General features: G+C 38.0%; 1 protein-coding gene, 1 long non-coding RNA gene and 2 pseudogenes across 3 annotated transcripts; 2 read left to right on the top strand and 2 right to left on the bottom strand.

The window, feature by feature from the left end:
* Positions 1 to 20,166: 20,166 nt before the first annotated feature.
* Positions 20,167 to 20,285, bottom strand: LOC118605601 (annotated as a pseudogene).
* Positions 20,286 to 21,237: 952 nt separating this feature from the next.
* Positions 21,238 to 55,486, top strand: LOC107516218. 2 transcript variants are annotated; one of them, XR_001598221.2, is made up of 5 exons: positions 21,238 to 21,384; positions 34,237 to 34,389; positions 43,041 to 43,192; positions 47,751 to 47,875; positions 52,723 to 55,486. It is a non-coding gene; the product is annotated as an uncharacterized LOC107516218 (long non-coding RNA). The 2 variants fall into 2 exon arrangements; XR_004950787.1 differs by having other exon boundaries at positions 21,244 to 21,384; positions 30,867 to 34,389.
* Positions 33,016 to 141,175, bottom strand: LOC107516217 (prolyl endopeptidase). Its single transcript, XM_016155745.2, has 15 exons — positions 140,723 to 141,175; positions 135,305 to 135,379; positions 118,268 to 118,401; positions 116,869 to 116,999; positions 114,283 to 114,492; positions 110,213 to 110,334; positions 96,555 to 96,660; positions 84,101 to 84,292; positions 79,921 to 80,118; positions 74,469 to 74,572; positions 45,967 to 46,103; positions 43,055 to 43,149; positions 40,211 to 40,342; positions 36,582 to 36,738; positions 33,016 to 33,763 (listed from the first exon to the last, which is right to left on the bottom strand). The coding sequence occupies exons 1-15, from the start codon at positions 141,164 to 141,166 to the stop codon at positions 33,469 to 33,471; spliced, it is 2,532 nt and encodes an 843-aa protein (XP_016011231.2). The 5' UTR covers positions 141,167 to 141,175; the 3' UTR covers positions 33,016 to 33,468.
* A 138,653-nt stretch (positions 141,176 to 279,828) lies between these two features.
* On the top strand, positions 279,829 to 279,947 carry LOC118606116 (annotated as a pseudogene).
* Positions 279,948 to 288,358: the final 8,411 nt, after the last annotated feature.

Consider the following 288,358-nt stretch of genomic DNA (forward strand, 5'->3'; position numbering starts at 1 on the left):
TCTGAATAGATGTAGGCGACTCCTACAACAAGAGCATAGAAAGAACTAAAAGACTCTCTTGGATCTTCAATATTCCCCACCAACCTTTTCATTTTAGGGAGAACCATAGCCTGGAATTGACATTGGATATCTTTTAGTATACTCCTTTGTTTCTACCAAGGCCCCTTATCAGTCAGGGTCTGAGGACCAAGCTGTTGTTCCAAGGAGGACCCTCTTACACATGGTGCAAAAACCACCCTATCCTGCTTTCTGTCTTTCCAGGGTCATCTCATAGGAGACTTGTAGCTCTCTCCTGCAGCTTAGTCTGCATCAGCGACATTCCAGATCATCCGTACATAGTTCCATAATCTTGAATCTTGAAAAAATTGGGCTGAGGTCACAATCTTTTTCTTCTAGAAGACTTCTTACTTCCCAAAAAAATATAACCATGTCTTTTCAAAAAACTTCAAGCTCTATGTAATAATAGCAATGGAGGTATGTGTTACATAAAGATTCCTGCTGATTAACTAGGTTCTTACTAAACCAGAAACGTTAAACCAGCCCATGTACAATTCTTCCACCTCTCTCAAGCAAGGAATATAACTCAGGGAAGTTCAGGATCAAAATTTAAAGCTGACTGCTGAATATTTCCCTGAAAGAAGTTATGCAAAATATGCATATATAGCCATATTTAACACTAAAATACTCTTTAAAATTTGTTTATTCTCTCAAATACTTAAGTAAAATTGACAACTTAAAAAGGTCCCATGGATTTGCCAAAATCCTGGTCCATTGTCAATGTGGGTATAAATACTTAAGTTGAGGAGAATGGAAGTAATAACTGACTTGCAAAAAAGTACAAAACGAGTGCTTTAGAAACTCATGGAGGAAAAACTATTTCTGTTTGAAAAATAGTCAACGAAAACTTGATGAAGGAGAGTTTATTTTCAATCGTGGCATCACTGGCATAGACTTGAGCCAACCATGGGCACATATTTTTGATCTAAACAATGCTTCCTTCCCAATCCTTCTGCATATGTTTCAAGATAGCAATTTGTGTGGAGTTTTCAAAGAAGGTTAAAGACGGGTATGATGAAGGGTGTGGTGTTGAAAAAGTACAAATTGTATTTGTAGAATGGATAGACTTTTGGCTGAATTATGTCAGGTTTCTAATGTCAGGTTAAAGGAGGGGTGACACTTAGATGTCAAGGGCACAGATGATAAGAACTCTCCTAGCATATGAATTTTCACAAGAAAGACCTTTTCTCCCTGCAAAAGTCAGAGTGCAGACCTTCAGTCTGACCGTTTTCATAAGAGGGAATACAATATCTGCTTACCTCTCTTGTGACATTATCAGCCATCGATAGATATAAAATAAAAGACCCATTATTTTCAAAGAGATTGCAACATGATAATATTCTCATTCTATGATTTTTTTTGTCATGTATTAATTTACATAATGTCAACTTTTTAAATTGTTTTTGCTTTTTCATCCATTTGATTATCCTATGAATTCACTAAGTTCCCTAGAAACTGAAGTTTGAGGCAAAGTTTGCATGCTAAAGTTTCATTGGGAGATGTGATTCAAAGACAGCATGAGTTAAGGAAAAAGAGAAGTGAGGCAGGGAAGTAGGAAAAGCAAATGAAAATGACATGTTACTGAGAGGGAAAATCCTCACAAAAATACACAGCTTGTTGTTTGGCCACGTAGGACATCATCCAGAGGGCTGGTATGAAATGGCACATCTTGGAACAGTTCAAAAGGGAGGAAAGGGAGGCAAACCTATCTGCTTTTTCTTTCTGAGTTCCTGACTTTGCTGATGATTTCTGAGTGGCTGAAAGGATCTCTAGGACGAGGATCACTAGTTAGTAGTGAGAGCTATTTTTGAGTAGATCTTTAACCTGGCAAGAGTACAGGCTTGTGGCAAGGTCTTAAAATTTATCCATTTGGGGATAAGAATGTCCATGGGAAGTTTAAAATAAGGTCTGACAAATGAGACTCTGTGGACAGTGTCTTGGTGTCTGTGTTAGGAGACATCTAATCTTCAGTAATAAAGTTGCTCTAAAAACTGTGACTTTAGTAATAGTAATGATAATAATAACAAAAAGTTTCTTTCTCCCTCTCCAAAGCAGTTTTAAAGTGAGTGTGGCAGGTCAGTGGGAATGCTCTGTTCAAGTGAGGCCTCAAATTCATTCCAAGTCATGGCTCTGCCGTCTCCTGGTCAGTGTGCCTCAAACTTCAATGTACACATGAATTTCCTAGGGATCTTGTTAAAATGCAGATTCCATGTTAGTAGGTCTGGGTGGGACCTGAGATTCCGTCTTTCTCATAGTTCCCAGATGATGCTGCTGTTCTCTGATTACATGGCAGTAGCAAGACCCAAGGGCATTGTCACCATCTACACTGTCGCAGCTGGGTCACTGTTTCGTTCAGGGTCTAACCTGCAGGAAGAGAAAAGTAGGGTGGCGGAGGCTTCCTTAATGACTTGGAGGTGGGACATATCACTTCTGCTCAAGTCCCTTGGGTGAAATCTTTGTTCCACGGCCACACCTAACTGCAAGGGTGTCTGAGAAATGCAATCTTGTTGGGCAGCCATGGACACAGCTACGATTCTGTTACTTATAAAGAGCAGGGAGCAGATGTTGGCAGACAACTCACAGTCCCTGCTACGTTACTCTATCTAAAGTCCCCTCGCATACCTCCCAGAGACCTCTGGTGGCCACCCAGTAAGGTGAGGTGTACTCAGAAAGTGTCCAGGATGCTTTCCAGACCTGCACTTCACAGCATTCTTTCCTTCAGCACATTCTTGAAATACTCTGTCTCTGGAATTTCCTGAGTATAGAAGTGGCCTATTTAGGAGAGAATGCAAGAGTAGACTCTCTTTCTACCTTCATGACTTCAGAAGTGAACAAGATGACCAAATTATACCTCTTCATGATCTTCTTGTTTAACGCTTCCTGATTTGGTGAGAATAAATTGATGCTTAAACCCAGTAACATATTATTCCAGCAAAGACAGTCTTGCTTGGCTAGATCAACTGGGCCGCAGGTTTTCTCATCTGATGAGTGAGATAAAAAAATACGTAAGTCCAGGCCGTTGGCAAGATGTACAGGCAGTCTAAGAATGAATCATAACCACAATACATTTACAATAAAGCCCCAGTTTATATGCAGATGACAACATTAGATGGTCAAATAGCTCAAGAATATTGAATGAAAATCATACTGTTCATGGTGATGATATTTGCCCTTCTATTTTTATTTACCTGATGAAAAAGTGTTTGGCTTATTCACTTAAGGAAATTTTCATTTTCTGACATTCTTCTCAAAATTCAAGCAAATGACATAGAATTAACTAAAATGGAATGATGTAATCTGTTTTAGCCACAAGGCTAGAAGGGCAGAGAATAATCAAGTAAGCATTCACGGTTGTTTTAATATGTCCTTGATAAACGAATGTGTGGGAGAGATACTAAACTACTCTCTAAAAAAAAATTAAATATGTATATTCTACCCTCAAAATCCAAGCCTAGGGAACAATGAGTCCTTAGTTGAATTTTCTCCCTAACATGGCATTTCTATGCTGTCTTTTATCGAAGTGAAAAATTTCTAAATAGGAAAAATACTCTGAAATATTACTTTTGAAATCAAATAAGGCTGCCATGTCCTTCCATTAGCTCAAACAGTTGCTTCCAATTACTGTGACCAGATTTTCTCATTTGTGCTTTTTAAAGAAACAATATGTATTTCAGGAGAAAAGCTGAGAATTGAATCATTTTGTGTAGAGGCTCAAGACTGTAGCAACTTTCTAGAAGAGCAAGGAAATTCTCCCTGGATTCTTAGTCAGAAATTGGAGATTTAAATCCCAGCCACCTAGTTTTCAGTAATCATGGTAATGGAGAAGATGATGCTGATGATAGCAATAACAGCCAGCATCTATGGAGTGCTTACTGAGAATATGGCACTGTTCAAAAGCTTCTTGTGTATTAACTCATTCAATCCTCATAAAAACTCTTTGAGGCAGGTTATTGCATAATGCCCACTTCATAGTTGAGAAAAAAATGAGGCACAGAGATTCTAAGTTACTCTGCTGAGGTCACACGGCATAGTATAATAGACATCACTCACCCAAGACCTGTTTCTTCTTTCTGGGCACACAGCCAGCTGACATTTCCCAGCATTTTTTACAGTAAGAGTAGCCGCTAGACTAAATACTAGCCAATAGAATGTGAGAGATGTGTGCCGTTTCTAGAAAATAGCTTTTTAGAAATAAAAGTGCCCCCTTCATGCTCTTTCACCTTCTGCCAGCTGGATGAAGATGCTAAGGCATTGGGGGATGGCTAAGCCACAGGTGGAAGGAGCCTGGGTCTCCGCCTCACTTCCAGCAACCAGAAATGCCCTCCTTGGTATATCACATCGAAGAAAAACACCTTCCACCATGTCCGAACTATTAAGGGTCTACTGGCTACCACAGTATAGCCAGCCCTAGCTAACACACCAGAATAGCTAAGCTAACATGCCAGAAGGTGGCTGCAGAGTCCACCTTGGTTAAACCAGTTCACCTACTTCTTCATTTGAAAAATGGGAATGATTGTTAGAACCTGCCTCTTCAGGTTTCTAAGCTGGTATCTTGAGATTTCCAGAAGACTGAATTCCATGTAGTTCCTGAGGCAATCTGAGACAGGATCAGAAGTACCCTGGGCAAGGTGTTCTGCCTGGTTTTGCTTAGTATTCTGTCCAGGATCAGAGCCTTGGCATAACTCTGGCCAGGAGTCTCTCTCTCTCTCTCCCCGCCGCCCCCCACCCCAACTTAGTCATCAGCTAGGCTTCTATAAACTCCATGATGCTTCTTCTGCCATGCATCATCTCCAGAAAAGATGTCTTCGGGCCCAGACCCAGTCTATCCCTTCTCTGTAATGTACGCTATGGCTGGAATTCCCTTTAGGGAGCTAGACCTATAACAGTGCCAGTTCTTCTAACTGCAGTCCTTCCCATTATAGCTTTTTCCCTCTCTTTTCCACCTGTTTGCTGAGATTCCATTGTGACGTAGCCAACTTGCCTGACTTTTCACCCTGATAATATCTGCCCTGCCTACCTGAAAGGGTTATTTTAAGAATGAATTTGCATGTATAAAAGTGTGTTGAAAATGTATCATATAAAATTAGATGTGATTAACAACATGTTTAAATCTTTAATTCTCATGTGAAAAGGGATTTTTGTTTTGTTCAAATAGATGTTAGCTGATGAAATGATCCCAAATATTCTTTAAACAATAGCTTAAAGTTTTTATTTTGCAGGTAAAATTAATCCAAATACTCAATGTATTGTAAGAGAGTTTTAGAAAGAATTGGAGTGAAAAATGAAGGTGGTGTTGGAGTATAGAAATAATTACCAAAGTTTATAATTAAGAAGTGTTAACAGCTGCAAATAACACATTCACTAGCAATCCTTAATGGCAGAGACTGCTGGTTCCTTTGTGATTTCTTTTATCCTAAATTATGGCACTGAAGCAAACCGTTAATTTCAGAAGGCTGAGATAAAGCCTTCTCAATGCTGACCCATAGCTCTTATTTGCTCATCTTTGGCAGATGCTTTCCCAGGGCATCATGAGCTCTGCCGATGGGGTTGAAAGTGTTTCTAAAATACTCACTTTATTTCATGAGGAGAAAGCTCTCTTCCAGATCTACTTATCCTTCCTGGCCGATTTTAAGGAATCCGGTTTCAGCTTTCAGGCAAAGAAATTCAAATAGATGAAATAGAAACATCAGGACGGTGAGGGCACTTTTATTTGCTTGAGTTCGTGGCCAATGCATTATGTATTATGTAATTTGTATATATTATATAATATATAATATAATATGCATTTAAAACTTTTTATTTGGGAATGATTTTCAATTTATAGAAAATCACAAATATAGAGCAGAATTCCTAGATACTCTTCAGCAGCTTCCCCTAAGGTTAACATCTTACATAACCATAATATATTTGTCAAACTAAGAAATTAACATGAATACTATTAACTCAACTACAGATTTTATTCATGTTTCACTAGCTTTCCCACTACTATTCTTTGTTTGGTCCATAATCCTATCCAAGATATCACACTGCATATAGTTGTAATGTTCCCTTAATCTCCTCTGGTCTGTGACAGATTCTTAATCTTTATTTTTCATGACTTTTATAGTTTAGAAAAGTACTGGTCAAGTATTTTGTAGATGGACCCTCAATTTTTGATTCGTTTGATATTTTTTTTTCATGGCTAGACTGGGAATAAGGGATTTGGGGGGATAAATACTACATAGGCAAAGTGACATTCCCATCACATCATATCAAAGAATATATATGGTGAACTTGACTTATCCACGGGTGATGTTAACCTTGATCACCTGACCAAAGTAGTTTTTGCTAGGTTGCTCCACTGTACAGTTACTTCCACCTCTTGCCACAGTCTGTTCTTTGAAAACAAGTCACTAAATCAAGAAGGAAACAGGATTAAACTCCACCTATTCAATGGTGGAATAGTTCATAAATTGTTTGATTTTTTGTGAGAATTTGTCTCTTCTCCCTCAGTCATTTATTTATATTGGCATGGACTCATGGATATTTATGTTATACTTTGGGCCCAGACTGAGAACTAAAGTACAGTAGCATCAAGTGGTGCCACAGAGCGTTTTGGGGTAGAATCTAGAGGATTTGTACTGTGTGTGAGGTGACAGAGATTCCTCTTCCTGGCCTTTGAGAGTTGATGCAGAGAAATGTGAACCCTTTTGCCCAGTCTCTCAACAGGAATTAGGACCCGTAAATTGAATATATCTGAGTCATATATGCCTTTGTGGTAATTATCTGTGAGTGTTAGTCTCAGGAATTAATCTTAACATTTCTATTTTCAATAGTCATCTCAATTAGAAATCTCTTTTCTCAGCCATAAATTGTCATTGCAAGTCATTGTCTGTGGATGTTATAAATGAGGAATAGACATGAGATGGCCTGTGTAGATTATGTATTAGAGAAAAGTTGAATAATAGTGAATTGTCTGTTAGTAGCAGAGAGATGATAGTGAAGAAAAATTGCTGACTGGTATTAATAAGTAAATGTTTTTGGTCAGAATGTTTCTTTAAAAAGTTTACTGGTAAACACATAATGGAATACACAGCTGTCAAATGACAATATACACCTGAAAGTTATATAATTGTATTAACCAATATTACCCAAATGGAGTTCAGAGAGCTTCCAGGTCAGTGACTGCATCCCTTTGCTAAGAAGTAGACCCACCCCGACTTCTCAGGGACAGAAGCCTCTGTGCTCAGGACTCTCTGGACCTTGCCTTATATACCTCTTCATTTCGCTGTTCATCTGTGTATCATGTATAATAAACCAGTAGAGTAAGCAAAGTGTTCCCGTGAGTTCTGTGAACCATTATAGCAAATTATCAAACCTGAGGGGGAGGTCGTGAGAACTCCTAATTTGTAGCCAATTTGGTCAGAAATACCAGAGGCGTGGGACTTGTGATTGGCATCTGAAGTGGAGGTGCTCTTGTGGAACTGAGTCCTTAAGCTGTGGGGTCTGATGGTAACTTCAGGTAGTCAGTGCCAGATTTGAATTAAATTGTAGGACACCCACTTGGTGTCCAGAGCATTGTAGAACTGGTTGATATGGGTTTGGGTGACTCCTACACATTTGGGTATCGGAAGTGTGAGTAGAGAAATGGTTTTTATTCTTTTATTCCCCCTTCTTCTCCCTCTGCTTCCTTAACATGAACACACACATGTGTGTGCGCGCGCGTGTGCATACACACACACACACCCTCAACTCCATACATCAAGTATTAGATCTTTGCTCATGCATTCTGGCATCCATAGCTCCTGGAAAGAATTAACAATTATCAGTGACTGGGTATCAAACCCTAAAGAAGCAAGAATTTCAGCTAATTATCTGAAAGGGAGAGGGAAGGTATATACTTCAAGGAAAAAAAGGGCTGAAATAGAATCTCTGGAACCAACATGATCCTGGAGTTGTCTGGACTTTGGTACAGGGGTGGGAGAGGGTGGAGCGGAATGTCCATATGAGTACTTGTGGACAGCAGGAAGCACCCCAAGAGGGACATCACCAAAGAGAGCTTGGGCTGCAAGAAAAGAATGTATAGTAAAATAGCAGCAGCCACAGACAGAATTTCTTGCAAGGCTCTTCCACAATTCCAGGGAGAACAAGGGCCCTCGAAAATGACAATAGTATATATCACCCTTAGTGAATGATGGATGTGGACCAGAATTGCTTTAATTAGAAAAGTAAGAAAAAATGACAGCATCTGTACAGGAAGAATGGCTATCATGACTCATAGGACTCAGCTCACAGTTCTACTCATGGCTATGATTTACTACAGCAAAGGGCTATCAAGTACAATCAATGAAGGGAAAAAGTGCATGGGCAAATTCAGGGAGACAAAGTATAAGCTTCCAGGGATCCTCTCCCAGTGGAGCCACTTAGGATGTACTTAAGTCTTTTAACAATGAGTTGCGACAACATATGTGAAATGTTGCAAACTAGAGAGGTTCACTGGAGACCCGTCCAGCGTTCTTAGTGGGGGCACCCTCTGGCAGATACCCAAATTCCAGACTGCCAGAAAGAAAGTATACGTCATCATAAACCGCATTGTTTGTGCAAATAATGGAAACACGGTGAGCCACTCTTAGTAGACAATGGTGGGAACCCTCTCAAAATCTAAGTTCCCAGGCACCAGCCACGGGCCAACTTTGTAAGCATGCCTTTCGAAAGACAGTGTCAAGCCTGCTGATGGTAACACTTTTCTGCACAGTACGGTTTTGGATTCTATTTAGGTAGGACGAGTTGATAGAAGAACTTTTGCCCTACTCTTGCTCCCCTTTAGAATGTATGAATTACCGTTGATGGTTTTGACTGGTCCTTTTCTCAGTTGTACCCTCAAGATTTTTAATTTGTGGAGGTGACTAAGTGATAACACAAGAGGCAACTGCCATTGACAGAGGAATTTATTACTAGTAGTTCCCAAGAGAAGGGCAGGCAGGGCCACACAGAGAAGCATCAGGTTTGTTCAGGAGGCAGAGGAGTGAAAAGAATGCATGGCCCAGAGCCTGTATTGCATTCCCTGCCAGAAAGGCAAGGCAGGAGTGGGGAAACAGCTTAGGTTTGATTAATGTCAATTAGCTAGTTTAAATGATGGCAGTGGGCTCTGGGCTATAGAGGTGGTCTCTGGTTTTCTGATACCTGGCTCTGGGTTGATTTGGGGCAAGGGAAATATGGCTTGGTGCGTGAGAGTTAGATAAAGGAGGTGCGTGAGGAAATGGACTCTGAATTGATTGGCTTGTATATGATGAGCTGTTTATGATCTCTGAGAGTCAGCTAGCCCTAGGAGGGACTTTTCTCCCCACCAGCAAACGTCCCAAGATGTCAAAACATTATAAAATAAAAACCATGATTACTACACCTTTAACTCAAGCTCTTTCTTGCACAGCAACCATGAAAACATTTAGAGTTAGCTGCATCTATTAGATTTCCACAATAGGCAGATCTATTTACAAACACTAAGAACATTGTTGGTACAATTAGTGTCAACTAGGATTTGTCATAGACTCTAAAGGAAAATGATTTATGAACATTTGAAGAAATGTTTTAGGTACATTTGAGAAGATAGTTGGAAAGAGACAAACAGAGGGATTCCAACTAGGTAGAAAGATCTATTTTATGAAAGTGGATAGGTAATATGTGAACATTGGTTAAATATTTGGTTTGCATGAACCAGAGTATAGACTGAAGTAAATCCAGTTGATTTAGAGCAAAGAGGAAAGGGAGTTTGTGACTGGTTGTTCTTAGTTATGTGAATTGAAAAGCAAAAGCAACCTGGAGTTACCTTTTGAGTTGGAAGACGAAGTATTCAAAATCATATGTGAGAAAGAGAAGACTTGTATCTCAGAATGAGAGAAGGAGAATGATTAAAGAGCCTAGAGATAGTTTACAGGTAGTAAGATCAGTAAAGGACTTACAGGGAAACAAGCCAGGAACAAATAGAGGCTGGATGAATAAGAATAGTAAAAGAGAAGACAAATCATTCAGTCTTGGCAATGTGAAGAATGGATGACAAGAAGGTGGAAACAACCCAAGTGTCCATCAGCAGATGAATGGGTAAACAAAATATCGTATGTATGTACAGTGGAATATTATCAACCATAAAAAAGAATGAAATTCCAATATATAGCACAGCATGGATAATCCTTGAAAACATTGTTAAGTGAAATAAGCCTGACACAAAAGGATATATATTCTATGACGCTACTTGTATGAGGTACCTAGATTGGGCACATTTATAGGAATAGAAAGTGGAAAGGTGGTTACCATGGAGCTGGTGGGGAGGAAAGAATAGGAAGTTATTCTGAATGGGTACAGAGTTTCTCTCTGGGATGATTAAAAAGTTCTGGAGACAGGCTGTGGTAATAGTTACACAACAACATGAATGTACTTAATGACAGTGAGTTGTACACTGAAAAATTATTAAAACGGTAAATTTTAGGTTATATTTATTTTACCATGATTAAAAAAAACACACACAATTGAAGCAAAAAAAAAAAAAAAAAGATGGCCATTGAACAGAGACTCCTAGATGACAAGCATGGAGAACAAGATGGATAGTGGTAAGTCTGAGAGATTTGAGAATTCCATGGCGGGTAAAGCTGATACCGGGGTCATAGGCTCGATATTCATATGGAACTAGCAGCTTTTTCTAGCGCCTGAGCACTGACTGCTCCGTTACCCCTTTTTGAGCACTATGTGAATGCGCAGTTTGGGACCAAGGAAGATGGGAGGGAGTACTGATAGCAAGGTACTGATAGTACATTTCAATGCTCCTGAAAAGTAAAATAAATTACTTATGACAATGAATCAGGAGGGTGGAGTGTGTGTGTGTATTTGTGTACGTGTGTGACATAGAAAGACGATTCATTTATGCTAGTAGTAAAACCATGGGGTATAACTCTAAGAACAGTAAATGAAAGGACTGGCTGTTTTTGTGGAAAGGACCAGATCAGCGCCTGGACCTAGAGAGCTGGTTTTCTCTCTGCAGTAACTGCTTGACCTTGGACAAGTCACTTACACTTTCTGAACTTTAGTTTTCTAAAATTGTCCTTCATTTCCATCCAAAATAAGGAAGCTATTCACTTTATTTCTGTATTTTTTAATAGGTATTTTTAAAATTTAAGATTTATACTTGTTAATTTTGTCTAAACTGAATCAATATGTCTACCTTTGGGGCCGACACTGTTGATAGCCAGCCTTGTCCTAGGGTTTGCCTCCTGCTAAGGAACTGAAAACACCAGATGCTCACTTTGCCAGCCTATCTTCCATCAAGAACATTAGCAGAATCCTCACCTATGGGACCGAAGAAAAGTCTGCTGGATTTCCTACTGGGTTTCTTTACCAGAAAACAAGACGTGAGAAGCAATGTCACTATTCCTCATCTACGCAACTCTTCTTCAGTCAGATACTGTTATGTCTGCAGCCCCCATCTCGCAGTCATGAGGGGACAAATTGAAGAACCAAGTCCTCAATCTTCTTAGGGTTCTTTTCGACTTCCTAATCACTAAATATTAAAGTGCCTACTTTCTCCAAGTAATTTACTTATTTATATTCCATCACTATAATGGTGAATCCCAAATAACTTGACTCAGACTGACAGCTTAGTATATCCAATTGCTCAGTAGACATCTAGGTCTAGTTGTCTAAAGGGCATTTCAAATTTAACATCATTTAAAACTACACATTTAATTTTCCTCTTAAAACTGCTTTTCTCATTCGTTTTTTTCATCACAGTAAATGGTCTGGCCAAAATGGTTTAGCCAATCCTTGATGCTTTTCTTTTAAAAAAAAAATGTGTAATCTATATCCAATCAATCACCAAATGCCTCTTTGTTCCACTTCTACCGCTGCCAGTCTAGTCCAAGCCACTATCAACTCTCACCAACACTATTGCAACAGTTTCTAAATCAGTTAAAGATTAAAACTGGCTGTGAAGAAATTGTTCACAAATGTATTGTTTTCTTGGACCAGGATTGTTGAGGTTGTAGAGGGTAAGTTATACCATAATGGGATCCACGGGCGCGAGTTCTCTTTCCCAGTGTAATCACAAGGATCTCTGATTGCTTCTCTTTCCTAACACTGTTATTCTTGCCCACCTTTGTGATTAAGAGCGATGAATGCTAGCTCTACCACTCATTTTTCCTGAAAGATTGCACCTAATTCTTAACATTGCTTCACCAGGACAAGCACGTGACCTGCCATTTTTTTTCCCCATGTATACAGTGCTACAAAGGATGCTGCTGGAGACTGTCTCGGTTTGACTATGATATCTCTCACCTTTAATAAACCTGAGGGAATCTGAAATTGCAGGGAGCAGCAGGCAGCCATAACCTGACCCTCACTCGGCCCCTCACAGAGCTGAATACTGTGGAACTCATTAAATATTCAGCAGTCTATCCCCAGTTTAAAACAAACAGAGGTGATCTTTTCAGGCCGTCTGGTGGGTCTGCATTACAACTGAAGAATGACTTTACTGCCTCATTAAACATTTAGGCTATTTCTTGGCTTCGTGCAGCTGTCGATCATCATTGACAGCAGATAGAGTGCAGCAGTGTAGACTTCCTTTAGTGCAGGAAAACTTTCATCATATTCTTATTGATGATTTTTGCAAAGATGACAGGAGCAAGGATGGAAGCAGTGGGAAAATAAGTACTCTAATTCCCAGAAAATTGGCACATACTCTCAAGAAATAGGTGTTAAAGCTATCTAATATCTAGGATGTTTGTAATAGCATCGTTACCATTTTTTTTTTTTTTCAGTTTTAAAATGCATTCTCTCTTGTTTTGTAGTCTTGATGAAAGCATAAGATTTCTAAGAGCTTAGCTAAAACCTTCAAAAACTTGCTCTAATATTCATACTAATAGCAACCTAAAAGACACTCAAGATTTAAGCTCTTCTGATTCCTTCAACTTGTTCCTTTGCATTCGGAGCTTTTTGTCCCTCCTAAATTTTACCATCATTATTTAAAGATTATTATTTTGTCATATTAATTGTTTCAGGAGCCCATCTGTGATTTTGGTGGTCAACTACTGCTTTCGGAGCATATATCCCAATGTCCCCAAGTAAGTGCTGAGTGCCCTGGGGATTCAAATATCTGTGTTCCCAATAAGCTAGTTTTAATGGTAACAAGAACAGTAACTACTGCATATTTGTAAAGTACTTTAAAATTGTGCTCACACTTCTTAAAAAATGTTTGTGAGACAACTTGGCATTTCTTTTTCTACCTCTAAAGCCAATGAAAATCTTAGAGATATTAAGTGTAAATTCATTTTAAGGTCTGAAATTATTTTGTCTCCCTTCCATCAACCTTTTCTTGCATTGTAGCTTTCTCCTCATGATCTCATAGAACCAAGTTTTAAAAATCTTTGTGCATAAATCGCATGCTGTTGCTTCTTTTGTTTGTTTGTTTTGGTCAAACTCTACCTTAGGGCAGGGGATTTTTATCATTTTTAATGCAGTGTGTCACAGAAGACATTTTATGGAATACCTCTGCCTTGGCCTAATTCTTCTGCTTTCTGTTAATTCTTAAATATCATTTAGTAATGAAATTCACACTGTCTCTGATCTCAGAGATTGTCTAATCTAAATTCTTCATTTTATAGATGTGAATCTGAGGTCTAGACAGGTGACATTCACCGCCTGAGGATTGTTTCAAGTCCTCAATTTTCTCAACCTATTTTTTGTCCTCTGGGATAGATTGTGTTATTTGTTATCAGGATCCTGGACTTTATGATACTCCACTTTGCTCCACATACCATGAGCAATTCTAGGGCATGTTTTTCTGAGTCGTATGTTTGTTTCTCCCCCTTTCTGGTACCTCTTCGGTTTTATCATTTTGTGTGTGTATGGAGGGAAAGATTTGGCCCTTGAAACCCAGATCTTGTCATCTTCTGCCTTAGACAAATTTATTAAACCAAGAAGAAATTGTGTATAAACAATGCTCCGTTTCCTCTGATGGTAGAATCAAGAATTGTTTTCTTAGTCCTTGTCCTCCTATCACAGGGCTGGCTACACAGTCTTCTATCCATCAGATCTCTGCACTTGTTTCTACGAGCCACATATTACCAACACACAGGAAGTTGATACCAAGAAACTACTTAGTTTAAGTTTTGTCCTACTTCCTTTTCTTAATGTCCAAATTTACCAGGTATATTTTATCCTTTCTACTTAATTTTTGTGTCACAGATTCCGCCCCCCCCCCCCATTTTTCTATATTTAAGGTATGTGGCAAGAATTTTCACTGGCCCAACTCCTATGCATAGGTTTTCAATAAAATTCCATGTTCTCTACTTTCTTTTGTGGTCTTGCATTTTGCTTTGTTGACTCTCCCTTCAAGTTCTCTGGGTTGTCAGATCTGAATGGCAAGCTAGAACATGAATTTAGTCATTTGCATGGAGACATAATAACCAAAATCACTGTCCCCTTGCCTGGACAGGACTGACTAAGCCATGACTCACCTTTTTCTAGACTTTGGGTTGGATGACAGTTTCCTAAGCTTTTCTCTCCTTGCAGTCAGATTATGGTACAATGGAGTAAAAAATACATGGGTCATATTCCAAACCCAGAGTTGTACCGTGGTCCCTTTGATAAGGGTTTTGCCAGCTCCTTACACATGCTGTGAAATTAGAGGCCTTTAGATGTTTATTGAAGTGGATATATTTTAATTTCCACGTTCCTGGCAACATTTTTCCAATGAGTATTTGGGTTGCCTATTCTAAATTGTGCTTGATTTCATCCATTAGATTTATTAGCTTTCCTACAAAGGTGGATTTTCTAATTTTTGACTCCATCATCTTCTTCTTTAAAGGATTTATCAAATACACAACAATTTCCAGATCCAATCTTTAGTAATGTCGGTGCTCTCCAGTTTTGAGTATTCTCCCTGTTTGCTTTTGCAGTTGACCCTTGCCAGCTCTCCACGTTCATTGTGCTCTCTTTTTGATCACTGCTCTCTGTAGACCCCTCTCTGCCTTCCATCTGGATGAAAATTCTGGAGATAAAGAGTGTGGTCTCAAGTTTCATAGCACAATAGCAACCTTACTCTCCATTTATCTGGTTCCCAAAGCACATGTCTGTGCTCAACCAGCAGCTTAGAATACCATGTAGAACTGCAGCAGATTTCTGTGCCAGCTCTTGTAGTCTATTCCTGGCTCCTGTCTACCATCCAAAATTTCACAAAGCTTGACATAGAGAAGTGCCATTCAGCCTATGGGCTTTGCTACACTTCAACCTCCTCCACTTGGTCAGAAGCCAATATACTTGAACCATGATGACTTGGTTCAAGGTGGTCATTGGAAGAACTCATACTCACGGAGGCCACTTCTGCCCTGGCTATAAAACAACTGTTAGAACATTTTTCTAGCACATGACTCAGTGTCATCTCTATGGGATCACATGTGAGAAGTGTCCTTTATGGTCCACTTTCGGCACTTCCACAGCATTTTATTTTCCATTGTTTTACAGCTGATTGTGTAGCTGCTTATCTCCTCTCTGTTGTCTCACTAGATTGTCAATTCCTGCCTTGCAGGCTCTAACTTACTCATCTCTACCTTGCCTACAGAACTATGTCCTAGAAGAAGTTGAATAACATGTCCGTATATGGAATTTCACAAACTATTTCATAGAACTGTTACAGTATGTGCAGAATCTTTTATGTGTGATGAACCATTAGGTAGCACAAGACCTTTCTGCAATTGTGATGGGTCTGAAAATCTGTTTTGAAGTTCTGACAGGACAGGATGTATTGTCTTTTGAAATAGCATTTAAAGGAAAGGAGATTTCGTGTTTTGATTCTGTCATCTTAGGATAGACACATGACCAAAAGGTAGGAGTTGATATGGTAAAGCAAAAAGCCACGTGGCTTGCTTCATCCTTAACTATCCTCCTTCTCTCTTTGTCTTCTCCAAGTTCCCAGTTTAAGCTATTCTTTTTGAAGAAGTCTTTCAGCCCTGTTTCATTAGGAGAGAGAGAATGTAAGGTAGAAAGAGAAAATGATACAGGAAGTTCTTTTCTGAGGAACCTATGTTCTTTGAAATAAAGTACAAATTTACATTTTCAGATCAGAAATATCTGGTTTGCCTTGAGGAAGGATTAGAAGTACCACAGCAGGAATATAAAGAAAAAGATTCCATAGCCAACCTGTCACACCTAGAGTAGGACTTCTGGGTCTGCAGAAAAGCATTTGTTTTTAAAGACAAGCTTTATGGAGAAAGAATTTCTTTAGCACCTGTTAAAAGCTGTCCTGTGAACCAGATCATAATAAAAGGCAGGGATAGAGAGACGTCAGCCTATGACATACGGTAGGGGGAATGTGTTAAAGAGGAGGGAAAATGTAGGGAACCTAGCGTGAGACACGCGTGTCCTAACCACCCCTCTGAGCAGGTGTCCAGAAGCCATGATCGGTAGGTGGAAACAAAAGCAAAGAGCTTTGTGTCCTACACCCCTTCTGATCCCTAGGAGGTTGACAATATCTACTGGTTGGCACATGTGCCTTGGTACATCCCTGAAGAAGAAATTTGCTTAACAGATGGGCCTGAGGCAGCTCCCAGCTCTCCACAGCCTGCAGGAAGCATGCAGGGAGCCAGGGGTCCTTAAGTGGCCCACCTAAGAAATTCAGAGATTCTGGGAGGATAAAAGACTATTTGAACCCTGAGGTCAGGATAAAGAAGCTGCAGAGTAAAGGAAAGTAGCCAGCATGCTGGAGCGAGGGGCGGGGCAGTTATTGATCCTTGTCAGTTACCAGTGTGCGGCTCGGAGCAGACCTTTCCTGTGCTGAGAGGCCTGGAGCCTGGAAGGAAGGTGGAGAGAGAGAAGCCAGCTAGAGGAGAAGACTGTCCTTAGTCAGGGAAGGCGTTTGTTCACTGAATCCATAGGTAACGTAATAGCCCTTTGAGGTAAATAATATTTTTATTTTGTGGCTAAAGGAGCTATGGCTCCTAAAGTTGAAGGTAATTTACCCAAGTTCATTTAATGACTAGCGGGCTCCGGGCTAAATTCAGCATTCAACTCCAGCTGTTCATCCAGGTGCTTAGCATTACTTTCTCTGTGACTTCGAAGCTTTTTAAGTTTTCTGGTTTGACTTTTAGATGTCTTGTTTAATTCTTCAAAGATACACACTCCAAACAAAATTCAGTGTGGTTTAGCACTGCAGTAATGAGTCAATCAATTATCTTGTAATAAAAATGCTCTAGTAATCCCAAATGTAAAGCTCTACAAAGGATAAAAGTGGCGATTGGAGAAACCCCTGCCTAGTTCTCCCAGGTGTTTTATGACTCATTCATTTGGAGCTTATTGGTTTTAGATTTTAGACTCCAAACTGGAAAGGAGATAGTTAAACATAACAGAATATTGAATTTTCAAATGCATCACATTTGAAGCACTTTTCTTTTTCCTTGTTTTGCTTATGGTCAGAGTGTATGATAAAGATCTAGCTCAATGCCTATATTTTCCTCATTAATTAACCAAAACAGAAAGTATCCCCAACAGAAACTTCATTCCTTAATCAAGATTTTGTCATAATTTATATTCTCAACTATTTTTTGAGATTTAAAAAATACACATTTATCACAAGAAAAAACTAATGAAGGAAGGGATGGTGATGGCATCAGCTCTCGGCCTGAGGAGGTATCTTCGTTCCATGTGGTTGTGGCTCAGAACAGAGGAGCACAGGAAACAAGGTAGTTAGAGCCCGTCAGAGGCCAGTCCTTACTGACTTGAAGTTCCTCACCTCATCTTCCGCCAGCACTTCCCCGGTAAGTAAAACTGCAGGACCTGTAAGACCAGAGTGGAGGGAGGTGCAGGTTGACTGTACACAAGCCTAGTTATATGCCACTCCTCTTATTTAGTTGGGAGATAAAGTATATGTTCACATTATATATTTAGTTTGACCTAACACCTCATCAGAGTAATATGTATTTTGCTTATGAATACAAGGCTAAGAATTACTGTTGGGAGTTATGCTGAGGTTTTTGTAAGACATATAGGGGTGTTGGAATGTCTTGACCCCTGTAAAAGTATAATATACTTGACTTAATAATTGCTTGCCTGAGTTTTTGAAATTGCTTAATTTTTATTTAAATTTGAAAATACTGGAAATGATTGAAAAGACATATTTAGCACTGGACCTGACTGTGTTTGTCCTTCAAACCTTGGGTGTCAACATGAAGTACAGTGTTTCTATATTCCACAGCCAGGCACACTGCCTGGCCTGGGTTTTAAAATATGGGAACCAGAGCTCGGTAAATGTTGCTGGACACTTTACTGGTTGAGATCTTCGAAATAGATCAATAAAACCTCGTATCATGATTCCAAAAGGATTATATCCACCTCACTAGAGAGTTAAGTTTAATGAGTGTTAGGGAATAAAATTGACACCTTTCTTAAAAATTATAATGTTCTCACAATATGGGCAAATTCAACAGGAATAAGAAAATACCAGTTCTTCTCATTTAGCTGATTTTTAAATTTAATATAAGTTAAAATCAATTTAGGTACATTTAACAATTATGGCAAGATTGCAACAGCATTACAGAAATTTAGCAATTTCCCATGCCTCCCCTCCCCCACCCCCAGAACTAATATCATTTTGGTGTGTCTAACCAGTGACTCCTCAGCTGACCCCCATATCTGAATAACCTCGGAAGCTTGTTCCAGTGCAGATCTCAGTTTCCTCCTCTGAGTTGGAATCTATGTGGGCAAGATCTGTGGATTTATATGGTTAACAATCTCCCCAGCTGATTCTGATTTGCGGCTGGGAGATTAACTTGTTCGGCTACTCAGGGGATCGTTTTATCACCAGTTTATCCAGAGGGCTCACTCTGGGCTTTGCTGCATAGATCATCTCTGCCTCAGGGCAGTAGGAAGCCACTTAAGACTCAAAGCTGGAGATGGCCTTATTTGCTTTTTAAAGCTCATTCTGGAGTGAGTGAGTAAATAGAATTTGAGAGGAGCAAGACTTGGTGTCTGGGAGACAAATTATGAGACATGGTGAGGCTGGAGAGAAGTAGATGCAGCCAAGGAATGTTTAGAAATTGGAATTGGTAGAACCTGGAGATGACTTGATTTAACCTATTTCTCATTTGGAAAAAAAAGTGCAATTCACTGTCAGTGTTAATTTAATTTTACATAAACAGAGGCTGAAGCAAATCTGACTGGTTTTTAATGTGAAGATAAAATATAAAAACTGTTCTTGGAGTTATTTCTAAACAGAACTTGTCTCTAATTCTAATATAACAGATGCATACATAAATCAAATTCATCAAATGAATCTTCAGCTAACTCTTCTAGAGTGATCTAACATCATGTGTAGGAATGCTATGGTTTTCTAGGATTCGACATTTTCAGCAATCAAGAATTAACTATTTTGTAAATGAAAGTACCACTACTAAAAATGGAATGCTATAAATAGAATGATGTCATTTGTTCCCAAAGACTATTGATACACTAGAGTGATGAAAAAATAATAATAAATGTGAGATATTTCGTGACATACTTTGGGGGTAAGGTTAAGACTATAATCCACGAGTTATCTTAGGATAAATACTGCAGCCGAGTATTCTCAGGGAAAACGGGAAATGGATTAAGAAGGAAAAATGACCTTTTTTTTAGGCTTAGGAAACAGGTAAGGACTGTTTGTTGAGATAGGACCCACAACCTTAATTGTATATATCTTGTATTATAATTTGTCTCAAATACTTTTCTAAAAGGTGGCATTTACATAGGTATACTAATTTAGGCAAAATATAATTATCATTATAAGGTGATCTTCAAGAGGGAAAAATAGTAACTTTCCAGTGGAGAAATCAGGCAGATACCACTTTAACCAAGTGATCCAAATCAATGTCACCAGGAATAAGACATATACCCACACCATGTACCCACTGATATGCACTGAGAAGGGCACAACATCACATCGGGGATATTCTTTTCTTTCTTTCTTTCTTTCTTTCTTTCTTTCTTTCTTTCTTTCTTTCTTTCTTTCTTTCTTTCTTTCTTTCTTTCTTTCTTTTGTTCTTTCTCTTCCTTCCTTCCTTCCTTCCTTCCTTCCTTCCTTCCTTCCTTCCTTCCTTCCTTTCTCCCTCTTTCTTATGCCTACAGCACCTGGTCTTCCTAGGTGGTCTCCCATCCAAGTACTAACCAGGCCCAACCCTGCTCAGCTTCCAAGATCAGACGGGATTGGGCTTGTTTAGGGTGGCATGGCCATAGAGACATAGGGCATATTCTTACCAAAAATGCATAACTTCTTTCTAGTTATAAGAAAACAGACAAGCTAAAAATAAGGGGCATTCTACAAAGTAACTGGTCAGTCATCTTTAAAGGTGTCAAGGTCATTGAAAGGCAAGGAAAAATTGTCATAGACTGAAGGAGACTAAGGGGATATGACAACTGGATACAATGTGGAACTCAGCAGAAAAAAGATATTTAGTGGGAAAACTGACTAAGTTTAAAAAAGGTGTGTAGGTTAGTACTATATCAGTGATAGCTTTCAGGTTTTGATAATTGTACTATGATACAGGAGATGCTAAATTAGGGAAATCTGGGTGAAGAGCATATGGATTCTCTCTGTACTATTTTAACAATTTCTATGTACATGTAAACCACAAAGTTAAAAAGTTATCAGCAACATTCATATTTGTAACAATTAAAAAAATTTTTTTTTAGTAAAAGCTACTTTTCTAAAAGGTATACAAGCTTCTGAGATTAAAATAAAAACATTGGTGCTTGGAACAAAGTGTATGTAAGGTGGCTAATACATATGTGAATTAGTTCTGATCCCTGTGTGTCTTCCTTCATCAGTTTGGACTGGTTCAGGCTACAAAACCTCTATTTCCACCACCTTGATTGTTGCTCTCAGCTGAAACTCTGACATTATGAGATTGCTGAGGGTAAACTCCTGCGTCACACGTGAGGCCACGCAACAGAGCTCCTGGGCTGAGATGCCAAGAACAAGAGTGAGGCGAACTCCATCTGTGATGTCTGTTCTCCAGTTTCTCTTCTGGAATCCTGCCTTCCTGGAACCTACTTCCCTACTTCGACCATTCTCTCCCTTGCCAAGTAAACCTGAAACCCACATCACCCACGTTAGCCATTAGCCAGCACAGCCTTGCTGTTTAATAGGAAATAGCAAAACCAACTCAGAAGTTCAGGTGTTAACAATCACTGAAGCCCCTCCCAGTTACCCTCCCTCCCAACATGCATTCACAGTTAACAACAGTCCCCGGATGAATTAGAGGGAGTTTTACTCTCTGAACAAGACCCAAGCAGTGGCAGAGCTGGGGAGTTCCCCCTTGTTCCTGGAGTCATCAGGTATGTGCAAATTCTGGGGACAATTTGTGGGGAACTCGGCGTTCTGGAAAAGGCCAATTACAGGGCCAATCCCCTGAACGTCTCAGGGAGTTGTTATGTGTTAACTTCTATCATTTCCTCTAGAATTTAAGGTTGTTATGTATTTGTTTCTTTTTAGTAGTTAACATTTACTGAGCATTTACTATGCCAGGCACAGAGCTTGGATTATTTTTTCCTTTTCAAACAATTTTATTTATTTTTAATTTTACATCAGTTTCAGGTATATAGTATATAATTTATAATATAAATTATACCATTTATATAATTTACAAGGAGGGTTATGTTATGATGCTGACCTTGTTTTCAGGTTAACCTCCATAAGACTTCCTCTTTAAAATGGCTGGAAGCTCTTTGATACTAAAGCCTTTAGTATTTTGAAACGAGAGAACAGCGTTATATTTTCATTACCAACTAAATGTAAATCACTTTCTAAATCACATACTACCATTAAAGTAGTTTGTTTACAATTCCTAAGGTTATTTGGCATTAATAATTCCCGTAAATGCCCACTAAGACATTTTTCTCTTGAACAGTAGAACAAATGATAGCGTTTTTAGTCGGCTACCCAGCGTTAAAGGACACCTGCTTGCTTTTCTCCTGACTGCCTTAGCTGCTGTAGTAAGGCCTCTGCAGGAGGCCCTGAGCTTCTGAACAGAGAGAAACTTGTGAAGTAGATTCGGGGCATTATTGGTAGGCCCCAGTAGTAATAGTCTGATTTTACAGGGACCGACTCAGTAGGAGGGAGAGAGACAGCTATGCCAGAGAGGTGAACTCTGAAACAAAAACTGCTGCCCAAAATAGTCCTCATCATCTTTGCCCGAACCTGATAACACTTTAATCTCAATGGCTCCATGTCACCTGCCTTTTCTAGTTGACATTGTAATTTTCCAGGTGCCTATTCCTGGATAATGAGTATCCAGAGATTCATTGGTCTTTATTTTTATTTCACTATCAGAGTTTATTTTGACAACTTTATCGAGGTATAATTTACATACCATAAAGCTAACCCATTTCAAGCGAGCAAATCATTTTTTTGTAAATTCACTGGGTTTTGCAACAACCATTTCTGTAATGCAATTTTAGAACATTTCATCACTCAGTTAAGTCCAATTTCTACCCCTCCCCCACCGCATCTTGTTATCTATGTTCTGTTTTTTGATAGATTTGCCTTTTCTGGACATTTCATATAGATGGAATCATATAGTATGTGGTCATCCATGTCTGGGTTCTTTCACTTGGCATGTTTTTGTGGTTCGTTTACAGGTAGTATGGTAGTTTGAGGTAGTAGGTCAGAATTATTTTTGTGATGGCGGGTTTTTGTTGCCCCAATCCCAAATTCCTTAAAGGTGCTAAGACCATCTGCTCTTTAATTGCACCTTCTGCTTTTCTTCATGTCCTCTTACAGTCAGTTTTCCATGTGGATGTTGGGTCTGACCCTGTTTGTTCCCTGACCAGCACCTCGGATGGCATCACCTGTGTAGAGCTGCCCTGCCCTCTCCAGTTTGTCCCATCATGTTTAAATATCAGTTCAAATGTTATTTCCTTAAAGACCCCCCTCTCTAGCCTCCTTGACTAAAATAGCATCCCTTGTCAAGGACTATTCACTCACTTTGCCCCATATACTTTCATAGTTTATTCCTGAAATTATGTTTTCTGTTTATTTTTAAAAATGATTTTGGGGGGAATTTGTTAATATTTTCTTCAATATTTCTTCTTCTTTTTTTTTTTTAACATACAAAATGTCAAAGGAAAGGAGACATGCATTTTTGGTCCACTCTCATTTCGCACATATAAAGTTAGACTTGTTTTTTCCATCCTCCCACTCCCCTCTCCTTTGGTAGCTGTCAGATTGTTCTCGGTATCTGTGTGTCTGTTTCTATTTTGTTTTGTTTATTTATTTGTTTTGTGTTTTTAGATTCCACATATAAGTGAAATCATACAGTATTTGTCTTTCTACATCTCGCTTATTTCACTTAGTGTAGTATCTGCTAGGTCTATATATGACACCTTTTTTATCCATTTATCTGTTGATGGACGTCTGTGTTGCTTCTATGTCTTGGCCGGTACCAGTAATGCCGCAGTGAACACTGGGATATATACATCCTCTCCAATTAGTGTTTTCGTTTTCTTTCTCTGGATAAATACTCAGAAGTAGAATTGCTGGGTAATGTGGCTGTTCTATTTATAATTTTTTGAGGAATCTCTATAGTGTTTCCCATAGTGGCTGTACCAGGGTTTTGTTTTCTCCACATCTTTGCTAGCACTGGTTATTTCTTGATTTGCTGATGAGAGCCATTCTGACCACTGTGAGGTGATATCTCACTGTGGTTTGAATTGCATTCCCTTGATGATTACTGATGTTGAGAATCTTTTCATATATCTGTTGCTATCAGTAGGTTGTCTTTTTGTTTTATTGATTTCCTTCTATGTGCAAGACCTTTATAGTTTGATATAGCCAGTTTGTTTACTTTTTCTTTTGTTTCTCTTACCTGAGGAGACATATTCAAAAAGATATTGCTGAGAGCGATGTCAAAGAGTTGCTGCTTGTGTTTTCCTCTAGGACTTTCATGGTTTCAGGTCTTACAGTTAAGTCTTTAATATGCTATTTTTTTTTTTTTTTTGTAAGTGGTATAAGAAAGTAGCCTGATTTCATTTTTTTTTTTGCATATGTCTGTCTTATTTTCCCAGGACCACTTATTGAAGAGACAGTCTGTATCCGATTGTATATCCTTGCCTCCTTTGTCATAGATTAATGGACTATATAAGTGGATTTATTTCTGGGCTCTCTATTCATTGATCTATGTAACTGTTTTTCATGCTAGTACCATACTATTTTGATTATTGTAGCTTTATAGTATACTTTGATATAGAAAGCATGCTACCTTCCATTTTATTCTTTCTCAATTTCTTGGGCTGAGATTTATATTTGAGATATATATTTTAGGATTAGTTGTTCCAATCGTGTGAATACCATTGGTATTTTAATAGGGATTGAATTGAATATGTATATTGTTTTAAGTAGTAGGATATTTGAACAATATTAATCCTTCCAACCCATGAGCAAGATATGTCTTTTCATTTATTTGTATCTTCTTAAATTTCTTCAGTTTCTTAGTTTTCAGAGTAAAGGTCTTTCACCTTTGTTCTTAGATTTATTCCTAGATACTTTCTGCTTTTTTATGCAATTGAAAATGGGATTCAGTTCTTAATTTCTCCCTCTGATTGATTGTCTATAATTGATGTACAGAAACAACAGATTTCTGTATCCTGCAACTTTACTGAATTCATTTATTAGTTCTAATAGCTTTTGGTGGAGTCCTTATGATTTTCTGTCTATAGTGTCATCTGCATGCAATGAGTTTTACTACTTTAATTGGGATGCCTTTTATTTCTTGTCTGATTGCTGTAGCTAGGATTTCCAATACTATGTTGAATAGAAGTGGTAATAGTGGGCATCCTTGTCTTGTTCCTGATCTTAGAGGAAAAGCTTTCAACTTTTCACTGTTGAAAATGATGTTAGCCATGGGCCTATCATATATGGTCTATATTATGATGAAGTACTTTCCTTCTATATGCATTTTGGTGAAAATTTTTATCATAAGAGGGTGTTGAATTTTGTCAAATGCTTTTTATATATCTATTAAGATAGTTATATGATTTCGATCCTTTTTCCTTTTTGACGTAGTGTATTGTGTTGATCTGTGGATATTGAACCATTCTTGCACCCCTGGAATATATCTCACTTGATCATGGTGTTGATCCTTTTAATCTATTGTTGATTTCAGTTCGCTAATATTTTGTTGAGGATTTTTACATCTATGTCGATCAGGGATATTGGCCTGTAATTTTTATTTATGTATTTTTTATTTTTTTGTGTCTTTGGTTTTAGTATCTGAGCTGGCCTTATAAAATGAGTTTGGAAGTATTCCCTCCTTTTCTATTTTTTGGGATAGTTTGAGAAGCATAAGAATTAAATATTCTCTGCATCTAAGAATTAAATATCCACCTACGAAGCTGTATGGTTCTAGACTTTTGTTGGGAATTTGATTACTGATTTAATTTTATAACTAGTAAACAGTCTGCTCAGATTTTGTTTTCTCTGAATCAGTAATAAAATATTGTTTCTAAGAATTTACTCATTTTTTCTAGGTTGTCTTATTTGTTGGAGTATAACCGTAGTATTCTCTTATGATACTTTGTATGTCTGTGAAGTTGGTTGTAACTTCTCTTACACTCCGAATTTGCGTCCTTTCTCCCTTTATTCTTAAAAAGTGGCTAAAGATTTAACAATTTTGTTTACTTTTTCAAAGAACCAGCTCTTAGTTCTATTGATCTTTTGCTTATTTTAGTCTCTGTTTCATTTATTTTTCACTCTGGTTTTTATTTCTTTCTCACTTAGGGCATTGTTTATTCTTTTTCTAGTACCTTCAGGTGCAAGGTTAGATTGTTTGAGATTTTCCTTGTTTCTTTAAGTGAGTCTGTCTTGCTATGTCTCTCTTACAACTGCTTTTTGCTGTGTTGATTTCAGAACTTGATTTTTCCATTTTCATTTTTCTCAAGGTATTTTTTATTCTCTTTGAATTCTTCATTAACCTGTTTATTGTTTAGTATTATGTTGTTTAGCCCCCAGGTGTTTGTGTTTTTTCCAGTTTTCTTTTTGTAGTTAATTTCTAGTTTCATACCTTTTGTGGTCAGAAAAAATGTTTCATATGATTTCAGTCTTATTAAATTTATTGAGATTTGGTTTGTGGTCTAATATGTGATCTATCCTGGAGAATGTGCCACATACCCTTGAAAAGAAGATGTACTCTGCTTTCGAATGGAACATTCTGTAAATATCAAATTAGAACAGATGACCTTAAGGTCTACATTTCCTTGTTGATAATCTGCATGGATGGTCTATTTGGCAATGTAAGTGGGGTGTTAAAGTTCTCTACTGTTATTGTATCACTGTCAGTCTCTTTATATCTGTTAATACTTCCTTTATGTATTATGCGATCCTGTTAGGTGTATAGATGTTTACAAGTTGGTAGTTTGATCGCTTTATTATTATGTAATGTCCTTCTTTTTCTTTCGTCACAGTCATTGTTTTAAAGTCTATTTTGTCTGACTGCTACTAGTAGAAGTATTACTACTCCACATTTCTTTGTTTCCGTTTTTATGAAGAATGTTTTTCTGTATCTTCACTTTTAGTCTTTGTATTCCTTTAGATCTGAAGTCTCTTCTAGGCAACATTATAGATGGATCTTTTTTTTTTTTAAATCCATGCAGCCACCCTATGTCTTTTGAATGAAGTATTTTGTTCATTTATATTTAAAGTAATTATTGATAGATATGTACTTATTGTCGTTCTGTTAATTGTTTCCTGGTTGTTTTTGTAGTTTTTCTGTTCCTTTTTTATTCTTCCTTTGTGATTTCATTACTTTTTTTTACTGATATGTTCGAATTCCTTTCCATTTGTTTTTTGTGTATCATAGGTTTTTGGTTTGTGGTTACCCTGGGATTTATATATAACTTCTTGTGTATATGGCAGTTTATTTTAAGTCAATGGTCACTTAAATTTAAATACATTCTAAAAGTACTATAATTTTACTCCATCCCACTCCATGTTTTATGATCCACTACCTTTACTATACGTTTGCCTTTACCAGTGAGATTTTTCTTTCACATATTTTCTTATTTTTAGTTTTGGCCTTTTCCTTTCCACTTAAAGAAGTCATTTAATGTTTCTTGTATTGCATTTTTAGCAGTAATGAACTCTTCACTTTTGCTCGTCTGGGAAACTTTTTCTCTCCTTCAGTTCTGAATGTCAACCTTGCTGGATAGAGGACTCTTGGTAATAGATTTTCTCCTTTCACTGCTTTGAATATATCAAGCTATTTATTGTCTTCTGGTCTGTGGAGTTCTGCTGAAAATTCAACTGATAGTCTTGGGAGCATTCCTCTGTACATTACTAGTTGTTTTTCCCTTGCTGGTTTTAAGGTTTTCTTTCTCTTTAACTTTTGACATTTTAATTACAATGTGTATTGATGTGGGTCTTGTTGGGTTCACCTTGTTTGGGACTCTGTGCTTCCTGGACGTGGATATCTGTTTCCTTTGCCAGGTTAAGGAAGTTTTTGTCATTATTTCCTCAAATAGGTTTTCTATCCCTTTCTCTCTCCTCCTTCTGGGACCCCTAAAATGTGAATGTTAGTATGCCTGAAGTTGTCCCAGAGGTCCCTTAAACTCTCATTTTAAAAAATTATTTTTTCTTTTTACTGATTGGGTGATTTCTACTACCTTGTCTTCCATGTCACTGATCTGTTCTGCATCACCTAAACTGCTGTTGATTTCCTCTAGTGTTGTTTTAATTTTATTCTTCAGTTCTGATTGCGTTTTTAAAACATTTTCTATTTATTTGTTAAAGTTCTCACTGTGTTTATCCATATTTCTGAGTTTGGTGAGCATCCTTATGACCATTACTTTGAATTTTTAGTATGGTAGACTGCTTATCTCTATTTCAGAAAGGACAAGACCAAAACCCAGAATATTTGGAACATAATTCTCTTTTCTCCTCACTTTGCCTAAGATTCTGTGTTTGCTTCTATGTATTAGATCAGCTGCATCTCATAGTATTAAGAGTGGCTTTATGTGGAAGCTGTCCTTGAGGCCCAGGAGCACATTGTCCCGTAGTTACCAGGGCCATGTATTTAAGGAGTGTCTTCTGTGTGGGCTACATGCACCCTCCTGTTATGATTGTACCATGACTGTTATGAGTGCTCTGTAGCAGGGTTCCCCAACCCTGTGGCCTCTTAGGAACCAGGCTACACAGCAAGAGGCAAGTGGGGGGCAAGCAAGCAAAGCTTCATCTGTATTTGTGGCTGCTCCCTAGTGCTAGCATCACTGCCTAAGCTCCACCTCAGATCATCAGGCACTAGATTCTCATAGAAGCACTGGTCCCTGGTGCCAAATATGTTGAGGATTGCTGCTTTGTAGGATGGGGCCGGCCCCTGGCTCAGCTGTCTAAGGCCCAGCTCTAACTGCTAAAAGCACACTAGTGGGCTGGGTTGGCCCCTGGCTGTGAGGCTCATTCGTGATGGTTGTGAACATGCTGGTGTGTGGGGCAGAACCTCGACAAGGCTGCTGAGGGTTTGGCTGTGACTACTGTTGACATGTTGGTATGTGGGTCAGGCCTCCGTGTGCGTGGCTGAGGCCTGGCCTCTACTGTTGCAAGTGTGTTGGTGTGCAGGGGCTAGTCCCGTATGGGTTGCTTTAATGCCACCTGCTGGGTGCTGGGGCTGAAGAAACACTTTGGAGGCCCACTGGAATCTATGGGGGACAGGGCATCACTTTTGAGGCCTGCTGGGTGCTGGGGGGAAGGGTGCTGCTTTGGAGAGTGGTTGGTTTGGGTGAGTCCTCAAGGGAATGTCAGGTGGGTGAATAGTTAGGTTCATGGACAGTATCAGTCCTGGTGCCCACCAGTGGGGGCCAGCTGGGTGGAAGGAAAGCAAACAAAATGAAGAAAGAATGGGTCTTCCAGTGCTTGCATTCCTGGAGATAGCCCAAACTAATCCTCTGGCACATACCCTAAAATTAGTATATCTCCTTCTCATGTGATCCAGGCATCTTTCAGACTGCTGTCTCTCTGCTGTGACTCAGCAAATGAGTTAGTACAATGGGCTCTTTAAGCAAGGATTCTCAGTTTCATCTCTATGGGATGTAAGCTTTGCTGATTCTTGCAACCAGATATTACGGAGACTCCTTTACCTGGTGCCGGTCCCCTGGGCTGGGTCTCAGATGTCTCACTCTTCAGAGCGGACTCCCTGAGGTGGTGGTATCCCTGCTGGTTACGGGATGCTGTACTGTTGCCGCTTGTACACTCTGTGTGGCTTTTTCTTTCTATCCTCCAGTGTAGAGACTCTTCTGTTAGCATTCAGGTTGTTCTCAGAGGTAGTTGCTCTCTCTATATACAGTTGTAGTTTCGATGTGTCACGGGAAGACGTGAGCTCAGGGTCTGCCTACTCCATCATCTTGACCCTTTCCTCTTTGTTGAAGTTCTTACTTTGTTCATCCATTTGTCTCTCCAACTTGGTGAGTTTTTTTTTTTATGACTGTTACTTTGAACTCTTTATTAGATAAACCACATATCTTCATTTTATTATGGACTTTTCTGAGGTTTTATCTTTATTGTTATTATTTGAGAAATAACCCTGTTTCCTCATTTTCCTTGACTCTGTTGGTATGCATTCGATAAAACAAACAAACAAACAAACAAAAAACAAAAACCCCACCCCTTCCAGTTTTGAAGGAGTGGCCTCCTATATGAGACGAAGCTTATTATTCAACCCTGCTCTAGCTCCTGGTTGTCTCACACCTTTTTGATTGTCCAAGCAGCCTACTTTACTCTTAGTGGCTCCCAGTAGGTGAGAGTGTACCCAGATCTGTCAGTGTCTCAAAGAGGAGGATCTCAGTCAGCACCTAGATACAGGTTGATGGAAAACCAGACCGTGAGACAACACCTCTCACAGTATGCAAATATTCCTCTTTCAAGGAAAGACTGGGAGATGGGCATTTGCTCCCTCCACAGAGCCCTGGCGTAATAGCCCTCAAGAACTGTTCCTTTGTTTGCTACTGTCCCAATCAATGCAAGAACAGAAGCCCTGTGAACATAAGCCCCGCTAACCACAAGAGCCAGGCTGTCAAGGGATCTGGCACAGTCACAAATGCTGGGGTTCTGTACATGTGTACGAACTCCTTCCTAGGAGATACAGGCAACCTGGAGCCAAGCAGAGTGAAAAGATGGCTCCTACTGTCCTCTGTGAACTTTGGAGAGTTTTTCAGTAGGCCTCTAGATGTATGTTAAATTAGAAGCCTGCCTCTTAGGTAAGCCAGTGTCTTTCACAGAAAGATTGGATGCTTTTCAGTTGGCAGCCTCTCTGCTGGGCCCAGGTGGGTAACCAGGTGAGTCTGTGTGAGCCCTCTAAGAACTGTTTCTTGGGTGAGTTAAATAGGTGAAGGTGGTCAAAATGTACAAATTTACAGTTATAATTAAGTTCTGGGATGTAATGTACAACATGGTGACTATATTTAATAATACTGTACTGTATATTTGAAAGTTGCTAAAATCTTTAAAAAAACTATTAGTATTTTCTATATTGTAGTTTATTTTTGCCTTTAGAAGTAAAAATGTGATCAGACTGCAAAAAAAAAAAAAAAAACTGTTTCCCAGTTCACTATAGTTTTGTGGCTATCATGAACACAAGTCCCATTGCCTTTCAGAGAGATGATTTGGGGGCTTATCTCTCAGGTGATTTTTAGGAGCTGGGGCGCCAGACGTCGGGCCCAAACCCTTCGTTTCTCAGGGAGAAGTTTGGAGTTGTGAGTTCCTTCCTGACTGTGGGTGGCTGTCCCAGCCTCTTCTGTTTCGTCATGGTTTTTTTTTCTCTCTCTTTCTCAATGTATAGGAGCCATTCCTCTAGTGTTTGGGTTTCTTCCAGAGGACATTGTTCTGCATGTTGCTGTAGATTCAGTGTCTCCTTTGGAGGAGGTGAGTTCAGGATTCTCCTGTGTCACCATCTTCAACGGAACCCTTTTGTTAATCTCACTAGCCTAGTGGGGCAAGAGTGTGGTGTCCAGGATCCAACTGCCAGGGTTACTGCCCTGCCTCCCTACTTCCTGGCTGGGGAACTCGGGCCTTTGCCAAATGCGGGTAAGGGTAGCACATTGTTTATAAGGCTGCTAGAGGACAAACACATCCACACACAGTGCTTAGAGAAGGTTGGCATAAGGGCCTCAGAACTTAATTTATCTGTCTCCTCCCTCTGGAGTGTCATGTTTGTGAGGGCAAGATTTTTCTCTTTATACCCCCAGCCTCTGGAATATGAATGAATGCAGAATATGGTAAATATTCCTCATTCATTGGCCTCAGTCCTCATCCCATAGGCCTGACCATCCCCTTACAGTGCGACCGTTGCTATTTTACAGACCCCTCACAGCTTTCCCACCTTTCCTTAACTTACCTTTGGATCTTTGTAACTCTTCTGGGTATTGGCTGTGTAGTTTGCCTTGGGGAACTCCCCGAGGCTGGTAAAATTGTCTGATAAACATGGAGAGATTGGTGATAAGCTTTCTTAGCTGAAATTTAAACTTCAAAACAAGCAGCACCATTTATTTGTATGTAACTGCCCAAGCTTTAGTGATAGTTATTAGGAAATATGACTAATTGCAAAGTTTTACAATATTCTAAGTGTGTCATATTAAATGTCCTAAATGTGTCTTTATCTTACTGAGGTGTCAAATGCTTTGTAGTGTTCAGTGAGGTCCTGTGATAAGGCAGTTAGACCACATGTGCAATATATGTAGCTCCCCCCCTTCCCCATCCCCCGCAAATACCAAAGACTAACATAAGACAGAGCAGAGGGCCATAGCACAGGTCATGGAGATAAGTAGCATCTAACAGGGAAGATATCCTCAGATCTGGGAAGGATCCCAATCCAAAAGCTTAATTCCAATGTTTAAGGCTTTAAAAAACTGCCTTCAGTTTGTGGGCTCAGTAGTTCAGCTAAAATTTAGATATGAACATCACCTGGGGAACAGAACTCACAATTGGCGGCCAGTTATATGCTAGGCACTTGGAAGTGTATTACTTTGTTAATTTCTCATGCTTGCCAGTTACTAAATGACAGAGTTGGGATTTGAGCCTGGACCTAACTGACCTCTGAAGCTGAGACCCTGCATACTATATTTCTCCTTTCTGCTGTTAAGCAGGGGACTTCAGTAGGAAGTATGGCTGGATTTTGTGCAAGCTTGAAATGTTCTGGACCAAGAGGGTATAACTCAGCAGTCTGCACCTCAAATGACCCAGCAGCTGGTCCAGGAAGAAGGCCGCCTTTGGCCAATCTATGCAAATGCATTTTATTATTTTTTTCTGCCATGCTGGTCAGCAGTTACATGGCATTTAGTGTTAACATCTCTCTGGGTAGATGATGTCAGTCTCTGCAAGCACTGCTAGCTAGTGGCACACCCTTTCTCTGGGGGTTATGGTGAATCATATGTTCAATGGCAGCGGAATTATATGGTGTTTAAACAAATGACAATAGAAACATGATTCTATAAGAGAAAAACCAAACCAAACCTTTCAGCCATGGTTGGTAGGCACATATAGGGAACTCGAAAGAAAGCACGAATGTGTACAAACTGGAAAAAGGAATTACTTGGAAAAGTAATGGGGGAAAAACAGCTTGAGAAATGCTGAAATTTCTGACTTCAAGGTAAGTTTGGATCAATTTATCTGAGTAGTTCACTCATGTGGTCTCAGTTTCGTATCCCAGTACTCTGATTTCCAGAAATACTTTGTAACCAAACTGATAGACAACAAGATGAATACCCTTTACTTTCTGGTCCACTGATTTTTAAAAGGAGGCATCCAAATCAAGAACGCCCCAGAGCAGATTATCAGCTCACTGAGTGGTTAATACGTTAACATTCTATGACTTCATTGGAAACTAACTTGTATGGAAAGGCAAACTGCTTATTCCTATAGAAAGTGACATGGTCCAAAATGACTGCCCTTCTGGGATTGCCCCACAACACAAAGGAACCAGGAATAAAGCCTCCATTCTTAAATAACATTTATTACTGTTGCAAAGAAGTCTTTTTTCATGAGAACAGTTCTCATATTTAATTAGAGATATATTGGTTATGATTATAGAAGCAAATTTCACTGAGGTGTCATATGAAGTATGCCTGACTACGACTCTTAATTCAGCAATCTAATATTCACAATGTGTTGGCTGCCATTTAGCTATTTATCCAAACATGCCTTTAAAAAAAAAAAAAAAGTGCCTGCACAGGGTGGAAAAAAAAACCGCCAAGGGCTTGCTAAAAAGGAGAAGCCTAAAAAAGATAAAATGATTCCCGCAGTAGTTCTGTTCAACTGCAGTCTGTGACTGCAGGAATAGTGTTCACGTGGGGAAGGAAGCATTACGCCCAGTGGTTTCTCGGTTTTAACGGTGTGAAAGCCCTTGAGGTTTTCTGTGGCTGTCAGGAGGGAGTGGGAAATTCCATTTACGGGATCCAGTCGATATTCAGGCACCGTGCTATGAACGCAAACATATCTGAGACTTCTTCTATCACTTTAGCAGTGGGCTTCCCGGCCCCATGGCCCGCCTTGGTGTCCACGTGGATAAGCAGGGGGTTGCTTTGCTTCCGGCTGCGGCCCACGATGTGCTGAAGGGTGGCAATGAACTTCAGGGAGTGAAGCGGGACCACACGGTCATCGTGGTCAGCAGTGAGGAGAAGCGTGGATGGGTACTGGATGTCATCTGCCTCTGGTAACTTTACGTTATGTAATGGAGAATATCTGAAAGGCAAAGGCACTTTCATGATGCTAAACTACCAAAAGCAGAATTGTCTGCTCATTAGGATAATCTAGGAAGACTGGTGGGTACAGTAACCTATGTAATTTGCCAGCCTAATGCCACTAGCAATGACCACTGCAGATTCTGTGTGCCCTATTGTTTGGGCCTTAACTGTCCAGGGCTACCGGAAACCGGGGAGAGCTGTGTTGTTTATTTGGCTCCTACTTTAAAAGACAGTGTAAGAGAGAAACTCAGGGCTGTTAATTAACTCAAACTATATGCATGCACACTTATTGTCTTATTTTCATAATCTTTAGCCTTACTTTTTCACTGCTATAAAGAGGACCGAATGCCTTTTTAACTCACTGATTATGGATATAATACAAGCAAGCCTTTCTTTTGTTGAAGTACTTGATTGAAATCTGCAGTGCGCAGCAGTTTTTTGACCCTTAATATCTGTAAAACTTTATTCCAGGCTCAGCTTGGCAGTTTTAAGATGATCGTGGTCTTCTCTGGGCCTAAATTCCTGTCTGCACACCTCCTGCTGGCTCTAGCAGAGAGAAACTGCCTTTGGCCAATGGTGAGAAAGTTAGGGGAGGAGCAGAGAAGGTACCTTATGATATAAAAGGTAAGTTACCTATAAGGGTTTTAATATAAATGCATAGTTGACTTAAACAGTGATTAATAATAGTTAAGTGAGAGAAATCTATGGATATTTTTTCTTTGTATTTTATTGAATATGGGTGTCATGTTTTTTAAAGGGTTTAATATTAATGAATATAATCAACTTTTAGTAGTTTATTGTGGAGAGTAAATAGTTGAACAATAGAATTTCTACTTCTGGGGTATAATCTCCCAATAGATAAAATGGGGATGGGGATGGGATTAGTTTTCTGACCTCACTTCAGAGATTTTTGGATCAGCCTTAGCCCTCCAGGTAATTGTTAGATCAATGGAAAACAAGTTTGGAAAACTTTGCCTACTAATAACGCCCCTCCCCCATCAAAATTCACATGCCACATTTATACATTAAAGATTCTGAGAAATTCTGTAGGAAGAAAATCTGTTAGGCTTTATTTATCCCAGCCATTCCCAAACTTGAAAAATGCAGCTCTTTTTTGGAGGGCTCCCTTTATTAACCCTGATGGTGCTTCATGGGACATGTCCCAGAGGTAGCGGGCTTTGTAAGGCACCTTCTGGCTCTAGTGTGTGGGGCTCAGCACTCTTCTCATTTGGGAGCAGCAGGTAAGAGAAAAACACAGCTCTGTGAGTGCTAGGTTGGAAAAGTCCAAAGTAGGAATGTCACAGACATCTGGAGAGAAAAAATATTCAAAACATTGTTTTTTCTTTCAAATTAATTTTTAGAAGTATTAGGTTCCATCGAATACCTTGTTATAGTTAACATACCATTACCAGTATTTTCAACTGAGTTTAAATGAGACTTGTTCCCTTACACGTGTATTTTCTCTAAGTTAATTTGAACTATGTCTTCCTCAAATACCGCTTTGTGTCGATGACGCTATCTGTGCATTTAAATGTAATAGCTTTTCAAAGAAAAACTTTTTCCCTCCTAGAGAGCTGAATTTAGTAGTTTTAAAGTATCCAATTAAAAAAAAATTTGTCATTTTAGCTGAATTTCTAGCTGGAGAGCTAGCCCTAAAAGACATATAAAATGAAAAAACAAAACAAAAACAAGGAATTTACAACTGACTGAGAAGAGTGGGCCAGAGGACACAGGCTTCTTGTGCTATTCCAAGGCAATTCTAAAATAATGCTGATGAAAATCCCCAAAGCCCTACATGTGGGAAGTAAAGAGAGTGCAGAACAACAACAACAAAAAACCGTAGCTCACAGTCTGGAGAATCTAAATGTCTGCCATTTTCTTACTGCTATTGCCAAAGTGGTTGAGGGACATGAATGAGGAAAGTTGTACAGTGTTTCTATAATGCAATTTGTAGTTTCAAATATATGTAGTTACACTGAGAGCATAAAATAACTTTAACTGTACTTGCATATATTCAATTTAGAAAAGGAGATCTCATATATACTAACATAAGCAATAACGACACCTTTTTACAAATTAACAAATTACCAAATGTTTAGCAGCTTTTAAAAACTGATTTCTTGTCTCACAGTTCTGTAGTTAGAAGTCTGGGTTCTCTGCTCTGGTCTCAAGGGTGAAACCAAGGTGTCACCTGACTGAGCTCTTACTGGGAAGTTCTGAGAAAAAAAAAATCTATTTCCAGACTCAGGATGTTGGCAGAATTCTGTTCCAGGAGGCTACAGGGTTGAAGTTCCCATTTCTTTGATGGCTGGGGTTCTAGAGCCCACCCCACCCCCACCTTTCTTCTATCTTCAAAGCCAGCAATGGTGGGTCAAGTCCTTCTCATGCTTTCCATCTCTGTGACCTCCGTTTCTGCTGTATTCCTGACTCCAGCCAGAGAAAGTGCTCTGCCTGTAATGGCTATGTCATGAGATTTGGCCCATTTGGATAATCTCCTTAATTTAAGGTCAGCTAATTAGTAATCTTAATTTCATCTGCAAAGTCCCTTCCCAAGAGTACCTAGATTAGTGTTTGAAGAACCAGGACAGGAATCTTGGGCCGGACCATGTTTAGAATTCTATCACATCTGTGTTAAAGAGCAGATCAAAACAAGGAAGACATAGGTATTCCCATACTTCTTCTTCTTTTGTAGCGAATTATATGCGAATATGAGACACTGAGGGGAACAAAGAGCCAAACACTTATCCTTTTGACTGTTCAGAATTATGATATCAAATCATTAGAAATATATATGTTGATATAAATTAAAACCTTACTTGATAAGCCATTCAAAGTGTTGTTCACTGTCTGAGCACCCATAATCGGTAGTCCAGGCATGACCGATAGTGTATTTATGGAACTTCAGCATGTCCATTACTCCAACTTGGGCAATAACACAACCGAAGAGATCAGGACGCTGATTTGCACAGGTAGCTAAGAACCAAGATAGAAAAGGGAGGCAGTCTGTCATTAAACACCTAAATAAAACCAAAACAGTACTTAGATGCTTCAGAGCCCTGATTGTCTGTTTTCTTAGAGCACAGGAAGAAAACATCATAAATCACCTCATGGCCCGCAAGCTTTCTCCTCTTGTTCCAGTATATCCGAGGGTAGGATATTCTCAGCAGTAACATGGATTTACTCCCCAAAGTGAATCTCAATAGGAAGGGTTATTTAAAAAATCAAACACGTTTCCCCTCCTCCTGTCCTGACTTTCACAGGTGATGAGGGAGGTTAAGGAACTTGTTCAGTATCTCAAAACTAGCCTTGATGTGACATAGTAAGAAATACACATTTAGTCTTTGTTCCCATTCCTGGAACAGAACTCCTAAAACTGTTGGAATTCTAAGTAATAAGGGTGAGAAGTGTCTTTTGAAATTCATAACTAGCTCCTTTCACCATACTTGAGTTTATGCTAATGAGCTGACTGCAGGTGGGCTCCTAGATAGCTTCAGGAAAGGGACTGGCTGCCAGAGGAACCAACCATGTGAATAAAGGGTTGGAACTTTCAGCCTCACCCATACCCCACCCTGACTTCTGGGGAGGGAAGAAGGGCTGAAGCTTAATCACTGATTTAATCCTGCCCACATAACAGGGCCTCCACAGAGTTCCCTAAACTGAACAAGAGTTCAGACAGTTTCGGAGTGGTGAACACTGAAGTGCTGGATGGACAGCACTTCCACAAGGCATGGAAGTTCTGCATGCACCTCCCACCCCCCCATACCTTACGCTATGTTTCTTCCACCTGAGGAAGGAGTTGTTCTACCAAACTAGCAAACCTGAAGAGGTGTTGGGAACTCCAATTTATAGCCAGTCGGTGACAAGTACGGGAGACCCAGGACTTCTGCTTGGCAGCTCAAGTGGGAACAGTTTTGTGGGCCTGAGCTCTTACCCTGTGGCGTCTGTGCTAAATCTGAGTAGTTTCAGAATTGCATTGAATTGTAGGATCCCCAGCTTGTGGTACCTGCAGAGTTGGGGAACTGTGGGAACCCCCCCCCCCACACACATATTTGGTGTTGGAAGTGTGAGCAGAAATAGTTCATATAGCCCAAGGCAGAACAGGGCCTAAAACTCAGCTCTAATCAATATTGGCCCATCTTGTCTTGTTTTAAAAATATTCTTCTTTGTATACTGTAGTTACTTAAATCTTTTTTTTGTCTGATAATTCAACAAACATTTATTGAACATTGGCCGTGTGTCTGGCACTAGGCCTGGGGATAGATCAGTGAATATTTTAGTGGGAAAGACAGAGAACAAGCAATGATGGTGTGGAAACCAGTACTGTTGAGTAAATTCAGGTGCTATGGAAGTGGGGCGGAGAGGCACCTAACCAGGCGTAAGGCGGTTAGAAAGTCATATCAAACTGGTATGACTAGGAGTTAGTCAAGGGATCTGGACTGTTCCTGCCTCTGGCAAAAGTTTTCACTCCAATTCTGATTTTAGCGCACATTCGTAACACTGAATCCCTGGGAGACTCTGATTCTCACACTCAGAGGTGGGACGGACAGGAATCTGCCCTTTTAAGTAAGCACTCAGCATTCTGATGGGGAACTCCATCTCTGCAGGTTCCTTAAGGGACCAGTTTTGTCAACAGACATAAGCCAATTCCTGAATATAAAACTCCCCAAATATAAAGAAGTTACTGGATGAACCAGTGAGTTACAAAAACAATTTTCCCACTACTGAAAATCAGATGGTATTTTCAGTATCTTCTCCCACTGAATCTTAGATTTGCCCTTAGTTCTTTCTTTTACACTTAATATAGAATCCATATGCAAATTACGTTGACTCAAAATACACACAGAATCTGACCCCTTCTCGCTACACCTCAGGTCCAAGCCACCACTGTCTCTCACTGGACAGAAGTCTCCTGCCTGCCCTTCTGCTTTTCTGCTCTTGCTTTCCCTTCCACTGACACTGTAACAGGATCAATGCATGACCTTATAAAAAAAACAAACTCAAATTATGATACTTCTCTGCTCAAAACTCCCCCAAAGGCTTCTCCTTTCACAGAGTCAAGCAGGTCCTCTCACCTGGCTGAGGTCCTGACTGGTTTAGCCTCCCGCCACCTCTCTCTTGCTCACTGTGTCCAGCCACAGATGTGGGCCTCTTTACTCTTGCTAGAACAGTTGGAACCCATGCTGGCCTCAGGACCTTTGGTGTACTGTCTATGTCTATCTCTTCCGACAACAATGAAAGTTCCATGAAGGCAGAGGTATTGTCTGTTTTGTTCCTAAGAATTTCATCAGTACACTTTCAAATTTTAAACAAATTATTTTGGATATATACATTTTACCTCAAAAGGAAAACGTTTTTTCAAGACTATCTTCTATTGAGGCTAAGAGTAAGAACAGAAATTCGGGCTTTGACACCATTTGGCGTATCTCCAAGATAAGGAAGCGGAGTGAATGTGCCACAACTCCAAAACATTGAAAACCCTGAAAATTGTCACATGTGTTTTAAGTTGAGCCTAGATGTGCTGTTCTACATTTGTACAATGGCTCCTCATATCCTAATGACACTGGCTGTAGGACTCAGCAAGCAAAGTTATGGTTCACCATAAATGTTCATTACAATGTTCTGTGCTATTGGGAGAAAACTAAAATTTCATTAACTACCAAAAATTAGGAAAAGCTACTTAGAAGCAGTGCCACAAAGAGGTTAAAAGAGCAGAATTTAAAAAACCACAGTGCTAGACTCCAGCCCTAGCGTTACCATTTTCCAACTGTGTGACACTGGGCAAGCTGCTTAACCTCCGTGTCTTCCTGTAAGAGATGGGATATTACCAGCCCTCATCTCACAGGCTGTGTGCACATCAAATGAAAGCATCCATGTCAAGGGCTCAGACTGGGACCAGGACACGAGGTACTCATTACTGTGGGAATTATTTCTACGAACTATTTCATTACTATTATGCTGTGGATCCATCTTTGTGTACTTCATTTTCCTCCTGAGTCTTCTCTCTGCACCCAGTGTTTAGCATCACCCAGTATAGTTAGATATTCAACAAATGTTTAGTGATGATAACATCTAACAAGTTCTGATAATACAATCGGAGGGCTTATCAGACTTAGTCCTGTGCTGTCTGAACTCCAGAAACCTATGGACCCAGTTTGGGGGGAGAAGGGTCTCACCTGGCTGGGGAGAGAATTGCAGTCTAGCCCAGAAGAGCTCTGAGCAGGTCAGACAACTTTTTAGGCTATCATGTTTCAAGTCTGTATAATGTGGGTTCAGCTGGCTTTTATATGTCACTTATCAGATGCCCAAATACAGATGGATTTTGCTTTCTATGTACCATTTCTCCCATCCAGGAGCCAAAGTAAATCAAGGTCTGCCTACGGACAGTATGTCTGAAAACCCCAAGAATTTTACCTAGCAAGTACAATGAATAAAACTCAGTTCTCACCCACTAAGAGGCCTCCATTTGAACCTCCATTAATAGTCAGCCTCTTGGGGGATGTGTAACCTTCCTTGATAAGGTACTCGGCAGCACACTGAAAGTCATCAAAGCAGTTCTGTTTGTTGGCCAGGATACCACCTACAATGTGCCAAAGTAAAAGACAGTTAATTAACAAAACATAAAACACACACAACAGTTTAACCTAAAGGGAATTCAAATATGACAGGGCAGTTTCAACTACCGATCAAGTTAAACACAAAGAGATAATAACACTACATTTAGAAAAATGCCTCAATTTAAATTTTATTATGTGTTGTCGAAATCCATTATCAACACCACAATGGCTGTCCCATAACATATGGCGGATTTGTATTTTTCTAAGAACTCCTAGAACTTAAAAGGGAAATGCCTCCAAGGGAAGAGATGATCTGTTATGTCAGAACCATGAAGATGAACTTGTGAAAGTAAATGTAATCAAAAAGAACCTGTACTTTGGTGAAGCAGAGCTTCAAATTGAAACGAGACCAGGAAGAGTGTTCAGTCCTCTGAGCTCCACCTAGCACACGACGACGACAGGGCTGTGCGTGCCTCCTGCTCCCTGGGAAGATGAAAGTGCTTTGCAGAGGCGCACTTCTCACCCCTCTTCTTTGCAGGAGTTTAAAATAGGTCAGTGATGACGATAAATAAGTCCTCCAATTTTGCTGTAAACAGGAATTAGGTAGGGAGGCGGTGCTGTAGAGAGCAGCACATCTTGAATGAAAAGAATCTCAAACATCTCAGGGAATCTGGGCTTTCTCATCTAGAAGTCACTCCAATGTGTAAAACCACACAAAGCAATTACTTAGAGGAACGTCTGTATGGTCTTAAAATACCTAAGAGTAAAGGCCAAATGTCAAAGACATGCCCTTAAAGGAACAGATGTCTGAAATAACTGCCTCTGAAATGAAGGCAGACAGATCTAATTAGATATTTCAGATTAACCACTTCTGCAGAAATTCAATGAAAGATGAAGCAGTGCTAAAGAAATTTATTTAATATTAAAACAAATGTTATTAAGACTTTAATAAGAAATTATTGGGGAATTAGAACAGCTAGGATGACTTAGTTTCCAGGAATATCATTCTGGGTATATAACTATTTTTCAGAGAATAGTAAATTCTAAATCCAATTAACAAAATTTACATTTATCACCATTCAGTGTATTAGGGTCTAACTGGGAAAGGTCAATTTCTGCTCTATTTCACAGCCTAAATTTGAAGAAAGTTTATGACTCAAGTCTAAACATGCTCTACTCTTAGACTCAGTCAAGCTCTAAACTCCCCAAGGTTTCTGGACGATAAACTGGTTCGAATGAATATACAGATGAGAAAGACAAGTGACTAGACTAAAGGCACTCTGCCCTGTCACAGAATAGTAGGAACCTGATGGTCACCACAAGGGGTCTTAAGGGAAGAATCCGAATTTAGAAGACCACAGGATCAGGAGTCTGTGCGTGCATGTGTGCGTGCGTGTACGTACACCATAACATTTTAACTAGGAGATCAGGTAAGTCAAGGGACCCAGACTAAGTATATGGATTTGGGATGTAAATCAAACACATGGTACAGAGAGAGTCTATTCTTTAGTCTGCCTTTATCAGTCATCTCTCAATATCTCAATTTCACAGTACAATTTTAGTGTAACTCTAATGTCAGGTCAAAGTCAAAATTATACAAAGAATCCTATGCCATTTCAAATATGACAATTGATAAAGTCTTTGGGGATGACATGTCAGAAGTCAACCTAATGATGGTAGGCCATGTGTCAAACAGGAACACTCACTCTTGCTAAGATGCACAAATAGCTCTTAGGGGAAATGCTGGATGCCCAGGAGTCAGGCCAGGGCCATTCCTACATTTGACCAAGCCCAAGCACTGGTGGCTACCTTGTCCCAATAGGTTTTCTATGAATGATGGCTGATGATGATAGAGGGGTGAAACATGGAGCCGGTGGGAGTGAAGGTGCTGTCCGTATTCTCAACAGGACATAGGAATAAGACGAGTGAAGAACACCTTCTTCAGACTATTGTTAGTCTATGAATTCCAGATACACAAAAGTCTGGGAGAAGGTGTGTGCTCCATACATTAAGAAAAGGAAGAGATACAGTTTTAAAAATAAAGATCATCATTCTTTAAAAAAATTGTGACAGTACGAGAATGAAATTGAGTACAGAGCCATCCTCAGTCAACCGCAACACATGTTTCAGAAGGCCAGAGACTGGAGACCAAATCATTAAAACGAGAAAAGAAAAACAACTAAATTCTTGTGTCTAAACCTGCACATGATACGAGTCACAGCAGCAAGGCTAGGAGGATGCTACTTCGCAGCAGTATTAGGGGAAATCAGAGAAAATAAGCAAAAGGATGCCCACACTGGGAACAGGAAAGCTCTAATTTAGGTTGCTCTTTTAAGAGAAAATGACCCATTTGAGACAGCCAATTAATGCTGAGTAGTAAAAGCCAGACTAATAGAATAAATACCAAAAAGTAGCCCCAAGACTCACTTCTTATAGGATAAAAATCTACCCTAAGCATTGCTAAAAAACAAAACACACAAATAATTTTGATTATGGTCTATAGTGAATGCTTCTGAAAAATATGTACTTCATTAAAATAAACAGAGTACAAAGGAAAATAAAATGTGAAAAGATGTTTTTAAACGGGGAGTGAGTGGTGCCTGCAATGTGTTTGAAAATATCCTTATTCTTCATTTGTCTAGTCAAAATGCTTTTCTGTTCCTAACTCCCCTTAGCTCATTCAAACATAGCTTTGATTACGCTGTATTTGTGTTTCTGTAGAGAAAACAGCTCACCTTTATGCCACGTCTCTCCATATTCGCCGCCGCCTCTTATGTTGGCCACTGCAAGGACGCCACCCAGGTGTCTCACGAAGATAAGCCTAGACACGCTGAGAAACAGCAACAATAGTTAACCTTCCGTTAACTGCCTAGGTGAGGACCATGTTATCTCCCTCCATCTCAAAAAAATAATTCTATCCCTGAAAACACTCCACATGTAATATCTAAATTGGAGTCCAATGTTTTTATATTACTTGATTAAAGTAAAAAATATGTAACTTTTGATTAATGTTTAAACTGCAAAGCTCATATATTTTCATGAACACTCAGTCTTTATCATTTCTACATTGGTAAATATTTCACATTCAGAGTGTGAATATAAAACTCATAATGCAAACAGGAAAAACCAGAGGCCCTCATTTCAAACGGAATCTGTCTTTTAACAACTATGTTGGCAAACAAAATACTGCCAGCCATGTGACAGCCTGGTATGAGTGGTGCTGGGCTGGCGCGTAAGAACGCCCACTAATGACCCCTGCTACCTTTTTTTTTTTTTATCTCTCTCCAAATTGCTTCAATTGGAAAAAATAAAGCATTCTGAAATACTGATTTTAAATAGGTTTTCCAGCTTTACAGAAATTTAAATGTTGAACTCGATCTTATATAGTGAGAGAGAGGTAGAGGAGATAGAGGACATAGACCAGAAAATAGGAATAGAGAGCTCATGGCCGGAGAACATTTCTGAGAAGGAAACAGAAGAAACTACAGCACAAAGCTTCTAGGACAAAAAATTTATGTCCTTTGGAAAATATGATTTTTTCTCCTCTTTCCACTCTGATCCTAAAAATGCTGAGTGACATTTTTCTATCTGCTGTCAGTTAAAATTAATTTGAGAACTATTTCTGGAAATTTCATCATTCTTCCTTTTAGTAACTGGGGAAACCATAGGATTCTACAGCCTGGGCCTCTAGACAGTCTAAGTGCTAATTTTCCCGATCTTGAGGATAAAGCAGAAAGGAGAGTTGGGGGTAGGTGATCAGATCATACCAGATTGGCCAAATGGATTTTCAATTACTTGGTCTTTTCAAGGTGCATTTTTCATGCACCAGGTTCTGGGATGAAAATGGTTCAGGGGCCCTTCCTTACTCATCTCTGGATTCTCAACAGAGCAGGCTTAATAAATACTCGCTGCACAAATGAACAAAGACAAATGATTTTAGATACAGATCTGCTCAGGAATCAGTGTTGTCTTGATCCTAGCCACCCTGTGGGGACCAAGGGAATGGGGCGTATGGTACAAGTCTCTGACCCGTTCATTAGGTGAAGCAGGTGTTCATTGGCCCTATTCCCTGGTACCACTATGATTTGAAACTGAAGCCTGTATTTCAGCGATCCCCAACCTTTTTGGCACCAGGGACTGGTGCTCCTCTAAGAATCTAATGTCTGATCTGAGGTGGAGCTGAGGTGGTGATGCTAGAGCCGGGGAGCAGCTGCAAATACAGGTGAAGCTTCGTTCATTTGACTGCCGCTCACCTGCTGTGTGGCCCAGTTCTGGTACAGGTCTGTGGCCTGGTGGTTGGGGACTCCTGTTGTATTTCCTCACTTTGAGTAATAAGAGGGGCAAACAATGACACTTTTTTTGTTGTTGTAAGAATTAGGTGAATCTAATGAATTAATAGCTATTGGCTTGTGCTCTTAGGCTAATAATCTCAGAAAATATGACATATGGTTTTTACCACATAGACATGGACATACTGATTAAACAATGAATCTCATTGCCTAGCTAACTCTGGTAAGAGACAGGAAGCCCGTCTGTGGACTCAGGCCTGGTCTACAACGGTGCTCGGCGTAGAGGAGGCATTAGAATGTGTATGGCGCTGTCACTGGGCAATGAGTGAACCACTGCCACTGGTACGCTCTTCAAACGGGGCTCCCTTCAATTTACTCATGATGACTGATGCCTCACAAACCTAAAAATATTATTCTACATGATTATTTTATACCTGCATCAGCTCCTCAGTAACAAAAAGATAAAATCAAAAACTTTAGCCACATGTTCAAGACACTTCACAATGTGGCTGCAAACCCCCTGAGGGCAGCAATCATGTATTATCTGTTATTAGGTTCTAAATAATTAGAGTGCTCTACTGATATCAAGTACTCAAATAACGGCTTCCTTGTATTCAATTTTGGGACACCTGCTTGAATCTACTCTGAATTTATGTCCTGACAGTCACCAGCCCATGAATTTCTTCCCAAATAAGAAGAATCTGAATCAGATTTCACATGAGGCACTATTTAGAAGTTGGCTTAAAGCTGGTCTGGTAGAAGATTCCTTGCTTTTATTAAAAATGTTCAAAGCAAATTCCACTTGATACTATAAATGGGATATTAAAATCAAGTTTGCAAATAACTGACAAAATATTCACATAAACAATGTCAAATGTAGTACAAATTTAGATTTTTCTCCCTGAACATAAGTCTTTGGGAAATAATCACAGAAACAGTGTAGAATGGTTTAAAATGGATGAATAGGCTATACAGAAAATATATTTATAACTGAATGTTAAGATAGCCTATTTTAAGACTCGTGCTGCTGAAAAAATATCAGTTGAAAAACCATTCCTTCTGAAGAGACTACTGAGGGCAGTGGGGTGTTAGCAAATGCAAACACTAAAGGCAGGAGCTTCCTTTCTTCAAGACTCAAGAGATACTACACAAGATTAGCTTGTAATGATCCTGAAATTCCTGACTAAAAATGCCTGGAGGATAACACATAATCCTGCCCCTCCACAAAAATGGCAAGCAAGACATATATGGTTAAATATACTAGAAAAATAAGATTCATTAGCTCCGCCTCTGGTTTCTTCCCACTGTATGAAGAGGATCAAATGCATGCTGAAGCACCAAGAGTGTTCCACACTTACCTGTAGTTGGGTGTGATCGATATGTTGAAGCCACCGTAGCCATATAAGAAAGCAGGATGCGAACCATCCAATTTTATGCCCTTTTTATGTACAATGAACATTGGGATCTTAGTACCATCCTTGCTAGGGTAGAAAATCTAGAACAAAAGAGAATACTTAGATTAAGTATTACTCCATAAACATCTGTATGCTTTTACATGGGTAGTATATCCTCCACCAAGACATACAGTGGCACAGTGGAAATCCACTACCACTGTGGGTGTCTGACGAAGTATCGCTCAGTTTTTGTGGAGAGAGTGAGGAGCAGTGAAAAGCACTTGGGTCTGAAAACTGGGAGAGCTGAATTTGAATTCTTATTCCACAACCATCTAGCGAGTGACCCTGGGCATGCTGTTTTATCCTCCCTCAACTTCAGTCATTTAGTCCTAAAATGTAGCCCTCATGCCCACTGCCCAGGGCCTTCTGAGGCACACAGAAGAGAGACATTTGTTTTCTACTCCCAACACTGGAAAAAGTCAGACTTGGCCATCCTGCTGAATAATTCAATATAGGGAGATATCTTTACCAGAAAACAAATTTCATATTCAACTTCTTCTCCAAATGTTAAGACACTCAACTCCCCTTCATTTTTCTATGCTCGACTGTTCAATAAATGTTAGCAACAACGAAACATGTATTAGCTTAGAGAGTAGATGAGGAACAACATGAAAATCCTATTATTCCTGGTTAAACGAAGACACTTTCTCCAGTATTTTTAAGGCTCATGAAACCTTCCTTAGTCTGGGCATCCTCGGGCAAGTTTAGTCAACATTTCTATATTAACTACTTTCTGGATAAAGTAAGAGAAAAAGAAGAAGGAGAACATTAAATGTTATTCGAATGATAAGTCATGGAATAAGCAATAAGCCACCAAAAGCTGATAATGGCTTCTTCTAGACGGAAAATCTGTAAAGAGCTTTCTCTTTGGACAAACATGGTGTCTCTACCCCAACTGGCACCTGGAAAGTACCCAGCTCTGAAACGTCTTGCTGACTTCATCTGTCATGGTCAAGGACATAAGCCTTTACACTTAGTGTAACTTTCAGCCATATTATATTAAAAGCTTTTAAGGTGGCAGTTCTACTGTAGGAAGATGCTACAAAGTGCTTGGAAATAGTAGGGGAGGGTAGAAGCAGGAGGCAATGCAAATTTGGAGAAAGGCACAACTGGGCCATAATAAACACCTGCAAGTCTTGTAGGTTTTTGAAACCTGACAAGAAATAGTAGCATAAAAACCATTTGTTTCTGACTTAGAAATACTGAGAGACGTAAATTTGACAGTTAGGAATCATGTAGAATATAGAGTTCAAAATTAACAGAGCGGACACAGTTTTATTTAAAGTTCCTTAGTGGCAGTGAGCGGTCACTAACAGAGTATGACTATGGGTGGTAAGAGTAAATACAGAGTAAAAGAAACACGTTTCAAGTCACTCGCTGGGGCTAATGAGCTGAAATCCAGGGCCTTCAACTCAGATTTAGGGAGATGTTAGAGCACTCTAACCACAGCGTGGCAGGAGCAGGGAGCAACCTGGCTCACACTATTCTACCCTAACTGAGTCAGCTGTTCAAAAAGGAGTGTTCCCTCCGGCCACGCCCCCGCCCCCAATGTTGAACCCCTGCCCCTGCGCGCAGTCTCTCTCCATCCAACTCATCCCTTCTCTGCATCCTGCATTTCATCGGTCAGCAGGACTGATGCACCTCTAGTCCCCACTAAGATAACTCGCAGACTCTCTTTCTGTTCACAGAGTGCTCTATCTCGTCACTTTGTGACAATCTGGCTTCCTTCCTGGCACCACTTTTGCTACCACCTATAGGATTTGCAGTGCCTGCAAGTCAGTCTGCAACTCTCCCATCTGGCTCCGGGACAGAGGTAACCTTTTAGAATTACAACAAAAGCACAAAGCCACTTTTATGCCAGTAGTTGCAAAAATATATCTTAGCTTTAAGCTGGTGTGGTTCAGATGTTAAAATAACATTTTGAGCCACTACGGAGTCACAGTTTGGAGGTTCCTCAAGAAATTAAAAAAAACTACCTTATGACCCAGCAATTCTACTTCTGGGTATTTACCTGAGGAAAACCAGAACACTAATTTGAAAAAAACATATGCAACACTATGCTCACTGCAGTGTTATTTACAATAGCCAAGGTATGGAAGTAGCCTAAGTGGTCATCAACAGACGACTGGATAAAGAAGTTGTACATATATACAATGGAATATTACTCAGCCATAAAAAAAAGAAATCTTACATTTGCAAATACATGGATCAACCTAGAAGGTATTAAGCTAAGTGAAATAAGACAAAGACAAATATCGTGATTTCATTTATATGTGGAATCTAAGGAACAAAATAAATGAACAAAGTGAAAACAGACTCATAGACACAGAGAACAAACCAGTGTTTGCCAGATAGGACGGAGGTTGGGGGGAGGGACTGGGTGAAAAAGGTGAAGGGATTAAGAAGTATAAATTGGTAGTTACAACACATTCACTGAGATGTGAAGTACAGCATAGGGCAGGAGTCCCCAACCCCCGGGCCACGGACCAGTACCGGTCCAAGGACTGTTAGGAATGGGGCTGTACAGCCAAGGTGAGTGGCTGGTGAGTGAGTGAAGCTTCATCTGTATTTGCGGCCACTCCCCAGCACTAGCATCGCCGTTCCCTCGTGCTAAAAAGGCTGGGGACTGCTGGATAGGGGATATAGTCAATGATAGTGTAATAACTTATATAGTGCCAGGTAGGTACTAGACTAATTAGGGGGATCATTTTGGAAATTACATAAATGTCTCACCACTATGCTGTACACCTGAAACTAATACAAAATAATACTGAATGCCAACTCTAATTGAAAAATAAAAATTGAAAAAATTTGAACACTGTTCACAAGTGAAAGTGCACTGTGAAGATGATTATAATAAAATCACCTTCAAGAAAACTCCTTACAAGAAGGCTAATTCCAGTCTTGAAATAAACATACATCCCTCATATATATATGTGTGTATATTTTATCAAATCTTTCTACCCACAAACAGCAGCATTCTTTGTCATTTCCATTTGCGGAAAGGCAATTGATATTAAACCTTAACCTGACTTCAATAAAAGGACAAACTGAATCCTGAGTCTTTTGATAACTATGGAAGGAATCCATGTGGACATTTTAGAAACAGTCATTAAAAATAGTCCCGCCATTTTCCATTATGCACTTTCTACTTCCTTGACTTAACTGAAACTGGCTACCTCTTGAAGCCACTTCCTTTAAATTTTTCGGCACATTTTCTTTCCCACTGCCCTGAATTTGCTTGGTTAGGAGAAGCTAGCAAACTCCTTGTTGTCATTTGGTCCTCAAACCTGGCCAAATCAGAAAGCTCCACTTCAGAAGCCACACCAGTGGCTCTTGAACCTTATTGGCTGGGCCTTTGCATCTGTGACGAACATACTGAAAATAGTTTTCTGAAACCTGCAGATTTTGTATGTCTTCTAGCTACTCTGATACAGGTGAATCTGGGCTCAAACGCCTAGTCAGACCATTTGCTTTTATCGCTCCCTCTATCCTAGTCAATATCAACTAAAAATAGTTATTTTCTCACAATCCTTGACAATTTTAATATGGGACTCTATATTTCTTTATCCAGTTCTTCTGCAATTTTCTTCAGTGACTTTATCGATGCAATTGATGACCTGTCCAGCATCCTGACCTTCAGAGGCCTAAATGCCTCAATGTCAAGACCTTTGCTTCCACCCTACCCTACTGTACCCACTTAGTTCCAATACTTAGTGCCAGGCATGGCACTAAGCACTGGAGACATAAAGATGGAACAAGACCTGGATAATTCCCTCATGAAACTTAAAGTCGAAGGAGACAAACCAGCAGGCACTTCACACACCCACTGCATTGGCTATGCCTTGACCCTTCGAACTTCAGCCTCTTCTGCAGGGAACTCTGACATTCCCCCTGGGACTCATGTTTGTTCTTTCACAACCTCCTTTCCTTCCTTCCTTTCTTCTGGGGCATCTGCTGGTTTTGTTTGTTTGTTTGTTTGTTTGTTTTTTAACTCTTATCGTGATATTCTTCAATATAGAATTCAGTACAGAGTCCTAAACTCTCTGGCTGACAACCTCTCTTGGGCTTTCTTGCCCAGCTTGGGACACTTGGCCAGCCCTTTAAGTGTCATTAATACCTGAAATCCTCTAAACCTAACCACACCCACTGGATCCCTTCTTTTCCTCTGGGCTGTTAGGCACTCAGAAAATGCCAATTTGCTTCACTACAAATTAATAACACTTGAAATCACAAGCTCTGAAATTATGCTTTATTACTTTTTTTCTTTCCCTAAATGAATTCCTTATTTTTTTTCTTTCCCATATATCTCCTAAATGTCTTCTGTACACCTTTTTTGTTCCTAAGTCAATTCCAGAGTAGCAATTTCCAACATTTTCCATTTTCTTCTGTTCCCAACACTATCCATTTATACCCCTAACTCTTTGTATCCAGCCTTGCCTGTATCTTTATGGAAGCCACCTGCTAGGGGTTCTTGAAAAAATCTGCCAGGTTTACTCACTCATCTCCAACCTCAGAGAAAGAAGGATCACTCAGCTTTGATTCCATTCCTTGCCAACTCCACCATTACCACACGCTTCCGATTACCACGACTTTCTCTTTCTGTATTTTCTCCCTTTCCTTGGCATACTTTAAACAGACTCAAGTTTCTCCTATCCTATGTAAAATCCAAAACCTTTTGCATTGCCCTGTCTGCCCCTCAAGATAAATTTGCATTCCTCTCTTCCTTTCTGACCAAACCAATATACATAGCTCACACTTTCCTACCCCATTCACGCCTTTGTTCTCACCACCGCTCTTTCAAAGGACATCAATGAACATCTTTGTCTTTCTTCTTGTCCTTCTAGCCCTACCTCTATCCAGGGTAGACCCTCCCCAACTTTTTTGTAAGTTTATAGAGACACATATTCACACACATGTACAGGTTATTATTATATGGCAATACACATAATGAGGCTAATATTGGGCTACTACCTACTCCTGCCACTCCTCAATTAGAAAGATATCATGGAATTCTCTCCAGGTTAAAACACCCAGATTTATCTTATTTAAAAAAAATTGCTGTCCAGCATTTCATTGTATGAAATTTATTTAACCATGTGCACACTGATATTCAGACTATTTTTTTCATTATTAATGATGGAATACATCCTTTTCAGATAAATCTTATGTACTCATGCTATGATTTCTGTAGGATATATTCTTAGATATGAGATTGCTAGATTAAAGTGTATGTGCATTTAAAAATTCAATTGATTCTGACAATTCCCTAAAAATGGTGTATCAACTTAAGCTCCTCGAGACAATAATTACCTAAGTGTCCATTTCTCATCCACATGGATGTTAAAATGGATTTTAATTTCTGCTAGTCTAAGAGTACCATCTCATTATTGCTTTATGACTGATTCAGTTTTTAAATTAGCATATATTTTCATCTATTTATAAGTTATTTTATATCTCTTTCTCAGAGAACAAAGTGTGCCTACCCTTTATTGTAATTTTTCTAATAGTTTATAGAAACTCTTGTTACATTACGGATATTAACCCTTTTTCTGTTGTATGTTTTGTTTGTACTTCTTCCTGGTCTATACCTTGTTTTTTTACTTCCCTTATGGTATCTTGATATAGATACCACATATATAGACAGGCCACCGTCACACCAAATTTTAAAAATATGTCTATATTTTCATTTAAAAATTGTATATGTTTAAACCAAATGAAGTTTACTTTTACATATGGTCTTAGATCTAATTTTCCCCAATGGCCAATTATTTTGTAACATTTACTGAAGAACTATTCTTTTCCCTACTTTCAGAAACTTTTGACTTGATTTCTTCCCAGACCCCCTTCATTTTGATCCGTATCTGGCAACTGCTTCTTTGGTTTCTTGGGTGGAGTATTACTCTGGTTCTTTTTTTATTTCTCTAATTCTTTTTCAACCTTCCTAACGGATTCATTACTAGCTCTTCTTCCTCCTGCCAAATGCTACTGTTTTGCAATGTTCTATACTAGGTCTTCTCTTTTCTCTCTGAAAATCCCTGCTCCGCCACCTCAGCTCCAAGAAAACACTGTGTGCCAACGACCTTCATTCCAGTTTTGCAAGCCCATATGAGGGGCTATGGAGAAAGGCCCTGAGGTCGCCTCAACTCCAAGGGGCTGTGATCTCATGTGGTGGGTAGGGCCCTGCTACATCTCTAAGTCACCCTGCCTCAGGTACACCCCACACGTGCTCCTCTTCCAAGCTTATTTCAGCTAGTGGCAGCAATTCCTTATTTCACTCTCTCCTCAGCCACCTGACTGTCAACTCTCTGAATCATATCTTGTGCCAAGAACCCCCACACCCAGGCCCTCATTTGGTCATGTTAGTTCTTACAAGCAAGCCCCTCCTCTCATTTGGCAAACCTACTCAGAATTCTCTATTCATTAGCCTCAAACCAACTGGTCTCCCTGACTCCTTATTTTCTAAAGTGGAATTGTGGTAGAAACAGTAGAACCTTAAACTATTAGTAGCATATAAAAATTATAATGTAATTTATATATACATATGGTTCCCAACTTATGATGGTTCGACTTACCATTTTCCAACTTTACGATGGGGCATAAGTGATATATATTCAATAGAAACCATACTTCAGACTTTGAATTTTGATCTTTTCCCAGGCTGGATATATGTGGTACCATATTCTCTAGTGATGCTGCGCAGTGGCAGCAAGCCACAGCTGCCATGTGATGGTTCAGGTAAGCGATATTCTATAGTGCAGTATTAAACATAACTTTAATGTATATTTTCAATTTGTGATGGGTTTATCAGGATGTAACCCCATTGTAAGTCCAGGAGCATAATACTTTAATAGGATGACAAAGTTTTTATGGGATCTTTAATGGACAGGGGAACAAAGTGTTCACATGGGTTCAAAGAGACACTCATTCAAGTAATAGAAAAAGTCTGTCATCTAAGCTCACCATGTGAAGCTGATGGGCCCTGTCTTCCCTCTCTTTCTGTCAGCAGAAGAGCAAATGGGTCATGATGTAGGTCAGCAAGGAGCCTGCAAAACTGGTGTTAACAACAGGGGTGGCCCCTGACATACCCTTTCACCCTAACAGGCTACAAGCACCACCAAAGAATCCATGACACTCTCTGGAAGCACCCACGTAATCTCATAAGAGGGACTATTTTAGCGTGCTTTGATATGCAACCTTCATCAGGGACATCAATTAAAAAAAAAATAAACATCATGACAGTGATTCAAAGCCATTGTTATTTCTAAATATGAGTGAGCCAGCCAAAGGTTGATCAAATACTGAATTAAGAAAGCTTTCGGTTTTTGTCTTCCTCCTCCTTAAAAACTCTCACAGCAGTGTAACGATGTTACTCCACATTGAAAACCAAGAACATTAACCACAACAAGGTATAAGAACCAGGCACTCTGTGAGGCCCACACTGTTTCTTGATAGAGGAGAGCGATGAGTATTTTCTGACTGTGTCACTTGTCAGTTCTTTCTCGGCTCAGTAGAATTAAGATGATAATCCCCAAATCTGGGGTTTTAAAATTTTTCAGATAGTAGAGACTGTCATTCTGGGACCTCACCTAGCCAGTCACCCTCTTATTTTTACAAATGACAAACCTAAAATCCACAAAGATAAGAGCACCTGCTAAGGCAATACTGCAGCTTATGGAAAATTACCACCCGGGTCTCCCAAGTCTCTGGCCCAGAGTTTTCTCTACTACATCACAAAGTAATTCACTTCAAGCTATGATTTCCTTGTAAATATCTTTATTGGGTGTAATGATTTTAAAAATCTTAGAACCTTTGGCATAGAATGACTGTAATCCTTTTGTTTCCCCAAGACAATGATCATTTATTTCTAAGGAATCCAGGGGAAAAATATCCTGCCAGAAATGCTATGCTTTTTTGCTTTTCTATCACCCTCTTGAATAAGATACTCATTCAAGCATGTCAAAAGTCATATATTCAAGATACAGGGGTTGTTGTTATTTTATTATTATTATTATTTTTTAAGCAAAGCAGGTCTACTTGGAAAGATGGCCCTTGTCCATTTACCAGCATTACCATCTTGAAGACAGATTATTAAAACAATAAAAATCCCACTACATCCTGTCATGCCATTCTGCTAAAAAAATTCGGTTTCAACAGTATTTTAAAAAGGCTTAACTTAACACGATTCACTTCACAAATGAAACAAAAATGCTTCAGAGAATCACCAAGAAAGCAATCCCAACTTTCTAAGTAATCGATTAAATTTAAAGCAGCTTCTAATTTTGGATTTAAAACCAAATTCCAATGAATGATTGTTTAATAGATATGAGCTCATGATCCTTATGCTTAAATTAAAAAAAAAAAAAAACTATTTACGAACAGAGAGAAAAGGTTTGCATTTACATAAAGTACATAGTCCAAAATGTCAGAAATGACCCAAACTTATTATCAAGCTTGACTTTCCAGAGGTATCACCAAATGGAAGGCGGTTTTGCTCTGAAAGCATCAGGAGTCACTGAATATGCATCCAGCTGTCTTAGCATCTGAATATGGTTTCAAATAGATGAAATAAAAACACCCACCTTTAAAGGAAAAACAGGAGCAAGCAAACATAAATTGAGAGAACATTACTGTTCTTTAAGAGAACATCAGTTATGATAGATCAGCTGTCTCTACTTAAAACCAATTTTGTTAAGATACTCAGAGACTTGTAACCACTTAAGCTCCTGAAAACCAACTTCACCACCATATTTGATGTCGTTCTGATTTGGTGCTATCTGAGGCAAATGCCAGGACTCTCGATATCACCAATAACAGGGATATGCTCATCCACAGAAGATGAAGGTAAACTGCAAAGGGCAAGCCCTGTGGAGAGAAGAATGTCTGGTGATAGCAACTCCTGCCTAATTTTAGAGCCTGACAGGTTTAAAGGAGAATGTTCATAAAAGGGTGTTTAGCTTCCCTTTTTATCAGAGCTGACAGAGGCCACTTGTGTGGCCTGTGCTAAGTGGCAAATACATCTGACAAGGAGCATAGCTGCTTGGAAACCCCCGTGGTCAGTGCAGGCAGGGAATGAGACATTCTAACTCCCAAATAACTGGGCAGAAGGAAGCCTCCATGCCCCCATTATCTTGTAAAACTAGTCAAATATAAGAACTTCCTAGGACTTCGAGGAGGCACTGTACATTTCTGTACTGTGCTTAGTTAAAAATACTAGCCTGGCATTTTCTAGGCATTTAACTCTGGAGGAGTGGGGAGGAGTTTAAGAGTCACCTTTATGCAGAAAATATAAAGGGAAATTTCTATTCCAGATTGTTTGCGTTTGCTTTTCAAAGGATGGCTGGATGACATTTTAGTAACACTGGAGATTTAAAAACTCTCGTGGGGCACCTCAATTATAGCAAAGGCAGCCTATCAAAAAAAATCTATTTTAACTTTTGGGACATTTCTTGAGCACTAATAATGTGCTAAGTGCTATACTGATAGTCTCTGCAGAAACGCAACAGCTCTCTAAGGCTTGGCCATCTGTTCTTTTGAATAATAAGGCTATTCCCAGTCTCAAACTGTGAAGCCAGAAGTCAAATGGTTCTGAACACAAGGAAAGAAGGACAGTGGTAGAGAATCTTGTGCCATGGCGCTTTGATGAGTTTATGTGGATTTTACAGGTATTCAGGTGTTTTAAGGTCGAAAGACATTCACGGCTATGATGAATGGCTTGATTGTAGAAAATAAAAGCTGTCTTCAGTCCCACTGTTCTGATTTCTTTGTGGTCAATGCAAATAATCAGACATTCTCACTAAAGTGAAGGACTTACTACATACAGAGGTCCACAGAAAGCAGCTCTGTTTTTCTAACAAGCATTTGTTTCTAAGAGGTTCTTGTAGAATGCAAATTGCCCTGTAATAAGACTCACTACAATGGGATTTAAAGTGCCTGTGGATTGCACATATGTTTGTCTTCCTTTTCATGGAAACAGCATGATAAATCCATCTCGGGGCAGGGGGTGGGGTGGCAGGTATGAGCTCTGCACTGTTTGCGTTCAACAAATATTTACAGAATGAAAAAATGAGCTAGAATTGCATATAAAATGCTCTCTTTCTGATCCCCAAATACCTAACCCAGTTAGGTATTTGCCTCAGTTCCTGAGGCTCACAGTTATCTCAGATGCCTCTCACAAACATCCTACCCCTGCCTGTCTATATGGGGGCCTTGCCTTCTAACAGGACTCCTGCTTCTAACCTGGGCACCTATTACCGGATTACTCTCCCTAAAATCTTCCTTTGAATCTAGGCCACTCTCTGACTGAAACGTGTAATACCTCCCCCCATTCTCTAGGAAAAAAGTCCACGTTTTAGACCAGCTATGAAAACTCTCCACTTTCTGCCTTCGACCTTTGTGAATCCTTCTCGACCTCAACTGTCCTCTTTACTGAAATTGCCATTTCACACCTCAGACTCCCGCTCCCAACGCTGCATGCCTTTTATACACTAAAGTGTGACAAAATTTATATATATATATATATATATATATATATATATATATATATATATATATATATATTTGGCTTTTAGGAATTCACTTGATCTCCCTCGACTGCTACGCAATGTAGACATCCCCAAAGCTACAGCCTTTTCTTGGCTGTTTCTGATAATGAGAAAGAAATTTATTTACAATAGCATAAATAACAGCTCATTTCATTTTGGAGTCTAATTGTTAGAGTTCTTTCTTACCTGAAAATGTCAAAATAGCTGAAAATACAGAAAACAAAAAGTAAGCCAAAGCTCTGGAGACAGAACCTAGTGACAGTAAATCCCTGAATGACTTATCAGCTCAAATTTCCACACATTTGAAAAACAAATATTAAAATACTTCCAGTTATTTTTGTTTTTTCACAATAGAGTTTTCCTTGGTCCTTACTTACAGTCAAAATGTTATTTATTTTGCTTGATTTTTAAAAAATGTTATAGTTCTTACCATGTACCAAGCACTATACTAAGGGCTTTATAAATATTCCCTCATTTTAATCCACATATGAGGTCTATACAGCAAATACCCCCTTTCAGAGGGGGTCACTCTGACCCAGAGAAGCAAGTCCAAGTCGTATTTCTCCTAAATGATGAAGTCAGGATTTGAACCCAGGCCGTCTTACTCCAGACTCCATGCTCTTAGCCACCATTAACAAGGGATCAGCAAATCCTCTGACTCCTCTTGAACCTGCTGTGGCACAACTATTGTGCCCTCATGTGTCTTCCTTCTGGGGCTGTGTGTCTATTTACCTCTATATCTAGCATGGTACCTGGCAGATAGAAGGCATTTAGAAGACAAATACTAGATAAATGCATAAATGAAAGCTCAAAGACCTGATGCTTCAATCAAATGGCATAAAAATAAGCATTTTAAATGGTAGCTCATTAAAAAAAAAAAAATCCATACAAATTGAGTAGCCAAGAGTCTGGGATCAAAATGTTTATAAGCTGAAAAATAATAAAATATAAATTAACTCTGGCTGAGGGACTTATGAGGCTATATAAGCATGGCCAAGGTTATAAATTTCCAACTTATCATTAATAAAAAATATTTAACATCTGACATTTTCCTCACATGTAGCTGTCAATCTATTTTAGCAATCCATGGCAGAGATGTTTTATAGCGCTTAAACTGTTTAGTTCTGGTAACTTATAGCATGAGATTGCACCTGCACCATAAAAACTCAACCAAAAAACTTGAACTCTATTTCAAGTCCTCATTAACTCAAAATCAAAGAAGACTGCTTATTTATTTCATTAGAAAAATAAAATCACTAACCAAAGTTTTGGAAAAGACAAATTCCCACCAGAATATTTAGTAAAAGGACACAAGAGAACTGCAAAGCTTTACAAATGTGTGGCTGGTAGTTACGCACTCCTTAAAAGGGTGAACTATTAAAGAGACAGATGCTAGTGAGGAGTAGTGAAAGCGTGTCTGTGCAATCAAGCAGTCTGTGGCAGTGTGGGGGGATGAAACAGAACTGCACAAAGCAGAGTGTGGCCCTGAATTAAGGCCAGCAATGACAAAAGCCCAGGAACCAGGAAACTGGCACAACTGTCCAATTACCATTTGTCATTTGTACATCCAAGGGGAAAGTGAGATAACGGCAAAACACTGCAAGAAGCAAAGGCACACAAAATTTTATTGCAGAAAAATGAACGACCGCAATACTGAATAGGCAAATTTGGAAGTAAAATTCTCTGACACAAAGACATTTCAAGTCTAGGTGATTTCAAGTTGCTTAAAGGACAATCATTAAGAAGTCAGCTCATGAGCACCACAGTGCCTTTCACTACCCGCAATGGGAAACGTGGGGCCAGAAGTGGACTCATGCTGGTGAAGGCAGGCTGCAGAGAGGTCGTCAATTACAGGAGCCAGAGCTAGAGGCCCACAGGAGTATCACAAATAGCTAGTGGGAGGCAGTGTACCAGGAGGTAGAAAGAGGAAGGAATGAAGGTAAATCACAAAGTTCCAAAATCCTGCTGCAAAAGTGCAAGCATAAATTCTTCTGTGATTTATCATCTAAACTTGGCTGTTTGAAATGTTTTATATTTGTACAACAGAATAACAGTAGCAAAAATCTTATTCGTGAAACTGTATCTAGTTTTTTTCTTTTTTGATGGACTACAAAATGCCCCACCCCCAATCACCTTGTTTACCTCAACACTATCATGACAGAAAGGTCTTCTCTATTCATTTTTCAATGTTTTAAAATGTGGAAATAATATACGTTTAATTACACACAACCTTTTTATTATTACCAGTAATCAAGGTGGCATTAAGGTAGTGAAAAGCTTAAGACGAATAACTGAATCATGTTCATAGGAGATCTTGAAAAGAACACCTTGCCATTCTGATGATAGATGGCCTTCAGGATGGTGGATGGGGATGGTCTGACAATTATGAAATATCAGGGTCTATGCACAGAAAAGCTGGCTACAAAGTCAGTACTCTAAATACAAAACTTTCATGAAGTTCGTGTAATATCTCTACTACATGGTAATCAACACACAAGGCCCCAGGCTGTAAGGAGACCTGTCATTCCATTAGAGGCGGCTGGGATCACTGGCTCCACTCACAGTGTCTTCAGTCAACTGCTACCCGGCTTTCGCTGTTTTCAAGATCAGATGTTCAAGGCCAATCCCAATACTGCCCAGCCTGTATACCCTGTTACTTCTCTCTAATACCATGCCATCCTCCTTGAAACTTCTCCCCTGGTCCTGTGATGCAAGCTCCCCCTACCCCTACCAACTAAATGTTAGCACTCCCTTGAGTCTATACACACCATTAGGGTTTCCAAGTTGTGCCCCTGCATTCATCGAACACCACAACTGCCAGCCTTCATAATTCTCCCTGACTTCTGACCCTAATCCTCTGAGCTTCTGGTAGATGCCCCATGTGCCTCTGGCACAGGTCCTTTTGAGGGCTCCCCATTGTACAGGGGATAAAATCTCACCCCACTTGGGTGCACACCAGACCCTCTGGGTCTGGACCTGGCTCTTTGGCCAGGCTCATCTGCTACTGGGCTCTGGCTGTGCTGCTGGTACCACCTCTGCTTTTGTACGCACTCCCTGCCCTCCATGCCCTCCCCTGTCTGCCCAAAGCTCCTTCCCAGGAGCAGTCTTAGACGCTCCTCCTCCTCCCACAGGACCTGTGCCAACTTTCATAAAGTTTCTCCCGTCATCAAATTGCTAAAAATGTTTGATCACATCCCCATTTCCCCTAGTAAATGCTATCTTTCCTGATACTCTTGGCACTGCCAGATACTACGTAGTAGCTTAATAAATGTTTGTGAAATGATTATTTTTATTTACTTAACCAATCTCCTCACTTAAAAATTCCATTTCATTTATATTAGTATTAGCATAACTATCACTATCTTAAGCACCCTCCGAGGCACAGGGACTTCAGGGCCCTGGCTCAGACTAACACAGACAGCATGAGAAGACAGCAGAAGAGAGCACAGACAATGAAGAAGACGTGAAACATACAAACAAATCAATTAAAAAAATGAAAAGTAAAGAAGGTAAGGGAAATTGAATGTGTGAAATAAAAGACTACTTCAGAAAACATGTTAGAAAAGCCAAAAGCCAAAGGGAGAAAATTAAGCTTCCAAAGTAAAGGGGGGGGGGGGATTCCTAAGTAATGATCACACACTTCCATAAAACATAACAAGGAATCAGTAAATTGCATTTACATGTCAATATAATTACTTTTTTTAATAGGTCAACTTGTCTAAAAGGTTCCCAAACAGTTGTTAGCAGGCAACGACACAACAAATGTGTACTAGGAATATATATATAAATAAAAATATTTACTTTGGTGCTCTAAGAAAGAAGGGCAGTATTATTTCCTGCCTTGGATATAGATTATGACTCAAAATACTCTTAAAGACTAGCTTATGAGATAAAATCCAAAAGTACAAAAATGGCAGTAAATATTCCTTTTCTGAAAATATCTGTTGGTTTATCATAGGAGAGAAGAGAGAGAGATAGTCCAAGATAGAAATGTTACAGAAAGGAAATGTTCCATGTTTATAAGTTTCTGGCAATGACAAGCAGGTAATTTCAGAGTGCATCATCTATCACGGCCTCTCTCATCCAAGTATTTATATGTATCTAATCTGGGCTCTCCGGATGCCACTTTCTAAAGGGAAGACAGAGGAACACATAAACAAATGAAAAGATAATGTCAGCTAGTGATAAGTGCACTGGGGAATCAAAAGAGCTGCATGAGGAGGAGAGGATGGGAAGGCCTGCTACCTCGCACAGGATGGAGAGGGAAGAGATCTCTCATCAGTGCAGTGAAAGTAAAGGAGTTGGGGTAAACACAGACTGGGGGGGGGGGTCTGTGGGCATTACTTAAGGCTGGTCAAACTAGCTGACAAACATAAACATAAAGGATATGCTATTCATTAAGAAGCCATTTTGTCCTACGAAACATTAATTAATAGTCACTTCCTTTTGACCACTGATCTCAGAACTGGCTGCCCTGTCTAATAATGACACCAGCCTAGAAGCCTGCCTGTTAATATATCAAGAATAACACAAACCATTCACTCAAACTGACACTGCCACAAATTTTCAATAGCGTGGAGGTAATATGTTTACAGGAGACTATAATTCACCAAAGTCACCCCAAGGAGAGTTTCACTAGATTACACATTACACTTACATTTTCCACTGACGAAAGCGTACCATATTAGAGGTGATCTAGCAGAGTGCCAGTTTCATCTCCACCACAAACTCTGTTATTGGCTTCACAGCCTGGGCAAGCCCTGTGGCTGTGGTGGAGAGAGAGGTGGCCTGAAGGAGTAAGATAAAAAGGAAGGGAGGCAAGGAGGGGCTGGAGCGAATGGTGGAAAAATGGAGACGACAGACAGGGCCAGTGCCTGGCTACGCTGCATGCATCCCTGGGGGTCACTAGTGTCCAGCAAGTCGCTGAGCTGCCCATGGCCTCCAGCATTGTCCTGCGCTCCTCTCACAGACCCTCAGCATCTGAGAACTAGTGGCACCCAAGCCAAGTTCCTGGATCCAAACGGGTTCATGAAGGAGTAATGGAGGCCCAAGTGCCATAGGCCAAACCCCTAAAAGCCCACTGGGAAGCAGACCTGTAAGACCAGGCTGCAGAGATCAGCCTGCACTTATCATCAATTCAGGCTAAGCAGAAGCTCAACTGGCAGTTCTATATTTATTAAAGAAGGAAAATACCCACTACTTAAAAAACAAACTTGCCTACAACTTTGAGTCTGCTGAAGAAAATAATAATAAGATCCTTGGAGGAAAAAGGTGACGACGATTCATTAGGTTTTCTACAACTGTTTATAGTTTAAAAAAAATACTTGGAAAAATGAAAGCTTAAAAATCAAGGAATGGATTTCTATTGACAGAATTTTAGGTGAGGTGGTCAAAGGATGGGCCCGAGGGCACAGGCAACCCCCAAACTCCACCAGGGCCCACTCTGCCTTCTCTGAGAGGGTGGTGTGGTATTGGCAGGGTGAGTCCCACCCACACTTCTTGCTCCTTCTAGCACATGGAAGATGGCCACCACCAGCTGCCCAATTGGAAGCTAGTTTGTCCTCATGACATGGTGTTGGTCAATGATATATGGTTGGGGATGGGAGGTGATCTTTCTAGACAAATGGGATGCAGGCCATCACAGATGTGATATTTTCTGTACCATAGAAACAGATGATGCTTAGGTGGGGAGGCCCCTCAGGCAGGGGCTGGAGGGTGTGCAGGCGGATGTCCCATGGACAGCACGAGACAGTGAGATATACGTACACTTTTCTGACTTTAAGCCCCTGAGATTTTGGAGGTGCTTGTTAACTGCAATAGCCAGCCTGTCCTGACTGATATAGAAAAAAACCAACCCATTCATATAAAACAGAAAATTCTAACTTTCAATATTCGAGAGTCTTCCCACTCCTAAACTGAGTACATATCGAAATGTACATAGTTCAAAATTTCAAAGCTACTTTTTGATTTTTAGTCGAAACTAAAAAATTGTTTGAGAGCGGGGGGGCGGGGAATAGGTAAAAACATAGACAATTTAGGGCCTAAGAGGTCCCACAGAGGAGAGTAAGGAGCTCTGTTACTTGGAGTAGCAACTCTGAGGCCCAGTGCCCCTCTCACACCCACGTTCTCGTTCATCCCTCCAAGCAAAATGGAGGCCTTCAGTGAAGGCCAGTCCCTCCACCAGGGCCTGAAGTCCCCTCACTTTGTCAAGACACTGGGCTCCCATGGGGGTTACCGTCCTACTGGAACCCATCCATCAACACGCCAAAACAATCTGGTTTCTCCCACCTTAATAAGATACTCCATTGACCTCATACACTCCCCTTACCCTATGCAATTAAACTTAAAAGACTGAGTCTCCATTCCCCTCTCCCCTATATCTTTTTCTGGATCCTGAACTTATTGCCACAAAAGCTATGGAAGGCTCCACTTGTAAAACGTTTTATTAAAATTTGATGTTTTTTGGATTAATGTATCTTAATACAGCTGTACAAGTTATTCTGGAGGAAGAAAAGGACAAATCTGAAAACTAATCTGGAGAAGGAGGAAGAGAATGGGGAGAGTGGGATTAAACCATGGCTATTAAAAGAGATGCTCAGTTAATCTCTCAGGGGTCATATTTTTCTTAAAAATTTTTGAACGTTTTAAAATGTAAGCTTTTAGATTACAGCATTAATACAAGATTGTTGTTACTAGGGAAATAATTCAATAGAATAATGTATGAAAGCAAAGCTTATCCCCAATTCCTCAATCACACTCACCTATAAGAAACCAGTATTCTGAACACCATGTACATCTCCTTTCTCTCTCAATACACCTGTTCAGCCAACCATCTGCCCCCACTGCTCACTGAAAGTGATCTTGTCAAGATCACCGATAAAACCACCGTCAGAGTCAAGACCTCTTCTTATTTGTCCAACCAACCACACTGTCTGCCGCATGCCACTCCCTCCTTTTAATATCCTTTCTTTGACTTCTTGGTCCATCTGGTCTGTGGTTTGTTGGTTTTCCTCACACCTCACTGGATGCTTCCTCTCGGGCTCCTTTGGCTCCTATGAATCCCTAGATCTGGAGCTCCTCAGGGTTCAGTCTTGAGTCTTGTTCCGTCTTTACTTGCCCTGCCTTGTGATTCTGTCCCTGCCCTGGATTTAACAACACTCATGCTGAAGATGCCCACACTTGCAACTCCACCTCAGATCTCTCCTTTGGCTCTAAGACTCAAGTATATACAACTCCGTATTTGACACGGCCACCTGGATGACAATTTAACAGGTATCACAAACTTGATATGTCCAAAACATTTTCCTCCCAAACCCACTGCCAGCAACTCGATACCTGGTATTAGCTGCTCAGATTTGAGCTCTCAGTCATCCCTGATGTAGCCCTTTCTTTCTCCTGTCCACGTGCAATCCCTTGGTGTGTGCTACCTTGATTCTACCTTCCAGCTGTATCCCAAACACACTCTTCCCCATGTCCACAGTCTCTACTTAATCCAGGCCACCATACTGCTCATCTGGTCGACTGCTACGGATGTCTTTCAGCTCTGTGTCCACATCCACCCCTTCACTCTACTCTCCACACAATGAAAGATAGTCTTCTTACATCAGAACTTTCTAATCGGCACCGTGCAGACTCCCACCACACTTGGGATCCCTAATAAACCTGTAACATGGCCACAAGGTTCTGCCAACCCCATTTCTCCCTTCTTCACCACACCCCAGACTTCTCTCAGGTCCTCTCCGAGGCCAAGCGCTTTGTTCTCAGGGCCTTTGCTCCCACATTTGGGCTCTTTCCCCCTCATTTTCACATGGTCAGTTCCCACACAGCCTTTAAATTAAAACTCAAGGGAACTTTTATTGGCCATTGAATTCACACTGAGCCCTCTGTCATTCTTGGCAACAGTCCTTTATTTCATTCACAGCCCTTCCTCCAACTTTATGTTTCTGTTCACTTGTTTTTGCCTGTATATCTCATAAGGGCAAAGACATCTCTCTAGCTCACTGCTACATTCCCAGTTTTTAGCACAACGCTTGGCATGAAGTAAATTCTTAATACACATTTTGGATGAAGGAAGTGGTTTTTTCCAATCCCACCTCCACCTAACAATGCTGACGGGAATTTCTGAAGGCAGTAGAGGAGACCTGCTGACAGTTGTATTTAGACTTGAACAAGGTGTGAGCAGATGGGTGAGCAGAGGTAGCTCCGGCAATGCCCCATGACACTCCTACTACATGATTTTAAATGCATACAAGTTAATATGGGCTGCATTTATCAATACAGCCCGAGCAGATGATTCACATTTCTTTATTTTGAGACCTTAACCAAGGTAAATAAAGAAGCTTTCTCTAGGGTCTTAATAAAACCACAATGTTTTATATAAACTTCTACATGAAGACCCAGAACTACCTACACCTCAGGGTACTCAACTGGTGAACTTTGACAGCCAGATTAGAGAAGCTGGCACAACTTCTAAGGCAGGCAGCACCGTGCTTAGGAGCACCGTGGAATTGCAGAACTGGGCTTAAGTGCCAGTTACGCCCTGTGTGACTTGGAGCAACTCACCTATCTTCCCTACATAAGCTCTTCATCTAGAAAATGAAGACTGTGACAGTAATGATTTCAAAGAGTAGTTTTCTCTGAAGAAATGAAACAATGCATAGAATTCTATAGAACAATGGCCCAGAGTGTGGCATACTGTGTGCCCACACCCATGCTATATTTTTAGGTAACAGGTGAATATCGCCTTTCTCTACCTTTTGCTTTCGACTAAGTTCCCATGGGCGAGAATGATAAGGGACGCTTCTACAGGAGTTGAGACTTGGTTGAATACTGAAACATGTGTAGAAACTGGAGTAAAGAAAATGGTTGGTTCCATGATGGAGCATGGAGGAAGGACAGCCAGGCAGAGGTGAGCTGAATATGGTGGTTACGGGCTAGGGTGGGAGGCAAGCCTGGATGGCACGAAGTACTTGGGGTGGGGTGGGAACTCAGGACAGTGAGGTGGCACCTTTGCAGAGGTGGATGAAGGAAGGCATCACGAGTTGAGCTCACACTTGACACAGACAACGACCAGCAACCTGTGTGTGTCCCTGTTTCGTACGTTCCTGGCGCCTTCTTCTTCATGATATTTTACCATCATGTTTATCCCTATTACAACATTTCAAATCTGCCTCTTACATTCAGTCAGCCCTGGGAGTGAAGAGAGGAAGATCCAGGTTACTTTTCCAAACCTAGGTCAGGGTATACTTGATCGCAATCAAAAGATGATTCTTGTGGAAATGGAAAAATTTTCCTCCCTTCTTCACAGACCAATGAAGTAAGGCCAGTAATGGTTTTTCCTCCAGGGAGATAAAAGAATATTGGCAGTGCTGGGTCTATTTTTACTTACACCATTTTCCATCGATCATCAGTGTAACTCCAGGCAGAGGGGAGGGAATAAACTGTGTAGCAGATGGAGAGCCTACACTAAGCTCTTAGGGTCTCGTCTCACCTTTTGACCCAAAAGACATAGTAGAGCAGGAGGCCAAAGAACATTAGTCTAGTTGGCAACCTACAGAAGAGGTACCCTTGGGGTTTCGGAGTAATGCTATTACAGAAAAGCAGGAAAAAGATTATCCCATCTCTCTCCTGCTGAGCCTTCTGAATGCAGAGAAAATCTAAACAATGGTCATATTCCTGTTTCTAGACACTATCCTCATCCTATTACTTCTTTGTCTAATTTCACCTATTAAAAAGGCAAAAATACACAGACACTGGAATCGTTGTGTTCCTCTAAGAGAGAGCAGTTAACAAGGGCGCCTGCTTTGGGCACAGAAGTTGCTTTCCACATTCATTGCACAAAAACAAAAGCCTTGAGCTAGAACTTCCAAAATTAATCTGTGAATATGCTTCTGAGTTTGAGTTAGAAGCCACCTGGTGCCAGTACTGGCATTAATGCCAACCTGAGTAAGATCTTTAAGTCCACAAGAGATGACATGAAAAAAGCCAAAAGAAAAATACTTAAGTTTTATTTCAATTCTGAGCATACTTAAAATGAAATTTCAAGCTGCTGCATGGTGGCTAATATTTAATACTTGAATAAAGCTCCCCAGATTAAAGTGTAAATGTATGTAAGTATATATGGTGTGTATGATATGTATCTGATATAAATAAATGGGTACAACAATGAGAATCTCCATTAACCTGCAACAAGGAAACTAGAAGTGAACACTAAACTAAATCATAATACGTATAAGTCATTAAAAAATGGATTTATGGGCTCTCATTGTCTCCCCTTTCACATAGAGGGGATTTTTATTATTTAATAGGTTACATGAGTCTACAAAGTAGTCATCAGATACTTGATGTAGAAACATCCTTTTAGAAGTTAGGGATCTTAGGGATTTAGAGTCCTTTTAGTCTAATTTGTTTATTTTAGAGGTGAAACAACAACAACAATCCAAAACCAAAACACAACTGAGCTATAGAGAATGCAAATAGCTTATTCTGATAACAAATATGTGCAGAATTAGGAAAGGTCTGGAGTTCTAAGTTTTTGTCTTGGCTCTGTCACTTAAAATATAACTGAGTTTTATTTTCCTCACCTATAAAATGAAGGTAAAAATTAGATGAACCCTAATACATATGCAACTAGAAGGCCTACAACTTTGTCCAGAGCCCAAAACCATGTTAGTAGAAAAATATACACCTAGCAAAAGGAGGAGGCAGCTATGAAATTAGGGGCCTGACCACCTCCCAAAAGGCCAATGTGCACTGTGCTTCCATGCCAAAGAGGTGCCCTGTGTCCATGTCCTTTGCAGGTAAGTCGAGGAGGTTATCCCAGGCAAGAAGACTCTAGCATAAAATCAACACCTCAGGAGCAATCTGGACACAAGCTTACATAGCTTCCTCATCATGCCAGAGATAACACCTTAAAGTTCATCTTGATTTTACTGCTCAAAATAATCCCATATACTCTTGCATCACACTTCTGCTAACGTCAAAACAAGAGTTTGGGAAAGATGTATATGCATGTTCTAGAAGCAATATTAAGCTTCTTACCTCACAGAAGAAGAGCCTTTTTAAAAGGTGCTTCTCTCTCTGTAGTGTATTATAATATTTGAAAATTCTACTTTTTCAGAGTCTTTGTTTTTCCAACTTAGATACTGAGATTTAGGTACCTGGCCACCAGGTGGTGTTCGAGGGCCTTCAGGGTCCATATGAAAAAGTTTTTGCTAAGGCCTGTTTTGCCTCGCAGATTGCTAGCTGTCCCCCGATATCCATTCACCCCGTTTCCTTGATGATAAGTCCCTAATTTTTAGCTGGGTACATATTTTCTGGGCATAAAAATACATCTTTAAACCTTCTTGTACTAGGTGTCGCCATGTGAGTACATTTACACCAAAAAGATGAAAGCAGATATAATACATGTCACTTTTTCATAAGCATCCTTTTAAGACAGCTGACATGCTCCTTCTGGCCACCCTTTTTTTCCTTCTTTCCTACTGCTGTCTTCCTACTGGCTAGAAAGTGGATATAACTTGGCTGGAACCCCAGCAGCCTTCTAGGACCACACAGTAATGCTAAGAACAGAAGCCACATGTGAAGAAGCAGCAAGGGACAAGGACCTTGTATTTCTTACACCCTGGACAACAAGTCGGCCCTGATTCCCCCTACGCTTCATTTATGTAAGAGAGAAATAAATGTCTCCCTCCTTTAAGCCATGGTTATTTTGACTTGTCACCTATTGCTCACAGCTGAAGCCAATGTAACACAACTTGCTATTCAGATCCATTTTTAAAAACAGAAATAATTATTAAAATGGCAAAAGATAAGTACCATCAGCACACATACTATTATTCATAGATGATACTACACTATTGATTCAGTTATAATAAGGAAGTGACTTTCTACTTTTTAAATATATAATAAAATATTGCATTCTTTTCTCAATATAGTTTTCTAGCAAGGAGCTCAATATCAGCAAAGCTTCCTAACCTACAACGTTTATGCATTGCAAAAGCCATGACTCTAAGACCAATGCAAACAAAATTCAAACCTATAAATTCAGTATTATCTAAATAGTAAGAACTTTGTGTATACTCCAGTGAGTATAGTTCTCGCCTATGGTACGGAGTTTAGAGCCTGATCTGACAGTTATGGTTTCTAATACAATATTTTTAAAGAAAATAAACTCGGATGGCCTTCTAGAAGTCAATCTAACCATTCAAATTAAATCCACATGTGTTCCGCTCTAACATCTCAGTAAAGCAAACTCCCATGATGCTGAGTTACCACCAAGTGCCCTAAGCAAGCTGGCCAATGGGGCTTCTTTTCCTGGCTGCCTCGCTGTGTGCTATAAGCCACCAGGCATGGGTGCAGCTGCTTTCCCAGTCCCAATCTCACTGCAGACACCATGCATAATTTAAACAGGGCCCGTTTCCTCAGAGCAAAGTTCAGAGACACTCAGAGGAAGGTCAGCACTGGCTAGGGTCGGCCTTGAGCCTTTCATCCACCCTGCCACAGGGAAGACCCAGAGAAGGCTCGAGAAATTTCTCCAGGCCTAAAATTATAGGGATTGGTTGCTCTTCTCAAGGCCACCTTGTGATTTTTACTGAAAGTGGGTTACATATTCTCAGGCTGCTGCAAAATAATGTCCTTTTTTAAAAGACGGAAGATTTATTTACAGTGATATGGAGACTGCAGCAACTACAGATTTGGGTCCCATAACTCATTTCTTTATTATAAGATAGCAAGAAAGCAAAGACTCGTCATCTTTTACAGTCACACTATTATAAAAGTTGATATCTAAAGACACAAACATGTACTCTCTGAATACGAATATTATGCCTTCAATCTAGAATGCCTGCATGACAAAGAGAATTCTGAAAGAGGACAGGAATCTGTTTATGCAAGAGTATGCCACTGTGAAGCATATCAAAAGTAACACAAATCCTTGGGCAATAAGTCGTCAAGAACAACAGATTGAATTTAAAGCAGTTTTCTAATTATATGCAAGCACAGAGACTCCGCAAAAACTTCTTTTTGAAAATGTTCCCCCATTCACTCACTGCTCACTAACATGCTATGAAGATTTCTGACTGATACATACTGGTGAGAACACAGTGCTATAGAAAACACTGTCACTAGTTCAACAGTCAGCTCATTAAGGATGTGGGTGAGTCAATATTTAAAAATTATACATGTCGTGCACTCAGCACTAAAGTTAATGAGTACTGAAACACTAATATTCTGAGAACATGCTCTGTGAATGGCACAAGCCTGTATGCTAGAAATCACAAATTAATTATCACTGAGGTTAGAAAAATCTAGACTTAATTAAAAAAAATTCTCACTCCTATCTCGGGGCATCTTGGTAAACACAAAGAATCATCTAATTTTAGCATTTCTGTTCAGCTACACAGCAAACCACCTTTGAGATGTTCTTGATTTTCATATGTATTATTGTAGATAAATCTCAGAAAGGTAAAGCTTCTACAAAGTAGAAGAGACCAAGAATCATGACAAAATCTATGTTAAATACTTATAATTCTATTTTCATACTATATTGATTTGTTTGCTTTTGCCTCATAAAACTGAATCTTCCTTTTAATTTATTGTCTTTTATAAAATGTGGAAACTGTTGTTAATGGGGTTTATTCACAGCACACTCAGTTCACTGTCCTTTTTCATGTCTATAAATTTTGCCTTTCATTTTGGAAGAATAGACAATCTCTCAGCTAGCTGGCTGAACAAGAATGAGATACCAAGGAACCAAAAAGTGCATTTCTGCTACACTACATTCCTTTGTCATGGCACATTCGACCACAGCGTACACACTATTCCACCCACAGATGATAACTGCCAAAGGCAAACCCTATTGCACAGGATACTGAGGGCATGATTCCTTTCTTCTTGGATTTACTGTGAAATTATGAAATTACACTGCTACAAAAAAGCAGAGGCAGTCTGAGCGAAGAGTGGTGGTGAAATTGTTCCAGAGTCTCAGTGGGAAAACGTCAGCGATGGAAGCATCCATCCCTTGGCGCCCTGCCCAACTTCCACCTTTGCTGTGAAGATTTCCCCTGTGACCTTGGCCGGGATGGTCTCTAAATCACAGTGCAGACTGAAGCGTGCACCTTTCCCTTGATCGCTGTGTCTAGAATTTCTCTATGGTCAAACAGTACAACTTAGTGTTGAAATGTCATCTCATAAACATTTGTTGATGGACTAAATTTAACTAGTATTTCTCTAGTACTTCACTTTTGTTTAAAATGAAACATATTACTGATTATAAATATATTTTTTTCAGAAAAATCAATTATAGACTTGTTTAATAAATATAATTTCTAATATTCAGTATTTCAACTTCTTTTTAAAGATATAGGTAGAGGTTCTCATCAAAATTATGTGGTCATGTCACTCACAATTAATGAAGAAAAAATAGTCAACTGCAGATTTGTTACACCTATCTACAACTAAATTCTTAAGTATCCAAGACTAAAAGAAAAATGAACAATTTTCCCAGAATCCGATTTTCAAAAACATATTTCTGATACAGATCAGAAATATGTACTCATAGCTGCAATCAGGACCAGATAAAGGCTATACAGAAAGCAGCTCTGTTCTGCATCTGTCAGCAAAATACGACACCATATCCTTTACCCCCCCTTTCAAGATGCTCTGGGTCCTGCGTGAATGTAGATCACACAAAGAACGGCCCTCTGAGGCTTGCTTATTTAGCATCATGTTTCTTCGATCCTTCTCTTTCTCCTTGTTTGGTCTCTCTTACCAGCTACACCACCAGGGAGAAGTGTATGGTCATGACCACCATTAATTGCACTGACCAACTCACACAGGGCAATGTGTGCTGCAGTATTTGCTTCAAAACAACAGTGGTGCCTCACAGACTGTAAGAAGAAATGACAAACACCCTGAGGATCTTTTTAAATTACATACGGAATAAGTATAAACGCCAGGGTTAAGTGGAATCAAAAGTGGCTTTACTCTAAGTGACTGAATATCTTTTTTCAAAATGCTGTGGTTTCTGTTACACAACATCAGGATGTTTTCCATTCATGCACAAATTACTCTCTAGGGCTCACTTTTACAACAGTAGGTCATTGTTGGCAACACCACTAAGTCTAATCAAAACATGAAAACATCTGTCATGCTCACATTTCATGTCCAAGCTTGCCGCACACGCTTGAATCTCAGGCACTGCAAATAGATGTTAAGTGATACAAGCCTATGGTGCTGTGACATCACAGTGCATTTCAAAGGCATTTTTACACAAGGAAAGAATTCTATTTCAATAGCTCAGTGTAATATGTATGATGTGTATAATCAATAGATATAAAATCTTCTACTGGCATTATACACAGAAGCTATACTTCGCCCACATTTTCTAAGACATGAAAATGAGGAACAGTGCACGAGAATCTATAAACCGATGTGTTCTCTCCAGTTACCATTTCTATGAATCTTCCCCCACCGCCCCCGCCGCCCCCTCCCCCACTGTAGTGCAACAGTACATATAAAAAGTTTTAAGTATTTGTGTAGCTCAATGTCAGGGAAGTTTTCATTGTGAAATAGACAGTCAGACACAGAGGAATTCAGGGCATTTTCCAACAACACAGGGAACTGGCATCAACTGAGCACGTTTCCTCCCCAGTTTAATTTTGCAATTTCAGGCTGAGAGATTTCTATTCCACACAAGCATATCTCAAGCTGTAAAGTTTTACCTTTTCATTTATAAATAAAAACAACACACATTAGGTAGTAACTAGTTTCTTTGTATATCACCTATAAAAAAACATCAGTATTATAAGAAAAAACAAACAAACGAAATATGCTACTTGATAGGAGGAATAACTCCAATCATTCTCAGTGAGAAGTAAGTTACTTCCCTGATAGCTGTCATCATCACAGATGCCCCTGCCTCCCTCAAATGCCAAAGATAACTTTTACACGTGGCCACTAATTGTTTGTGAGATGAAAAAGTAAAAATAATGCTTTGTTTGTTTTTTAATATAGACCTGAGGGGCTATGCAGTAGAGATGTGGAGAAGTCAGGGGTCTCTTATGGGAAACTCTGCCCAATTTTAGGGCAGCTGAGGCTGCACCCTTGGTGGCAGAAGAGAGATGAGCACTGTGCCTGGGCCACCTCGGCATTAGTGATGGGACAGGCAGTGGCATGCCCACACACATACATACACACAAAACCTGACACACAGGCAAGGACTAGAAGCAGGCCTGGAGATGGCCAAATGTTACAGAAGATAGGACAAATGTTATAGCAGATAGGACACATGGAAAAAAGGAAAACAGCAAAGAATGACAATGACAGTCTAAATGTGATTTTAAAGTCTAATACAAGACTAGGGTGAATTAATGAACCATGTAAGTCCCAGACTGGGGCTATTGGCCTTACAGGATCTCTCTCTAGGTAATGGCTCACCTTGAAAATGAAAGAAACAAGCCAAAATAGACATGGAACACTCAAAGTCTGTTATATTTATTGTTAATATTGACTGAAAAAAGTCGATCACATTCTATCTGCCATTATTATTTATCATCTTATGGAATCCTGCAGAAATCCTGCAAAACAGATACTATCTCTATTTTACAGCTGGAAACATTGTGGCAGAAAGGTTAAATGACGTGTGCAATGCCGCCCAACACGGATATGCAGATTTTGGGCCTGAAAGCTTCATGACAAAGGTTCTGTGCATCTACTGAACACATTCTGATTTTATAAATATTATTCACATAGACCTGGGATAAAAAAAGATTTTTCTTAGAGGGCTAAATTCTAAATATTTTAGGCTTTGTGCGCCACAGAGTCTCTGTTGCACCTACCTAATTAAGGCGCTAAGGCAGTCACCGACAGTACGGAAATGAACAGGTGTGGATATTCTCGGATAAAACCGGAGGTCAGTTTGCCTATTTTCTATACAGAACAGGGGTTGGCAAACTGCAGGACTGGGCCAGATCCAGCCCACTGCTTATAAACTAAGCTTTATATATATTTTTTATGATAGAGATCTAGTCCATCACCAAGACTATTTCAGACAATAGAGTAATTCACCAAGCTAAAATAATGCTCTATTTTCACAGATAAATTCTCGGGAGCATCCAGTGCTCTTTGTTCTAACCTTCCTTCACTAACAATGTTCTAGTTCCTAAATTCCTAATGTGTGGTCCCTATGATCCAGCCCTCCAGGTGGGAGAGTACTGATAAACACCTGGTGCCTGCTAGGTGACCTCTCATCACAAAGGAACAGAGACATCCTGCATCATTAATCAATAAATGATTCAGTTTCTGAGAGGAGCTGAAAAAATAAAAATGGAGATTCTTAATCTAAAAGGATGGTGACCAGAAACTGAGCTTGTGGTGGGTGTCATGACAATTAATTAGTTAATTCATTCATTCTAACATTTTACGGCATGCCCACTCTCTGCTACGCAGAAATATGTATGAACTTCAGACTGAAAAGATTACTCATAGCAATTGAGTAACTACTTTATGTAGAGCAAATCTATGTTGTTATTTATGACACCACAAGACCTGAGCTAGAACACAACCCACATTCAGGCAAACAGATTAACACACACAAACTGCGTTGCTTTGATAGCTACTGCGGTAAAGTTAAACGTGGCAGAAAAGGGACTCTGGCTTCTGGTCAAGAGTTGCAGCTATGGGAGCAGAACCTATGAGCTCTGAGAGGGCAAGGACTGTGTCCCACTCGATGCCCAGAAAAGCAGGAACTCCAAAACTATCTGTGGATCACCTCCATGAGTCCTAACGGGCTGCGTGTGAATGATGCGACCCGAAAGTCAGATTTTCTAACTCACATTATCAAGCTCAATCGCTCCTCCATACCTGGACTGTCTGGTAACCAGAAGCATCGATTCCTTTCACAGTCACCTCTCGGAAGACTCTTGGCTCCAGCTCCTCTTTGGTAAGATCACAGTGATAAATGACACCTAGAAGGAAGCGGCAGTCTTAGTTTAGTCCACGAGAATGCTAGATACCAGGGCGGTAAGGATCACAAAGGACAATAGGATGCCATTAGTAACAAGAGAAGAGCATGGGGAATATGAAAAGAGGTAAAAAAAAAAAAAACCCCAAAACTGTGATAACTTAACAGGTCTCCTTCACACCAGGCCACTTAGAAGTATCAGTAAAGAAAAAAAAAAGTAGGAAACTTCAAGTAGGGCCATTTTATCTAAGAGCCATTTGAGAAGGAAAACTCAAATGATGTGCCCAAGGTCAAGAGCTAGTCTTGATAGGAACTCTGGGGCTCCTGCTACCCACTCATTCATGGACATACTTGTGTGTCCATGACTTGCTTTATAAATTCTGATTATCCCAGTAATTGTACATAACACAAATGGATGAACATGCACCAAGAATATTAGCTTACTTAAACAATAATTAAAACTCCATTTCTTGAATTTAATGCTATTATAGTCTAACATTTAATGCTACTACACTCTTAACATTTAAGAACCTAATCAAAGAAACAACAAGTGAGTCCTACTGTTTGAAAACAACATTGCTGTTGTTTATGAAACAGAATTAGTCATCCAGAGCGGGTGGTGTAGAAACAGCCCTCCCATGTAATACTTTAAATATATACTGTCGAGTATATGAAAAATTGATTTCGTGATCCCAGTACTTGCTGGAAAACAAATGGTACTCCCACAGGACATATTCAAATGGATTGATCTTGTATCAAGATGACTGCTTGCTTTCTTCTAGGCTCCTCCGTGTATGTACCCCAGTAACAGTTGAGAAACAATACTCTGCTCCCCACTGGCAAAGAGCAGTACGTTTAGATACCTTAATGGCATGACTGCTAATCCCTATGAATGTTATCTCAATTCTCATGCTCACAAATTACTTTAAGGTACTATAATAGGGTGTATGATTAACACTGACACTGGGGACATGTAACTGAAGTATTGGCTTTCTTAGTTTAAATTATATTCAGATACTTGTTGAACTAGATCTTTGTCTGTAAAATATTTTCCAACTATACTCAGCACACTGAATACCATACTTGCCTAGATGAATGTAATCTTGAGGGCAAAGGCTAGCTTCATATATACGTTAAGTTTTGGAAAGCTTCTTGATCAGTACCTGCTCCCACTTCCACAAAATACAAAAAATTCTGAATCCCTGAAGGAAAAAAAAAAAACCCAACCAACCAAACAACTATAAAAAAAAGAAAATGCAGGATAAGTATGTGCCATCTGAGCACCTGACTCACCCTGGCATCACTGCTACCTCTGGTGCAATGATTGACAAAAGACCTAGAAGCCAAGATCCCCAGGTCTAACAGTTAACCGGGTCATCAAAGTACTAGAATGTGAAAGACAATGAATAGAAAACATATTCTAAATGTCTGTTTATCTAGAAAAAAAATGAGACATCAAATCCTCTAACAGCAGAATGAAATAAGTAGGCAACAGGGGCTGGGTACCCTTTAGGGTGTACGGGTGGCAAATGCATGACCTCTACTTTTCTCTCTTGTGCAGAAATGGAACCTTGGAGAAGGCTGAGTTAAACCTGGAGGTACCAATGCTTAATATATTTGATCAATAACTTTCTATGTACAGACCCATCTAGTTTAGTCCAGGTTAGCCACTGCACATTCACACTGTAACATGAATCCTTATAACATAATGATGATTTGTGTCCTGTCACATTTGGCTCAGTAAGTATAAGGAAGGTGGGGTTTGGAGAAACCATCCTAGAATCATGAACCAGAGAGGACTGGTTAGGTGATCTCTAGAAAATTAATTTCAAAGTTTAAGGGTGAAAGTAAGAATTGGATTATGGAAGTCCTTTAAGGCCAGAGGAGGTGTCTGGACTTGAGGAGACAGGTCTCCTGATAAAAAACAGTGCTTTAATGAGGCTATGCTAGCAATAGGAAGGAGGCACAGATGATTAGCTGGGAAATTCTTGCTATAATCCACTATAATCCAAAATAAATGTAAGAAGATAAAAGAAATGGAAGTTAGGAGGAACAGGCAACTCTAGGAAAGATTATGAAAGAATCAGAGGACTATGAAAAATTAGATATGTAAAGAGAAGGCAAAAGAATTTTGCCTACATGATCCATGTAGATGCTGTTTTATCTGATTATAGGTTGGGTTTTAAGGTTTTTTTTTTAAAAAAATAAAAAACCTAAAACTTAAACAAGTCTCTCAAAAAATTTTTGTACACCTTGGAATTTACCCAAAAGGGTTGAAAACTTATATATATGTCCCAACAAAAAACTGCACATGAATGTTTATAGCAGTCTCATTCATGATTGCTAAAACCTGGAAGCAACCAAGATGTCCTTAAAGAGTGAACATGCACATAAACTGTGCTGCATCCAGACAACAGAGTATCACTTAGTGCTAAAAATAAATAAGCTATCAAGCATGAGAAGACATGAAGCAACCTTAATGCATATTATTACGGGAAAGAAGCCAATCTGACAAGGCTATATACCATTTGATTCCAATTATATGACATTCTGGAAAAGGCAAAACTATGGAGACAAAGATTAGTGGTTGCCAGGTGTTGGGAGATGAGGGAGGGGTGAAAGAGCAGAGCACAGAGGATTTTTAGGACAGTGAAAATATTCTGTAGGATTTCTGTAGGATACTATAATGATGGATACATGTCATTATACATTTGTCCAAAGCTACAGAATATACAAAACCAAGGGCTAACTCTAAGGTAAATTATGGGCTTTGGGTGATTATGATGTATCAACGTAGGTTCATCAATTATAACAAATGTAATACTCTGGGGGTTGGGGGGAGGAGTGCTGATAATGGGGGATTCTATGCACATGTAGGGGCGAGGGGTTTATGGGAGATCTCTATACCTTGTCCTTAATTTTGCTGTGAATGTCTAAAAATTAGTCTTAATTTTTTTTTTTTTTTTGCCTTTCGCAAATTGTTTGGGAAAGGCTCTTTGATTTCTCATTGCTGCTTCCCAGAGCCATACACTGTGATTGCAGTACTGGATTATTACAGTCTGTCTGGAGCTAACCTCAAACAACCTTCCAAGGTTCCATGAGTACAGAATTAAGTGGCTCAACGACTAAGTGGTTTGAGCCACAGGAGACAAGAGCATCGTGCTCCAAACTGCCCTGGCTGTCTGTTTTCTCCCATGTGTGACTCAAGGTACTAAAGAGTCCTAAATGGCTTGGGCTCAAGACACATCTTCACTATGTACCTCCAGGGGAACCAAAGTCAGCCAGTGTGTACCTGCCAAATATATCACATGTCTATAACAGCTGGAGCTGTAGTTATTTTTGGCCCTGGGACTTATAATTTAGTATCTTTGTTGTTTATTGCAGCAGTGGATGGCTAACCTTTAGAGACCAGGGCAAGACAGCTTTTTTAGCTGGTATGTATGTACAGATGTATAGATATGCACACTGACAATTCTTGCTTTCAGGAAATCTTGTTTAATTATCTGATGGCCAGTTTTACATTTGGACCAAAAGGCCTAAGTTTGGAAGCCCCGTTCTCTGGTTTTAGATATCAAATTGCATTAAATAGAGAAAAGAAAACAACGGAGGTAAAATGAATCAGAAAAGACAAAGGAGAAGAATAAGTATTACAGTTACAAATTAAAGTGAGTTCAGAAGCTGACTGGCAGTACAGAACTAAGAGCACACTTCTCTTTTCAAACTTTACAGCCACAGCCATGGATAATATTTCATTGCTTGGCACAGAACTCACTGTTTTACACTAGGACAATGAGTCCTTTCTTTCCCAGGTAATGATGAGCTCGTTCCTCAAATAAATGGCCACATGGGGTCACTGAAGGAGATTCACAGGCCTTTTGTGACTCTGGCTTTTATTAAGAGCAGGTGAGTCACCCCCTACGCTGTTCTTCTCATTGCCCTTATCCATTTAACTTATTTAAGAGATTTCCCGATGTAAAATTTCTAGAATCAACATAAGGTGAGCAAATAAATTGTGGGCCCTACAGCAGTGGGTTGAGAATGGCTATCTGGAGGAAACTGGTTTTCCTTGGTTCCTGTCCATTGGCTACCACTGTACCCCAGTCCTGAGAGGGATGAAGTGCAAGACACCCTGATGTGGGGTTATTGACCTCTCGGTCCTTGATTCCTGGCCCTGGACATCGTTCTACATCTTTCTGGGCACTTTTTCTAGCCCCCTAGGTTGTCAGAAAGACATGTGGCAAAGTAAAGCTTGCTAGGTGCTCCAGGTATCCCATCAGACCTACTACAAAACACCACTCCTTTGGTTTTAATGATCTAGACGGCAATCTGCTATAATAGTAAGATTCCTTATAGACTGCCTCCTCTATGACTCTGAGGTGCAAAAAAAAAATAAAAAATAAAAAATAAATAAAAAATAAAAAATAATAATAATAAAAAAAGCACCACTGTTATCTGGCTAAACCCCAGAAGGAAGGCAGAACCACTTCAGTATCTGCCTAGCTCTCCCCTCTGCCTGCTTTATTTGCTGGTATCAAACTATTGCAACAAAACTGGGTAGGGCCAAGAGGACTATGGAGGAGCTTGAAAATAAACAAGGAAAAATGCAAAAGTTTTTTCGGCCAGATAAATTTTAGGACAGGGTCTGCTCAGTCGAATGCAAACTGCCAACAGAGGCCAGGCTCCTGGGATAAATCAGTATAAGATAGTTTCAGCTATGACAAAAACAATGCAGCCAAAACAAAGCAAAATGAGTGTGATCGACTTAAAAAAAAGTTAGAGAGCTGTGTTTACTTTGGGGAAAATTAACCCATACCATGAAATGTAAAACTACAATTTATAAGTGTTTTTTTCTTTTTATTAGAACCAAATAACAAGATTTGTCCAAATAACATAAAACTACATTTTTAGAATATTAACTTTTAATTCAGTTTAACAAAAGCAGAATTTATTCTCAGCCTGTTCTACAAACAGTTTTTTAATGCCAGATGTGACTACCGATTTTTATTTTAAGCTTTTAGCTATCTGCACTGTGTATGTCCTAGTACATATAGAACAAAGGCTGGATCTAAGGTTATCCTTGTTCATACTAATTTTTCAAACCAACTTAGAACAATAGTTGGTCCTGACCCCAGAAGAGAGACTCAGGATATAAGATTAACAAGACTGCAGTCTTAGGTGTTCACATTTCCCTTTGTTCTGAGTGTCTGTTTTACGGTTTTAGTCCCATTAATTTTGGCTGTAATACAGCATATGTGGTTTTCAAATAGCATTATATTTCCATGTCCCAAAAGAAACCCAAATAAATATTAGTCTGATTTTTAAACTGAACCACATTGGTAAAAAGACTCTCACCTGGAGATAAAAAGGAAGTAAACTGATAGAAGATCTCGGTGTCCTTCTTCTGGCCGCTGTACCCCACGATGCTGCCGACCTCGAGCGGGAAGGACTTGAGGAGAGCACCAGTGGCCAGGTCGTGAAGCTGCAGAGTGTTCTTCACATCATGGAGGTAGCATAACACCAAAAAGTTAGACCTGACGCAAGCCACCCATTCTGAAAAGACAAGGATAGACAAAGCCTAATGTAGTTTTGAAAAGGAGTAAAAGCATACTTATCGAACAATAGTTCTTGAGCTATCCATTGTGCTATGCAACGGTGAGACTTGCAAAGTGATTTTATAACTGGTTTATAACTGGTTTTAATCATTCATCTAACTTCCGGCATACTCCTTTAATAAATGATTATCATTGTCATTGTCATCTAACTTCCGGCATACTCCTTTAATAAATGATTATCATTGTCTAACTTGGGCCAGGAGCTTTTGACAATCTAGATAGAGTGCATACTACAAATAAACTGCCTACCTATTTTGTGTCCAACATCATGCTACAGGAGATATAAGAAGGAAAAGAACAAAAACCAAGTCATGATTCATTTCTGTCAGGGTTGCTTATTCAATAAAGACGTATTAAGCCCTTGGTATATGTCAGGTAACCTCCAAGGTGCTGGCAGACAAGCAAGAAGATGATATCATTTCTGCCCTTAACATACAATCAGATGAAAATACAAGTAGTAATGTGTAACCAAAGGTAAGTGGGTGGTTGCTCGGGACCTGAAAAAGTGAGAGCCTTTCAGCAAGTGCCAAACTGCATCTTGAGTACAGGGGTGTGGAGATGGGGGTGCCTGGGGTGGTGTCAGCAGGAATGAGGTGGTAAGAAGTGAGGCGACTTAAGGAATGAGGAGCAAACTAGGGATGAGGAGAGAGAAAAGGAAAATGAAAGAATGAATGATTAAACAGCAGGACAGAGGGGAGGGAGGCTGGTAAAGAGATCAAGTGAGAGATCCATTTTCTAGAAGAAAAAATCTGTTCATTTCGGGGCTGGGTGGCAGTGGTGGTAGTGGTCTCAAGATGGAGTCAGTGAGCTGGGGAAGAGTGGAGTTTGCTTTTACGGAGGAGCTAATGTTTGGAGAGAAGGTGTAATAAATAAGGATCACATCACTGAAGGATATAGAACACAGGAGGTACACAAAAGGATGAAGGGGAGAACAGAAAGAACACTACTGCAATGAACCAATCGAATCAAATCGAGCGGGGATAACGTCATTTCCCAAGATTCCCCAGGACTTGGTGACTGTGGGGATACAGAGAGTAAGGTAGAGAGATGAGTCCTTCTGGACAACCAGGGTTGCAACTTCAATAATGGTGCTGCCAATGGACTGAGCTGGGAGAGCGGAGGCAAGTGAGGTAATGGGGAAAGGAGAAAACAGGAGCGTGGGCAGAGAGCACAATCCAGTTTGTTTCAGACAAGATTAGCCTGAGACCAGGACAGGCAATCCAGAGGGAGAGATGCTGCGGTGGATGGAAACAAGGACAGGGCTGCAGGGAACAGCTCAAACGTGTGGAACAGACAAGCCTTTCTCAGGGATGTGGCGGTGGGATCCTTGACACTGCTTACCTTTATGACCTAAGAGACTAGCAATTCATGCTTATAACATCATCAGTTATCAACACGAACAGGGCACCTGCCAGAAGGAACTCTGAGGATCACTAGAGGCCTCAATCTTGTTGGGTTGTTAGATTACCAAAATAAACTTTTCCTCAAGTGAGGATATCAAGAACCCTTTCTTGCCTCTCTATTCTTATGTCTAAAAGTCATTGGCTCATTCTCCAATACAATTTTTTTAAAGTGCCTCAATCAAGCAATGTATTTCATGTGGCTCGAATGTTTTAAAGAAAGTATGGGGAAAAAACTGAAGTAAATTATTTCTGTCAAAGAATAATTAATCTGCATTAACTATGAGTACATCAGAGTTATAAAACAGACAAAGTGAATCAGAAAAGGACAAGCTGATTTGTAGACTGTCATTAATAAAAGCTGACTTTAGAGCTATACTTTATGACTCATCTCTAGTTTTTATTCTCAATAGGGCATTCTGTGCTAATGATATATAGAAAATTCAATTGTGCCTCTCTTTGAATTTATGAGTTCTAGTGAATACTGAAGGCTTCCCTTTTCCAATCTAAAGAACTTAAAATCATTCAGAAGGGAGCCTATAAAAATACATCACCCCCCCCCCCCAAATATCAGATCATTGATTTGCATTTCATTACATCTACAAGTGAAATAGGATGTTACCTTAAGGCACAGTCAAACCACTTTGAGGGGTGCTAAAAGGCAGAAAAGTCATGTCTTGGAAAATAGTTAACATCTGTGATAGCTCCCTATACGTGAATCACTGCTCCAATCTGACTTGTGCCTGAAACACACCCAGGGCACCCTACACGACCACTTATGCCACCAAAATCTCACTCACTTGGACCTACCAATACATGAGGTCAATTCATGTGGCACTTATGAAGCACCCGCTAAATCTGGCTATTAGCACCCTTTGGTGGGGGAGGGGGTGGTAGAGGTGGGGCAGGCACTCTGTCTCAGTTTGGACAGAAGCTAGCAAAGTCACTACAAACCAGATTCCTCGCTTGAAGATGTTAAAGGAAATGGCCAAAAAACCTGTTCTTTGACTCATGGACATTTCATCCAAATATAACTGAGGGTCACAAAGTAAATGGAAGGTTTTGAAGAGACAAGTGAAGGGATTTCCTTAAAAAGATCTCAGTCGTGCTGTAAGTCCCCCTCCCCACGTGGGAGAAACTCAGCTTGAGATGGACAGAGCACTGGTGCCTGATCCAAACCTGAGAAGCTAAAGGCACTGTGACTAGAACGTCCAGAAAGGAGAAGGGCTGACTAAGTACTTTAGGGGAAGAGCCGAATGTGCAGATGTGGGTTTTGCCGGATAAAGTGGGCATGTGATTGTCTTGGGTCCCATCTAATAGAACTAGCTGGAGGAGTGTGGAAACCTCCGTATAGGAAAAGGTGGAAGGGTGCAGCCAGATGCCCAGGGTCTGAGGAGACTCTGAAAGACCCAGAGTGCTGCCTCCTCTAAGGCCAAGAGAATTGCAGAAGGAAGGGTCCACGAGGGCCTATGAAAAGCTCTTGCTGAGCAGTAACTACCTGCCCACTTTCCCCCTCTACTTGCTAAGGAAGGCCAGGCTCAAACACCTGCCAGGCGCAGAGCACAATGCCTTCGGCCAGAAGAGAAAGTCCCTTACTTTTCCAAGACATAAACCTGGATCTCTATGACTCTGACACCTGTGCTTTTAACTCACTAAAAAGTAAGGACTGCTTTATCTGAGACAGTGTCACTTTGCAGATCTCAAAAGGAATTATTTTCCTAATCATATACCTTATACCTTGTCATTTTGGGATGGCCCTAGCTTTTATCCCCATTCAACCCATCAGCAGAAGTTCACTTCCAATAAGTAAACTCTTCATTGGCTTAAAGATAACTGGACTCTCCTTTTGTGTAAAAAACTGAAGCAAAATTAGTGAGTCTTATTTTAATCAAATCCAGCTTTCAGGCAATAGATAATTTATAAAGCAGCATATCAGTTTTGGAAAATCACAGAAAAAATGAGTAAAAGGGCACTTAAAGGAGCTAAGAAACACGACTGATAACAGAAGTGAGATTCTCAGGTGGTTAATGCGGCTCGGTGCACAAAGCAGCAACTGCAATGGATTTCGATTAAATGTGACAACGGTCTATTCTCTTTTCTAATAAGAGGACTGTCAACCTACCCTACGATCCACAATATGGATAATATAAACAGCCAAAGGTTATTCAAAAGCTAAAAGCTAAGGATTCTAAATCCAAATGGTTGGAAAAATTAAATGTAAGTGATTATTTATCAGACAATAACTATGCGGACAAATGATATTTAAAAAAAAAAAGCACTATCTTTGAAAGTCTGATCATACCTTCACAATGATCATGAGGACCCTGCATGATGCTGTCCTAACTAAAAAGATGTCAAATAGTAAACACTTGGTTGCACTGTGTTTAGACACTTCATTTCTGATGATTTGAGGTTGAAGTTTCTTTACCTTGTACACTGGTCACGCAAGAATGAGAGATGCACCAATTTGCTGATGTTTGTACCAAACATAAAAGCACAATTTTGAAGCAGCAGTCTTACCTAAGACATCCTTCTCATGCTCAGGAACGAGCACTTTCCACTTAGACTCATCAGGGTCTGTGAAGTCGATGTTGATCAGGCGATAGTTGGGAGAATGGCGGTTTGTCTTGAATGTGAACACTGTCCCCTCGTTGGTCACATAGTCATATTCTCCTTCGAAGTTGTCAATCAGTTTTACCCACTTCAGGATTCCTGGTGAGAGATCAAGCATCCCTGTCACCACTCCAGAATTTAAAATGGTGTGGTTTGTGTGGAGGGAAGGGACAGCGAATCTTTTCTATCTGGAGAACATGAAGCATACACAGTATTGGAAAGATCTAAGGTTTGAGAAGAAGCAAGGATAAGGGCGGGTACATTTTCAAGTTTTAAAAAAATGTGAAGGAATTTTTTTCCCCAAAAACCTGGCAATGAAAGAGAGTGAAGGACCTCTCCTCTCAGCCCACCGCCCCACATAATCTGTAAACCCTCTTCTACCTGAGCGTGTCCCAAACCTGAGCACGTCTCTGTATCTCTGCTGCCATCACATCATTCCAAGTCTTCATCTTTTCCCTCTGGTTCTACAGCAGTGACTCTCAGTCGGGGATGATTCCACCACCCCAGGAGACATTTGGAAATGTCTGCAGACATTTTGGGTTGTCACAACTTGGAAAGTGAGAGGCAGGCCACTATAAGCATCTACTGGGTAGAGGCCAGAGATGCTGCTAAACACGCTTCAGCGCACAGGAGGACAGCGCTTATAACAAAGGATTAGCCAGCCCTGGTCTGCAGCATTAGCTTCCTGCCTGCTCTTCCCATTGCCACTTGTAATCTTAGTGCAGCAGGCACCACAATGTCTTAATATCTTAAACTGGACCATGTTGGTGCTTTTCTTAAAAAATTCCCATTCTTTGAATAAAATCCAAATTCCTTTTTACATAGCCAACCTCATGTCCTGCCAAGTTTCACCTCACCTCTGTCCTCCAGCAGCACTGGCCTCTGTCAGATTCCTTAAAAGATGCTTCCAGATCATGTTACGTACAGGGTGTTTCCTCTGCCTGGCCCACTCTCAAATGGCTAGGCACCTTTTATCGGTACCCAAATCATATTTTAAAGCACTTCTCTCAAAATATGTAGTTATTTGCTTGTTTGTAATTTCTTTCTTATTCACTATTTAACATGCAGCACCTAAATGGAGTGGCAGGTACTTCAAAGGTGCAAAATAAAATTAGTATTAAATAAAAGAAAGAACACTGTCCAGTCCTTTAGTGCTAAGAACCAGTCTGGAGATGGCCATCACTAAAATATATCTTAAAAGTGGCTCACTGTCATTGTTTAAATGGCTCACTAAAAGGCACTTTTAATATTAAAAAAAAAAAAAATTCTAAGACATCTGCTTCACAATTTATCAGACACAGATGTTCAGTGTACCTCTTGAGTTTTATAAACAAAAAGTTCAATAACTTCTAAACTATGAAAGGCGATGCCAAATCTTAGCTATTCTCTAATTAATCTCCGAGCTTCAATTTCACAGTGAAATTGCTATATTAATTTGGATAGTTCATTTATATTCCTTGAATCTTCAAGGCAATTTTACATTCATTATCTGATTCATCTCCATAGCATAATATCTTTATATAATTTGCTGAATTAAATTTATCAAGAAAAATATAATCCCATGGCAGAGAGTTTTTTGGTCAGACATAACTGGATTAAAACCTCAGCCCTACCATTACTTAGTTGTGTGACCTTGAACAATCTTCTTATCCCCTGTCTAAACCTAATTTTAACTATAAACTAGAAATAGTAAATAAATTAAAAAATTATTATAAAGTGACTCCTAATACCTACTCAACAAAAGTCAACGAGTATTATTTTTAAATAGACAAGTGGAATTAAAACTAATAATAAGCAGCATTTTAAAATCTATAGCTTTTTTCCATGCTAGCAACAACCAGGTAGAAAATATGTGAGGTAGAACTCATTTACAATAGAAGAAAATTAATGCAATATTTAGGAATACACTTAACGTGAAATGTGGAATGTATATAAAGAAAGCTCTAAAATTTTTCTAAGGAATCTTAAAAACTACCACTGAAACCTGAATAACTAGAACACGTAGTATATCCCTAGATGGGAAGATTCAATATTTCATAGATACAAATAATCCCAGAGGAAATCTATAAATTTAACACAATTCCAATCAAAATCCAAATGAGATATTTAGGGAATTTGACAACATCATGCTAAAGTTCATCTGGAAGAATGTGCACATAAGGATAGTCAATGCATTTTTGACAATGAGAAGGAATTTCTTTCACTAGGATGTTCTGAACAAGTCCTGATCCCTCCTGAAGATAAACACCATCCTGAATTTTATGGTAATCACTTTCTTCTTTTGTTCTTTTTCAGCCTTAACATGCATCCGTAAACACTACAGCCTAATCTTGCCTTATTTTTGAACTTCATATATAATGGAACCATGCAACATGTATTCTTTTGTGTCTGATTTCCTTCACCTAATATTATGTTTGTGAGATTTTTACCCTCTATTGACTTTTGGCTAAATTCTACTGGGCTCAAAGAACATACTATGTATGATTTCAATCTTTTAAAATTAGTTCAGAAAAGCTTTATGGCCTAATATTTTTTTTCCTTAAATGACCTTTAAATGTTTCTGTGACCGAAAAGTGTGTATTTTACAGCCTTTGGGTGTGATAAGCTAAATATGTTTTTTAAGTTATTTGTTAATCATATTGTTTAAATCTATATCTTTACTGATGGAGGGGTCATTTTTTTTTTTTTTATCAGCCACAGAAAAGGTCTGTTAAAATGTTCTTCTGATTGTAGATATGTCTATTTTTACTTGTATTTCTATCAGTTTTTGCTCTCTGTATCTGAAATCATGCTGTTAGATATATAAAGTTAGTATTATATTTAAATAAAACGAAATCAAACCTTTTATGGTTATGAAGTTTTATCTCTAGTAATGCTTTTTACTTTAAAGTCTACTTTGATATTAAGAGAGCTATATCATTTTCATGGTCATATCTTGGGCCAGTTGTCCTCTGCAGAATGGTTGGTTCCAATTACGTACCTTATTATTTCTGGAAAGATTTGTTCTTTCCATGTCTTGTGACCACTCATATGCTTTCCACCTCATGGTGGGCTACATTCTAGGTAATTTCTTTACATCTATATTCTATTTAAGCAGTTTTCTCTTTAGCTATCTCTAATCTCTTCTCTAACCTAATAACTGATTTTTTTTAATGTTAATAATCAAAATATTATTTGTATAATTCTAGTTAGTCCTCTTCCAGATATGTTTGGTCATTCTTTACAGTATCTTGTTTCTTGTTTATACTGCTAAGCCTCTTTGTATTTTTTGTAAAGGCATCACATTAATCGTTTAGTTTTAAGCATGTATTTAATGTGCTTATTTTACATTAGGAATCTAATAATTTCACTCTGGTGTTTCTGCTGGCTCTATTTCTCATGCGGATGAACTTCTTCATCTGCTTTGTGATTTTTGACTGTGAACTGATTTCCCCTGAAATAATCTGTGGGAATCCTTGGAGGCCTGAATTGAAGTGGCACTTCTGCAGAGAAGTGGGAGGCAACCAAACTGGCAGAAACCATAAGATGTTACATTATTGGTATGAGGATTTTGGGACCTTATAGGGACAATCAAGACAATAGGCACCCATGTGTACGTCAACCATTCTCATGTTTTAGGAGGATTCACATCCTGCCTACCCTTCCCCTTCACTAGGGCCAAGGTAAAGACAGGCAGGTTTCTTACTATACTCTTGCTTTCCCTCAACCCACCCCAGCTTTACCACTGGTAAGCTTAGTTTTCAATCACCCTTACACTGAGGGTATCTCTCATCGGACTCTATACCATGCAGAACGAGAGGCTTATCTCCCATCACCCTTCCCCTGGGTGGCTGGCAGAGGGGAGCTCAGCCTTCAAGGCCCAGCAGAAACATTCAGGGACAATCCAAAATTTCTGCCTTCATTTTGTCTTCGGTATCTATGGTTTCTCTTCTTTTGTGCCAACTTAGCAATAAACTTAGAAAGATGCTTTGCAAACTTTTTACAGCATTTCAGCTGTTTCAGTTGGGAGATTATTCAGAATATATAATCTGACAAACTCCATCAAATAGAAATCCTTAGAATTAATTTTCATAAAAGATTCATTAAGCTCTGCATTTGAATTATAATTTTATTTTCAGTGACAAGCTTCAAAAGTAGGTGACCACTCAAAGATAACTGCATCTTAGTCTACATAAAACAATGCTTTAGAAGGAAAAAGCTTAAAAATTACTCCTTAGTACAATAAGTAAAAAATTAGCTAGCAATGCAAAATCTGCAGATAATCAGAAAGGTACATTTCTTTATAATAAGAATAATAAGACAATTTTCTGGACTATGACATTTGTAGACACAGAATCTTGGTTCTGGGAAATGTTACAGATTCCTTAAATGTTCCCTTGACAATAAAACATTTCATAATGTGAAACATTTATTTCTCAAAGTAACATCTTATGGTTTCTGCCTGAAAAGGTCTTGCAGCCACTAGAGTGGTACTTATTATGACCCTATATCCCATAGACCACAAAAAATGTCACTGAAACATCTACCAAAGGCAAAACAGAGTAGAAATTTCCTTCAGTACCTCTGTATAATCAGGCGAGCCTGAAGATGTGGTACATTTGTTTTAATCAATCAAGTCCAATGAATACCAAAAAAAAAAAAAAAAAAAAAACCCAAACCCAAAACTTTGTGGTCTTATCTGCCACCGATTCTGAAGCATTAACCTTAGTCATAAATAGATACTATAAGTCATAAATTCATTTAGATTAAGCAAAGCGGCTGGATTTATACAAATCCAACTGTAAATTGGAAAAGCAGTTCAAAGTACAGGCCTACACAGGGAAGCACATTCAAAACAGGAGTTCACCAAATCCTTTTGCTATCCTGAATTCCCTGCCCCCATGGCTTTGGCCCGTGACACAACTCAAGAAAAATGGCATTTCAGATGAACAATGGGGCTCATTCAGATTTGCTACACACGTTAGAACACTATTAATTTAAATGCAAAATAGAAAAAATTACTTTTAAAGAAGAGACATAGTTAAATTCCGAACCATCTTAATGTCTACCCACATTTTCTGAGGTTCTTTTGTCTGTAAGTGGCATTATTCACTCTGAAACCAGCAGAATTCAATCCCCAAACTTCTCTACATTGAAGTTAAAATTATTTTTCACAAACCTGCTTCTTGGTTGGAAATGATTTGTTTAACTGAGTGAAGATTAGCTTAAAATAAGTCATCTCATGCTTTCTCTAGAGTAAAGTCATTACTTTTATTGCTTTCTTTGAAAATCAATGGTATTGTTTCATATATTTTGCAAGCTCTCTAGTAAGAAAAGCTAAAAAGTGCCTCAATACTTTATTAAGGGCTTGACATGTAAAAAACAATAAACAAAGGCAAAGTGTGGGTCCTGCTTTGAGACTGAGGGGGCCAGCAGGCGGCTGTTCTCCCAGGCCTGATGCCTTCCTTCCATCTCATCTGCTGAACAGTGATGGTCAGAACTCAGTTTGGCCATTCAACTGACATGGGTCTGAATTTCTAAATGGCATCAGGAGAGCTAACTGGCTTCACCAACCTGTTTCCTATGAATAACAATATGTCCTCTTCAAAGGCTTTAAGACTGAATGAAATATCTACATTTGTAGCTCAGAATCTGGCATACGTAAATGCTAAATAAACAATATTTACTATTATTCCAAATGATGCCAGAATTCTTTGAACAACAAAAATAAGCTAAATATGGCCTCTGAACAGCATGATTTGTTCACAGTGAACTTTTAAAATCAAATTTATATCTCACAGCAACACAATTATTTTCCTAGAAGCCCTTATAATCACGTTTTAAAATTAGTAAAAGTATGAATTTTATCATTATTACTTATTTTACTCTAAAATTCATGTTTTCCTTCTTATTTTTATACGGCCTCTTGATGTTCCAACTTTTTTTTTTTTTTTTTTTTTTTTGGCAGTCCCACTCTGAGACACACACTGTTTTCTAATAACTCCTGCCTGTCACAAAAGTCCTCTTCCCCTGTTAGTCTGGCTTTTAATGCTCAGATGGCTTTGCTAAACTTTGGACAAATCATTTATTTGAAGCTTCTGAAATGTTTATTTCCTTATTTCCACTCTACTGCCAAAAGATGCCCAGTTCCACTGGGCGTGAACCATGGAGTCGATATTGTCTCAGCTACCTACCTAAAAACAAGAGGTCATCTGCCTTGTGTTAGCCAGAGATGGCTAAATGACAAACACCAAGCTTCCTTTTATTGTTATGTGTAGATTAATGTCTTATGCAGAAAAAAGCTAATTCTCATTAATGACGTGAAAGCATTAAAACAAGGACACGGTGAGCACTGAAATCTTACCAATCTAAAATGATCGAACTTTCAGCAAAAAAAAAAAAAGGAAAAAGGGGAGAGGCAGGTTAGTGAAAGTCTGGATGAAATACAGGATAAGCTGATATTTGCTCACAAAAATTAATATGTTTGCATCATCCACCTTTTCTACCAAAAAGCTTCATAAGTGCTGTGACATAAGCAGAGACTACTTCTGGCTTAAGTGTGGCTGTTCTGAAGCATACAGGTGTGATACTACTAACAAGGATTTTGGTTATATGCAGTTCTTTTCACCTGCCAATTGCTTCCTAAAGATTCTATTTAAAAACCTCTGATATAATTTTAAATTTATTCAGAATATGGCCAAATGGTAAGTGTCCTTTTTGCTGCTGATATTACTTCTATAGAGAAATGAAAAAACCAAAGGGAAAAGGGAACAAACAAAAGAAAGAAGAGAGGAGACGGAGTTTAGTTTTCTACTTCCGGAGATGTCCTAACTCTGATGTGTGCTTGGTCACAGGCTCATTGATCCACCCTGAAATGGGGCACTGGCGACCTCATAGCTACTGTCCAGTGGGCAGGGAGCACTCTGTGGGCACGGATGACAGCCTAGAGCGGGGCATCAATACATGTCTGCTTCATAACTAAATGTGACATTTACATAAACCTGCACTTAAGACTGAGTCTTACAGACAGTTGTTGATAAAAACAACAGAAGTAACCAATTTAAATGTTAAAGAAGTTAGTAAGCAGTCTCTTCCACTTTTTCAAAAGAAAAAAAAATTCGGAACTGTATCACACTAAGTTAAATATGTTATAAAAGTGTGTTGAAAACCATCACTTACATTTTTAGGGTATAAATTAAATTTTCATGAAATTTTTAAAAGTCCATATATTTGAAAGAAAAGAGGTCTAAGCCCTGATAATTAACCATAATGTAGAACATAAGTAGAAATTTGTTCTAAATTTAGTCTATATAAAGCAACTTTATACATGTATTTAAAATAGGTTATTTACAACAAATTTAAGAAACAAAGTAGATATATATTACATGTACCATATGTATTTATTTACATATAATATATAACTATTAAAATATACATATAATTCAAAAGAAACAGTCTTGATTTAGAAAAGTACAGAAAATATAACTAAGAAAACACAAACACAAATCATTTTCTTGTAAGATTCAGGATGAATAATTTCAACTTATCTGCAAGCATGAATCACATTAAGAATCACAGGAATCAAGACTCAGCTGCCTTTTCTGTTGCAAAACTAATAAAATGTCATGCCAGTCTGGAGTCCTAAGCAATAGGATACTTCTTCACCTTTCATTTTAAACAAGGAATAGAGAAAAAGAAAACAGAAATCCCCTGCCCGTACAATATACAGGACTGGAAAACCTATTCATCATCCTTAGACTTTAATAAAGGACAAAGTTTAACTAAAAAAAAAAAAAAAATTAGCAGGCCCAAAAGGTAAAGATTCAAAATTCTCATAAGAAAATTAACAGTCACTGATGCAGCATGTATACTTATAAATCAGGGCCACCTGAGAACAAGGATCCCTAAAGAGGAAAGTGAAGTCATTCAGGACAAGCTGGTGCTACCTACTAGGAGTCTGTGTTAACGTAACTATTATTCTGACACTTGTGAAAATGGTAAAGACTTTATTCAAGACTAATGCAATAGGTGACTATTGCTGTAAGAGAGAGAGAGAGGGCTTTGCTCCAAATACAGAGAAGACAACTGGGGATTTATAACTAATGAGCAAAATGGGGTGTTAGTGGATGGAAAATTGCTAAGAGGAGGCATCAGGGTAGAGGGACTCTTGCTAAACTGACATAACAGGACTCCTGGTGAAGGCATGCCAAGGTAATCCGATTATCACGAGGGAGATGGGAGTTTGCAGGGGTGGTAAGGAATCTGATCAGATATCAAGGGCGGGGGATTCTCTCTAAGCTGATGTAGTGGGACTCTTGCTTTAAGAGGGCTATGCAGGCCCAGCAGTGGGGCAGGGCAGGGCAGCGAGGAACCAAGGCTAAGGCCTTGTGGAGAAGAGGGCTCAGAGGAGCCTGACTAGTATGGTCAAGAAAATGTTTGTCATCTGTCAGGCACTGTAGTAGGTACTGGGGACTCCACAGAAAGCAAGACAGACAAGGTACCTGAACCCACACAGCTCACAAATCTTTACACAAAGTGTTTTTGTATGAAGAAAAATATAAGTCGGAACAAGGAAAAGGAGCAGAAATTCCTCTTCCTCAGAGAAAAAGGAGCAACTCAGAATATGTCTTCCAGCACAGAAGCAGGTGCAAGATTCTTTAGAGGGGACCTGCTTAGCAATTTTGAAGAATTGGAAAATTATAACTTCTAAAGCCCAGGTGATAGGCCTAGTGTTGTTTGTACACAGTGACAAATGAGGTGAGTCAGGGGAATTACCTGCTCAGAAAGGTAAAGAAAGGAGTAGCCATTGGCCTCAACTGCAGTTCCTGTGGAAAGGCTATAATCTGTAACAAACGTGTTTAAACATGTAACAAACATACAAATATAAATGGCAAAAATGGGGTTTTTACAAAGAGAAGCAAAAGGTGTAACAGGAGATCCTGCTCCAGGAGCAGCAAGTAGGAAGATGGTCAGAAAGTCAGAGACCGGAAATTCAAATTTACATGATAAATGTCAATAACAAAGGAATCCAGTATTGTAGCGAATGCTTTTAACTAATCACAAGATTTTAAGTTTTTTTCCACCCTATTTGATGTAGTTTATTTTCTCTACATGCTGTTTTTACTATGATATTAAATAGCCATTGGTCACTTTTTTTGTGCTTTCTGTGCTTTTCATTTCAAAGAGCACAAAGTAGGAAGGTTTTCTTAGGAGACGATGATGACAGAAATGGTAGAAAAATGCTGGTAATTCCCCTTTTGGTAATGAACCGGATATCAATTAAAAAACAAACAAACAAATGAACAAAATGCCCCAAACCCAAATCTCTCAAATCCTGTTCTACACAATTGGTTTTTGAACCAAAGGGTGGAAACTGATACCATTTCATCTTTTTAGGACTGGTCAATCACTACAACTGTCAAGAGTTCCCAGAATCCCAGGACTGCCATTCAAAAGAATAACTATTCTGAGGTTTGTTATTCACAAATTTAATGCTAATAAAGCAGTGATTTAAAAAAGACGACAGGCTCAGTGCTACACCCAGAATTTAGCAGCTATCACCAGAGAGCTCTCACCAAGTGATTCTAATCCATCAGTATGCACCTCAATAGCTTTGGATCTACCAACCCTATTATTCACTTCAAATTCTGATTTCTTGTCTACAAGTTATTACATTCTTTTCTAAATGCCTCAATGAATTCCAAACACTGGTTCATTTAGTAACTTTACTAAAAAATGAAATCAGATTAGTATTGTTAAGACTTATTTGCTCTATTCCCCTCCATGTGGTTTTCCATGAGCTCACTGATTGTCTTTACATGTCAACTTGGCTAAGCTAATGTCCCCTGATAATCAAACACTAACTAAACTAATCTAGGTGTTGCTGTGAAGGTATTCTGAAGGTGTGATTAAAGAGCATAATTAGTTGACTTTCAGTAAGAAAGAATTATCCTAGATGATCTGTGTGGGCCTGATTTCATCAGCCGAAAAGCCTTCTTCCCTGAAGAAGAAACAACACCTGTGGACGACAGCAGCTTCAGCCTGCCCTTCTTGATAACCTTCCCTACTGACTTCAGACTCACCTAGCCAGCCCCACAATCAAGTAAGCCCATTCACTGCAATAAAGCTCTTGGTCTATATATCTCCTTCTGGTTCTGCTTCTCTGGTTAAACCTTGACAGGCAACTTTCACAAACCATTAATATCGCACAAACATATGATACTGAAGAATAACTTTAACAAGAAATATACAGTTCCTATATGACTCTGAGATCTAATCCCAAATCAATTTATATATTTACACACAGTCCTAGTCAAACATACAGCTGAACTGTTGTTCAGATCATGACAAAATAATGTTAAATTCCCCGAAAGAATTAAAAAAGGGAACGATTTGGAAAATAACAATTGCTAACATTTATGGAGTCCTTACTCTACACTGGGCTCATCACTTAAGCTGCACAAAAACCATCTAGAAAGCAAAGATGACAAAGGTCAAATAACTCAAGGAAAGATGAAGTTAGGAGGGTAGGCCAGGACCTGGCTTATTTTGTAAACAAGGTCTTCTAATCTCAACACATCACAGCCATTTAGGGTTTCTTAGATTCATCCCTTTATTCTTCATGTTCATCCATGGCTGCACTGTTTAGTTTTGTTTATGAGGGCCTATTGTGCCTATGCCTGCCTTCCTTCTAGAATCCCAACTTGTAGGTATCACACTCTCTTCTCTCACTCCTCACTAATGTTTGCAATGATAAATTGGATACAAGTATATAAGGTAAAAAAAAAAAAAAGACAAAGACCAAGAGGTCAGGAAGAAAACAGGGTTTCCTCAAGTTCGACTAGCACCTGTGTCATTTAAAGTATCATTATCTATTATTAAAGTGAACACAACAAATAGCAGTTTGGTATACGAATATGTGAATGAAATTTTCTTCTTTGTATCTGGAGAAAATTAAGCAATTTGGGTTTTTAATTTGTTAACTTATATTGTTTAATAACAAGCCTATCTAATAATTTAAAGATATAAAAATCAAGTTAAAAATAGAAAAACGAAACCAGTATTCTCCGGAGGAAGAACACTGTCACTAGCATTTATAATAAATTGGAGAAAGGCAAAGTTCCTTCCACCATCTTAGACTTGCACAAAAATATTGTATAGCACAACGGCACATTAATGGGTGTCACTGTTTCTTTCAGATTTGATATTCAGAGGTCAGTTCTATGTAGATCTGGAATTGCAACTCAAGTGAACAATTCTTGGGTGGTGGATTGCTCCTATAAGAGAATGTGAAAACTGATGTGATTGATGGAATTTTCTTGAGATCAAAATGAGTGTATCTTCAGCTTAAACAGAAAAATAATGTTTCTTTATTAAATAGATATATATTTAGCACTAGAATAAAGTTGTTAACGTCATCCTGCAGTATGTGTAAATGGTGTTCTGTAGTATCTAAGAATATTAAGATGTAGATCTTAGAGGAGTTTAAAAATGATGCAATGCCCAATCAGTAATAAAAATATATTTATATATTTTCTTATCACAACGTAATACAGATGAGATAACAAAAATGAGGTAATTTAATTAATAATTAGAAATGCACTCAATATTGTATAGTTTCAAAATCTGTGTCACTATCTCTAAAATATATTTATTTTACATTAACCAGAACAATGGTGTAATTAGTTTATTGTCTTTATCTGGGTACCAGCATATCTCTGATAGAGTTTTGGGGTCTGGGAATTTTCAGCATAGTAAATCTTGCAGTTGAAAAGCTTTAGTGCTGATGGTGGCGCTGATATGTTATAGATATTGGAAGAGAACAACATTTGAAATGAGCCATCTCTAGAATTTGCAACTGCTGGTTCTACGCTTATTCCCATGACATATGAGACTTCATGAAGGATTATCAGGCTGTTACTGTGCATAAGGCTCAGTACTGAGTATCTGTGTTACGATTTCCTGTTAACCCGGTAAATTCTCTCCTATATCTTGCCTGTGACTATTCATACCCCTACATCTAGTATATGAGCTGCTGAAGCAAGCACCACACCATTACATCTAGACAGTTATAATGTTTTACAGACCAAAGGGACAGCTTCTCCTCAACCCTCTTCATCTATAATACTCACAGGATATTCTCACATCCATATGCAAAACACATGGCTAACCTTAATCTACAGAGAAAATGCTAAAGTCAACAAGTAACTTCAGTCAATTTTTCTTCATTTTATGGAATAATATGGGAATAAAAAAATCAGATGAACTGAGATGATGTGGTTAAAGAGAAGAAGGTTTCCTGGGAAATCAATTAGAAGACCAAAATAATTGCTTTTTAATGGAGCTTTCTGGAATAATTATCTGTGTTTGAAAGATTACTTACCAGTGATGCCATTGGATTCCTGCTGTAAGTCACAGTACCAGAGTCGGTTTACTGGATCACATCCCTCCCTTATTGATAACAAAACATAGCGACCATCATCAGACAACTAGTGAGGAAATAAAGATAGTGCAAGGAGCTGATTAGAATATATTTTTTGTGAGAGCATTGTTAAATTAAGTAAAAAATAAAGGTTAACTTCAAAGGCAGTAAGTTTACCCCAAACTTATGAATGGATAGAGAAGTTACCATAAATAAAGGTGATCATCAATTTTAACTTAATTCACTCTTACAGTTTTACAAAACATAGTGAAATATTTAAGTAGTATTTATCAATAGATGTAACAATGTCATAATGACTCAATGTGATTTTTATTTACATTCGGTTTATTCTTTAACTGAAAATACACCTAATCTGTCATTTTGAATATTAATATCCCTGACTTCGACGCTTCATCACAGATTATTTTACAAGTTGTTCTAAAAGAGGAAGAATGAAGCAACATGGGCATGGATGCAAAGAGGTACATTTACGGTTCACACTGGTCGCACTGACGACTCTCTATTGAACAGCCCTTTATACATATCTCTAGTCATCTTTACCACAAGCTGTCACGGAACAAGGGCTTATGCTTCTGTGGATTTCTTTTATAGTATTAAACAGGAGAATCTTATGGAGCAAAAATAATCTTGATAAAAAACGTATGCAACAAACAATAAATGCATTATGGTTTTGAGTTGTTAAAATTAATATAAGTGGCATTCGAGCTATACATATCCCTTTGCAACTAATTTTCATTCAACATAATTTTAAAAATTAATCCATGTTAATATATGTACATTTGTTTTAACTGCTGTACAGTATTCCAACCTAAGAATATACCATAACTAACAGATCTATTTCCCCACCAATAGATGTTTAGATTATTTCCATTTTCTTCCTATTACAAGCAACACTTTAGAAAAATTCTTGAACATGTTTATTTGTGGGCTTAGATAAGTATTTTCCTTATGTAAGTGTGGTCTAACATAAATGTTTCTATATAACAGGAAGTAAAATTGCTCACTGGTAGGATATGCATTCAATTTTATTAGATATTGCCAAATTAAGAGGCTTACCAGCTTATACCCTTACATTTCAGCAGCGTATAACAGTTGCTATTTTTTCACATCCTACTATGATGGTTAATTTAATGTGTCAATTTGGCTAGGCCACAGTACTCAGATATTTGGCAAAATATTATTCTGGAAGGTTCTGTGAAGGCATTTTTTTCTTTTTTTTGGATAAGTTGGCGGACTTTTTGAGTAAAGGTGATTACCCTCTGTCATATGAGTGAATCTCATTCAACTGGTTGAAGGCCTTAATCGTAAAAGACTGACCTCCCCAAACAAGAAGGAATTCTGCCAGGAGATGGACTCTAACTCTTCCCTGGGTTTCCAGCCTAACAGCCTACCCTGCAGACTTTGGATTTGTCAAGGGTCCACAATCATGTTAGCCAATTCCTTAAAAATAAGCCTTTCTCTTCTCTACATATTCCCATAGTCTGTCGGTTTTATTTCTCTGGAAAATACTAACACACTTAACGACAACTGTAATTTGTTCATTGGTTCACTCAATACATATTTGCCGAGGAGCTATTAAGTTCAAATCATTTTTCTAGGTGTTAAAGATGTATCAGTCAACAAATCAGGAAAAACATTATATTCTATTGGAGGAGACAAACACATAAATATGCAGTTCTGTATATTATAGAATAAATGCCATGCAGGACATGAACAGGCCTGGCTAGGTAAGGGAGGCAGGATGTGTAGGGAGAGGCTGTAGTTTTCAATATGACAGCTCATTAAGAAAGGGTCTTTCCACTGTCTTCTGATGTGCATTGCTTCAGATAAGAAGTCATTTATCTTTTTCTCCTTATATGTAATGTGTATGTTCTTCTCAAGCTGCTTTTAAGATTGTATTACCTTTGGTTTTCTGAAAATTGATTATAATGGTCTTGCTATAGTAACCTGCTTGAGATTTGTTGTCTTGGACCTGTGGGTTTGTCTATTTTATCAAACTCATAACATTTTTGGCCATTTTCCCCTCATATATATTTTTGTGTCCCCTTATCCCTAACATAGGACTTCAAATACAAAATATTGGATCACTTGGTACTGTCCTATAGGTCAATAGGGCTATGTTCATTTTTGTTTGTTTTTTCTTGATGATTTACTTTCCATTTTCCTGTCTTCAAATTCACTGATATTTTCTTTAAGTATCTAAACTGCTGTGAAGCCCATGCAGAGAATTTTTCTGTTCAGGTATTTTTCTCACCTCTAGAAGAGTATTTGCTTCATTTTTATATTTTCTATTTCTTAGTTCATTACCCTAACATTTAAAAAAAAAATCCTTTAAAAATTATTTTTATAACAGCTTTTAAAAAGTTCTTGTTGGCTTATTCTACTACCTATCATTTCTGGATCCGTTTTATTGACTAATTTTCCTCCTGGTTATAAGTATATTTTTCTGCTTCTTTACACATATAATAATATTTTTATTGGATTCTGAATATTTGGTGATGATGATGACAATGATGATTATTTGCTTTTCCTTTAAATGTTCTGAGGCAGTTAATTTGCTAGTGGATCAGCTTGATCCTTTCAAGGCCTGTTTTCAAGCACTGCTGAGTGAGGTCTATAGCCCTACTGCTAAAGCATGGCTTCTCTGGGATCTCTGCTGACTATCTGGCATGTTTACAAGGTCTTTCCACTTTGGTCAGAGCGCGAAAGTCTCCCAGGCTTGTTAAACTTCTGCTAGTTGTCAGCTTACAACTCACTGGTAGTTTTTCTTAGCTTGAATCACAGTCTTATGCATGCATCGCTTAATAGTCAGCTAGAGACACAATGGAATACCAAAGCAGATTTCTGGGACCCTTAGTGGGTAGTACTCTCCTTTGGTACTCTGTCTACTAATTCCAGTGGCTTCAGTCTTTCTAAATTCCAGTATTTGGATCCTAAGTTCAGTGAGACTGCAATACTCTGTGGGCTTCCCCTTCTTGTGCCAGAGTTTATAAAATACTTCCAGGCAGAAAGCTGGGATAATCATAGCACCTGTCTCTCACAGATGAAAGTCCCATGATGCCTGCTGACCAATATCAGCAAATAGTCGCTTTATCTATTTGCCTGGTTTTCTAGTTGTTTATGGCAGGGGGGCCATCCCAGTACCAGTTACACGTCATGGCCTGGAAATCTGTCATTGTGTGTGTGTGTGTGTGTGTGTATTTTTAAAACTCATTTTTAGTTCTTTATTGGACAATTACACTTTTAGGGTATATTACTGTATATACTTAAAATATGTTGATGTAAGAATTAACAGTGTAATTAACATAGGACTAATAAAAAAGATAATACCTATGATTAATAAAAAACTTAACAATGATATAGTTCCTTCTGTCTCATTGCGTAGTAGGATATTTTTACTGTTTGTTTCCTGTTCCAGTAATACTTCTATGAGCTACCTGCAGCCTTTGGGACATGCTTATTTTCTTTTATGTAGAGGTAAAACTGTCAAACATAGTATTCACTGTGACTTGTTGCACTGCCCTTATGAAGTTCAAATACTATGATTCCTGATATCAGTGCAATGTGATGATGATACCAAGCTCAGTGTCATCAAAACAAGAGTGTTTGAGTATGGAATACTTAGGGTTTTTCTTACTAGCAGCAGCAAGTTTTTAAATTTGTAGGAATTAGATTCTAGCTCTCCAAAAACGTCCATCCACTTACTACTTACAGGTTCATTTTGGTGGACCAACTATTTGTCAATCAGATTTTTTTTTTTGATGTATAAATTAATCATAATGGTTGTGCATGTCGAAAATGCCCAGTGTTTATAAACACTTGGAAACACATTGATGTTATAAGTTAAACATCTCTTTCTCAGAAAAGGTTATTTTAAAGTACAGAGGTAGTTTGCACTTGTGAAATAAAAGTAGGATTCCAAGTAAGTTATAGTTTATAAAGGATTCTAGAAAGTCCTCTTTAATTTGGCTGCTCTTTCTTGGTGACCTTTTCCCCCTGAGTTCTGAAGCAATCTCCTTTCCCAAAATGAATCATATTTTGTTGTATGAGTTTTTGTCACAAATTACACATAAAATCGAATGACTCGGGTAAATTATCTTCATCTTTTTCTAGGATCCTTATAAAGTCTTTTCAAAGATCACCAATCAATTTTGGAAAATCTCATGTAATTTGATTTACATTAATTTTTCTCTTTCTCATCCTCATGTATTTCAAAATCACGTGTCATATTTTAAGTGGGTCTCTTGCCAATGAATATATGACTTAAGTTTTAAAAATCCAATCTAAGAATCTGTATTCTGTTTTCATTCATTGTTGTACTGGCTTCCACATTCTTAATTTTGAATATTCTATTCAGCTTGCTTTTCCCTTCTCCTTCCTTCTTTGTAATGTATTAATAAAAATTTCTTAAAAACTTTCCCTTCTTTGACTGCTTTGGGAGTTATATATTCTATCTCTAGTCTTTATATGTTTTCTTTAAGCTTTTCATATACATAGCTAATAAATCAATGTCTAAAATTTTAGTCCCACCTTATTTTTAAACCATTCTATATAAAAAATGTCATCAGCAATTTCACAATTATAATTTTAGTAAATGTAATGGAAAGTAGCCTCATTAATAATACTTCACACTTTTGTTTTCTGGCCTTCAAATAAAGACAGAACCTTTACAGCTTAGTGCTTAAAGTCATGCTACATCACTCATAAATGATGGTTAACTCAGTTGTAGTGACTCATCCAATAGAAAGATAAAGCAGTAAAATTCATTGCAAAAACCACATCAAATCTTCGATGACAGCTATTTCAAGCATATTTAATGAGTTTTTCTCAGCATTTCTGGCTGGACTACATAGTTACAGCAGTTTCTATTTAATCTAAGGTGAAGTCCCAATGTAAACTGTTGGGATGCCAATTAAGTCAGCCTTTTCACTGCAACTCTCTTCATCACAACCCAGAGATGTTTCATAGCCACTAAACAAATCTGCTAAATTGACACAACTCTAACTCTGAATTTTCAAATGCTCGAGGCCTCAAATTTCAAAATCATATATAAGTTGCTGTTGCCTCAAAATATGCAGATTAGAAAAACACTTTCTTCCACTAAAATTCAATACATAGTGAACCATGGCCTCACATTCAAATTATATTTCAAGGCAATTATAAAAATGAATTTTGGAAATCACTGGGGAGAAGACAAAAATTATGTTGATGAGGACACCTGAATCTCACCACAGTTAAAAGTGAGAATTAAAAGAATTAGAAAATTAAAGCAACTTTTCTGAAATCCAGATAAAAGGAAAAGGGAAAAGAAGTAGAGCTAAGGGCCCCATCAGGCCTCCATGGAACAGTATAAACTTCAGTTCACAAAATATTGTTTATGAAGAGGGCACCCAATAATAACAGCTGCCATACTCATTTGCATTTATCAATAGGTAAAGCATTAGGTATGGGGGTACTGGGCTTTACACTTTCATTAAAGAAGCCACATTAATTCGCCGAGAAATTTTAATAGTATATATTATATTATGACACACTGAGATAGTAATATTTACCAAGGAAACCCTTGGTAGACATCATTCGAACTTTTAAATAGGATATGTATTTTCTACTTTACTCTGTCTGATTCACATGTGCTGGGTCCAAAAAACGCATAATTCATATAATTTAGCATATTGAAGAATACAACCCCTACAAACCCAGGAGCAACAAAACCACAGAATTTAGAGATACAGGCAGAACCCAAAGCACACCTCAGGAGAAACTAGTCCCAAGTAATGTCTTATGAAATGTCTTCAGTTAATGTCTCATGTAGGTGTGACAGTAATCTATTCAGACCAGAGTCTGTGTCAAGTTAGGCTCTTTTTAAATATGAATCTACAGAAGTGTGAAATAGTAACATGTTGATAATTTTAGTTTCTCTGGTGAACAGGATCTTTGTATTTTACATGAAACCTGTATTATGATATATTATTGCTAGTAATATAAAACTTTAAAGTAGATGAATTTGACTATTCTCAATCTCAAGCATATATAATAAAAACAGGTGGGGTTTCAAATGACCTGAATAAGCCTGCTTTTCTTCATGCATCTCTTAGTAAGAGAAAATTAACAGAAGATGGCTTATTAATGTTTTAAACTCCCAATCATTTAACTATCTACAAAGTTATTTGTCTTTCAAAGTGATGGGACAGAACATATAATCAATATATATATATATACATAGAGTATGTGGACTTCCATCAAACGCATGGTCATTTTACACTAGAGCTACTGAACTCCATAGTTACAGTTTTATGTCAATAACCAAATCTTCATGGACATGAAGTTTCTTTTATATATAAATATATTTTAATTTAGAATCCAATAAGAAGAGGGTAGAAAAAGTTTTTTCATAATTTGAATCTATACGCACTTTTTCAAACTGAGGAAAGTATTTTCTTTTATATGATAAAAGAATTGTGTGTATAAAAAAGTATACTAAAAAGCAGCAAAACTTAAAATTATCCAGGAAATGAACAAAAGGATTGAAAATGGATTTTAATGGCTTTGAAAGTTAATCATGTTCCTCTCAGAGCAGGAAAGTTTATCAATTTTATTTCACAGACACTTCTGAATTCTTTTCATAATAGCTGTGAATCATAACAATGTTCCTTTAATATTAAGCATATTTGTAAAACTTAATTCAGAAAAACTTTTAAATGTCAAACTGATCACCTACAATAATGGCTTTGCCTTTATGAGACTCTTTCTGGGTTTGTAATAAAAATAGATGATGATGTCAGTAACAGAAGTACAGGGTAGTCATAAACATGTGTGATTGCATTAACATAAACATTTATAAAAGGCAATGACTAAGTCAAATTACCTAGCTTTACTAATACAATGTGGTATGAAAGCAATGGGGGGGAGGGAGGGAGCGAGGAGGAATCAACCTAAATACTGTATGACATGTTGCTTGGAATGCCAGAAACAGACATAACAGAAAATTCTAGAAAAGGATAATCTATTCAAAGTAAAATAAATAATGTAGGTCTTGACATGATATAACCACTAGTGTTTCTAATCTACCTGGTTGTTTCTCTGGCAGATAAGCTTAGCTATTCTACAATCTATTGTTTGTTTTTTTTCCTCCCTTACTGAGCACTAGAGGGGACAGGTGAGAAAAGTGACTGCTGAGCAAATCCGGCCTTACTGCTACAAAAAGCAACTCTCCCATCAGGAGCTGCTTTATGTATACAGAGCAGCACCGTTTTCTAGCTTTGCTCACATCCAGGTCTTTAGGTTGACTTCTTGACATTTCTGCCTTCCCAAGTAAGCTGCTGAGATTTTCCTGCACGTTAATCATCATGATGGATATTATCGCTTCATGCAGTGCTGATGAAAGAGAGGGCACAGACAATGAGCCTTGGGCACATGCAGTCCAGTCAGAAATCTACCCTGGGACTAATATAAAGATAACCACTCAGCCACTCTTGTAATGAACAGAGGGAACCAGTCCCTAGGAGCCAGTAGAAAGGGCACGACTCCCGTGACAGCATAAGGAACTGAAGAGTCACCAATAAGAACATCTGCTGGAAGCCTCAAGCACAATTACTGAAGTTAAGGTCAAGAGGACAACGGTGTCTTTTAAATGACACACAAACCAAACGTGGGGGGAAAATTCCATCAGGCAGCCCCTCAATCTCTTTCTAGTATATAAAAATACTGATAACAGAATAGGTTTCTATGACAAAAACATCTTCCATAAGGACCAGAACTTTGCTCTTTGCTCCTGAATATTGCCTGGCCCTATCACGGTGGTGGACGTAAGGTAAGGGATTACTAGGTTTTTGGGAAATAAATGTCCTGACCAGGAAGAAGGCTGTTGAACAATTACTGCCCCAAGTAAAACTATCCCACGAGTAAGGGACAGGTGAGGCGGAGTTCCCTGAGGAACATCTAGACTGTATTGATTATGTACGTTCTGTAGGTGAGGCTGGGGGGACACCAGAGGGTCTCTGTGTGCATGAACCTTAGCAGGGGAGGGAGAAGGGTAAGGAAATTAACATTCACTGAGTGTCTATGGTGAGGCAAGCATCGGGCAATGATTTTCAAGTTCATATATGTGTAATATATACAAATGTGTACACAAATATATATACTAATTCTAAGGGTCACAAGTGAACATATTAAGATGGCTTATGGAGAGAGATGTAATAAATATTAAGAATTAGGATCACCTTTATAAAAAACAAAAACAAAAACAAAAAACCTTTTCCCTCCCCAAGAATTAGGTATAATAGAATTAGGTTCTAACTATAGGATTCCGCTAGATAATCACAAAGAGGTGGGCATTTTCTCCTTAATCCTTTCTAAGGAACTTGATACATTTTTAGAATCTTCATTCTAGAGCACCCTCTGCTGGGAAAAGTGCCTCAAAATGTTTGATTTCTTTCCTTTTCTCCCCCAAATGTTCCATAAATCATATTATCTGTTCTGTCCCCTAGAACCTTCTAAAATGACCGTTTCTATCCTTCCATAATCATTGCCCTGAAACAAAAGCCTCATGGTCTATATTAAAAAATAACTGGCATCATTTCCTCCAAGCCAAATCCTAGATGTCTGCTGTATGTTACCTCTAGGGGCGGGAGGGTGCTGATGGGAAGGACTGAGAGCAGAAGGGGGGCCTGAGTGGCCCTTGGCTGGCAGGTGAGAAGAGCAATGGTAGACGCTGCCTGCACTTCCAGATGGTGCAGCAACACATGGATGTGGTCTCCCCGAGGGGCACCAAGAAGGTAGCTGGCCTCCATTCATCTTAACGGTTCCAGCTGAAAAAGGATTAAGGGGTGGGGTAGCACAGAGGTACAAAACTCAAGAGAATCCTGCTGAGAGCAGAAGCTTTGGGGGACAATGCAAAAGGAGAGTTTACAACCCACATCGGGGAACAACAAAGTACAGAGGTTCGCAGAATTGAAGGGATCACACCACAAAGGGATGCCTAGACACATATCATGACTGTGAGGTGTCAGGAGAGACCAAAACCATAAACATCCTGCTCCCCTTTTCCACCTCCTCCTCCCTGTGTGGCCACTGAACACAACAAACCACGATGAGTATCCTGGGGGAGGTAACCGGAGATCTCGTCATTGCTCAGAATGGCCCCTCCTATAAAACGTCAATTCCAGAGTTCCAGTCTGATCATTCCCCAGTCTCCTTCTGCCCCTTCATGTTCCCTCCCTCCTATTCCCCATTCCCCAATTCCCAAAAACCACTGATCCGCTTTGTGCCATTATAGACTAGTTTGCATTTTCTAGAGACTGTTGGATAAATGGAAACAAATACTATTTACTCTTTTTTTTCTGGTTTCTCTTGCTGAGCATGATTATTTTGAGATTCAACCATGTTGTTAAGTGTATTAATAGCTCTTTCCTTTTTATTGCTGAGCAGTATTCCATTGCAGGGGTGTATCACAATTTGTTCATTCCTGTACTTGATAATGGAGTTTTAGGTTATGTCCAGTTTGGGACTATCATGAACAAGGTTGCTATACATGTCCAACCAAGTCTTTATATGGGAAAAAAAAAGGTGGAGGGTGGAGGGACTGAATAGTCCCTACTCCACCTGCTAGTCCCCATGTGCTCACCAAACTGGAGCTGAAGAGAGGAAAGAAGTGTGTAAACTGGAGAGCCGATATTTTTGTTTTGAACTGCAATGGATCTTTAGTAACTGTTCTAATATCCAAAAATGTCCAAAAAGTTATGGGATCTGCCAGGTGGAAGAGGGACAGCTGTTGTCATAGGCAACTATGTAAACACTAAAGTTGCTTCCTGATCCTAACTTACAGACTTGCTCAAGGCAAGAAAAACCTGTCCAGGGCAGGAAGGCAGAAGAGGAATCTGTAAAGGGAGGAGATGAGTCATGAGGATTCAGGATACAAAGGGAAGTCCTCAGTGAACGTGGATTGTGGCAGCCAAAGGAGAGGAACAAGCCAGAGAAATTCATACACATATACACACTCAGCCACTAGCTCATGTGTGCCTTGAACCACCCTCACAAAGCTCCACATTTCACTGCTCTCACATTCAGTAGCTACGATCTCACTCGGGAAGCTGCTCTAGGGTCTATGAGATGCTATCATAAATCCTTCCATGCTCTAGGGTCTATGAGATACTATCATAAATCCTTCCATCACGGACTTCCAGAGCTGAAAAGCCCTGGAGGAAACAAAGGAAATAGACTTGGAGAGATGAAGTGAACTGCCCAAGGCCACACGGACAGGACTAGAACAAAATTCTCCTGGGTGCTTCTGGTCTAGTCAGTTGGCAGTACATCAGCTTCTTAGACTACGCTAGGCTTTATCGCACTTCCTTGACAGGTATAAAAAACTCCTGCATCAAAATTGTTTTCTTGATCTAGATATTTCTGACCTGGAACTAAATCGTCAATTCAAGGTGGGCCTGAAGCTTCTGAAGGCTTAATATCTATGGAACTATAGTATTCCTGTTGAAATGACAAAATGCTCCTCTCTGTAGCAAGAAGGTCCTTTCAGCTCAGAAAGATCACACATAGAAGAGTGAGGAAGGATGAGGACATTCACTTAAATCAGCCAGACCTGCCCAAACAACCCTGGTGGGGTGACATCTGTCTAATAAGAAGACTCATGTGGCTAGAACACAGCTTAAGGGAAGTCTCCACCCAGATTGTATTTACTAAGCCCACTGGTTTTTTTATAGTCTTCTGCTGCATCATGGACTGTGATCCAATATGAAGTTCCTTAGGACTCACCTTGTCCCCTTATTTATTCTTTTTACAACTTCACTATTTCTTCTATGCGGTACAGATGCATCTCTTCATTTACTGCCATTCTTTATAGTCACTGCTGCTCTTTTTGTGTGACCTCTTTCCTTCTGACCAGAGAGACGGAGGGGTTAAACAGATTCAGGCTGTAAGGCCTAACATGCCCAGCAGGCAGGTCCAGCCATGGATTTGCAAGTTACTCATCCTAACCTAACAGGTATCCTATTTCGTCCATGCAATGGAATTATCATCACCTTCTCAAGGCTGTGGTAAAGGTTATATTAGACAAGTTATGTAGAGTGAACATCTATTAAATGAAGGGTAGAAGGACCACCCAAACTATTTAAATTTGCTTTTCTTTTCAGCTGCCTAGCTAGAACTGAACATACACATGCTAAATACATATATGACATATCTTCACTGTATTTTAATTTTATTATTATTATTATTATAATTTATGCCTTACTAGGTGGTTTGGTCTTACTAGGTGGTCTCCCATCCAAGTACTAACCAGGCCCGATCTCGCTTAGCTTCTGAGATCAGACATCGGGCTTGTTCAGGGTGGCATGGCCGTAGACCATAAACCGTGGCTCCACTGGGGCGTGAACCCAGGACCTTCTGCATGTAAAGCGGATGTGCTAACTGCTATACTATGGAACCACGTTCACTTCACTATATTTTAAAAACCTGGCTGCTCATAGCAGCATTGTTCATAATGCTATGGAAACACCTCAAGTATCCACTGATGGATGGATGGATAAACAAAATGTGATACGTACATGATAAAATACCACTCAACTTTTAAAAGGAAGGGAATTCTGACACATGCTACGACATGGACAAACCTTGAAGACATTATGTAAGGTGAATAGCCAGTCACAACATAAATAAAATTTATATTAGGTACCTAGAATAGTCAGATATAGAGACAGAAAGCAGAATGGTGGTTACCAGGGACTAGGAGGGGGTGGGGGCGGGGGTGGGGAGTTACTGCTTAATAACAGTTTCAGCTCTGTGAGATGAAAATAGTTCCGGAGATGGTTATGGTGATGGTTGTACAATAATGTCAATGTATTTAATGACATCCTACACTTAAAATGATTCAACTGGTAAATTTTATGTTATGTATATTTTACCATGATTTTTAAAAGTATAAAAAAAAAAACTAATTGCTTCAACCAAGTGCTAATAGAAATCTGAGCAACTAGAAATGCATATGTATTCCACTGTTCAGCTGTTTTCTTTTAGACAAATATCCTAAAATACGCTGATATTCTAGCATTTACTTCTCGTCTTTCTGTTATTGTATCAAACAATAATTTTACCTTGATTAAAATAGGTCTTCTGCAATGAAATTATTACCTTTGAAGCAAAAACTTTCTCAAAAAAGAGCATGTTTTTGATTTTATAAAGAATCCAAAGTAAAACTTGATTACTAAAAAATGTTATTTTAGTTCTCTCCATCAACACTCCACACCCCCTGCCAAAAAAAAGTAAAGAAAAACACATGGCCTAACATTTTTATGTTTCTTTTTTGGTAGCATATTTTCTAATTGTTTCACTCCAATGAAAATAAAAATGTATATTTTATAAACAAATACATATTATCCATAGTATACAGAAGCCTCAGGTGTGAGGAAAAGCTGGGTTAAGAAGAAAACTTAGAAACAATATATACTAATGGAGTCAGAAAAACCAATAGAGACAAATATGTGAAAAATATGACAATAGAAACTACACAAGAAGAGCTTGTAGGTGGAGATATAGGTGGAAAAGAAAAGGCAAGGAAAAAGGGCACTGTTTCAGGTAATAAAATGTAAGTCCTGTGAATTCATTTTTAACACATTGAATTAAAGTCTGGCAAATTTTTTCAAAAAAAAGTCTAAGAGTAAATATTTTGAGCTTTGTGGGCCATGTGGCCTTCCGGCAACTACTCAACTCTGCTGTTAGAGCCTAAAAGCAGCTACAGACAACATCTAAACAAATGGGTGTGGCTGTGTTCTAATAAAACTTTATTTACAAAAACTGACAACAAGTCAGATTTGGCCTGAGGACAACAGTGTGCCAAACTCTGGTCTAGAGAAACAAAATAAATAAATATAAAAACAGTTTGGATTACAGTATATCAATGCTGATGAACTAAAAAACCATGGATTCCTATTCTATACCCACCAATGAACCAGACCGATGAGCACAAGTTTGTTTTTCAGAATGTTTTTCAAAAACAAACCCAGCAGTGAAATAACAAGAGTAAATTCTTATTCCAAGCATCTCTAAGTTTTTCAGTTGATTATCAAGATGCAGAATAAAATCTAAGCCGGTAATTTCAAAGACGCATTACTTCAATAGAAGTTGGTTATTGTCAAGATCCCCCAAGAATGCATGAACTATTTATAAGATGGGAAAATGTCTAAAAAACACACATTTTGGTGTAAAAACAAGTAAACAATACGCAAAAAGAACACAGTTGTATAAAACACACACGCACAAACACTCTCTCTATATATTCTCACTTGCATGCAAAAGGGAAAATTTTGGAAGGATCACCTCTAAGAAACAGAATCCTGAGTTTTCTGAAGTCCATGTTTTACTTTACATTATTCTGTACTTTTTATTTTTACCATAAGCATGTTGAGATTTCAGTTAAAAGGTTTATCACCTTCATTATTAAGTCAATTTGAATGCCAATACCAATATTTTTACCACAAGATTCACTCAAAGGACTTCTACCATCCATAAAGGTTATCACAAAACAAGAATATTTATATACATAGTCCACGGGACATGGGCTTTGTGGGTACAATTTCATAGTAGTACAATACCTCAGCTCCACCCATCCATTTAGGCTCATCAGGAAACTCAGCACACAAAATATCTTCTGACTGATCTGTCCCCAAAACATGGTAGTAGAGCTTTTGATGGAGATTGCTGGATGTCTCTGTACCTGAAAGAGTTAAAAATGTATACTGAAATGCAACTGGCAATTCTAAGAAAATATATACCCCCATATTGTACAATGCTAGAAACATTTAAAAAGTTAAGTACCTGGTTGCAGGATATAAGGTTATTATACAAAAGTTCATTGTTTTTCTATATACCAGCAATGAATAAGTAGAACTTGAAACTGAAAACACAGTATTTACATTAGTACTGCCCCCAAAATGGAATACTTACGTACAAATCTAACAAAATATGTAAAAGATCTATGTGAGAAAAACTACAAAACTCTGATGAAAAAAAAATCAGAAGAACCAAATAAATGGAGAGACATCCATATTCATGGACAGGAAGATTCAATATTGTCAAGATGCAGTTCATTTCAACTTGATCTATAGATTCAATACAATCCCAGTCAAAATTCTAGCAAGTTATTTTGTGGATACTGACAAGTTGATTCTAAAGTTTATGTGGAGAGACAAAAAACCCAAAATAGTCAACACAAGATTGAAGGAAGAGAACAAAGTTGGAGTACTGACACTACATGACTTCAAGACTTACTAAAAGTAATTAAGACATGGGCGATTCTGGCAAATACACAAACAAAAACCAGACAATCAAGTCAGAGGAACAGAGTAGAGATACTCACATTTATAAATACAGTCAACTGGTTTTTGATGAAGGAGCAAAGGCTGTGCAATAGAGAAAAGACTTTTTTCCGACAAACAGTGCTACAACTGGACACCCACATGCAAAACAATCTAGATACAGACTTTACAGATTTCACAAAAATTAACTCAAAATGGATCACAGACCTAACTGTAAATATAAAATCATAAAACTTCTAGAATATAACATAAGAAAAACCTAGATGACCTTGCATTTGGCAGTGGCTTTTTAGATACAACACTAAAGGCACAATTCGCAAAGAAATAACTGATAAGCTGAACTTCATTAAAATTAAAACCTTCTGTTCTTTGAAAGATACTGTCAAGGGTATAAAAAGGCAAGCCATGTACTGGGAGAAAATATTTGCAAAAGACATATCTGACTAAAGACTGTTACTCAAAATATACAAGGAACTTTTAAAACTCAATAGTAAGAAAATAAACCACTTGATTAAAAAATAAGCCAAAGACCTTAGCAGAGCCCTTATTAAGGAAGATATTCAGTACAGATGGCAAATAAGCATATGAAAAGATGCTCTACATCATACGTCATCAAGGAAATGTAAATTAAAAAATCAGATACCACTATACATCGATCGTAATGGCCAAATTCACAACACTGACAACACCAAATGCTGATGAGGATATGGAACAACAGGACCTCTCACTCATTCCTAGTCTAAATGCAAAATGGTATAGCCACTCTGAAAGACAGTTTGGCGGTTTCTTACAGAACTAAACATACTCTTACCGTACAATCCAGTAATCACACTCCTTGATATTTACCCAAGGGAGCTGAAAATTTACTTATATGCAAAAAACACTACACGAATATTTATAACAGCTCTTCCATAACTGCCCAAACTTGGAAGCAACCAAGACGTCCTCTTTAGTAGGTGAATGGATAACCTGCTATATCCAGACAATGGAATGTTATACTGTGCTAAAAATAAATAAGCTATCAAGCCATGAAAAGACATGGAACATCCTTAAACGCATATTACTAAGTGCAAGAAGCCAATGTTAAAAGGCTAAATACTGTATGATTCCAACTATCCGACATTCTGGAAAAGGCGAAACTAGGGAGACAGTACAAAGATCAGTGGTTACCAGGGGTTAGGAGGGAGGGAGGATAAACAGGTGAAACACGGAGGATGATAACTAGGGCAGTGAAACCACTCTGTATGATACTACAATGGTGCATACATTTGTTCAAAGCCAAGGAATGTACAGCATAAACTGAAGTCTAATGTCAACTATGGACTTTGGGTGATTATGATGTGTCAATGCAGGTTCACCAATTGTAACAAATGTACCAGTCTGGCAGGGGATGTTGATAATAGGGTCTATTATGTGTGTGGGGGTTGGGGGGGCAGGAGGTGTATGGGAAATCTCTATGCCCTCTGCTCAATTTTGCTGTGAACATAAAACCATAAATCTATTAAAATTAAAAGCTAAGTATCAGTTGGGTACCACCCTGGAAGTAGTTCACGCATATTTGCTGATTTTGGATACTGTTATGAGAATTAACTTTTTATTTTCCATTCTGAAAATGTACCAAGCTTTCTAGGGCAATGAAGAAAAAAAGTAAGATAATACCATAATATTAAAAAAGCCTTAGAATACTTGGTAATTTTCCAAGAGTTTTCCAGGAACACTAGTAAGAAGTACATAGTCAGAATCATTTAGCATTTACTGTAAGGGCCTCCATCACACCACTAAGAGGCTGTCATGGTTCTCTTACCAACAGGACAGCAAAATTACAGCCAGGAGAAGGTGTTGGCCTTCATAATTCAATCACAACTACTAATCATTATTTTTACCCACAGAAAGCTCAGGCTAAATAAAAATTTTCATGTTTTTCACAAGTTAACTTAATGACGTTTTCTAACAAGAAATAGCCAGTTATATACTTTTTTGATTTTACAGCACTTGGAAATAGCCAACATTTTCTAACAGTGGCACACAGGCAGCTAAGTCAGTGTACACAGCACAGAGGTCTTTCTTTAGCCAGCATCCTTGAATAAAATATCTTTTAGCTCCTTTTAGTTCACTGGTGAATTAAGAGAAAGGCATTGCAGTAGTCTGACCAAAAGAAACATAACATAGCCGAAAGAGATAAAAAGCATTATAGCCTTATCCCAATTCAACTAGGGGGAAAAGAGAAAAGATAACCTATCTGAAAATGACAAAGATGCATGAAGTCGTGATAAGGGGACAACATGTGCAGTAGAAAGCAATGGAGGAGCTGTGCTTCTTGCCAACCCTAGGTCTTGCAACAAGTAACTGAGACTCTGCAGCCCAGCTTCAAAACAAAGGGATTGTAAAACCCACCTGTAAAGACCAATCAGGACAATATGAAAATGCTATATGCCACGTGGCATAAAGGAGATGATGACGACAGTTTGTACCAGCAAGGTGCAAAGTACAAGGTACAGGGAGGGCCCTTCCTGTCTGAGAAGGTGAGAGAAGTGGGAAAGAAAGAGAGGCCACTTGAATAGGATCTTTGTGCAACTGAAGAGAAAAAGAATAAGGTGTATCTGGGAAGTTAACAGAAAGCAAAGTGTCAGGATAAATGCAACCAGCAGGGAACCTGTAACTTCTGATTAGGAGAAGACAGATGATTACTACAGTAGGAAAATTTTATAATCACTCAATACCATTAAATAAGTTGGTTTTATTAAAAAAAAAGAAATCCATCTTCTCCATGATCTACTTGGGAGATAGAACACATCTGTGAAGGACTGACTGTAGTAACAGTCCAAGTTCTTCATAGTTGCCTATTTCCCTGCCTTGTGAACAGGGGCTGGTCAGCAGAATGTAGGGAAATGATAATGTGACTGTAGCAAGCACAGGTATTCAAAAGGTTGTGCCTTTCAGCTCTCCCTCTTGGAGTCCTGTTGAGCTGCCATGTCAGCAAGCCTGGACTAACTGTCTACAGGATGAGAGACCACTTGGAGTAGAGATGAGGCTCCACACATGTGAGAGTCAAGCCAAGATCAGCCAAGTGACCTGTAGCTGACCACATACATGATCAAACTCAGCTAAGCCCAAAAGAACCACCTGGCCAACCCAAAGACTCCCAAACAAATATCAATGGTCATTATTCAAAGCCACTAAGTTTTGGGGTGATCTGTTATACAAAAAAATAATTGATACAATGTCCTTGGAGGAATCCTGGCTCTAGACCGAAAGACCTCTATTAGGGTTTAGCTTTCCTTTTAAATTTATGTGAGTTATGCTTCTATTTAATGAAAAAGGAGCCTTCATCTTCAGTCTTAACTTACCATCACTTTTTCCATCTTGTTGGGGGTATGAGTTGTAGAACATTCCCTTCCCATCATGAGTCCAGGCCATACAGCTAAACTTGACTCTTTCAAGCACATCTGGAAGTTCTTTGGCACCATCAACTTTCATGAACTTGATCGTCACCCAGTCTGAACCACTGGCACTCAGACCATAGGCGAAATATTCACCATCTTCGCTAAATGCATAGCCTGTGGAACACAGAAGAATTCATCAAACAGAGAACATAGAAACACAACTCCTAACCTTATCCACTGCCTTCTGGGCTGTCTGACAAAGCTGTCTGTCATAAGTGGAGGCAGAATGTGGTAGTGAGGAACTCTGGGGGCTGAGCTCAGGTCTTATAGGAATTTACCTTATGACCCTGGACATCTTAGTTTCTTCATCTGTAAAATGAAGTACTGGGTTATATGACCACTAAGATGCTTCGATTTTTTAGTATCTATAATTCAATAGGCAGTTCAGTTAAAAGCAGAGCTCACTAAGACTTTCAGCATATTTTATGTATACTCTAAAGGGAATAAGGGGGAAAAGGAGTAAGGTAACTGCTTTTAGAATAAGGACTGAATTATGACACGTCATGTAATAGAACTAAATTGGAGTCATTAGGTAATTTTTGGAATGGATTCCAAACTATTTGAAATCGATCTTTAAAACCTCATTTTCTGAGCATTGCTGGCATTCAAGGATTAACATCTATACCATTTGACTACCAGAAGCCTAGGTAAGTGAAGCCTGAGGGTTTGCAATGAAGATCTCACACAGTGCACATTCCAAAGGTGACCATCTGTGGACTATTTTGCCATGGCCAACTCTTTAGGGCCATGACAGAGAGAACACTATAATTACTATGGAATGTTTCCTGACAAATATTTACGTGTTCGTAGTGGCTTTTATAATTATAAAGTATATACAGCATTTGGTACCAGACACTAACACCAGAGATTTCCTCTTATGATGTTTGCCAGACTTTACTGGGGGTTGTAAATTACCCAACTATTTTCAGAGGTTTTCTACTATTTTACATGAAACTTATATTAATGGGAAATGTTTAAAATTTCAAAAAGCTGACTTATTAATAACTTATGATTCTTATAAAATATCCAGGCTAATACATATATTATTGCAGAAAAGAATCTAGAAGGTGATGAGGAGGAAATATTCATTTTTCACTCTACATAACACTGTAGTGTTTGAATCATTTATATATAATTAGAAAATTTTCAGGAAAAATTTAAATATTTTGATTTGAAATGTTTTTAAAATCTATATACTATTAAGAGAATCTAAATATTTACCCATATCATTATTTCTCTATACTGCCATTCTCATAAAACACAAAGACTGAAGCCAGGTCTCATGTCTAATTTTCCTTTTCAACCATCAGGGCCTATATATGGCAAACATGCCATTAAAAAGTTACTGGAATGAATTATCAGAGTGAGAGGTGAGACCCTGTTACAATAAAGCCTCTCTGGATGAGCTACTAGATAGACCTTTGTTAAAACTAAAGGAATTCCTGTACAGAGTATATCATCGCAAAGAATGAGTGTATTAAGTTCATTTACAACTCCAAGTTCAGATTCATGGAAAAATACTCTTAAGAGCTGGCTGGCATCTTATTTTCAATACTAATTAGTAAAGAACTGTCATTTACATACACAGCCTATTTGGATAGAAGAGAAGAGAGAACCACTAAATGACTGAAAGCCTCAGTACAAGGGTTTGCACCGATCTGTTAGATCCCCACCTAACTGATTACAGGACTTTAGTGTTCCAACTAACTACTCAATTCTGCAGGGCTGAACCTATACCTGTGCTTTTTTAATAAAATAAAAGGTACTACAGAAGATGAGCCAACTTCACTAAAAATGTTTAGATGCTAACAAGAGATGATTCTCAGAGTATATTAATTATTAAACCAGAGAACAGAGGATTTCCTTACTATGGCACAAAACTGGGGTAATCTTTATGGAGAGATTATCTTGGTAGCAGAGTTATCAGGAGACATACAGCAATTGCAGGCAAGACTTATTTACTCAGTTTTTAAACCTGCATCTTGAGGGAGCAGGGTACCAAATTGCCCAGTTTTTACAAGACTATATTCTTTTACTTTTAATTCTAACATGCTGACAATTAACTGAAATTTAAAACTCTTAATCACTTCCTCCACCAAAGAAAGAGATCTCATAAATATTCCTTCCTATTTTATATTTACAGTTGGAGCATTCTTTGTATAGCTTAAATTTCTTAAAGAAGAGGATTATTTTTTTTTCCAATCACATATAGTTCTCAGGGATGTTATAGGAAATGGTGATGATATTCAGGATCCCAGAAGCACTCAACTAATTTGGGTCCAGTGTGAAGTATTCTCCAACTCTGCTTCATATCATCGGAAGAACAAGTGACTACTATGCAAAAATCCCCCTCCTGATATTGCATGTGCATCTGTTCGGCAATATGGTCCCTGTTCTGTCTGGTATTTCAGAGGTAACATGACTGCATCAACGTCAGGGCTGCGAGTGAGGGCCCTGGGACTCTCGTGGGCCTGGCTGTGGAGCACTCACCTCGAAGGGCCACCGTGCCATCATCGGAGAGTATGTTGGGGTCTAGGAACACTCTGGCTTCACCCTCTAAGGAATCCTGTACATATAATACTCGTTGGTTCTGCAAACCTGTATTGTAAAAATAGAAATACCTGGGGGACAGAGACAGTCTTTATTCAGCTGTGGAGTTTTCTATTTGTGGTAAAACCAAACACGTAAAAGCAAAAGAGAAACAATATACAAAGGTACAACTGCAAACGGGCCATGCCAGAGATATGGGGACTGGGGTGGAAGGTCCTACCACCTCCCTGTATCTAGAGTTAGTTATCTGAGTTGCCTGAAGTATTAAAATAATTTATTATAATTCTGAATGTTAGCTGAACAGAGATGAATACTGTTTTATTTGCCAAAATTAATACCAGTATACAAATAAAGCAGAAATTTTTTATTTTCAATGGAGAAGAAAGCAGATTTTCTAAAATAAAATGTTGGTTCCCTTCCCTAGCCAGGCTGCTAAGTAGGGGTCTGCAAATCTTTTCTGTAATGGGCAAGGTTGCAATTATTTTAGGCTTTGTGGGCTACATAGTCTCTGTTGCTACTACTCAACTTTGCAGTTGTACAAAAGTAGCCATGGATAATACATATGTGAATAGACATGGCTGAGTGCCATTTAAACCTTATTTTCAAAAACAGGTGGTGGGCATGGCTTGGCATGCAGATCGTACTTTGCTGATCCTTTTGTCTGCATGTGTGTGTGTGAGAGTGGGTGTCTAAGAAATTCTAAAGTAAACTTGTGATGGTACTTCCAAAAGGGCTTAAAAAACAAAACAACAGAATATGTTTAAGTGAGGATGAAAGAGAGAGGAACAAGAGAGGAGAAGAGTTGCCACCTCTTGGCCAATTTCCATTTTTGGATTGAAGTAATAAAATCTTTTCAAGTAATAAAAGCCAAAGATCATTTTAAGGGTAAACAATCTCCATTGCTGTCTATGAATCACCCCATCTCACCAATTACTAGCCATAAGAAAACAATAATTTTCTACAGTCTAGAGTTCTTCCTAGGACATATCTCTACCAAATTTCTTTCTTATTTTTCTTTTTTTTTGGTGATTATGTTTTTTTTAAAACTTATTTTTAATTACAGTTGACATCTACTATGTTTCTTAATCCTTATTTCAAGAATTTGGACAACAGACCAAAAGATACTATTCTCATATTCAAGTATAGAAATGAATCGATTTTATAATGAATTAACCTGATGAACTGATGTTCTTTTTTAATTTTTATTTTCCTATTAGAATTGACTTTCAACATTATTTTATATGTTTCAGGTAACCGATAAGTTATTTAGAATTTGTTTTAAAATTTAAGACAGTGTTCAATTAGAAAAGTAAAAGTAAATGAAAGCAACCTCACGTACCGTTTTCCTTTCTTGAAGTGGCAACTATACTTTGGATAGTCATACAGTTCAGTCATTCTCTCTTTGTATAAACCTCTGATAGGACACTGCTCGAGAAATGGCACAGTAATCTTGTTCTGGGCCTCCACAAAAGCCTGTAGAGAATATTAAAATGGATAAATCAAGTCAGATATAAAATTTTCCATGAGAAATGTTATCCATTAATATGTATCAGTGAAATCCAACAATTCTACTCCTGGGGCTCTATCCAAAGAAAACAAAAACACTAGATCAAAGAGCTACCTGCACCCCTACACAGAAGCATTATTTACAACAACCAAGATGTGGAGACAACCTATGTGTCCACTGATGGATGAATGGATAAAGGAAATGTAGTACACACATATATATAATGGAGCATTGCTCAGCCATAAGGAATAAATTCTACCATTTGTGAAAACATGGGTGGCCCTTGAGTGCATTACGCTAAGTGAGATAAGTCATCAAAGAAAGACAAATACTGTATGATCTTACTTATATGTGAAATCTAAAAAACTCCAAACAAACTCATAGAAAGAGATCAGATTTGTGGTTACCAGTGGCAGGGGGAAGAGAGAGGGGCAAGTGGATAAAGATGGTCAAAAGGTATAAGTTACATAAGCACCAAGGATGTCATGGCAACTAGTTAACACTACTGAATAATACATACGAATGTTAAGAGAGTAAATCCTAAGTTCTCATCACAAGAAAATAAAATTTATATATTTTTTCTAACCTATATGAGATGATAGACGTTAACTAAACTTATTGTGGGAATCATTTCATGATATATGTAAGTCACATCATTACGTTATACACTTTAAACTTAAAAGTGCTATATGTCCATTATATCTCAATAAAACTGGGAGAAAAAAAGATTTTAAAAACAATATATCAGCAAGAGCATATTTTCCTTCAATAAAAAATAATATCTAATACTTACGTGGCACTAACTATGTACCAGGCAAGTATTACCTCATTTGGAACTCATAATCCTATGGAGAAGGTTCCATAATTAGCCTAACTTTACAGATGAGGAAACTAGTCTCTGAGTGGTTAAAAAGTTGCCCAAAATCGTGTAGCTAGGAAGTAGCAGAGCTGGCTCCTGAATCTATGCTCTTGACAAACGCTCTATACTGTTGCTCTGATCATGCACATGAATGTGGTCAGTAACCAACATTCACGCTGTGCCAAAGTTCTGGCTTCTAAGTCAGCAGCCGTGATGTAAAACGACACCAGAGTTAAAGAAATAAAGTTAGTGATACCCACGCACTATTTTATCAGTTTTGTTTTTCACTTACTATTTTTCAAGACCTACGACCTTGTTAACATCACAGAACTTTACTAAGATATGAAACTGAAGAATACGGAAAATGGGTGGCATTGAATAAAAACAACAACAAAGGTTTATTAAAAGAACAAGATATATAGCCTGTAGGAAGTCAGGAGACCTAGCAGCAAAAGGAGGGAAGGGGCAGTTTTTACAACAGATCAGCTGTAGCCAAACATATCCTTTGTAACTAAGCAGTTATAAAGTTTATAGTATGTAAAAACTTGGCTTCATAATCATTCATTCCTGGCTATTTGCAAGAAATGAAACAAGAATAAATGTATCAGTTCTAAATTCAATCTAGGGTTTAATCAGATCTTTAAGAACAGGTAAATCTTCGGAGAAAGCTTCAGGAAATTAAGAACATAATATACTTTGAATGGCAGACAAAAGTGTGTTATCAGAGCTCACATTTGGATGACTCATCCAGATCTAAGGGCCCATTCCAGCACAAAGCAGTCTTTAAATGGGCTCTCCTACACAAACCACCAACCTTGCTCTGGAGAACTATGATTCTGTGTCGAGAGAAAGCTATCCTAAAACTCAGTAATGCTCATAACGCTTTTGAAAACAAGACGAAAAGAGTGTAAAATATGAATACAATGATGAACAACATTTTTTGCAAAAGGAGCAATTCAAGAGAAATGAAACTGTTATGGGTCACATTTTTACTTAATTCAAAAAGAAAATAAAATTACTGATGCCCATAGAATGCAATTCCAATTGCCTACTGCTAGGGATTGGTAAACCTCACCCTGGCTCTTGAGCTAGTAATAGTTTGTATATTTTCAAAGAGTTGGGAGTGGGAGGAAATCACAGGAGGTCCAGGCTACCCCACATCTCCCTTTGATGGCTATTTCCCAGAAGGGCCTCACCAGAACATTCTTGCTGCTTAAGGTTACCACCCTGAGAACCTAGCATGCTGAGGATTTTGGCTAGCCTCTTCCCAGGTGAGTTTGGCTGTGTCCTCTGAGGAGGACATGCTGCAACTTCATTTACCCGATCCTTCAGATCTGTGTTTGTGTGAGGCTGCATGTAGGCCTTATCCTGGCTATAGAATATCCTTGCTCTGGGAGGACTATGTTGGGTCTAAGAGTTATTGATTGCTGTTTGTTTTCCTTGGAAAGGCGGAACTCTGATCTCTGATTATTTCTCTATTTTGCTTTGCTTCTTTTAGATGTCTCATGGTACAATTACAACTAACTGTTGCAATAGAATCCATCTCAGGCTAAAGAAGACACATTGCTTTTCTCTCTTAAAATTCATAAAGCAATTATGCCAGGCATAACAATGATACTAAATAATTCCAGGATTATTACATCCAATTCTGTTACCTCCCACCCATAAAGTTAGTCAATTACTTTAAATAGGGCAGTATTTAAAGACTGTACCTTCCAAGTCAAATATCTAGACACAAAGCCAAATAGTGTTCAAATTCCTTAAAGTCTCAAGTTCTTTCATAATATAGATCTTCATAACTTGGGAAAATCCTTTCCATGAGGTGATAGAAAATTTTCTGTCAACGGGCTTTGTGAAATTTATGGTTCCATGGAATGCCAATAATTTCTGACATTTTAACCAGGAAAATTCCTTTATTTATGGATTTAGTAGTCTGGTTTCTTGGTCTAAAAATCAGAACAAATTTGGGGGAAATGGAGGGAAAGTATAAAGATAAAAAAAAAAAAACTGGAGAAATTACATAATGATAAAGAAGCAGGGTGAGGAGAATTAAAATCTTCTTTGTTCCTCAGGAGTGTCACCACCCAAAGTCACTATTAAAAGAACTGAAACCTGAAAGCTCATTTAATACCTGCAGCTGAGCCTCTAAAGAGGATCAACAGTTTAGACTTCATTGCTATGGATGAATGTAAACACATTTACCTAATAGCTGCTCAAAACAAAGAAACCCTGTTCATATTTCATTAGGAAGCTTCAGGGCAAAGCAAAGTTTCAGTCGTGCAAGATGATTAAATTCTGGAGACCTGCTCTCCAACACTGTGCCTATAGTTAACACTGCATTATACACATAAAACTTTAGAAGTGCAGGTTTCATGTTAATTTAATTCTTACCATTAAAGGAAAAAAAAAAAAAAAAGCAAAGCTACCTGCCAGAGGGTTGCTCAGTGTCGGAGCTGAAGATTCTTTACCCCTACGGTCTTCAGGAAGAATTTTTTCAAGTTGTCCTCACATGTGCAGTATTTTAAACCACAAGTACCTCAAGTCCTTTTACAAGTACAACTGTTACATATATGAATAAAAATGATGCATATCATTAAATATATATACATACACCAAAAAAAAGCATGATTATATAACATGGGATTTGAAAGATGAATTAGGGATAAAGATAAGTGCTACAGGAGAACAAAGGAGAGGGAAACTATTTCCAAAATAGGGGGGATGGAGAGCAGGGGAGCAGGGCACATAGGCAGTGAAGATGAGCAGGAGGGAGTTCCAGGTAGAAACTGACTCGGGCATGTTTTCTTTCCAAATACCAATGAAAACTAGGGATGGTGCTATTTATATCCCACAAAGTTTGATGAATTTCTGCTGTAAATTACAAAAAGAGAGAGAGAGAGAGAGAGAGAGTGTGTGTGTGTGTGTGTGTGTGTGTGTGTGTGTGTGTAGGGTGACCTTGTTAAAGCAACTCTCAGGGGCTTCTGGAGAGAGACCATGGTTGGTGCCACAGCATGGCCTGGCAGAAAACTGGTACATTCCAGTCACACAGGAAGGGCTGAGTACATCCTGGTGGCCAAAGTGGAAGCACACCTGAATCTCCTCACTGCCAGGAGTTTAGCAGAATCTCAGAATGACTCTCCAAGGGCAGGGATAAAAAGCCAAGAGGTGGTGAAGCTCAGCCCTGAGGCTGCAGGACCCAGGGCCAGGAGGGCTGGATGATCACATGGGAAACTGAAGGGAGGCCATGCCAAACAGAAAAAAGTAGGTGCAGCTGCCTCAGGAAACAAGTCCAGAAATTGAGAATATAAAGGAATGGAATAGTGTACAAGACTAATATGAGGAATTTATACTACAAAAAAAAGAGTGCCCCTTATTTTGCAGCACTCACTGAACATTTACAAAAATTAGCAGTACATCAGACAACAAAGGAAATGTTAAAACCCAAGCAGCACTGTGCCCACAATGCCATTAATCTCAACTAAGTGAGGTTATCTTTCTCTTCCTGGCCCCACAAACTTCCATCTCATTCTCTAGGAGGAGAAATATTGAATTCAATCGGTGAGAGCCCCAAATCCAGTGGGCTGGTCTTTTAACTTTAAAACCTAGAGTGGCTCCATTTCTTCCTCAGAGACCATCTGCTCTCAGTGAGCTTGTAGCTGCAAACAATTAACAGACCAGGTGAAGCTTTCCAGCAGCTCTGCCAGGTCTCTTTCTATCTTCTCCACATGGGCAAATCAGTTCCCTCACTGGGGCTCGTTACTAGAAATTAGGGGAAAGGAAACAGAGACTCTCATTTTGACCTGAAACGCAAGCCTTGTTCACAAATCAAATTATTCCAAGGGAGCGTATTCAAAGTTGAAACTTTAACCCCCGCTGGCTCAGTTCTTCAGTGTACACACACTATTGGCCAGAAATCTGGCAAGCATAGAGGTGATCTGCACCTCAAATTAAACCTAACTAAAAACTCAATCATGAAGCAATTAAACATACACACCCTCTCTTGAATAATTCTTGTATCAATAAGGGAATCCAAGTTACAACAAAAATATCTAGAAAATAAGAACACTAAGAATTAACATTCACAGGATGTGGTAAAAACATTTGGAATTGACATCTGTTTTTCTTTTGGTGCCTTTGTGAAGTCCCACTGAAAGAGTGAGGGAAATAACCCCTGCTGGCCATCAGAGAACCCCTCCCCTAGATTTGGGATTGATCCAGGGTCAGTGAGGACATCCAAACAGGATAAGGTTTGTGGCCAATCTAAAGGCTTGTTATCACTCCCAACACATGGGGTATCTGACCTGATCTAGGCCCACAGCACTGAAGTCAGGAGCGTACCTGGAACAGTGTTGGTGCCTGAGTGTGCCATGTACTGAAAGACAGTGATCATACCATGATGGATAAGGTGCATCTGGCCCAGGTGACACGCTCTGTAACGAGCTAAGAAGGCTGGGTCTGGAAAGTGGCAGTTATGCCTTCAGGAAGGTTGGGGTTTACCCTCTCTGTTGATCAGATTTTATCATTTCTGGGTGCCGGTAACTTGTACCACCATCCGTCACAGATAATGTTACTCATGCCTCTGTACATATTCCAGCTATACTAACTCCTTTCTACATTTTTTATGTAAGTAAACCCTGTTCGATATCATAAACGGAGTTTTTCGAAAATTATCTACAGGTAACAGTTAATAATAAAGTCATCGCAAACCTAGGCAAAACAATGAGAACCCTTTTTCAGAGACAGAGATGAACACTGGACAATAGAAGTTACGTCATCTTATGAGATTTGGCGTAATGAGAACTGTGTGAAATCTGAAGAAGTGAGGCCTGTCTTCCCCTACCACACAGGAGAGGCTGCTGAAAAATAAAACAACCAGAGAAAAGCAGATGACCTAAAAGACAAAGAGAAACAGGTTTCCAGATATATGTGCACTCCTGGATCAGGCTATGCCTAAAGGTGCAAATACTCTGGTCATCAATTAAGCAAGCCACTTAGCTCTTTTCTATGAGCTTGTGTGGTTTGGGTTTCAGGCACCACTCCTCAAGAGTCCTGCCTAAGGCAGCTCTTCGAGGGGTCCTGCAATTTCGTGAGCAAGGCGAGGCTGGTTGAACCTGAGAGGCCTGGGAGAGGAAGAATCCACCAGAAGCTTGCCTAAGGGCTGGCCCCGATAGCCTGAAAAAAAGTATTCACGCTGAAGGTGTTTTATCAGTACATGAGAAATAGTGAAATTAAACTAAACATTCAAACCTAAAAGTTTTGAAAAGAAATTAATGGAATCAAAAATTAAGAGTATAACTTCTAAGTCCTAGAACTGAGGCTTTTTCTGAAAATGAAGGAAAAACATATTCAACCAAAGCTCTGGCTAAACTAATGAAATAAGAGGAGAGAAACTGCAGATACTCAAAAATAGAAACAATAAAGAAATATGACCACAGCCAGGGAGAGTAAAGTTTCTTATCATTAAGAAATACATTTTGAGTTAATAGGACAAGTTATAACAATAATGTTGGAGAGGATGCAGAGAAAAAGGAACCCTCATACACTGCTGGTGGGACTGCAAATTGGTACACTCACCATGGAAAACAGTATGGCGGTTCCTCAAAAAACTAAGAATTGATCTACCATATGATCCAGCAATCCCTCTACTGGGTATTTACCCGAAAGACTTGAAAACTCATATCCAAAAAGATATTTGCACACCAATGTTCATAGCAGCATTATTCACAGAGGCCAGGACATGGAAGCAACTGAAGTGTCCTATGATAGATGACTGGCTAAAGAAGCTGTGGTACATATATACAATGGAATATTACTCAGCCATAAGAAGAGATGAAATACTGCCATTTGCAACAACATGGATGGACCTCGAGATAATCATGCTAAGCAAAATAAGCCGGACAGAAAAAGTTGAAAACCATGATATCACTTATATATGGGATATAAACCTAAAAGCATCAAAGGAACAGGACAAACACAGAGTCATGGACGTGGACAATAGACCAGTGGACACCAGAGGGGGGTGGGGAGAAGAGGAGAAAGACAGATGGGGTAAAAGGGGTCAAATATTGAAGAATTTAAAAAAATAAATAAATTTTAAAAAATTTAAAAAAGAAAAGAAAAATAAATGCTACAAATAACCTCATACAAGTAAATTTTAAAATCCCAATGGTTGAGACCATTTTCTAGGAAATACAAATGACTAAAATTGATCCAAAAAGAAAGATCTGAACAGAGCAATAACCATGAAAGAAAGTGGAAGAAAAGAGCCCAAATGCATAAAAAAATGTTTCCCAAATAGCTCTACAGATGAGGTCTTTTAATTATTAAGCAGAAAATCTCCATGCTATTTGAACCGTTCAATAATAAATGCTATGGTAAGCATTTAGTAAGCTCTTACTTGTGTCTGCCATTGTGCCACATGGTTCAAAAACACTATCACTTAGTTTTCACCACAATCATACACAATCATTCTCTTCAAATTTTAAATCGGAAAATTGAGGCCTAGAGTGGTTAAAAAACATGACCAATGTCACACATCTCATACGATAGCAGACTAAAGTTCAAACCTATCATTCTACCTCTAAAGCTGCTCAGTTAAAGACTATATACTACTGCCTTCCCATGAATAAACAGGTTTCACGATCTCTTAGGGTTCTTACTAGTTGCTGGGGGAAATGGGTAGAAAGAAAATTCTGGAAGAAGGGAGGCAATTTAAGAAGCGACTAAATGCCTAGCTTAGTGGCAATGCATGCTTGAACGAGGGTAATGTCAGTGGGGATAAAAACAAGAAGAAAGGTATGAGATTTGACAGAGGCAGAACTGGAACTCCTAAGAATTGATTAAATAGAGAGCTGATTCAAATGGTCAGGGCATCATACAATATTATATATGAGTCCCAGAATACTTTATTATGACACATGCCTTGAAAAATCAGAACCACAAACACTATCCCTCTAATTTACAAAGACGCTGTAAACAACAGTGAGACATCTACTACATTTCGGCTCCTTGAAAGTAGGCCCCATAATAATCACAGGTGCTATTATCTTTCTTTAATCATATCTAACTAAACACACTTTATAGCAATATTCCCAAATTTTCTGGATCTTAAGAATTACCTGATGAGGTGGCTAGGGAAACAGAGATTTCTACTGAAATCAGATGCTCCAGAAGTAGAGCTTGGGAATTTTTAACAAGTGCCTAGGTAATTTTTATGACTGAGTGCTTCCTCCCCTGGACATAGCAGAATGGGGTAGTAAATGGATTTTAGATATCTAAATATGGGGAAAAAAACAGAAAAGAAAGCCTGGGAGAAGTCAGTTATCTTAGTTCTTTAACAACTGTTTTACCAAAGACACCTATTATACATACGTATGTCTCACAGAGAAACTGCAAATGACTGAAAACAAAGCTGAGTAACTGCTTACAGGGAAATCATCGGTGTTAAATGTACATAAGTACATTAAGCATCTCATCAATGCTTTAGGGTCCGCTTTTCTAAAATGGATCTTTCTCTGATGAACGAACGTGGCTAGACACCCAGCTTCAAGTTAAAATGTGGCTCAGCCTCCTTTTGGCACTGACTTCTAGCAGCTCAAAGGTTAAAGGCTCACCCTTCTCCAATCTCTGGTCCTTCTAGGCTAGAATATCATCCCATGTTGGCATTCCAAAATAGTGTATTCCTTCCTTCCCCAACCCCCCTCCCTCGCCCGTTTAACCTAATTTTTGTCACAGTGGGCACACAAGTAAACTTGGAACAATGGAAAAAAGGGTGGGAAGGACAATATATGGGAGGGAGGGAGGGAGGGGGAGGGAGAGAAGGAAGGGGAGGAGAGAGAGAGAGAGAGCGAGCGTGCGCGAGATATGAAACCAGTGGACCTGTGGCATTTGGGGTAGCCAGCATCCTTTCTCCTTCCCCAGTGTCCTCCCTTCTTAACGGTAACAGTTGTCCTACTGCTACAGAAACCAAAGAGGGTCCCTAGGGCTTCTACCAATTTTTTTCTTACTGTTAGCAGTACAGCCAAGGAGTGAGCACTTGTCTGGAGCTTGGCCAAAAGAACTCCCTCTCTTGGGATGCAGTCACTTGAAAAAATGACTGAGGGCTAAATGACTAGAGATCACTGTTACCCTTAGCAGTGCTGAGTAAAAAGTGGCAATTCCTGCCATGGAGCCCAAGAACCATCTGGTTCCTGCCTGCCACAAGCCTGGACCCTTTGGTCCATCCCAGGAGCTGGTCTCATGTGCTTGCCATCAATGCCCTATGTACCTAACTTGGCCAGAATCAGTGTCTACTGCTTCCATCAAAAATCTTGTTGAGAAAGGCAAGAAAAGGAAATAGAAAAACAACAAAGAAAGCGGTGCTTAGAAAAAGATGGCCCAGTACCAGTAACTACCTCAGACATTTGATGATTATCCCATCCACAGATCAAAAAGAAGTTGTTCCCTAAATACATATTTCAACTGTGGATTTATGAGAAGTCTGTTTACAAACTATAATATGGCTAAACATTTCCACAGGAGGTGGTAAGACATTTAAGACCCGAGCTCTGGAGATTGAGATAATGCGGTAATATATTTATCTAAAATATAAATATTTTAGAAGGAGGGATGACATAGTAATTCTCAATCTTGGTCCTTACATGAAACATTAATGAACAGGTGGCAGGGTATTTCATAGGCCAGCTTTGCCGGTAGGGTTCAGAAGGTACCAATTGACAGTAATGCTACCAAACAGCTTTAAGGTACTCTTTGGCCTAGTTTAATCATGCTTGAGAATAATGAAAGGACACTTAGAAGTCACAGTTCCATTAAAAAAAAAAAAATCAATGCTCAGGATTTAAGTTTTTTTTTTTCTAAAAAACCTAGAATTTAAAAGGAAAATCCTGCTTAGTTTCATAGATGAAAATTTAAAGAGTATTTAAAGTTCAACATTTTGATGAAGCAATTAAAGGACTAGAGTCTGAAGATCTATATATCCCAATGCATTTAAGTGGCAGTCCCCAAGCGGCACTATGTTCGTACAGACTTTTGTTGTATGTGGAAAATGAAGTTTTATATGCACTTTCTCAGTTGGTGTCATTAAGCCCGTGGAGCTAGATAAACTGAGTATGATTATATTCATTTTCTAAATGAAGAAAATAAATCCGGGTAAGGTAGCTTGCTTGCTATGCTCACAGAGCAAGGAAATAGAAGACCAAGGGCTACGATTTATATGTTTTGACTTCTAGTCCCATCTGGCAAATACTCTATTCCTCCACATTGCCTCTAAACAGAAGTAACATCACAAATACCTGAAAGCTCACTGGATGAAGGAACTATCTACAGAGAGGATGTTATAATTTGTCCTAAAGCCTTCAAAGAATACCATAAACCAAACCGTCTTTTAGACTTTTAATTAACATACTCCTCAGCCCCATAGTAAGCTTTATCTGTCTTTCAGCTTAGAGACACTAATGGTACTGGAAATCCTGGGAGCAAGGTTTCTCTTGTTCACTCTGCGTCTTGTCAGCGTGATGGCCTGATGGGAAAATGCAGCTGGACAAACGAACCCCTGCTCGCCTAGCTCCCCGCTCGCTCTTCCACACGCGGGCTCCATTCTATGCTACGGAAAGCACACGGTGCAGGGAGATCTCAGCCACACCGGGACCAGAACAGAGCAGAAACTCCTCATGCTACACACTTTTAGGGTTAACCTTAAAGAATAAAACCAAAGGCAAGCCAAGAAACAAAAGACCAGATTTCAGGACAGACAGGAAGGATACCTGAAAGCAGGTACTGACCTCCCTAAACTTTGTAACATTAAAATACCTTTACAGAAATCCTAAATATCCTGGAGATGATCGGAAGTCCTTCAAGAATTAAATCCTTCCTGCCAAGGAAGGAAACAGCGTGGAGAAGGGGGAAGAGAAAGGTGACATTTCCAGGTTTCTGACTCTACAAGACTGAATGACCTCCGTTCTACCTTCCTAGCCTCTTACCAGTAGGTCTAATGGACTACTCCTAACTATTCAGCCAAATGGTTTATGGGAAGAGAGAGAAAATGATGTCCTAGAAAAGACCTATGTTGTAGATCCCTCTGATCCTCTCTAAAACAAATGATAATTTAATTTTATTAGAAGGAACTGATTCCTATTACAGTTCTCTCATCATCCACAAAGGAAATAAGAGTTTCTGCTATTCTCATTTTGTCCAGGACAGTTCTCAGGGAGAAAAAAAGAAATTAGTCACTCTACATTTGCAACCGATATTCTACATTTTTGGTTACCTCATGTACCAAAACTCGAGAACAGAGTTTCTGTGAAAAGCCAGACTTCAGAATTAGGTACAATTAAGCAGCTATCCCATGAAAGATATAAATTCTTCCTTTCTCTGTGTACCTCTCCTTCAGTAATTCAGTAACAAGTTCTAGAATATTCAACTGTGAAGTTGAAGCCAAAATAGGACAAGTATGATGGGGAGACTCCTCAAGAAGTTAAAAGCACGTTGCTTCTATTTGGACCTTGAGGCTGCAAAACCAAGCCCAGTGACGTAAAGAGAATTGATCACCATCAAGAAGGACTGTAAATAGTGCAGTGTAGACTTTTCTGGCAGAAAGGCCAGGAAAATACTCATTTAGTACTTTCACAGTGACCAGACAGTGAGACTGCTGCCTCAGCGATGAAGGCAATGTAAGCAAACTCCGAGGGCCTGAGAGTCGGCAGAGTGTTCCCCTTGCCAGTATACATAAACATTTCTATGATTCCCTGGTAACTGTGGTCCAGCTGTATAGTGAAGAACACAGGACAATTTCAAAGTCTCTGAACTTGGCCAGTAAGCCACTGCTGATCACCGAGAGAATGGTTTATACTGACGGAACATGTTACTGGGAGCGATAACAAGGAAGGGGGCAGGGAGCCAGATACACTGAGGGGCATGCAGAGTGGCTTGTGGACAGGCAAGGGAAGAGAGGGAGATGGCCCAGAATAAGATCTGATCCGGGCATACCTGAAGGGGTCTGGAGACCAACAGAAGGGAAGAAAGAGGTTGCAAAGGGCTAAGGTAGACTGTGGGATTTGGGGCTGGTGTGTCTCCCACAGGAGACTAAGGGGAAATTTAGGAAGTTAAAAGATTAGGAAGTCAACCACATGCATGTTAATATTATGGATGGGGGAAGGGGGAGTAGAGTCTTGTTATTAGTGGACTGGAGACTCAAATTACCTCAGTATTAAAATACTGGGGTACAGCAAGATGCTACAAACTTCCTCCTATGATTTGCAAAGGACAAGCTGGAAAAACCTATTGAATGGGAAGTATGGGCTAACTGCCTGTTGGGTCTTGCCTATCTAGTCTTCAATCATTTTTAATGACTGCATATCTCCTTCTCTGGAACCTCATTCTAAAGACTTTCCCACTTTATACCTGCGAGATTTCCCTATAGTTCAGACACTTTAAGAGAATATGATACTTAGTAGTTATGTAAAGCATTTTGACCCAGAACTTTCCCCTTATTTTCATTCTTTAGTCCATATACATTCTCCTAGGATTGCTTTTACAAAGGTAGTTTTTAAAGCTGTAATCATCTGGAGTACTGCAATCTTTCATCCTCCTCCCACTTAATACCCTACCATAAACATTCTTTCCTGTTAGTAAGCACTCAGTATAGCCTAACATTTTAATAGGTGCATGTACTATTTCATCAAGTAGATTCATCATATTCTGCTTAAACACTACATTATTGGAAAAAGATTATTTCCAATCCTTCGCTACTATAAATAATGACCCAAACTGGCCCTTTCCTAGATCTCTCTGTCTAATGTCACTTTTTGAAGTGACATTATTACTCTCCCAGTAGGCCTGAAATCTCTTCTTTTTCAAGTATTTGCTTTTGTTGTTACTGTCAGACAGGTTTATTTTTAATTATTAATGGTAAATGTGAGTGCTACTGATGTCATATTTACTTTATATTCACCTTATTGAACTCATTAATTCTAATAAGTTTTAAGTTGTTTCCCTTAGATTTTCTACATACACAATCACATAACCTATTACTAATGATAATTTTTATTTTTAATATTAGGATAATTACACAGCTTTAATCTATTAACATTAATATTAAACTATTCTTCCATTTTTGTGATAAATTATGCTTTTAACCTAACATTTATTTATATGCTTTATATTTATATCCACAAGAAAGGTCAGTCCGTCTTCATTGTCCAATACAATAGCCAACAGCCACACGGGGCTACTGAGTATTTGAAATGTGGCTGGTGTGAATTAATATGTGCTATAAGTATAAAATACACAGGATTTCAATAACTTAGTTTGAAAAAAGGAATGTAAAATACCTTAATAATATTTTATATCAATTAAATTTGAGATGTTAATATTTTGAGTTAATATTTTGAACAACATGGGTTTGAACTGCATGGGTCCACTTACACGTTTTATTTTATTTTATTTTATTTTTCTCAATAACCATACAGTCAACCCTCTATATTCCTGGATTTCATATATGTAGATTCAACTAACTGCATGTCAAAAGGCATTTTGATTCCTGGCTGAGAATCCATGGATGCAGAGGGCTGACTACAGGTACCGACCTAAGCCATTTTACATAAGAGACTTGAGCATCTGTGGATTTTGGTATCCAAAGGGATCTGGAACCAATGCCCCATGGTCAAAAGTTCTATGTGGATTTTCAACTGCACTGTCAGCACCCCTAACCCCTGCATTTTTCAAGGGTCAACTGTACTAAATAAAACATTCTAATAATAATTCCACCTGTTTCTTTTTACTTTTTATAATGTGGCTACTAGAAAAATTTGATTTGTATATGTGGTTTGCATTATATGTCTACTGGGCAGTGTTGGTCTACAATTTACCCTTTACAAAGCATCTGTTAGGTTTTCATAATAAGGTTGGATTTACTTATGAATCAAATGAGCTATCTAAGATCTTCTACAATCTGGAACATTTGCTATAAAATATGGTTATACAGGCTTTGACAGCTTGAAAGGATTCATCCAGATCCAACTCTCCTCACAGTTGTTTTTCAGAATTTTCTAAGTTATAAGTAGATATTCTTCTAAAAATATCTGCTTGATATTCTTTTATAAAAGATAAAGCCTTAAATGCCAGGCACTGTTAGAATTGGATAATTCATATTAAATATTAGATTAAGTCAAAGAACTACCAATAGTATTTCAAATCTTAGTGGAAAAGAGCTATCAATGTTCCTCACTTCCTGAATGGTTTTTATCGAAAATGAAACAAGCCGCTTTTTCTTTGTTTTGGAGGCTATGTGAAGATTCTCCTCTTTACACCAACGTATATTGTGTACATCACCTCAGGGTTTATGTGGATAACTGAGTAGAAAATGTTCAGGTTGCTCTTCTGCTCATTAGAAAAACATACCCTATCTTTTCAGTCTGAGATCAAAATTTAACTCATCAGATTCCAGATGATATACTAGCCTTCAACAATAACAAGCCTGTTTAGAGAAGAGTGAGAAAGGTTTGTGTGGAGGAGAATACAGAGGGAAGACATAGCTGCAAGGCCCTCGGACACCTGTGGTATGCTGCCTGAACAGGCTAGCATGGAAATGGTGGGGTCAGCCCTGGGTCTATGCGGGAGAACTTACAAAGTCCCACGGCAAGCACAGGCATGAATATATTCCTACAGCTTGTATTCCTAAAGCTATTTCTTAAATCTGAAGTTAGAAAACACCTGGACTACCCGAGTTCCAGGCCTGACTCTCCACTTACTAGCTGAGTGAACTCGGACATGTTCCTTAATCACTTAGTAACTCAATTTCTTCATTTGTAAGATGGGGAAAATAAAAAACCTATTTTAGGATTTGAGAATTAAATGAGATAGAGTATGCAAAGCTCCTAGTAAAGCAGCAAGCATCTAATAAATGCATACCATGAAATGTACACTCATTAGCTTCTATCAAATATTAACTGCAAAATCACTAATTAGCAAAGACTCATCTACTAATAAGTGACTTGTCAACCACAGGACCAGCTATTATCAATTAAGGAACAGCGAAGTATGCATTCATTAGCACATAAACCAAAACTGGGTCATTACAACATCGCTGAATCACTCAATCGCTACCAAAGGCTGAAGAAATCCAGGTCATACCCGATACATCGAAGTAACCATCATAGAGACAGTCCTTGGGGACAGTTTTCCAAGAGGTGCATACAAATTCATTCCCTTCCCTGGTGCTTTGACTATCACAGGTTATACAGCTGTCAATGATTCTCCATTCCCAGGCTTAATCCCTAACTCAGCTCAGTCCAATGCTGGATGATTAAGGCTGTCCATGGCAGAGAGCAGGTGAGGAGGCAGACCCACACCTGCTCCCTGCTCCTCCTAGCTTTACCTGCAGAGCTAGAGCCTTCGCGGGCTTCTATAGCTAACTACCTGTTTCTCATTTGGGAATCTCTACCTACCCACCTCTATAACCCAATGCTTTGTAAAAATAAAAATAAAAACCCAAATACCTATCATTCTCGCCCAGAAAAGAGAGAGGAGGAAGATTACAGATAGAAGTAAAAACCACTAGAAAATCTCAAAATGATGGTGTGCTTATTTCAAGAACAAAGGATAGAGGAGAAGCTGTAAGAGTTTCTGCAGTGAGCAGGTTATGTCTTAGCTCTCCTGTACCTTTGGATCCCTTGCCACCATATATACCAGGAAGAGAGAAATGCTTGAAAGAACACAAAAGAAAGCAAGAAAGACAGCACATGGGAATGAAGGAAGAAGAAAGAGATGATATGGGATTTACCTGAGCCAGAGCAACTTCTTCCTGCCTCCACTTTCTCCTCTTCCCCAGGTTACCATGCCTGGCTAACCCCACTCCTTTCCCCACTATGCTCTTCCCCAAGGATACGAAGGTGGTGGAGTTTGTAACCTCACTGACCAGGAAGTGGAAAGGGGGGGAAAGGGGAGAATCCCAATCTCACTGGCAGGTACGTATCAGGAGTGAATGCTTTCCTAGTAAATCAGAATTGCCTTGGGAATTTAAGCTCAGTTCTCCAGAGAACACTGGTATATATTATATGGTGGTAAGGAACCACAGACACAGGAGGAGCTAAGACACAGGCTTTAGAGGCTGGTCAGGAAAACCACCCAGGGTGCATTTAACTTCTTTTTTAATTGGACTGTACTGTGGGATTCTAAAGCAGCTCAAAATCTGCAATGGTGAGCGTATTAGAAACTGCTTACATATTCTTATATATTAAGTAATATGTAAATATGGTTATAAATAAGTCAAGGAACTTGAAGTAGATTGGAAAAACACCATTCCCTCAGCTAAGCAAACTTAACACACAGTATATGTAAATGATGAGTCACAAATGACAAGTCCTGGGCACTCCAAGGAGGAACAAATATCTGTGGGATACTGCACTTAGGGGTAGCTTCAATAATGGAATGAGACCGGCTCAAAATACAATGTGTTTCTCCAAAAGAATAGGAAAGTTTTATGTTTTTCAACAGAACAGAAAATTCTCCCCTCCACACCCTTACGTCTATAAAATATAAGAAGACTTAGTTTACTATAATTTCATTTTTCATTGTTGCTGCATTAAAATCAATAAGTAATCAGCATTTAGTTTTTAAGATCTAATATTTATTCAGTATGATTAATTTTCTTTCCTTTGGAAAAAAATGTATTTAGGCAATTTTTTCTTTCACATTATTTTTCTTTAGGTGTTTGTTTATTTTTGGTAAAAATCAGTTTTCTTTCTAATATTTTCATTTCAAATAGTTCATCAGCGTCACTATAAAACCACAAACATTATTGAAAACACTTACTGGATCTTTACTGGGACTAAAAATGTTTTCGTCTTTTTCCCATGAATCATTTGACAAAAAGTGGTAATACTAACAGGGATATTCACCATCCCACAGCAGAAAACACAGGAAGATACCAGGAAGGCAAGGCCATAGTTACCAATGTCTACGGTTTCCTGCTAGCCACTAAGGCCGTCCTATCGTTAATTATAAGCCCCAATTACCTTTGTCTGCTCACTGTCTGGATCTTCAAGCCAAGCATATGGGTCGGAAATTTTATGCCCATGATAATCCTGTACCTGCAAAAGACAAAATGTGGGATTAGATAATTCCTATCTAACCCCAATTAAATCTGAATGCGATAGAGAAATAGGCAAGAGACAGACAAAAATACCCCTATTGGCTCACTGGCAACATGTCTGCCCAAATTACCACATGAACCAGAGTTGGCAGGTTCTCAAAGGTGTCAAGCCACCCTTCATGAAAAGAATGTTTTAGCTGGAGAGGGAAGAAAGATGAAAGGTCAGAATAGGAAACAGCTCTGTCTGTGCAACACAAAACAAAGGACTGCCGCTGTGCTAAAGAAACTTGAAAACGTGTTGTCAGTGGCACAGCGCAGAATTACACAATGCAGCAGGGAGGCAAGGGCACGTCTGTGAGGGAACCACCGCACACGTGCTTATTTCCCTGTTCTTGCTGAGCTTACTAATGATTAGAAAATCTCCCTCAAGATATAATACAATCAGTTTTGCCTTTAAGTCTAAACTGCCAAAAAGCAAGTTACTAATGTGTAGTTAGTTTTAATGATTCTAATTGACATCAGCTGAAAAAGCTGACGTAAATACCAATGAAAGAACATTTCTAAATTGAAGCCTTCCTTCCTTTTTGTGTATCGTTATGAAATGCCCTCTTCGAGTTTGTAAAAGGAGGCGCACAGGCTTTCCCCCATTCACACTACTCCGATGGAAATAAAAGTGCTGAGTGTAAGTAAGCAGGGCCTCGCTGCGGGAAAGCCTTCAAGAGTTCCCAGTGGGCTGATAACAGAACCACCTGAGAATTGAAAAGCCCAAACTCCTGGGCCCAGCCTCAGAGACTGACCAGAATCTGGAGGAGCAATCAGGAGTCACCGTTCCCCGGGCGACTGACTGTGCCTAAAGAAATTTTCAAAAGGTAAAAATCATTACAAAGCCTCTCCATGTCATACCATCATGATTAATATCTAGTTAACTGAAACCACACTGACAATGTCTTTCCAATCAAGTCTCTCTGAACAACTCCAACATTCCGGTTAAGGCTTCTCCTATACGGCTGTCGGAAAGATTACCAGTATCTCAGAAGAATTTTTAATTTGTCTCCTTCTTGCTCTGTTCTATAACCAGAAGGAGAGGGCTATTCCCTAAGGAAAGCAAACAGTCTCCTGGAAAAGAAAAACCTGCTGTATCTACTGCTGGTCAAAGTTCCAGTGTGGCTGCTGCCAACTGAGAAGAATGTTCCTGAGCTAAAACTCCAAGCCTTCCACCTGTCCTCATCAGGTGTCGGGGGAGAGGATACCTGGGAAAATGCCCCTCTGAAAGAATGGCCAATGAAGGTGGAACACTTGGGAACTGTTCTCATTAACCAATTGACTGACAAGCACAAAAGACATAGAATCATACTAAAACGTCTCCCGATGAGATCAATTTTCAAGAAAAAAAAAAAACTATTTTAAATCCTTACCTAAAACTTCTCTAAATTTTAGCTGATTGTTACCACTAAAATGAAAGCTTTTTATCTTTTCCTCTCATCTGCAAGTCTTTTACATTTTATATATTCTGAAGTGGTTTAAAATAACCACCTTCTTTTCCCTGACAATATAAGAAACCAGACAAAGGATCCTGTAAAGTATCTTCCAATTCAGCACTGTTAGCGGAGATAGCAGGAGCAAGACTGGGCAACAGACTCAAGGCCACACCAAGTTCAGACCTAGAGCTGGGACTAAAATTCTGCCAACAGCTTTTCCCAAGTTTTCCTTGGAGGGGACAGACCAAACACTTTAAAAACGGTCCTGGATTATTTTACTAAAACTCAGACATATCCAGAGACTATACTTTTCATAAGGAAGTGGAAAAGATTAACTAGAAACCATGTTAGTTTTATGACTAAGTGAAGGTGTTGCCAAGAGCTAGGCCCGAAGCAATGAAATCTCTACTGAATATCCACACTGCTCTGCTTGATGTTTTAAAAAAATACTTGTAGGAGAGTTAATGATATTCCTATTTTACAGATTACAGAATGCAATTCAGAAAGGTTAGTAAGAGTAAAAGCCACTGATGTACTGTTTACTCAGAGACCACTGTAAGCTAACCACTGTACCATAAGTTTCAGTCCCATTATCTCCTTTGGTCCTCACTGTGAGGTTATTACTAATTCATTTTCCCAGATGAGAAAAATGAAGCTGGAGAGAGCTAAAACAATTGACAAAGGTCAGATGGCTAATAAGCTATGGCTGTGACTCGCTTCAAGCCAACCCCAAAGCCTGTGGACTTAACCTCTTGCTAATGAGCCAGGCTGGATGTGAATTGGCAGGTGCACAGCCAGACCTGGACTCAGAACCCAGTGTGCCCTACACCGTGCTGCCTCCTGAATGTTTACCACCGAGAAAACAGCCCCATCTTTCCAGAACCAGCATTACCAAACTACACCTCACTGAGGTGCAGTTATTGAGCAGACATTTGTAACTAGGACGAGAAACTCTCCAAGACAAATGCACAGACGATCCCAGGAGCCAAGCGCACCCACCATTTCTTTTATAAGACCACATCCTACAAATGGGGTGGTCTCATAGCCACAGCTCCTGAATCCAAGTTAGGCAGTATCTAATTTTCCCATCGGACTTAAGTTAGCAAATTTTTCATTTCCCCAAGAGGTTTTAAAAATAGAGCCTTGATAAGCCACTGTTACTATTCAATATTTTACTTGTACCACTCAACAACTTGCCCACTGCTTTCAGGATAGTGTGCAGACATGTATACACAGTAGGCAGAGTCCACAAACCCTGGACTTGCTTTTTTTCTTTCCTTTTCAAGTCTCATCAAAGCTTATCCACCCATGGATGCACTGGTCACAATGGCCTTCCTGCCATCCTACAAACATATGTAATTCCATGGTCATCCAGGCCTATATAACTATGGCTTTATTTTAGTCACAGAAACAGGAATGTCCTTTCTACCTTATCCAACTGGCCAACTTCCAGGCTCAATTAATCTCATCCTCCTCTGTGTTCCCCACTCACCCAACACACTCTTCTAACCCCTGTAGCAGGCCTGAATTTCCCCACAGCAACACTTGGGGGATGGACAATGGCATTACTCGTTATTGGAAGTGTCATGGTTTCCAAATTTCTGCTCAACAGGGCAGAAATCCACCAAAAAGGGTTGTATGCTCCAACCCCATAGTTCAGTAGGAGACTTCCCAGTATGTGGTTGAAAGACATTCAAGTGAGAGAGAGACAGAGAGCTACAGCAATCTCTAGCACCTGCTGGAGAGAAACCCATCCTAGAAATCAAGGCTATAATTTGAACAAATACCTAAGTCCAGCCTAGGGTTTCGGACTCTCTCACAGATACCCAACATACACTCTCAGGGCTGTGACAAGTACATTTTGGGATGAGTACAGGCTGAACCAGAGCTACCTGCCCTTAGCCATTAGCCTTTAGAGTTATCACGAGTTCTTTGGTGAGAAGGAACCAGAGAGGAATAAAATCCATGGTACTGGATACTCTTTCAAGTTAACTGTTCACAATCTTTTTGATGTCTTCAAAAAATCCTCACTTAACCCTTCTGAGAACTGTTAAACACAGATAAATGAACTGAAGGATTTTGGTAACCCAAATTGGGAAAACTAAGCAAGATGCAACCCTGCCTAAAAACAAAATAAATCTAAAATGGCACTTATCAAACCACATAATGGGTGGTTTTTTACATTTTTACCTATCCTGAAAACTCAAAGAGGTTCAAGACCTGAAATGAGATAGTCACATGTCTTCCCATTAGTAAAGTCTGGTACACTGCAGAGCTAGATTATCATGTGAATGACCAAAAGATGATATTCTTACCACAGAAGTGAGCCCTGTGGTTAGACAAGCCAGCCTACTATTTCATATATGACAACAGTTCCCAGCCTTTTTAGGACCAGAGACCAGAGCTCCTATGACAATTTTATGCCTGATGATCTGAGGTGGAGCTGAGGCTGTGATGCTACTAGCCCTGGGAACCAGCTGCAAATACAGATGAAGCTTTGCTTGCTAGCCAGCCGCTCATCTCCTGCTGTGCGGCCAGGTTCCTACCAGAACCAGTACTGGTCCACGGCCCGGGGGTTGGAGACCTCTGATATATGAGACAGAAAGCCCAAAACAGGTAAGTGATCTTGCTAGTGAGTGACAAAACCAGAACTAGCTCTCAAGTCTTCTTACTATGTCTGACTCTTCTCCATTCCAACAGGATCCCCTTGCTCCCAAACGCAATGGAATCAACCTCCTTGCACCACAGGAACAGGACTTCTTGGGCTGTTAGAGTACATTCAGTAAGAAAGCAGCTGAACAGACTGAGAAAACATGGTTACCAGATGGTCAGTGGTCAGAGAAAGCATGAATGCATCAGTGCCACTGGAAGTCTTAATTTAAAACAATATGTCCTTTACTCTAAAGCCTCAGTATTCTTTACCCCAAAGTGAGATGTGCTTTAATGTACAATCCGGCATAAATCGGGTCCAAGTGAGCAGAAGAAAAATGTAGAAGTGTATTATACAAAAACATTTTTATTCTTATTCTATTTTAAGTAATCTGAGAAATTTGGCTATTTCTAAGAGAAGCATGCCCACAACATTTGGATGCACTCCAGTTCTTAAGATGCCAAATTAATTTGTACACACACACAAAAGATATTTGCCCACCAATTCCACCCACTGGATCTCAACAACTACCCAGAGTTCATCTACAGCTTAGGTAAATGGTGGCTAACCCCTCCCCGAGGCAAAATTTTAACTCATCCTGGGCCATCCTCTCTCTCTTCTAAAGTCTCCTTTCAGCCCGTTTCCACTCCTTTTCCCGTTTAGGAAAACTTGGATAGGCACTACCGGGTCGCTGATCGCCTTCCGCGTTTCTCTGATTTGTCCCTGCATCGCCAGCGCCCAACGCCCAGCATTCGGCCTGGAGCAGGGTAGGCGCTCAACACGTTTTAAAATTGAATGAATGAACTTCAACTCGATTTTAAATTTGGAAGTTTAAAAAGTTTGCTTTGTTCTTAAATTCTACATCATCTACACACATGCACACTTTCTGCTACCACCATATTTACCCAAGAGCCTCCTTCAGTTAAAAAGAGGTGACACGTCCTACTTGGGCATCTGCCCTTGACCCATTGATTTTAGGAGGCGGCCAGCTGGCCACAGGCTCCGCCGCCCGCAGGCGGATAGAGACCGGCACCCAAGACACCGCGGCTCGGGAGGAGCCCCGCGCCCCCGGCCGGTTTCTCGCAAACAAAGGCCGAGGGGGAGGGGAGGAAGGCACCGGGCAGGCAAAGGGCTGCGGGGAGAGTCGCTGCAGCCGGCGGCAACAGCGGCACCGGCGGCGGGGAGCCGGGTGGGCCGGGGCAGGGTTACTCACGGCGGTCTCGTCGCGGTACACGTCGGGGTACTGGAAGGACAGCATGGCCGGGGCGAACAGGGAACGGCGTGGGGCGCGGGCTGCGGGAGCGGACGCGAGCGCGCTGGCCTGGCTGCAGGGCGAGGCTGGGGCGCGGGCAGGAGCGGGGCGCGCGGCAGCGGGCAGGGGGCTCTCCGCCAGGGCTCGCGCTACCAGACCCGCGGCACCGCAGCGAAGACGTGGGGGAAGCAGGAAGCAGCTGTCGGCGAGGCCGGGAGCCCCTCCCCGGCGGGCGGGCCCAGCGGCGGCGGTGGCGGCAAGAGGGAGCGGGAGACGCCGTGCGTGAGCGGGGCCGGGCACACAGCTCCCTCTGCAGGACCGCCGGCCGCGCCCGCGGTGCCCGGGCACACGGACTGCCACGCGGGCGACGCGCTGCACCCACGCCTGACCCCCGCCCGGGGCCATCGTGCTGAGCGCCCGGGCCACGCCTGCCGGGCCACCGCGCCGGGCACAAACCGGAAATAGACCCATCCCGATCAGGGACACGCCGGACACGCCGGCCTGGGCCGCCGCGCCGGGCACGCGTCCCGTCACGCCTGCTGGGGCCATCACGCCTCCTCCCGCCCTCTCCAAAGTCCCTCCGCTGCCAGTTTAGCCACTGCCCCGCTCGCGGGGCCTCCCTCAGGGAATCAACAGCAGGGTTTGCTTCTTAATTGATAACCCCCATCTTCCTGTTCTGAGAAGGATGGGAGCAGGAAAGAGAGACTTTGCCTCTCCCAGCCGTGAGATCAGAGGGTTTGAGGTGGCCTAGTTTCCACTGCCTGCGACTTTGGACTTGGAAAGGAAGGAATAATGGGTCGTGATCAAGAAAGAAAGAAATCTGCCTTTACTCCAACACCCCTGGTGGACACTGGATGCTTTGGCATCCGGATTGTGGAGATGTTTTAATGTGTAGTAGGAGGGTGGATGGATGAGCCCTTATTTGAGATTTACCAATTGAGAGGGGACCAAGGTGAGAGAAGTAGAAATCATGTAGGGTCTTTTGTTCATTTTGGGAGAGTTTCTTTATTCCTCTCCTGCCAACATGTTGGTTTAGTTAGCACCTATTATCGTCCCTGTAGAGGAAAAGGGTATTAGGCTAAGATACTTGACCTCAAACCCCTGACAATTTAATAATTACATTTCTTCAATCCTGGGCTAGTGAAAATATTTGTTCTGGTCTTGCTTTCCCGCTCCCCTGGAAGAAGCTTTATAGCCCTAATCATCGTAGCTGTGGCATGTACCCAATGTGTTTTGTACTCCTGGCTTCTTAAAAGTCCTCGGAGTAGGTCATGGGTATGACCAGACATCCTTCACATCCTGAATTCCAAATGGACGTGGTAACTACTGCAAACTTGTGTTTTCTGTTTCTTTGATATTATTGTCCCAATTCTGTGCCTCATCCATAGTTCAGTGTTCACGGTGGGATGTTTTATAATCACTTTTTTTGCATCTGTTCTTAGATCCTACTCCTTGGGCAACCTGAGAATCCTCAGTTCTGAGGGGAGCTCATATTATTCATGCCAAGCTTAGAGCAAACAAACGCAGAGACATGGCATGCTACACAGCCCAGCAGCCCTGATGCCAGTCACCAGGTCTGGGCTGCCAGACATTGGCCTATCCTTCTGCCACTTTGGGGGTTCTTTGAAAGCAACTAGAAACACACTACCCAGTAGAACTCATAACAACACCAACAACAATGATAGTTAAGTGCTTACTTAGTGCTTCTTATATGCCAGGAAATTATCTTATTTAACTTTAGAAGGACTTATTTTATCTCCCTTGCACAGTTGAGAAAAACTGAGGCTGACTTTTGCTCAGGACTTCATGAATAGCAAAACAAAATAAAAAGGGAAAACAGCTAGAATTCAAACCCAGATCACTCTGATGCCAGCACTCATTTTCAACCACCCTTGATGATCTCTCTCTTCATAAATAAGCAGGCGTACTCTATGATCTACAAGGACACCCATTAAGAGGTGGAACTTCCCTAGGAGTTCATTTTAGCAGGACCTAAGGTAGACATTAGGGGAATGTGCTATATAAAGCATAATTAAAACCTCAGGTATCATCCTGTGTTCCTCTCCAGGCAGCTATCCTGGTGCCCAGTTCTCTGGGCCCTAAAAGCCAAAGTTTTGTATGTGTCACAGTGTAGTGGGCTACCAGCAATAGATTGTCTATAACGGCAGCAAGGTGGAGCGGAGAGGAAGACAAGATAGCACCATTCCCCTTCCCTTGGACAGACCAATTGTACATTGCCACATACTTGTATGTATTATCTGCTTTAATCCTCCTAACAAAGTCCATTTTACAGATGAGGAAAAGGAATCTCACAGCAGCTTTAGAGGAATTTTTTCAAAGTCATCATACAGCTAAGACAGAGCCAAGATTAAAATTCATCAGTTGACTGCAGAGTCCTTGTTCTACCTTGCCCATAAAATGAAGAAAAGGAAAGTATTTGAACCATCTCAGAAGTGGAAGTGCTACCTCCAGAATAAACACCATAGCACCATTTGACCTCTGTCACTGCACATGATTTTAGAGGAATTATAGAAGTAACAATGGGAGAACTCATGCTCGTACCTAGAACAACTCATCCCCACAACTGGGGGCCCTGGAGTGGATGAGGGCTAGCAGAGAGATAGAAAAAGCTTCAAAGAAGTCTGTGGCTACTCCTCTATTGCCTGACCTCAAATTTTGTACCCGGCTGAGTTAACCAGAGTCAAGCTCCTAAGAAGGCAAGTTAGTGATCATTTATTGCTGTTTGGTTGTCTCACCCCTACCCCAAGTTCTTAAAGCATTTTTCTCAACCGCACATAGTTTACCTTATAGGAAAAATTTCTGGGAAATGCATAAAGGAGCTTAGTCAAGGGGAAAATGGAGACTGAAATCCAACTCACTCTCCTTGCCACACTGTAGACACAGGTACTAGCTACATTCATCTGGAGGAAGGGCTGTCTATATAATTTCACAAAGGTCCACTGGCAAGGAGCTGCATCCACCCAGGGTAAGGATCTTTCTCTAATTCACACAAACGTGCCACCTTGTTAGCACCCCTTAAAGACTGATAACTTGGGTCCTGCCCAGATAATTCGATTCTGGTTTTCAGGTAGCTAGCTAACCTACTCATTGGTAAAGTGCAGTCTTTTCTGACTACTGTCCCTCAAAGATTTATATTAGATTTTCCAGTGTAACTTTTTATGAAAATTCCCATAATATTCCTGTATACCTAATATCTGCATGGCATCACGAAATGTGAAATAGCACCTAGAATAAGAGTGAGGTTCTCTTCCTGGCCTTGCCACTGTTTTCCTGGCTTTGAATGAGTCCTTACATCATCAGTATTTTTTAGCTATAACGAGAGAATTGGATCAGGTGGTTTAAAGAATTCTAAGATTTTGATTCTTAGTGAGAACTCAAGTAGAATTTGTAGGAGCCTCAAAACTGACTCTGAAATTAAAAATAAAATTGCCCTGGGGGAGAGCTGTTCATAACTTGTGGACAGATGGAGGTGAGAATGGGCAGTGATAATCAATCGAAAGGGCTTTCTCTGTAGTTTTCTTGTTTTCAAACCATCCTCGAGGGCTGATTTGTCTCAAAAGCCATGGCTCAGCCTATAGTCCCTACTAAATATATAGGTCTGACTTTTGCAAGAACTGTAGCTGCTCCTTTCTAATACCCTTTTCCTGATATAGGCATATGGTTAAAAGTATAAGTGAGGTGTCTGGAATTACAGCTGTGAAATCTAGATCTCCACTTCTTCCTCCTTTTCTCAACTTATGCCTGATGGAACTAAATACTGGAATGAGAGAATAGAGCTGAATTCAATCCAGATAAAAAATTTGAGCAAAGAAGGTATATCGAGAACGAATCTGGAATAGTTTTCTAGTTCAGTTTGTGGAATTTATCTTTACCATTTCTAATGCAGTTCTCAGGTTAGGGGTTCTTCCTAGATCAGAAGAGAAGAATATTTTCCCCTACACGTAAAATAAACTTATTTAAATACAGAAAGTTGAAAATGATCTATTCATCTGTTTTAAATTAAGAATTGAGAACTTAAAACTGTTATAAATATAATATGTAACAGGAAAACGTGTCAGTTCAAAATTATTGGCTATGAAAGTAGAGAGGAGGTTAGGAAGGAACAAAGAGGAAGAACATAAGATAGACAAACCAAGATGGAGAGACAGCAGCCTAGATTTGCTAATATTAAGCAAGATAAAGTTAAGCACAAAAAGATAACATGGAGACAGACAGTAAACACACGAAAACACATGCAAACAATCAGAGTTGGACAGAGAGAGAGAGTCTTTCATGGAATGGTACCTTATCTTGATATATCTCATTAATTTAAACTAAGCAGCATATCTGACCTGTATACTCACAATTCTACCCCCTATCTCCAGTTTTCTCTAGAGTTACTGAACAGCAACCAGATTATTTCTCCATTCACTACTGCTTCTTTCATGCACACCTCACAGTTGTCATCTTGAATTAGTGAATTCAAGTTCACTGTGCCGGTTTTATTTTACATTTATATTTCAATCAATTCACAAAAGACCACAGTGTAGTGTTATAGCCTTTAATAAGTAATGTGTGCTGGGAAGCTCTCATCTTCAGTCTATTACCCTCTGCACTTACAGAGATTCAGCGTCCTATAAAACCTACAGAATTTGGCACCTAGTTGATTTAGGGATCACCCCAATCCCTAGGACAAGTTGAGGTTTCTAACTCCTCTTTTGCTGATAGCTCAGATTCCATAAAAGGTATCTGACAGAATTCCCAACACTATACTGGGCTTACCATTTTTCTCCTTTTTTTGTGGGGAGAGGGAAAAAGGAGAATCACTTTATTTTTTAATTTTAATTTATTTTTAATAAAAGTACTACATATTTAGGCAAGAAGGCAAACTAGATAGGTCCTGCTAAAGAAAGAATTGTTAATGCATTCTTAGCTCTCAGGGACACCTCCCTCACTTCCTCCACACAAGCTGGCCATTAAAAAATATTAACGAGCAGGAGAATGGGAAGCAATGGAGTCACAAGGATAAAGAATGCCTTGGAGCATCATTTACATTGCATACTATGTATGTCTTCATTGTTTATCACAAGGGGTCATCTTTGAAGGAAAGCAATCTAATGTAGGCCTGGAGATTTTCTACTGATTAAATCAGCCATGATTTAACTCACAGATCATGCAAGGAAATGATACTGACTTTCAGTCTGTTAGCATTCAGCAACATTTCCATACTTCTTTGATACCCTTTGTATTACAAAGGGCTGTGAGCCTGAAAACTTTATTTCCTAAATGTCCTTGTCAGCTAATTTCTTGGCTAGGTCCTATCAATGGAAGAAAACAAAAATGAGAAGGTAGGGATGGGGGCAGGGGAAGACACTTTTCTCTTTAGCTTAGGTTCTGGTAATGTCAGGCACCTGCAGATCACTACAGGCTGCTGCACAATTGAATCCATGGTGGGAAACAATGGGCCCCCAAAGTGTCAGCAGCAAATTGAGCAATTCAAGGGACTGTGGACCCTCAGGCTTTTGCAGCCTCAGTGGGAGTAAAGGCTGTGGGCTTCTTATGAGGTAGTGACATTAATTAGTAACAGTGGTGCTGGCACAGCATCAACAGCATTGTACTCATGGACAAGTCTGGACAACGTCACTTAAGGTCACTTAAGCTCGGCCTTAGGACAAAGAGTGGCTTCTGACAGTTAATAGTATCTAGCAAACATCGCTTTTCCTTTTCAATCTTCCAGACCATCCTATTTGCATAACAAACTTATATTAAATTCCCTCTCTTTGTAGTATTGACTTTTTTTTCTACCTAGACATTTTTGTAACTGTGGATAAGATTAAAAAAAAAAATAACAAGCAATATATGTAGTCCCTCTGAGGCTTTTAAGTATTGGAAAGATCACATATGTAATATAGAATACCAAGATATAAAATGTTTCAAGAAAAATGTCATCCTCCAAAGAATAAACTGCAAGAAAGTACGAAAATGGATTTAGGAAAAAAAAAAAACTTTAACTTTTAGAAGTGAAAAACAAATTGGTGAAATAAGTCATGGATAAGTTAAACGTCATATTAGAAAGTTAAAGAGAATTAGTGAACTGAAAGGTGGCTCTAAGGAAATTACAGAGAGACAAAGAGATAAAAATATAAAAGAAAATGAGAAATATTAAATGTGGAAAAGTAGAAAAAACATTTGATCATCTCTATGCATTAAGAAAACAAAATTCTATGTTGGTTCGTGGAGAAAAAAACTCAAAGACAAGTAGGAATAGAAGAGAATAATGTCTTTAACCTGATTAAGATAACTACAAAAAAAACAAAAACAAAGATTAAAAAATTCAACCTTATCACACTCATTGTAAATATGGAAACATTAGAAGCATTCCCTGTATAATTTCAAAAGAATAAGCGTGCTACTACCACCATTTCTACACCACATTGCACTGGAGGACTAGAAAGGAGAAATGAAAACTGTCATTATTTTTATGTGATATGATTGTTTATTTATAGAACAAAACATCTGCCAAACCTTATTCAAAATAATAAGAGACTTGCTCACTGTGGCTGGTTATATGATCAACATGTAAAAGTCAACTGTGTTTATATACATGAATAAACTAGTAGAAAAATTAATTTTTAAAAACTCACAGTAGCAACAAAAAATATAAAGTATTTAGAAAAAAAACCTTTAAAAATGTGCGAAATGGACCATAGAAAATTGGAATGCTTTCCTGAAAGACATGAAAGAAAATCTAAATAAATGGAGAAATATCTCATGTTCATAGGTGCTATATTTAATATTGAAAAGATGTCAGTTGTCCACAAGTCGATTTGTAAATGCAATCCAAACACAGTTAAAATCTCAATACTTTTATTTACTTACTTTTTTTGGTGGAATTTGACAAGCTGATTCTACATGGAAGAGTAAAAGGCTAAGAACTGTCAAAATTCTTCTGAGGAAGGAAGGCTTTTCCTATCAAGAATTAATATAAAACTACAGTTCATTGACATGGTACATTATATGAACGGGGATAGAAAAATGGAATAGAATAGACTGGCCAAAAACAATTTCACAAATACAGGGAACTTTTTTATGTGACAGTGGTGCTATTGTACATTAGTGAGGAATGGAGGAGTATTTAATAAACAGAATAAATGTTTATCTTTATGAGGAAAAAAGTAAAATTTTTCACCTACCTCATATTACATCAAAATAAACTTCAAAAATAAACCAAACAATAAGTACCCAAAAATAAATTTCAAAAGCAAATTTTTAAGACTTAAATAAAAACACAGATTAATACCTTTCTGGGGCTAGGAAAAAAATTCTTAAATATGGCACACAAAATGTTCATCGTAAAGAACATAGTGATTATTTTGACCGCATTAAAATAAAGAACTTCTAGACATCAAAGAACACTTGAAAGAGAGTGAAAAGGCAAGACATAAACTAAGAAATGATATTTGCTACCCATAAAAATGATTTCCTCGTGGACTGAAAAGTGAACAAACAGCTCAATAGGAAAATACACAAAAGAATAAACTGGCATTTACAGAAGTGGAAACATATATGGTCAATAAACATTCAGAGCTTAACAATAATATTAATAATCAGGGATCCAGAAACCATGATCACAATGAAGGAAGTGTTTTCAGATTACAATGAAATTAAGAGGCTATTCTTAACTAGAAAACCCCAACACTTTTAGAAATTAAAAATCAACTTCTAAATACCCATGGGTCAAATAAACAAAGAAAATCTGAAAATATTTAGAACTGAACAATAATAATGAAAATCAAAACTTGTGGTTGGAAGGTAAATCAGAACTTGGAGAAAAATTTATAGCCTTAAATATTTACATTGTAAAACTAGAAAAACTGCAGATAAATGAGTAGTTCATCTACTTTGTGACAGTAGAAGAGAGCAGCAAAATAACTCACTAAATTAGAAAAAGTTAATAAAAAATTAATGATATAAAAATACATTGAGAGTGTCTAAAGAGCCAAATTTAGTTGTTTGAAAAGCTTGAAAAAATTGATTACTCCAATAAGATTAATGAAAAAATAGAAAATGGAAAAATAAGCAAAATCAGAATGGAATAGTAGACAGAACCATGGATGGTGCACAGAACATATTATAAACAATTTTATGCCAATAAATTTTAAAATTAAAATGAAACTGGCAAATGCTTAGAAAACTACTTTTGAACACTGACATAAAAAATGGAATTGACCTATAACTATTAGATAAATTAGTAATAAAAAAAAATCCATACCTAGATGATTTTTAGTCTACCATACATCCCAGGAGAAAATAATCACGATCTCACACAAAGTAGTTCAGAGTATAGGAAAAGAAAGACTATCCCTCAATTCACTTCTTAGGTTCACATAACCTAGACATATAAATTTGATTAGAATAGTCTGAGAAAAGAAAATTATAATGGCTTATGTAACTTGTTAACATAGATTCTAAAATATTAGCAATGCATAGAAAGGACAATCCATTGTAGTCTAGTTGATTTATCCCTGGAGTGTTAAGTTTGATTTGACATTAAAAAATCAATATAATTTGCCACATTAGGATAATAAATAAAAAAATCTTGTGATTGCTTTAATGTTATAGAAACATTTTAATTAAATTTTTAAATTAAAATTCAACATCCATTCGTGTTATGAATGAAGATAGTATGACTATGTAGCTGTATAATTTTTTAAAAAATCTATGCATAAATGATTTGAATTAGAATTTAGGAAGCTTCTGGTTACAAAATGTATATATAAAAACCATATATATGGTTTCTATATATGATATACAGCTATGTCAGATATGGAAACAAATCCAGGTAGATTAAAGACCTAACGAATAAGAAAGAAAAATAAACTTTTTAGAAGACAAAATAGGAAAAAAAAAATCCTCTTAGTTTTAGAGTGGGTGAGGATTTCTCAAACAGAAGCATCAACTATAAAGACAATGATAATTTTGACTACATCTAAATTAATAACCTCCATCAAAATACATCATAAAGAGAGTAAAAAGAAAAGTCTACATTAAGGGTAATATCTATAGTACATATAACTATTAAAATCTAATATGCATAACATATTTTAAATGTTCTGAAAAATCAATAAGAAAACATTATCAGCCCAGTGAAAAATGGTTAAAGATTTAAATAGGGTGTTCATAAAATAGCCAATTAATTAACTTCACTAATAATCAGGGAAATGTAAATTAAAAACACAGTGTTGTACTTCTAAAATCTACTCATCAGAAGTGTGGGCTCACTCCTGATGGTTTCCTTACCTTCTCAGAGCAGCTCCCAATTTCACAGACATTCTGTGAAATTCACTAACAGGCTCTTCCACCAACAGGTACCAAACTCCTAAGCTCCAGCCGTCAGGGTTTCAAAGTTCAATGCTCTGCCCTCTGCTGGCCTGACTCAAATTTTGTAGCTTTGCTTTTACTCCAAGATTAGGGTGGCTCCTACTGTTAAGTGCTAGAGTTTTGCCGAGAGCTTTACCCTAGATCAACTGCTTGACCAATTCCCGTTGTTCTTGGGTCACTTTTCTTATCTTGTGACATTTCCGATTCATAGAGAACTTGGAAATGCTTATGCTATTTTACAATTTTCTGCAAATGTTTCATGAGACTCTCCAAAAGGGATTCTTTTCTTGCTAAGGCTGCTTCCCTGCTCATGGCTTAATCCCTCCAGTGACATTTTCTTCTAAGGCCAAGGCCTGAGGCTTGCTCTACTTTGTAAGGTACCTAGATCCTCTCTTGGTCCTCAAGTATGTTGTGCAGTACTTCACTGATATCCTTAAAATGGAGTTAGCATCTCTTCTCTGAGGTACTATATCCTGAAAGTCTACAGCGATATCAGTTGCTTCCAGTCTATTCAGATTAAGACTGTTCTCATGAAAATGTGTATACATACTGCCTACAATGGCCATGAGCACTCATCCTGTGTGTAAAACCCAAGACAATCTGCTTCCAATCTGCTCTAGACAGAATGCACAATTTTTTAAAATCATCTATTGTAAGATAATCTCTCATCATAGCATAGTGCCAACACTCTCATCATAATTCAGTATCAACACAAGGTATGTTACTGAAAATTTACCTGGAAACTCAAGATTTGCCATTATAATTCAAAACCTTAACAAGAATAGGATTTTCTTTGCTCTCTATCCCTTCTTGACCTTCCTAGACTTAGTTTAGAATCCATTTCCTTAGAATACTTGTGTGTGTGTTTCAGTGTGTATACATATATACCTTTCCATCATTGAAATTAGCTTCTCTCCATAAGGATTTCACAAGTCTAAGGGATCTTAATTAGATTTTTATTTACTGGCCTACAGGTTTTGATAACTCACTAAAATCTTTTATCCTTCAAGAGGAACACTTTAGCCTCAATTCTAAACTTGACCCAATATTACTCTATTTACCTAAAATATTTCTTTTGCATCTATGTCAGTTATGGGAAATTTATTCCTCATCCATATTTAATTGTTTCAATGTTACATTGATATTTCTGGAATTTTTCTAATTATTACTCAAGAAAAATTTTACTTGTACATATAGAAGTACAACTAAGAAAATGGAGAAAAGAGTCATTTTTAGAATAAAATGCACACACTGGGTAAGGCACCCAAACTTCACCTAGTTTTCTCTTAAATAACAAAATATGTCTTTCCCACAGAAAACAGTCATTTAACAGATATGTATAGGTAACATCCATGTAAAGGTTTGAATTAAATAATGGAATCATAAAAATATATATAATACATTGTCTTATTCTCAAACATTCCCTTAGATAATTATGTTTAGATTTTGACAGCCACTTTAGAAGTAAGTCTTTTGTTTAATAAAATTTATCGAGTGCCTATCATATTCCAGGACCATGTTAGGAGCCAGAGATTCAGTTATAAATATGAAAACACAGTTCTAGTTCTCATGGAGCCTGGATTCTGGAGAGGAAACTAGTAGTACCTATAGGATAGGGTGATGTGAATGCACAGAGGTCACCTAACTTAGTCTTGGAGGGATAGAGAAGGGTTCCCCAAGGTAGAAATATCTAATGCAGTTGGAAGAATGAGTCGGAATTAGCTAGGTACAGACCAGGAGGTAGGGGATGAGGTGGGAGAGGCAGGTGAAGAAAGTTTAAGGGAACATCCTATGGAAATGCTGACTGCTAAGGAAGAGAGATGTGTTTGAGGTATTGTGAGGGTTCAGTTCGGTTGAAGCACACAGAGCAATGTGGGAGTGAGGAGAGATTAAGCTGGAGAAGAAAATTGCTCAAATCATGCTGATATTCTATGTTTGTTTTTGGTAAGGAACTAGGAGAGTTGTGCACTGATTTTACAGTAAATAGCTTTAAAACTTTTGTCAAAAATGTCATGGATGTGATAAAAACAATAAGAGTCAGGGTAAGCCTTGCTCCAGTAACAAGGAGAGCCTAAACACTCTGTAACTTGGAAAATAGTTTTATTTCTTTCTCACTTTCTAGGACTTAGTAGTTTCAGGTCAGTAATTAGGCATAGGAAATGGGGAAAGAGGGCTCTACTCCTTGCAGAGACCCGTATAAAGACCTTATTAACACATGGCTTCAAATGTCACCACCCCAGGTAGATAGAAGGGAAAAAGCAGATTGCAAGTAGGTGGCTGTAATAGGCCAGGCCTGAAGGTAGTATACAGTGCATCCTCTCATATTCCATTAGTCAGAACCCAGTCACGTGGCTACACTAACTAAAAGGAGCCTGGAATATGGAGCCCAGCTATACACCAGAAAGAAGAGGATGAGGTGACCTTTGCCACAGTAATAAAGGGAAGAGCCAGTGGACTATGAGGCAGAACCTTTGCTCACATTTTCCCCTCAAAGCCCTTTGTCTGCGTGCCTCCAATTATCTCATAGTCCTTGTCTTCTTCCAATTTCTAACTCCATCATGCAGTTGGATATAGGCGCCCTTGGATTATTTATCTCAGTTCTAGCCACTAGTCGTTCCTCAGCTACATTCAATACTTAGAATGACTCAACACAACAGGCTTTCTGCTTTCCCAGCTTGGCCTGTTTTAAGGGAAGAGTCCAATCCTGCTGGTCAGTTGGAGTAACCAGAAATGCTGGTTGGTGAATCAGTAGGTGGCACTCTGTGTTAACAAGACACCAGTTCCAAAGCAACACACACATAATGCGTGCAAGGAGAACACAATATTGGCTTACTTGACCTACTTCCTCAAGACGCAATTTTCAAAAAGAGTGACTACACCAGACAGTCCAGTGGATTAGTAAAAACAAAGATGTCAACATGCTCTTAACTGACTGCCATATGAACATAATAACTTTCATTAGTAGTGCTCATCTCTTATTTGTTAGTCTTTTTTTTTAATCTTTCCCTAAAATGTCTTTTCCAAGAAGCCCTCCTTTAATCACTTCTGTTTGATTCATATTGTTCCTTTATATTTTACATTATATCCTAGTTAACCTAGCTAGGCCCCTGGATCAGTCAGGATAGGCCAAACAATGCTGAGGTAACAAATAATGCAAAAATCTCAGTGGCCTAAATCACTAAAAGCATATTTCTTCCTCATATTCCATGTATATTATGGATCGGTAGCAGGCTCTGTTCATGTCATACTCAGAGACCCCGTCCAGACTGACAAGAAGCTTCATCCTGAAGTGTGTTTTATAATCATCATTTTAGGGTGAAGTGAATGTAGGGAAATACACACTGGCTTTTACAGCTTGTCCATTCATATTTTATTGATCAAAGGAAATCACATGGTCACAATTAACTGCAAACCAATAAGAAGCAAAGGGTAAATTAAATTAACAAATATTACCTTCTATTTGCATCAGTCTTACAACTTTAATGCACTTTCTTAAACATCTCAGGAAGGTAGGAAAAGTAGGTTAACAATTTTCTCATTTTACATATGAGAAAAACAAGGCTTAGAGAGATTAATTTATTTTAAGGCCAAACATATTCCTTTAGGTTAGGTTATCATGACTGCTAGGGTTTTAAAAAATTAATTATCTACAAGTTTCAACATCATATTTGTAATGTTCGAATGAACAAGTGCCAATGCTGTGGCACTAGCCTGGTGTTCAGACCAAACAACATTTCTCTAGCTATGTTGCCACGAGCAATCAAAAGAATTTCAAGTTCTTTAAAACCTCTCCTCTCAATTATTCTCGGAGTCTCAGGGGATATTTACTATGTGCTATATGGTCAGCCGGGTGCCATGCGTCCTCTGTCCTTGATCTGACCTCATCGTGACACTTCTCTCTAAGCCCTTGATGCCTGTGTTAAAGGAACGCGTGTCCCCCACCTCCACCCCAGACAACTCAGAGGAGTTGTCTTCTCCCACCTGGGAATCCAGTACCCATAGTGTGAATTAATTACTCTTTTAGCTTTTATTGACTCTTTTGTTTTAGCTCTTTCTCTTTCAGACTCAAACATGAGCCTTTAGCCACTCTGACAGAGCATCTCCCTGTTCTCATGGGTCAGATTGTGGGCCTCAGCTCTCTTCTCTCCTAAAGATAAACTCATCCCCAGAAGGCCCTTCGGTCACTTATGCACAGACACCTGGTGAGTCCACCATACCCAGCTCCCAGATGTGTCCATTCTTCTTTGACTGTCTTATCAAATGGATCTGCTTGCTACAATATTTGAGAAAGGCATAGATGGGTTCCTCCATATAGCAAATATATATATATATATATATATATATATATATATATATATATATTACTAGTTAATTTAATGGATTTAAGCATATCAGTATTTCATGACTCGTACAAAGAGCATCATGCATTTGAGATGTCCTGCCACCTAAATGAGTGATAATAATTGATATAAGATAATGAACTCCAAGGCCCAAATTTACATTTTAGTCTCAGATCTGTGCCCTTCGAGTAACTTTGGGAAAGTCAGTTAGCCCTTTCATCATTCATAAAATGAAGGAAGTAGCATAGTTGGATTTTTAAGGACTTTTTCAACTATAGAATTTGTGATTAGTAGGTAAGATTTATTATTTACAATTACTGTCAACAGGTGGCAGCAAAAAACCAGTCTTCAGTGAGTTAAGAAAAGAGAAAGCTAGCTGCTTTGATTTATCTTCAGAATTTTAGAGAACATTTAGTTAATTTTGTTTATCTTAAACAGATGAGAAAATGAAAGCACCACATTTAAAGACTCTGCGATAGAAGGAAAATGTATTCAATATATGTTGTAAAATAAATTGAAAAGTACAGCTTTTAAGATGAATGTTTAATATGAATTTACTATCTTTCTTCTAGTTGTTTTGAACGTGCCCATGGCTAAAGTTCTCAGGACACTAAAACTGCCATATGAAGTGATATTCAGAACAGGTTTATTATGTCTTTATCTTTAACCTAGATATGAAAGCATGGACTAACAACTTTAAGGATTTCATTTTGTATGCTGTATAAGTTTGGCATTTTTGTATTAATGGTGTTGAGAAAAAGTTAATGTGCGCAACAACATACAATAACATTACATTTTACATTTTACCATAGCTCGAATCTCATTAAAATGAATTCCAAAGAACTACTAAAAAGTGTAAAACCATGTTTATTAAAATCTTGCTGATTTTAACATTTTGAAGTGAATGGGCTGTTTATGAAACTTTGACATTTTTACTACTCATGAGTTTTGTTGCAGTGAACTAGAACATTAATATTAAAAAATGAATAATTTATTAAAATGTCAATGCAAATGTATTTATGCACTTAGTTCCATTTCATTTAATGTTATTAATAAAACAATGATATATGGAACTGGGTAAAATGCTATAGAAAAGACTCTTAAAGATGGGTGCTTTATTGTAGGCAGTCTCTGAAAGGAATTTATAATTTTAATAATGTAAGTATTTAGATAGTATATCGCTCATGAAAAATTAAAGAGGGTATGTAAACTATAGTCTTGAGCTCTTCCTGAACTACAGGCTTGTACATTCAACTGCCTTCTTGACATCTCTATTAAGGCTTAGTGTAGACAAAAAAGGTTTAGTTTAGACAAAAGAGAACTTTACATGAATATGTAACTTTAAGTAATTTAGATAATCAAGTCCTTTAATCGGGAGATTTAATTATGTTATTTATTAGCAGTGTTTGAATCTTCATTAAATTCTTTATGTTAAAAAAAAATATTAGTTTAAAATCAGCCTTCATCAAGTCAACCATCAAGATTACAGAGGAAACATAGACAGAGAAATACTTTAAAATACAAGGTACAATCCCTGTTGGTTGATTAGGAATACATAATTTACATAAAATTCTGGAAAACACTCTCAAACTTTTAAAAAAGTACATCCTTCTCTGATGTCACAAATTCCTATTTAATAGCTGAAGAGTTGATTGATGAAATGACAGGCATGCAGCCCAATACTCTCCAAACTTCACATTAATTTTTTTGTGCTTAAACTAGTGCTTACCCCCATTCATGTGCCATAATACTCTTACTTCTTCCAGAGAAGATATAAGTTAGTGTCTATAGCTGTACTGCCCAAGTAGGTACCCACTAGCTACATGTGGCTACTTAAATGTAAATTAGATGCAATTAAAATTTATTTCCTCAGTCACATTAGCCCCATTTTGAGTGCTCGGTAGCCATCTGGCTAGTGGCTACCATTTTGGATAACACAGATACAGCACATTTCCATTATTACAAAAGGTTTTACTGGATAGCACTGGTCTAGGATGTGGAACACTGTGGCCCTCTGTGTGTTCAGGTGTCATTTTTCCTATATATAACACACAACTTTTACAACTGGCAAAATAAGAAATACACATTAGAAGGAAATTACACATTTGCTTTGAAATTGATCTCAACCGAATTATTATCTTTTTGTAGTAAAGTTGATGTTATTGTTTGGCTTGAATATGTGACAAAAAATAAAATATCATGATATCTTTGAAAGAAAATGTCTCTTGATGAAATCCTTTTCTAAGGTAACTTAGGATTATCTAATATAGGATAATTTCTTTTCTTCTATTTAGAAGGCACTCGGTCTTTTATTTTGGATCCGATAAACTGTATCTATCTAGCTATAGCTGGACATGTGCCACCAAATGGAAAAGTTAGGCAATAGTACAATAGATTATTTGACCTGCTTCATCTTGGGCTATCTTGGCTGTCTGTATTTAAGAAGTCCAGGCACAGGACATTTAATCATAGTAGACTGTGGTATCTGGCTATTGATCTCTGAGTGAATCTTGTTAATGCTGCTACTTATTCTACTTTATAATAGCTGTGGTGAGTCAGCCAACTCTAAGTAGCTACTTATTCTCCGTTACAGCCTGGAGTTTTAGAAACATGTTAAACCAAAGTGTTTTTCCCACTGAAAATATCTACTACATTATTTTGTGTTGGCATGATACTCTAGAACAATATTTAAGGACACTATTGTCCCCTTTCTATAACGAAAAATACCTCTGAGAGAAGCTCTCAGTAAGGATAAATATATCTTTGCTGGACAGCAAAATAGTTATAATATTTCAGATGCAGTGCATGGTGCTCATATCCCAGACAGAATCTTTGGGTCCAATACATGATATTGTGCATTTTTTGTGATACCTAATAATGGTTGGCTTTATTTTTAATTTGCTCGGAATGTTAGATTACATAATAAAAGGTGATTCTAACAATTCTAAATTATTACAACTTAGATCCAGAATAAAAAAACCTGACTTGTCTCTAGAACAGATACCCTGGGTTCATAAAGGTGTTATGAAATCTAATAGCCTTGCCTAAGCATCGGGATGCCCATGCCCCTTTGTTTGGGAAAGTAGAAGGGGTATAGAAAGCTCGCTGGACATACAAAATTATGAAGAAATATAAGAGTATACCTCCTGCATGTATTTTTAAAGAACAAACTTACTGAATGAATCATCATCTAACAGAATGTTATCTACCTGTTGAAAAAGGTAGATAGCAAAGAGCTTTAGCTATCACAAGAGCTAAATGAAACATAAACACCTAGACCTTTTCTCAACTCCAATTCATGCTGCCTTAGGGTCAATCTTAAGCAAGTGTGCCTGGCAGTGCTAGCTGTACAATGAGCAATCTGCACAACTATTAAAGATTGCCTAAATTAAGGCATTTTAGTTACAACATCAGAGATCCTCAGTTATTCCAAGAAATGATGGAAAATTAAAGAAGAATGTTCTTTCCCTGAAGCTAGTGCCTAACTAACATCTCTTTGAGGTCACAGAAGTGGAGCATATGGAGCTGAAAGGTATGGTAAATGCTTTCTCTTTCTGAGATGTTCTGAGATATAAGTTGAAAACTTGCTCAGACTGAGCCAGTAGTAGTCTGCATAGACTTGCCTGCTCTGACACTCTAGGGATTTAGAACAGCTTTAAAGCAAAGAATCAAGAACGTTAATGATCTTTAAAGTGCCATATTCAGCTATTGCAATGTCTAGATCATTTTGAATTTTAAGTTATTGGGAAATATTGGGCAATTATACAAAAATTTCTGATTGTGAGATTGATCTCTCCTTAGGAATTAACTGATCAAAAGCAAAGCAGACTGTGAACAGAGTGACAGATATCTAAGAATGAGATTCCTTATGTTCAATTGGCATTTTTTATAGCAGGTCTTCATAGTTTGAGGACATAGAGTCGGGGTGGGGGCTGGCTTGGGTTGCCTTCTGGTTCTGCCTCTCTGTTCCTTACTAGCCCATTCATCAAATAAAGAGTTTGGGAGAGAATACTTCCAAAATCTCTTCCAATCTTCAGGTGCAACTCGTTTGTGTTTTATTCAAATTTATAGAAAGAGCACATCATAAAAGAATATTTTTAGAATAGTACTAACCCACAAAGACTGGTATATATTTCTCAATTATAACTCTCATGTTGAAGAAATCTTTAATCTCTAACATTGGTATATGAAATTGCCCCTCCTTTATCCTTACTTTATTTACTTTTTAAAATTAAACCTTTAAAATTTTAACTATTTTGAAATAGTTTTAGATTTACAAAGAGCTCTCATTTACCTTGCACCTAGTTGCAAAGATACTATAGAGAGTTCCCATATACCTTGTGTCCAGTTTCCCTTATTATTAACATCTTATATTACTATGGTACTTTTGTTATAACTAATGAGCCAATTTTAATATGTTGACATTAACTAAAATCCATACTTTATTCGGATTTCCTTAATTTTTGCCTAATGTCTTTTTCTGTTCTAGGAAATAGCCCATCCAGGTCACTGCATAACATTTAGTTATCTTTCCTTAGGCAACTCTTGGTTGTTTCAGTTTCTCCCACTTTTTTTGTTGTTGTTTTTAATGATCTTGACAATTTTGTGGAGTACTGGTGAGATATTTTGTAGGATGTCCCTCAGTTGGGATTTGTCCGATGTTTTTCTCATGATTGGACTGGAATTGGGGCTTTTGAGGAGAAAGACCACAGATGTAAAGTGTCGTCTCATCACATTATCTCAAGGGTACACACTAGCAGCGAGATAGGACAGTTGCTGTCGACCTTGATCACTTGGGTGAAGTAGAGTTTGTGGGATGCAACAAAAGTTTTGTTAAATTCTTACAAACCTTGGGGGAAAATTGCTGGGGGTAAGGGGAGGAGAAGGGCCATGGCTAGTCCTTCTTTTATATTTATTTCTCCCTTCTCTTGAGGGGAGTTGTATTGATCCTCAAGTAGTGCAAAACAACATGATTCTCTCTCTGCTCCCCTCTCCCCTAAGGTCCAAATGGAAATAATCTATTACTTTAAAGGTAGAGGAAAACATGCTTCCTTTTAATTACTTTAGCAGTGATTGGAGAGGTCTTGGTCAACTGCACTTTTCTAAGTTCTAGCTACGGGAATCTCAGCATTTCCGTTGAATAGTTTCTGTGCTTCAGCACCCTTGAAACTTCCTTTTGTCTCCCTTCTTAGGAACAACAAATTTCCAAAGTGTGAATGTTTATGCCCAACAAAACATTTTCAGTCATTATTTTATCTTATTTTTCTTTTAATTACAGAAACGATGTTTTTATAATAAAAATTAAAACAATCCAGAAGTGTATAAAATACAAAAATAAAGTCTCTCTGGCTCTGCATATGGTAGAATTTACTCTATTATTAACTGCTGAATTCTTTTTGGCTTTTAATCAAAGATGCCAGTGTTGCTTTATTATACAAACTCTCCTATAACAGTATACAGAAATTTAAAAGGGAAGGATCTGTTTAAAATTTGGCTTGAGCTGTTCATTTGTTACTTATTTAGTCAATATTTATTGAATGCCAATTATGTGCTAGGTGCTAGCACATATGTGAGGATACAAATGATGTAAAAACAAATTATCTGTTCATAAAGTTGCTTAAAATCAAGAGAGAAGAGCAGACTTCCATAAACAATAAAGAAGTAAACCAATGTCTTCAAGCGCACTTATCACACGCAGAGCTTTGTAAAATGAATTTTTGCTTTGTTAATAAGATTATACCCTCCTCACAGTATACTTATTAATTTAGTTTATTGAATTTGGAACAATATTAAAAGCTCTTGAACTAATTTTAAAAATGGTGAGAACTGATTCTGTTTAACTGTATGAGACAATTCCACTATTTTTTCTGAAACTGAAGATCATAATTCTGTTTGTTTTTTTCAGATGATGAAAAAAGTTTTTCTTCCATTAATGATGCCATGAAGGTAGGATGCCGAATCTCACATCCTAGTCTTTTTAAGCTTATTGGGTACACCAGACTTAAAACTTTTGATGACAAAAGAATTTGTATGGAATAAGTTTGGTGCCTAAACTAATCTTCTAACCTCCCCTTGTCTTTAACAACAGGAAAATGTATCCCTGGCAACAATCTCCATTCACCAAACATGAATTAATTTTATTGTAAATTATCTATGATTGAATCAGCATTGAAGCATTGAACAAAAGATTCTTAAAGACAAAAAAAAAAAATTTCCATAGAATTTACTTCCACTTATTTACAGACTATGTCAATATATATAAAAATTATTTAATGATGCTAGTCTTTTGTATATACATTACTTTTTACTTTATGTTTCATAAATCTTTTTTCCATTTTCACCCATCATACTTATTATTTTTATGGTTGCCTAATATTCACAACAGTGATCCTTTATTATCTAATCAGCCTCTATTTAGATTTTTTCCAGTTTTAGATAGTATATGTAATGCTGCTCTAAGATTATCCTTTTATTTAGAGATATTTCCCAATAATATGATTTCCTCCTCTTGAATTGTTTCTTTATGATGTTTCCAAAAATAGAATATTGCATTGTTTGCCATTTGATATGCATTGTCAACTTGTTACTGGAAAATAAATGTTACCCTTTCATAAAGCCTAGAACAAAAAATGGACAAAGCTTTTCCTGAAGCCCTGCCAATACTATTATGATGAAATCTTATTAGTGCTAGGTAAAAACAAAACAAAACAAAACAAAACAAAAAACCCTCAGATTTTTTTATTTCTAATTTTACTGTTAAACAGTGGATTTATTTGGAAATCTCTTTTTATTAATATTAAGACATATGACATTAATCATGGCCCTAACACCAGGACTGTGTTCACAAAGAGCAGAAACCCAGAGTGGGCCGGCTAAGTACCTCCACTGAGACCAACTATGTTATCTTTAGGTGGGAGGAGAGTGAGAGGAAGGGAAGGAAGGAAGGAAGGAGGAGGGGAAGGCAGGAGGAAGGAGAAGGAAGGAAGGAAGGAAGGAGGAAGGAAGGAGGAAGGAAGGAAGAAGGAAGGGGGAAGGAGGGAAGGAAGGAAGGAGGAGGAAAGAAAGAAAGCAAGGATGGCGAAGTGGCGGAGGGGAGTGGAGGAGGGAGGGAGGGTGATTGGGGGGCGGGAGGTTGAGGGAGGTGTCTCTTGGCTGAGTCGTTATTTTCTTGCTGAGATTGCTTTCTCTTATTCTTTCTCTTCTGTATTCTTCTTCTTTCTTCTTTCCTTTCTTTCTTTCTTTCTTTCATCTTTCTTTCCTTTATTTCTTCTTTCTCTATCCTTCTTCTCTCTCTCTCTCTCTCTCTCTCTCTCTCTCTCTCTCTCTCTCTTTCTTTCTTTCTTTCTTTTTTCTTACTTGCTTTCTTGCTTTCTCTCTTTCTTTTCTTCCTTTCTCCTTCCAACTTAGATTCTCTGGGTACATCTCCAAAGGAAATGGAATCACTGTGTTGAAGAGACATTTCACCCCCATGTTTCTGGTATATACATATATTATTCAACCTCAAAAAGAAAGAGATCCTGCCATTAGTAATGACATGGATTAATCTTGAGGGCATTACACTGAAGTGAAATAAGTCAACAGAGAAAGACAAATCTTGTATGATCTCACTTATATGTGGAATCTTAAAAAACAAAACAAAACAAAACTCATAGAAAAAAAGATCATATGTGTGGTTGCAAAGGTGAGGGGTGGGGAGTGGGGGGAACTGGATGCAGGTGGTCAGAAGGTTCACATTAGTTATAAGATACGTAAATACCAGGGACATGGTGACTATAGTTAACACTGCTATGTGGTATATTTGAAAGTTGCTCAGAGAGTAGGTCTAAAACATTCTCAGTACAAGAAAAAACATTTTTTATTTTTTTATTTTTATTTATGTATTTATGTGAGATGATGGATGTTAACTAAACTTATTGTGGAAATGATTTCACAATATATCTAAGTCAAGTCATTATGCTGTGCACCTTAAACTTATGCAGTCAAATATTTATATGTCAAATATTTTTTAATAAACTGAAAGAAAAAATAAATAAATACATTAGATTCTGAATGCTGAAACTAAACAGGACCAACACAGATAAACATAGACCAGTGAACATCAAAGTTATACTACCTCACATGGCCTTTGACTCTCTGAAAGTAGCTTGTAATTTTTTGGTTTTCTGCAGGGAAGAGGAGAGGATGGTGCCATCATCCAACTCTGGAAACCTTGCTTAATACAAAGAGTGACTGACCTTCCTGTGGGGACAATCTTGCCTATGGTCTCCTCTTCCCTCAGAGAACACATATATGGTCAGTGGTGTCGCTCATAAAGAGAATCAAACGAACATGAAGGGAAAAAGAGTTCTAGGATATATTGTGAGCAAATTGCTTAATAAAGTATAAACAATATCAGGTCAGATTGCCTGGGACATTTCATCACTACTAAAACACAAAAAGGCTTCTTTTTCAGATGTAGCTTTCTAAAGAGAGCTCTAAGGTAAGTCCACTAGGTCCCACAGTCTGAACTTTAACAATTATGTGAAATAAAGGACAAAGACGGGGTTATCAATAATAATAATTTATCAATGGGAGTGTGTTCTCTGCCTTTCAACGTGTCATGAACGCTTCAAATGGCACCATTGTTTCCTTAGATGGCCAAGTACCCCTCTCCCGGGAACTTTTGTTGCCTTCTTGAAAAAAAACATTTAAAACAAGCAAGCCCCTTTCTCTTCCTATAGACAGTACAAGCAATATTAATGGTTATCTACCTGTGATAAGCACAACAGTCTCATTTTACCTAACTTGAAAGGGTCATCTGTACTGTCAAGCCCAATTAACTTGTCTTACTCTCACACAAAAAAGGAAGGTTACTGAAAGGCCACATCTTGCCTTATATCTTGGCTGCTCTGGTACAATGGCTTGATCAAAGGCCATCAAAGCATCAGGCCAATAAAGGCAGACCCTGCTTTTTTTGGATACTGGCATAGTGCCACACGTGGAAGCCTGTGGGTTTTTACTGAAAGATTCAGACGCCAGGACAGGATTTTATGTGTACAGGTCCTCCCAGAGGTTGAGAGAGGCCCTGGGCCACTTCCCAACTTTATAACAGGGTTATAAATAATTGTGGTATATTTCAAATGTTTATGGTTAATAAATTAATGTTTTTCAGAAAAACAATGTAAAATAATTGAGTTTTTCATAAGATAATTGCAGTATTTATAAAAATATTTAATTTAAAGTAGTACACTATAGGATGCCTCTAATGAGACAGAAGCTTAAATTTGAATGATGAACTTCTGTCAGTCAAAGATTTCTTTTGAAAAAAATAACCCAGAGTACACATTTGAAGCCCTGGATTAATGGGGAGCTTGAGTCACTTGCAAGTCAATGACTCCACTAGCATAAGTCTTATATGTGCATATCTCAGGTCACAAAACTCAAGTTATTTGTCTGGTCCACAGATCCTAGGCCAGTGCTAAAAGTCCATTGGACACTCAAATGTTTGTTGGTAATATTTGATCCTGCTTCATAGATTTCTAATGCTAGAAGGAAGTAAACAAAAACATCATTTATTTATTTTCCTGTTTCTAGGAAAGCTTGACTATAAGTCACCCTAGATGCTTAGCTACATATGCATGCCAGTATGGTTCTTGCTTCTATTAACGGTTCATTTTGATGTTTATAAATCTGATTTTTTGAAGCAAAATTAAATGGGACTGGGATTATTTGATCTAGAAAAAAGGAGAATTTGGTGGGGTTTCCAGTTGTCCCATATGGATGGGGTTTTCTGGTAATTTTGTTTTTAAAAACATACACGCACGCATATGCACCCATGCACACACATGCACATACAGTCACTCACGTGCACTTCACTCACAATGTTTGAGTCCAGATTAGACACTACAGAGCATTACTGTTAACCGTCTTGTCAAAATATGTACAGCATTCTCCAGATTTAGATCTGTAAAACAGAGAGGATGAACATCGATAAGGTCTTTAAGTATCTAAACATCTTCTATGTAAAGCTGAAAACCAGAGTTTTGACATTTCTATTAAGAAATGTTTAATAGAAACATTTTTTCATAGTTTTTTTCTATGAAAAAAGAAGTGAAAGTAAACTTGGTTGGGCCAGGAATACATTTCAGACAGGAGAATTATTAAACTTCAGACTATATTGTCAAGAAAATTAGTGGAGTTGCATCTTCTGGTGGAATAAGGATATTAAAAACTAAACAAGATAATTTCCTTTGATGTAAGTAGTTTGATCCTTACTCTGGTACAAAAGAGAAATGAATAAAGAAAAATCATTCAAGGTCTCTGAGAACTTTAAAACTAAGATAATGTACAACTTAAAAATTAAATTTAACTTTTCTAAAGTATAGCTAATACCCTTTTCCCCCAGCTACTCCTTTCTAATGATCCCAACTCAACTAGATAGACTGAGTCATGAGTTGGATTTTTAAAGTACAGCTGAAGGTATCTCTTTTCTTCAAATCAGATCAGAATTGGAGCTCTGTTTTCCTGATGTATTTTGGAAATGAAAGTTCAATACCTAGGATGGAGGGAAAGCCAATGAGAGATGGACCAGGGTTTATTGTGAGCCATTTTAGTTGAAGTAAGGAGACTGCAAGTGAGCATGACAGAATACAATAGAACTTTGTACAGAAGCTCTTTTGTATTCCTTTCAGTGTGAGACTATGGTCCTTCCGAAAAGGGGAAACCCTTAGGTACATAATAAAGACAAAGAATAAAAGGCTGGGTGACAGAAGCTGAGCATGGGACACAGCGCCTTGCCTCTCTTTGTCTTTTTTCTTGCCTCTCTCTAAGTTACTAGGCAGAGATGTTCTAGATAAGTGCTCACACCAAGGTGTCCATGTCTGGTAGGCTTAACTATTTTAGTAAATGCTCTTGGACAAAAGACAGGCTTATAACTTATCGGAAGACCTGCTGAACAAATGGTTTTGAGACTGTTTCTTGGCATCACTGTCTCCTTTGGCAGGCAGGATTATGGTCCCCCAAAGATGTCCATGTCCTAAGCCCTGAAACCCATGAATATGTTATCTTAACAGCAAAGGGAAATTAAAGTTTATAATTCGCTGACCTTGAAAGAGACTTTCCTGCATTATCCAGGCGGGCCCAATGTAATCACAAGGGTCCTTACAAAAGGAAGAGGTAGGCAGTAGAGTAGGTCAGAGTGATGTGGTGTGAGAAAGACTAGACCTACTTTTGCTGGCTTTGGAGAGAGAGGCAGAGGACCTGGAACCAAGGAATGTGGGAGACCTTTAGAAGCTGGAAAGACAAGGAAGTGAATTCTCCCCTAGAAAGAAATGCAGTTCTGTCAACATCTTGATTTTAGCCCAATGAGATTTATACTGGATTTCTTCTATAGAACTGCAAAATGAATACATTTGCATTGTTTCAAGCCACTAAATGTGTGGCAGTTTGTTAGTGTAGCCATAGAAAACTAATACACATACACTTGCAATTCCAAATGACATTCCTCTCACCACACTAAGTAGTACACTGCAGAAGAAAACCAGAACCATAATTATTTAGTAGTTTTATGCATGTACCATTCCTCTATGGTAATGAAGACTATTTGTGATACTCTATTCTTCCACCCCAAAACATAAACACTGACCAATCTCACAGTAATATATACTGCCTCTTCTACCTCTCTTACAAAAGTTCTCCTTACTGGCCCCTGATTGGTGATTTCATTTTTCTTTTCTTCCAGAGAACACATGATAGAAAGTTTCATATGTATGACACATTTTGTTAGGAGTTCTCAGGGTTAGGCTCAAATCCCTGTCAGTACTTTGTGACTTCAATTGTATTATTTAACTTCTATTCAGAGTTGGGACACAAGTGAGAGGTGAGTTTTATTGAAACAGACATATTAATTTAAACAAAATGCAATCGTATGCAACAAATACCTTAAACTTGCATTCAGTGACAGAAAGTAAATGGCAGTTAGGCCAAATAAGAAGCTGATTTACTTTACTATCCTACATGCGTGTGTATGTGTGTACACTTTAGGTTCATTGAACTCACTAATAATCAACAGTAAAAACTAAAATTTATCTCTGTGGGATGGATAAGGGGTTCACCTAACAAATCATTCTTTAGTTTCCTTTCCTGTAAAATGAGAGTGAAAATAGAATGATCTTATGCCTTAGCACAAGGAATTGGTGGCAAAGCTAAGAATGCTTTTGAATTATGTCATGTCCTCGGGAAATAAGAAACTGAGATATGAGTTAGGAATACCCTTATCTACCCTCTACTCTTACTCAATGTTGCACATTACTAGTCTTTTTAGCATTTTTGATGCAATGATAGCTAATATTTAATGCATGTTTACATGAATTATTACATTTCATCCTCCCATGTTACAGATGGGAAAATGAAGCAGAAAGAGATGAAGGAAACTGCCCTGAATAATACAGTTAGTACTTGATGAATCCAGGATTTAAATCTAGGCCTCTGGGACTTCACAGCCATAATTTGTAACAGTGGAACTTTATCACCTTTGAAAGTATGCCCTCTTCTACGAGAAGAGATAAGCTTAGCATGTGATATCCTTGCACGAGGTACCTTTACGTAGGCAGGTTCCCTCATAGCAGGAACATTCCTAACTTTCTTCTCCACCTACCCAAAACCTCATTAACATTTAGAGCCCAACTCATTCCGTTTCCTTCCCCAAAACTTTTCCTTAACTCTGCAACCATGTCTGTGGGAACTGAGAAATCATCGTTGCATCCTTTGCAACAGACAGGACAGGGTTTTGTACACAGTAGTGTAAATCCCCCTGCTTCTTGTTTCAGAAGAGTGGGACTTGAATCTCTGCTTTCCCACATACTGGTAGTGTGGCTGGAGACTCGGTGACCTCATCTGTAAAGGAGAAGGAAAAAGAAGAAAAAAAAAAATTCATCTCGCAGATTTGTTACCGAGATAAAATGAGCTATTGTTTATAAAAGTTCTCTGTAATTTAGAGTACCATTCAAATATGAGGGATAATAGGATTAAGTCAAATAAATTTTGTATTGCATTTCGTGAACTAGTCCTGGGATTGTTGAACTGTGTCCAATCTTACATGAGCACGTTATCATGAGTGCATTATAATGCTATTGAGGAAGGCTGGGAGATCAGGATTGTTTATCCTGGTGAAGAGAAGGCTAAAGGGGGTTTTCAAAACAAACTCCAAATGTTTGTCTAGTCAATAGACAATTGTGAGCAACTCCACAGAGTTTCTGGCCTCAAATTAGAGCAAAAGGGATTTAGTCCAGACATAAGGAAATGCTTCATGAACATAAAGACTGTGAAACCTACTATTAAGGGAAATTGTAGAGACAAATAACAGCCACAAATAAGTTACTTCTTGCTGCCAAAGTGACCAAGGAGAAAAAGAAACATGTTTATTTTTCAAAACGTTCTAAACCAATTAAATATCTTTTATCACTAAATTGACATATTTTTGGTCTCGACGGCACTATAAAATTAAATTCTTTAAAAGAAATTTAAAATGTAAGAAATGGCAGGGGAAGAAGAGAAAACAAAATGAAGAAACTTAAAAATAAAAATTGAACTATTCACAACTACATATTTGTTAACTATTACAAAAATTATGTAGAAATACTAGAACCTCTAAGAAATTGTCTCAATAAAATTAATACCACCCCATACAAAGAAAAAGATCTCTTTCCCCTTCAGAGTACCTGCCCCATTTTCTGCAGCAATCACTCTCTTCACCTGTTTAAGCGCCCACCACTATTCTGCTAAAATTGGAGACTACAACCCTACTTGGCATAGTAAGTAGTAGGTAACTAGAAGGCAGAGTGGCTTTAAATACCACATGGATGTGACAGAGAACAGGTGAAAACTTTAATGCCGTTACAGACATTGTTTCGGTCAAGCTATACTTTGTATGTGTCTTTCAAAAGAATGGGACCATTTTGTGATGACTGAGAACTGACGGCAAACGTAACCTGAGTCCAGTTAGAGGTCACTGACGGTGCTCCACACTCTACAATAAGCTTATCAGGGCAATCTCTTGAAATAATAGTCACTTCCAGGTCTCCTTCATCTTCTTCACTCTTTGCTTTCCTCTCTCCTCCCCCTTCAGAGCCCACCCTTCCCTCTTGGGCACGTATCCTTCAGCAAGGTTCTCTCTTTTCTTGGGCTTTTCCTGTTGCCATCACAAAGCCTTCAATGTCCTTATGGAGTTTCTTAATCTAACCTTGAGTCAAAGGCCATTCTTGCCTCAGGAAAAAAAGAACATCTAGTTTAATGTTTTGTTTTGTTTTGTTTTGTTTCTAAAAAGGAGAGGCTGTAGTTTTAAAATCAACACTAAATTTACATATACTAAAGAAAATTTCTAGACTAAGCTATGTCATTTTATAATTTCCTTAGATAATCTGGGAGCAAAAAATATTTCTAACAATATATGGAATCTGTTATGCAGGCAGCATTCGTTTGCATTTCCTAATTGAGTAATTGACTCAAGGCTCAATTTTCCTAAAACATAGAAGTTGGTTTTTCAACAAATGTCTTTATTGACTCTGCCAAAATGATTACTAAAATGACATGTGCCATTACTGCTCCAGACCTTATGACATTTCAGGTACGTATTATCTTGAATAGTTGCATTCCACATTCCAAGATCAGCAGTTACATGGAAATAAAAATGATCAGTCTTTTACTAGTTGATTATTAAAGATAAGCTTATTTGTGCAGAGAATTGTCAAAATCTCTAAGTAAACATTAAATAGTTATTTTTCATGGCCAGGTATACCTAATGTGCTTGTTTAGAGTTTGTTTCAGAGTAGTTTATTCATGGTTTATTCTGGTTTCTTTGCAGTTGTCTATAGTATTAAAGTGCTATAGGGAACTCAGGATGGTGACCCGACCCCAGTGCTCAGTGGTCAGGAACCATTCTGAGAAAGTCTGTATCATGCAGTCCTGGAACCCCTCTCTGCCCACATCTCCAGACTTTCTTCCTGTCTTGCTATACTGCAGCCATGCCAGCCTCCTTTCTGTTCCTTAAATTTGCCAAGTAAGCCCCTGCTCAAGGCCTTTGACCCTGGTGCTCTGCCTGCCTATCACTCCCAGGTGTATGTGTGTGTGTGTGTGTGTGTGTGTGTGTGTGTGTGTGTGTGTATGTGTGTGTGTGTATACACATATATATATACACACACATATATATATACACACATATACATACATACATACATACTTGCAGGGTTCCCTCCTCACTCTATTCAGGTCTCTGTTCAGATTTACCCTCCTCAGAGAGCCTCCCCAACCATCTTTTCTTGGAGAGCATCTTTGCTACTCACCATCTCCTACTCTTGCTTTAATTTTCTTTATACACCTTTTAGATTTTGTTTTATTCACAGTTCTATCCTCAGTGCCTCACTCAGTACTTGGCACATGATCAGGGCTCCATAAACATCACTAAACTAATGAATGAGGGGCTGAATGGATATTTAACCTGAAGGAGAGACTGGACACTTTCACAGTGACTTTCACAGTATAGTCACTGTAAGATGCCTCATCTTCTGTCTTTTGATAGTTCCCTAATCCCTGTCTCCTGAACCCCAAGTCCCTATTCCTCAATTCATTCATCATCATGTGCTGCTTGTGATGCTATGGAACTTTCTTTCGCCATTTGGCTTATCTATGCAGGGTGGAATTCCTCCACACCCCCATGGATGGAAAACTCAGTTTTCTTGGCTAGGGTCCATTTAAAGATTGTAGAATAGTGTCTTTCCTAAAAGGATTCAAACTTAAGCCAGGCACCCCACCTAAACAAGTTACATATTTTGAGAATACATATGATCAGAGTCAAATTGCATTCCCTTCTCTTTGCTAAGTTCTTATCTGAGTAAATTTAAGCTGGAACCTAGCTGTGACAACAATGTGATGATCTTCTCGGTAAGAGTGTTTTGAAACAAACTCAAGGCTTGAGTAAGACCAATAATATTTTTTTAGGACACTCAGCTACCATGATTTCTAAGAAAGAAGGGTCAGAGAACTAGTTTGCGTTTATTACGTGCCTACCGACTATATTCCATGTACTGATCTGCAGATATACCACTTCATTTAGGCCTATCACAGGGTTCTCACTCATTATGCATTACTTGAGGCAGCAGTCAGGATACCAGTAGCCTATGACCCTACCTCTAGTACCTCAGGCATCTCAAGAGCTCCAAAAAAATTCATGCTATCTCCTGAGTGACTAAGCAGATAAGGTAGTGTGGAGCCTAAGCTATTATAACAAAGAGCCCATAAAACACATCACCTTAAATGAGAGAGAAATTATTTCCTTTTCATGTAATAGTCCAAAAGTGTTCTAATAGGGTTGGAAAGGCAGCATTGCTTTGCCAGGTCCCCTAGGAACCACTGTTCTGTGAGGTCATCCAGGAATCAGGCTTCTGGGATGGTTCTGACAATGTCAATATATACGCATTCATATCTAGATCCAATGTAGCTGGTTTAATTGTTGACATTTCTAAGCCAGAAGGAAAAAGAAAAAAGGAAGTATAAGTTAAGCACTTTCATCTTTAAGGAAAAAATTGAGGAGCTACAAATGCCATCTTTTTCTTGCATCCCATTGGTGAGAATTTAGTCATATGGTTTGTACTTGCAAAAGAGGCTAGGAAATATAGTTGCTAGCTGGGAGGCGATGTACCCAGCTAAATTTGGAGGGAGTTATATGACCAGGAAGAAGAAGAAGGAGATAAGGAAAATGGTTCCTGGGGGATAGTTGGCAGTCTTTTACCAAACTAGATTATTAATAGGCTAAATTTTAGACCTGAGGAATAAGTCCACTGGATAATGTAATGGACACTTGCGTGTCTTTTGCCCACCTAGAATCTTTGGAACAAATTTCCTGAGCCTGGAGAATTTTCCATGTTATGACTTCTACCTCTCCATGTATAAAGGTGATCATGTGTTTTTCCAGCATCTCTTGCAGGTAGGGCCCAAGCATGTGACCAAGGCTCTGATGACCTGATACGCTGTTTGAGACTTCAATTCAGAGGCAAGCAGCATGAGGAGCTTTGCAGAATTCATTTTCTGGTGGGGGTGGCAGCAGAGCAATTTGATTTGGGAAAAGCAGCAGCACTGTTTCTAGTGTCAGTTATTTAAGCACTGATAACTCAGAAGAGGAAGTTTTGCTGCTCATGGCCAATTAAAAGAGTTTCCTTCCCAATTTTTGACTTGGTTTGAGTTTCCTTTGCTTTGGATCTTGCAGTCAGAACACAAATAGAAACTGAATGTGTGTTTATTATTCCCCTGAGGCTCTTCCTAGGAGCAAGCATTCTAACTTGGGTTAGGGATTTGGTTAACTTTTTAATCAGTTGTGTCCTGGTAATGGCTTTTGTGGGATGAAAGCTCGACTTGTATCTCAGTCATTATAGAGAGTTAGTCAATTCAGGACCTTTCATGAGGTTTATTATCTTCAGAGATTAAGGTAGTAGTTTCTGAACAAATTTTTTAAAAAGATCTTGCTTAATTAAAGGGCTTCACTGGATTATGTTCTTCACAGAGAGCCCTATTGCTGGCTGTTATTTCCTGTGTCAAACTTCCTCTCATCCCTCAGGTTTGCACTGAAAACAATTAGAAGTGCTGTGTCTCACCCACTGCCACACACACCTCTTGCCCACTAGCACCAATTGGACAGAAACTTAAAGAGAACTCAGAAATAAGACTAGGGTAGGAAGACGTAAGAACTCTCATTATATTCTGTCATGTTTCATTTATTTATGTCCCATCATAATCTTTACCTGCTCTTCCCTTTGAATCTTCCCTACATTCTAGCCATAGGCCAGGCTCATAACTGGACCCAATTGTCAGGCATAAGAAGCATAATAGGTATTCAGTAAACATTGGTTGAATTGAATTAAATGGGATCGAAATATGCCCCCAATGAGACATAAACTTCTCAAAGAAGCATTTAGCAACAAAAGCCAGAAACCTAAATGACTAGCTAAAGCCAAAAACGGAAATTTATTGGAAGGATATATGGATTTCTTTATGAGAGGATGCATGAAAAGTGGATAGTTACCAAAAATGAAGGGGAATGCTCTTTAGGGAGGTAAATTTGCTCATTTCTGAACAATTGTTCTATTGCTCGCTCTCTCTCCTATCCACCTCTTTCCCCTTCCTCCCCCTCCTGCCCTTCCACCTCCCTCCTCTTCTCTCTCCCAAGGCTGGCTTTTTGACTTCTCAGTGTACATGACTGAGAAAAGCATTCCCAACCCCACATGACCTCCTCTTTCAAGTGCTCAGTATACGTTCCAACATGTGCAACACCTGGGCACCGGTCTTTCAAGTATTGAACAGACATCATTGTCAAGCAGAATGCTTTCCCACTGACCTTGGATATTGCCTCGATTCTTTTTTAATACAAAGCTCCAGACAGCCATTACCAGTTATTTGAAAATGACCCTTCTGTTCCAATTCCTCTTTCACTGGACAGTCCTCCAAAGATTTTAAGGTAGTTACAGGGTCTTCCATGAGTATGCACCCTAAGGCTCAATATCTGATTTCTCGAGATATTGGAGTGTGATGCATTTCTGCATTACCAGGACACAACTGATTAAAAAGTTAACCAAATCCCTAACCCAAGTTAGAATGCTTGCTCCTAGGAAGAGCCTCAGGGGAATAATAAACACACATTCAGTTTCTATTTGTGTTCTGACTGCAAGATCCAAAGCAAAGGAAACTCAAACCAAGTCAAAAATTGGGAAGGAAGCTCTTTTAATTGGCCATGAGCAGCCTCCCTTACTCTCCTGGCAACAGTGGAGTTGCACCAAAAGCCTGTTTAACTTACAGAAGTTCAGTGGTCTCTGTGTTGTACCAAACAAGAACAATGAAGGAGTGTGCATAAACATCCCTCTATCCTCCTCTCCCCATTAACACTCACCATTCCCACAGGATTCATTGTAAACCAGGGAAAGGAAACCCATAGAAAGCAATACAGTGAAACAAGAGGAATTAATTTTTGGCTTTTGACCTTTACATGACCCAGGTCCTGGCAATATAAGATTGACTTAAGGAATTTCTAAAGATAAAGTTGACCATACGTGATTTGTAGTATGGTGACTTTAGAACTTGTACCCCACCTAAAATGAGATTCTATGCTATTATCTTTTGGAGGTGGTCCTATTTGCCCTTCTCTCACTTAAAAATAGTCTTTAGAGTTGGAAGCAGGACTCCCTATGTGTCTCAGTAGCAGAAGACCCGTGGTTATCATTTTATCAGTTCAAGATGCAATAGTTCTGGATATGTAGCACTGAGCCATATAGGGCTTACTGAAAACCAAAAGTCCTGCATGTCTTCACACTTTTTACAATAAAACCCAAAGGTATGTATCCACTCACAACATGAATTCAGATATAGCAGTTGGTTCCCATCCATCTCCTATCCTCATTAACCTTGCATTATCTTACCCCACTAGGTAAAAAATCACACTCCAAGGGTGTGATTTTACTATAATTTACAAACTTTATAAAATAAGCAAACATACAGTGAAGAGGACCCTATACCAAGAATATACTCAGTACATGTTAGCTTCTTCCAATCTCAGAAGCTGCTTTACTGCGTCTTTACCTGAATCACTATTATTTTTACTGCATTGTTTCTGGTCCATAGTTCAAGCCTGTCATGATCTTTCTGGTCCTGATTCAATCATCCAACTTATTTGCAATTCCCCAAAGGTTTGCACGCTTCTGGTTTGCCAGCTGACTTTGGCAGCATTTTCTCACTTTTTCACATGTTCAAACTGGGTGAGTGATGGAAAGATAAGACACACCCAGATCAGACTGCAATACTGGTAGATTTAACTTCTCTCACACTGAACGGTGTGTCACATGGTTAAAAACATTCAAAAACTTTACTTATTTAATAGTTTTTTAAAATCACATGCATTGAAATAACTTTCTAGGCCCCTGTGGCGCCATGTGGGCAAACTGAAACTTTCTTGTCCCTATAAATGCTCCGTTTGACCAGAAAGGCAATGTACCTGGTCTAATTCCCAAACGCTAAGCCAACTCTGGGATCTTCTCACAAAGCTCACTACGTGGTACCAGCCAATCAAATATTTTCTATTTTTGTCTTCTTCAATCTTGATTTTTTTATCCTATAAAATTTTTTGCCTTCTATACCACTACGCATTTCTGCAAAAAGAAGCTATCTGCATTATGAAGTGTTCAAGTTCATTTGTATCACTTAAATTGTCTCATTTGATCTCCTTTTTCAAACACATGTAGCAAGTTAAAATAAGAAAACATAATCCCCATAGTTGGTCTTTTGTTATGTAGTACAGATTCTCAAGTAGCAGAGGAGAAATAAAGGGAAAGGGGACTAAATGCTTCATTGTTGTTCATCCACTTTCTCTCAAGTTTAGGGTACACCGAGTTTAGAAATTGCCTCAGCACCCCTCCGTCTTTGGTTTTGCCTCCAGTAGCTTTGGTTATAGTAATATCTATACTAAGCCTGAAATTACAAAGAGACAGGAAAATATAAAAATAATTCTCAAAAGCTCTGTCAGAAGATCCTCCAAATGCTTAAAGAACGGCACATACTAGACAGGAAATTGAACCCTTCGAGACAGTTGAGATTTCACAAAGCAAGGAAGAATGTACCTGCATTATTTCAGGAAGGCTTTTGATACCCTCTGATACCAAAGAACAACAACCAAGTATGGGGTAAATGAGAAGAGAAAAAGAAATGGATTTCTCAAAGAGGGGGGATAGCTCGGAAGAGAAATACCACAATGAGCATCAGGCTTAAAGTGGCTTGATTTCTATGTAGATAATATAAACGCAGAAAGTAGACTTGAAACATTACACCCCAATAGGCCCCTCCTTCCTTGCAATATCCAAAGGTGAAGGTCAGTATTTAACAAAACCACAGAGGTTCTCACACACACACACGCGTGCGTGCGCGCAAACCCATATATATATACACATAATGTGTATAATGCATAATGTGTATGTATATATATATATAACATTTTAAAGGATCAAGATTAAAATATATTCTGATGTTGTAAAACATTTATAGTAAGAAGTATGGCTGAAAAACTAAGGACCCTGCACAACTGGAGATAAGAGTGTTGTGCCACTTGCAGTACTGTATATATAGGACACTGCCTAAAATGTTTAGGCCTGATCTCTAATGTACTGAGGAGTAGCGTGGAATAGAGAACAACGCTAGGCTAAGGCAGGGTGTCTGAAACCAGAATATCCCTGATTTGAATCCTTGCTTAGCCACTCACTGTTTACCTTGACTAAAATTTTCTGAGTCCCAATTTTCTCCTATTTGGAACTGGCATAATGACAGAGAAGTGATGACACGTTGTGTTCCGCAAAGTCTAGGCAAGCTATTCCTGACTATTCCTTGACCACTGACTTCACAGCTCTTAGCCCAATACTTCCATGATCCTACTAACATTCATGAATATCATCTCCTTTCAGTTATTTAGTAGGCAAGAAAATGAGCATAAAGAGCATAAAATGAGCATAAAATTTCATTTGTTGAGTCAATAATTCCTGACTGTGCTATTTGTGTTTATTCTGCTGATTTTTGAATAATTAGGAAAATAGGAATAATGGAAACACCAATAAAAATAACTCAAGTTAGAAAAAGTAAGGTGGCCAGAAAACCAATTACAAAATGCATTTTTATACATCAGAAAAAGTAATTCATTTTGTAATATTATGGTGGGACCATCATTAGGGGTCATTTGTCTTAGACAAGTTGTATTAATTATCAGTCCAAGTTTTGAGCTGGAAATAGAAATACCATCAGGGACTTTAAGAAGAAAGTGGCTTAATACAGGGAAATAGGGCCTTTTAAAATTAGTGGACGGTTTGTAGGCCACCACTGAAATGACTGAGTTCAAGAATGAGCTGCCACTACATCAGTGGCTTCTCCAGCTCTCATCCTCACTCATCTCGACAGCTTTGCTTGTTAGCAGAAAAAAAAAAAAAATCAAAACTACAAATGATCTCTACTAACGTTTGTCAAGAAAGAAATAGCCAAGAAGAAATTTCAGTGTGTTAGTAAAAGTAAGTGTTCAGGGTCAAGGGGACATGCTCATGGTGATTGGGTTTTAACTTCTGAGCTGATGGTGGCGTTTTGTGTTCTGAGTAGTTGGGAGGACACAAAAACTGAGCCACTCTATTTTTGAACCTTTTTAATGAGCGATACTACGGTTCAATATAACCTCTGTGCCTATCCAGTATATAATTTTAAGAATGATGAAAATGATTTGAGAAAACAGATAAAACAAAAATATTCTTTGCCACTAAGGAGAGAACCAAAAAAAGAATTACTTAACTGCAATTTCTTTCTTACGTTATAGAAATTTCCAAACTAGCAATTTTGGTGGCCTTTCAATTGAAGTTGAGGAGACTTCAAGATAATTACCCTGACCGGAGACTGGAAAGTACCCTTAGCACCGTTCTAGATGGCAGCCTAGAGACTGCCTGATGCACTCAGCCTCATACAAGTCGAAATTGAAAGCTGGCTCTGAATTGGCAAATGTGACAAAATTTCATAGCTTAAATCTTAAATGATAATAACAAAATCTTCTCTACATTTTTTATAGATGTCATCTATGATTTTATTATCAAGGCATTTGTACCAATAATGTTTGCTTACTGGTCCCCTTTCCTCCAGAGCTTGACCTTCTTGGTTTTCCTCCTGTGACCTTAGGGAAACAGTTATTATTTTTTTGGCTGACAGACATTATTTGAACTCCTGTTCCTATACAGTAATGTGATTTGGGTAAGGACAGGCTTGGGCAGGGAAGGAATGAATGTGGATGTATAAATGTGCCATCTCGCCCTGTTCTTGCTCCACAGGCTCTGAAGCAAGTGATGGCAACTAGGCCAAGATGGGAAGGTCAGCCATACTCTCTCTCCATCCGGTGCATGGGCATCCGTTGTTCTCAGAGTGGTTTGTTTCTAACAGTTACAGCTTTTAGATCAACACTTATTTTTTTTTTCAAAATGACTCAGATCTTGGTGTATTTGTTTTAGGGTAATACCTCTGACAAATATTAGGACATGATCGTACAGAGCTAGACAGAGTGGACGTGACAATTAGCACTCACTTTAGGGATTAGTATCTGAAGGCTATAACTTTTCAAGTCTGGTGACTCAGCAACCCGATTCCTGATACCTAGTCATCATATTCCTATAAACATCGGACATTTCCTCCTGATTATGTATTATTATCTTAGAGAAGTAATGCAAATTGAATTTTATGAGAAAACTTTGGTGCCTAGAGAGTCCCTGTGCTGGGATCATGAGGCATAGTCATGATCAATTCTAAGTATGAACGGTACTGTTATTAATTGCTCTTACCTATTGAGACTTTTTATATGTCAGTTACTTCCTTACAGGTTTATGTGAGACAACTTTGTGAGATAGGCACTATTATTATTATTATTATTCATATTTTACAGTGGAAACTGATGCACAGAGGGGTTAAGTAATTTGTTCAAGGTCACACAACAGTAATATCATCAGAATCTAAATCCCAGCCTTTGGGTTCAGATTCCAGCATGGGATTTCTGTTAATTGTACTGTTATCATTCTGGTCACCCATTCATTACAGGATGAGGAAAACAAAGCCAAGAGAATTTTAAATGATTGTCTTGAGGATCCATATCTGGATCATAGCAAAACCAAGACTATAAAAATCAATGTTGCTTTTTTCCTATTACATCACACTTTGGCTTTTCTCTCCCCATTGTTCTTTATTGCTCATGAATCACCGCCATGTTCTTATCCACTTCCTTCCTAGCATTTCTGATCTCTGTCCCTTCCATCCTATCCCTCTGCCATCACCTGAATCTAGGCTCTGGTTACCCTTTGCCTAGAAGATTGTGGTCAATTCTTGCCTCAGGACTGCCTGTCTCTCTTCCTTCAACTAAGTAGAAATGAGAACGAAAGTACAATAATTAGTAATTATAAAATCTACCTTTTAAAAAATGAATTTATTCCATTCAACCATTTTCTAATGTTGCCAAATTTATTTTTTTGTAATTGCTAACTGATATTTTTTAAACATCTTTAAACATTATTAATATTCAACTTTCTTTTGTAATTTAGATAAAATTATTAAAACATAATTTATACTAAGCTAACTTATCCTTGAGAAAAATTCCTCGCTTTGGTGACTTTGCCTAACCTTCAACATTTTTTAAAAATATAGAACACATTCATTATAAACAACCCAGGGGATATAAATAATTACAAAAAAAATTAATGCTTAGAATCATATTCATCCAAATCAAGGCTAACAATGTTATATGTTGGTTCTCTTCTATTTGCAGATTTTTTCTTTTTTCTTTTTTTATGTACAAATGTAGGAAAACATATAATTTTCCTCTTCGGTGAAATATGGATAGCAATACCTCTTTTATAAGTTGATTAGAAGGATAAAATGAGAATATATATGAAGATGCCTGGAACATAGTAATTGCTCAATAAATGGTAGATATGAGTTGTGTTCACACTTAACTCTCCATTCTGGAATTAGTTTTGTCCCAAATGGTTAAGTAATTAATATAATTTTTCAATTGAACTTTTGATGTTGAGATAGTTGTGGGTTTGCATACTATTGTAATATATCATAAAGAGAAGTCCCCTGTACCCTTACCCTGTTTTTCGCAGTGGTAATGTCTTGCAAAACTATAGTACAATATCAGCTGGTATATTGACATTGATGCAGTCAAAACACAGAACATTTCTACCATCACAAGGTTCCCTCTCGCTGCCATTTTATAGCCATACCTGCTTCCCTCTGCTTCCACTCCTCTCCTTACGCCCTGGCAACCACCAATCTGTTCTCCATTTCTATAATTCTGTCATTTCGAGAATGTTATATAAATGCAATCATATAGCATGTAACCTTTTTGGATTTTCTTTTTTTCACTTAACATAATTCTCTGGAGATCCATTCAGGCTGTTGCTTTATTGTTATTGTAAGAATTCTTTCCTTTATAGACTAATTTAGGGAGAATAGGCCCATTTAGAAGTCATAATGTCTCCACAGATTACCCTTTTTTTAAATTCTGAGGAAATATTTTGCCATTTTCTTTATTTACTTACTTTACACTTTTTGTCAAGTTAACTTTTATGTTACATATACAAATACAGTTGCCTCTTGAACAACTACTTTTCAACTGTGTTTGAAACAGCAAGGTTTGCACTGCATGAGTCCATTTATACACGTATTTTTTTCAATAAATACAGTGGAAACTTTTTGGAGGTTTGGGACAATTTGAAAAAACTTACAGATGAGCTGCATAGTTTAGAAATATCAAAAAAATTAAGAGTTAGGTGTGTCATGAAAGCATAAAATATATAGAGATATTAGTATACAATTTACTACCATAATATATGCACCAAACTATCATAAAAAGTTAAAATTTATCAAAACTTACACACAAACGCTTACAGAGCATACAGGGTGCCATTTGCAGTTGAGAGAAATGTAAACGAAGGTAAAAATGCAGTATTAAATGATAACTGCATAAAAATCAACTGCGGCACATACCGTACTACTGTAATAATTTTGTAGCCACCACCTGTTGCTATTGCCATGAGCTCAAATGTTTTGAGTATCCCCTTAAGATGCCGTGTGATGCTAATTATCTTTTCATGAGCAGATCTTCTTTCCAGTAAATGATGTATTGCAGAAAAAAGCAAGCTTTTGTGTATTTTCAATTGTTTAGTGCAATACCATAAACCTTGAATAACATCATAGAATTCATATCAAGTGCCACTACTAGTGGTTCTGGAAGTGTTCCCAAGAAGCAGAGAAAAGTCATGACATTAAAAGAAAAAGTGTAATTGCTTAATATGTACCATAGATTGAGGTCTGTAGCTCTGGATGCCTGCCAGTTCATGATAAATGAATCCAGCGTAAGGATCACTGTAAAAAAAGACAATGAAATTCATGAAGCCATAGCTGCAGTTACATCAGAAGATACAAACTTGAATTTTTTTTTTTTTTTTTTGCTGAGTACCTTATTATCTTGTATTGAAAATGTAGCTTTTACGTGGGTGTAGGATTGCTAAAAGAAAGGCGTACCTATAGACTCTAATATGATTCGAGAAAAAAATGAAGTTATTATATGACAACTTAAAGCAAAAGGAAAGTGAACAATCTAAAGCTTAAGAATTTAATGCCAGCAAAGGATGGTTTGAAAGAGGTTTGGCTTAAAAAAATGTCAAGATAACAGTAGAAGGAGCTTCTGCTGACCTAGAGGCCATTAAGAAAATCATTGAAGAGAAAGAATACTGGCCCAAACGGCATTTAATGAAAATGAAAGTGCCCTATTCTGGAAAATAATGCCACAAAGGACATTTATTAGTAAGGAAGAGAAGTGAGCAAGCACTAGGATATAAGTCAGGAAGGAACAGGCTAACTCTACTGTTTTGTGCAAATGCAGTCTGGTATACAACCAGGACTGCCCTTGTCTATTAAGATGTTAATCACTGAGCCTTGAAGGAAAAAGATAAACACCAGCTGTCAGTCTTTTAGTTTTACAAGAAGGCCTGGACAAGGAGAACCCTTTTTCTGCTTCGGCTCCATTGGTGCTTTGTCCCTGAAGTCAGGAAATACCTTGCCAGTCAGGGACTGCCTTTTAAAGTTCTTTTGATATTGCACAATGCCCCCTGGGCACCCAGAACCCCCTGAGTTCAAAATCAAAAGTGTCAAAGTGGTCTACTTGCCCCCAAACAAGATGCTTCTAATTCGGCCTCTAGATCAGGTGTTCTTAATGACCTTTAAGGCTCATTGGAAAGAATTGCCAGTGCTATGGAAGAGAATGCTGATAGAATATCATGAAAATCAGGAAGGATTACAGCATGAAAGATGCCACTGCTGTTATAGAAAAAGCCATGAAAGCCATCGAGCCTGAAACGATAAATTTCTGTTGAAGAATACTGGGCCCCAATGTTATGAATGACTTCACAGGATATAAGACAGAAACAATCAAGGAAATCATGAAAGATATTGTGGCTATGGCAAAAAAGGTAGGTGTGTGTGTGTGTGTGTGTGTGTGTGTGATTCCAAGGTATGAATCTTGGAGAAATTCAAGAGCTCATAGATACCACACCGGAGGAATTAACAGAAGACTACTTGACAGAAATGAGTGCTTCCAAATCAGTGCCAGATGTTGAGGAAGAAGACCTAGAAGAAACAGTGCCAGAAAACAAATTGACTTGAGGCAATGTGGCAGAAGGGTTCCTGTTATTCAGGACTGCTTTTGACTTCTTTTATAATGTGGACTCTTCTATGATATGGGCACTGAAACTAAAGCAAGTGGTGGAAGAAAGGTTGGTACCACATAGATACATTTTTAGAGAAGTGAAAAAGCCAAAAAGTCAGACAGAAATTACCATGTATTTCCGTAAAGTTATACCGAATGTGCCTGCCTTTCTGGTCCCACCTTCTCTACCTCTTCCTCCTCTGCCACCCAAGACAAGACTAACCCCTCCTCTTCCTCCTCCTCAGCCTACTTGATATGAAAATAATGTGGAGGAAGACTTTTGTGATGATTCACTTCCACTTAAAGGATAGTAAACAATCATCATGACTTACAGTTAATGAGCTTATCTGTTGTGTGTGTGTCTTAATGTAAAACTAACAAAATATATGAGATATTTTTGTGTCATCCTCGCCACCATTGCCTAAATACTTACTGTGTAGAATGTCATGTGCAAGATTAGTATTTAAGTGGATAGCCTATCCTTACATGGGCATAAGTTGAGAGATATTTAAGATAAAGTTAATAATGTGTTAGTTTCCTTACTATTTTATAACTTTGCTTTCAAAGAATTACATTACCATACAGTATGCCTCTCTCTCTAGCAATTGGAGAAGCTATCAGCCTATCATGATAGGTAAGTGGTTTAAATTATAACCATGTTTCCAATACTGTATTATGAATATGACTATAATATTATATGCCATAAAAATTTTATAGCAATTCATTCTTTACTGCATAGGCTAAGCTATTATGACATAATCAGCTTGATTATATCTGTAAATATAAATTTTTTTCACATTTTTATTTTTGATGTTTAGTGTTAGTAATGTTTATATCATCTACAATGTTTTGTATCACATAAGACAATACTGATGTAGATACTAAGAGGAAGAAGATTTATTTTGTAAACAGATGACATAAACTTATGGTATTGATAAATACAGTATAGCACTGTAAATGCATTTTCTCTTCCTTATGATTTTCTTAATAACATTTTCTTTTCTCTAGCTTACTTTATTGTAAGGATACAGTATATAATTTACATACAACATATGTGTTAACTGACTGCTTATATTATCAGTAAGGCTTCTGGTCAACAGTAGGGTACTAGTAATTAAGTTGGGGAAGGGTTAAAAGTTAAATGTGAATTTTCGACTGCACAGGAGCGCAGATGTGGAAGTCATGTGTTGGAGCACCTAATGCCCATGTTGTTCAAGGATCAACTGTGCAACTATTATAAATCTACCTAATTTCAAAAATTTATTGGAAATGTACTTGTTGAGCATAGTCTGTAAAAATTCTTGAATTAAAAAGTGTCGTTTTCTCAAGCACACTGAAACAGTTTAGTTTCCCATTGTTTTGCTTTTGCACAGTTTTCTATTTTAAATTCCCATTTTGAATTTTCTGATAAAATCTTCATTGTGTGACCTCCTCCTCTCTGCACTCCGCCTCCTCCCACGTCGGCTTTATTTTGACAGAAATTTAGTTAAAGCTTCTATTTAGTAAGAAAGAGAAATGAATGAATCTTACTGAAAGAAAAAATATTTGAAGAACTGAACTTGAGTCATGAAACATTTGTTTACTATCTCCTAAAGATACAACTCATTCCTTACATAGGCACCCAGGGAAGGATGATTGATGTTGTTTATTTGAGGTAATGATTTGTGAGATTTATCTTTTTTTAATTCATAATCACTGTGAATCTTGTTACCCAGAAGACTTATATTAACTCCAACATTTATACATGAAAATTAGGATGAAGCAGCAAAGGAAACTAAAAGGAGAGTCGGTCATCCAAGAGAGACTTTGTCCTGGAAATCAAGTAAAGGAAGTGGTTGTAAGAATAGGAAGTATCACTGTATCAAACGTTGCTGGTAGTTCAAATAAAATAAGGACTGAGAATTAGCCCTTGGATTTGTCAACAGTGAGGTCATCAGTGACAGCGTTAACGAATTTAGTAAAGTGGTTAGGAGTAAAATTTTTATTAGAATGGATTTTAAAAAGAAGAGAAGAAAATAAATTTAAAATAATATGATAACATTTTTGAGAAGTTTTACATAAAAGGGAGCACTGAAATGTCAACATGATTAGGTGTGAACATAGGATCAAGAGAGGATCATTTTTAAGAAATGAGATTTTTTTTTCTCAGTAGGAGTGATCCCGTAGAGAGGGGGAAATTGATGATGCAGAGAAGAGAGATGGCTGAAGTGACAGCGGATGGAATCTAGTACAAAATTGAGGGGTTGGCCCTAAATACGAACATAGATAAATTGTCCAGAAGGATAGGCAGATAAATAGATATGCTGGGGAGCTTTTGGAAATTGTCTTTATATTGTTTCTATTTTAAGGGCGAAAGAAGGAGCACAGGCCATAGCTAAGAGGATGGAGGATGAAACACTGACTGAAAGAGGCAAAGTAAAACTGTGAGGAAGAAACGACTTAGGCAAGTGCGTGAATGAACTAGAGACACAATATGATGACTCCATAGTACTAAAGCCAACTTGAAATTTTGGTTACAATTAAAAGAAGACCAGTCAACAGAGATATATTTTCCTCCAGTCTCATTCAGCTTTGGGAGTGCCTATGCCACATTTACACAAGGGAAGGATTTTATTCAATTAGATTGGGGTGTTTCAGTTATCAACTGCTGCATAATAAATCTAAAAACATAGTATTTTAAGGCAACAACAATTTATTATTTCTCACAAGTCTGTAGTTTGACCTGTCAGTTCTTCTGGTTCACAAAGTGACAGGCAGGGCTGCAGTCATATATTGGACTTGATTGGGCTGAAATGTATACAGAAGCTCTGTACATGTCTCATGTCTGTATCTTGGCAGGATGGAAGACTGGCCTTAGTTGGGATGCTGGAATGGCTGGGCTTCTTCATCTCTACATAGATTCTGGGCCTCTTCTGTTCCACCTGGTACCTCCAGCAGGGTAGTCAGACTTATTACATGGCAGCTCTGGGCTCCAGAATCGAAAAAGCATAAGCTGCGAATTTTTCCTAAGGCTGAGACCTGGAACTGGCACCATATCACTTCTGCCACTTTCTATGGGTTCGATGAAAGAGAGGACTACAAGAAGGTGTGGTACATTGGGGGCTATTTTTAGAAACTAGTGATTGGGGTCTATCCTGTGGTTTTCATTAATTCCCTTCTCTTACATATGTAAAACATATTTGCTCCCTTCCCAAGATCTCAAAACTTCATCTCATGATAGTGTCACGCTTGGGCTTTGAAGTCCAAGACGTCATCAGGTATAAATGAGGCTCCTTAGGGGCATCTCCTCTTGATCTGAAAATGTGTGGAGTGAAGAGATATCTGGTCCCCACCAACATCCGAGACACAGTAGTGAGATAAGAACAGTAGAACAATAGATACTCCCATTTAAAAGGGGATGAGGGCAGGAAGCATATAAGAATCGCTGATTCATAACAATTCTGAAATCCAGCTGGGCACATACCACCAATTCCCCCTATTTCAAGGTCAAGCAATATACATTTATTAAGGCAGAAATTTAGTCTCTGAGACTAATTATTTTTGGATTTTTGTTCTCTTCTTTGGACTCTTGGCTTCACAGAGACCATCCATCTTTTTCCATAAGTCATGACTTATGTTTGCATCTGAATAGCATTCTCAGCCTAATTTTCTCCTGTTATAAGTTGTGGCCCAAAAGTCTCTTTTCCTTTTAAACTATTTCTATCTCTTTCAGTCCAAGCTAATATAACGCCTTTAAAAACTTTGTGGTTTTCTGTGTATCAAATCATAACCCACTTCATTAAACAAAAATCTGTTTTGCTTGGAAATCTCCTTAGACAGATCTACCTTTCATTAAGTACCCTTTCTATCCAAATGGGGCAAAGCACCCTGTTTTTTTTCCTGTATATATATATATATATATATATATATATATATATATATATATATATATATATATGTATGTATATATATATATATGAAAATATATATATATATATATATTATTTTTTTGGTGGCCTCAGAGGAGGTTCCTCAGGATAGAGTTTGAACACCCCTGGTGGAGTGGGAGGACCCCTGCCCTGGAATCCAGAGTACTTGTGTTGATGATCCGGTTCTGCTAGTAATTAATGGTACAACTGTCGACAAGATGTTTAACCTCTTTTCCCTGATAAAATGGGGATAGTACTTGCCCATTCCAACTTCCAGCGTGGTTGTTAGGGTCAAATGACATAATGAATGTGAAAGTGCTTTACGAATGATAGAAATTAGTATAAAATGTAAAATTCTTCTTTGTACTTACATGTCAACATATAATCAATATATAAATATTTGTTGATATAGACAGAACTTTGAAATCTAGAAGAAATTACTAAAAATTTCCATTGAAAAACTTTTACTGGCCCTAGTAGTTTTCAGGTAGACTACAGCTAAGATAGTATTGAAATAGAATTTTTTTTTGTAATTATAAGCAGGACAAAGTCAATTCTACTAATCACTTCATGTTAGCAAGGTAACCTACCATTAGTTAGGTGCTTCATCCTAGAAACCTCAACATAAGTCTATGGAATAAAAGAGGGAGAAAAATCTGGAATAAAAAGGCAAATTTTGTGCACAGTAATGATAAATTCCATGAGCTCATGGGAAAAGATCACTCGAATTAATTGGCATCACCATCAATCACAGGCTGTTGATTGCTCTAGAAACAAGGTGTAAATCCCATGAAATGAAAAGTAGAGCTGCAAAATATCAATCTATTTTACCCTGCTGTTAAGAAGGGAAATGAGTAGCACTGTTCAAATGTTGTATTTCTACTTGCCAAATGCAACAATTAGACTCACACATTCATGAATTAACCTGTAAAATGAATAAAACTTCTCTTCAACAGTTTCATGTCATTGGTTCAAATGGTGTAATGTTTCTTACATAAAGAACTTAAAGAGAATAAATCCATTAGGGAAAGTGGGGAAATTTATTGTACTCCAAAGCTGTGCTTTTAAACAGACCTCAACTGTACTAGAACAAAAAATGGCCTTGTGTTTAAGGATCGTCAATTCCAGCTTTGCAATAGGCATTGTAAGAAACCAACAAACTGGACATGTATTTACTCCACCTCTCTTTGCACTTGGAACTGTGCTGCTTTGTGTTCGTATCTCACCTAATGCCTAGTAGCTTGTTCCAAGGAGATTGGTAGAAAAAGACATGTACCCCAGGTCGGCCATTACAATTTAATTTTTATTTATTTTTTCTGTAAAATTTGTACTTACTTCATTTTTACAAACGTGGAAAAAAATAAAATCTGTAAGCTAACACACCATTTTTGTTGGCCCCCTCAAAACTTCCTGAAAACACCACTTACGAGTTATATTATTTCCCTCAAATGCACCAATTTTTTTCTCCCTTTACACTAGGTGCTAAAAAGAAAAAAGAAAAAAAAAACACTCTACCTTTTTCATAAATATCAACAGTTCAGTGGAAAGCTGTTTATTTTTCTCCTGTAGCACATTAATGCTACCAATCAACAACAGTAGCTTTTCAAACTCAGAATGCAAGACTATAAGGAGCCAGCCACAACTCCCTGGCAGAAACAACAAAAGCTTTTTCACCTCAGGCTATTTGTGAGAAAGGATTTTCTTTTTTTCTTTTAGGCCTCTTTTCCCATTCACTGAAATTCACCCTTAACCCTACTTTAGGGAGAATAAAAAGGGCTTAGGGATACTTTAAAGCTTGGCTAATGGATAGTTAAAAACATTAAATTATAGAATAAGCATTGGATACACCGAGTTAAGACTTTTCACATCAGACTAGATCGAGATATACTTTCTTATGGCCACCATGATTGGGAGATTATTTCTAAAATAAACTTAAACATATAAATTAAATACATAGACAAAAAAAATTGTTTTTTTCATCAATGTTCTGGAATATTCAGGCTTTAGCAAGAAACCTTTGTGCCCAGTGCCAGAAAGTTTTAGCTTTTAGGTGGGAGTTAACTTTTATCTGCAAAGAACAACTGACCTCTTAACTTCTTTAGATAGCTCAACAATCAGGAGCGCTAAATTAATAAAGATAAGTATCACACTGGATTAAAGCAGTAGCCGAGCAAAGCCACACTGGATATATATATACTGGTCATTCCAGAAAATTAAGTCCTATTACGGGAGGACAGGCAATACTTTCCTAAGCAGTTCAATCTTTTTGAGTCTACTCTGTTCTTTATTACCTCATTATCTATAACAATTCCTGTTGCCTTCCTTTTTTTTTTTTTTTTTTTTTGTGAATAATTTTGAATCCTTTGCTCTATCTTTTCAATTCTTAGACTTGTGTTTTCTATCAATTCCAGTACTGATATAGTTTTTCATTGAAATTTGGAAAGGTGTTTGGGAAACTCACAGACCATTATATCAGCAAGTTGCTAAAAATCAGAGCAATCAGAGAAGGGACATGATCTTTTCAAAGATACACACTAACTTTTTCCAAGTCATTGAAAAAGCCCAGATTTCTGGACTATGTCAATCTACTGCTTTTTTCATCACTCTATTCCTATCCATAAGATAATTTGTGGGTATAAAACTGCAGTCTTTCTCTATAAATACAGAGTTTTCTCCCTTTCATATCACTCTACTCTCTGGACTCCTGTTCTACTAAGGGTAGGAACCATAACTCATCCATATTTTCATACCCAGCATCTCGTATAGTACCTGACACACACTGGGTGCCTGATGACATTGTGAATCACTTTCATTTACTATTTAATACTTCTCTAACTACTCATGAGTATGTCTCCTAACTTGATTAAAGCTTGTCAAGAGCATAAACTATACTCTATTATTTTGAAGATATTACATTTTTGCCAATATTTAGCACATGTAGAATTCTTTTTTTAAAAAAAAAATTGAAAGCAGAGGACAACATCATCGAGTGACATCAACCCAATTCTCTAAAGAAGTACTGCGGTAGGGTGAATAATGGCACTTCAAAAATGTCAGTATCCTGATGCCTGGAACCTATGAATGTTGTCTTCGATGGCAAAAGGGACTTTTCAGAAGTGATTAAGTTAAGGACCTTGATTTGAGAGATAACCCAGTCTTTATAAGAGGGGTGCAGGAAGAGTCAAAGTCAGAGGAAAAGGTGATAGATGATGGAAGCAGGGAGGGGAGTGCTGTTCTTTGACAAACGAAGAAGAAGACCTAAGCCAAGCAATACGGAAGCTGAAAAAGGCCAGGAAAATTTTTTTTCAGAACCCCATAAGGTACCAGGCTTTCCAACACCTTGGATTTAGCCCAGTAAAATGATTTTGTACTTCTGACCTCCAGAACTCTAAGAGAATAAATTTATGTTGTTTTAAGCCACTAAATTGGTGGCTTTATTACAGCAGAATCATAGGAGAATGATACAAGTACAATGAAGACGATTTCTGCAAAGTGAAAAAAGTAAAACATACAACCACATACTTGACAAACAGATTGAATAATAGAATTGGAAGGGACTTTGAAAAGTTATCCTTTCTGATCATCTGACCTACGAGACAGATGGTGGGTGTTTGTCCATGATGTTTTTAAAGATCTCTAGGAACAATGACAACATTTCATTTTGTTTTACTTTTCCAGAATAGCAGGAGATAAAATTCTGCTTGCTTTTCATTCATTTGAAACACATATACTTTTTGTCTTTTGTCCAAAGGAGAAAAAAAAAAGGGAAGCTATTGGCTAGCAGGTAGGCAACTTTACCTGCAATCTTTCTAATATAGATTTGAATCTGGAGATGCAAATAGTAGCAACCAAGCAAAACAATCTAATAAACAGATAATTTGGGAGATGAACTATCTAGTTTTCTTTAAGCCAGTTCATGTCTGCTGTGGTCGAGCCCTGACCTCAACTCTACTTTTTAATTACACAATTTGTGGTGTGGGTGTGCGTGTGCGTGCGTGCACGTGTGCATAGTTCATCTGAACTAAGCTTACCCTTGGCTTATAAAACATGTGAATTGAAAAACTGTTCTCAAAATGAGCTCCCTCCTGGAGGATTTCCCAAAGCTCAGCCTGCTTTAATTACTTAACCAAGAAGTTTTCAATGAACTGTTTTGAACCTGGCGTTCACAATACACTTGTCTTGTACTGAGCCATAGCTTTATGACAGGAAGCTTTGTTAGCTGGACCACCCGGGGAATGCAGCTTACATAGAATATGGCTGCCTGTCGACTTAAGAATGTGGGCTCCTCTGGACATGCTACACCTGTGTTCCCTTAGCTGCCCCCAGCTCCTGTTCATTTCCCATGTAATTCAAGGTGTTGAACTTAATCCATAGAGCTTTGTATCAATAGCCTCATTTACGGGTCCTTCTCAGACCCTGGCTATGCTAGAAACCTCTTCCCATACAGTTTAAAGGAGCTCAAATGCTGTGTAGATTATGCATTCAAATGATATCTGGATTTGATGGAACTGTGTTTATGCAACAGACCCAAAATAGTCTGAGAATGAAGTCCAGGGTTCCCTAAATAGCCCAATTTAGTTTTGACTGAATTTACCATCTTCACTCTCAAACTAAAAGTGTTATTTAAGTTAAAAGAACCAAACTGATTTGAATGCAATGTCTCTTCCTGATAAAGATTCCTATAATTTATACTCATTTAGTTAGTGTTTGAAACAAATCAATAGTCTTAGGTTGCCTTACCGCACTGCATTTCTTCTTCTGGCAATATATCATTTTTTGGTTTAGAATCTACTCTTTCCCTAATTTTGTGGTAGAATCCCAAGGGTAGAGAACATTAGTCAGATTAAAGTGTTATTCCTTTGGTCACAGTGATTGGTCAGCGATGCATGTGTGATCTAAGATGCACCAATCAGAGCAAATTTTGGACTTTTGCTGGGAATTCTGGGACAGAGACGTTTTCTCCTTTTAATAGATTTAAACCTAGATGAATGTAATCTTCAACCTCCTGTCAGTCATTTGCAACCATGTATGACCTAAGAATGGAGCCAACACTGAGAAATGAAACCTAGACCTGGAGGACAAAAACCTAGTTTCTGGTGACATCGTTCTGGTGAATCCGGAATCGAGTCTTTCCTATATGGTTTGGTTACATAAGCCACTGAACACCCTTTTTGCTTTAGTGCTTTTGAGTTGGGTTTTTGTTATTTGCAACTGAAATAGTAATAATTATTATAATGATAACACTATAATGATACTGAAAGTTCATATATTGTTCAAATTCGATGGTTTAATGTTCTCAATGAAATCTTATACTTCATATGTACTGTATTGCTTGAGTACCACACCCTTGAATTTAAGCACTTTATAGGAGTCTCTCAGAAATCAGGAAGGTGGGACCTTGGCTAGTGTCAACATACCTAAAAATATAAAAGCCACTTATTTGTTCCCGAAAACCTTTTTTATTCACATGTAAATACATAGTTGGCCTCTGCATGAAAATAATTAAAATATTGGATCCTGCTTGTTTAATTATGCAGGTCCCATTTCTTCATCAGGTATATTGGACATTAAATTATTAAATACAGTCCTGCTGCAAAATTCAAGTTAGAAAAAAAGTAAATATGCATTTCTTTTTCTCCATGGGCATTCTTATCAGGATTAATATGTAATATTTAGACAAATGGTGAGTTTTTAGAAGGAAGTGTCTTAATTATTTTTTCCTCCAGAATATTAGATTATCTTTTAGCAACAACAATATGACCTGAAAATTTTGCTATTTTCCTTGTAAGGGTATGAAATTTTAACTTTTAAATTTATCTTTAAAAGATAAATTTTATTTTGCCTCCCTTTCAAAGGTGGATAACAATGATCCTTTCAAACAAATTTAGAGTATCGTTGCAATATTATTTTATTAAAACAGTTATGATTTTTCAGATTAATATTTTTCTAGTAGATAGAATGATCAAACGACTGAGAACAAATAATAGTGTAATTGTGCTATGACAAAAATTGCTTTTAGATATTAATTGATGTATCAATTTGTTAACAAATTCTAAAAACGAAAATGAGAAAATTTTTATTTAAAATTTTATTTCCTATTCACGTGTAGCTCTTACACAACACAGCTTCCTTGCCTTTTTATTTTTTTTTTTCCAGCTTGATACTTCTTTATGCTCTCTCTATTCTACTAATTTATTAATTTGGAACATTTGAAACTAGAAATTTTTATAGGTAAAAAATGATTGAAATTTTCAGTAATTTCATTGAGTTCAGCCTAATTTACTTTTTAAAGGAAATTTCCTAGTTTTTAATTTCAACTTCCAGGTTCTTCTTCCTGCCATAATTTTTATAAATGAATTTTATTTTTATATGTATCCCAATAAGACTCTCTTTTAAGGACCAAACCAAACCAAACCAAACCAAAACACACCCAACAGGTTAGTTGTCTAAACTAAAATATACCAACTGAACTGTTATGGGTTGAACTGTGCTCTACCTCACTTCCTTCATCACCCCCAAAAATGTGAATCTGGAAATAGGTTCTTTACAGTGGACATCAAATTAAAATGCAGTCATTAGGGTGGGCCCTAATCCAATATGACTGGTGTCTTTATGAAAAGGAGAAATTTAGACATGGTTAAGCACAGAAGGAAGACCATGTGAAGACACATAGGGAGAAGATAGTCATGTGACTGGAGTAATACATCCATAAGCCAAAAAATAAAAAAATAAATAAAATAAAATGCCAAGGACTGCTGGCAAACTCCAGAAGTGAGAAGCAAGGAAAGATTCTCAGAGCTGTCAGAAAGAGCATGGTGCAGAGGTCACCTTGATTTCAGTTTCCAGAACTGCAAGAGAATACATTTCTGTTGTTTTAAGCCACCTAGTTTTTTTGTGCGTTGTTATGGTGGCCCTAGGAAATAAATACAGAAACTACTGGCACATGAATTTTGCAATGGTTTACCAGCTCTCAGATGAAAACCCGATATTAAGTAATGACTCTTTTCTGTCTCTAGAAATCGGAGGAGAAATAGGTTAATAAGGACATCCCTTTTGTCTAGTCCCATAAGAAAATTTATTTGCAATATTATTTGAAGGAATATGGAGTAGAGTTCTAACAACTCTTCTTTTTTGGAACCTCTATTCACAGTTACATGTGTCCCATAAAAAAATACAAGACTGTTTCATGAGACCAATTTTAGCCCAATACATATTTAAATGGTTCTCAGTATATAAGAAAGGTTTTAGTTATTAAAAAAAAAAAAATCATTTTAAAGACTCCCTCACATTAAAATGCATACAGAGCTTAATTTTATAGTTGTAGAAAAGTATCATACTTAATGTTTTAGTAAAACTTAAGAGAAATTACATTATAACTATACTAATGGTTGAAAATTTCATATTAAACAAATGTCTATGACTACTCAAATTACACATGCCTAGTTAAAACCTCAGTAAGAAGCAATTTTAGATGGGTTCAAAATAATAAATACCATGGCATTTTAAATGGGGATTGGCTTACTTTCTAGATCAAGATGACTAAGATACACATGTATGTCACTCTTTTCTCTCTTCTGACCTGTAGTATAAGTCTAAAGAAGATAAAAATATAGGTACAGAGACAAAATAGTGCCTCTTCCTTCTTTTCCCTCATTCTTTCCTTTAAAGCATTTACATTATTTTTTATTGATACTAATGTTAACATTTTGGCATCCTTCCTAAATTTATTGCAAAACTATATCAATAAAAATTTAGATTAAAATATAGTCTGGGGGCCAGATAAAAAATGGCAAATTCCTTAAAAATTGGTATAAGGAGTATAGGACAGACAGGTGGCCAAAATTCTAGAATTGGAACTCCGACTTTAACAAAGCATAACTGATATTTCTATCTGCTGTGGGTTTGACAGAGACTTATTAAACCCAAGGCAAACTTATTTAAAACTTGCCTTTCTATACTTGTGTTTTTGTTGATAACTTATTTAAACCAATGCGGTATTTTCTTTGCACATTTAAATTGATTTGCTAAAATTTATCTACTGACAAAAAAGTACAGCTAAAATGCAAAATTCTCAAGTCGTGGGACTTGTTCAGAATCAACTTTTACTTTCTTTCAAGATTCTGTACAAGTTTCATTAGAGTAGACATAAATTTAACTCATTAATTCTAAAGAAATAGGGTTATACATTTTAAAATACATAGAAAAAAGTGGTTATTAGTATAATCTGTATATCCTTTTTTTTTGTATTTGATCTAATTATTTTTTTCTTTGAAAAGAATTCCCAAGGGCTAAGTACATTTATAGAATGAATTAAGAAAACTTGTATATGTGAAAAGTCAATTACTTTAAAAATAGTCACCTATTCTGCCCTGGTTTGTAAGTAAAAATGTTATCAACTATTAAAAAATAGTAATACTCTTAAGATATATACTTCTGCTACAAAGAAATTAAGAATTAATATTTCACTCAGCATATTTAAACATTGTGGAAATCTATGAGAAAAAACATAGTGGAAAGTTATTTAGAAATGCATATAAGGTTAAGCAGTCATTAGAAAGGAATTAAGAGTAAAGAAGACGATAAAAAAAAATGTTTGCATGGTTTCATTATCTTAGTATTGTTCACTTATTTTGTAAACTTTCATGATTACTTTCAGTATCTCAGGCCAGTTCTTCAGTCATTTTCCTTCATTATCATTTAGCCCCTGATTCTATCAGAGTGTACTAAGATAGTAATAAGATTAAGCTCAGTGCATACCAGAAAGTATAGTAATTTAAAATGCATTCCAAAATCAATTAGAAACTAATTTGTGTTATCAGTAGATATAGGAACATAATTAAAGAAAGTTGAGAATTGACTGTGCACATGTGCTCACATAGACTTGTGTTTTTGTACATGTCGATATCATTCTGTGAAAGGAGGAAAAAGTTTTCAAATTATGTGGCTGCTTCTGCTTTATTTTCTGGTTGAATTGTCAACTGACATCATAGAGCGGAGATGATACTATTTAATGAAGTTAAGGCCTGTTAGCTGAAGTGCAGTTCAGCGTTCACTCTGTTGATGCTATGACTCAACTTCAAAACCCCAGTCATGAGCTGACCTTGTTATTTTCACCTGCGTGTCTCCACTTCTATTGAGCTTAAAATGTAAGTATCAACAGAATGGAAATACAGATTTTTCTATTTCTGCGTTTCCTTTCTCCTCTCCCTTTTCCTCCTCCTCCTTCTCTTCTTTTGGTTTCTTTTCTGTGTACATGTGTATTGCAATTCTCTTTGGATTATCCATGTCCCATCCTAGACCTTGACAATGCCTGAGGAAATTAGAATCATTAGAACATAAGGAGTGTAAGTGGCTCCCTTTTTTTTCTGGGCTGCTTGCCTTCTGACAAAGCATGAAAAACTTCTTTATCTGAAGGATTGCTCATCCTTCTTTGAATTGACTTACAGATGTACTTTTATCTAGAAATTCATGTATGGTGTATGGGTATCTGACTCTTTGACACTCCTAAGTCAGATGAATGGCCTTGTTTCACTTACTTTCACTTTGATATACGTATTTTTGAAAGCTTTCTCCCTTTCCTTCCTCTTTAAAATTGGTTGTGTCAAACATGCCCTGACTGCTTTAGCATTGCCTATCTGTCTGGTGAAGCAGTGCTGGGAAATTTACATTTAAACAGCACCTCCAAGAGTTTTTAATGATGTGGTGCTGAAAGGCAGCTGGCTCAAGTCCAAGTCTGGGGTTTCACTACTCAGGCAGGAAGGTCAGTTTAGTCCTAAGGGAAATAAAAAAAAATATACCATACTTTATATCCTGCAAGAGAAAAATTACAAATTCAGATGTAATATTTAAAATACTTCCTTCTTAATTTCAAAGTAACTGCTTTTAGCAGCCAGTGAACTCTCAATGGTTAAAATTATTAGCTTAAGACATTTTGCTTTCTTTTAGATAAAAGCCTCTAAGTGGCCTACTTTCATTTTCGTCTGGTTGAATAGTTTGTGGTTGTAATATTAAAAATAACCTTTTAAATGATCTTGGTAAGGGGGTAAGAGTAAAAAGCAAAACCACCAAACCTCAATTTTTTAAAACCATTTTTCCCAAAGACCTCTGCCTAATAGTTCCAATAAGGACACAGACATTTATATCAATTATGTTTCTTGTAGTCTAAGAAGTAACAGCCAAAAAAAAAAAAAATGCAGGTTAGTTTTGTATTATTTCTTAGATTAGCTATTCATCGTGTTTTTCATGGATTTTAAAAACATAGTTATGCCTATCTGAGGTGGAAAGAACAAGGGACGTGACTTAACAGCTCAGAAGGAAAATCTTAGTGGCGTGGGACCATATGTCAACTGACAAGGGCTTACTTATAGATGATGTGTGTTCTCCATTCTCAAAACTCCCCTGGTACGATTAACTGTCCAGTTGGGAGGTGAAGGCTAGGACAGACAGATTAATATACCATCTTTTCTTCACAACTAAGTTATGTGTTAAATAAAATCATGGGAATGCTGATGCCATAAAAGAAGTTAGATAGCATCACCATGGTGTTATCACTTGTTATCCTTGAACTTTAGAGACTCAATGATCTTCAAATAAGTAGTAGTTAAACAAACTCCTTTTCAAGTGAAATGAAGGGTTGGAGAGTTTATTTTATAACCACCACGAACATAAGTAAATGGTATAAAAATTCTGCTTTCTTGACTTAATTTTGATAACAATCAAATGTGCTGAGTAAGCCTCCAACTCCCAAATTTAAACACTGGTTTTTCTGTTTTCCACTGCTTAATCTATTGAAAAAAAAAAAAAAGAGAGAGAGATTGCTATTGCTTTTGGATTTTTGAGCGTAAATCACATTGTTAAATGCATACCGAAGAAAGCTGGTTAAGGGACATCGATAATCTCAGAAACTGATCGAGGACAGCCTGTAAATTATGTTAAGGTTTAAATTTAAAGAACTACCCCATGCCATCACGCCAGTGCAAAACGCAACTGGAAACTTTTTATAACTCTCTGTTCAAAGAGTGTCTGCATGAACAAAAAAAAAGCTATAATCTGCTTTGTGATATACTGAAATATTTTGATATCTCTGCTATGTTTCTCTAAGAAGAAAAGTTTATGAAGTCCAAGTCACTCTGAGAGGCACTCATTAAAATGTGATTTTTTTTTATCTGTGTAGATTTCTGTACAGCGATGTTGCTAATTCTGCTTTTGGGTTATAGACCCCTTTGAGAATCAGTAAAGGCTATAAATTCTAGAAGAAAATGCGTACACATATGCAGACACACAAGTTGCATATTGGAGAGTTCCACGAAGTCTCTGAAGCTTGTCCACCAACCTCTGTTGCACGCAGACTGCACTTTGTCAGACTGATGAATTCATCTTGCATTTTTATAACCTTTCCAGGCTGCCTGCATTTTATTGGTACTTTTTAGTAAAGGAGCCAAGACTCCTCTAAAAATCTACCAAGCAAAAAAAAATAAATAAATGAATAAAGAAAGTAAGAAAGAAAGAAAGAAAGAAAGAAAAGAAAGAAAGAAAAGAAAAGAGATTCCATGAAACGGAGAGGCAACAAAGAAACAAACTAAAACCCCAACAACTTCAAAGATTCAATTTTTTAAAGAAAAATCTCTATCATCAGCCACTTTTCCAAGTGTGGATATTTCATTAATTGGTGGGGTTCCAGTCCTTTCCTTCTCTTTGCTGCTTCTACCCACTCTTCTACCTTCCCCCTCACCAACCCGACCCTGACGCAGACACAAAGACATTCTTATCTGTTGTTCTGAACTAGTGTGACACAATTATAACAGCACGCTCATTTAATTTGTGAAACCAGATCTCTTTCCTCCAGTATATGCAATTTTGTGCCACAGAGTATCTTCCCCTTTCTTCTGAAAAGATGCCTTCAAGAAGAATAAGTTCTGAACTCGAGAAATCCAATTAGCAATATTGACTCATTTCAAATGTAAGAAAGAGATTGTACATGTTTTCATCAGTGCCAGTTTGCCCTTGTCCCCGTAAAAAGCTAAGTATAAGCCACTTTCACGCCTCCTCCCTTTTTAACACCTTGTTCTTATCTCCTCATCCAGAAGGAGTAGCATCTGTAAGATCCTCTGAGCCCTTTCCTACCGGATAGATGATGATGGGGTGGTTGTCTCCCATTCAAATTGTTTCTCTTTAAGCGCAGTTTTCCAGTTTTCCGCTAGTTGGGGCTCTATACAAAGGAAAGAAAACTAAGAGGCTCCTTCGGAATTATTTACTGACAAAACACATTTTATATAGTATCTCTAAACTATTTTCTGAGTCTCTGGGAATAAATTCACTAACTTTATTTTTTGTCCCACTACACCAATCATGAGTTTTTATTATGCTGTGTTTGCTTTGGTTAGGGAAACTTAAACTCTGTTTACTGCTTTTGGTATGATTTGCAGAGATCCAGGTCACCCAATGCACAATTATTACAAAATATGAAATTATAAAATGCATCAGTGGAACATTTGAAACGTAAGTAGCACGATAGTCTTTTGTTGTAAGGTTTTTTTCTGGGGTGGGGCAGCAGCCATTCATTTTTTATTTTTTGCCACTCACTTTTAAACTTCAGAGCACAAAGTCCTCAACAAATTAGGCCCTTAACGAATGTGTTTCGATTTCTGTCTGCTTCTAAAGACCAGAGTTTAAACAAGATTATCCAACATCATTTTTCTTGAAAAATTGTTGGGAAACTGGTCCATGCTAATGTTTGGTTCTTTCTCTCTCTCAGTTTTACTTACTTTGGGTCAGGTCGAAAGATTACCTTGGATCATCACAAATAATCAAGTATCCCAGAGCTTTGCTTACACTTGCCCAGTTTTGTTTTAGGTTTGTTTATCCTGTCTCTCTCCACCTCCCCGGAGATCCTTTGGCAAATCTGATAAACAATGCCTTTTTCTTGCTCAAGGCAGAAAGTCCAATCGAATACAATGGGAGGCCAGACTTGGCTGAAATGTAGGCTGCAGGTGTTCTCCACATTGTGGTCATCTAAACCAGATGCTGGGAGTTGAAGCACCTGCTTCCCTTCTCTGTCTACACTCTAGAGACTACGACTCCTGGGTAGGCTGGGCCAGAGAACCAGGGTGAAGAAAATGATGTGCATACTACAGCATCCTTTTAACGTGGGAAATGAGTTGCCCTAGAAACAGTTTCACAAAGTTTCTCTTGAAGTCCTCAAACACATACAGTTTGATTTGTTGCTCTCTCCCTTTCATGATCTGATACCACCTCCTTTTCCACACGCGCACGCACACACATACGCTCACACTCAATATCATAGTCTACTAGAAGCAGGCGCTAGATAACCCTGGATTATGTTATCTAGAAAGACAAGACTGGCCATGGACAAAAGGGTGATGATTTTTATGGTTCTGATAACAATGAGACAGACGCCAGAAGCCTTTCACAGCCTCAGACTTTATGAACATTTCTATAGGTGCCATAAATCTCTGAACAATCCAGAAAGAACGTTAAATCTTCTATCTTGAATGTTGAACATTAAGTAGGAGATCAGGCAGAAACTGGTCCCTGTGGGGAGGTGACTATGCTTTAAGCACTGGCTGCCAGAGATGCTGTTTTTTTTTGTTTTGTTTTTTTTTTTAAGAAGATTCTAGATTACCTTATTTCAGTTCTAATAGTTAGTAATAAATTGACTGCAGACACGTGCATGTGTATTCAAACCCTTAATAGAGAACCTGTAAAAGTTAAGTTCTGTCCTGCTGTTTATACTTATCTTTCCAATTTCAATGTTAGCTTTTGTCACAAATGCCCTTCTAGGACAGAGATGTTTTCTCTGTATATCTTACACTTTGTTTCTAACAGTCAACTGAAGAAAGCTTTGCCTTGAGAACTGAAGCCCTGACACCAAAACATTCTGGAGGCTTCCATGCACATACACATGCAGTGAAGGGGCTGGGGCCGCCTCGTGGAGGAGAGTCATGTACTGGGCTTGTGTCCTTCTCAACATCACTTTTCTTCACCATCCAAGAGAAGATTGTCTCTCATCTGCGAGCTTCTGCTGATATCACAGTTTGAGGAAGCCCTTTAAATTTGTTCCCTGTAGATCTGTAATATGTGGATATATTTTTGTTGCTGCATGCCCAGACCAAGTCCACTGGAAAGAATAATTTCTGCAATGAAGGATTTGAGGTAGGTTTGTAGGTATGAGAGGGAAAGAGGGGTGATAGCATGGGAGAAGGGTGACAGATCAAAACAACCTAGTGGTACTTGGTGAAAATACTTTTAAATTAACCAAAGGGTACCAACATACTTCCAAACAGAAAAATAAAACAAAACCAAGAAATGAACAAAACAACAACAACAACAAAACCTACTTCTCCTCTTCATCTCGTACCCATATTTTTCCTGGCCAAAGCTTCATTAGATAAGGTACCCAGACATAATACAACTAGCGAAAGAGAGGAAGGTTCTGGTAAGTGAGAAAGGGAACTATAGATACTGTGATCTGATGATGCATTGTACAGTGGAGTTGGGAAGCCACTTGGGGGTAGCTAACGGTGTGGAAGGGGGTCGCTCAGATGGACACGAATATGGAAGTGGAGATTACAACCTAAGATAAATAATGCATCTTTTATTTAATATCACTGGAACTGTTTTCACTTATCTGCATGACTCTTTCTTTTGTGCCTCTTAATTTGTCCTTGAAGTTCTGTATCTAATCATTATCCAAGCAACCAATAATTCTCCCTCAGTCCCCCACCCCTTTTTACAACCAACTTTAATCTTTCGACTCAGTGAAAAACATGTTTCCCCTATCACAACTGGTTTAACAAAAATTCTCTTTCAAGTTTAGATTGCTCAGATACAATGGCTTTCCTGCAGCTTCATGCTAGAGAAAGGAATTTACATTAGAAAAGAGATTTATGATAGCATTGAATTTCCATTTGAATATGGAGAGTTAATAACATGCATATGTTTTTTTTATTATTATTATTTTAAGGTTTAAGCTATGCCATAGGCAAAAGGAAAGCTGGAAACTGGCAAGGCTCAATGAATAATTTAATCTGGATTTCATTCACAAACAGCAGCTCAGTCCCAGGGAAAGGACCGGTGCGTTTCCCCAGATCGGAACTGGAGTAAGTGCCAGGATTTCCTGATTTGTTTACATTTCTCAAAAAACTTTACCGCCCCCCCCCCCCCACCAGGACAGAATTAGACTTCCTTTTCCACTTTTGGCTCCTTCTAAGCTATTCTTGCTCAAGGTATTCTCTCCCCTTTCCCTGCATTCTTTTTTGTTGAAGTCTCAGCTGGGTTCTTTTGTCTCACAAAAACACTGAGGGGCAATGAAAGAGATTGGCCAAAGAATAATGGTCATCATGACAACAAAAAGCCCACCATAGCCAGGTTTTCCTGGACACAGCACAAACTGCCATTCTGTCTCTTATTAGGGCCCGGGGAGGAATCTGAGAGGCCAGGGTGTGATGCATCAAGTGACCTTGCCCTTATGGTCCAAAAGGAGAAACTGAAAACATCTCTATTCAGGTAACCTGATGAGACTTGTCATTCAGATGGTGAAGCTTCTGCCAAATCTAAGCACTGGACACACATTTTTCCCTTCACTGGCCAGGCTTTTAGGTCCCATGGCTACAGGCTTGTATTTTACCCTCTTATCCTCTCTGCCGGGGTTGGTTTCACTTTCACCACCTTGACTGTCTATAATTGCCATAAAGGTTTGCTTTAAAAATTTACTCTAAATTCGTTTGTTTATAAATGTTTGGCAATCCAGGGGTTCATTCCTTTTCTTAACAAGAGAAATGTAGGCTGTGACCAGTGGCCAATTTGCATGAATTAAAGGCAACCAGACTTTGTCGGGGTTCCACATACAAGAATAAGTCAGAGAAACACAGACGGCATTTGAGGGAGGAGGGCAGGTTCGTGAAAGGAGAGGTGTAACTCCTGTTTATTGACGTTGCTATTTCTTTTTTCCTTTTCTCTTGTTTCTGAGGCTAAAGGTCTCTTTTGATTTCACTAGTTAGGTCATTTCTGTTTTGAAAGATGCCTGCCATTCTGGCCCCAGGGATAATTGTGAAAACCGTCTTGGTGCAACCCTATCCTCTCTTCTTGGACATCCTTCTCCCTATCTTGGGTTCCCCGGGGCAGTCAGTGTCATCTGTCCTTTCTGCTTTCCTAGAAATCAAACCCAACTCTCAGTAGAGAATTAGATAACTTTACTTGTACAGGCGTATGGCTCTAAATATTAGCACTATCCCACGGTTATTTGTATCACAACAGAAGAAGAAATTTAAGTTAAAGAAATGAGTCTCTCACTGTGGAATTTGATATCACAGAGGTCCTTGAAGAAAAATATTTTCCAAACACTCCTGAAATCATATCATATTGAGGGTGGATTATGTTAAAAATATGGGTCGAGTCAGGCACATGTGTTTATTTATATCCCTATGTATATGTACATAGATGCCCACACGCAAAGACAAAGCTTAGCACAAAGACCCCGCTGCCGTGTGGGTTGATGAATGACCAGGAGCTTTTTCCAAACCATATACTAAAAGAGTTGAGTTATGAATCAAGACAATATTTAGCTATTCCGAAACATCCTTTTATAACAATCACTCACTCACTCCAGTGACGGTGGGAGAGTCTACCTTTCAGAAGGCCAGAACAGACTCTCTTCTATGACCTCCTGCAAAGTAAGGCTGAGCAAATGGCCACATTTTTACTACGATCTAAACACACATTAAGGTGTAGTAGTAGACTAATGTGCAAAAAGAGAGTTAAAATGAACACTAGCACATTTAGGGACATTAAAAGAATACAATTTTTTTTTTTTTTTAATCCCTGTTGGTTTCAGAGACATAGGTGGAGTATGCACCTATGTAGGTGTAGGTGTAAGAATTACAAAAAAGCTGGGTTTCAACCTTTTAAATCCTACTTTAAATCTTACTTTGGATTATCTTTTACAACAAGCACTATGAAATGATCAGCTGACAGGTGTTAGTGAAGCACAGATTTCACAATCACATACTGTCTTCACCGGGGTTTAGAGAAAGATATAGAATGAATAATGACATGAGGGCCACTGTGAAATATGTCTTCTAGACATATTTCACAAAGGTGATGCGGTCTACCAGATCTCATGGCTACGGGCTTGTATTTTACCCTGTTATCCTCATAGACAAACGTGTGAGATGGGAAGGAGAGGGGGAAACATGTTTAGAACAATGTTCATGGAAATCCTAAAAATCATTTAAATCACATGAACAAAGATGTAAATTAGATGGTAGAATATAATACATTTTACTTTTTATTTTTTAAACTACTTAATTGAGGTATGTTTGACATATACAAAGCTGTGCATATTTAATGTTCACATTTCCATGAGTTTGGAGGACAATATGACACGTTTTATTGTATATGTAGGTATTCCAGACATCAGTATATTCTAATGTGTCGACATAAAAAACATTCAAACCTGTAGAGAATTTTTATAAGAGTTTATTTGTGCTGAATTGACGACATATGCCCGGGAGCAAGATCTGAAATACTCCAGAGAATAACAGTTTAGCAGCTTCCCTTATGCTTTTGAAATTAAGGGGGGAATGTCAGGACAATTACATGGAGATGGGAGAAAGCAAGGTGGGGATTGGATTACAGCACAGTTAACGAGATTATATGCTTTCATGAGGGTGGTTAATCTAGATGCACAGAAACAATGGACAGGGCTTGCTTAAGGCACATAAAAACCTTTTACTAAAAAGTTACATGCCTGGGGTGTGACTACCCACCATGACCTGCTCAGTTAGGAATTTATGATCAGATCACCCTGTGAGATTACTTTCTATAGAACCTCTTTTTTTTTTTTTTCATCCATGTATGTTTCATACAAAGTTGAATATTCTTAATTACAGGTCTTTATTTCAAGAGAAGACCAGATGCGGGTGGCTTACTTGAGATGGTTTTCCCTACATGTGTGAATATAATCATATTCCATAGGACCCTTGACTTTCTCTAGTTTTAGTAAACAAGGCCAACTGGTTCATCTGAAGGGACCCTTAGGAGTCAGCTTGGGGTGCTCTGAGGCCAACCCAGTGGTTCTTTTGGGTTCGTCTTGAGTGCTAACCTAGACCACGGCAGAGAGGAAACATGGACTGGCTCCATGATGGCCCCAGTGTCCCAGGAGCTGGGTATGCTACAAATGAGATGAATTTCCACATAGCAAGTACATACTGGTTTTGTCTTATGATGGTCAGAAGCCTGAGCAGGCAGGCCAGTGCGCCAGTGTCCTATAGGTCTGGTCCAGTCTGAGTCCTGGTAGACTGCATCACCTTTGTAGCCTGTTCGAGATTTTTTTCCTCTCATGCAAAAGGTGTACTTGCCTTTCTCTGAGATGATCAGAGCCTGCAAAGAGACACATTTTCTAGGCCTTGATTTCTGTCTTCTTACATACTATATCCTTAATTCAATAGCTATGAAGCTTTCACATGTTGAATAAGACTTAAATATATAGTAGTTTCCAATCCTAGAAACAAGTATTTTCTGTTAAGAATTGCCATACTTACATGACTTCAAAAATGCACATGGTGGGAGCATTGGTGAGAGCAGATTCCAGTTGTACATAAATGACTTCATGTTCTTTTAAAAGAGTTATTTTTGTGTTCAGTACCACTTGAGCTTGAGAATCTTCACTGAACAATCCCTGGGTTCTCCTTAGCTTTTAGGGAGGTGCTGCAGACAATTCTGCCGCCTTCTAGATTCCCAAAGGAGGCTTAGAAGGAATTGCTGCCTGAGACCATGGTTCTGACCATGGTTACTGAGAAAGACACCAGCGGAGTCTCTAGGCACACGGGCAGCAGCCAGCGTGAGGTAAGTGAGGGCAACACAAAGTAAGTGAGCAGATAGATCTAGGAAGCGTATCCTGTAGGCCTGGTCCAGTCTGCATTTTACTAGTTCACTCTGCAGCCAGAGCCTGTGTGGGGCTGAATGCAGTCAGAGCCCAGGGTGCGGGGAGGGGGTCCGTGACCATGGGAGGTGGGCAGCTGGCTGCTAAGACCCACTACAGAAAACTGGAAAACAGTATCGGTGTGAAGATTTTGCCTTTCTGACACATCTCCCCATTCTACACTAGGCAGATAGTGTAAAAGCCTCTATTTCATAGGAGAGAAAGCTAGTACATGTGGGGAGGGCATGATCTCTCGGCCACTTTGTGATACACTGGCAAAATAAGATGAAATCATAGTTTCTGTGGGATCCAGATAGGCCTAGGCATTTTTGAGCCAATGGCAGAACCCCCTTTCTTATTTTCTTTACCCCACTCCACCCAGCTCTGGTACCTCTTCTAACCACATAACCTGAAACACAGCCCCCTAGGAGGGAAAGGAACCTTGGCTGGGACAAAGTCCACACCCACCACGCCCACTCCCCTCTGGCAATCTCGTTATCTCTCTTTGGAATGTGATTTAGTATCACATGACAGTAAGATATGATAACCTGAACTCTCTATTACTTTGGAAAAGACTATTGAACAAAAAATGCTTGTTAGAATAGTTCTGTTGATGGTAGCTACCAGGTGTTATCTTAGAAGAGTATGGAAAATAACCCTGAGCCAGGAGTTGTTTTGGATGGCTAAAGTGAATTCAAAAATAGATGAAGATCTGCCCACGCCTTAAGAAAATCCTCAAAGACATGACAACTGTTAAGGTTGCACTTCTGAGCAGTTATCACCTACTTTTTGTTTTCTGCTTCATCAGCTCTATAATCCTGCAAGTTTCATTATTAGGATTTCCTGCTACATTTTTAGTTTTCAGTTACAGATTGACTAGAGACTGCCAGTATGTCTGGCCTGCTGATGTTTGCTGGTAGATAGATTATCCTTGTAAAAGTTAGTATTGCGAGAGTTCATTTTTTTAAAGGTAATAAAAATGGCAATATAATAAATTCCATGGCCTCCTTGCTTGTGATGGTCCAACAACTACAAACAAAACAGAAAGATGGCCTCATTTTCAATAAATCCTCTGGTTTAAAGCAAACTAAAATAAACAAACAAGCAAAAAAAAAAAAAATCCAAAAACCAAAAACCAAAACAAAACCCACAGTTGAATTTACCAAGCTGAAGAGTTCAGACGTCACTCAAGTCATGGAGTGATAATTAATATCTAGTTCAGGGATTCATTTTCCCTTTTCTCAATATTGAACAGAACTCTCTTTTTAAAGGCTTATGATTTATTGTCTGAAATTGGAACTGGGACAAATTCAAAGCAGGGTGAAAGGAAGTCTCCAAAACAATGGCATTGAAATTCTCCCAGGGCTTTTTCAATTGTGAGAATTCAGTGCACCTGAGTTGCTACACTGTGGCACCCCACAGGACTTGGCACAGTGGCAGCATGCCTAAGTGGTATATTTTTGAATCTCAATCAAAGGAGGTGGCCTCTTTTGGTGAAATGGACAGGGATGGGAATTATTTTCTATTTTGTTGAAAGTGTTCTATAATTTTCCAGGAATTAAGAGATAACCCAAGCTAAGCAAGCCCTACTCATAAATGAAAATAAGAACATATATTTCAGTCTTCAGTACAAAACTTTAGGGACCCTTATTGAGTATTTATTATATATCAGGTTCTAAGCAACATGCATTACATGCATTGGTTTATTTGATCTTCACAACGATCTCATGGGTTGGGAAGGTACTATTATTATTCCTATCTTACAGATAAAGAAACAGAGAGGTTAAGTAACCTGACTAAAGCCGCCTGGCGATTGAGTGGCAATTCTGGATTTGAACACAGACAATCTTACTCTGTTGCCATACTCTTACCTACTTAGCAATACTGCCTTCTAAGAAAAGTAAATTGCTTAGAGTAGAGCATGCTAGGTATTGAAGGCCTCGTAGGAATTAATCTGTGGTCTAAAGCATGTTTAGTTTTTGAGATGAATCCTGGTATAATTCTGCTGCTGAATGATGAGACCGGATAGGTTGGGTCCTGCTATGTTCTTGCTACGAAGCTGATATTTCCAATTCTATTTAGTTTTATTCTCAGTCTGTCTCTTTCTGAAAATGATTGAAGTAGCTTAGTTACAACTATGTATCTTCATTCCAGGCCTCTTTAGAGCCCCAGTCTCATTTCAACTACTTCCTAAGAATCACCAATGAAGTCAGGCCTTCATGTACCCCAAATGTCTACTTTGAACTTTCCAGCCCCACCCTAAACTAACTCTTCATTTCGATTTCTCTATTTCTGTAATGGTTTCCCCCAGTCACTCAGACTCTGAAGATCAGTATAAGATTTATTTCTCTCTTTCCTATACCGTCCCCTACCTCAACCCTCTCTCCGAGCAAACAATTAGTCATCAAGACCTGTTGATTCTCTTTGCCATATCTGTCTCTATTCATCGGTATGCAATGAACCAAAGTTCTAAAACCAGATTTTGAAATAAATTTCCAACAAGTTTGCCCACGTTTAGGCTCTCTGCCCTAACGTAGTCACCAAATTAAAGCTGAAATCAATTCGACAGAAATTTTCTGTGATACATGATTTACCAGAAACTGCCTAAGCTGGAGATACGTCACTTCTCTGCCTTACTCTTGCTGTTCCTGCCACTTGGAATATCCATCTTCACTCTCCCCTCACCAATATTTCTGCTTTCAGAAATATTGAAAGCTCTCTGCCTCTGTGAATATATGAGGTCTCAGGATACTACATCCCTCATCCCCAACCTGAGGCTGGGGGGATTTAAGGAGCTCTAGCCTGACACTAAAAACTGTGGTGGAAAATCCCTTTGTGATAAGTTAACCTGTTCACCCTCCTCAGTTCTGCTTTGATTCCTTGGAATCAAAGGACCTTAGCCCTCAGTCTTGGTAGCTTAACTTGTGCCACATTTTTGTTTTGTGAGTCCATCTTGGTAACGTCCTATATCATACAACTTACTCAGTGTCCCCTTTATATAATCCTGCCCCTAAACTCTACCCCTGTGAAACTTTAACTTCCCCAAAGACTTTGTAGTTCTGATGGCCTGCTTGTGTCTTTGGAAGCTGTAATATTGTGGTTCATTGATTCAACAGTCAATACATATTTATTGACACTCTCCTATGTGCCAGAGATGGGCCACACAATATATAAGGAGAATTCTAATTTCCTGTTCTCAGGGGCTCACTCTCTCATGGGGGCAAGTGGTTAAATAAAGAAGCAAGATAATTTTGGAGAAAGACTATGAAGAAAATGAAATGGGCTGCTGAGATGGAGTAACGGGAGGCAGAGACTGGTTTAGATAAGATGCTTGGGGAAAGCATCTCAGGTGAGACTTGAACAATGAGAAGAAGCCTGGTGCACATAAAACTTGGGATCTTATTCCAAACAGAGAAAACTGCGGATGAAAGATTCTACTGGGTCCACCAGCCTGCCATGCTCCAGAAGCAGGAGAGAGGCCAACAGAACAGAGTAAGGGGAGGTCAAAAGAAAAGAGTTCAACAGGGGCTAGAGAACAGAGGCCTTGGTGCTGTGTTCCTGTGATATACTTTGGTTAGATTTCCCCCATTGTTAGCCGCCTGGTTCTCCAGATCTTCTGCACTGTTCCTCAGACTGATCTTCCCCTTCCAGTCTGATTCGTCCTCCCCTCTCCCCGTAGACATGCCCCACTTCCATGACTGGGTATGGTTATAGGTTCTTAGATTCCATTCACTGCCCACCTCATAGTCATTAAATGGGCAATGCCAAGACTGCACCACCAAAGTGAGATGGTGCCCATTCAAGTTCTAGTGTTCCTCCAAAGCTCAATTCCCATACCAGTTTCTTTAGAATGTTTTCCTAAATGATCCTAACTGGAAAGAGATCCTTCCTCGGTTGCCCGCCTTGGTCTGAGCTATCAGCCAGTTTTCTTCACATGCTAATTTACACCGTGGTGCCACCTTCCCTTCCAGATTGTGTGCCTCTGAAAGCAGGGCCTGTGTCTGGCACAATTTTGCTCTGGTTAGATTACGTAACATGGTGTCTTGCTCTCAAATGCCACATAAATGTGTTTTGTAGAATAAACACTTTCTGATGATATCTGGCTCTTGTCATAAGAAATACGAATATTTGCGAAGCACCTAGAATGGTACCTGGCATATAGTAGGTTCTCAGTAAATTATAATACTGTGATTATTATTATAGTTGTGTGACTTTCTGTCTAACTACTTATGTTTAAATAATGCTGCTGGATAGAATGATTTCTAAAATGTTTTCTGGTTCTAAAACTTGATCATGACTTGAATGAACATCCTGAAAAAAGTTTTAGGAAGGGACAGAGTGACTGATTACTTTTCCTCAGTAGGAAGGCTTGTAGGCATTGGAGATTCTTTCATGGCATTTGTGGTAATGTACAATGTGTTGTTTTTAATAACGCAGCAATTGTGCATTTATTCTTAGTAACATTTTAGGCATTTTGAGTGTAGAAACAGTGATAACGCTTTTATTAAATGTACCTGCATTGTCTAAGAAGTGGATAAGCAGAAATTCTCATACACTTCTGGTGGGTGGACACATCAGTACAGCTTCTTTGGAGAATGATCAGAAAACAGGAAAGTAAAAGATGCACTTATTAAACGAGCCAGCAATTCTGTGCCTAGAGAAATTCTAGCATATGTACACAAAGAGGCTTGTTCAAAATACCTTTTAAATAAAGTTGAAAACATGTAATACATATTTACAGATATGAACATGTAATGTAAACGTGTAAGGATATGCATGGGGAACACCAAATTCAGAATAGTTATTAACTTTAGGAAGGATGGAGGAAGGAGAGTGGAATATGGAGAAGGGAATATAAGGAGCTTCAACTGAATATGGAACATCTTTTTTCCCCCCTGAAAAAGATTTTAAAAAAGAGGGCAATATATTAAGATTTGACAAAGCCAGCTGCATACATGAGTGTTTATTATTAGGCTATTCTTTTTCTATACTTGTAATAATAAGTAAAGAAGATAAATATTAAAATATACTTGTAAATAGTTGGATTTGAAAAAAATAGATAATTTAAGCTACCAAGGAAGTGGCTATCTAAAACCTAAGTTTCAAAGCTTGTCTTTGTGTTTACATAAGAAAAATACCTGGATGAGTTTTTTGAAACTAAGTATTAATAATTATAAATGAATAATAATGAAAATAGTTAATAAGATACATTTTGAAAAGTGTTTCTTACTCTTACATCCTGGAAGTGTAATGCTATTTTCCTCTAGACAGAGTTGTCTTACGAAATGACCATTTATATACTTAATTGTGTATTGTCTTCTGCTTTTATTTAAATATTTCATGAGCTTATCTAATCATCTCATCTGAACCAAACCAGAACCCTGATCATCCTTTTTAGTCTGGAGTTTTTCCTGTCAAACAGCACGCTGCTTTCCTATTCAATAAATGCTTAATGAGATGAAAAAATAATTATAATCTTAATGCATTAAGTACCCTTGTATAAGAAATCTAGGCACTCCTTTGAGCACAGCAGAATTATTTACCTATTAAAAAACTGATTTTTCTCTAGGGAGTAAGACAGGATAGTATTCTTTTCCCAGTATGCAGGTATCCCAGTTTGCAGAGCACTACAACAAACAAACAAACTGACTTGACTGTTTAATCCACAGTTTATAAAAATGCACATTCCATTCTTTCTGGAGAAGGCAGGTGACCTCCCAGCACAATGCAAAATGTTTTCCATCATGCTGTCTGGCATCCCCAGTTTTCATCAGGACAAACACCTTGTCCTTAATCTGTTCTATTTTGATTGACACTGTATTTCTCAAAGGCCAAAGTCAGACTTTAATATTCAGACCTGAGTACTCATTGAATTTTCAATGATGACAGGGAAAATAGGAGGATATAGGCAAATTTTTCAGCAATGTGGATGAAAGCAATCTTTATTTTTCTCTAATACTGAGTCCGGCTTTGAGGTTCTCATTCCCCCAGATATAAAGCCAAGCCTTTGTAGTGTGTTTTGTTCTATTTTTTTTTTCTTTTCTCTCTCTCTCCTTTTTTTTTTTTTTTTTTTTTTGATGTGAGTTGGCATCTCTCATGAAAAGATAAAGGCATCAATTAATTATACTACCAAACCTCAAGGATAAAAGCTATTATGAACAGGAGTTAGGCACACACATGGTATCAAGTAAAGGCCTGGAAACAGACTGCTGCCAAGGAAAACAGATGTCTGTCTCTTCTAAGCAACCCAAATTATGTGTATATTAGCTATTGCTAATCTCCTGATTGACTTAACAATGATCGTATTGATTAGCCAATTTGGGCTGAGGGCAATCATTGCCATTACCATCGTCACAATAAAATTTAAAAACCGTAACCAGCCAGTTGGTAACGAACAAGGACAATGAAAAGATAGCAAAGGAGACATCCCAAAAGAGAGAAGGATACATTGAATCCAGAAATGACAAAGGATCAGACCAGCTCTGTTTCTACCCTTTGCTGTAACGGCAAAAGTCCAGATGTGGGCAGAAGAGGAATTCCCCCACATAACAATGAGTAATAACAGCTAACTCACAATCATAGGATGCATGAGACAATGATGAATTGTATATTTCAAGCCTATAGAAGACAATCAAAATGGTCACTTTCTTCCTAATGAAATGTACTAGAAAATTCCGCTTGAGGTTTTGCATACTCTTTTTCCTGTTTTCCTGACATGGTTATAAATAAGAAAAAGTGCAGATGTTCAGATTCTCTTCTCTGTCGCATGACTGTGTTTCATCCTTTTATTAGGTTGTTCTTATTGTTCCTTTTATGTTGTTTTTAAACTCCTCTGCACATGCTGTCCTCAGGACCTTTGGTCTTTTCCTCTTTCTTTCTTTCTTTCTTTCTTTCTTCTCTCTCTCTGCCCCCCTCTTCCCACCCCCGCCCCTTCTCTTCTTTTCTGCATTTCTCGTTTCTCGGTATTGTTGGGAGAAGAGGGAGAGGAGAGTTAGGCATAGATCTTTAACCAGAACACAGAGGAGCAGGATGAAGAAAATAGTTCCTGTCTAGAAAAGAGAATGAAATAAGCCTGGTTTACGCTGTCTGTCTCCTCAGAGGCCAGTTCAGTCCTTGCTTACATTCATGCTAAGGGGATATATCTAAGAAAAGGTCGACTTGAAGGTTAAATACCTTGAGCATGACCAGGTTGGTTGTGTGCACAAAGAAAAAATTCTGAAGTCAGACTAGAAGTTCAGATTCACTTTTGAGAAGCAGAAGATCCAGTGTAATAAGTAATACCTGATATTGATACAAGATTAGATTCAAACTTTGACTTGTTAAAGAGCCGAGCTCTCTTGCTGCCCCTTCCCCAGAACTTGAGGAATGAACACATAAAGGGGTCCATTGGCTGAGTGAGGGACTGTGAAGTCATTTGAACTGTAGTGGGCTTTGTTTTGCTTTTCTTTTCTTTGTATTGGTTCCTCTGATAAAGCCCTATTAGCTTAAGAGTGAGACTCCAGCCTCTTTTCACTTTTTAAACTGAATTGCTTTACTCTTACGAAGGTCTTATGAGATTCACGGTTTCCACTAACAGTCAGGATAAATGATGTCCAAGTTCTTGGGCTTCACTACCCAGTGGTCCAAAGCTGTGTCCACAAAATACCAAACACCTAGCCAGATTCTGGATGTTGGTCTGCCTGATGCCAAACATCTGGATCATTGAAATCATCAGGATGTTTGGCATCAAGCAGACAAAGCATCTGGATGACTGCTTGAGTTTTTCACTTTTTAGCTGGATGTTTGGTGTCATGTAGACACAAGCTGAGGCTCTGACTTCATCTTGTAACAGCTCCCAGGCTGCCAGGCTGGCTCCAGATTCCTTTTATTGCAACTGACATTTTTATAAGAAAACTTTGCATTTTGTGTGATGTCTGTTGCTCTTATGCTCAGAAACAGATTCATTACTCAGGAAAAACAGCTCAAACCAACCCCCAAAGGCCCCATGCTTGAACAAGGTTTGGAAGAAGCCGGAGAACTTCAGAATCACTGCTATCTCTGTAAGTAAAATCATGACACGATTTTAGTGAGAGAGGATAACTGGAGAGAAGATCTTCTGAGTGGTAAAAATGCCAGACTCATTCTTCCAGCCCTCAATTTGGCTCACTCCCATTTCAGCCAAGAAATATTGTTTCCATGCTGGCAAAGGAGACGCTTCCTACATCATTGGATGCAGATTAATGACAAATGGCCAAACATTCCATAAAGCACACCAGTTATTCCACAAATGAAACAGTGGGGATAGTTTAGAAAACACTATTTTCTCTAGAAAGTCTGCAAATAACAGGCTTAACTTTACCTAGTTTCACAATCAAAGCGAGGGCTTATGTACTTCCCCACTTGGGAACGATTGTGCTCATGATGAAAGTAAATTGTCAACAGCTATTTACTGACCACCTTCTATGTGCCTGGCTGTCATGAACTGCCTGACTTCACATCCTTTCTCATACCTGCTCTTGCCAAGTGTACTCGTTACCTTCTCTGATGAGCTCATGTCTGCCCACTCATCATGAATAGCCCTGCTCTAAGGCACAAAAGGGTCCCTGGCCTTAGAAAGCTCTTGGCACAGGTTCAAACTCTACTCCTTCCTCTACCCCTCAATCTCTGATAGATAAGATCCCTTGCTTGGATCTGGACACCTCAATCTCTGGCCTGTGTGTTTAGTCTCCATTTGAGCTCCTCATCATTTATTTTTTTAGTCTTGGAGACATGATTCTTTATCTCTGGATAAATCTCCCCAACTCTGGATAACGCTTATTAGCTATTGGAATTACAGGATTTGCTGCTTCCTGCCTGTCTTAATAGCAACCACTCGTTGAAAACAGGATCTAGCACTGAACTGACCTTTTATTATACTACCTTATTAAATCCTCCCATGAGCTTGGTAGGATAAACTGCTATTTCATGGAGTAGAAATGGAGGTTTAGAGCAAATTAACAACTTGTCCTAGTTCACAAGGTAAAAACTAACAGAATCAGCTAAAATTCAAATCTGGAATTGACTTCAAAGCCCAGACACTACTGAATGGTAACCACTATTCAGTACTACCTCAGTTGGCTTTCTAGATGTGACCCACTGTCTGGCTGGCCCAAAGTGCATCCCCACCCTCAGCACTTTGACTTTTCTTTACCCAATTGACTTTACTTGACCGTATGCCTGACATGAATTCACTCTTTCATTTATTAGGACTACTCTGTAGCAGGAACTGTGTGTGGTGCTAAGAATAAAATGATGAACAAGATAAGACTCAGTTTCTGTCATCATGGGCAGACTGGCTTAGTGCCTAGTGGGAGAGACAGACAAGGAAAAAGGCAATCTCAATGCATTGCAATAAGTGCTGTGACACAGGGAACTATTTATAGTACTTAGTGACTCGATTCCCGCTCCTGAATCCTTCTGACTTTCCTGGAATTGGTCCCATCTGGTCCCTTTTTTCTCTCCTCAACTCAGTTGATGTTGAGTTCTCTGAGTCCCCTACCAGCAACCTCGCACCCATACTGAACTAAGGCAGATGGAAGGATGGAAGGCTGCCATCTGAGGGAACTTAGAATTGAGTTCTGTTCCCCAAATCTGGAACTCAATGATTCAGTCATAACTTTTGGGGTTCTATTGCTTCCTCTGGGCTCGATTTCAGCCTGGGAGGTGTAGGTTCTGGGGTTCCAGGTGTGAGCTGTCTTGTTGCTAGCATTTTCATCAGAGGTTCATAGAGTCTATGAGGGTTCAGCTGAAAGTCCCAAGTTTTGGGCTAAGTTATTTTCCTTAGTATTTTTTAGGTGTTCTCTAGGGGCTACAGCAGTCCTACATCACAGGGCAGGGGTTTGTTTTCTAGGCCTCTGCTACCTGGCAGGGGTCCTGAAACCTGTAGGCCACATGACTTCTGATTTAGACTGCTGTTCGTAGTCCTTTCCTGCCATGTTTCACCTCCTGGCAGGACCCTTCTCATGCCAAGGATTTACCTGAATCACATGTGAATTTGCAGCATGTGAATCTACATTGAGCTTGGGACCACCAAGATGCTCCATCCAGAATCACTTGCTATAGCCTGGTCAATTTTCCTTTGACCTTGTTTAACACTGGTAATTTTCTTGGAAACATTAAGACCTAAAGGGAAATGTAATCTCTCTCAGAACAGTGATCATATGTGTAAGTCAATGCTCAATAAATATTTGTTGAATAAATGAAAACAAAGTTAAAACAAGAACTGGTGCCAGCACTCAAGTAGCACAGATCCTCACACACGCTGGTCACTCAATAACTATTTGGTGATTTTAATCTGTTTGAATTGAATTGAACTACAATATATCTGGGGAGATAAGACATAGATATGAAACAATTAAAGAACAATAAAAGACAGCACTCTTTGGTGTTTCGGTATCATATCGACTGCTCTGTGGATAAAGGAGATAGCCCTAGGGATCAGAGTGGTCAGCAAAAAAATTATTGAAGGTGAATGACTTGAGGTGGACTTTGGGCTTTTCATGTTTAGCCAAAGGAACTTCGTAAGTAATTTTAGAGCAGATACATCATCCTCATTATATGTGTGTGTGTGTGTGTGTATATATATATATATATATATATAATTAAAGAGGTTTGAGAGGTTGTTTAAAAGGAATTTGTAAATAAAAGGATAATTTTGTTCAAATTTGGCAAATATTGATTACCTACTTTGTGCCATGCATTATTGCCAATAATTAGGCATATGAAATGGATAAGAAAGACATGGTGTCCCTTTTAGGGTACCACATTAGTGTTTCGGGGCTGTAAAAAAAATTAAAGAACAATGCAGTAAATTAAAAAAAAAACTATGTATTAACTGCTATAGGAACCCAGTGAATGAGTGCTCTAACCTGTCTTTCTGGGCATGGGAGGGGTGGGATGGCATCTGTAAGGAAATATTGTGGGCTCTAATCCTGAAAGATGACTTTCAGTTTACTGTGCTGGGGAATGAAAGTATCAGAGAAGAAACTGTGCGAGCAATAATTTGCCATGGGAAAGAACATGGTACTGGTGTTTCCACATATATTGATGTTGGACAGGAAGGTTAAGAACAGGCTGTGAAATGCCTCCAGTACCTTGCCAAAGGAGTGAGAGAGGGGCTTCTTGACTTTGTCCTGACTTATACTTTAGTTTATGGATTCTGGAGGCCTTTTCTCGCCACATCTCTTCTCTCCGCCTTAGCATCCAGACCTGTGTCGTGTCTGCTCTGTTCTTACTGTTTCAACTCATTCACGTGCAGGCGCCAGCTGTAGCAAAGTTCAAAAGTAGGGCTGTGGTCCCTCTCAGCGCTCCACAGGGATGCCTGTGGCTCAGGCCATCTCCAAGAATCCTTCCTTGTAGTTGGATTCTGCCTTTGTTTTCATGGGGGAAATCTAAACAGAAGATGCCAATGATCTTCTCTCAGAGTCAGAATAACTGGTTTTGCACATTCCTAATGATGTCCAGAAAAGATCAAAGCACTTTACTGCAAGGAAGGGACAGAGCAGAATATGGCTCTTCCACCACGGTGTTTATTCTGGCCCCTGACTCCACAAGCATTTATTTTCAAAGATGGAAAAGGATCAAAGCATGTCAGATATACCTCATATTCTATAGAGTTGCAAATGTGATGCTTTTCTCCAAAATATTAGGCAATTCTCCTTTCCATTTTGGCTAGGCAATGGTTTTTAAAATTTTTTTTCTTTTAGAAGTCAAAGTGGTCCGACAGAAAGCATCTCCAAATTCACTAAGCCGTGGAGAGTATCATCCTTTCTTCTGGCCCCATGACAATGTACTCCAAAGATCCCAGGTGCTTGTTTCTATTCTGAGAGTGGGCTCCAGTTTGGAGATTTGCACGGTCCATTAAATCACCTCTGTGTCCTGCTAAGCCTTCTTGCTATGAGCCTAGAGCACTCCACACGAGCATGAAGATGATGGAATACCCTGCCAGGAAAAACAGAGCCTAGAGTAAGCTCAACACGTCAGGTTTTCACCACTCCGTGGCATTTTAAGGGACATGGTACATGTTAGGGACCAGGCTGGGATTTCTGCTTAACTCTCTGCAGGCCAGACTGTGTCATGCAGTTCATTCAGCTTGGCCCAGTGTTGTTTATAAAATGGCACTCTCCTCTTGCAGATTTTTATTTAAAAGAAAAAAAGGAAAAAACCTTTTCCTTTTATATTAACTTCTTTTTACTTCATATCTTCCAACTTCTAGATGGCACAACCAGATTTCTAGTCTCACTTGACTACTTACCAAATGCTTCTCAAACTTCAGTGCATAGAAACTTGGGGGATTTTGTTAAAGAACAACTGATTCATGAGATTGAGGTGGACCTGAGATTCTGCATTTTTACTAAGTTCTCAGGTGATGATGACGCTGTAGTTCCCAGGACTGCATTAGGGGTAGCACAACTATTGAATATTTAGCTCCTTCTATGGGCCAGGTGTTAGGAGAAGTGGTAAGCACACAGCAGAGAGAAGACACAGGTGTGCTTTACATTCTTGTAGCTAGTGTACAATCCCAACTAGTTAATTAGTAAAACCCGTTTTGTTCTTGATTGAGAATCATAAGTAACCTAACGTTGGACTCTTTCATTTATTTTTTTCTATAGATTATTGATTTATTTATAAGCAGAGTCTTCTAACTTTCAGAAAATATAAAAACAAAAACATTGACTGTGATTTCCCAAGCTTTATTCCCCCTTTGGAGTAAGTGAAACATATAGTGACTTATTCCTAAAGGAAACATATAGTGACTTATTCCTAAAGGTGCTTTCCAATCTTTTTCAACTCATGACATAATAGAAAAATATAAAGTTGGTGTGTCACTCAAGCTGCTTGCCTCTAGAGTGGCTGCTGGCTATTGGAAAGCAACTGGCCTAGGGGCTGTCTGGTGGAGAAACTTGGTATGACAGTAACTCCATTACTCAGCCCCCTGACTGGCAAGCTCCACTTTTTGCTATAGCTCCTCAGTTTCAGAAATTCATCTGTAACAATATAAATGCCATGGGAAGATAACAGCAAAGTCACTAGCAGCTAAGAGTTTAGTGTGGAGTCATTGAGAGCTAATCCAAGCAAAGAAAGAACCTGGGTATGACCTAGAAGGTGGCAAGGAACAAACGGAGAGGCAGAGCACAGGGCAAGAGTAAGGGGATGGTGGAAAGTAACTGAAGGTGGATGCACCTTCTTCAAGTTTTGCCAAAGGTCCGCTTGTTTCAGCATTGATCACACTTGTTCCAAATATTTCCCCTTCTCCCAGCATATATTGTGAAACTACGCGAAAACCAAATAATAAAAAATAAAGAGGTAAGAAACATAGGCAGGTATCTGTCTTTGCAGAGAATTTTTTTCCCTCAGCGTGTCGAAAGGCAATGACTTTTAAAAAATTTCTGTGAAGTGTTTCTATGATAAAGAATTAGCACCCAAGCCTATGTCAAAGAATAATCCCTTCCTATAACATGTTTCATTCCTCATAGACAAGAGCCAGCAAATATTTTTTATAAAAGGCCAGACAGTAAATATTTTAAGCTCTGTGGTCCATACACTATCTAGTCAGTTTCTTTAGTATCCACAGATAGTGCATAAACAAATGGTTATGGATGTGGTCTAATAAAACCTTATTTACAAAATCAGGTGGTAGGCTTGATTTAGTCCACAGGCTGTAGTCTTAGACCGCTGTTATGAACAAAACCCAGTATGTCAATCAACCAAAAATAAATGTTGAATGTGGAAAAGAACAGAACAAATCTACTTACAGGACAAGGTAGACAATCACAGAGGTGTGAGAACAGATCCCTCTCGAGCACCAGATGCCAAACACATACCACCCAGGGCTTCTGGAAAGTGATAGTACCCCTGTCAAAATGCCCAGGAGTAGGCAATAAGTGGGAAAATTGAGACTTAGTTCAGGTAAAGGTTCTATGAAATAATCCTTCTATGTCAACTTGGTAATAGATTTGAAACATTGCTACTTTGCATAAGTTCTTGCATTTCTTCAGAAGTTTCTCACCAGCCCTTTTGCCAGATCAGTTGTCATATATGAGATAACACAGAGAAGCAGTAGTCTGCAGACTTACTGCAGAGTTGGTATAGGTTGTATTTTCATGTTTTATTAAAATTCTTTTTTGACCACATACCAATTCCTCTCTGTCTTTGAGCCTATGAGACTATGCTAATTTGGATGTCTGTGGTTTATGAAGTGGGGCCATCTAGCAGTTCAAACTGTACTCTCTAAGTTTCTTAAAAGAGGCCAGATATAGACTCCAAACACTGTGATCTCAAAATACAACAGAGAGAAAGGCGAATTTTTTAGGACCGTGAAATGCACATGCACATTTATTGTACATGTTATTCAAATATGTACATATTTAGAAGTCCAATTTTTCTTCTTGTGTGGCCCTACCTACATTAACTATTAAACTGTATTTTAAATGTAAATTAAAGGTATCTAAACATAAGCATGTTAATTGCACAAGTAACAATTTACTTCACTCAATTATGTTTCTGTTTTTGTTTTGTTTTTACAGGAAGTGAAATCCCTGCCACCAGATAGAACAGTAGGTAAGACTGGGATTTCTTGTTTCTAATAAGTGTGTTGTGCACATTACGCCTTTTAACATTTATCCTAAATCAACCCTTTAATCTAGGAGTCTTTGATCCTTGTTCCTTTCTAGAGTCTTCAATACCAGAACTTCCCCCGAGTTATTCTTGTGTAAATCGATATCATGGATGTTAGGAGGCCATAAATGAACAATGCCACATCGAGTATTTATAACAACAGCGATTATTAACTTAATTACCTTTTATCCTTTTGAAATATCTGAAGAAGAATTATGACCTCTGGGACACCAGCAGCAGTCACCTAATCTATTTCTTAAGTCATAGCAGCAACGTCTCCAGCAGGCAACCGTGCGTGGTCTGGCTTATTGCAATAACTGTCGATGTACTTAGCAGAGTCTTCTGTCATGGAATTCTAAAAGCAGAGAGCTGATTTCAGGAGCTTTGAATTTTCTTAAAAAATAAAATTTCAAAATTAAATTTGGGGACCAATGTGGAAGTGTTAAGTTTTTATTTTGCCAAGTGAGGACAATTAACAAAATCTTCCATCTATCCCTCCATCAAGTCAGAAAAAGGGCACCTGAACACCAAAATATTAAGTAGGAACAAATACCGAACTGAAGAACAGACCTTTATGAAAAACTCACTACATTATTTTTATTGCATTTTTTCCCATTTTCATGTAGATTGAGAGGCAAACGCATAAATGGTAAAGAAGACAGAGGGAATTAGGAAACCTTAAATCTTAAATAGAATTAGAAGAGTTATTTTCTGTGTTTAGATTAAATAATTTGGAACTATTCCTTTACAGTAAGTGGAATTAAAAGAATAAGAGATTTAAGAGTTAAAAACATCTTCCTCTTAAGCACTGTAATTCTATGCAACATGTTCATTCAATAGTATATCATCCCTGGAGTTACAATGTGGGGAAATTTATATCAAAATTTTCTAAACTTTTCAGGTGGTCAGATGAAAGCCATTATTCAAGAGAGCTATTAATATGTTTATTTTAATAGGTAGTGATAATAATAACCATATACAAATATTAAAGAATAGCATTCCTTCTATATAAAGCAATATTTCCTGGTAAGTCTATTTTAAAAACATTTTGGATGGAAAATTACCATATCCCACACAACAAAAAATTTGCAGAAGATGTTTTCAGCTCCTTTCCTATCCAATTCTCATTTCCTGTCCATTGGTCTCAGGGGTATAAAGTCAAGCAAAATTTCAAAAGCCTTTGGAAAAAAAAAAGCACTCTTAGTCTCTTTGTCTCTCTGTCTCTGTCTGTCTCTGTTTCTGTCTCTGTCTCTGTCTCTCTCTCTCTCTCTATTTGGGAGGTAGAACGACAATAAAATTGAAGCATATGAAAACTGTCTCTTTTTTCCCCTGCAATTTGCTTGTCTCTTCCATAGGCTCACACACACACACATGCTTTAGCTTTGTGAGTTTCCCTGATTGATAATGTGTTGCAAAGAGGGAACCCAGCGGAAGTCTTCCCTGAAGGAGCATAAATGGCTTGGGGGACACCAAAGCGATCTTATCATCAGGCTTATCAAAAAGCTGCTATAAATATCAACACTTAATCCATAGTAAGAATCATGGCGGATGCTAACTGGGGCTTGGACTGGGTATGATCCAGGGGTTCGATACTATCTAGCGTTGGAGGGTTAGACTGAGATAACGCCACACAGTGGAGCTGGAGAGTAGAAATGGGTGGGAGAAGCCTGAGTTATGAGTCAGTGTACGGTCAGACACAACAGTGAGCACTGCTGTATGGACGGGCTTATGCAAAGAGAGAAGGGATCATTAAAAAGTGAAATCCTTGCATCATGAGATTCTACAGCAATACAGGAAATCAACATTAGGATCTTGTGGTTTCCTGCAGATGAGGAATCTAAGAGAACATAAAAATAAGCACATGTTTTAACTATCAGTGGAGATGTTACCCAAAGATTTCTCACTCTATAAGTGTCAGAGACAAACATATGTGAGATAAAACAGCAGGTCAGAGACTAGTAATTCTAGAAGATAGAAATAGGCTGTGTATAAAATATTCGTTGGAAACATGGATGGTAACCTGGCAGGAGGACAGCTCGTATCCACCGAGAAATGATTCTGTTCAGGGCACTGTGAGAAAGACTCTATAAAGTTAGTAAATCTGTGCTTCTCAAAGAGGACAGGGTAGATTAAAAAGGAAATCAGTTATCGGTAGCTGTTTGCTGTTATTCCCACTGGTGAATTTATTGCCTTTGTTATGCATTCCAGATGATTAATATCAATAGATTGTCTTCTGGTTATTAGAAAGAATAAAAGAATAAATACTGCAAAAGGATAAACAACAGACAGATATTTTGAAATGACCCAGATTTGGAAAGTCCTAATACTTTGCCAAACTTGCAACATTTTCCTCGCCACAGAATGACTCCTCTGAGAACAAAGTAATTGCTGACTTCAAAGATCTCTGAGGAAGTTCAGTGGATGGAAAGAATTTGGCTAGCAACTGGATGAATCAAATCTAGAGTTTTTCTACCACTGGTGCATGTGCATGTGTATATATGTATGTAAAGCACATGAATATTTTTACAAAATTTAACTCATTACCTGAAATATTTCTCAAAGTAAAAAATTCACTGGAGAATGGTAATGCTACCTCTGGCTTGTTCTATACCTGGACTTCTACTCCTAGACAATGTTAATTACAGACACCAGTTGTTCCCAAACCTAGCTGGGCCTCAGAATCATATGGAGAGCTTTCGAAGTATATATTCTTGAGTACTACCACAGTCCTACTCAATTAGGGTCTCTAGGGGGTGGAGCTGGCGTATATGTGTATATATATTTATACAAGCGATGCTGATACAAATTTGGGTGTATTCTTATATTTAATTCAGGATGGTAGCGAATTTTGTGAACCACTCATCGAAACAGCTCAACTGACACTAGGTTAGGTGCTGTTATTTGTTCCTACTGAAGTTATTCCTTTAATAACAACAGATTCGGACCCGGCAAGGGCTTAAGCTTTAACGGATTGACCTCTCCACACTGGCACAGGTACCCCGCTTTGCATTCTTACCTTTCAAAGAACATGCTCCATCATGAAATTCTACAAGAACCTGCCAACCTGGCTTTGAATCTGCCTGTCTGATGGGACTTAAATCCCTCAAATGGATCTAGGGAACATACCTTCAGCAAGATGCCAATGTGGATTCCAAACAAGCGATTTAAACCTAGAAATTCACCCAAAAATGCCACATGAAAGGTTATAAATTAGCTCTTGATTCCATTGAAACTTTTGCTTTTAGTCTTCTATGTTTACACAGTCTCTAGGTTTTAAAACTCTCCTGCTATAAAAGCTTATCAGGCTATTCAAGGTCTCCATTGGACAGGACTGCATGCAAGAGACAAGGGCACCAGGCTTCCAGCTAAAAGTCCTGAGATCATGGCTGCTTGAAATTTTTAAGCCACTAAGTCACTGGAAGACAGTCCACTTCAATTACTAATTTTTTTTCTTGAAAATTATTTTGGTGAATCAGTTTTCACCAGCATCTGATCTGTTGAGTTTGTGAATCTGGCAAAATAGAGCAAGGCATTTTTGAGACCTCAGCATTCATTCCTTTCCTGAGGAGACAGGGAAATGTGCACTTGTTCTCCTCTCTGGGGAAATGGCCTCCTTGTGAGTCAAAAATTCTGTGCTCTTGGCCAGGTCAGCTTCAGAGACACTGCCTTTCTGCTTCCTAGTCCAGTCTTCTCTTTCTTTTTGGGTTTAAGTATTCTGGAAGTTGGGAAGAATGAATACATTATTGCATTATTCATTGACCAATTCACCTCAACGCTTATTTCTCATTGCTCTGTGCCAAGCACTTTGAGGGATACGAGGAGAGAATAAATTATATATAATTTCTAATGCAAAGTAGACAGTGATTGAAGCATGAAGGAAGAACACAAAAATTGCCATGTGAGCTTTGTGGTCAGAGCTTATATATTAAGGAAGAGAATATTGTGGTAGAATGTTCCTTCTCTTTCCCTTCCTATTTCCAGTCTGTAACCCTATAACTTAACTCCTGAAATGCCTTTGAGGTGTTGTGTCTCAGGATTCTCTGTTAAAATGTCAGCATTCATGAAGTCGAGGAAGACTGAGGCTAGCTTTTCAGTAGAACACCTTAGATCACCTGGGGAGCTTGCTGAACATGAAGATTCCTGCTTGTACCACAGAGATTCAGATTCACAGTACTGAGCTGAGTCCCTCATGTTGTCTCCAGGTGCATGTGCAAAATTCTCCCAGGAGTTAAGGCAATATCTTTCCATTGAGATAATTAACTCTTTAAGAGTCAGAACCCTGACTTAAACTTATTTTACATTTCCCAAAACCCTAATCCACAAGAAGGTAGGAAGGAATGTAAGAGTTGAGCACCTAATTGCACCCACTTTATGGCATTTAATTCTCACTGCCACCAATTTCACAGATGTGAAGACACACTGAGGAAAAGATCAAGTGATTGACCTGAAGTCAAAGGTGGTAAGTGGGAGAACCTGGCTCTGGACTCGGAGCTCCTGACTCCAGACCCGGTGCTGTCCCCATGTTAACTCACAGTGCACATAGTAGTTATTCTATGTGCTGTTGAATGGAATTGAATCAGTGACAAAGTAGTGCTTTCAGAGCACTGGTGAAGTTCTCAGCTCTGATAGAAGATTCATCTACTTCTCTTTGCAATTCTATTAGTTTTTCCATGAGCACCAGTGAAGAAAGCTGTACTTCTGGCTCCTTTCCCTGGGGAAAGGAGCCAGAAGTACATTAAGCTGCACAGGTGACACATGCAGCTAGACGAAGCCTGTGGCAAATGGTGGGGTGTTTGAGCCCCACCTGGCCCTGCCACCACATCTTTTCCCTTCTCAATTTTGTAATTCTAACAATGGCTGGGTAGAGGTGCAATGGGCTATTGGCAAAAGATCTTTTTCCAGCCCTACCCTTTGAGACAGAGAAAGGGAAAAGCCACCTTTTGAGGTTCTGCTTTTTCCCCCCCTCAAAGTCACCTTTACTTGTAATGATTTCATGAGCAGAGCTCACACTCTGCCTGAAAAAGTTACACCATCCAGAAAAGGAACAATGACTAACTCAGGTCGCTGAGAATTTGTACCTGTAGTCATGGTAGAATTTTCTGCAGTACGTACCTATAACACAGTTTTCTTTTGAGATATTAAAAATCACTTTTATCTTTCATTTGATGTAACTTTAAAGGACACTTTTATAACAGTCTATAAATCAACTACAGTAGAAAGAATATGAATTGAATATTAGACAGCCAACGTTGACTAATGTCTACAAGGAGAGTTGTGGTTTCAGGTTTTCAGATGAAAAGTCTTCTATCAATTTAAATTCTTCTTCTCATCAGATATTTTCTGTATTCTGAGATAAAACTGTTTATAAGCTTTATTTCCCCTTCATGGTTCAAAGCCTTAATGTTGATTATTTAGACCTTTTGGCTTTCTTCTTCAGTGCTGTGATTCACTGGTTTCCTGTCTTTTCACTATACAGGGTCTGGTTTTCCCATTGACAGTCTGCCATATAGTCTAAGCAATAAGAATTAGCCTGAAGTAATCTGGGGCTCAGACAGTGGCTCCCTGACTTGTTTGGGTCTACAGGGAGATGGCCACGACCAAACAAAACAACAGGGAAAAGAAAAAGCTACCAGGTCCTCCTGTGTTTGGACAGCCCAGATGTTATTTACAGCTTTGTTTACGAAGTATTTTCTTGACCCTGCTGGCTAGGATCCACACACTTTGTCATTTTAAAGTACACACGTCCTGTCACATGGTGACGATGTGCCCTGAACAAGTAAACAGGCTGGGAGACTATTATAAGGGTAGAAAAATCTAACAACACTGGGTGCTTCCGCTCCACTTCCAAAAAAGATGAAGGAAAGCATAGAGGAAGAGAACTGAAAACTCTTTCATTTTTAGATTTTCAAATACCCATAACCAACACAGCCATATTGCAATTCCTAGATGTTCAAGGTAGTATGAATAAAGCCATTGGATAGTTCACAAGCCCAACTCTCAAGGCCCTCAAGCTCCCAGCCTAGTAAGAGGCAGATATTAATACGCACAGCAAACCACATACAACCAGAAGGCGCAGCTGCTGTAACACTTGGAAGGGGTACAAGTATTTCTCCTAGAGTTATTTAAAATACTGAGAATGTAGGGAATATCACATCCCCAAATTAAGAGAAGGATTAACTAAATAAGTCTGTCCCTACAATGGAGGGCTTTGCTGCCCTGTTCACTTCCATCACTATCAGACTGATCCAGTCTCCCACTGTTCTGATCAGTTCCTGACCTCTCCATCATGCTGTTGTCAACAGAATATTCTGCACACCTTGTTCAGAAGTTATGCTCTGAACATTCTCATTCTATCAGAAAATTGAACATTCCCTGAGGATGGTGAAGCCCACAGGTCACTCTTAAGGGCAGGCTGCTACGTTCTCATGCGCCAGTACTCCCAGCACCTGGAGGTGGGTAGGTATCTTCCTTGCTCTTCCCTCAAAATCTCCAGTTCTTTTCATGCTCAGATGTTATAAGAAACCAGCTGATATCCATCTCTACTGAGGTAATTATCTGAGAATCGAGGTAATTAATTGGTCAGTCTTTCTCACTCACTAAGGATAGTGGCACATGATTTACTACCTTTCTGTCTGGCACCATCCTTGGAGATATTGCCACCCCCATAGGTGATTTAGTTAACATGGTCTCCTGATGGTTCCTTGATATCTTATGTTCTTTTGCTTCACACTTCTGCCAAACCCTCCCATGGTTATGCTCTAGAATTTAACATTATCAATTAATGCTCTGCCTCCAAAACTTCAAGCTTCCCACCCTCTGTCCTCCACCTCCTGTTTTCCAAACCAGTTATCGTAGTACCCTTATTCCATTTTTCTGACCACACAGGGCCCACCAATCCATTTACCTAACCATTTTTCCATGCCTATTATCCACCCCACTATTTCTACAATGTCTCTTTTCCTACTAGACCCTATGTTTCATTGCGATAATCACTTCTTTGCATATGCCCTCAACCCCTGCAGTGAGTTGAATAGTGTCTGCCTCAAATTCATGCCCACACAGAACCTTAGTATATGAATATGACCTTATTTGGAAATAGGTCTTCACAGATGTAATTAGTTAAGATGAGGACATACTAGATTAGGGTGGGCCCTAAATCCAATGACTGGTGCTCTTATAAAAAAAGAGAGAAGGACACACAGAGACATAGACACAGGGAAGAACGCCAGATGAAAATGGAGTTAGAGAATGGAGTTATACTGCTACGGCCAAGGAACAGCAAGAATTACTAGAAACCACCAGAAGCTGGGAGAAGAGCCTGGGACAGTATCTTCAAGGCCTCTAGAACACTGGTCCCCAACTTTTTGGCACCAGGGACCTGGGCTCCTATGAGAATCTAATGCCTGATGATCTGAGTTGGAGCTGAGGTGGTGATGCTAGCTCTGGGGAATGGCTGCAAATACAGATGGAGCTCTGCTTACTTGCCCACCACTCACCTCCTGCAGTGTGGTCCCCATTCCTGACAAGTTGTGGACCTGTAAGGTCCTCTGCCTGTGATTGGGGACCCCTGTCCTAAAAGAAACCAGTCTTGCTGACACCTTGATTTCAGACCTCTGGCCTCCTGAATCATGAGAGAGTAAATTTTTATTGTTTTAAGCTACCTAGTTTGTGGTAATATTTTTACAGCTGCCATTAGAAACTAATAGGACCCTCTCTGTATCCCAGTTATATACATACAGCAACAATTTCAACACTAACTAAACTCGGTTCTCCACTTTCTCTGTGCCTGCACCCAACTGGCAGACTCTGGGTGAAAGAAAACTCACAACTGTGCTAACTGGTCTCACTTTACAATTTTGACCACAGATTTTATAGTCTCATAACATTTCCTGGTTATTCAACTACAGTTTGTAGTGTATTCCTTCTATTGTCTGGCGCAAGTATTTCATACATTCTTTTCTCCTCCAAGCTGGTGACTCTAAGAAAACAGAAGTGACGGGAAGAAAAATAATTATACTTCCTTCCATCAAATCTACTAACTAACCTGCAAATGTATACATATTTTCTACTTTTCTTCCTGTTTCATTCATTTAATATATAACAAGTACTTATTAAATGGGTACTATGTTCCAGGCAAAGTAATAAATTCTGGGGACAAAAAACAAAGTCCCTTTCCCTTTGGTGATTACATTCTTGGGTAAAAGGCAAATAATAAATCAATAAACACATATTCAATACAATATTAGACATGAAACATGTTACGAAGGAAAGCAAAGTAGATTGAAAGCAAAACTATGATCAGGAGTTAGGCTACAGTTTTCGGGAGGGTGTTCAGGAAAGCTATTTCTGATTAGGTCTGAAAAGAGATATGAATTAACCAAGGGAGGGATGAACTGTCTGTGCTTCTTTCTAAGGCTAATACCTTGTGTTCTAGGTCCCATCCTACCTGTCCTACTTGGAAACTATTCTCCCCCAATTTTGACCTGCATATCCCTTGCATTATTAATATCTTCTTCTTTGCTGGGCCATACCCAGTGGTATACAAACATGGTGTAATATCTGCCATCTTAAAATTAAAAAATGCTCCTGTAATCCACATCCATATTACTTTTCTCTCCTTTATTCTAAAACACCCTCCAGAAGTTTTAATATTAACTCTCACCTCAAAACGCTTCAACCGTATTTTCATTCCTACCAGAGAATCCCATCTTGTCAAGTGCAATGGTCAATTTTTAACCTTTATCTTATTTGATTTCTTAGCAGTGTTTGAAGCAGTTGATCACAAACCCTCTTTTAAAAATCTTTTTCTTCAGTCATTTCACAGATATCCCAACCTCCATATCTTCCTGTACCTTCACTGAACTCTCATTTTCAGTTTTTAAGTGTCTAAATGTTGGAACATCCCAGGGTTTAATCCTCAGAGCTTTTTGCCTCTGTATCTACACTCATGCATTAGGCAACCTCATCCAGTCTCACTGCTCTAAAAACCATCCACATACTACTGACCAAGATTTTATCTGCTGGCCCTCATCTCCTATTCATCAGTTCTATCAATAGTCATACCAAATTTAATGTGTACAAAACCAAACTTGATTTCCTCACCTAATGAGTTCAGTGCTTTCCTGCTCTTCCCCATCTCATGTACTCGAAATGTTAAATATTCATTCTCCTGTACATCTTTGTCTTTCTATATTCAAATCTAGCACCGAATCCTGTGAATATTACTTTCAAATCATGCCCTCTTTTTAGCACCTCTACAACTGCCGTTCTCACCCAAATCTCTATCTTCTCTCTCTAGGTTGGCAATAAACTTCCTAAGTGGTTTCCACTAGCCCACCCAGGTTGCTCTACTTCAATTGTTTATCCTCCATATATTATCTACAGTGGTTTTATTAAAACGTGAACCAGATGATGCCACCCCCTGCACAAAATGCTCCAGTGACTTTCCATTATATTTAGAATAAAATCCCAAATCCATATTATGATGCAAGAGGCCCTACATGATCTGCCCCGCCCCCCCAGGTCTCTCCAATCTCAACTTACACCACTCTGCTCTAGCCATCCTCAGCTTCCTGATGGTTTCTACCAGAATAAGTGTGTTTCTAACCCAAGGTCTTGCACTTGTACTTCTCTGCTAGGGAGGCTTATCTCCTTGGTTATCTACATAGCTTATTCTCTCATTTTATTTAGACTTTGTTCAAATTATTTCCTCTTCCAAGAGGGCTTATCTGACCAAATTATTTAAAATAGCACTGCATCTATATCCTATCTAATTATTTCCTGTCTCCTGACCTGCTTTATTTTTCTTCGTGGTATTTATTTGCACCTGTTATATCTATTTACTTGCTAGTTTATTATCTCTCTTACTAAAATATAAATATCAAAGGGTAGGGAGTTTGTCTTATACACTATTTTAACTCTAGAATCTAGAACATGGTAGTAATTGGACAAATATTGGTCAAAGAGATGGCATTCTAATCTAGATGTGTCTGATTCCAAAGTCCCAGGATATAAAATCTCAACCATATAAATGTTTATTCTTATTTATGATGGAAAAAAGGCTGGCAACATTTCCAGCAGTATGCTGGAGTAGATACACTAGATGACACTCCTGATTAAAACAAATTCTTGGATAGAATAAAAATGCTTCAATGAACTGGCACAAAAGTTAGGAATTCACCAAGCGCATAAAGGAAACCAGAAACCCTGAGAGGTAAACAAACGCCAAAGGTGGGTTCCAACCTGAGGAATTCTGATGAAACCTGGGAACATAGAGCTTTTTATCTGACTACTACTTGGGGTTGAGGGAATAAAAGATGGATTTCGCCAAGGTGGGAAATCCTTGCATAAAGTTGGGAGTATCTCAAATGGTTGCATCCCCTATAAAAGGGTGCATAAGAAATAAACTCATTGTACAGGAGAGGTACAAAATAACCTGCTGTCTAACCTTTAGTTCTGGAAAGGAGGGAAAAAAAATTCTCATTGAGAATCCAAATCATATTATAAAAAGATTAGCTTTTAGAATTCATACTTTCAAGCTGAGAATTTAATTTAAATAGTTTCCAGTTGGTAGCACTACTATGTAATTGGCAGAAGTAGATACAAATCTACTCTTGAAAATTAGAAGTTCAATCCAAGCCTCAAAGGATGCTTACAGAAAAAAAAGTTTAGAAAAATGAGTGACACACAGTCACAAATCACAAAACACACTAAAAAAAATAACATAAAGGAACATTTCAAAGAGCAGATATTGGCACCAGATTCTGAAAGATAACCAGTTTTATCTATTCGTTACTGAATACAAACCCTACTTACCTGAAGAAATAAAAGAGAAGTTGAAAATGTGACTAGAGAACAAATGAACAATCTTTTAAAAACACCAAATGTCTAGAAATTATAAAAGGTAATACCTCAAAATAAATTTTGGTTGATCACTTCATAAGAAGATTGAATACATTTGAATAGAGAATTACTGAAGATGGAACTGTAGTCCGGAGGGCTGTGGGTAAATTGCTGAGCCAGCAGGCTCATTCAAGGAGGTGATGGAGAAGTAGGAAGCCGTCACCGAGGGCACGCTAGTGGGCTCTGCGGAAGCTGAGACTACCAGATCTCAAGTTGCCCCAGTGGCAGGCTAAGCATGGAGGCCATCTGGATAAATGCTTCCAGATAATAACAGGCAGCTCTGAAAAACAGCAGATACTATCAGCATTGACCACAGGACCAGCACGAGACCAAGATGGCCTTTCCTTTAAACCCTACAATGACATATAAATCACTCATCTCCCTTCACACACTTGGACATCCTCTCAAGGGGCAACGGGCTCTCTGAAGGTTCAAACATTTGTATCAAAATGAGATACTGTTATCTGACATCTTAAAATTTAGCAAATTATAGTCATATGAAGTTATCCTGAAAATTTAGTTAATTTTTATTCACAAAGTGGTTGGGATTGTGAGTAAAATTATATTGTATATTAGTTATAAACAAAATTAGAAGCTACATTTTCTTGGTACATCTGAATATTTGACATCACTACATTTGAATAATTTTTCATTTAAACTGGCTAAAATCTCATCTAATTACATTCAGATCTAGTCAGTTTTATTCCTTGTCAATTTATAATATTGATTGGAAGATAAAACTAAAGATATAAGGGGAAATTATTTTATCACAAGTTTCATTGTTTCAATACAGATGATTCTAAGGCAAGTTTAACGCAGCACTCACATCGTCTGTTAAGTGACCGGTTGTTTGAATCTTTGTGCCTCGTCCAGGGACCTGGCTTTGGCAAACCGTTTAAGTAATTCTACAATTTTGATGGGGAGAAGACAGAGACAGAACTAGAGGATGTTTCTCATTTCTGCTCACGTGGAAAATTCCTGGCACCTAGATATCAGAGAGCACAGGGCATTGGGGGTGGGTCTGGAGTTAGTGTTGAACTAGTGCAGCCCCCAAATGCCCTGTTGGTCATTACATCTGCTGCTTCAGGGCAATGATTTTGTATGGATATAAAGACAACTTACTGGCAGTGAAAAGAAGCGTCTCTCCACACCAAATCTGCATCCATAGTACATGTGAGAGCCCACAAATGTCTGAAGACAGACGCTGACATTGAGGTGCCAAGTCATGATCCAATGAGTGTGATGTCATTATCCATCTCATTGAGGTTTTGCTGACTCGTTGAGGCTACCAGTCTTGTAGTCCTGGCTGGTTCAATGGCTGAAGGCTGATTAAGATGAATTGCTCCAAAAGAATACAGCAAATCATTCTCAACAGTAGAGGGTTATGATGAGAGGGAACAAAATTTTCTTTCTGGCATGGTTCAGTGGTTACATGCTGGGAGGGAGGAGAGATCAGGTAAGAATGTATCATTTTAGCTCAAATGGCGCATACTACTCTCAGTCTTGCATCAGGAAAAATGGCTTACAGAAGAATTCAGGACTAGCAGGTCAGAATCTCAGAAACTCAGACTGAGAGACATGGTAGATATTACTAAATCTAGCTTCTCTCTTGCAGTTCAGACCGGCTCCTGACTTCATGCCCTCTGTCTCATGTAGAACTTTTCCTCTACCAGCCCTGCCATGACTGGGAGGCCCACACCCTCAGAAGGTGACACGTTCTTTTCTGAACCAAGGACTGTCTTTCTTGTAAGGAAGTCCAATACTTGCTTCATGTGGTTTACATCCAGCTTGACTGCTAGTATCGCCCAGGGCAAGTTTTTGTCCTTATCCAAAGAGCGTTCTTGCCTTCACCAGTATTACTTTTCCTATGTTCAATTGCTATCTCTGTTGACTTTGAATATAACCTGTCTGAATTCTGCTAACACGCTACCAAAATTAGCATGCTTTCATTGCTTTGGTATTTCATCTGTACTTTGTTAACGTCCATTATAAATGCCACCTCTCTTTTTAAACTATCTCTAAAAATGATACTAAAACATTGAAAATGTTTCAAAATATTTATAATTAACTTTAGTCTGATTCGATGCAAACTTAATGTTAAATTCACCATGAGCTATAAGAAATAATGAACAAAATAATTAAAATTGCAAATACTGAAACTTACATGATATAACTGAAGACAAGGAAGATGAGCTCCTTCTTTTCTTCCCTTAAAAAGAGATCTGACAATTTCTTTCACCTTTGAGTTAATGACTTAGTCTGTTCAACTTTTTTAATAGTTCTAAAATTTATTTCTACCTCTGCATTCTTATCACCACTCCTAGTTAAGATTTCGTCAATTTTTCCTGTAGTTTTATGAAATTAAAAAGAAAGTGGAGGGAAAGAGATCAGTAATTGGAGGCTTGCTATGTATTGGTCAGCTTGTCATAGGAGGATTTAGAAATGCATAAGACACAGTCCTTGTCCTAAAAGAGCTCATAGTCTACGGGGGAGACAGGAAGCAACAAATAATTATATTAAATTGCGATTAGCAAGATGGTAGCAACAATATGGCACAGCATTAGTGTTTAGGAAGGAGCGATTAACTTCTGTGCAGGGGTGTTAGAAAATGCTTTCCAAAAGTGACTTCTGAGGACTTTTAAGGGAGTAGCAGAAGGCATCCTGGAAAGAAGGAACAGCAGACCCCTGGCCTGCTGTGAATAATCTGGCCTCTGCCTACCTTCTCCATCCTCGACTTCACACTCGAGGGTTCAGGCCCTATCAAAATGCATATGGTTTCCTCAAACATTCCATGTGGTTTTATGTCTTTCTACTTTTATGTGTGTTGTTCCTTTTATTTCCTACCTTTATCCTGTGATGATAACCAGGGAAGATTTTTGAGCACAGAAGAAACATGATCAAATTTTGTTTTAGAAATATTATTTTTGTGACTCTGTTGAGCCTGAACTGAGGTAGAAAAAGACTATGGTTAGAGAAACTAATTACAGTACTGCAGCAAGTTAAGAAGACCCTAAACTAAGGCAGTTGCAGTCTAAGGACAAAATAGATATGAGATGTTAAAAAGGTGGGCCCAAAACTACATGAGGATACGTTGAGTGGGATTTGTAGGGAGAAGAAGTAATAGAGTGTAGTGAGAAGAATCTACGATGCCTCTTAGGTTTCTGCCTTTAGACATTGGTTATTTGGTTTGGCATTGCTACCAGGCAAGGTAGGGAATACAGAAAGAAGAGCACATTTGGAGGGGAGACTTATTTCGTCTTGGACTTAAGTGTCATGTGAATCTTTTGGGAGGAGATGACAGTAGGCAGCTATATTTGAGGCTAGATTTCAGGAAAGAAGTCTGGACTGGGGATTCATATTGAGAGGTGTTTCATCAAATACGGGATAGTTAAAATACAGAAATGCATTTAAAAAGTGGACAAAATATAGGTGAAACTCATGATTGACTTCTAAAGGGAGAAACTCACTGGGGTCACTGCGATGATAGGATTTGTTCTTAGAGTAGCCCCCCTGGACAGAATGTTACAGTTCCCAAAATAAAATGGATGTCAATTTCTCCAACCTGATGCGACTGACAATGACCCATCTATCACAGAGAAGGTCTGCCCTCTTAGACTAAGGCTGTTAATAGGATTAGCTGAGTGTAAGAAACCTTCCAGGATGTGCCACCTAAGAAGGTGACTTATAGTTTAATAAATAAGGTACTTTCCCCTCTAAGTAATTACAGTAAGACTTACAACCTTAAGCAAGATAATAAGTTATGAAATTATTTTGAAATGAAGAAAGGATGTGGTATAGTACAAATGTGGGGGAGGGGGAAGAATATTAATCTTCACAGCCTGGTAAAAGAGGGAGAGGAGGATGTCTGTATTTCTCCAGTTACTATCCTAGACAGAGCTACACCGACTTGCCAACACAATGCATTGATGGAGTTGGCAGGTAAAAAATATCTTAGAATAGTAAAGAGAGACACACATCAAGCAGCTCAGGGACATTTATTCTGATGCGCGCATAGCAAAGGTTTAACAAATTCTTGTTAAATTGAGTGACGTGATTGCTTACCAAGCATTCTTCTAATCTTCATTTGCTTTTCCTAGTAAATTCATCTTTTGGAAAGAGAAAAATGTTGACTACTGAACTTGGATATTTAACTGTTGTCATGGATATTCCTCATATGTATGGCACATAGTAAGTGCTCAGTAAATATTGAAGGAGGAAAGAAAGGATGGAAAAAAGAGTGGGAAGGAGAAGGAAGAAAAGGTTAAATTAAAAGTTAAATTAATATCTTTATACATGTTTGCTCTCAGGACTGGACAGTGTAAGTGGTCTGTTCTAGAACAGTGATTCTTAATTTTGTGTGTGGATCATTTAAAAAGTTTAAAAATAGAGAGACACTCAACAGGTCTTCAACCCAGACCCATTGATTCAGAATTTCAGGATGTGGCTGAAATTGTATGTATTTTAAAACCTCTGCTGATGATTGATTCTATTGCACAATCAAGGTTAAGAACAGATATTTTCCAATCCCGGATATATTAACTAGTGAAATTTTAGGCTTGAAGGACTGAGAAATCAGATCTTGAGCTCAAAGTATCCTTACTAACATGTAGGACACCATGAGGATCCCCTAATTCAGAGGTCCCCAACCCCCCAGGTTGTGGACCACTACCGGTCTGTGGCCTGTTAGGAACAGGCTGCACAGCAGGAAATGAGCAGCGGGCAGGTGAGCGAACAAAGCTCCATCCATATTTGCAGCAGCTCCCCAGCACTAGCATCACTGCCTCAGTTTCACCTCAGATCATCAGGCATGACATTCTCATAGGAGCACCGGTCCCTGGTGCCAACAAGATTGGAGACTGCTGCTCTAATTAATCTGTCAGGTTTTGTTATCTCGACTGTGAAAAAGTCATAATTGTCTGCATGTTGCTCACAATACACAGCCCCATATTCCCTAGTAAATGGGGATAGAAACCTGGATTGATTCTTGACTAATTATTTTGAAGAATTAGTGACTGCAGTAAGCTTAGCTATCCTTCCCCAGTAATGCCAGCCTAGAAAGGGTTATTATGTTCTTGCTGTTGTTTTTTCCTTAAAAAAAAAACGTCTAGCTCCTCGTCAACTAGTAGGACAAATGAAGTCACTAAACACATTCATATAAAACACTAGATACCTAAGAATTGTTTATAAAGTCATAAGTACTTAACTGCATTGTAACATCTTTGATGATCAACTCCAATGTTTAGGTTTTATTTTCATTCTTACATCAGTAAATAAAACCTTCACCTGTCTCAGTTATCTACAAATTATTCTTCAACAAACTCCCCAGCCCCTTGAATTCAAAGCTACTATTACCCATGAGGCAGGGAGATGGGTAGGGACCCCCGAGCCAGACAAGGCTGTGGGTAGGAAAGTAGACTTGTAGTTACACTCCCTTTTGGGCTATCTGCTCCAATTAAAAGGTGGCTCTGTCATCTTGGAAGTTTGGTACTGGGGAAAGAAATTGGAAAAACTGTACTGAGTCATGTCATTGACCAGGTAAAATTGTCAGTGTTTCCTTATTTCTGAGTACCAAGCATTCTCCAAATGACTGAGACTAGTTTGAAGCACATATTTTTTTCTCTCCGGAAAATTTTTACTTTTCGTTTTCAATAGATTACTATAGGTTTGCCTAGAGGTTAAAAAAATAAGGTTTTACTGCCACATATATCGGAAAAAAATTTTGTAGGTTTGCTTTCTTTGTATGGTAATAGCCTTGTCTAGATTAAAGAAAGCAACCAATGTTTTTATGATAGAAAATCAGCCAACTGAAAATTCTTCCTTAATTCCAAAGATAAACGTTACGTTCATTTACTACCATGTTTATTATTATTATTTTTCTTTAAGTTCAGGTTATCTTTTTGATGGAAAAAAGTTGGGTCTAGTTTGAGCAGATTGTTAATAAATGTCACTGGAATTGGGCTTGGAAGGGGAGAGTTTCCTCAGATGATCATAAGAAGCATGAAGTCGTGTCTGACAGGAAGGACAGGCTCAGGAATAACTAGCCCTGACAACAGCCTTCCAGAGAAGGGTGGTTCATGGTCCCAAGGGAAAGCACCCCTGACAATGCAACAAACACACAATTTCAGAATCATACACCCTAAATAAAAAAGGCAGTTTCCAGGAAATACTTGTAAAACATCAAATTAAAACTTCCCAAGCATGTTCTACATATTCCTTCTTTATGATGACTTAATGCTTAAAAGTGATTAAGGTTTTTGGGAAAAGTTGATAACGATCCATAAGCAAATCAGAAGAAGAAAGATGGTCATTGCTATAGAGTCATGTTCAGAAGTCTATTACATTGTATACACATGCATATGCATAATCCTTTACTAATAAGAGGGTAATCAATAATCATTGAATAGCTCCTATGTTTAAAACTTCCCTTCAAAATTTGAGGTGGTGGTGGATCCATAATGGTTCCAGTAAGGAATCAGATGGCATATTAAAAAATATTTAACTAAAACTATTTTAGAGAAAAAAATATTTACGATAGCATGATTAAGATTAAGAAAGCCAACAAGGAATGTTGAAAAACCAAGGGACTAGAAATAGCAAGAAGCTTTTTGGTGACTGGGCCAGAATAAACAAGGAAGACAGTATAACCAGAACGTTGGGGCCCTGGAGACCTGGGAGAAGGAACTGTTGCTATAGAGAAACTTGGTGAGTCAGGGAAGGTGCAGTGATGGGAGTAAAAGGATTACTCCACCTCTTTCTTCCCTATCACCTAATCTACTACTGGTGCCTTTCATTGACCCAACCCACCAGGAAGCCAGGGGTAAGGAAGTGAATCATGCAACCCAGTTAGCCCGTTGAGATCCAGAGTAAAGCAGAAAGGAGATTTGAGGAGGTAAATGGAGAACGACCACCTTAATGGGAGAGCAGACATACACAGAAGAGTTAATAAGGATAAAATGCAGTAAATGGCAAACATCGAACTTGTAGAGGACAATCAATACAAACAACAGGGGAGAGTTCAGCCTAGCAGTTAAGAACATGGACTTTGGAGATTGGCAGGCATTCCTTCACATTCAGGCTCTGTAACCCAGAGCAGAACCTCTGATCTTGTCAAATTATAAAACTCTCTCTGTCTCAGCTTCATTCAGATGCAAATATAGTGTTTACCTTGTAGAGTTGTTATAAGACTTAAATGAGACAACATATGTAAATCTTACGGCTAGGTATCTGGCACACACTAAGCCCTCAATCAATATTAATTACTGTCATCATCATCACCATCATTATCAACGGAGTAGTAAAAGAACTTACCAATAGCTACTGGGGTGAGAGAAGGATGGGTAGAATTTGGAAAGATAGGAAGAGAGAGGAAGGAACTTTGGAGAAGTTTAGTGGGAGAGGATGGCATAAATCGATTATGAAGCACGAATTCACATAAATCACTGCTGGCGGCAGAGATTTAGAAGTCAGCAATACATAATTGGTGTTTAACAATAATAATAGTTCCAAGTATTAGTTGACAACCATGTGTTAGGCATTAATTTTTCTGGGCATGCCAAATGTTTTATTGTCTCATTTAATTGTCATAAGAAAACTTTTATGGAGGATATTATTTTCCCCATTTTATGGGAGAGAAAAATGAGTTTCAAAGAGTTTATGAAATTAATATGAAATCATGAGAGTGGATGAATTAGGGATATTATCTAGAAAAAAAAGATACAGACAACAGATTGGTGGTTGCCAGGGGTGGGGAGAAGGAGAGGGGTTAAGGTAGTCAAAAGATACAAACTTCTAGTTATAAAATAAATAAGTCCTGTGATGTAATGTACAGGATGGGACTACTGTTAATAATACTGTACTGTATATTTAAAAGTCGCTAAGAGAGTAGATCTTAGAAGTTCTCATCACAAGAAAAAAATTTATAACTATGTGTCATGACAAATTTAACTAGACTTATTCTGGTGATCATTTCACAATATATACATATCAAATCATTACATTACACTTAAAAATAATACAATGTTATATGTCAATTATACCTCAATAAAAAAAGAAGATAGCACACAGCTCAGAACGCTAAGAAATAACTGGAACAAGTATTTACTGAATGTCTATTATGTGCCAAGCACTATTCTAACTATAAGTAATTTTACCTAAAATTGAAGTGAACAGTTACTTTACTTCAAAAAAGCCCCCATTTTTGAAAAATCTATGACTATTTCTTTAATTTTAATGTCTAAAAAATGCACCTAGTCAAACTACAAGATGGAAGTTTGTGTTGACCTATCCAAAATTATTGGTAGAATTTTGGGGAGCAAAACAATGTTAGAAAAATAATGCCATTATTTATTGGGAAAATAAATAGATTTTAGGTTCCAGTCAAATGTGAAAGCTCTTTGGGGCTGAGTTAGCAAAAGGTGGTGATACAGAGCCCAGTGTTTGAGTTTTGTCTCTACTCCTCATTAACTGTATAGTCTACTTAATAAAATACTCAATAGGATGTTAGTGTAAAGAATGAGATAGTACCTATAATAATGCACTGTTTGGCACAAAGTAAACACAAAACTGAGGTGAGATGTCATTAGACTCTTACAGTGAATCATTTGTAGTCTTGTATAACATTCAATGTAGATTTCTTGATTCCTAATAATCATAGACACCACTTATTGAAGGCTAACCATGTACCAGATTCAAGGATGTTATAAACATTATTTTATTTATCTGCCTAAAGATTGATGGTTCTTGGCCTCATATCAACCTTAGAAGATTGTTATTATTTATCATGAGGATCTTGAGCCTCACGAAGGTTAAATAACTTGCTCAAAGTCACAGAGCTAAAGAAATCTAAAGAAATAGTGATCCAATTCCATCATACGGTCTCTCAGAGTTAAGAAATCCTCAGTAGGCAGATCGAAAAAAGCTCTTCACTACTTTATCTAAAATCACTTGCCAGTGTTGCCCATAGCTTATGCTTTGGGCAAATATGTGTCTTATTATCCTTATTATCCTTATTCCTTTACACAGATGTTATTGCCATCTTCCTCGCCATCATTCTCATCATTCCCAATAAGTGAATGACAATAGGCAAAGCAAGGCTGACTCAAACACAGCAGATGAACAGACATGGTTATGTTTCTTACAAACTTATTGCCTGAGAGGCTAAAAAATTATTCAGATCATCCATTTGTTCCTCTGTAGTTAACTGGCTAACATTGTGCAACTACATATGAAGAAAGCGTGTCATGACATCTAAGCTGAAGGAAAAATGAATTTAGAGGAAATGATGGTGCTTACTTAGGAAAACTCACCTCTTTTAATTAGTTAATATAAAAGATTTCATGGAAGAGGTAGAATTTCAGGAAATGTATGATTATTATCTATTTCACTATAAAGAATTTCAGGAAGTATATGATCATTATCTATTTCACTATATGAATCATTGATTCCATAGGATTTGTATGCTAACAATATACTAGGTTTTTTTTTTTGTTAAACATGATGGTTATCTGTGGTTTCCTCAGGGTATTAAGTATATCACTACCATTCTGTGGTTCCCATAATGTTCGCCCAAATAAGTTATCTGGATTATAATATTACAGAAATGTATTGAATAAAATATTTGTTATCAAATATAAAGCATTTAAATTTTAGTATTTGCTAAGTTTCTATTGAACAGTGTAACAGTTTCCTTTGTCCTTTATATAGCAGAGATACAGTTTAGATGGAATATATTATCATAGGAAGTGTCATCCATTAAGATGATTAATATGGTTAGCCTTTTTTGAAGCGAGTGCCTTTCCTTTGAATTGCAAAAGAACTTTGCAAATATTTACGATCAAGAGAAAAATATACGTTATACATTTAGTTTTACTACCACAAACATAATTAATTTTAAATGTTCAAGGAAGTCAAAATAGTTATGTTCACTTTTTTCCCACAACCAGCTTGATATTTTATTTTTAAATATTCAGCTATTTGTTTTGGAATTAATTAGACACAGTTTGATGAATTTTCCTATATTAGATTAGGAGGAGAAAGCAGAACTCAAAATATATCCCACATCAACAAAGCAATTAAATAGTTTCTTGAATTCACAATTAACCAGTCTGTGATTATAAAATTGTTTCTAATATATATGTATATACATGTAGCTATAGATATGGCTATATTATACTTTCTCCCTATAGCTCTATAAAATTACTTTGAGAATTAAATTATATAAAATATTAAGCATAGTAATAGCAGCATTTATTATTACTATTTTTTATCATTGTTATATTTTTATATCTGAAAACTGACTTTCAGCAAATGTATTCTACAGATGAGAAAACAGCAAATTCACTTAGGCTAATGCTTATGCATCTTGGTTGATTACAATCATCTGTTGGTTTTAACCGAAATGTTAAATTCATTACCATCTTCAATGATGTGCTTAAGTTTCACAAGTACGAGTGAATTTTTTTTTTTTTTTTTGCAGCTCTGAGCAGAAATTCATTCAATATGTTCATACTTAATTGCTGTAATCATGACAAAGCATCTTTATTAAAGTTAAGAAATCATTATCCTCCCTAATATTCCTATACCAGGATACTGATTATTAACACTTCTTGACCTTTTATAATATTCATCCTCTTGGTCATTGGCCTCAAACAGATTAAATATAATGAACAACAAATTTGTTAGTCATTTGTACGAGGATTGATAATGCAAAATCACTTAAATAAATCTTTAGCTTTTTTATTACTGAATCTTTGACTGCTTTTCTATTTTATTTGATTATACTACATAATTTCTCAGCAAGTTGGTGACAGAATATTATGACTTGATTTAATTAATTATAGATCTTAGTTTTTTGGGCAAATTTTCTACTTAGATACATGGGCTGAAACAAAGGGAAAATGAAAATTTCTTCAAGGAGTTAAAATCTAACAAAATATGGCAATCCTAAAGCCCTTCAGGCAATATTTCAAGGCAATATCTATAGCAATGACATAGAGAATGACATAGGTGATTACCAATATACTGTATTAGATTACAGTAAAGTAGGGATAAGATCATTTCAGTTACCCCAAAATATTCAACCCCAAAGGGCTGTTCTGAAGAATTGCAATGACCGAATCCACTCTGCACAAAAAAGAGGGTGTGGTGCTACAATCATATCACAAGCCATATCACAAGCTAGTTATTTCTGGGAAAGTCACCTTGGTTTAAAACGAAAGAAGTAAACCATGTCACAACTTGCATGCACTGTCATTAGTTTCCAAGTAAGAAACACTCGGCTTCTAGACAACTGAATGAGACCGACTTTAGGTGGGCTACTGGAATAATTTCTTTGATGGGCTTTATATTCACACTCTTTTTAATACTTTATTACAAACAACTAGTAGCAACATAATTTTGGAATTAAAAATAAAACTCTCAATATTCACTTCCATAGAGTTATTATATTTTCTCTTCAGGAACCATAAAAAGACTGAGTATCTCCATATTCAATCATGTTTAATGGTGGCAGAAATAACATTACATTATTGTTCATTGATGATTTGATGTTATTCTTAACTAATTTTAGCAGACTAAGTCAGTAATGAGGAATAAAGAAAACGTAGAATGTATAGTTATACAAAGTTGAAGATTTTGAATTCATAATTGTCACCTTTGAACACTGTAACTAAAATTATAGTGCAATACAGAAAAATACTATTTTTCTAAAAAAATTAAGTGAGGAGAAGGCATGTTCTCAATAGAAAACAAGAGCAGGTAAATTAAATATGCAAACACATGAGAGAATATAATGAAAGTTCAAAATCTTGCAATCCAAAAAGGCTACCAGACAGAATTCATAAATGGAACTGCTGCTCGTTCAGTTTGTATGTGTGCTGATGTGACAGATCTGATCACCGGAACTGGATTCCAGGAAAATATCCTGTCTTATCAGATCTTTAGTTATTTCCTCAACCTGCTCTGCCCCCATTAAATCTACTACTTTCTCAATGTTAAACATAGAAAAGGCTCTGAAGAATGGCAAATTGAAATATTGAAGTTTGCCCCCAAACCTGTAGCTGAGAAAATTATTTACATTCAACGGAAATATATTTCAGGTAATGCAGAGCCTTTACCATTTATCCCATGTGTCACATGTATGTTAATGATTATGTGGGCTTGGCTCATTCTTATCTATCTTCCTAAGCCACAGGTACCCATCTTTCAAGATTCAGCTTAGATATCAGCCCTCGGAGTAGTTCTTTTCTAATACCGCCGATTTGGTTAACTCCATCTTTTACTTACCTTAGCACAATACTCTTTTTATTCCCTTCCAGTTATACTTTATTTTCTTCTTTTTTAACATTTTATTTATTTATTTATTATTTCCTCCCCACCCCCACCCTGTAACCACTAGTTCATTGTCCATGTCAATAAGTCTCTGTTTTTAACATGATACTCTTGTTCTGTCTGTATTGCAGTTATAATTTATCTGCCTGCTTCAGCTCTAGACTGCAAGTTTACTCAGGACAGAGATTTCCACTATTAAACACTTTCTCTCTATCACACAAGAGGAGATCTGGCCCATGAGGGACCTCAAAATATATTTATCTATGAAATCTGAAAACCATAAAGTTGGGTGTTACCATTTGTATTAAGATTGTTTTTTAAAGATTAATAACAGTAAAAATGACTTGGAATACTTAAAAGTCAGGACACAAATCATGTGACGTTATTTTTTAAAAGCTTGGAAAATCAGCAAAGAAAGTAAAGGGTTATCCAGGTACTTTATAAAATATTTTATATACCAAGAAAAAAAAAAAAAGCTCATAGTGTGAACCTATGTGCTTAGAAAGAATATATTTGTCATGGGTACCCAGAAGGAAGATATGCTTTGAAAAGCTGTTCTAATCCATAAAGTAAGAAGGAATTTTGCCACGAAAGGAATAAGGGTCCAATAGATGATACTACTCTGTGCAAAATATTCCCCGGGAGCAGGGTCGAGTCTGAATACTGAGAAAACTATTTTATTTTCTCATAATCAAAACTTGTGAAACACAATTTTAAAAGGAAAATGTGCCATGACATAACGCAGAATCACACCACAGGTGATTTGGAGAGGCAGCGGTATTCACTGCAGAAAGGTCAGTCTTAGAGGAAACTGTTCTAGGTTCAAACCCAAGCTCCATTTTTTAGCTGCTTGAGCTTACAAAAGGTATTGGTTCCTGTTTTTAAATTGATTCCCTTAATTTCTTCATCTGTAAAATGGGAAAAATAGTATCTTGCAGAGCAAAAACCTCACAAAAACCAAAAACCAAAACAAATAAAAAACCATATACAGGTCTTGACACATAGTGTATTTTCAACACATTATTTATTATTTTACTTCAGCCCATTTGTCCTGTTAATTATCATTAAGGATTCAGGAACATATCATAAGCCTCTCTTTTGGATCTCAGTGTGAGAAATGTGATTAAAATTAAACACATCTGAGTAGAAGAGCTATTATAAAATTTAAAGTTAATAGAGTACCATGCCAGTATGAAGTCATAAATATAAAATATTATTAAATATTAACGTGAAAAAATATTTTTCAAACTCAAAGAATAGAAGGTTAAAATTGGTTATGACAGAGTCCAGAGAAGGGACCAAGTTGTCATTTTGGATTTATTTACTATTCATTCCTTTTCTGGGAACATGGATAACTTATCATTACAAATGAAAGGAAAGCCACATTTAGCAGTGCTTTTCGAAATAATTCAAAAGACAGGCTTTAGTTTATAGTTCACATAACCAAAATAATATATATCAGTCACTCTCTGGACATTAAAGTTCCTGTTCAGTAACTAGTTCTCTTGTCTATCCTGTTGAGAATCTTGGCTGTTTTATTAGTGATCCCTAGAGATTTTTTTTTTCTTTTTTCTTTTACCTAGTGGATAGATGTATTGCTACCTTCTGTGTTTCTGGTGGTTCTGAATCTTGGCTCATAAACATACTAACATATGAAACAAAAACTTTGGCTTTCTGTCTCAGGCACATTATGAAAAACAGAGAGGCCATGTCCGAAGGTTACATTGAGATCCTTAGGGAAATAAAGCTCAGGACTGTAAAATCTGATGTTAGAGAACTCCTCTCCTGGGCACCAGTGAAAGCACTGACTTGTGAACCCGCTGTGCCACAACAAAGAAGACAACTAGTTTTTCTTACTTTCTTTTTTTAAAAAAGAATAGTAACTACTTTATTTGCAAGTTTGTTGTTGAAGAGGTGCTTTCACACTCATTATTTCATTTTCTTCTTCCCATCTCCCTCTGAGACAGGAAGAACAAGGATTATTCCCATCTCACGTTTTCCAACTGACTTCTGTACAATATAAGAGACAAAAATTTGTCTTGAACCATTTCTGAGTTAGCTCTTCAGCCCTTTCGCCTGATGATCAATAGTTTCCAAAGTGTGTTCCACTGAATATTAGCTTCATAGGATGTTATAGGATAAAGAGTTTCCTCGTCAAGGAAGGTAGAAACCATTGTGTTAAAGAAAATTCAGCTGTTTACTGCATTCCCTTACTATGGCAGTGTGTGTTGTCAATCAGAAAGAAGAGGGAAAATGTACCACATTCCCTAAACTTATTTGACCAGGATCATCTACAAGTCAGATAAGATGATCTCATTTAGGAAAAACTGCCTGTATCATACTTAGTGAAGAGCATAGATATTTTAATAGATGTTGAATAGTTCAAACTGATTTAGCTACTGGCTCTTCTCAGCAACCGGTAACATTGTACTCCAAATCCCCCTGACAATGGAGAGAGACTGAGGCATTGACGTTTTGGCCCAGGTGTCCTGATGAGTTCACACTTTCACAGTCAAAGGTCCAAGAAAGTGAAGAAATTTGTTTTAATTTTCAAAATGTTATAATTTGGAGAAAGTCTACAGTTGTGACCATGTGTACCATTTAAAAAATTATCTTGCTTTAGACTTTAGCACACAAGTTAAAATAGTCATCCCTTATGCTTTTGAGTTGTATTGAATCTGTCTGGGGAGCTTTTTGGGGGCATTTTGGAAAAGAGAGTTGAATGTCAACATGTGGAAATAATAGTGCTTTTGGAAAAAAATTAAAGGAATATTATTTTGTGTTATGTACACTCATTCTCAGGGGACCCACACAGGAAAATAAAAAAGAAAACCTTCCCACCATTGGTGAGAGAAATGAAAGATTCTGTTTTCACTGGCTTACAAAATAATCCCCCAAATATTTAGCAACAATATTTTTATTTCTCTCATTTCAGATGCTTCATGGGGATAAAAGATTGAATTTACAAGTGGAAAATTATCATATATATAATTTCACCCATTCAAATTGAAAACTGGTAGCATCCCACATTTTTAATTAGTAACATTGCTGCATTAACTCATATGGGATTAATGGGAGTGGATGTGCTATAATCTCATTCCAAATAGGACTGCCAAATAGAGGAAAGGCTGCAGAGACAGATGTAGGAGATACGTTCCTGTGGTTATGGTTTTTACCTAAGATAATTAAAATGCACAGCTGGTGTAAAGGAAGCATGAAGATAAGGATATAACCATATCCTAAAAGATGAGCATTAACTTAAAGGAATAAGAATCCCTTCGATGGCAGGGCTAGAAATATCTTCGACTATTCAGCTGAGCACCCAGACTAACTGGTTTGAATTCCAGTTCTGCCACTTACAGCTGTGACCTTTGGCCCGTTTCTTTCTTTCTTTCTTTCTTTCTTTCTTTCTTTCTTTCTTTCTTTCTTTCTTTCTTTCTTTCTTTCTTTCTTTCTTTCTTTCTTTCTTTCTTATTATGATGACATTAGTTAATGAAATCCAGTAAGTTTCAAGTGTACAATTCAATAGTAAGTCATATATATTTTGCATTGTCTATTCACTGCCCATAGTTAGTTTCTTTCTGTCACCACATATTTGACCCCTTTTACTCCAACTACCTTCCCCTCTCCCCAACCTTCTGGTAACCACCAGTCTATAGTCCATGTCCATGAGTCTCTGTTCGTTTGTCCTATTCATTTGTTGCTTTTAGGTTTATAGCTCCCATATAAATGATATCATGTGATTTTCAATTTTTCTGACTGGCTTATTTTGCTTAGCATGATTATCTCAAGGTCCATCCATGTTGTTGCAAATGGCACTATTTCATCTCTTATGGCTGAGTAATATTTCATCGTATATATGTACCACAGCTTCTTTAGGCAATCACCTATTGTAAGACACTTCAGTTGCTTCCATGTCCTGGCCACTGTGAATAATGCTGCTATGAACATTAGTGTGCAAATATCTTTTCAGATATGGGTTTTTAAGTCTTTGGAGTAAATACTCAGTAGAGGGATTGCTGGATCATATGGCAGATCAATTCTTAGTTTTCTGAGGAACCTCCATACTGTTTTCCATAGTGGCTGTATCAATTTGCAGTCCCATCAGCAGTGTATGAGGGTTTCTTTTTCTTCACATTCCCTCCAACATTTGTTATTACTTGTCTTGTTGATTATAGCTATTCTAACATGTGTGAGATGGTATTGCATTGTGGTTTTGATTTGCATTTCCCTAATAGCTAGGGATGTCGAGCATCCTTTCATATGTTTGTTGGCCATTTGTATGTCTTCTTGGGAGAAGTATCAGTTCAGGTTCTCTGCTCATTTTTTAATTGGATGGTTTGTTTTTATTGTTATTGAGTTGTATGAGTTCTTAGTATATTTTGGATATCAGGCCCTTATCAGAGGCATTACTTACAAATATATTTTCCCATTTGAATGGTTGTCTCTCTGCCTTGTTAACGGTTTCTTTTGCTGTGCAGAGCTTTTTAGTTTGATATAGTCCCATTCACTTATTTTTCTTGCCTTGAGGTCAAATTCATAAAATCTTCTTTACGTCCAAGGTCCATGAATTTAGTTCCTATGTTTTCTTCTATGCAGCTTATTGTTTCAGGTCTTATATTCAGGTCCTTAATCCGCTTTGATTTAATTTTGGTGTGTAGTGATAGACAATACCTAGTTTCATTCTTTTGCAAGCGGCTTTCCAGTTTTCCCAGCGGCCTGTTGTTATAAATAAGCCTTGGTTGCTTATTTGTAGGATGGAGATAATTATTCCCATTTCTCTGAGGGTGAAATAAGATCATGAATATAAAGAGTAAATGTTCTCATATGGTATAATCACTTAATAACTGTTCTTTCCCCCTGCAACCAAAATGGGGTTAGGGTGGAGGGTAGCTGATAATTTGAGAAACTTTTTGTAAAACTGATGAATCTGCCTGTGTGGTAAAGAGTCAAATAAATCAAAATGCCTGGAAATACTCCTCAGAAACACTGAAGTATATTTTACCTTTTTCTAGATTATTATCTACATGTTCACTGCAAGAATTATCTGCCAAGAAGTGAACAAAAAAGATCTGGACCTGATTTCTGAGATTTTGATCTTTATAAGTTAATCTGATATTTTTAGGGAAATTGTTGAAAAACAAAATAAAAAATACTCTTTAGTCTAAAAAAAGCAGAGGTTGAAAAGCAATCTATAAAACCTAAAAAATCATCCCGACTATGGAGAAAAAGAATACAGATTTGCTTACAAAATCTGATTTAATAGGATAAGGAAAATAACCTATAAAATTTGAGATACAGAAATTTAGCTCAAACAAGAATGAACTGTTTCACACAGTGAATAGTATATATATGATACTTGTTATCCTCAAGAGATAGTTTAGACTGAAACACAAATTACTTTCAAAATAATTAGCCAAATGCATGGATGGCAGATCCATAATGGGCTTCTGAGAGAAATCAGAATGTTTGTGATTTGTCTAGAATCTTTTGAGGTCATTATGATAGCTGGAAAGCTCATCCCACAAAACATTCCTGGCCTAGCACAGTACTGATTTGGTTATTTTAAAATTTTAATGCTGTTACTTGGAGGAGAGTTTCTGGTCTGTATTCAATTATAGTTTGCTACTATATCAGATGAGTAGGTTATCACAAACACATTCTTGTTTTTTGTTAAGTTCTGGGTTACCTAAGGCCTTCTAATCTCTGTTCACACACTGGGTTGGGGACAGTTCCTGAAGACGGCTGATCTCAGCAAAACAACTGTAATTCAACTTCTTACTCATCAAGCTAGGACTAAAGAGAACAATGCTTGACAGTTACATTGTTCATCCATGCTCATGGATCCTGACCAGAGCTTGGGAAAGCAATTTATTTGACATTAGCCTGATCATTTACTGACTTTAGCTTAATTTTTAAGACATTTCCTAGTGACTAAAGATACCTGAAGCTTGGAAGAGAGACAATGAACTCCTATAAGAACAAAGAGGCAGGACAAATTACTTTTTTCTTGAAGATATCTGAATTGCCCTAAGTATCTGTTTTTTCAAAAAAGTTGACACTTACCTTGGACTAACTTTATCATGGTGAATAATAATCATTCTTTATTTGGTTAAATATACTCTTGACTGAATGGCTAATACCAGCTTTTAAGATAAAACCACCATGGTACTATACGAGTGATATTTCTCATGCGATTGGTTCAGTGGTCTGATGTCCTTGGAGGCTGGCCTGGGAAACTGGCAAGGCAATTGTTCACTCTCCAAGTCTATTTATGTACAGTTATTGAAAGTTAGAGGCTTTCTCCTGGGCTTCTTTAATTGGAGTGCAAAACACAATTCCCATTAAGATGCCACTTGAAGCAAGGAAACTGTATTCATATCCTGTGAGCCAATGTGGATTTTTCCACTCATGCCCATTTAAATGTCTCAGTTCCTGAACGCAAGAATAGGGGTGCCAGACACTTAGCGTTTCCAGGATTTGGGATGGGGGAATCCTGTGAGCACTGGCTCATGACTTGAGGAAATTTATCTATTCTGAGAAACTCATAGTTATTTATCGTTTTAATAATTACTCATTTCTAATTTAAGAAAGAGTCATTTGGGAGGCAAGAGTCTTGCCACAGTGATTCATTTAGCTCTTTCATGGGGATTAAGTGCACCACTGGACAAAGTACAATGCGAGTTGCATAATTTTATACTATAAATGAGACCAATATGAGATATTAAAGAATGGACATTTTCCAAAGTCTAATTCTGCTTTCTGTCAACAGCAGGATTAACTTTAAGGGTGTTCTTGCTTCTCTCTTTCTCTTTTTCTTAAGTATCTCTAATTCTAATGTCATGTGCAAGGACCTCTCAGAAATAGGACCAATACAAAAAACATGTGGTAGAATGTCCTGTTTCTAATCCCACAGAGGACCCCTTAAGTGGTGGTCCTCTGAGGCTGGCCTTCGTTTTAATTGTGGGAGCAAGGTTTAGGGAAAGGGACTGTCCCCAAATGAAGAAGCTCAGACCATTTGCATGCAGGAGCACACACACCACATGGTGACCAGGTAAAGCTCAAACACTCAAGTACCAGAGGCTAAGACAGCTTTATGAAAAAAGGAGTAAGTTTATGAGACACAGTTGTATGTGTGTGTGTGTAAAATTGGGGACCAGAATAACTGGAAAGTAGATGACATAGAATAATAATATAGAGACCAACCAACAAAATATTAAGATGTAAATAGAAATACAAAGGTGTAGAATTAGAAGACGAATGACTTCAATGAATAAAATTAATTTTCCTAGAGCTTAATGCACTTTGTATGCCCTTTCAATTACTGGCAAGAAACCTCTGGACAGAATTATTATTTTCCATTTATAACCAACAGTAATTTGCATTGGTTTAGGAAGAAGAAATCTTTTGAGTGGTTGTGGTTGAATGGATGTTAAGAGCTAAGGTTTTTTTGTCCAGGTCCTATCATTAGATAAGTCACCTGATGTTTCTGAGCCTCAGTCATCTCATCGGTAAAATAGGTTAATGGATTCTAAAGTTCCTTCCACTGATGAGATAATCTACATAAAACTACTATTTTTAAAGAGCATTTTTGATCTCTGTTCATATAAAAATGAATGTCCACTCATTCTTCTATTCACTTTAACCTTTATACATTCCCTGCAGATGATAACTGTAAAAAGTTTCTGTTTTCAAAAAAGCAGGCCTCTATTTAAGAGGTGAGATCTTCTCTTAATGAAATAAACAGAAGTATGTGGAGTTTACATGTCAATATATCATATGTCATTCTATCACTCTTAAGCTAAAGCAACACTTCTATCACTCTTAAGCTAGAGCAACACCCCACACTTCTCTTGGTGTGTGGTGTGTGCTCTGTGTGTGTGTGTGTGTGTGTGTTACTTTACTCCAAAACATAAATACATAGGCCTGTACATTTATTAACCCCTCTCTGCTTTCCTAAAGGCAGATACTCATACAGGTCTACATTTCTTGTTTCTTCTTCCTCACCTCTAAAAACCTCTTCCCCCTAACTGCACACCGACTTCTAATTCCACCTCCCATTGAAACTATTCTCACCAAAATCACCCAGTGAAAACACCTCACTCGCTTTCTACAGCAACTAACCCTATCCACCATGTTTTCTTACTGAAAATTCTCTTCACCCAAGAGCCCATGACACCAAGCTTTCCTACTTTTCATTTTCTCTACTTCTTGGTCATCTATCATAACTCCTCTTTATCGCCCAGCCTTTAAATGCTGTGTTTACCAGGCCTGTGTCCTGGACCCTCTTTTTTTTCACATGGTCTTGCTGGGTGATTTCCCAGCAATTTTTCACACAATTTTTAATCTCAAGTCTAGATCTCTTCTCTAAAGCTTCAGGCCAATGTTTCCAGCTGCCTTCCAGAGTTCTCCTCACACAGATATTTTACATGCAGACATTTAAAATCCAACTCTTTATCTTCCACAATTTCTGTCTCAGTAAATGCCCCACCACCCACTTCATCATCCAACTTAATCTAGAAGCATCCTCTCATCTCTCACTTCTGATCCATTACCTAGCCATCCCTTCCTTTTAGTATCCACTATCTAGGCTCAGGACCTGATCATTTCTCACTTGAATAACTGCAAAGGCCTCCAATTTGTATCTGATTCCAGTCTTTTCTTTCTGTGATCAGTTCTCCACCATGCAACTGGAAAGATTTTTCTTAAAAAATGATCTAACAATGTTAAAATCTGAACTTTGTTCCGATTTTCTAGTACTTTGTTATCTTCCCTTAATTATCTGTCTAATTCATCTTCCTGCACACACCCTCTGCTCTACCTATATTAATTTCAGTCTCTTGATGCAGCCATGCTCTTTTAACAACTGTGTTTTACAAATGTTCTTTACTGACTGTAGAGTTTCTTTTCTCTCTGCCTTGGCAGGGTATTGGGATTGTATACTTGTCTTTTATCCTACCTGACAATAAACTACTGAAGGACAGACCTGGGTCTTACACTCCTCACTCTAGGGGTCCCAGAAGTTCTAAACAAAGCAAAAGTCAATACATCAATTAAAATCTAGCTTTTAAATTTCAATTTGCTTGCAGAGTTATTTTGAAATTTCTATATCATTAAAGCACGCTTTATTGTTTTTTCTTTTTTTATTAAATTATATACTTACAACTTTTTCTAATAGAAACTGAATTTTTATTTAGTCCCATGTCAAATTTCTAACAGTCTCCTTCAATGATCAGCTGCAAGTTCTTTTAGAAGACCCCAGCCAGTAATGATGAATCACTGACAGCTTTCTTTACAATTCTGATCATAATATAAAAAACATAGCACCTTGCTATTAAGTTGCTATGGAAAAGACAAATTATAAATTATCAAATGAAATGCAAAATCTGTGTGCAGATTTTCTTCCAAAAGAAATAATATTTAAAATTCCTTTGCCTTATTTGGTAATTCATGTTGCTTCTTGATTTATTTTATGGATAATAAACAATGTTTAACATACTCGATTGTTTCTGCTTACTTACTTGCCTGTCTCACCCTTTCTCTGCGAGCTCTGTAAGGGCAGATACCATGCCTTCTTTTTAATATCATACCTCCAGCACCAAACCTTACCCGTAGTTGACAATGTCATAAACATTTTTTAAATGAATGTTGAAATATTTAGTTTTTGTTTTATATGCTGTCTGTTTTTTACACATATAAAAATAGAAAGTTAACCCACCAAAGATGAGAGAAAAATGTCACACAAGGTCACAAAAATAGTACTGGGCCAACTTTTTATCAGAAAATGGCAAAAAAAAAAGTTTTTTATTTATTCTTGTCCCCCAATTTTATGTAATTCTAAGCTTGACTCTTATACACAACTTTTTGAAAGTTTTGTAATTTAAAGTAACCTTTTGGTCAGCCATAGCCAGTCCACTAAATGCATCTAGGCTGAGTTTAGTACTGATGAAACCTGGCATTAACTCTATGGGAAATAAGGCACAATGAAATAGACTTCCACTTCTAATTCTAAGTCAGAGAAGCAAAAACAAACTTTTAAGAATTACTTCACTATAAGAACATCAATATTTGGTTCACAAATAACCTTATGGGGATGTGAAGTACAGCAAAGGGAATATAGTCAATAATATTGTAATAACTATGTATAGTGCCAGGTGGGCACTAGAGTAATTGAGGGATCACTTTGTAAGTTATATAAATGGCTAACCATTATGATGTACATCTGAAATTAATATAAAATAATATTAAATGTCAACTCTGAAATGTCAACAATTGAAAAAACAAAACAAAAAAAGAAGCATCTGTTAACCCAAATAGATTTTCAGCAATAAACTTTCCCAGTATTATAAAATAAGTTTTCTTTCTGCAGCTTCTTTACTAGTGACCATTTCATCAGGAAGTCACACCACATTAAGGGATACCCTTAATAGACTCATAGACTCAATATTCTGCATTTCATATCATATCAGCAAGCCATTGTCTTCGCATTCATAGTCGTTAAAAAGAATAGAGTTTTTTCAAAGAATGTGCATCTGGTCGGGTGAGAATAGGATAAACCCAAAGTTACAAAAAGTGACATTTTTGTTTTCTGATTCACCACAAGGAAAGCCAGAGTCTGCAAGTCCTGAGTTTTTGACGGTGTGAGACCGTAGAATTCAAGCCCTGATCCAGACATGGGTATTGCAAAAAACAGAATGAAATATCCTGCTAAGGTGACAATGCTTGGAGTGGTCAAAATATATTCCATTTTTCTCGGAAACATCACTCTGTTTTGTAATAAAGTTGGAATGAATTCCTGACCAAGATGCTGTCAATGAAGACAAGCATGAACTTTAGTTTTCCAAATGCAGGGAGAAAGCAAGTTAAATAACTGTTTATAAAAAAAATTTCAGGAAAAAGGGGGCTCTGTCGATGATAAACATTTATTTTATTCTATATGTTTAGTATGGGAAAAGAACATATTGAAAGTTGGCCAAACATGGTCAGTATTAGCCTCCACAGAGTCCCTGAATCACGAGTTGAGGGTGTTCTCCAACTAAAAGTTTTCTATTCTGCTCCCAAATGGATTAACAGTAGGCAGACAGAGCAAAAAGTGAAGGCAAACTAAAATAGCATAGAAACTAGCACACTTAATGTGAAACTGATGTGATACTGTGCCTTTTTTCCTAATTCTGTTATCTAAATTCTGTCTAATCTCAAAAGCAAACTCCTCTTTGACTTAACTGGATGTCATCTCCAACACTTGGTACTCTAAGAAACATACCCATATTCTGCCTTTTGTGACTGTTGTGTGTGTACTTACACTTTTGAGCTCCATGCGGACATCCTTACTTATCTCTGCAATGCCCAGTGTGATTCCTTATCCGTGGAATCTAATATAACTTTTTTGAGTATTCAGTCCTTTAGTTTTTTTAACCTTGTGAGCATTTGATCATAATATAAGTGCTATAAACCATAATAAACTGCTATAAATAATGAAAACCATTTAATTTAGAAACATTTAATATTTTCAAAGTGAGTTACATAATAATGGCACAATTATCTTTTCTTCTTTTTTTAACTTGTTTCCTAGTGTTCATAACAAGCATTTCTGCTGATGACATTACTTGCTACTATGTATTATTGAATGGGAATGGTAATTTTTTTTTTTTTTTTTTTTTTTTTACCTAGTAATTCTCATTTAGGTCTAATATCCTCCCACACACATCTAGGTTTCTCCTTATTTTGACTCTCTCTGCTGTCTCTCCTCTGGACATTTCATTCACATCCTTATTTTTCACTTGGTTTGTTCTCTAATTCCCGCTTTCCTGACTTTCAATTGTGGGGTAAATATTTGGGTTCTGAGTAACTTTAAAAAAAGAAACTGAGCCCTTACATGACGGAGAAGGTGGAGAAGACTGTATCATTTTGAAACAGGCAACTCGGGTTAGTGGTGATGTTACAAGGGACAAGAAATGAAAAGAACTTACGAAAATGAACACTGAACTCCCAGGATGTGAAATAAGAAGAACTAAAATTATAAGAGGCTTGTTGGTGGAAGAAGTCTCAAAATATGATGCCTTTAGCTATGACATTTGCTGGCGTTATAACCGGAGGAGGGATGAAAGTACAACTAATGGAGCAGGTCCTGGCAGACAGAGCCCACCAGCACTGGGGCCATCCCCTAAGAAGGGTCGTCAGCAGATCCCTGTCACAGTAACCAAGGGGTAAACTCAGACAAGAGGCAGGCCAGAATCAATGGCTGAAAGGCAAGTTTAGTAATCAGGAAGAGACTTCAGGAATCACTGGGTGGGAGCTTTGTTTATTTTCCAAAAGGAGATATAGATTGAAGCAGGTCTTTCTGTGTAAAGGGGAGCCCCCTAAATGGCAGCTGGTTGAAGTTTCAGAGATCATTAGTCACAACAGAGGACTGGAGTGTACATTAGGGACCAGAATATTATTCCGACAACACATAATAAGGAACAAGTATTAGAAGATGAGGGAAGGAATTATGACTAAGTACACGTCTGAGTAACCAGAGTACATAATAAACCCCACTAGGAAGAAAAAATTGGTGCCACCTCACCCTCCCTCAGGACGGATGGAGTTCCGAATGTTTCTTTTGTTCCAGATAAGGGGAAGGCGAAGATCACAGGACCATTTGTACCTGTGCTGCATGACTCAGGAACAGGCAAGTATAAACACAGGGAAGGAAGGTAGGAGTTTGATGTAGGCTTTGGGCACTTCTATTGTTGCCAAGAGCCTGCGGTGTCTGGCAAACTCCAGTGTACTGTTCACGTCCCAGATCCGATGTTTCTGTTTCTCAGAAGCTTTCTTCAAATTCCTCATGCACAGTGGGCACTTGAGAAGTGATAGCTGCCACCACCATCATGGTCATTACTATTTTTATTTCCTTCAGGGTCAATACCATCATTTCCGCAGTTAGATGATAATCCCTCTTCTCACTTAAAATGGCATCCGAATGCTCATAATTTGTTGATATTGTTTTGAAAGAGTCTTCACCCCAAAATTAGGTGCAATATTTTAAACAGCACATGACTTAGAAGTTTATCCAAATTCTGTGAATCCTGCTTATATATAAATGGAGTGTGCCCGTTCCGATGCTTTTGGCTGGAGATAGATGAGAATCAATTTCAAATTGGCTTAAACGATAAGGGGAATTGCCTGGCTCATGTGATGAAAAGTCCATAGAGGGCTGACTTCAGGTGTAGTCTGGTCCAGTGGATCAATAATATCACCAAAGAATAGAGGTCCTTTCTCTCCTCCTTTTTTGCCTTGTGTGGCTGGCTTCTCTTTGAGGTGAGCTTGCTAGAATTGTTAGGCAACAGGCATCTTTATTTATGTACCGTAGTGAAGAGAAAATCTTTGCCTCAGCATTCTAGAAAATGACTGGCACTTCACTGAGATTGGATCATCTTCAGGGATTTGCCCACTCAGGAATCAATCACTGTTTACTGGCGAAGCAGCGGTCAAGTGCTCCGCCCCGGAGACTGCGGTAATGTTGGTTTTTCCAGAACTATGTCAATCCTGAAGTAGAAATTGAAGCTATTGGAAAGGAAGGGAAGAATGGATACCAAAAGAGATATCGATCAGGGTCCTAAGGTGCAAACAAGAAACTAACTCTAGTTAACGTAAGGAAATTATTTGAAGGACATTGGGTAGCTCAATAAACCATCAGAAAGGCTGGAAAATCAGGATGAATATAAGCGCACACAATATTTTACTAGAGCTTCTGCAAAGTACCACAAACTGAGGGGCTTAAACAAAAGCAATTTATTTTCATAATTCTTGAGGCTAGAAGTCTGAGATCAAGGTGTCAGCGGCATTGGTTTCTTCTGAGGGCGATGAGTGACGATCTATTCCATGTCTCTCTCCTAGCTTCTGGTGGTTCGCTGGCAATCTCTGGAGTCCCTTGGCTTGTAGATGCATTGTCCACACTATGTTCTCCCTGTGTGAATGTCTGTCTCTGTGTCCAAATTTACCTATTATAATGATGCAGTCATATTGTACTAGGGCCCACCCTAGTGACCTTATCTTAACTTGATCATCTGCAAAGACCCCAGTTGCAAATCAGGTCCCATTCACAGGTACTAGGGGTTAGTCTTCAATATCTTTTAGGGGATACAATTCAACCAATAATAGTACAACTCACACCACGGCAACCTTGTAAAGTCCGTACCACCTGTGGCCTCTGAGCCACTGGATACTTGTTGCTGCTTCCGCTGGCTCTAGCAGCCCCTGCAGCGGTCCCCGCTTCACAGCGTCACTGCTTCATGCCAGCTCCTTGACATCACGGTGTGGGGAGGAGGAACATCTAGCTCCTGCTCCTCTCTTCCCCCAAGAGTCACAAAAGTTGGTGTTCTCTCAACACAAGAAAGTCTGCAGTTGCTGGGTAGCTCAGAATTAAAACTGTCTACTATGAGTGGCAACCAACAAACTACCATGTGGTAAAGGCGGATTCTTTCCTGCTTTTGGAAAAGGAGAGGGTTGGAGGAAAGGTATGTATTGCGTCCTGAAGGGGTCGGGGGATCTGATTCTGATAAAGAGTAAAAAAGAGCAGAAATGGCAGGCTGGAAAAGCCAAAGACAAACTCTTCTTGGTCTGCATTTTGTCTTTGAGGTGAATCGGTTTACCTTTCTCTACCTGTGGATGAAGAGAAGCTATGGCTGGGGGCTCTTTTATGCTTGGCAGTGCATGTGAGCAGAGCCATGCTCAGGGGTGAGGCCGCTGCTGATGGTGCCACAAAAGGGCAGCAGAGCCCACAAGCAGTGGTCCTGATACCTGCACATTGGGAAATTCATGAGACAGTCTAATTAGCTCCAATCCAACACTGCTCCATTTGTTTTTGAAATAATACTAAGATGCCTATGTATCCAAGATAAGCATACTCAATGATAAGCTAATTCTTATGTTCTAGTAAGGTTATGCTTCATTCTCTAGTGATAACTCTTTATGCTTGCACCTAATTTATAGAGTTGTAACTTGCTGGAGGGTAGAGACTATATCATAGTATTTTCAGTGCCTGGGATAGCATCTGGCACACTTGTGATGCTCAGAAAATATCAGAATTAATAAATAAATTAATAATAAAAGTAATGATAAAATTAGTGAATGAATGGGTAAAAAACATCGTGTGTAGGTATTGATTTTGAGAGTGTGGCAGAGATAGAGGACATTATTAAGCAATTTTAAAAGGTGCTCAATTTGAGAAATTTTTCTTAGTACAGTTCTACTATAATCCCTGACTGTGCCTTATTTTTACCCAGCCATGGTGCACAGTAAAATAATAGAAAACAAACAGAGGTAGTGGACATGCAGGACTCACTTGACCCTGCATTTGTAGCTCAGCAGAGGATTCTAGCACCAGGACAGTAGGCTACTTCTGCTTCTTCAGTGAGAAACTCTAGAAACTAGCAGAGTGTTTGCCAACAGATTTTGCCAACTTAAGCCTTTATAAAGTGAACTTGAACTAAGTTTTCATTATATATGTTCCAGATTGTTACTCATTGGTATTTTTTTTAACCTGGAAATCAAATAAATAATAAGCAAAAACAAAAGAAAGGAAAGAAAAAAGAAAGAAAGAAAGAAAGAACGAAAGAAAGAAAGAAAGAAAGGAAGGAAGGAAGGAAGGAAGGAAGGAAGGAAGGAAGGAAGGAAGGAAGGAAGAAAGAAAGGAAGAAAGAAAGAAAGAAAAAAATGATGTAAAATCTGAACTGAGCAGAGAATTTGAAAGGTTTTAGACTGTGTTGTATTCAATTCTGAAAATGTATTAGCTCAGCCTTTTGAATTTGATTTCCTTCATAGAAACAAACAAGAATTAATTTCTAACAAAAATCTGTCTTATTTGTATAATACAAGTTTGAACTTAGAAGAAACATCTTTTTTAAATTAACTTTCCTTTGAGAAAACAAAGGCTTAAGTTAAGGGGAAAATGTTTTGGAAAACTTGAAGTTTCAAAAAATAAAACGTGAAGAAAAATAAAAATAATTTCAGGGCTTTCTGAAAAATCCCTAAGACTGCTGAACCCTCCTTCTCCCATTCGTCATAGAAACTGGTCTAAACACTCTTGCTGTCCCAACATAAAAAAGCTACCTCTTAGGAAGTACCAAAAAATAGTTAATTACTCTTTCTTTATTACATTGATACCTCTCTTCTATCCTTGTTTATAACTTTCAGTGAAAATGCAAATGATTTGATGTAAGTTTAAAATTTCAGACATTTACTTCTCAGTGGAGAGCAAGCACGTCTGATCAGTAGCAATCAGAAGTATACAAACTAAACACACTAGTTCATCTTTAATTCTAAATCATTCATTTGGATTTTTTTTCCTCAAATTTGAAACACAAAATACCTAACCAATCTACAATTTTCTTAGGAAGCTATATATTAAAATGCTTATTTAAAAAATGCTATTTAACAAGCACATGTTGACTGTTTAACTATGTATATGGTGTCCTGTTAGATTTAAAAAATATTCCTACATATCTCTGGTATGTAACCTTTATTCCTATCATACTTGAGACTCACCTACTAAACTTCTAGAATAATTTTCTATTTTATTATTATGAAAGTGTTTCCTCCCCACCCCCCTTGTGTGATTATTTTCCTATTCTAAAAATCTTTCATTCATCAGTCTTATTGCATGGACGTTCTGCTTATGTTACTATGGTGGCCTTTAATTAATGGACCCATCAGCATTCTCACTAGTTTGTAGTAATAATAAGAACCACATTCTTATTATTAAGTCTCATGATGATTTGGACAGGGGTAGTAAACTCAAATGTATTTATAAGCCAGAAGGGTGAAATAAAATGTAATAGGGAGTAGTAGGCCTTTGGCAAACTGGGGAATATATGCTCTACCTAAAGGCATTCAAATTTATTTAAGACATGATGCTAGCTATTGTGGGGGTTTTTTTGTCCGTGAGTTTCGATTTTCTTTCTTAATATTTTGAAAAATAATAAAACAATATAGACATTCCTTCCCCCTTTTAAAACACAAATACAAAGATTTGTGGTTGGTTGCTTATTCCTGACTATGTAAAAATAAGCAACTTAAAATATTTTCTGATAATAGTGCTGTTACCTAAATAATAACCAGTTTTCAGTACCAGGTTGACTTGTCAGAGACACGTGGCATATTGAATTCCAAGGAGCTCTTAGGATTGTATTGCTCTTTTTTTACATATAAATTAATTGTTTGAGAGCTCTCATGGGTAAATTTTTGCTCTGTGTATTTACTAGGAATCATTAGATATGGTGTTTGTTTTCTATAGTGTTGACTCTAAATTTAAGCCAACACCCTTCAAATCGTTATTCTCCACGTTCAGAGAGAATGCTCAATTTACCACCACAGAGAAAGAGCCAGTCTCTCACGAGTACTAGGAAAGAACAACAGCTGCTTTAAACAAATCTTACAAACACGATTTAGCACAGACACAGAACAGGAAGAGAAAATAAAGACTGACTAATCGCCAATGGACCAGGGTGTGCCCTGAAGCCCTGAATCTGGAAATTATTAAATCTTATTTTTTCTCTCACCTCCCTAAAGATTCAGTGAGTACATTGATGTCTGGAGCAAAAGCTACACAAGATGCATTTTCGCCACAGCATCTGGTGCTCTGGGAACTCCATCGCCTGCTTTCCTGCTGCCTTTAACCTTTTTGTCTGAAGCATGTTCTGGCAGCCAAAGATGTGTCTGAATTATTTTGTGTTGTTAGGAACCCCACTTTCTCCTCACTCATAAAATCTGCAACCTGGTGTGGGGATGTTTGAAATATGTTTCCTGAGTCCATACACTTTGGGGGAGGGGAATGGAACTAGTCACTTTAGATCTACTGGCATTTCGATTCTCATCCCACCCAGAGATTGGGGTTTCTTTCTGTCAAATGGTCTGTAGTTAAAACCACAAACCCTCTGGTGATCAGTGAACTGTTTTCATAGCCTTTGCCTGATGAATGAGGTAGTTATTAGATCTCTCTTCTTTTGTAAACAAACAAACAAACAAACAGCAACACAAAGTGAATATAGAAAGGAAAACTGATAGAATTTTTAAGAGCGAAAATATTCAAGTTTGAAAAATACTTTAGATTTATTACACTATTGTTGGCATCAAACCTAGATGTTTTGTTATGCTAAGAACATCTTTTAAAAAAGCAACCATTTTAAGAGTATAAAGAGACTAAAATATGTATCTCTCAAATAAGCTTCTTCCTTTACTGAACCAGAACCAAATAAGACAAAACCTCAGTCAGTAGCCTTCCTCCAAACGGAGGTGACTTTTCAAAATGGCATGACCTGGTTACACCATTTTCTGTGTTAAGGATCATGTTGAAGAGCATAACAATGACTAAAGTTTTCCAAAGAATGTTCTATATATTCTTGTAGTGACAATTTCTCCCTTTTAATTCCAGGCCGTGTGAAGTTACTAATGGTTCAGTAATTTTTTTTCCCCATTTGGAAATGATGCATTCCATTTTTGCAAACAGAGAATTTAGAAAAAGGAATTCTACTGCAATTTAATGTAAGTAGATAGCTCCATTAACTTTATACTAATATATAAATGAATATTTAATTAGCCTTTATGAGTAAAATTACAAAGTACTTTTCTAATCATTTGAGGGGAACTTATATAAAGGCATATGTTTTTAGAGGGAAAAGTTGATCTGTATAATACCATGCACATCCATTCTTCCAATAAAACGCTATGAATAATAGTGTGGATATGCAGAAATTTGTGAGTGGTTATTATCATTTGTAAATATTAAGCTCAAAATCTACCTTTGGAAGGCTTGTATGTGAACTACCTACTCAAAGTAAACAATTATATTTACTCTAAAAGAAAGACTTTATATCTCTTAAAGGAAATAATGCTCTATTAAAATTTTTTAAAAACATATTCCATATTTGATAATAGGATTGAGAATCTTCAAGTATCAATTTTAATCATATATATGAAATTATTAAAGTATCAGTTTAGGCATAACTTCTTTGATAACTAATATTTATCTAGCACTTTCACTTATTCCATTTAAACCTCATGCATATGAATAAACTTGGGCTCGAAAAATTTAAGTGATGCCCTTTAAGGTTGTTGAGAGTAATAGTTGGAAATAGGATTGAAATGTCTATGTTCTGATTCCAGAACCCACGAGCTGCTACTCAGAACAGTGGTTTCAGTGACCCACAGGAAGAAATAGATACGCAGATATGCATACTCGAATTATAAGTTTTACACAATAATGTTTATCTTTATTATATATAACTCACTTCTATTTTAAAATTGTGTGTGTGTGTGTGTGTGTGTGTGTGTGTGTGTGTTAAGGCCGGTTATAACTCACTTCTAAATTGACTTCACAACCAATGGATTACAATTAGCAAATGGGCTATGATCACACTTTGAAAAGTTGTACCACAGGGTCTCTCATTGTAGGGCTGTCGCATGCAACCTATGTAGTTACTCCTCCCCAAGCCTTGCTCAAAGGGGTCCTTGGTTTCATGCTCTGATGTCATCATCTTGAAATTCTTAATAATTTTATATCTGAGCTTGTGTTTTGGAAGTGAAGTCCAGTGGAACAATGGAATATGAACTTGAGCAGAGAAATGTGAATCTGTACGTCCGTTGTTTCTTGCCACCCATTCATATCAGCATTCATGATGCCCCACGAGAACAGAATCTAGTGGACCCACAATGTGTAGAGATTCAGCAAGACTCAAAGTGAGTACAAGGTGATATGTCTATGACTAAGTGGGGGTACTGACAGCCTTGAAAGACCATGTGTTCAATTCAAATCTGAATTTGCTTCAAATGGAAAACAAAGTAATGACGTTCTAAGAGACACAAATTACAAAGTGGCCTTATCATATCCTTTCTTATTCCTGTTACTTCCCTGTATTAGCCAACCACTTACGCTGAAAATGATGACATAGAAAGAAAGGGAAAGATAGGGCAACTCGGAGTTCCTTTTCCTTTCAGTGCTTTCTTAATCATCAGTGAGACAAAAATACAGTGTGTTGGTAGAAAGTATATGTGTCAAGAAATGTAATAACAATAGTTGATTTAGTTTTATGCAGCATTGCCAGGGTTTTGGTAACAATGGAATACATATGCATGTATTAGTTATGAAATACAAATCATGTAATTTTGGCAATTCTGCATATGACTTAAATGCTATTATATTTGCATTTAAAGTTGTCATTGCACAGAATAAAGATGAATAATAAAATTCATGCAAAAAATTAAATTTTTTTCTTGAATGGCATTAAATAGCAAATAAAAAAATAACAAGGGAGAGAGACCACGACAAGTAAGGAAAAGGTTTTTTAGTACCTTTAATGGCATGGTTTTCCTGGATTTTGCATATGGGGCCTGGCATTTTCATTTTGCTCTGGGCCCTGCAAATTATATAGCTGGCTATATATATAGCCAAATTATGTAACAGGTTGAATGGTGTTCCCAAAAATAGTATGTCCATGTATTAATCTATGGAACCTATGAATATTATCTTATATGGCAAAAGAGTATATATTACCTTTTATAGCAAAAGATGTAATTAAGGATCTTGAGAGGAGAAGCCTATGTTGGATTATCTAGGTGAGCCCCAACTGCAATCGCATGTCTCTATAAGACACTTACACAAAGAAGAGGGGGCGATGTGACCATGGAGGCAGAGATTGGGATGATACAGCCATAAACCAAGAAATGCCTGGTGTCTCCAGAAGCTGGAAGAGACGGCACAGAATGCCCTCGAGAGCCTCTGCAAGAGCACACAGCCCTGCAGACACCTTGATTTCAGACTTCTTGCCTCCAGAACCGTGACAGAAACAATTTTTGTTTTTTTATCAATCCAGTTTGTGGTAATTTATGACAGACCCTTAGGAAAGTAACACCCTGGCTCTATTTCACCGAACCTCTTTTCTCAAACAAAACATGGCGGGGGGTGGGGCTTGCTTGAAAAGAGTTTGTCCATGACACCAGCCCACTGAGATCTCTCTTCTCTAGATGTGGTTGTACTTGATCATCTCTGACCATGAGATGGCAGTTTCTGACCATCTCGCACACTAGTTTTGGCCCCTTTTTTTGGCTCTGGAAATGAAGGGCATACCTGATGTCCATACCCTCTAGACTGACTGTCTTGAACAATGCTAATTTCATAGAAAATTCTCAATAAATTCCTGTCAGTCTCACAAATGTAGAGGACAATCTGGTGATGGCCAGAGATGAGGAGGATTAGGGGACTGGAAGAAAAGGGTGAAGGGTTAAAGAAGTACAAATTAGTAGTTGATAGATGGTCACGGAGATGGGGAGCGCGGCATAGGAAATGCAGTCAGCATTAATGTAATGGCTAGGTGGAGAGCCAGAGGGAAGATAGAGCAATCAGGGGGATCATTTCAAAAACTATATAAATGACTCGTCAATGTGTTGCATACTCAAAACTAATAATAAAATAAAATAAAATAAAATAAAATAAAATAAAATAAAATAAAATAAAAATACCTGTCAGTCAACCATAGGCTTGAAATACTGATGAGTTTTTTATGTTAATTTTTTTCCATTTAACATTTATAAAACTCACTCTAGGAAACTAATTTCTCATTCCTATTTGAAATGAATAGGAAAAACTTTAGTATTGAATCTCAGGCAAATATATTTTATTTTAACAAAGTGATTATTGTACAGAGGCTTAAAAGTGCTTTAATTCAAAAGGTCTAAGAACCTTATTTTTGTTATTGAAGAAGGCCAGCCCAAGGCAGCATGTGCACCAGAGGCCTTTCTTCTGTTTTATCAGGTATTGTTGCTCTGGTTACACATGGTGGAATTTAAGGCTAATAGGGAAGATGTTCTGGGACAAGGGCTTTTCTATAACCTTTGATTTGCAACTTGGAATTGAGCAGTCCACGTAGGACATAGTATACACAAGTCTTGTTTAAAGGATAGATGAACCTTAATTTAAGATTTATTTAATTGTGAGAAATTCCATTTTTTTAAAAAAAAATTAAAAGATTGCCTAAATTAAATTTAGTTCAGCAAATTATTTATTATCTTCTGTGAGAGGAGCCTTCACTAGTCAGTTGAGAGGTATACGAAAATAAGTAAGACACAGTTTCTGTCCTGAAGTGACCAACTCACCAGTAGGGACAAGCAATTACATAACTTCAATCTGTTAACTAAATCTATTAAGATATATATGTGCACACCCACATAGACACCACAGGCATGCCAGGAAAGGCAGTTATTAGTTCCAAGAGGAATGATTGGGATGGGTTCAAGAAATTATGATATTTGAACTGCATCTCAAAAAATGGAAGTTTTGTCACTAGCCAAACAATTTTAGCAGAAGGACATTCTAAGGAGAGGCCTAGCGCAAGGCAGAATGTAAGCATTATGGTCTGTCTACAGGACCCTGCTAATACACTGATAATGTTTCTGGAGGCTGTGTATGGGGAGATGTGGTAGGACATGTGACTTGAAAAGGTGTTTGAACTCAATCACTCAGAACCTTAAACATCAGGCTAAAAAGATTACACTTCGTCCTGTAAGATATGAGAAACTTTTCCGGTTTCTGGGCAAAGGAAACATGTAACCTAATCTTTATGCCGTGTTAATGAGGTGTGGATTGAAGAGATAAGGGCTTAGTCGTAGAAGAAGCTATTACAAAGGTCTAAGGAAGAGATTTTGACACATGAATTTGGGAAGTAGCTTGGGAAATAGAAGGGAAGGAATAGAGTTGCTTGAGAAATAATTTAAAAAAGTAGAATCGACAGGATTTAGTGACTGATGAGACATGAATGTAGAAAGATGTTAAAGATGAGTGCAATAAATGTAGCCTGAGAGCAGAGAGGTTTAAATGAAGTAGGCAGGAAACATAGAAGGTGCGTTCTGGAAAGAAAGTCTCCAGGAGAGCATAGGTTCAGGACATGGTAATTTTGAATTGCCAGCAGGTATTCTGAATTGGAGCTCAGAAGATGTAAAATTTGGAGTCACCACAAGAGAAGATGAGAGCCTAGAAAGAAAGTATAGAGTGAGAGAAAAGAAAGGAAAAAAATGGGAGAGTTTTTATGGTAGAAAATTTACCTGAACCATACAACACTCCTGATTTTTAGAACAAAAAAAATTTTTTAGTCAGCTTTATTGAAATATAATTTATATAGTGAAATTCATCCTTTTTTTGAGTACACAGTCCTGTGAGTTTTAACAAATACATACAGTTCTGTAATCACCACCAGAATCAAGACCTAGAGCATTTCTATTTCTCTCCAAAAATTTCTGCATGCCCCTTAATAGTCAACCTCCCTACAGCCCAGCCCCTGAGTAACAACTAGTCAGTTTCCTAATACCATATTTTTGCTTTTCCAGAAAGTTCTATAGGTGGAATCATATAGTATGTAGACTTTTGAGTTTGGCTTCCTTTACTAAGCAAAACTGAGATTCATCTAGGTTGTGACAAGTATTGATAGTTCGTTCCTTTTTACCGATGAACAGTATTCCACTGCGTGGCTTTACCACAGTGTGTTTATCCACTCACCAGCTGATGTACATTTGAGTCGTTTCCAGTTTTTGTTGATTATGAATAAAGACACTATAAACATTTTCATAGAGATTCTTGTGGAAACATAAGTTTTCATTTCTCTTGGGTAAATACTTAGGAGTAGGATTGCAGGGTAGTATGGCAGGTGTACACTTTGTAAGAAACTGCCAAACTGTTTTCCAAAGTGACTGTACCATTTTGCACCCACATCTGCAGTGAATGAGAACTCTGTTGCTTTGCACTCCTGTCGGCAATTGGTTTGGTCATTGTTAGTTATTATCCATTAGGTGTGGATAGCATCTAATCATAGTCTGTGTTTTTCTATACTGAAATAGTGCACTCATCTGGGAAAAGAGTCCATAACTCAGATTCTCTACTTGGAGAATGAAGAGGAGTCAGAAAAGCATAGAGAAGATTGGAGAAGTAGTAAGCCTATGATGTGAACTAAGAAAGGGATGCTACACTCAGCAAAGAAAGATTCCTGGTGATCTCTGAGATGCCATTTCAGTGGAGTCGAAGGGAGGAGAGGTGAAAAATAGGAGTGTGCTGGTTTGAAGCCACAATGAAAAGGAAGGAAATGAAGGCGGCATATGGAGGCCATTCCTTTAATATAATAAAGGACAATCCAAGCTAATCCCTGTTACTAGAAAAATCACTTAGGGAGAGCCCTAGAAAAAATAATTTTGATAAAAGTGAGCAATGTTACTGGTAAGAACATTATCTGTTTTTTAAAATGTGCATTTGATTTTACTGGCATTTACTTTAAGTTTTCCCGGGAAGCAACTTCACTTTACCACTAATGCCACTGACTTGGCTGAAAAGAATTTTTGGGCACATAGAGTGTTATTGTGGCCATAAGAGCTTTCCCCAAGTACATGTCCAAGGGTTTTACAACATGCAATAAGTGTGCTGTCAGGAAATTTTACAAGTAAGCTGATGCCTGCTGCAGCACCACAAGCATTATCCTTTTCCAGACTACATGCTGTTATGCACAATCTCCGCTAATCTATCTGAGTGTTTCCTCACAAACACAAAAAAAGATGAATACACTGACATAGAAAGGGCATCAGCATGTGGTCAGTAAGGATTTGCCACTCTACTTTCAGTCGGTGCTCAGATTATGAGGAAAGTTGTGGAAGGAGAGATGAAAATTTAATAAAACTCAGACATCTGCATATAGAAAGCAGTTATCTCAGTCATGAGGTATAATTTGAATATAAGAATGATCCATTCCTGAGTTTCTCTCTCTCTGTCTGCTCTTTAAACACCTAAAGAAAGTAGGAGGCAGAAAACACATAAATTACACTCTCCTCTACCATCTCTCTCTCTCTCTCTCTCTCTCTCTCTCTCTCCTTTCTGTCTCTCACTCCCTCCAAACCTCCCTCTCTCTCTCCCTCTCTCTCCTAACAAATATATCTTTTTGCTCCATATCTCCATACACACATACAACTCAACTTATTTCAGATTCTCTACTCAGCTCTCTCTCTGTCTCTCTCTCTCTGTCTGTCTCTCTCTCATACACACCATACGACACACACACGCACCTTGCACACACTGCCTCCATAGTTTGATTCATACTAGCTCAATATCGAATCCTGCCCTGTTTTTGTTTGGAATTGGGTCAGGTAAATATATGTGGTGCTTAGGACTGTGAGTGGCTCATCCTCCACTAGTTCATCTGTAAGGGATTGGTATAACGGTATCATGTTAATGCCATTAGAATACTGAAAATCTCATTTAATGCCTACTTTCTCCCCTTTACTTGTCTTGGATGCTAGATTCATAGTTCAGCTTGAATTCCTTATATGTCAATGCTACACCCTAGAACAGATCACAAAATAAGTTGCTGCAACAACTTTGGTCCTGCGGCAAGAGCATAGGATGTGGAATCAAAAGAGATGGGTTTGAGACACAGTTCTGTCCTCTACTAGCCATCTTATTAATTCTTCCTGTTTCATGATATTCATCAGTAAGATAGAAACAAGTAGCTCCTAAATCGTACTTCATCTTGTGTTGGGCATTCAAACAATGTCGTGAAAACTCATATGATCTAACTCTAGAGGATTTGACAGTTATTGGACATTGCCAGTATCACTCTGTACGAACTGGAGGCCAGTGTGCCTGCACAGCACGCTAGGAAACCTGATGGCTCCAGCTCCTCTGCCCTGGGAGCTGCCATCAGAGCAGAAGTCTGTCCCTTTCTCCTCCCTGCTGTACCTTCCTTCCATTTTCTAAAAGCAGAGTTTAACTCATTTTGTAAACCGTGCTTCCTAACTTAGGCATCCCTAAAGCAGAGGAATTACCACATTTGCAGGATTCTGAGGCTCTCTTTTTTCTTTCCTTGACTGTGGCAGTTTGGTTAAGAATAATCTTTTCAAAGTAACCCCTCCCCTGCACCATTCACAACTCCTTTCCACCTTACCATCAGTTTCAGTCAATTGGTGGGATGCTCTTGAATGCAGAATTTACATCAGTGCAAATAAACCCTCGCACCCTGAACCCAGGCCACAAGGAAGTGAATTGTAGATCTAGCTTTCTGATATATTTGAGGGCAGATAGTTATTTTCCCTGAGATGGTTTCTCTTTGCCCACACCATTTCTCCACAAATATTTCCAGTCTCTGCTCAACCATTTTCTAATAATGTTCCATTTGAATTTATCTGATATTGAATAGGGCTTTTTTAAAAAGCCTATGTGAATGAAAGCCTTTATCATCTCAGTTGTAGACAAGGTACCAGATAGTCAGACTGGTAGAAACAGAACACTTGTCAAGGTGCATGATAGATAAGCTAGCTTATGATAAGCCAGGATCTAAGATAATGACAATGTGAATGATGTTTTTTTCTTGCAGAAATGGGGCTACACACTGCCCTTTGCTTGTAAGAATACATCCTCTCAAACCATTGTAAATGGTATGCTTGTGCCAAAGACAAACATGGACCCTTAGGATTTCAAAACTGGGTGAAGACTTTGAAATAATTGTTGGACAGCTAGTCAGTATGTTGATCATCACATGACTGACTTAGAGACTATAATTTCTTCTTACTCCAAAGTTCCCTTGAGGAATGATGTGTTTTGTTTGTGTTTTCTTATCTGCACTACATCAAAAAATAATGTTAAAAGTGGAAAGATAGAATGATTATGTATATATCAAAGAAATCTTGTTATTTTTGGCTTTGATTTGACAAGATTGGTTGCATTTTTTAAAACCACAATTTGATAAACTGTATTTATATGCACAGAGTCCAGTAGGTTAAATGCATCAGCAAATATTACTTGACTGACATTATATATGATATTGACTTTTTTAAGAGCCAGGAATGTCTGCTTCATGATGCTCACTTATTAACTTGGCCTTTCTCTTCAGCTCTTTCATTAGAAAATGATTCTTGTGCTATTTCAAATCCCACCGGGGCGGGGGGTGGGAGGGCGGGAGAGTCCAAAGAATGAATAGGTCCCTAAAAAAAAGTCTAGTGAAATGAAATTAAGATTCTAATTTCTCTCAAATCTTTAACAATATTCTCCCCCCATTATATCTACTTGCAAAGTCTCCAAATTGCTCCAAAAGAAAGGCACCTATGGTTTTTGACTTCACAGTTGAACCATTCTGTGGCCATTTCATTTGCTGATCAAGCTTCCTTTGAGGGCTATTTGCCAACATGGAGGTCATCATGGGAGGTGGCCTGTGGGTGCCCTCGCTGCTGTTACACCACAAGGGGCAAACTCTCTCTGGCTTTGCCAGAAAACAACAGGCTACTGATCAGGTGAAAAATGAATAAATGTCATTGTAGAACCTGTTTTCTTAGGAATAAAATATATTTCATAGAGAATTTAGATCAGAAAACACTGCATATAGCAATGAAGATAAATACCTTAGGCCATGCATTTTCACTTTACTGAATGAGCTCAAGGCATTTTTCCAAGCTCAGCTGAATTTTATTTTAAAAGTCAGTAGGGAATATGGAAAATTAGTTTCTGAGAAGAGGTAAACATAGACACAGAGCTATGAAATGGTTAACACCCATGCTAACTACAACCCAAGGCAGTCATTTATGGTATGATCCATGAATGCCAAATGGAAGGAAAAAGTTCACTTTTAAAACCATTAGCCAAATGATAAGATCTTTGAGAATTTCATCCAAAGCACCATTCCCTGACTATTGAGAGTCTCTTAATGTTTGTGAGAGATAACCTCTTGACTTTCTTATTCTGCAATATGCCTTGTCTGGTGAACCTGGAGTTCGGAAGAAAAAGATAACACCTTCCCTCTTGTGGACTTTGATAAGTGATAAGTTTTGAGTATACCGGAACCACTTTATTCTTATCCAGAAAAATCTAAGTTTCAGCATGTTCTTTTTAGTTAAGTCGATTGCTTTCTAATTTTTGTTTAACCTTTGACGTAGCATTGTGTTATGTGGCCATGGATTCTGGGCAGTTTTAGCAAAGATTATGGTGTTATTAATAAGGTTAAAATTAATGATCTTAATCTCAGATGAGTTTATGAAACTTGGGGATAATGAATATAAGCTACTTTTTGTTCTGGGGGTACAGGGGTGGGGGGGCAGTTTTCACTTGTGAAGCTAATATTTTGCAGCTACTACCTAAACAGCACATTTAACATGAATGGTAACCGGGGTGGGGTATGTGACAGAATGTAGACCCTGCATTCACAGTGACCAGCATTCAGATCCTGACACTGCCTCTTTCTGGCTGTGTTTACTTTTGACAACCTACTCAATTTTGTGAAATTCCATTTTTTTGTCTATTAAAGTGGAGCCGCAATTCCTATTTCACGGAGCTGTCATGATGATCAAAGAGAATGTGTAAAACACTATGCATTTCACTTGATACATAGTAATTGGTTGTACTGGAAAACCAGTACAAGCTGGTTTTCCAATCTCTCCATCTTGAGTCCATCAAAGGGGCTTCAATCATCAGAAGTTCATAATTATTACTGGAACAATTACAGGTTTCAACTATGTACTGATTCTAGAGCATAAGCCCCAAGAACAGCATGAGGATAAAGCTCAAAGATCCATAGCTTTAAAATGAGTTAATTATTTGTTAGCATAAATTGTGAAAACTTACAATGCATTGGAAGCAAAAGTTTTATACTACCTTAGAAGGTGACTCCTTGGAAGCATGTGTTCTTATTGCTGAGAGAGTCAGGCCTTCCAACACATTCTTTTCTGTCTAACCAAATAGCTGGGGATATATTTTTCATAATTTCCCCTACTATAACAAATCTATAATTGATGAAAGAAATATCAGCTGATAATTTTTTTTTCATCGAATTTCAAAGATCCTCTCCAATTTTAGCCTTGGACTTTTTTGGGGGGGAGTCTATAGACTCCAGGTAAAGACCTTGGATTGATGTCGGACAGAGTTTGGGACAATGTGGCTCATAGTGAGAGCTCTATAAATTACTCATTCCTTACAGATTTCCTCTTAGGAATTTAAATGATGCCATACTATTAGGGTAAACCACGTGAAATTGCCATTTTGTAGATTAAAAACAAATTTTGGCAACTTCACATGGTTCAATCTAATATAATTTAGGAACTCTATAAAGTGTCTTATGAAGCTATTTTAATTCTTTAGTGTATATATATATGTGTGTATATATATATTCATAGTATATATATGTATATGTATACACACACACACACACACACACACACACACACACACACACACACACACACACATATATATATACACACATATATATACTATGAATTTTTTTTTTCCCCTAAGAAAGTATATATTAGCTTAGAGGGTTTTTAAAAGCATAGACTATTTGGAATTATGTTTGACTATTTCTTTTGATTCTTTCCAGTATTTCTTGACAGAGACAAATGGACACATACTGGGGTTATTCTGAGATTTATGATGCTCCTCAAGACACATCTTTATCTTCTTAATTATAGAACATTTATTATATCTGTGATTTACTCATTCTTAATAATTCATTTAAACATGGAAAATCTTTCTCATGTTGCCAAAAATTTTAGTCTTACTAATTTGAAGGAATTCCATGACCTATATGCATTGGGTGTCATATGGTATTTAGAAAGATTCTTTAAGTAAGTTGCCTCGACCCACCCCAAAATGAGTATGTAGTATAGTCACAGAAGTAACGTGTTATATCGGGCAGCACTACACTGTCACCAGATTGAAAGAATGGAGACAAAGGGGAGATTTCTGTTACTTAATACACATACAAGCTTACTTTTCCTTAGCCCTAGTTAGATGACAAGATCTGAGGGTAGGGATTCTCTAGCTTTTGTCCATCCATTAAAGTATCCCCAGAACCTAGCTCTGTGCCTGGGACAGAATAGACATTTGATAAATATTTGTTAAATTAAAGAATGAAGAGATAAGAAATGAAGAAATATTAGCCTTATCAATTGCTCTTCTCACCGCCAGCCGATAAAAGAGAAGGGTCATTGGCTATGATTCTAGTTTAGTTTGCCTTCAACATTCCAATGTTAATCTTGCACTCAGAAATATTATCAATTCACTAAAATATAATTAAATGGAGGAAAATAGTTTTGTAAGCATTTTAAAAAGATTGCTTTTGAAGTCTAACACATTCTGTTTCACAGAGTGTACAATCAAATTAAGCATTTAAACAAGATCGTTGAAAGTTTGACTAAAAAAAAGCACCTCTCAAGCATTATCAAACTCTTTAGAAGCATCTATTTCCATTTAAACTACTGATCATATTATTTTAAATTGGTAAAACTTTAATATTTTAAATTTATTTAAAACTTAAAATTTATCATGGAAAATATCCTCACAAGGAATATTGTGTAAAATATACTCTAAGAAAATATTAAGAACACCTGCAATAACTATATGTTAATTGGATTGAGTAATCTGATAAATAAAAACCAGTATCATTTTGTTGTTTTAATTTTGGCTTTTAAAAATTTGTTACAAAGCTTTGGTATCTTTACACATGTTTATTAACCATGTGTATTTCTTTTACTCTGAACTGTCTTTTCATGTTGCTTGCCCTTCTTATTAAAATTGAGCTCTTCATATTTTTGATTGATCCTTTAGAGCTCAATCTTTCATCCTAAAAATTGGCAATATTTTCCACCAGTTTAACATTCATCTTTTGGCATTGTTTGCATGTGTAAATACATGTTTATTTTTTCCAAATCAATGATGTATATTACTCTATATTTGAAAAGGTCTTCTTAGTACAATATTATGAAATTATTTAGTTTTGTTTCATTCTATTATAGTTTAGTGTCTTTACATTTATGTATTTGATCTATCTGATTTGAGCATATGAAATTATGCAGAGATGTGGCTTTATTATTTCCCAAGCAGCTAGCTAGGTGTCCCAAAACTTTTTATTATGAACCTGTTTTTTTCCCCACTGACTTGAAAACCCATCTTTTTCAAAGTTACCCTGTCAGAAACTTGTGATCATTTTTGAGTTCTTTCCATTGAGCAATCTATTGTTTCAAACCTTAATTACAGCTGGTTAATCCACACTTGCTATTTTCTTTCCCAGAATTTTCTTTGCTATTTTTACATGTTTATTTTTTGGATAAACTTTACAGTCATTTTGTAAGTTCCCCTGAACTTGTGATTTTGATTAGGGTTTTATGAGCTTTTAACCCAGTGTCTGACACATTTAAGTCCTCCATAAGTGGGGAATACAACTGTAATTTCAATAATAATTATGATTACCACATCAAATATAATGACAGATGTAAAGAGGATTAACATCTTTGCAATATTAAGTCTTCTTATACAAGAGAAAATATGGATAATTTCTGTTTATTTAAACTTAAAAAAAATCTACCTCCATATAGATGCTCCTCGACTTATTATGTTAGTCCTGACAAATCCATGGTAAGTTAAAAATATCATAAGTCTAAACTATATTTAATATACTTAATCTACTGAACATTATAGCTCAGCCTAACCTATCTTAAATGTGTTCAGAACATTTATGTCAGCCTACAGTTGGGCAAAATCATCTAACACAAAACCTATTTTATAATAAGGTATTGAATAGCTCATGTAATTTACTGAACACAGTATCCAAAAAATTGCTGGCAACGCAGTACACTGTAGAGTATCGGTTATTTACCTTTGCAATTGTATGGCTGACGAGGAGCGTTGGCTTGCTTCCGCTGCCCAGCATCATGAGAGGGTATCATAGTTCATATTCCTAGCCTAGGAAAAGATCAAAATTCAAAATTCGAAGTACAGTTTCTACTGAATGTGTATCATTTTTGTACAATCCTAAAGTCAAAAAAATTGTTAAGTCGAACCATTATAAGTTAGGAACTCTGTAGCTGAAATGTTTTTCTAGTCTACTCGCTGTTTTTTCTCCCAACAATTTTCTACCTTCCGCAAATCTCCTTTCTCATTGTCTGTACGTTTGTAGAGAAAATTGATACCACCTTGCTACAACTCCTTCATCTTCCTCCAAAGTTGCAAGTCTAACTCCACTTGCATTTCTTCTTCCCTTTTTTATCCCAGTTATAAATGATCTTCATGTTGCTTAATCCAACAGTTATTCCCATGCCTCATCTGACTTCACTCCTCAGCAGAAACTTCAACGGGGTCTGCTATTTCTTTCTCAAAACACTCTCTTCCCTTGTCTCCCCCAACCATGCTCTTGGATTTCCACTCCCTCCCTGGCTGCTTCTTCTAAATCTCCTTGACCTTTAAATGTTCAAGTTTATCAGAAATTTTCTCTGGGCCACTTCTTTTCTTTCTCTTCTCATTCTCCCTTAATGGCGGCAACTACCCTCTTAACTTTAAATATCAAGTAGTCCCTTCTTTTCCGTGGTTTCAGTTAACCAGAAATAAGTGATTTATAAGTTTAAAATTGTATGCCGTTCTGAGTAGTGTGATGAAATCTTGAGCCAACTCTTTCTGTCCCATCCAAGATGTAGCCATGCTGTATATGTTCTGTGGTCATTAGTCACTTTGTAGTGGTCTGGTTATCAGATCGACTGTCACGGTATTACCCTGCCTGTGTTCAAGAAACCCTTATTTTACTTAATAATGCCCCCAAAGCCAGTCACATAACTTGTATTAGAGCTTATTGTTATAATTATTCTATTTTATTGTGATTGTTGTTAATCTCTTACTGTGCCTATTTATAATTAAGCTTTATCATAGGTATATAGGTGTAGGAAAAAAACAGTATATTTGGGGTTTGGTGCTATCTGTGATTTCAGGCGTCCATTGAGGGTCTTGGAAGGTACTTTCTGTGGCTAAAGACTAAGAACTTTTATCCCTGGCCCATACCTTTTTCTGTGTTCCAGCTGGAAATATCTACTTGATTACTTAAAAATCTGTATTTGGAAGTCTTGTTGGCATCTTATCTTAGTTTTAAAATTGAACCACATCATTCTCTTTCCCACTTCAGATCTGCACTTCCTTTAATTTTTCCCACCTGGCAATATGGCTTCTTCATTCATTCCATTGCTCATGTCAAAGTCTGGGTATAATCTGAGTATGATATCAACATCTCACATTCAAATCATTACCAAGTCTCTCTGGTAACTCTTGAATCCATTCATTTATCCTCATGTTCACTGCCTCCACCCAATTCCAAGAACCCCTTCACTAACCTGGATTCCTACAGGAGCTTCTTTTTAAGCATATTTTTGTGTATCCTTTCCAACCAAGCTGTTCTCTGCCTTAAGGTCGAAGTAATAGTTTAAAAATATAAATTTGATATTACTACTTCCTTGCTTAAAACATTTTAGTGGCTCCTCATTATTCTCATAAGAAAGTTACTATAATTCATAAAGTCCAGTATGAACTGACCCCAAACTATTTCTTCAACCTTTCTTATGGTCACTATTCTCTGCTGAGACCTCACTCCTTCAAAGGTGAAAATCTTTTTATCTTTCTCCTTTTATTATTTCTTTCTTTTTTTCTTAGCAAATTCCTACATATTCTTAGGCTTTGTTTTCAATGTTGCATCCTCAGGGAGGTCTTTCTCGACTCTTGAGTACAGATTCAATTTCTATGTTTGTATGCACTTACGGTTCCAAACACTTTTCCTCTAACTACATTATAGCGGTTATCATGTAGTTCTTCGTGTGTTTATTTCTTTTAAGCCATTTCTATCACTAGATTGTATTCTACATGATGTCAGGGGCCATATAATTTTTAAAACCATTTTAAGTAAGAGTAGAGTCACATGCAGTTGTAAGAAAGTCACATACAGTTGTACAGACAGATCCTATGTACACTTCACCTAGTTTCCCCCAATGGCAACATCATGATCACAAAAGTACAATATCTCAATCAGAAAACTGACATCAGTCGAGTCTGCCAATCTGATTCAGAGTTCACCATTTTTACATGTACTCATCTGTGTGTGTGTTCATTCTACGCAATTTTGTCACATGTTACCACCACCACAGCCAAGATATAGAACAGTTTCATTGTAAAGATTCTTCATGCTACTCTTTTATAGCCACAGTCACCTCCCTCCTTATGATATTTAAAATTTCAATATCTATATTACTTAAGACAGAACTTGGTATACAGTGGGTATTTAAAGACAATTTGTTACATGAATAAAATAAATATATAATTTAACTGGAATTAATTAAAAGAGCAATTTAGCACAACTAAAAGAATTTATCCTAGAAATTCTTGGGAGGAAAGTCTATCAAAATAACATTTCATTACAAAATTTTAAAACAGAAAACTTAATAATAGGCAAAAAGATTAAAATGTTATGTCAATTTTAAAATAAATATTTTTTCAAAGTATAGAACTATTCTTAGTTCATATGATAACAGAGCCTACTTTTAAAAAGAAGCAAGTCTTAGTTCTATAGTAAATCATGTTAGTCTCTTTGAACAGGGATGATTGCTGTCACTATTATTATTCTATGTTATTTTAGAATCTGGTCAATGTAATAAGCTATGAAAAAGAAGGAAAAAAGCTTGGTATGAAGAGATTGTCACTATCCTCCAAAGACTACCAGGAACATACCTGTTGTTAAATAATTTGGGCTTATTACTCATTGCAGTGAGCGAGAAGCCTCACTGGGGAATGAAGTGAATGAAGAATTGTGGAGATGTCTCAGTAACAAGGTATTGGGAAAGACTGATTATGTAATTTGGTTTGTATTAAGTGATTTAGGGGAAGGTTTAAACAAGCAGGGCTTATTTCTGAATAAGATGCTGTCATGAAGTGGGGATAACTCTATGACTGGGTATATTAATAAATCTTTTCTAGAGGTGTGGAAAAATAGACCAGAGCTAACCTGGTAGCTAGTAAAAATGCAACAATCACCTATATTAGTTAAAATAGGAACATGTTTGGTATTTTGTAGCTTGGACATTGTTCATGTCTCTGCTCAGACATGATTACAGAGTGGCCTTGTTTTTCTCTGGATCCTTGATCGTAGCTTTGATTTTGATTTTCTATGAAATTTGCATATTTAATAGAAGAATATCCAGGCTTAGCTAATATTATAAGGTCAGCTCCTGGATGTCAGCGACTGCTTACTTTTTTCAGGACAATTATCATTATTTGCAACCACAATAACATCTGTACACAAACCACTGTAATGAGAAGTGAACTATTAATATTTATCAAAAGGGCATATTATTCAGTAATATTTCCACAGAAGGAAAAGTTATATATGTATATAATATATCATACATATCACATATCATATATCTATATCTACATTATCTAAATCTCTCTTTCTATATATATATCAGAAATAGGTCATTTTATAATGGCAGACTTCTTTCATAATAGAAAACAAATATATAAATTGGGATTAAACTTAGTAAGATATGTCAAGAAGCTTTAGATAGAAAAAACCAGATTTTTGTACTCATAGAAGATGAGTCAAAGATTTAGAATTATAACAAACACTATACATTTCTTTTTATGTATTTTGTAATATCTCAATTACTTCAGATATCTGCTTTCCTCATTCCTCTTTTCAGTGTATCAGAACGCCTATTATGAAAGGAAAACCATAATACCAAGAGTTCTTTCTTAAATGTATTTCGAGGTCCAGTCTACCATATTGAAAGGAATGGGGAAAAAGCCGGTGAGAGACCATAAAACTTTGTGAGCAAATATTTTCTAAGAAACTAATTCTAAGGTTAACTTAAAGAGTTCACCTTCTAAAAATACATAGCATGTTATGGGGACTGGTGTGCATTATAAATGAAGCAACTAACTCATTATCTTGTCAAATCGTAGTTTTAATAATAGGGGAAAAGATTTTTTTTACTTATTAATAACACATACACACACATGTAGGTAAAGTGAGAAAAGGCTAAAATACATTATTCTTCCAAATGATAACATAAGATTCTTCCCTTGTGCTGTAAGAGGTAGTAATTGTGGAGGAACAAGCACAATTAGTGATAATAGGAAGATCTTGCTACAAATTCCTTCTCTTCAATTTACTAGGCTGTGAGACTGTGGGCAATTTAACTTCTGAGTTTGTTTCTTCATCCGCAAGTGTGTTGCATGCCCACCACAGTGAACTTTTACAATAATTAAATGAGATAATACATTAAAAATAAGAACTACCTTTGTTCTTGACACAGAGCAGTTTCTCAAAAAGAAAATGCCAATATCCTAATTTACCCTTTTTCCAGTTTCTCCCAAAATTGAAGCTAGAGGAATTTAGGTTACAATTGAAGCTAGAGGAATTTAGGTTACAATTCTGAACAAATACTTGACATTGTACCTTGTGAACCTTAATGCCTAACTCTGAACACAGTAGAAGTTCAGTAATGTGACTTACAGTGGTAAATTTTAAAAATTTAAAAAGACATTAAGACGAGCACCTTAAAGGGATTCTGAACACCAGTTCCAATGTGTGTATGTGGGTTCTCACACACCATCGAGCAATTCCAATACTAGCTGGAATTCAATTCTGACACTATCCACCTGGAGATAGCATTAGATTTCACAGGATAAGGGCTCAGTCCCACAGGACTGCCCTGCTTCAGATGCCAATCACAAGTCTAGGTTGTTATCTGTACTTCTGACCAAATAGCTATAAACCAGAGGTTTCTAGGATTCCCACCTTGGTTTCGATAAATTTGCTTGAGTGGCTCACAGAAGTCACGGAAGCATTTTACTTATGAGATTGCAGGTTTATTACAGAAGGTTATAACTCATGAACAGCCAGATAAAAGAGACACATGGGGCAAGGTATGGGGAAAGGGCTCAGATTGTCCAGGTCCCCTCCAGGCATGCCACTCCCCCAAATCTCCATGTGTTCACCAACCCAAAAGCTCTGCAAACCATCTCTTGTTTGGATTTTTTTTATTATTATTATGGAGGCTTCTTACATAGGCATGATTGATTAGCTATTTGGTCATTGATAATTGAGTCAACCTCCAGCTCCTCACCCCTACCCAGAAATCAGTGGGTGGAACAGAAAGCTCCAACCCTCTATTCATGGTTGGTTCTCCTGACAACCAGTCTTATACTTAGGGGCTATCTGAAAGTCACATCATTTCACATAAACCTATTTCATCTTTATGGCACTAAAGTATTTCCAGGCACTGAAGACGAGAGACCAGGAATTGTAATAAAAGATGTGCCCATTGCTGTTATGCTTAAGAAACTCCAGGGGTATGGAAACTAACAGCCAAGAACCATGGACAAAGATCATAGACACATGAGAAATGCCTTTTGGTCACCTGAATATACAAATTTTCAAAAATATAAAAAGTATATATATTTTTTATAAGTCACAATATCACTCACTTTTTATGAAGTTATTTAATGTTAGGCCATACTAAGACTTTCTGTTTCTCTGGGTTAAAAGATATCTTTTGTCTATGGCCATGCTACCCTGAACAAGCCTGATCCCATCTGATCTCAGAAGCTAAGTAGGGTCAGACCTAGTTAGTACTTGGACGGGAGACCACCTAGGAAGAACAGGTGCTGTAGGCATAAAAAATAATAATAATGAAGGATTGTAAGCTGATGAAGTCTTTGCAATCTGTGAGGTTAACCAAGGGTTGCCTCACCTAAAAAAATAAAGTTAAATTAAATTAAATTAAAATAAAATAAATAAAATAAAATAAAATAAAAAGATATCTCTTATTCCTGCTACTAGTAGTACTAATTAAAATGCCAGTTGAGATCACAGCTATTGGGGTGTTTCTTCATGGAAATGCTGAGGCAGAAATGTGACTCTAATACTATTTATATGGCTGTCATTGAAGACCTGGTCAATCAGAGAATTGGGCCCCCTGAATATCATATGAAACTACTGTACTGGAATCTTCCTTCAAGCCCTTGATTTTTTTTCAGTCAGAGTTTTTCCTTAAGGGATCGCTTCTACATCACCTTCCTCACTACCTCGGACCTCCTAGGGTTTGCTTGAGACAATGAAACATACTGTTAAAGTCAGACTTGCAGTTGTCACTCAGGCCTCATGAGTTTAATTCCATTCTCTAGCTCTCTATCTGGTGACTTGCTGTCTCTCCTTGAGATTGCACCCCCACCCAATCTCGCCCATCCACCAACTCTGTCTGGTGCTGACTTAGTGGAGCCTTTTCTTATCTCTGCACTTCTCTAAAGCTGAACACCAGAGACATTTACAAACTCGACTGCAAATGAACTTGGAGCCACCAAACTCAAGTCTCTTGTGAGCCAAATCATTATTTAATCAAGTTGGTGGGCGGAGAAGAAAAGAACAAACCACTTAAATATGGATGATAATAGTCCCTGACTTCACCTCTACTTGTGAGAAACAATTACTCTTCCCAGTGACACATACAGTAAGTCAGAAGATTGCCATTTACTGCTCTTGCTTTTAGCACATTCCTCATCATTATATATGGCATTCCATCTATCAACAAAAAATTAGATTTCATTGACATATAGGTTATAAATTCCTCTTGGAAAAAATAAGACTCCTTTTCTGATATGAGCATATAATATATGAGTATTTACAACTTAGTTCAGGCTTATTTTAATTATAATGTGCAGTATTTCATAACTTATTTGTGTTTTCATCTTATACTTTTTTAACAGTTAAAAACTTTGATGCATGACTTTCTTCCTGTTTTATATTTTTTAGTTGAGAATTTTTTAATTTGAGAAAATATTTTTGTCCATTTTTTCTGTAAATATTGCTAAATTTCCTTGGAAATATTAATTACCTTTTGAAAGAAATAAATATACAAGAAGAAAAGGCTATTTTTATTGTCAAAATGTGAATAATATAAGATCATTACTAATTGGTTTACATGAATATTAAGGCTCTTCAGTTCTAAAAAAATCTATATGTGATAGCTGTCATCGCAGTTCCTTTGCTAAGCACTATATAGCTATTATCTCAATTTATCTTCATGTCATCTCAACAAAGGAGAAAATATTATTTTACTTATATTTTAAAAACATACAATACACCTAAGACTAAAAATACTGAGATGATTTTCTCAAAGTTACACAGCTAATTAGTGACAGAGCTAAAACCCAAAATTATATAATATATTTATTTTAATACATCATAATAGGATGTGAACTTTTTTCCTCCTTCTAGGATGCGATGGGCAATAACTTTGGCAAATTTATATAAATAACAAATGAATCAACCAAACAAATGTAGCAGATAGAAATTTCCAAATACTCGGGTACGTAAGAACAGCAAGCACATTTTCTATGGATTAAGCAACTTAACTTTCTGTTATTCTCGGTCCTTCTAGCATCCTCACCTGCCTTGTCCCAAAGCCCAAGAATTAATCTCACATTGTCTGGGGACCTACTATGATCCCATGAGTGGAGGGGCTTTTTGTAAGATGGTTCCTGGTCAGTCAGCTTAGATGCACTTTATAGCCATTCTCCTTCAAGCATTTGCCACCTCCTTGGAATTGCTGCCTCGAAGAGAGGACCTGAGTCCACACCACTCCTAGACTCCAAGAACTTTTTCTCTTCTCTCCACAGTCTCCACCCCATCATTTCTTTTTAGCTGGGGACAGTGAAAGGAAGAACCTGGCAATTGCCTGCTCGCCCCACTTCTCCAGTTGCTCTTTCAATACTTAGGAATCCCATTCTTTATTATCCACACCAAACTTTTTCCATTCACCAAATGGTTTAGGCCTCTGGAAAATAAAACCACAATGACAGATGCTCTGCTCCTGCTTCATATCTAGCCTCAAGTCTTCCCTGAGGCAATGAAGTTTGGAGCCAACTGCCCTCTTGAATGGAAGAAAATGAGGGGTAGGGGGAAGTACAGGAAACAATACATAAATTAATATCTCAAAATATAATCGAAACCTACAAGTATTTAGAAGGTTTTAGAATTGTCTCGATTCTGAAGGGGCATGAAAGTGGGCTACACTGGCCAAATAAATAAAAGAGGCTGGCCCTATTCCCAGGAGCTTACTACCAATCAATAATTGGAATAAAATTAAAAGCAAAACTAATATCTATGAAACATTGGTCAGAGAACAATGTCAAGCTGTTCAGTAGAAATTCATTGAGATCTTAGAAAGAGCTGAAGTAACAGACATACCAAAATATTTTAATAATATCTACTGCAAAATTAATTAGATATTATCAAAGCAATTCAAAAATAATGACTAAGCATGTGCTAGGTACCAAGTACTCTAACAGGCACAGAAATACAAAGAGGGAACATAATTTTATCTTCCAAGTCAGGGGGTGGATGGCTGAAGATGGGGAGTAGAGGAGGGACAGACATTGGAAAATACTTTTTAAAGGATGGGATTTTGCAGTGGAATTATCATTAAAGAAAACACTGTGTGGAAAGGTAATAATAGACTTGATTCAGTTTTGAGCTCTTTCTTTCCCCTCAAGCTTGCGAGGGAGTCTTGTTATGAAAAGGAAAGAGCATGAGTGGAAAGAAGAGATTTTTCATCAAATATGCCTTGGTTAGAGACTTCCTCATAAGACACAAAGGAATGGGAAGGGGTTAGTTCAGATTCCCATCTATAGACTAAGGATAAAAGTTGAAACAGAAATCATAGCTTGCACAATGGTCTGCAGATAAATGGCCTAAGGTCAAAATTATATAATACCTCTTCATTTAGATCCATATGTTCCAAGATTAAACCATGACATCACAGTGAATCTACAAAGATCATGTGTTCTAAAAATGAGACCTCTGACTATTCCAGCAACTTGCCTGCCTGGTTTACAAATTCTAAATAATCCATGCCAAGACTATCTTATGACTAATTTTAGCCCCAGGTCCTACAAGTACCTGTCCTTAAGCTCCCCCTCTTCTGACTCACTTCATGGCTCCCCTGCTTTGGATTGTCTCTTGCTGCAGCAGACTAAATCAACCTAATTTATGTTTTGTTTTACTACAGGTATGTACGTGGTAGTTTCTGGACAATGGGTTTTAACAAATCAAGGTCCTATCAAGATTTGTCAGAGATCCTTGCAACTATAGAACTGGACTCTTACCGATAGCAATACCTGACAGCCCTAAGCTCCCACCTCCTCAAAGCCACTCTGCCTGTCATAATAAGCCAAGCGTCACTACCAATGTGAGCTCCAAATACTTTGTTGAGGCTTTTAGCATTGGTTTTATTTTGTTTGTCTTATGGATAAATCTCCAAAACATTTTGGTTATGTGATCATATTTGTACTCATTCTCTTGAATTTCTCCAAAGTGTCATCGATATTTTTGTATCACTCTTTCACCTATCTGCTGTCTGTTATTGGTAATCCTGTGGTATATCTAAGAGATTCAGAGGGAAGGAGACACACATAGGTCCAATAAATTTGCACTGCAGTTTGATGATAGTTGGTGATCAAATGTCACAGTTTTGTGGAAGTTTTTTTCACCTCTATGAGCTACAGGTCTTCTTGTCCTTTTGAAGGGATAAACGTCTGTTGAATCATCTGGCATGGTAGCTCCTGCATAATAGAATTTCATACCATGGAGATTATATTTTTTGCATAAACATGGACAAACGCTAAGACATGGAACATTTTTAAATGAGATGTGTTCGAGAAACATCTCATATGTCCCATAATCAATTTTGATTTCTTTCTCTCTCTGGGGAAAGCCAGAGACAATATTATGAAGACACTAAAGCAACTGTGAGGTGAGGAACTGAGACCGCCTGCCAATGACCATCATTAATTTGCCAGTCATGAGTGGCCACCTCCAGCCCCAGCCCAGTGGATCCTCGAGCCCCAGCCAAGCCTTTAGATGACTGCAGCCTTAGCTGACATTGTGACTGCAACCTCCTGAAACCCACCAACTAGAACATCCTAGCTAAGCCACCCCCAAATTCCTGACCCACAGAACTCTGTGTAAGAAAATAAATGTTTATTTGTTTGTTTAAAGCCATTATGTTGGGGGCAATTTTTTATATGGCAATAGATAACTAATATAAAGATGAACTATTAACATATAAATAGCTAATATTAAATGGCCTTTTCATTTAATTTGGACATAGTTTATCTTTGCCAATATCTATAGGATTAGTTCCATAATCATTGGACAAGAATGTCTACTAACAATTTAGAATCCTGAATCAGCAGAAGGATGAAGTTCACTCTTTTCTGAGATCTTGTACTGTTTCTTCTCAAAGACTCAATTTCTGATTACCACCAGGGACTTTAGGTAATTACAAGGAAGAATCAAGAATCCCTATGGATGGTAATTGTGATAGTTGGCCTTTAAGATGGCCTTAATGATCCCTGCCTCCTGATACTTATGCTGTTATGTTATTCATTTTCTTTAAGTGCAGGCTGTATCTAATGACTTGTTTCTAAGTAGTAAAATGTGATGAAGAAGATGAGATGTCTTTTCCAAGATTAGGGTACAAAAAGCATGTGGCTTCCATCTTGACTTCTCTCTCACTAGTCTACTCTGAGGAAATTCAGTGGTCATGTTGTAAGCTGCCCAACAGAGAGGTCCATTTAGCAAGGGAATGATGTCTCTGGCCAACGGCAGCAAGTACTAATTCCTCAGAAGAACAGTCCTGCCAAGAAGCTGAATCCTGCCAATAAGTGAACTTAGAGGGTATCCTCCCCCAGCTGGGCTCTGGTTAACACCTTGATTGTAGCCTGTCAGAGACTTTGAGTCAAGTGATCCAGCTAACCCATGGCCAGATGCCTGAATCACAGAAACCATAAACCAATAAATGTTTGTTTTAAGCCACTACATTTTGGGATAACTTGTTACACAGCCATAGATAACTATGTAAAAGTTATATAAAGTATGATTAAACATAACCCTAGAATGCTGAACTTGTTTGATTTTTCAAGTTGTTATTTCTTTTATCATACATTTGATAAATAAGAGAGCTATCGCAATCATTTTGAAATAATTAAAATTTAGAAATTTCCAAACGAGTCTTATTTTTATCTTCCATTCTACAAAGCAAAGGAGCAAATATTTATATATACACCATCATTAACCATCTTATTCTTTGGAGCTCAAATTTGGCAAAGACAAATATGAAGATAAGAGTTGTTTTCAAAAGATAAGAGTTGTTTTCAAAAAATAAAGAGATGTGTTATTAAAGAATTACCTCTCAAAAAGGCATAAGGCTCTGTTTTCCAAGATATTCTTTCAAATATTTAAGAAATAGATTTATGTTATTTAAACTCTTCGGGGGAGGAATAGAAAAAGGGAGAGAGACTGCTTCCCTATATAAGTTTATGAAGCTAGAGTAACTACACAAATGTGACAGAGAGAATGAGCAGCTTGCTGGCAGCAGACATGAGGGATCCAGAGGGCAGAAAAAGAGCGTCTCTCACAGCAATAAAATAAAGAGAGACCTTTGGAAAATTTGTACTTGAGGATCCTAATTCTGATCAACTGTCTGCACCCGGGAAGATTTTGTGTCTGCTGAAAATGGTAATTGGCAATTGCATCAGTCCTGACTTTCCTGAAAATTAAATATATACTGTTTCCACTTAAGACCCACCTGTCTTCTCATTTGTGTGTTTTTTTCTAAAATCAAATGTTACATTCTGGCATCAATTATAGAATCTAAGGGTCTAGTTTATTATTACAGAACAAATTAAAAGGAGAGATTTCCCTCATAGTCATCTTTTCTTATTTCATAGCTATCCCTTGGCTGTCTGTCTCTTGATGAAGTTTCCATGGAAACCGGCTAAATAACAAGGCAGCTATGTAGAGGTTTCCCAAAGGATTCAGTTATTTTATTTATAAAACAATCAGCTGCTGTCACATTTTTGCCTATGTTTAAAAAAAAAAAATTCCCAGAGTTCCCGTGTGTGCCAGGACTAAACTAAACCAACAAATGCGCACAGGCACGCGCGCGCGCGCACACACACACACACACCCCTGAACATCAGAGAGAAAGAGGGGATTTAGTAAGCACATAAATAATCATTTCAAAGGATTGTTAGGTGCTGGGAAAGTGGGGTCTGAGGAGATAACCCTGCAGGTAAATAAAAGGCTATTTCTTGTTCTGCCTGTGTTTTTATACATAATCGTCAATATCCAGCTGACTTGAAAAAAAATTCATGAGAAATGATGCATATCAGGTACCAAATTCTATCACACACCTAAATCTTGGCTGTGGTCTTTTTTTTTCTTCCCTTTCTTCCTGCCCCTAAAACCCCAAGGCAAGGAATGAAGCCTTCTAGACACCGCCGGATGAGTCAAGGTACCGCGGCCCAGACAAACTAAGCACTGGCTCTGTCACCACACAGACACAAAGGCATTCACGAAACCACAGCCCTCTGGTTTCGGGGCTCCTACCTTCTTAATCAAATCGGCATAGTATGTGTATGTAGAGTTCACCCACAATACAAACAAACATCATAAATCACCTTGGGGCGGTTGGCCGTCAGAAATGTCCATAGAGCTGTGATTCACTGGGGAAAAGGAAGGCCTCGGAGGGCAGCCAATCAGAGTGCGGCCCAGGGAAAAGTCACTTGGCTCTTACAGGAAGCCATCTAATTATGTTACTGTAATCCTCGGGCTTGCATTTTTCAGCCACCTCAACACAAACTCACAGACTTCACCGATTATGTAATTACGGAAAACTTCACAACAAACACGATGAGTCCTTCTGGAGGCCACATTGAGGAATGGGATGTGCGTTTGAGCGTGGGAGGGAGCACACGGCTCACAAAGGGAAGAGCAAAGAGATTTATTGAACTTAAAAGGCCGCCGTTTAAAAAGGGGGCCTCTACCAGACCTCCCTTTTCGTGTGCACATTTTTTGCACCTGCAACTGTTTGTGGGCTGGAAAGCAATAGCCTTCCCCCTTCTCCCGAGAGACCATGCTTTCATGCCTTGGCCCCAAATGTGTCATTTTTCTGCCAGGGGAGAGAAATCAAAAGAAACCAAGTTTTTAGAACTTTGCTGTAAAGAAAATAATAATTCTGAAAAGGATTGGAGCCACATTTTCAGGTTAGATACAGAGAAATGTCAGAAGGGAAAACATCCCTCTTCACTTTCTTTCCTAACTTGTTGAAGTTTTTTATTTCACTGGGTGCTGCGTGACATCTATAGCATCCATTTCAGCAGGGACTGCAGCAACATTTGACTCAGCCTCCTGGAACTGTGCTCTGACCACAGCGTTCGGTCCAGATTCCAAGTGAACCTTCCTGATTCTTCATAGAGAAGACTCTTTCTAGATGATTTCCATTAAAACAAAACTTTGATATCTGAAGTCTACTGTGGAATCTTAACGATGATGCTCACAAATGAAGTGCTGACAAATATTTTTGTTTTAGATGGTGGTGTTTGTGTGGGGGGGCATGGATAAGTTCTAGGCTTAAAACTTGGTTTTGGCCATTGATCCACTTCCTCCCCCACCCCCACCTCATTTGCTGAGATGAAAGTTAGAGTAGAAAGTCTCTTTTAAACCATTATGAACTGTTTTATCCAAAGCAGCATCTGTGAATTTTTATAAGAGTGGCCAAGATTTACCCAATTATTTCTCCTTCCTATCCAGGGAATAGAAACTTTCAAATTAACGGTCATAAATGAAGCAAAAGTGCTATGTTCATATGAGATAGAATGCATTACTAAATAAAGAGAAGGTACTATAAAGCTAGTATATATACTAGCACAAGGATGAACTTGATTGAACAGACTAAAGGGATAGATACAGATCAAATAAACTTAGTTTTCTTTGGTTTAACTTGAAAGACATTGAGAATTTTATGTGGTACAAATCTTGATGAGTGTTGAGAATATAGCAGTTCTCATATATCTTGTAAAATTCTAGTGTGCCATGTGGTCAGATACTTGGAGATTTTTAAAAAGTAGATGTAGTTAATCTCTTCAATGAGGAGGAATTAATTGTCGTAGCTAGAAAGAGTGATCCTTTTTCTTTTCATTCTATAGTTTGATCTAGTATTCACATTTTTGAAGTAGGTAGGTTT

Source organism: Rousettus aegyptiacus, unplaced genomic scaffold, assembly GCF_014176215.1.
Source record: "Rousettus aegyptiacus isolate mRouAeg1 unplaced genomic scaffold, mRouAeg1.p scaffold_m13_p_1, whole genome shotgun sequence".
Lineage (NCBI taxonomy): Eukaryota > Metazoa > Chordata > Mammalia > Chiroptera > Pteropodidae > Rousettus > Rousettus aegyptiacus.

Bases quoted from the DNA above. Each gene is read 5' to 3' on its own strand.
- LOC107516217 (XM_016155745.2), bottom strand. From the start codon at position 141,166: ATGGCCCCGGGCGGGGGTCAGGCGTGGGTGCAGCGCGTCGCCCGCGTG. The intron at 43,150-45,966 runs GTAAGTGTGGAA...GCTGTTTCTCAG, and splicing joins TCGATCACACCCAACTACAG to CGTGTCTAGGCTTATCTTCG. The intron at 40,343-43,054 runs GTGAGCTGTTTT...GGCACATTGTAG, and splicing joins TGGAGAGACGTGGCATAAAG to GTGGTATCCTGGCCAACAAA.